General features: G+C 40.0%; 1 protein-coding gene across 3 annotated transcripts; it reads left to right on the forward strand.

Moving 5' to 3' along the window:
- The first annotated feature begins 787 nt into the window (after positions 1-787).
- On the forward strand, positions 788-180,655 carry LOC121522334 (neuropilin-2-like). 3 transcript variants are annotated; one of them, XM_041806563.1, is made up of 18 exons: positions 788-1,783; positions 28,697-28,877; positions 53,834-54,015; positions 69,251-69,478; positions 77,337-77,492; positions 77,569-77,738; positions 89,266-89,421; positions 105,717-105,861; positions 111,600-111,775; positions 114,298-114,471; positions 115,833-115,977; positions 140,744-140,818; positions 141,617-141,781; positions 148,860-149,128; positions 150,068-150,164; positions 154,276-154,308; positions 172,147-172,209; positions 175,731-180,655. In XM_041806563.1, exons 1-18 carry the CDS (start codon positions 1,708-1,710, stop codon positions 176,054-176,056), a joined length of 2,817 nt encoding a protein of 938 aa, XP_041662497.1. In that variant the 5' UTR covers positions 788-1,707; the 3' UTR covers positions 176,057-180,655. The 3 variants fall into 3 exon arrangements, with proteins under 3 accessions (XP_041662497.1, XP_041662499.1, XP_041662498.1); XM_041806565.1 differs by lacking the exon at positions 154,276-154,308; XM_041806564.1 differs by lacking the exons at positions 172,147-172,209; positions 175,731-180,655 and adding an exon at positions 163,064-169,086.
- The last annotated feature ends 54,288 nt before the right edge of the window (positions 180,656-234,943 follow it).

The raw sequence follows: 234,943 nt of genomic DNA on the forward strand, positions 1-234,943 counted from the left end.
CAAGCTCTCCCATTTACCCCCTCCTTATGGGTGACCTTGTCTGCAGATGACTATTCTTCAATGTTCATGGCTGTGTTTAGCCACTTTCAGGTACTGTGGGGGTCCCCAGACTCTGGCACCTTTATTGTGGGGGTCGTGGGCTGAAAAGGTCCTACTGAACCAGGAATCCACCCTCAGCAAATTTATGAAAACCTATAGTAGAAAGAAGAGCCCTGTTGGTATGGAATCAACAATATTAGTCAGGTAACATATTAAAGAAATCGATTATGCATGTTTTCCATTCATTTGGATTATCTTCACGTGTCCACTGTTTCCTCAGCCATGCTGTAAACCAGCAGCAGGTTCCTTTAAAGCTCTCCAGCTTCACTACAAAGAACATAAAACTGAGCTGAGGGCCCGCTTCTCTCCTGTGTTCTGTCTTTCTTCTCTCCTCCTCTTTCTTTTTATTTTCCAGAGAAACGGACAGGAATGTAAAGGAAGAGGAGAGACTGATGGGGAGACAAAAAAGTAAAGGAGTACCCAGATAAAGAATGAAAAGGAGAGAAATGTCAGACATGCGGAGAGAGACACTTTTGAAATGAATCAGATGGAGAAGAGAGAGGCAGAAGTGGGTGAGGCGAAAAGAGAAAGGAGATGAAACTGCTCTTTAATCAGTGAGGGGCTACACGGAGGCGGGCCGAGGTGCCTACTGTAATCCGATACACGCGCTCGCGCACCGCGTGCACGCACATGGAGACAGGGGACTGAGTGAGCAGTCCTGCTTGCTGCCACAAACCCGGCAGAGATCGGAGAGGAAGGAGCGCACTGCCGGAGCTGCCGGGAGACTGAAGAGAGAGAGAGAGAGAGAGAGGGACACACACTCAGCGTCGAGAAGTGAGAGAGCGCGAGAGAGAAAGCAAACGGGCACAGCAGAGCGCGTTTATGCAAAGAAGCGCACAGTTTGCTAGAGGAGAGCGGAGAGGCTGCACGTTTGTTCTCTGTCGATCAGCTTTACGCACGCCGGCGCTGCCTCTTCCACGAGATCTGGTGAAATCTTTTGCGCAAGAACGCAGCGTTATCGGGGCAGTTCTACACATTTAGAGGAAATCGATGGGAAAAATATTCATTCAGCTCTCAGATACACGTGCTCATGTCTTGTAAATGAGCAAATTTCAAAAGAGAGCCGGAGAAGAAGATTTTTGGATGTTTAATAAAGACGAGGAGGAAACTCATGATACTTTTTTACAGGTTTTGTAAAAGTTAATGGTTTTTGGCACATTTCCTGCTCGCTCCTGGTGTTACCAACTCCGGATTTTTACTTTTTTTCTTTAATTTAAGACTTGGTCTGTGAAGGAGTGTGTCAACGAGGTATATATTCCCACGCGCGTTGTGACTGACAGGGACTGTGCGCACCGCTATGGATCTTGTGGCTTTAATATTGCGTTTAGAATGAAAATTGCGCTGATTTTTTGGCACAGATTGGCTTCAGCAAAAGCGCCAGGTTGTTTAAACAGTGTGGGAAAAGCGACATATTCCTGGAAAGCCCAGTAAACGCAATCCGGCGTTTCTGGAAGATTGTGGGCACACTTGTGTCGCGCTTCAGAGGAGGAGGACTGTTAGAAAAAGAAAGGAAAAGAGGACTCTGGACTGCAGTTTGGACTTAGTTACACTAAAAACTACAACCAGACTAAGAAGAGGTGTTTCTTTTCTTCACATCAGAGGGAAAAGATGGATTTATTCGTATGGCTCTGTGGATGTTTACTGGCTTTTCTTTTGCCTTCAGCGGTCATATCAGAGGAAGGAGGTAAGTTTGACACTTCTACTGCCCGCTCAAATCACTCTGTCACACCTGGGTGATAAACTGAAGTTAACCCGCTCTTTGTTCCCCTAATCCACATCACAAGTCTTCATTAAAGACCCCCCCATAAATCCAAACCAGTTATAAGAGTGAAGATTAAACTTTAGTGAAACTATCACCTTTACGCGCATCTTGGTTGCAGCAACCACAGCATCCACTTTAATCTAGGTAATGCATTCAGAATGGCACTGCCGAGGGACACTGATAAACTCATCCCAGCACATTTAGGAGGGAGATTCCTGCTGCAGGATGTCCTGCCTTCTCCCAGCGCCGCACCTTCGACCCACGTCGCTCGATCGGCAACAGAGATGGAGAAGTTTCGTGCGCAATGCTTCATCCATAAAGTCAACTGTTCACAAATGCAGACAACTTTCTAACAAACGTGATTTTACGGTCGAGCAGCAACCTCAGCAGCTCGTTTCCATCCCTGCTGTAACAGCTGGAGGATGCTGGGATGTCGGTGTTGTATCAGTATTGATTTTTTTTTTTTGTCGTGACAAACATCTTAACCATAGTCTGTGGATTTTAATCCGCAGCTCAATCAATGCCTGATCTCAGGAGAGCTGTTCAATAAGGATAAACCACTCCAGTGATTCTGGAATATTCCTGGTGGGACTGTTGTCAGTGTTAGAGGTCTGTGACAGAACTGAAGTGACTTCCTCACACTCAATAATGTGCCATTTGATGTCGTTGAATAATATTGTTGAAAAGGTTAGTCTGACGGATAACCTACATGCAGCACGGCCTGCAGTTTAATTGTTATTGTCAGCTGCCTGAAGACGTTGCGGGGGATCCGTCCAGGCTGCTGACTCCGTCTGCCGGAGGGCAGGGAGGCGCGGAGGTCCCAGTCTTCTCTGCTCAGCCTGTGAGGTCGCGGAGCTCTGTCTCCGAGGTCCGCGTGCGCGATGTGGTTCAACGTTGCATTAAGCCATTTCACACAGGTCACTTTTAGCTCTTATGATGAAAAAAGCCAGGCGAGGATTAAAATATTTGTACTCTCATGTTCAAACTACAACAAATCAGTTGTAGTAGCACCTACAGTGATTCTAAATTCTTCTGGAAAACAATTAGGATGTTATCTTTCAAAAGAGACCAACCCCATGCATGTGCACCAAAGGGTTCAAGAACAGTTATTTCGTTTTGGGGATGTCCTGGACAGGCGTTGTTCCCAAATTTGGGTGGACCTTAAGGGGTTAAGACCCCGTCAGCATCGGTGATGTGAGAATCTGTGATGTACAGGCAATTTAAAGGAAAAGGAAACGCCAACAGTGTGGGGTTAATGCGTTTCACGCTGGTTTTGAGTGTTTTTTTTGGTGCGCGTAAAAGCAGTCTTTACGCACAGGGGGAAGACGGGAAAACTCCCTGTCATGCTCCGAGCATCTGAGCTGCACGAGAAGTTTTGTTTTTGTCAAAGGCTGCAAAACACCTGTGGTGACTCAGGGCAATAAATTCTTTAGAGGACGGCAGAAAAATCTGCTTTTAAGAGAGACTAAAGCGTCTCAGCCAATGGGAACGGAGAACAGTTTAAAACGTGCCTTATGATAGGAACCCCCATTTTAAACCTGCGCTTACAAAAATGAGACACTCTGTTGTTTTTATTGCATAAATAAATAAATAAATACATCTTGGATTATTTTACGGTTTTATCCAAAGGCTGCTGTAAGATATTTTGGGTAAATCTGCCAAACATGATAGTGCGAGAGAGCAGCGAGAGCAGAGAAGCTGTTGGTTTGATTAGTTGAAGGTATTCAGGAGGCTGTCCGGGGCTTTTCCAGATCTCATGACTTGGATTGGTGGCCTGTCTGCCAAATGTTAAGGAGAAAAGCAGCGCGCCCAGGCAGGACAGGGGTTTCTTTCTTTACATCCTGCCTTACTTCTAATGAGAGAAGATACACTTACGTGCTGACGCTACTGTCTGAGAGAGATAACAACTATTTGATCAGCAGCTTAAAAGGCTGCTGGTTACAGTTTGTGCACAGGAGATGAGGTTGCATTGCAGAGCATCGACTTTTTTCTTTTTAATGTTTCATTTGGCACCAGTCATTTTGTCATCGTACTAACTTTTTATGAAGATTTGTTAACACACTCGCATGTTTCGCTCTAAGAGAGTATCATGACAGAAATAAACCCTCATTTTTCTGGGGACTCCTTCAAGCTGTGTTCGAGGTCTCCCCACTGGTTCACTGAGAAGCGCACATGCTCAGCAGTACGCTCCGCAGGATCAAGCTTCCTCAGCAATAAACTTTTACAGATGCCTCTGCTCCGTTGTCTCCGGAGACGTGAGCAAGAAAAGCATAGTGAGGCGGAGAAGTGTGTGTATATATAGAGAGGGAGACAGGAGGGAGGGATGGAAGCGCAGGGGGGAGGAAGCAGCAGAGACAGACACAGGCACAGGGAAGCTGCAGAAAAGAAGGGAACGAAACGGAAGAATGATTTTTTTAGCCGCGCTGTTTGATCCTGTTTCTTTATTCCGTTTGATCACAGCTGTGCCTGGAAGGGAGATAAACGGACGTAATTGGCCACTCAAGACCAGCTGTCTGCCTCTATAGAGTCTCAGATGTAATTGCTGGATGATGAAACAGGCTCACTGAGATGAACAGTGCAGGAGTTAGTGAGCAGAGGGGTGGATGGCCCACAGGTATGCGTTAAGGACTGGTTTATGGGACTACTTCTGATGTCTCCCATGGATCCAGTGTTGTGTAAAAAGTCTGAAACACAGGGAGAGGCGTTTCTTGTCCTGGTTTTGCAGGGAGAAAGTCAACATCTCACACAGAACTAGTTTGGAGTTTTGGAGGGTTTGCATTTCTTGATTCTTCAACTGATTGTTGGTTATATAAGGCAGGGGTTCTCAACCTTTTCAGCCCAGGACCCCCAAAATAAAGGTGCATGAGACTGGGGACCCCCACTGCGCCTGAAAGTCGCCCTTAAGGGGGGATATAGGGGAGAGTTTTAACCTAAAAAATAACCATTTTAACCAAAGAAGTAAGTATATTTTTAATCATTTGTACGGTAGATAGCGCTCTTAAAATGGGTTTAACCTCTCGTTAAAAACAAATAAAATAGGTTAAAAATGGCTAGAATAAGTTAAGAATGGCAAAAAATGGCTGAAAAGGTGGTGAAACTGGATTTAAAAGTAGAAAATGTGATAAAATTGGCAAAAGTTAAGGAAAAAGTGGCAAAAATTGGGTAAAGTGGCAAAAACAGGCATAGATAGTGGTAAGGGGAGGTTAAAAGAGACCGAAATGACTTTAAATTGGCAAAAATGGGTGGAAAATTTGGTGAAATGAGATGAAAAATTGATGTAAATTGGCAAAAAGGGTTAACTAAGACAGAAAAAGAAATTGGCAGAAATGCATTAAACTGGTAAAAATGAGCATATCAAAGAGTGAAATGTGGTTGAAATGGACGTAAAATGCGGTAAAAAGTGGTTAATAGAGGCAATAATGGGTCAACAGGGGCAACAATAGGTGCAAAGTGGCAAGACTTGGTTTAGAAGTGGTAAAAACAGGTTGAAAAAAGTGTTGGAAAGGGTTTGAAATGGGAAAAATTGGTTTTAAGTGGCATAAATGTGTTAAAATTGGTAAAATTGTTGGGGAAAATTATCAAAACTGGTTAAAGTTTAACAAAATTGGTGTAAAATGGCACTAAAAATATTCTTAGTTTTTTTAGGGCATCATGCAACCCCCTCTCAGTGTCTCGTAACCCCCATGGGGGTCCTGACCCCAATATTGAGAACCACTAATATGAGGTACAGCTGTGGTTCTCAACTGGTCTAGTGTCAGGATCCATCATTACCTCCTAAACAACAGATATGGACCCAAAGTTCTTAGATTTTCCAATCATAACCAAAGGGTTTTATTTAGAAAAATGGGAGGTTTGAGCTTGAGGTGGAACAAAATATGTGACAAAAGAAAGAGATGGAGACGTATCCTTCAAAATAAAAGCATATAAAAGACTTCTGCCACAGTTTTAATCTAAGCACACATCAGTGACCTCACTGAAAATGGCCTTTTCGGTCCTGACCCACCAGATGAGAACCAAGGAACTACAGTATGGCTGCAGGAATCAAGAGCGCTGGTCAGTTTGGTTTTTCTCATCTGGTGGGTCACAAATGTGTCTGGGAAAATTATGTCAAAGTTCATTATTTTTATTCTACTCTGTTTGGCATGACAACTAGAAAATTTTGGTTGTTTTATGAAAACCTTTTTTATCTTGTTATGAGATGACAAAGCTGGTTTTCCCATGGGAATGTTTGTATTTCTCTAGCTCTCCAGAAAACAACCCAATTTTATTCATTACCATGGCAAAAAAGAGGAAAATAAGATGCTTCTAATAGGGAAGCATTCTGTTATCAGCAAGGAAGATATTAGCTTCAAAGGATATGGAAATTTCTACCAATTATTATGAATCAAAGGGCGTAGAAGACCTTTTAGTTAGGCTGGCCCAGTGTACATGGGTAGCCCAGGATGGAGTTCAGCTTGTGGCTTTGTTCTACCGTTCTCGTCCTGCACTTCCTCATGCCTGTTTCCAGCTCTTTCTACTGTCCTGTCTCTCTAATGAAGGCAAAAAGCACCCAAAATAAATACTTAAAAAATACTGTACATGCATATATAGTAGTGTGCATACGTTTTAGGCGTGTATGCATAAACATCACAGGGCCTGATGTGCCAGGGCTGGAGAGTGGTAGAAGGAGGGCCAGAGTCAAGCTTGACAGCCTCTGTTTTGTCTGGGCCTTTTCACCCCGATGAGACCGCCGGTGGTTTTCAGATCCTTGAGACATTCACAGCTTGTCCAGGGGCTCGTGACAATCCTACTACCCACATTGATGGTCCCCTAGGCCATGCTTACTTGCCACATCCACCCCTAACTTCACACTAAAGGTGTGGACTTTGTGTGTGTGTGTTTTTTTTTTTTTTTGTTTTTTTTTGTTTAACAGATTACTTCTCTATGACTCTGGTGATATGCAAAGATTATCAGAGCACTGCCAGGGTCTAACAGTGCCATTATGAGGCTTTCTCTCAACATCTATGCCTTACTTCAGCCTTAATTGTAGATCAAAACATGCCTTAAAGGCCTGCACAGTTCTGTGTATTTACAAGCTATACATTAGCTGTAAATTTCGGCTTACATCAGGTGAAAAAATTGGCTGCAGGTTCCAAAAAGTCTGTGGATTTTTATGTAAAACAAACAGATCTACATCAGCTGAAGTCTTCTTTGTTCATCTCTATTCCTGTAACTTTAAATTGGTTTTAAAGTCTGAGGTGTGAACTACATTTATACATCAGTACTGATACCAGAGTTGGCTTAAATTAATTTTTAGATATAAGTCCACTGGACACCATGGAAAATTAACCATCATGCATCCCTACTTGCAAGCATGTCTTCTCATGTTTTGTACAGTCAAAGGTCCAAATTGAAGAACTTCAATGAGAACATTTGAGTGGCTTCAATTTCAGAAATTTGGGTTTCATTAAAGAGATGATGGGGCCAGACTAGTTTAGAACCACTGGGTTAAGTCACTGTGATAAAAAAGGACCTGAAACCATAGGAAAAGCTTTTAAAATAAATCTTTATTTTATTGGCTGCTTATAAATCATTTTGCATGTAAGATGTTAGAAAACTATGAAAACTTGTCATCAATATTTTTTATTTGCTTCTTTTGTCACAAAACCCTACTTTATTTATCCTAAAATACTGGAACGCACCATAGGTTTGACAGTTTTTCCTGGAAAAATCATCGAAATTAGTCATGAAGCGTCAAAACATTAGTCACTTAATTTTCTTTTTGATGGATCAGTCTAAATATTGTTATAATATAATAAACTTGTATGTCCAGAGAGAGACTGTCACTCCTAAAGCTTACAATATTTCCCAGCTTGAATCCAATCCTCACATGTAACATATTCAGGCCTCTTGTTGCCCCATGGGGCCAGCTTGTAACAATTAAAAGTTACATTGGTGTGGCCCATAATGCTTTGTAAGCTCCAATCGCCAATCAATAAAACAAACCAACCATGTCATTTGTTCACACAGTGGGGTTATACCCTGTTTTAGCTCGCTGCATAATGAATCGACTCACTGCAACTGACACACTCGCTCAGCTTGGTGTCAGATGTTTCCTGAAATATAGAAAAAAATGTTTTCTAAAAATATGAATCAGGCTATAATTTCTCATCTCACTTTAATTACTAAAAGCATTCAGATTGGCAAGAAAACTTCAGAAAGGCTGCAGATACATCAGTGTAAGTCAGAAAAAAGGAGAGAGAGAGAGTTCAATGCTCAGTAGTAAGAGCAGAATATCATACAGATGGCTATAAAAAGGAAAAAGGCAATTAGTGTCTGAGAAATCTGCTCATCCGCACATGTTTATTTGTGCATTTCCTGTGTCTTCTGTTACTTTCTCTGATCCTTCTCCCCCTATGTGAGTCGTTCTTTATTATGATCATATGTGCGAGATGATTCACATACACAAAAGGCCATCAGGAAATGCTTAACCGATGCTGTGTGACTTTGTCAAAGACAACTCAGGATGTTTGCATGCACAGTTAAGTCCACAGCTACAGTCATAGCTCCATCAGGATATTTAACCAGGCTACTGTCCTTGTCCTGTAGTATTCAGGCACCAAGGGAGAACTGATTCATCGATGGAAATCTGTCTAGATGCCCCTCTCAGCCAGTAACTGCTCCTGTTGACCTTGTTAATCAGTTTAAAGCAGCTAAATATGAGGAAGTGTTGCTGTGTGCATTTCATTCATGCTTGAGCTGTTGATGATTATAGATATCCTAAGACAGTCGACAATGTGACTCCTGCTATACTTAGCATTTCTGCTGTTTATCAAAGCCTGGCATGGACTGTGGAGCACGTGCAGAACATCTTGTCCTGTCTGGTTTGATTGAGGTATATACAGTCATGTGCAGAGGTTTTAGGCATGGAGGGGGCATTGTGGGGCCCATTATGGGACCGATGTGCCATGACCCATGGACTCATGTCAACACGTGTGTTGCTTGGCAGCCAAGGTCAAGCTTGACAGCATCTCTTTTGTCTGGGCCTTTTCACCCCTGGTGAAGAGCCTGGAGATGGCTGGTGGTGTTTTGGGCCCTCTGGATGACAACAGCACAACCAGGGTCTTGTGGCAATCCAGACAGTAGCCTAAGTTTGGTTATTTCCCCTTGCCCCTGGTAATATGCAAAGACATCCAGAGCACAGTAGGATTGTGTCAGTCCTCCCTTCTGTTCAATGGTGCCTTCAGGTGGCCTATTTGTCACATCTGCGCCTTACTTTAGCCTCAGTTTTTGGCCCAAGCATGCCTGTAAGTCCTGTCCAGTACTATATATTTACAAGCAATTAATAAACTGTACATACTGGCATAAATCTGGCAGTTTTTGGGCCCTCTGGATGCCAACAGCACAAACAGGGTCCTGTGGCAATCCAGGCAGTACCTTAGGCCATGCTTGCCAAATCCACCCCTAACTCTGCCCTAAAGGTGCCGACTTTGTTTGTTTGTTTGTTTGTTTTTAATAAACAGATTATTTCCCCATGCACCTGGTTTTGTGCAAAGACATCCAGAGCGTAACCAGGGTTGTATCAGTCCTCATTCCTGCCTGATGGTGCCCTCAGGAAGCTAACTTGCCAAATCCAGGCCTTACTGATCCCTCAGTTTTTGGCCCAACAATGCCTATAAGTTCTGCCCAATTTACAATCAATCAATAAACTGTAAATACTGGCTTAAATCTGGTGGTTTTTGGGCCCTCTGGACAAAAACAGCATGACAAGCATGGGTCTTGTTTCAATCCTACTAACCCTCCAAAAGGGTACCCTAGACTGTGCTCCCTCGCCACATCCATCCCTTCCTCCACCCTTATGCTGCTGACTTTGTTATTCTTTCAACAAATTTCTCCCATGCCTCTGGTTATGTTCAAAGACATCCAGAGCATGACCAGGGTTGTGTTAGTCCTTTCTGATGGTTCCCCTAAGGAAGCTTACTAGCCTAACCTAGGCTTTACTGCAGCCTCAGTTTTTGGCCTAAACATGCCTAAAGCAGAGGCACAGTACTGTATTTACTGTATCCAGGTTTGATAGTCAGAGTTAGAGAAATTTGAATAAAGACAATTTCAGCCAGACATGCTTTCATGCATTCTAAAAGTCTAGTATAAGCTGGATTAGCAGTTTAACTTTCTGTTGTTGCATGTAAACGTACTGACTGAAATGATTAAGCAAAAGCTCGTTAATTGGGGCAGTATTAAAGATGCACTGATTGGGAAATTAGTGCCAATAATGATGTTCAAAATGATTTAGCTGATATTGATAAAAATATTTTTCTCATTCCTTCTTTTGGTGCAACTCTATACCAACTTTTTCTAGTGAGTTTGACCATGAAAATCAACAAAGCCTCTTCTTTGAATCAGCAGTTTAGTGTACATGATGCCAGCATTACATGTATTTTGCCTAACAGAAATAAAAATGCATACTGACGTCAATTCGTGCTGCACTATTTTCCGATGTTAGTCAGCATGGCTGCTACTGGCTGATGTTCAACTGTTGCATCTGTGCTGCCCTAGTTGGTCCAGGGAGAGCGAGAAAAACAAAGGTGTTGGATTATGTAGAGTAGGGAGTGAGTGTGAGGAGGGAGCATGAGAGGACATTAGTGGAAGAGGGGGGAAGCAGCCGAGTGTGACGGAGTAGTTGAGTGGAGCCACCTGCAGTAAACCCGCCCAGGATTTATTCCTCTCCTCTGGCCCTCTGGCCAAGGTAAAGCATGCCATTGATAAATACTCTGATGATAGTTTATGCAAAAGAAAACATATTCTGACGTATTATCTTCAGAAATGACACTGGTACAATGTTTGATTGGATTCCAGCTTGTGGACTTCTGAAGCATTTCTTCCAAAGAGGTCATGACAGAATATACACCCACTGAAATGTAGATATTTTCATCCTATATTTCACTGAGGTTGATATTTCTGTATGTGACATCTGATTATGCACATCTGCGTCAGGTGACACTTTGCAGGAGACTTTCTTCCAAAATGGATTTTGTTTTAATTAGCTTGCAGGCAGCAGGTGTTCTCCAGCAGCTTTTGGATTAAGGGTTATCCCTATTCATCTACTGATTCAGACTGCTGTGTTTTATTTTCCATTTGTGAAGCCATGGTTAAGTAACACAGCGACAGCTCTCTGGAGAGCATATGCAAAACAGCCGGAGGAATATGCACAGAACAAATTTGGGAATCAATAAGAGGACATGACTCTGGTCATCATTAGAATTATCGTGCTTAAACAAGAGAGGAGCGAGTCCACCGACATCAACAATGTTTTCAGTGACCGAATAAACATTAAGCTAATTAACCTTCCTCTCTTCCTCTCTTCCTCGTCTGTAAAAAGGACAGGACAATTAGTGGGTCTCCAGCAGGATGTTCTAATTACAGTTATCATGTCATTAGTAAACTGTTAGTATTCCAGTGTCTTCATTGGTAATGGCCGGAGTAATTAGAGAGGATGGAGGGATCCATTTGTGTGTTTGTGTGGGTGTGTATTCATGTTTTTGAACACTCATGATGGAAAAATGTCCACAGGGGAAAAAAGGGAGATCATGGAACTCCTTCAGATGAGGACATTCGCCTGCTTTGCTTCTTTTTCAAACCTTAACACAGAGGAAAATGTGTCTGTGTGAGTTAGCATGCATGCTAAGCCTTGTGCGGCCATCCCTGCGGAGCAGTGCCGTGAGAGGCCACAGGTTGTTTTCTTTTTTGTCTCTCCCTTCACGCTGAATCATCGTGTTGTTTTCCTCTTTTCATGGCACTTCACCTCTCCTTTAATAGCGCGCTCCATCTCTTTCTCCACACCTCCCTCCGTCGGTGTTTTCCCTTGCTCCGATTAAGAAACCTTACCTCACCTTCTTTACGCCTCGCTCTGTCACGGTGGGAAATCTTTGTACTCGTTCATCCTCTTCTTGTTGCTTTTGTTTATTCTGTCTTACAGTCTATGCCATGAGGATGTTTCCAATCATTCCACTCTCTCAGCAACAGTTGGAAATCCTTTCACACTTGCTTCATTCATGCACAGGCGTCTAGAAAGTCTGATGTAATGCCTCGGCTCTTTCTTAAATAACACTCCAGATCTATAAGATTATACTGGAAGTCAGCAGTATGCTTTATTGTTTTAGCCCTTGTCAGCATTTTTTTTAACTTTGTGCACATCTTTGATAACAGCTTTATAGAGTATGAAGCAGTTCCTGATAAAAGACCGAAATTACTTTTTTGAAGATCCCGTATCTGCTTTCAAAGTTTCCAGAGATTACCGACAGCCTGAACGAAAACAAGAATGGAGAAAGTTTTAAATTACCTCCATAAAAGTCCTCATAAGGTTATCTGAATGATCTCCAGGTTTAACAAACAGCACTTGACCCTGGGTTTAATGGAGTAAACCTGAAGAGGAATGCATAAACACAACGTAGCTGTAGGTACCGGGTAGTAACATGCAGCCCTTTGGCTCTGCAGGACTAACAGAACAGGGACTCCTGTGATTTAGATGACAGTAGGAGATGCAGAGTCAGAGAACATGGTAAACAGAGAGTTTGGTATCTTTGAAGTTGGCTGTATAAGATACTTGTCAACACTAGGAATACTACCAGATAGTGTGGCTCCAATAAGAGAATACTGGATAGAGCGCCTGCACTGAAGCTGGGTTATTCACCGCAGAGGACAGGTGTGTTTGTTACCCAAAGTTCAGGAAACTTAAAACACATCTGTGGGATCAAGGTACGCCATATTGGTTAACGGTAAATGGACTTGAGCTTGTTTAGTGCTCTCCTGGTTAATGTATCAATAGATCAATCAATAGATCAATCAATCAATCTTTGTTTAAATTGTGGCAATTCATAAAGGAAGTTATCTCAAGCAGTTTACAAAGAGGGCGGGTAAAGACCATAATTAAAAAAAATAAATAAAATAGCATAATAATAATGTTAAAAAAAAAAAAAAAAAAAAAAAAAAAAATTTAAATAAAAAATCAAAATAAAATAAAATAAAATAAAATAAATTGCCACCCCACCACAAATACTACAAATAATCTGGGCCAGGTCTGCAGGTCACATAAATCCCTTCACACCCATTAACCCACATTCACACACTGATCCTAAAGGCTGCTAAATTGAGAGGCCTCCAGTATTAGCACACAGAGGTTGTACAAGCCATTTTTTCCAACTTATTTGGTCATTTTTTGTTTTCTTTTTTGATTATTTTGACTGTGTTAATGTAACACTATACATGTTAGAGGGTAGGCTTTTTTGTTTGTGGGGAAACTGCATGATTTTGTCCTGGTTTCCACTGTTGTAAAAAGCTGTGACAATCCCTTTCAAGGAAATTCAATTTGTGTGTAGCAAATAAAAATATACTTGATTATTTGTGTTCTTTAGATCAGAGTTTCTCAGCTGGTGGGTCGGGGCCCAAAAGTGGGTCGTGGAGCAGTTTTCAGTTGGTCGCAAATGTGTGTCTGGAAAAAAATGATGGCAAGAGTCTATGATGAACATGTGACTGCACTGTTTATTTTACTCTGTTTTATTGTGACAGTGGGTAAATTTAAATGTTTTATTGAAATTCCAACATATTTATCTCATTTTCTTGTAATAAAAGTGCTGCTTTTACCATGTTAATGAAGGGATTTCTCAAGATCTCTGGAAAATTGGCTAAAATTTACATGATATCAAGATGAAAGGGGGTTGTAAGCTGCGGGTTTTGCCCTGTCTCTTGTTCCTGTCATAAATTCTGTTCAATCCAAGATCTTTAGTGCAACATTTTGATTTATGTTAACATGTGTTGTTGAACATTTATGGAAATTTTTGGTCAAAGATATTGGTAGGTCCTGAGGCTAGAGCAGTTTAGAACCACTGCTTTAGATCACAAACATCAGTGTTTTTGTGCACTGGCATTTAAAGGGTTAAGACATAAAAATTAATCAATATTTTATATTTATGATCAGGTCTGGTCTTGTTTAAAATAATCAATGCAGAAAAAGTTAAAATTGTTTTAAATTTATAGTATTTCAGTTTTTGACCACTTACCCCCTGAGTTTGATATTTTTTAAATCTCTAAAATCGAAAAAAGATTTTGCATAAAATTCATTTTTTTGCTCTCTGCTAACATATTCAAGGCTGTGATAATCTCCTTTAAGGAAATGCAATTTGCATGTTGTGAAAAATATTTTGTTTTTTGTGTGTTTAGATTAAAAAACATCAGTGTTTTTTCACACATAAGCTGACTTTTAAAAGGGTTAAATTCCTCGAAATTATTTAATATTTGATATATCTATGATCAGATCTGATCTCCATTAACAAATTAATGCCAGAAGTTTGGGAAATTATTATTTTATTGTGATTAATGTTTGTTGCCATTTTTGGCTTCTTACACCCTGAGTGTAACAATTTCTTTAATAAAAGTTGAGGGAGAACTAATCTCACTCATACACATTCACACAACAGTGACATAGCAGTGATTCACGGTCGAATATCTTACCCGAGGGCACATGGACATGTGACTGCAGGAGTGGGGGATCGAACCCTTGACCTTTCAGTTAAGATTGACTATAGTTGAAGAATTTCTCAGCCACTTTGTTTAGCCCTACTTTGACACACCACATGTGTTCCTCTGCCTGCAGCGCTCTGATCAGCTGCTTCACTACCAGACCAAAATATGAACAATTTTTACCACAAATATTACACTCTGTGGATACAAAAGGATCCTTATCTGGACTGGAATAAACAGAGGAAAAAATTCTGCAGACAGAGACACCAGGTCTGAATAAGAGAGAAAGAAATTTATATGGAAACTTGAGGACCAGAGGGACCCTTAGTTGGCTCACATACTCCTGTAGTCTGCATCCCTTACCATCCAGAGCTCCCTGCCACTGAGCGCTGATGGTTTACAGACCTTATTCAGAATTTCACTGATTGAACTGTAAAACCAAGAAAGCCAAAACTGAAGCTGTCAGCAAACTTAGTTTTCGGTGCTTTCTGTTATTATTTCATAAAGACACAACCCATGGCCTGCCTTATACACTTACTTGATGAAAACATGCTACAGTGTGTACAATGTTGAGGAGGAAATCTGAGCTGGAACCACAAAGTTTACAGACATTACTGTATGAGCCGGATAATCTTTCAACATTTGTTACTTGAAATGATCTCAAATTAAGATGCATTGAGGACACTTTATCATGTGTTTGTACCATAGAGACTTAAAAGAGGGCTTTTGTGATTCTGTTGGTACCATCGAGGCTTTCAGTGAGAGACATCAAGGAGGCATCTTTGTCATGCTTTGTACAATAGGGGCATCCAAGAGAGCACTTTGTCATGTCTTTTTTTTTTTTTAACCACAGGGGCTTCCAATAGAGGTCTTTGCTCCACACAGGAATCCAAGAGGGCATTTGTCATGTTTTTTTTCTACCGCAGGGGCTTTCAATAGAGTACCTTGTATTATCAGGACATCTAAGAGACCACTTTGTCATGCTTTTGTTCCATAAGGGCAACCAAAAGAGCACTTTGTCATATTTTTGTTGCTTTGGTACCATAAGAATACCCAAGAGGGCAATTTGTCATGTCTTTTGTATCACAGGGGCATCCAACAGAGTAATTTGTATCATCAGGACCTACAAGAGGGCACTTTATCATGCTTTTGATGCTTTTGTACCATAAGGACATCCAAGAGGACACTTTGTTATGCTTTTGTACCAAAGGGGCCTCTAAAAGGCACTTTATCATGTCTTTTGTACCACAGGGGCTTCAAATAGAGTACTTTGTACCATCTGGACATCCAACAGGGCACTTTATCATGGTTTTGTACCATATGAACATCCAAAAGGGGAATTTTATCAGGTCTTTCGTACCACAGAAGCATCCAAAAGGGCACCTTGTACCATCTGGACATCCAACAGGGCACTTTGTCATGTCTTTTGTACCAAAGAGTCTTCCAGTACGGTACTGTAGCAGCATCCAAAAGGGCACTTTCACAGTTTTTTTTCAAGCACTTGAGCACCAAGCTACCCTACCCCTCACCCTGCCCCTCCTCTGGGCCCACCATGCTTACTCATATTAGCCTTCCTTCAGTTTCTGCTCTCTTGCATCCCCTGTAGCTGATAAACTCACTTCTTGCTGCTTCCTGTGGCGCGGCACTGCTGTGATACAGACTCCGTCCTGTGCTTGTTCTATGTGTGTGTGTTATGTGTTTTAAGTGGTTTTTATTAGTCTATCTTAAAAGTGCCTCATACTGTACATCCTTAAGTCAACTGTCCCTTCAGTATGCTGGTAATGAAAAAGGAAGCATGTTTGGTGGGGTTTTCATTGAATCTGCTTGATAATGTTGGGGAGTTGTCACCCATTAACAATACTTCAGTATTTTGTGCTTAAGATAAGGACATTAATCAGGATTAGGAATCATCCATCACACTATGTGTAAATTGAAGCTGATGGTTGTCCACTCCAGCTGCAGTGAACCGGCCCTTCATGAAACATAATCTAGAACTCTTCCCTGTAGTCACTACTTTCAGTCAGACTTCTCTTTTTGTCACTTCCCTGCTTCTCATCCTCGTCTCCTTCAGTCATATTTCTGCTCCTTTCTCTGTTATTGACCTTTAATCTTTCACTGCATCTTCTCTCTCTGCTCTCTAAAGCCCCACAGATCAGCCGGCGTCTCTGCCGCTGAGTTAAGAGGCGTGCTCTGATGTCACTTCTGTTTCTGGATGACACATCCATCCTTCTTTTTTTATGAGCCTTCATGTCCTTTCTCTCCTTTTGTTTCTCATATCCTTTGTAGCCGTCCGCCCTCTCGCTCTTGATTTCTCACACATCCAAACACACACTGGCTGTTTTCTCTCTGTAGTTTTCCACTGTGGTTTAATGCGGGGCACCTGGAGAATGCACAGCCCCACCTGTTTGTGTGTGTACATATGTGGGTGAGTGTGAGAGTTGTATTTTCTGTCCAGTGGGCTTTACTGAGCTGCTGACTTTCTCTTTTCAGATGATGGAAGACAGATGTTCTGGCATTACTCTCCCTTTCTTTCCTTCATCCTGCGCTGCCTCCTCCTCCCATTCTCTCTCTCTTTCCTTGCTCCTGAAGTTTCCCAGGTTTCTGTGACTAAAAGCTCCTCGGGTTTGATCCAAAAAAGACATTTAGCCCATTATTTTCAGTGTTCCGCGTATTCCCCAAGCCAAACTCAATCTTTTTACTACAAATGCATCTCTAGTTCTACCATTGGAGGCAACAACGCTGGAAGCTTTTTGTGAGTGTTTTATAATGCTGGAACTAAGCCATCCTGCTTAAAATGCATGCAGTAGAAAATGAAAGAAATCAATGGTAAAATTAGCATTTTATCCCCTCAGGCTTTGATTTCCAGTGTTTATTGATTGTTAAATTCAGGGACCTCTTTCCAACAAGGTCACAGAGTGAGAATGTTTGAGTAACTGAACTATTTTGGGCACTTTATCCCACTGCTGGTGGATAAAAGCTTCAAAATAAAAGCCTCGTTTTTTGAAAGCTCTTTGGTTGGAGCACACCTTCTTAAATAATCACACACCTTCATTATGGGTCTTCGCCAGTAGAAATGAATGCAGACTGTGGTCCAACTCAGCAAAGTTCTCACTGACTAGCAAATCGATTGTGACACGCTGGAAAGTGTCTCTTTAGAGTCAGATCAGACTCCCTGCTCAGAGGGGAAATGAATCTGGAAGAGAGTTTAGAAACAAGGTCAGAAAATTTGCATTTGGGGCCAACAAACAAGTTCAATGCCTTTGCAGAGCAGCTCCAAAGTGTGTGCATTTATCCGTGCGTGTGCATGTTGCTGCGCATGCATTTCTGTGGAGGTTTTATTCCATTTAATATGAACGTGCAGGTATGTGCATGCGGGGAAAAAGTTGCTGAATAGGTGTTATCAAGATGCAATACCAAACGTGGCAGAGAGCCATAAATAATGCAGCGACCTGTCTTCTATCCCGGCTCGACTGCTTAGCACCGTTTACTGCTGCTCATTCTGTGTTTGTGTGTGGTCTGGATTCAGAGGTGTCTAGGGAAGAGGCAAGGTTAAGCAATGTTCTGTGGTTGTGTTTGTGCATTCATTGTGAGTACGCTGTCTAAATACAACTTCTCCTTGAAGATAAAGCATGCTTGTGTAGTTAGCAGAGACACTGTTTGTTTGTTGTAATCTAGGGTCAAGAAGAGGGGAGTGGTGGTGTTTCTTTTAAAAAGAATCGAGAAGTTTGACAGATTAGGAAATGGTTTATTTTGGCTCTTATGTGCAAAATCACCACAGGAGAGCAGGGTATGGGTTAGGCTGCAGGAAACAAGGTTTTTGGTTTAGTGGAATAAAGAAGTTTCAAAAGGATTGTGTTTAATTTAATTTTTACTTTTAGCATTAAAATTTTGATCATTCTTGTACTTTCTAATATCAAAGAGACTCACGACTGCAGAAGCATCACTAAAACAAAGTTTATTGTGCAGCGTCTTCATCGAAGCCTCAAAGGTTTAAAGCTACAATAAAAAGAAATTTACAGACAAACTCTTAACTTATGTAGTTGTTAAAGGGAATGTCTTGTCACATAAATATTTACTGTTAGTGGGAGAACTGGATGTTCAGGATGCTCAATAATGGCAAAAATCATAGTCCTGATGACCTTGATTGGTATGAAGATCACTTTAATCAGATATGATTATTCACTGATTTTTCCACATCTGTATCACATGTATTTTTAGAACTTGAACACCTCTAACATTTAAAAAAAATAAATGATGAATGAAAATAAATCAGCAAAAAACAAACACCAGGGCTGTAGGAATGAATCAAATTCACAATGATTGATCTCATCTTTTAAAATTATGATTAATCTCATGCTCTATCTGGTCTTTTAGCACACTTTGGTTAAGCCTTGTCAGCCTCCTCCTGCAGGAGCAGTGATGGAGAATAAGCCCACCACTGCTCCTTAATGTCTCAGTTCACTTTTAGAAACTCACAGACAGCTCAGTGGAAAAGTCAGAATGCATCTGATCAATAACAAGATCCTTTTTCTGTGACTAAGTACATATCAAAATCTTTGCTCCACCAAAAAAACAGGTCTGTATTGGGGCTGGGGAAATAATCAAAAATTAGATTATATCGCAATATGGGCTGCTGCCATTTTAAAATTGCAGAAGGTGCAATATTTCTTTGACCTGAAATTTGTTTCAAAATAGCAGTTTTAATTTTGTTATGCGTGACATATCATGCAATCATTCAAGTGCCACGTTTTTTAGAATAGCCTACGAAAAAAATCCTACCTTCATTTTTGTACTTATTTTCTTATTAAATATGAAAATGACATAAATCCCTTCAATGCAACAATTCATATCCAGTCAAAATCATCAGAATTCGATAATTTTAAAGAATTGTTCAGCCCTTGTTTAGGAATTAAAGAAAGTTAAAGAATAATCACTAGGCTATATATATATATATATATATTGCAATATTGGGGGAAAAAAAATCCCAATTAGATTATTTTCCAAAGTTGTTCAGCCCTGGTCTGTATCTAAACAGGAAGTCAATTACCCTCAGGTTAAAGGCATTTGCACACTGAGCAGTTGCTCTGTTTTTTTTTGTCTGAATTTTTACTTAATAAAGAAGAAAATATATATTTATTTACAGGGTTCATTTGTTGCATTTTTTGCATCCAATCAAGTCATTTAGGCTGGAAGTTAACTGATCAGAGTAGCACCTGCTGCATCCCTCTCTCTCTCTCACACACACACATTGAAACTTCACTTTAAACTCTGTGATTTCTTGGTGTACTATGTGGATATCAGCCATTGTATGAAACAGGTAAAGGCATACATTTATACTCACAGCTGTGTAACAAAGACTGTATTCAAAAGTAACTCTCCATCTCTCCAAAGTGGCACAGCACTACAACACGTGAGCTGGTGCTGTATGACGCTCTCTGTCAGATGTTTGAACCCAGTGGGTATTTTTGTCCTCACTACTTATTTTGGTGACAGTAAGAAACAATTTGCCAAGTTCTAGAAATTTTTTGGGATTATGGATCCAAATAAAACTCATCTAAAAATGACAGACTCGGGGCACAAGGCCCTTAAGACAATGAAAAAATCCAAAAACACACGGAAACAGTTATGGATGCAAATTAGTGCTATTCTAAAATGTGGCGTTTATTTTCATGATTATCTGGTTTTCATGATAGTAGGAAGTCTAGATTGTGATTGAATCTGAAACTTGATTAACTGCCCAGCACTACTGGATGTTACGCCACAGACTGATATGTAAGAAAACATGAACTGATACTGTAAGCTGCTGTTCTGTTGCTGTATCTCATTTATGTTTTGTGCTGCTTACTTGTGATGGACGTTGATAAATCACAGCACTCAGCTGTGCAGAAAGGCCCACTCATACCCTGAAAGCTCATCTCCCCACCTTGATCCTTGTAGTGATGTTACTCCACTCCCCATTAATCTTCATTTTTGTTTCATAGATGAGTTTAACATGAGAAGTGGAAAGTTGTTTGAAAAAAAGAGGTAGAAAAGAGGTCTTTCTGGGTTGCAGAAATCCCAGAGATTTGGTTGTGCCCCATGTATCGAAGCTGGTCTGAGCTTTCCCTGATTTCCTGCACTATAAACTGTCCTGTCCTCTCCAAATAAAGGCAACAAGCCCCAAAAATAATTCTAAAAAGTGGCCTTAATGCTAAGTGATCCCACAATGCTTTGAGAGCTTGCCAAGCAAACCAGGTATGCCACTTTTAACAGCTTTTCTCCCTCATTATGTAAAATATCATCCACAAGACAACAACAAAGTCAGAGCAGTTTCTAATGAACAGAGTCTTTAATTCAACAAGCAACGCAAAAGGGTGGAGCCTAGCAGTGCATCTTCCTTCGCCGGTGAAATTTCCATAATGCATGTTTACCTCGCTCCTTGTCTTTGCAACAAAACCCAATCTTTCTCGCCCCCACCTCTCCCATCTTTATCACTTTTACCAGTTTGATCATTCTTGACATGAAGTCTTGATTTTTTTCACCCAGCTCAGCATCTCCTCTGTTCTGACACATAAGTACGAAGACATTACACATTCTTCCCAGCATGCAGGTCAGGCTGCTGCAGGGTGGAATACAAATTAGTGTTCCTATAGATTTACTTCTGGGAGCTGTATACAATTACTAAGAAATAGAGGTGCATGTGTTACTGCTGCAAATGAAGGATGTTTCAGTTCTGCAGTTAACTTTATCACTGTAGGAGCTTTACATTATAACATCTGATAGTCTGGATATGTGTGAGCTTTAACCAATAAACACCTTCAAAATCACTAACAGTGTTTAGATGGGAGACATGCAAATACATGTGGATCATCCATGCAATCATCACCTCAGTGTGTCTCTTTCTGCCCTGTTTGGATGGAGTTATTGTTTATAGACCTGTGTGTGTGTGTGTGTGTGTGTGTGTACAGATTGATGGACCCTTAAAGAAAATCAGGCACCATACTTCATGCAAACACACCACCTGGCTCTGAACCACACAAACATTATTCATCACAAACTTGGAGGTGCTGTCTGTATCAGCGTTGTGCCAGAGGTGAAGAGGAGAGGCTGAAACCCTGAATAATGATATGAAGAAAAGATAAAGGAAGAAAGAAATGCATTTTACCTTATTTTACAAACTACAAATACAAGAAAAGTAGTAAAAATCTTAAGTTCCTTGTTTAAGCGCCGTTATGGGTTTTGTCAAACTCATTATTTCCCAGTAATTAGCACTCAAGAGCCGGGATAAAGGAAGTAAAATGCTCTTCATTTTACTCCCTTCAATCAGTCAGTTAAATAAAACTCAACACAAGAAGCCAACATTTGCCCAGATTTGCACAATTTTACTCAGATTGGATTTATCACTCCATATAATACTTTCTCTGATGATAGGACAGAGAGGAGGGTAAAAGTTTCAGTAACTGGGTATTTCTAAATTAAGCAATCGTAAGAAAACCGTATGGTACGGCACCATGAGTCTCAAAGGTTAGAATACTGTGGGAAAAGTTGTTTTTTCATAAATACAAAGTTTTTATAGATTCTAGATCAATGGTTCTAAACTCGTTGAGCCTCAGGGCCTACCAACAACTCCTTGATGAGAAAATATGACCAGAATTTCAGATGTTTTTTGGTCAATCATGTTCTTTAATGCTCTTTAATGTAAAGTAGTACAGCTTGGATCTCATATACACAGTAAAACTGAAAAAGTTGAATCTACTCAAAATAGTTGTCCTAACTGATAATGCAAAAGTTTTTAAGTAGTGGAAATCAATGTTTTTGAGAGTGACTCAATTTAAAATATATAGTTTACATGTTTCTCACCTACAGGGATACCACCCCTAATTTTGAACAGTCATGCCAGCCAAAGTGAGCTAATTTTATTTACTACAAGTAATAAAGACTAAATGGTGCACTTCTACCCAGAGATTCCTCTTCCACAGAGTTAAGTACATCATCCTTGCAATGCTGAAGTTGGTCCTCACAGGTGGTGCTTCACTCATGGTGCCAAAGATTCTAATGCCCAAAGGCATTCTGGGAAGACTATACGGATTAAGGGATGATTTTTAAATAATTTAAGTGCTATGACAAAAAAGGCTCAGAGTAATCGAGCACTGTTTACTTAAAACTAAAAATATTTGTCCTTATAATAGATCTGTTATAGGTGTTCTTTATTTTTCAGTTGACACAGGTCATTTTGAACAACTGTTCAACAGTGCTGACAAAACATTTGACAAATCAAAGAGACAGGACAAAAAAAAAAAACATGCTGCAAGAACTTTTTGTACCACTTTTGGGTCCCAACCCACCAACTGAGAACCACTGCTCTAGACTGATTAGGCCTTAAGATTTTGTTTTAAGATTATTTTTTAAAATCTTGATTATCATAGCTTGCAGCTCATGAGACAGTGAAGAATGAAAAAAGCATCCTTAACTGTTAATAAGAGCAGGGATTCCCAACTGTTCAGCCCATTACCCCCAAAATAACAGTGCCAGAGAGTGGGGACCCCCACTGTCCTTTAAGATGGTTAAAGTATATGATGGTGCACAATGGATCATGTACAAATGTATGTTTTTTATGCATTACTTATATTGAAACACAAATTTCACTTAATAGTTATGGTTTTATTTGAAATGCAGCTAAATTTGAGTATACTTTCTACAAAAATGGATAAAATATACCACTTTGAATCATTTAAATTTCTATCTTTTATGGAAAATCCCCCAAGGTGTCTCATGACCCTCCCCAGGGGTTCTGACCCCCACTTTGTGTTAGAGGGCTGTATCTGACCAAAAAGACCAACATTTAAATTATTAACTATTGTTTTATTTTAAAGTTAACTCATTTTAAGGTTATATTTTTAATCTAATGGACAACATATACCACCTCAAATAATTCTAGATTTGTCTTTGTTTCTTGGAAGCATCCCTCATCCTCCTCTTAGTGTCTTGCAACCCCCGGCATTGGTCCCCACTCCCACTTTTGGAAACGCTGATTTAGGACATCATGTCTTCTGCTACTGGTATTCCACTGTTCTTTATCAAATCCAGAGTCAACACAGCCGTCTACCAGGAGATTTTAGAACATTTTATGCCTCTGCTATGCTAGCAGGCTGTATGCAGATGCTGTTTTTCTTTTCCACCACCTGCTTATGGTGCCAAAACTACCAGTAAATAATTTGCTGACTGTGCTTTACTGTCCTTGGCTGACCAGTTCCTGCCTTGGCACGAACCCTGTAAAGAATCTGTTGCCTAAAGGAAGAGGAGAGACACGAAAATCAGCGATACAGACGAGCTGAAGGCTGCTATCAGAGCAACCTGGCCTTCTATGACACCTTAGCTGATTTCCTCCAAGTCACACTTCATTGATGTAGTACATTTACAAGCAAAAGGGGCCCTAACTAAGTACTGAGTGCATAAATGAACATACTTTTTGATAGCTTGTCATTTCTGCTTCATAAGTCCCTACTTTAGACGGAGTTGCACACATGTCCTTTTGTTCTTTTAATGTCTTCATTCTGTATATCCAATAAGAACTGAGGACATTCTGAAAGTTATCCTTTATTTTGAAAGAGGAACACAAATTTCAGCATCCCTCTCAGAGTCTGGACCCAGGACTGACTTTAATGAGCACACATGTGTTCTCCTCTCATTTTAAGGCTCGATCCAAAAACAACTAATCTGCCTGCTGAGTCCCAAACATGAGGTTATTAATCAGTAACATTTCTCGAACTACCTCTGATGTTTCCCTCTTGCATCGCCTCTGCATCACCCAGATTTTTGGTCAAGAGAGACAGTTAGCTAAGCAGTGGGCTAAATGTGGTGTTTGGCTGATGCTGCTGTGAGATTCCACGGTGGTTAAACACTAATCCAGGTGGTGCTGAGATGAAATGCATCTGGCCGGGTTACATGGGCGCTGTAACTCTACTCCTGTATTACCGCAGGTCACCGGGGAGATTGCGATCAGAGATAGACAGGACTAGTTGGCTCACAGCATGACGGAGGAGGGAGAGAGCGACAGAGCAGAGAGATAAAGACAGATTCGGAGAGGGGGGATCACTAATTGTTTGCAGAGAGTGTGAGTTAGATGCCAGATAGAGATGCCAGAGTGTCAATCACTGTTTGCGCTGAGATCTGACCTCTGCTTTTATCTCCATTTGCAGACTCTTGAGTAGGAAGACACGAATGCATCTGCAGGTGTGAGGAAAGATTTTAGATGCTGTGGGTCTTTTTTGCTTCCCAGCTGAACTGATTTTGAACATGGTGTCTGGGAGAGTGTTTATGCTTTGCGTGTACGTGTTAATGTCTGCATGTGTGACTCCTCTTAGAGTTGGCTTACAGTAGCCGGGCTATTTAAAGCTTTAAAATATGTTATATTCTGCTGAGTAGTTTGACTTGGCTATGACACCCTACTCAGCACAGCGGCGATAAATAAAACGTCATAGCTCAGCAGGCGAGACGGCGGCACTGACGAAGAAGTGACCCAACAGCTTGAATCCTTTGTGAGGCAGTTTTTTGGGCCACATTCAGCCCTTATTGAAACAATAATATAGACTGTCAAAAGCTTGATGGTTAGTTTGTTTTTTCTTCTATAAACAGGAAATTATCTAAGAGGTTTCTCACTGGCCTAAAGCTTCCCAGCAAGCAGCCGACTACAGCAGATGCTGTTTATCCAAATTTGCCTGATCATGTGGCTGTGGTTTGTCCGAATTGTTTATTGGGAATGCATCTGCTTGTGTCTAAATATTTGCTGCATTAACATTTTAGTGTGGACAGAATCATTTAGACGAAGTCCTTCAGAATAAGAGTCAACTCAACAAACAACAAGAACGGATTCTACCATTGGAAAAACTTCACTTAACCCTCTAGGGGGCAGAGAACCATATATTGACGGACCCCAGGAAGACTAGTTGCTATAGGGTAGCAACTAATGGGGATCCTTTTAACAAATAAACAAATAAATAAATGGTCACTTCTGTTGACTTCCTTCATGGCCTCTCTTATGCAATAGACCCAAAATGATTTTTCTCAGCCAATCAGTGGAGATCAGTCAACATCACGGACAGTGACATCACACCATCCAACCAATCAGCAGTGACAAAGAACGTCTCAAACTTCCAGTTTCCTCCAGAACTTGAATAAGGTAGTTTTACGTCTCCTTTGGTTGCAAAAATGGCCCTAAAATCATAACTAACCATGACAAGCTGATGAAACTCACACATTATACCGACAAATAGTAGTTCTTAAGTCATGATAGGTTTTCTAGCAATTGATGCAATTTTAGCATAAAAAAATGAAGGATCCATGTTTGCAGAAACTTCCATTTAGGGATGTCAAATGTCTATATTAAGATACCAGGCCAAACTAAGTGTATTTTCCTGACAAATCACTCTATAGTGTAATTTGATGTTGTCACAGGTTTGTAAAAAATTAAAGAGTGATTCAGTGGTAAATTTTACTCATTTATAGAAAATTTCAAGGTACTAACAGTAAAACAGGTGTGACTTTTGACCAGTTCTATCACCTTTTTAACAGTTTAATTACACTTATGTGGTCCATATAATTTTTTATTTTTACTGTGAGATTAAATAATTTAGACATTTAATATTTGTGATGTTTTTATATATTCTGGTGGAATTATTAGGAAAAATAAGTGGGATGAATAGTGAAAAATAAGCTATTTTTTGTCAGTTTTACAACAATATCACTGTTTGGTTATACTTACAAAGCATAAATCAGTTCTTTCTGGTAAAATTCTGAGTTTCCTGTTAGAATTATAAGACAGAACTGTTGGTACCTCCATAATTTATGTAGTATTCGGAAGCCAGTGATGTCTTGCCTCTTAAAGGTTATTTCCACTGAGTTTGGTACAGCACATTATGTTATTTTTTGTGTGTGTGTGTGTTTTCATTATCAAAGTTGGAGAGGGTCCCCAGCAAGTGACCCGCACCATCCCACTTTTTTGGCACCCTTTTTTAGGAGTGCCAAGCCTACCTGTGTGGAATAGGACACACAAAATGTTTGCATTGATGTCCCTTAAAGTGCGGGACATGACTGCTCAGCCAGGCACTCTGTAAGGAGTGGGTGAAAACAGGAGAAAAACAGACTAATATCCGCTTAAATCGAACATTTCTGGACTCGACAAAGATCCCTACTGTTGGGATCCACTGGGTTTCTTGTCATTTGTCAGTACCTGATTTTAAGTACACAAAGCAGAGCCTGAAGGCTCACAGCAGCCTGTTTCATCAGTGTGGACATGAAACTAAAGAAATGTAGAAGTTTTGTAAATGTAAAACTTTAGATCAGCTGATTCTCTCTATTTCTGTGATTCACTTACTTCCTTTAACTTAAGGTAACCTGTGAAAAAATCACTCTGTCGTTGAATCTGTTTGCAAACTCGGGGCTGTAGTCTGTTTTAAAATGAGATCAACATTGTCAGGATTTCATCTTAAAACTAGTACCACAATTACTTATATATTATTTTGAGGCCAGTTGTGTCTTGCCTCTGAAAGAACAATCTAAAGACAAACTCGCCAAGTTTGATATTCCCGACCCTGTCAGGAGACACTGAAACCATCTCAGATAATGATGAAGTTAGACCTGTCTCTATTTGATGCCATATGCTCTAAGATTGACTGAGAAGCAGCATTTTTATTCCTCCTTATGGCTTCTCTTAAAAATAGTATGTGTATAAAATACTTATTTTGCATTTAAATAACGTTTTTATGTGCAATTAAACACTCATAAGCCTCTAAATGTGTTTATTTTTCCATAAATAACATTTTATATGCATACACTTAATGGTTGTGTTTTTTCTTTTTTTTGTTTTTTTAACCATAAACAGGCGAGGAATCCTATATGGTCACTTCATTGGCCTTGATTTTCACTATAATAATGAAAAATATATGTGTTAGTGACAAAAGTTAAAAAAAACAGTCTTGGGATCTCCACCAATAATATTCTAGGGCCTAGATTCAGAATTTCCAACTCTTTCATGAAGAACCCTTTAAAGGGTTAAGACTCTAATAAGAGCAGTAGGTTAAACATTAGAAAGCATTTAGTTATCAGGCATGGAAATGTAATAGTTTGACACTATTTTACACCAAATTTAGATCAAAATACATAAATTTAGGTCTCTGTCACACTCTGGTTAATACTGTGTCATTACATTAGAAATTAAGAAAATCCAGCATGATGGTTTAAGTTTGCAGCTTTTAAACAATGAAGAGGATGAGCTCATGTCTGCAGTCTATCAAACAGGACAGACAGCATGGTGTACAATAGGTGCCACAGACGTAGTACAGTGGAGATGTGTGTGTTATATCGTTGGGTGTCACAGACACATATGAGTTAGCCATCAATGTCAGGGTGCATCTGCAGCCGTGAAAGACTGGCATTGTACGTGACACGACGCAGACGTATGACCACCGACAAGTGGATCCGCTCTGTGACAGTAACTGAGGCATCTGGAGGGCTTATTCACCGCATGTGTGTGTCATTGTGTGAGTGTGTGCCAGTCCTCATAGGTCAGAATGGGCTCTTTGTATGGCATGATGCTGAGCTGACCCTTGACCGCAGATTCACATGGACACTTACACACACATGTCTTTGTTTCCCATATCCTGCCTCTGCAAACACAACTCTTATCTATGTTTTATCCGTCTAACCACTTTTCCGGATTGAAATCACGTTTAATGATCAAATATGTAAACTGACCTCAGATATTAACAGCATTGTTACTGGAGGTTTATCTGATCAGTCTTTTCATTGCCCTGTTTGGGAATGAAGATTCACCAGCGTTCATTTATTTATTCCTGCTTCCTCCTGTTGTTCCTCACAGATTGGAGTGTGCATTCTTGTGCTAAATGTCGTCACTAAATGCTTCAGTTTTACGGCATGCCAGTCCATAACCTGTCACAACCTTGGTAGAACTTTGTCCCCACTTTATAGATCAATATCAGCCTTGCAAAGCAGATGGACTGGATCCATCTTGTACAGCTCTAATCTGAACCATGGGGGGTTTCCATGCTACAGGGATGAGTCTGGGCTACAACCAATGGCAGCCTCCATAAAACAACACGTCCAGTCACAATTATTAAATTAAGAATTTCTATATTTGAAAACTTTTGGGAATATTTAAGATACTGCAAAACCTTAAACCTATAAATATTGAGCTTATAATAGATCTACATACTCTCACTTGTTACACAAGGTGACCAAAGCCAAAGAAAGTAAACATGCCGCTGCATCCACTCGACTTTTCCCAACTTTTTTTTGAGCTTATTTTGCTTTCTAACACCATCCTTCTTCTTCCTCTCTCCCCAGCTTCTGAGCCATGTGGAGGTTACTTAGATGCCAGCGATGCCGGCTACATCACCACCCCCGGCTACCCGCTGGAGTACCCACCTCACCAGAACTGCCGCTGGATCATCACAGCCCCTGAGCCTTCACAACGCATCGTCCTCAACTTCAACCCACACTTTGAGATTGAGAAACTGGACTGCAGGTAAAGACTGGATGGATGATTTATGAGTGAGTGGTTGAAGGGATTTTTACAGCACAGTTTGGATGGCAAACAAAGAGGTGATGATTTGGAATTCATGAAGGAAGAGCGTGAACTAAGAAGTTTTGACTGCACTAGTGTGGAGTATGTCTCCACCAGCTTGTCTGTAAGAGTTGTTGGATGTATTTGGTGAACTTCAGCCCACTCTCCTCCTGCTACTCTGGCTTTCCTTTCACCATAATAATCACATTGGGACCTCCCTCTGTCCCTTGCCTCTAATTATCAAAGTCTAATTACAACACATTTGCTGTTCCATGATGGTTTTCACACTTCAGAAAGTATTAACACAGATTAGAGGATTTGGTGTTGATCGTTGTTTTTGGCTGTATGGCTTTGGTTACATGGTGAGAGTGAAAGAAAGGCAGACAGTCTGCAGCATGAATTAAAAATACAGAACACAGTCATGAAGGCAGACAGAGAGGCATGCTGGGAAACATGGAAGAAGGCATGCAGAGAGGAAGGAGAGTGGTTAACAAGCGAAGGCACAGAAAAGTTTACCTCTTATCTGTCTGTCTAGCTATCCATACTAAATGGACAAAAGTATTTGGACACCTGCTAGTTGTTAAAACAGGTGTTATAATCAGACATGTTGCCACAGGTGTGTAATGTCAAGCATCTAGCCATGCAGTCACCATTTGCACGCATTTGTGATACAAAATGGGTTGTTCTGAAGAGCTTATGTTCCCCGCTGAATATTCCTCAGTCAGCTGTAAGTGGTATTTTTAGAAAGTGGAAGAGTTTAGGAACAACAGCAGCTCAGCCATGAAGTAGAAGACCATGTAAAATCACAGAACAGGGTCAACTACTGCCAAGACTCATGGTGCATAAAAGTCTCTGACTCTGCAAGCCTCACATCACCAAGTACAATGCCAAGCGTCGGCTGGAGTGGCGGGTTTCAGCTGGTGGGTCTGGACTCAAAAGTGGGTCGTCAAGCCCTTTTAGTGGGTCACGGATGTGTACCTGGGAAAAAAACAGGCCAAATTGTCTGTGAGACGATGAAAAATGCATTTTTTGCCCTATCTCATTGTTTTGTTGCACTCTTTGTAATGTCTCACTATTTTTTTCATTAAATACATCTGATGGACCAAAACATCTCAGAAATTTGGGTTGCAGTTCTCCCTGAGGAGCAGTGTTATTTTGGCAGCTATTTTTAATTTAGGTCTCAGTTTTAGTCGTTAAATGAAATGCATTTTAGTTTTGGCTACATTTTAAGTAATTTCTACCCTTTTTAGTTTTAGTCTTGTTTTAGTCGACGAAAACTCAAAACATTTTATTCTAGTTTAAGTCCATATAAAGTCCTCACATTTTAGTCTTTACTTTTAGTCCAAGGATTTAATTTCTTGCCTAAATCTGGTACCAGATCATGGTAATGTGTTCTTTGCACCCTGCCAAACCTGGAGTCCCTGCTTTCTACAGCTGAGAGGCAGAATAGCGACAGCTACATTGTTCTTTGATAGATTTACCCACAGAGTGGAGAAATATCATGGATTTTGAATGTCCGATGAAAACTAAATGACATTTTACTCTAGTTTTAGTCATCTTGATGAAACTAAACTTAGTTTTTGTCAGTTTTAGTCATCACAGATCTATTTTTGTTAGTTTTAGTCTAGTTTTTGTCATGGAAAAAGGCTGTTGACGATCGTTTTTAGTCATAGTTTTGGTCGACGAAATTAACACTGCTAAGGGGTTGATGGTCCTGTGACTACTGGCGTAAAGCACACTGACTCTGAACTGTGGGAAATGGAAACACTAGGAGAACTTAACCTGCCTCATGTTACTGTACCAACTGAGAATTTTGGTGGAGGAGGGATAATGGTACGGGGCTGTTTTTCAGGGTTTGGCTAGGCCCTTTATCTCCAGTGAAGGCTAATCTTAATGCTTCAGCATACCAAGACATTTTAGACAATGCTATGCTTCCAACTATGTGGCGACAGGCCCTTTCAATTCCAACTTTTGGTCCCTTTGGGATGAACTGTAATGGAGATTGTGAGACAGGCCTTCTTGTCCTATATCAGTGCCTGACCTCATAAATGCTCTGCAGGATGAATTCCCACAGAAACACTCGAAAATCTTGTGGAAAGCCTTCCAAGAAGAATAGAAGCTGTTACAGCTACAAAAAGGGGGGGGGGACTCCATATTAAAGTACATGCATTTGAATACAATATCATTACAGTCCCTGGTGGTCAGGCTGGCCAAAACTTTTGTCCATATAGTTTGATATGTGTGCTTTTCTGCAGCTACTAGGTTCAGTCGTCCTCTAGATCCCACCAAATGTGAAAGAATCTTTTGTAAGTCATGGGAAAATGATTTTGTCGTCTCGAGTTATAGAGGGTAGGTTGTGATCTGCTTGTTACTTTAACAGCTGTCTCTGAATAAATGCCCATGGGTGTTTTTATGAAAACAAAATAACTTTTGTTTTTGAGAATGAAGAGTAAATGAAAATGAAACTACTCGTCTTATCTTGAGTGGAGGGTCATGTCCTGTATGAATGTCTCTTGGGGAGCAGAGGCCTTTGGCTCTTAGGGCTCTAATGGGCACCATGAGTGTAAAAGGCCACAGATAGAGAGCAGATTTCTACAGAAAGACACTCTTGCAAACTTTCCCTCCTCTCTGTTCCGGTGCTTTCCCATCCCAGTTATTAACATTTCAGCTGTATCAATTATGGATAGGTGAATTTCCCCACTCAGATGTACTGAAATCATTCAGACATTTCTTTGTTGGAATTGAAGCATCAATATTTCACCGGCTGGCTGTTTGTTCAAAAAGGCTGAAAGGTTGAAAAAGGCGCTTGGTGCTGCGCTCTGTTTTACTCTCACACTGCGCTGTGGAAATGAAAAACATGTTTCTCTGACTGTCTCCTGGTCTTCGTCATTTCATCTTCTCTTCCTATCCCCACATCAGTTTGATTCATTTCTCTGTGCTCTCTCTCATCCCCTCTCCTCCGCTGCCCTTATTTCCTCTTTCTCTTTGAATTTCTTTCATCCATTTAAAGTCCAGTAGATTCCCAGAAGGAGAGAATCTGGGTGAAACAACAGGCTCTGATTTATTTATGATGGTGAACACATACAGTTTGTGTATTTGTGCCTGCTCTATATTTTAAGGCTTTTGCGGTGTTTAAACATTGCCTAAGCCTCCGTTTGCTTCCAGAACAGAACCTGTTTAATCATACCTGTGTGAGAAGCAGAGTTAGTGGCAGCAGCTCAAGTCTAATAGGTTGTTATTTACAAGTGTCATGCTGCGCTGAGCTATTTCAGTCCACAGGCGTCCGATGCCTGCAGCGTGTGTGTGCGGTTGTTTGTGAGGGAGTGTGTGCAGGGGTAGGCTGAAATTGAGCTGTTAGGTTCAGAGGGCAAAGAGGCCAAGCAGAAGACACAGGGTGTGTGTATGTGAGGAAGTGGTGGTGGTCGGGGCGGCAGACGTACGGTCACCTGATGATTGTCAGCAACATCTCTGACACACTCGTCTCCACCATGTCTGGCAATTGAATGTCTCTTTTTAGGTGCATTTTACCTTCTTTTTCTACCTATAGAACATTTACTATGGTTAGAACAGCATAAATAGTGTTTTTCCTTGTTTCATCAAACAAAAACTGCTGTTTATCATCGGTTTATAGAGTGGAAAATGCACAAGCACACACACATTTATCTTATTTTGACAAAAGCGTGTCTGTATTTGTCGACAAAGACTGTGCTGTAAGCTAAGATGTCTCATAAAAACTCTTGATATGATTGCATCAGCACCCACACAGACACACAAACATCACAGTTGTATTCTGCATGCCCTGGTCAGACAGGGGTTATTTTATTATGCCACTATATTGAAGCATTTTAATCTATTATGGCCCTGATTGCAATATAAGATCCTAATCTGTAATCTATAACGTATCACATTGTGTCAAGCACTGCCCTGGCTCTGCTCCCTGAATCGATGGAGAGGTGGTGAGACAGCCGAGATGTTTTCATTAAGATTCATATACAGTGCAGGAGCAGTTTAAGTGCAAAAAGCCAGCTGCAGGGAGTGAGACAGACGATCTGCAGAGCCAGCCGTGACTCACCATGACTTTCTATTTCCCATCACATGACGGCAACATGCTAACACATCAGTGCGTCTCTGGTGACAGGTTTTAGTTATCACCCAGCTGCTGTATGAGCGCTGAGCATGTGGTTCATGTTATGAAAATCAAATGACAGACTGATAAACCAATGGTGGCGTCTTTGCATGAGGATGCACATCTCTCCTGTCACATGCAAAGTTCATGATCATTGTACGGGCTTCATGCGTGCATTTGTGGTTTAAACTGGACAGAGTTTTAGATACTGTTACGCTCTACTCAGTGGCAGGCCAATAGGGCAATCCCTTGTTCACAAGTTGATCCAGATGAGCATGATCTTTGCATTAAATTTAAGTTCTGGGCATTTTGATATGAAGTTGTTTGCACTTATTAACAATACGCCATCAGTGAAAACCTGCAAACAGTGCTCACTTTAAAATCCAAAACAGCTATTTAAGCTCTACTTTTCAGAGTTGGAAGAGCACAATTTTAGTTTTAAGTGAACAGTACTCAATCATTTTTCGTCATTGCACTTACATTATTTGACAATCATCCCTCAATCAGCACAGTTTTCCCAGAATGCTCTTTGACATTATACACTTTTGCACCCTGAGAGAAGTTACCCACTCATTTGGAAAAGTCCAACTTCAACATTGCAATGATGATGCCCCAAACTCTGTGGAAGAGCCCTTTAAAGATGTGGAGGACATAAGGAAATTGCAGCAGATGAGAAACTAAAATCTTATCATACTCAAAAAAATGATCTCCTTTTCTTAAAAACTTGAAATGCAATCAGTTAGGTCAAATATTTTGATTATTTTCAACTTGTGCATGTAAATATTATACTCCTTTACTAAACCCTCACTTTTGCTCTTTCACTTTAAGCACAGGGTTTAAACAGCAACATAAAGGACTAGTTCAGCAGTTTTAATTCTTATCTGCCACATATTTAGATAATAGATTTGGATCAGTTTCTTTTTAGTCCACTAGATAAGAATGAACAGCCAAGGCCGGCATATTAAAACAACAACCTGCCCATCAACCATCAGCAGTACTAATCTGTTGATACCAAACAGTTCTTCTCTAGCTAGACGATGGTTTAGATTGAATTGCATGAATGTTTCTGCTTGCTCATAAATGTCCTATTGCAGTGCTTCCAGAGGAGGTACAATAGGTGGGCCATGAGAGGTCATATACAATAACTAAAACCATATATATTTAAAATGTAATTACATTCTAAATGATCTTTAAGTACTTGATTATATGTTATGTTTGAAATCTCAGAAGTAACAAAACACAGCCAGACATTCTAATGTCACTTTTAAATCACTTACTTTGTCTGATGTTTAAAGGTTGTGTCACAGTTTAACCCTTTAAAACCTACTGGATCACCGTGCTCCCTTTTGCTCATCTATTTTTAACGGCAGGTAGAACTGTAACCAAATGAGATAGAGCAATAATTCTTTTTGCATATAAAACCAAAGGAGTAACACTAACATTTCACACATTCAGTCTGTTCCAGATTTCTGTTTCCTTCAAGGAATATCCTTCCTTCTTTTGCAGAAATGTAGTACAAAGTACACACATCAAAAACAATATAATATAATATAATATAATATAATATAATATAATATAATATAATATAATATAAAATGATATAATATAATATAATATAATATAATATAATATAATATATTATAATATAATATAATCTGGACTATAATTGTTTTGTTTTCTTGCAGGTCACAGGTTGCACTTACTATTGTTTTAACATGGTCTTCTTCAAACACATGTATACTTAAAAGTATCTGGCACCTTAGACATTTGATTGCACTTCTGTAAATAGTTTATTTTTTTGAAAAAAGATGTTGTCGTTTTTGCCACAGTTTATAAAAATTAGTTTATTTCAAAAATGAAGTTATGAACACACTAAAATTATTTTTGTGGTTTGAAATGATCTTGTGCAACTTTTTACAATCACAATTTTGAGGGATACAGTGATGACATCAGGAAAATGTTTAAAAAAACAAAAAACTTTACATTTTTCTTGTGTTTTTTTGCACTGTTGAGCAATTTAATTTGTTATTATGGATTTATCACAAACGTATCATTAAAATTTGGGTTCTAAGGGTTGTATTGTTGTTTAGCCAATACAAATACTCCAAAAAATGACACTACAGCATGTAAATAGATAAAAATATGCTCTGCCGGACTTGTTCTATGGTAGGTCATAAAGGGTTAACTGGTGCTGGATTCATTGTTGACACTCTACTATGCTGCTTGCTTCCTGGTTTTAAGAACTTATCAGTCGTCAGAGACATAAATGCTACTTGGGAAGCGTTTGCGGGGCCACAAAGTGTGTTTAGTGAAAAATATTTGAAAATAAAAAGCCTGATTACAACAGAATAAATGAGAGTGGCTCATTGAGTCAACGTTGTGACCCCATAAACACTTTCTGAGTAATGTTAATGTGTCTGAAATCCCCTGTTTATGTAACAAAACGATGATAAATGAAAGGTAAATGTTCAAGTCTCATGCTGTGGTTGTTCAAGGGTTTTGTGGGCCCCTGCCAGATTTCAATTTATGATTGTATTGTTTGGTGGAAAGGTTTATTTATTGGGGTGTGAAACCTGACTCCTGCTGTAAACATGGATAAATGCCTCGCAAACAGCCTAGGTTCATTTATTCATATTTTATTTTCCTCCTAATGTTGATGTAGTCTATTGAATCACCAGTACTTTACCATTGATATTATTTTCAATACTTTGTATAGAGCAAATAGGGCTATTGTACAGTGGATGGCTATAGAGGCCTACAGAGCTTTTATTATAAAATTTTCACCTTTGCCAGTAGGTCACATGATTCCCTTTCTTTCAAGTACTTCATTAAAACAAGACAATAAAATAAAAGAGAAAAACTGAATCCCTTTTTTAAATTTTGTTGTTTGATTTTCCATTTTTAAGACCGAAATGGGAAAAAAAAACAAGAAAACAGCTTGTTTGTCCATTTTTTCCATTTTCTCTCAAAATGAAAAAAAGAATTATGAGAGTTTGTCCCGTTTTTTTGAGTCAGCTTTCAAACAGGAAATTGATCTGGCAGAGATAACACTGACCGATGCAACATACTGAAGTTTCCTTACTTGTTATTCATTGAACAAGTGTGCTGTTTGATTTTATCATGTGACATAACAATAAAGAAGGAAAGACTATGTGAGTGCAGGCTGTGAGGAAGTTAAGGAGGCCCACAGAGATGACAGTTCCTTGTTTTATTTTGACAGAAAGCCTTGTGTACAGCATTAGAGCTAACCAGCCGCTATGGAGGTACTTTATCTAACCTCTGACCCTGTTTTTAGCCCTCCTGCTAAGCTAAATTTGTTTTCTTTCCATGAATGGCAACCATCGTTAATCCATACTCTCTGCATGTAAGAAAAGAAGCATATTTCCCCAAATGTTACTGCTGCTGTGACACTGTTTGATGAAATAGCATCAACATTTCAAACTGAAGGATGTACTTGGCGACAGAAAGTGATAACAAAGTCTCGACGTGGCAGCTATCATGACAGCTGAGGTCAGGGATCTGCTGAAAGTCCCTTTTTTTACAGCGAATGCAGCCTTCTGAGGCAGCGGTTGGTTGTCTCCTTCACATTTTCCTCTTAGCTCACTGCAGCGCTCTGTCTCTGGAAGCTAGATCTCTATTTGGAGTGTTTGGAAAGAACGCACCCACCCACACAGTCACAAAGACACACACACACACACATAGCTGCTTAGGGAAAAGTGCAGAGTCAGGGTCCGCTGAGGGCAGGCTCAAATCATCCTGACAGCTACCTCCTCTCTCTCTCTCTCTTTGCTCTCTTCTTTCCTGCTGGCTCTCAACCTCTCCTCTTCCTCCATTCATTCTCACCCTCACCGCTGCCCAGTGGAGCCCATCCATCATCCGTCATCTGCTTTGCGTCTTCCTCTGTCCCACCTTCTTTTCCCTCCTCTTCTCTCTCTCTCTCTGTCACCTCTTTCTTCATCCCCTCTCCTCTTCTTATGTCTTCCTTTATATGCATCCTCCTCTTCTTCCCTTCTTGCCATCCTCCTCCTCCTCTTCTCTCCCTCATCCTTCTGCAGTCTGCCAGTCCTTTATAGGCCAAATCATTATTCAGCATTGCATATGAAAAAAAAAACCACACCGGCAGCGTGCCAAATGCCACACTCCTCAATTTCTCTCTGTCTTTTCTTCCTCTCTCCCCCTCCTCCTCCTCCTCATCTCCCCTCTTTAAAATGCTATTCTACTCTCTTTATCATTTTCCTCAGCCTATATCTGTCTTCATCCTCTTTTTATCCTTCAGCCTGTGTCTATCCATCACTTAAATCCTCTTTCTATATGTCTGTCTCTTCTTCTCATCCTGCTCATTCTGCAGCCTCTCCAGCCCTCTTCTACCTCAGATCACAGCAAATTTAGAACTTATTTCTGATTTTAACATGCGATAAATACACATGTGCATGCAAACACAGACATATGAATCAATCATGGTCAATATAAATTGGCTTTTTGACAAAAACAACTATTTAATGTCATAGTGAAAACAGATTTCTACTAAGTAATGTGCATTAGATTTCAAAAAAAATGTCATGTAAAATAAGCAGCTGCATAAATATTCACTGAGTCTTTGTGGATGGGTCTCAATCAGGCTTGCACATCTGGACACTAAAATTTTATTCCATTCTTCTTTGTAAAAATGCTCAAGCTCTGTCAGGTTGCACAGAGATCAGGCGTGATCTGCCCTTTTCAAGTCTAGCCACAAATTCTCATTGGATTGAGGTCTGGGCTTTGACTCGGCCACTCCAGAACAGTCACCTTGTTGCCTTTAAACCATTCCTGTGTAGCTTTTGCTGTATGCTTCATGTCATTGTCTTGCTAGGAAATCAACCTTCTCCAAAGTCATAGTTTCTTGCAGTCTGAATAAGATTGTCTTCCATGTTTTTCCAGTATTTTACTGCATTCATTTTACCCTCTACCTTTACAAGTCTTCCAGGGTCGGCGGCTGAGAAGCATCCCCACAGCATGATGCTGCCACCAGCATACTTCACAGTGGGGATGGTGGGTTTAGGGTGATGTGCAGCACCATTTTGGTCTCATCAGACCCAAGAACTTTCTTCCACTTGACCATGGAGTCTCCCACGTGCCTTGTGGTGAACTCTAGTCCAGATTTAATGAGTTTTCAACTCTTTGAGTCGTCATAGGTGTCTTGGTGGCCTTTCTCTCTAGTCTCCTTCTTGCCCGCTCACTCAGTTTGCGGGAACGGCCCAATCTAGGCAGATTCACACTTGACATATTCCTTCCATTTCTGGATGATGGATTTAACTGAACTCCAAGGATGTTCAGTGTCATGGTTTTTTTGTATCCATCCCCTGACTTATACTTTTCTGTAACCTTTTCTCTGAGTTTCTTAGAATGTTCCTTTGTCTTCTTGGTGTAATGGTAGCCAGGAATACTTATTAAGCAGTGACTGGACCTTCCAGACACAGATGTTTTTATACTACAGTCACTTGAGACACATTCACTGTACTCAGGTGATCCCAGTTTCACTAATTATGGGACTACTAGTGACAGTTGGCTGGACCTCTGTTGAATTAGGTGAATATTTATACAGACACTTATTTTACCTTACATATTTTTGTTTAGTTGACATTACTTTGTGGAAATCTCTTTCCACTTTGACATGAAAGAGGGTTCTTTTTGTAATTTTTTGGTAAAAGAAGACAAATTATTTTGACCATGATTGATTTTTAAAATCAGTAAAATGTTGGAACATCCAAGCGGGTGAATAATTTATAGGCAGTGTAGTAGAGGGCCTACTTTTGGTACAAAATCACCTTTTTATGGCTCTCAAATAAACTTGTACGCTGAGAGAGAGTGACAGGCAGACAGGCACGTAGGCAGTTTCACGGCTATGTGGCTTACACAATAAGTGTGGAGTAAAGCAGTGAGTTAAGAAGTGATTTATATGACAGAGAAGCTGCAGTCAACGATAATGGTTTCACTAATGATTTAGACCTTGTCTTTGTACTCCGCCTCGATCAATCATTTAACTTCATGCTTGCTAGCTCTGTTTTTTGTCCTCGTCTTCCCTTCTCTTCTTTTCTCCTCTCTTCTCTTCTCTTCTCTTCTCTTCTCTTCTCTTCTCTTCTCTACTCTTCTCTTCTCTTCTCTTCTCTTCTCTTCTTTTCTCCTCTCTTCTCTTCTCTTCTCTTCTCTTCTCTTCTCTTCTCTTCTAACCTCACATTTAAACAAGCGTATCACGTGTTATTTGAACCAACTTTTTTCATGCAATCCTTTTGAAACATATTGCCCTTGTAAGCCTGATACATTGTGTTAGAAATCCTGAATACTGGAGCTTATACACACGTATAGTCACACCTTCCTGGCAGACAAAAGTCCTGAGGACACGAGCAGAGCAAAAGGTTGGAGTGATGTAATGTGACATTGGCCTCAGGGCAGAAGGGGAAAAAAAAGGAAACTGGAGGAGGAGATGAAGAGGCCACATGACAGAGAGAGGAACTGTACTTGGAGTGACAGTGGATTTTCCGCTACCGACTGTGGACATTTAGCAGCTGGCTGCATGTTTGAATTACCATCACTGTGACTCTATCAGCAGGAGAGTCATGCGCCCAGGCAAGCGGCCCAAAACAAAACTGAAAGACACAGAGAGGAGCTGAGTGGACACCTTCGGAGGACCAGATTAACGGCATTACACTGTTTGAAGTTTATTTATGAAGTCCAGATGAATCAAAATTTCTCAGTAGGCAAGTGTCAAGGCTGTTATTACTGTCTATTACCTTGCAAAGTAGATGGATTTGACAGCCTCCAGGAAATTGAATCTACAACATTTGTGCCAAACTGAAAACTGTTTAGACCAATCAGAATGTTAGCAATGGCTGCTGGTGGAGAGATTAGCTCGGATGCCACAGTGGCTGTCTTCTCAGATCTAGACCACATTTCTTTCTCTAAACATGGGAAAAGAGCTAAAAAAGCTTTTCATGATGGGAAAACCTGCTTTGGCATGAATTTGGGATGGTTACAGATTGAGTTTGCCAATGTATCCAATGGCTACTTCTCTTTGCCCAGAACAAAGCTGGAGTATAGCTGCAGAACTGGACAACGTGTCTTTATAAAACAAGAGCAAAGAGTCACAACTGCAGCTTGTCTTGCAGAGAAGATGCTTTTGCATGTCTCTTGTCTAGCTTTGACTAGCTCCACCATTCAAACACTGCAGCGTTAGCCTGTAGAGCTCACAAGTAAATTTGAAAAATTGCCCCTTCCAAACTATTTGTATAAGAGGTTTCCAGATGATGCAATGGCTGTATGAACAGTGTTATGGCATGTCAGGTACTGACTATGAAATAGTGTAAACCATGCTTCAGTTGTGACTGGCAGACATTTCTGTATTTTTGGGAGATTGGGGCTTAGCTTTGGTTTGGACAGACATTAATCAAAGTGCTATGAGCCCCTAAAAAAAAGGGGGGAAAAAAGTACCCAAGTTTTTATTTTAATGTCATGCTTCTATTTAAGAGAAAGTCGGTGAAATGATGTGACTCAGACTAGTCTGAGAAACAGGCAATATTGGCTTTCCCCTCATGTTTGTGGTTAATTGTTTAGACGGACAATCACTTCCATGTGTTTCTCCAGATCAGCAGCATTAAAAAGCCAGAGCGATGAGCAACTAATGTTCATAAAAGTTAGTCATGCCCGGTGTGAACATCAGGCCCTTTAACCCTTGTGGAGCCCATAAAAAAGCATCTCCTACTACTCACTATAAAATGCATTCGTCCTAATTGACTCCAAATGTGCCCCGTCACTTCTCCCAGCATAGCTGAAGACTTATCATGCAATATTAAACTTTCCCACCTTAAAGTAAAGTAAAGTAGTTTTAGAATTGATCTGATTGTACAATCAAGTCCAACAGGGAGACTGGAGTCTGAATCATTCACACAGCAGGCTGTCAGCTCTAGCAACGTGTTATACTTTATGGCATAGCTCACACACCGGCCTTCAGCTTTAGCCTTCGGCTGCATTATAAAATGTGTAAGGCTAAATGGCAGAGACAAAAAGTGAGAATAAGAAGACAAAAAAATTAAGACAGGTGTTGAAACCCTGCTAGAGCTTCACCAAACAGTCTAACACCTGGCTATGCTACTGTTACATGGGTACAAAACTAATACCCTTCTTCCCATCATGGAGGTATTATAATCTGTGGTTAATATGATAGTAACAATGTGACAGAGAGTTCATCCTGCAGATATTACTTACAACCGACTGAGACGATACACGATGCTGCATTGGTGCCATCATTGTCTCAAGTTTAACAGCACCGCCGCACAGAAAGTAGTCGGACATAAGCTATATCCAAAGTTTGCATATAAATGAATACTGTAGCCATCTTATACCAGACTGCTGTCCCTTTCCTTGTTGATTTTCAAGCTTCAGTAGTTTGAGATAAGGCAGAACACTGATGGCCTAGTGGTCCCATGTACACTGGAGTCCTGCGGCTCCTTTCCCTCATGTGTCTCCCTCACTCTCTCATCCTTGTTTCTGAATCCATCCACTGTCCTCCTTTATCAATGACGGCATTAAAAGCCCACAAATAGGTCCTGAAAAATATCGTTTGAGACAGGGATGTGGTCAAATCCAAATCCCTCTGTTGTCTGCATCAGAATTACAAGTCAGCTAAACTAATTGTTAGCATTTTTATACAAGTTCAGGACCACAGTCCCAGTGAAATGCTCCAGCTAAACTGTAACACAGCAGCTTTGGCCACTAGTCGCCCAGTTCAACTAGCCAATAATGCTCTTTAATCAGCTGTGAACAATGCTAACTGGTAGAACACTGACAGCATGTCATAGGAGCAAACGCTTTAGCACTATTTAGATCTAGAAATGGGGATAAAGTTGTCCAGAGGCTGTGTCAGCTTGTGTTCACGTATAACACAAAGAAGGCAAAGGCTGGCGTTGCTAACACTGCTAACATTAGCCACATTCTGCTAACCAATTTTGCATCATTAGTGTGTGACGTTTAACTGATGCAGAGTGACGTTTGTATGTACAGTGTGTTTATTTCACTTGAATAGATATTTGCACTAAAGTAATGCCCATTACTAGTTTGAGACTTTACAAAGCTATCTAAACTAGCATGCACTAGCAATAGTAGAATACGCAATCACATACTCATACGGAAGAGAGGGAGGTCTAACTGCATTATGATGGTTTTATGACAATAAGGCTTCATACAGAGACCCTTGTTGGGCATCAAAACTTCTCACATATAAAGTGCAGCACGTTGCATTGCAGGACTGTTTGCAGATAAAAGTGTGCATGCCACAGACAGTGCTGGTTTTTAAGAATTCTCTTTAGTTGCAAGAAAAGTAAATGTTGAGATATTTGCAGGGAGCTGGTATGATTTGCTGTTTTGTCAAGCTTGGCTAGTCTTAGGATTATGCTCCAAGGTGATTACAGGACACTCAGTCTTCCTACAGGAAACACAGGTAATGATGATGATATTAGTGGTCTGACTTACTCACACTCTCTGAGGCCTGAAGGTCTACCTGATCAATGTCTGTTACTGTATTGCATGTGTGCATGTGTGTGCGTGTGTGTGATTCTTTGAAGGACTGACCCTGATCAATGAGTGTTAAAGCCATAATGAGGAATCGATTGGTTGTCCCAGAGACTGCTGGACACACACACACACATGTGGACACACGCTGTCTATCCGTCTGGAGTAACAGGGCTATTACTTGATAACAGTGAAGTCAGTCATCCTGCTAACTGCTTCAGTATCAGACTACAGCTGCTTTCATGCTACACGGTTAGATGCAGATCTGCAGACTCCAAGTATGTTGAGAATGAACACACAAAATATAGCTTGGACCAAGGCAACAAATTATAAATCCACACCCATCCATTCTCTGATGAATCAGCGCCTACCATGCCTGATGGGAGGTATCAGCACTTCTGGAAGTATCTCAAAATATCAGCAGGTTTGACTCAAGCTCCTTCTCTTTTAGAGCAGTTTTACTTCTCTATTTACCACTTTAGAATAAATCCCAAAGATGGGTATAGCTTGAATTGAGTGAGTCATTTTTTCTTGAGAAGCAAACATTTAAGTGTCTTTTGTTTGTATGATCACACTTGGGGTTTGTATTTTTCAGTTCCTCAGAAAACGCTTGTTTTTAACCACCAGTGGTTTCACTTCCCTGTTGAATTCCATCTCGTCCTGCAGTTAAGGCCATACAAAATTCATGTTGTTTGGTTCATGAGCTGATTTTCAGGGTTCATTTTTATCCTGATAAACCAGATAGACATGTTTTATATATTCATGACATGGGTTATATTTAACATCTGTCTGGGTAGCAGCTGTATATCAGGGGTCATCTACATTTGTACAATGACTATCTTTTTTCTTGGTGAATGCTTTTAGAGACATTTTGGTGTAATTAACATATTTTTAAAATATTTATTTTTTCTTTAAAATGTATGCCATTTATAGCCTCTTAAAATAAGATAAGTCCCTATACCATAGCCAGTCACAAGGGGGTGAATGAGATATTTTTGCGGGGCCTGTTATGTTCTCCATTTCTGAGTTTGATACTAATATGCTGCATCCTGATTGGTGGAAAATCCATGCAATTAACAGGTCTATAGTTCTGATTCACAGACAGGAAAACACCTGAAGTTAGAAATAAACTACAACTTTTAATAATGAACTATTAAAAATGTGTTTAATATGCACCATATTTGCTGTTTGCTGGCCCGGGGGCCCCCCAAAGCCCCCCATCTGGCCCCCAAACAATGATTAAATTCAGCAAATGTAAGGAGGAGAAAATATTTTATGGTTTTTAGGGTATCTTTTGTCTTTAAATGCCTACATTTATCAAACCAACCCCAAATCAATCAAGATTGCAACAGTTTTATCAGAAATGAGTCAATGTTTTAACCATTTTTCTTAAAGAAATCCCCGTCAGCTATTATAAGAAAATATGAATATGAACGTGTACTTATCCGTCCAGTACTTGTTAAATCTACAGTTTCTGTCACTTTTTCATTTCAGCTGTGTTAATTTTGGCATCTATTTTTAATTTTAGTCTTAGTTTTAGTCTTTAAATGAAATGCATTTTAGTTTTAGTCACATTTTAGTCATTTCTATCCTTTTAGTTTTAGTTGACGAAAACTAAAAAAATGTAGTCTAGTTTTAGTCCATAAAAAGTCCTCACATTTTAGTCTTTACTGTAGTCCAAGCACATATTTTCTTGCCTAAATCTGGTACCAAGTCATGGTAGTGTGTTCTCTGCACGTTTTAGTCATCTTGATGAAAATTAAACTTAGTTTTTGTCAGTTTTAGTCATCACAGATCTAATTTTTTTAGTCGTAGTCTAGTTTTCGTCATGGAAAAAAGGCTGTAGATGAACATTTGTAGTCATAGTTTTGTCTATGAAATTAACACCCCACTTCAGGCTCTTGTAATGTCCCTCACTAGAATCAAAACAAAACACCTGTTTCCTCCATGTGTTTTCGCCAATCAGGATTTAGCGTTTTAGTGTCAAACCTAGTGATGGCAGTCCTAGAAATATTATGGAGCTAAAATATTTCCATTGTCCATAGGCGATAGGGACTGATCTGGCATTTAATGCTTGAAAATTACTTACATTTTGAAAGAAAATACAAATAAAAGTACATTAACATTTTAGTTGATTTGAAAATCCGGTCCCCAAAGTGCCTGTCAAGACAAAATCTGGCCCTTGCACAAATGTAGTTGATGACCCCTGTAGACATTCACTGCCACTGAGGGGTAAAGTAATGCCAGCTCAATATTCTTGTTTTTTAGGATTATTTTGGGGCTTTAAGCCTTTATTATGTTAGGACAGCTAAAGACACAAGAAATATAGAGGAGGAAGACATGCACAACTTTGATGGGCTTGGGAATCAGTCCTGCCATCAGTACGCCCAAGACTTTAACCTCTGCATAAGTGCCCACTCTACCAACTGAGCTCTTTTTAAAAAAACAAATATCGGCCATTTCTGGCGAAGCTGCTGCTATAGCTGCATCCTCACTAATCTCTCTTACAGTCAAAACTAAACCACACCTGTAGCTATCACATGAAGCAGACTGGTCTGGTCATTCTCACACTAGGAGCAAGACTGACGCCTTGCAAGATGGATCTGCCTGATGACGGACGTGGAATCTGGCCAATCCATCTGCTTTGCAAGGAAAAATGTGCTTTTGACTCCTGACAAACAAAAAGAAAAGCAGTGTAATCCACAAAAGAAGCTTTAAATTCAGTCTTCACTTTTGAGAGTGTATAACAAAATAGTGTTGAATAAGCCTTAGACATTCTTTCCAACACTGTCACACATCACAACAGGTACTCTGAGCGCCGTCCAGCATGTGTGTCCATGTGTTCATGTGTCTCCAGGCTGCAGACGCTCTGTCTGCTCCTACAGCACCCCTGATGTTTGAAAGAAATGTGCAGGTGTAAGAAGACAACTCCTGACCCAAAGAAGGAGCGAACGTGTGAAAGGCAATTAAGACCAAGACAGAGTGGGGAGAAGAAGGAGCATGGGAGGAGGGGGTGGAAGTGTGTCAGTACACAAACCTTTTCCTCGGTTCACGTCAGACTGCCTTCGGAGAGCTTTCTCGCTCCTAAAACCTCCCCAACCCCCATAGCACTCACAATCACACTAAGATCTCTCCAAATGTCAAATCTATTACTTTTACGCCTACCTCCACTACTAAATCTGTGCTTATCATTCATCTTTACCATGTTACGCATTTTGTAAACAGCATTTCCTCATCATTTCCTCCTTGTAAGCAGAGACAAAACACCTCGTAAACCCCTTGTTAACAAGAGAATCTGAGGGGGAAAGTGTGGGAGAAAACAAAATCAGACTGCTTGTCATTCCCCATGGCAAGTCTCAGAAAAATCTCTGATTAGCTGCAGTGAAATATATCAGGGGAGAGAGAGAGAGAGGGAGAGAGATGATGGGATTAAACAGTTTGTTAGAAGCCGTGTGCCTCCTACACAGAGACAGATTGGAGGGAACCTCAAACCCTTCTATGGATCCATCTGAGAGCATGGCCACAGGCTCTGTGTGCATCCGTGTGTTTGTGTGTGAGACAGTGTGCTGTTTGTGCAGCCCTCTGCTGTGCGTGCTGACGTGGTGTGTCCCTCTGCTTTTTCCTAAAGGCACAGGGCTGCAGGGCGGGAGGAAGGGATGGAGGGACACCTGTCTCTGTCTGTCTGTGGGGACGGGTTGGCAGGGTGAATGCAGTGTCATGTTCTCTCTCTCTACCTCCGCACTGTGCCGGCTAAATTTGAATTCTGTTTCTCTTTATTTTGGTGCCGAGTTCTCGCTGAAAAAGGGGCTTTTTAAGCAGCCTTCACAGTGGATGGATCTCCTGAAACACCAGTAGGATGTTTTGATGGGAGACAAAGAGAACTGAGGTTGGCAATTGATTATGTGTGGCTGCACAGGCGACGGTAGAGGCTCTGTTACTGTAAAGTTGGGCAGTTTATCATCTGTTGGCTGTAAACCGACCAGCCCTTTCATTGTCAATGGAGCCTGTCCAGCTTGTTCTCACATTCAGCACATCATAGTATCACCACCATAGCAGATGCTTGTAGTGCTGCTAGACCAGCATTGTGATTGAAAAACCTGAAAATCCACTTGTGATTGTGGGTGGTCAACCTTGACTGGGGTTGGGTATCGTTTGTACCAGTGATTAGTTGATACGGTGCCTAAATGGTGCCTTTATCAATACTTTTGTGAGGAAAAATGTTTGTTGAAAGTCAGCAGGGGAATAAGAGCTGTCTGGTTATCGTACATAATTTGAGAAAGAGAGGAAGGGATGAAATGGATTTTTCTGTGGACAGGGCACTTACAGTGCTTAACAAATTTATTAGACCCCCCTAACCCTAACCAAAGTAAGGTTTATGCCACAGCTGCCCTAAATTAACAACATTGGTAATTACCAAAATCATTTTTATGTTTCTGCAATGGTTAATACACCAATATGTAGAAGCTCTTTAACTGAAATATTTTTAAACCTAAAATATAATTATTATTATTATTCATGAATTTTCAAATGTACTGATTTACAGAAAAAAATGAAAAAATAGTAAAGCACATTATTATTTCTTGATTAATATGTCAAATTATAGTTATTTACTTGCATTCCTGAACAGAAAAATTTGTTTGTTATGCTTGATTCATTTCTGACTTCTCAGAGAAGTCCAGTGAGCTGGCTCGAATTTGGGTGAATTCAGTTTGAAATTCCTCATTCCTGTTGAAAATGGTAAAACGTCTAATAAATGTGTTAAAGCACTGTATTTTTGTTAGAAAAGCCTGAAAAAGTGATTTTTACATAATATGTCCCCTTTAACACAAAAATCATAAAAAAAATTCATAACGCATGTTTCTCCTTTCATTGGGTAGCAATGAAAATAAAGTATTGATATCTGTGTTGAAATTCGGTCCTGTAGGTAGGTGTTGGTACCATATCGTTACCAGTCTTCGATACCCGTCCCTAACCGTAACCAGTGATTCTCAACTGGTCTATCCTCAGGACCCACCACCACCTCCTCAATGAAAAATGACCCAAGTTTCCAAAAATTTCAACTTTTCTAGTTTGTGAAGAGAAAACTGTTGCAGTCTGAACTCTGACTGAACAGAGAGACAAAACAAATCTGTTTAAAAGGAGCATCATTATCCTAAAAAGTATGTACCTGGATAAAGGAAATAAGGCAAAATGTGTAAGGAGTTCAGCTACAGAAGCGCTGATGAGGCACTTGATCTAAAAAAAAATATCCCTTCATTATCAGACTGGGCACAAATGTTTCAGATTGGAGCTTTGCAAGATGGATAACAGGCATGGAATCTGGCAAATCCACCGGCTTGGCAGGGTTACCAAATTTACTCCTAAGACTTCTGCGCATCTTAGACTGTTTGCACAATTGCTTTTTTAAAGGCAGACATTTGTGACTCACTGAAAACAGCTTGAACCACCCAATAAGACCCGCTTTCTCAGTAGACTGGACATGGAGATAGATGGTTGACGCAGGAAGGTGACTTCTTTTGATTGAAGTAACAGTTTAAACTGAAACCATTTTATTATGGAAGAAAAGTGTCTTAACTTGAATTTGACCAGACATTGCTTATTTCTATTTGGTAGCATGACCTCTTCATTAACCTTTAACTAATCTAGTTTAAAATTCACCTTCTCCATCAGTTACTTAAAGAAAAGAGCTAGGTTGGAATTCAAATATTCACAGATTCTAAAAACCCTCCCTGTCCCCCATCCCTACCTCCTCTCTGTCGCCCACACATTGGCTCTTGTCCACTGGTTGTGTGCCCGAGAGCACATTCAAAAAGGCAAGAGAGGAAAGGAACACATGGAAAGGAAAAAAAGAAAAAAAAACAGAGAGATTTGAAACTGCAAATTAATCAGATTTAGGACGAGCCAGGAGAGGTAAGAAAAAAAAAACACATCGTGTCCGGATACGAGTAGCCGTTAAATAAAGTTGTCAGAACTGAGGAGAGGAGGAGGAAACTGTCGCGGGGATGAGGCTTTCTCTTGGGAAAATATGACAGGAACTGCGACACACACACACATTCATTCTCATGGAAAAAAAGCACAAAGATTCGCACACACATGCTCATGCTGCTGTGACAGCTTGAGTCATAACGCTGGTGTAAGATCCAGACACAAAGCATGATGGGAGAGTGGGAGGTTTGTGACCCTCATTATGTCAGGGGCATGCTCACCTGTCAGAAAACAAAACACGAAACATGCACAGAGCGACTTTAACCATACGAGCCAATGGAAACACTCCTGGATGTGTCTGCATGGTGTGTATGCACGACAAAGTTCACGTGTGTTCATGGAAGACTGTATAGATTGTGTAGATTCTGTGTAGATTCACTGAGAGGGCTCTGTAGGGTTGAAGATGCTGCTTTTGCTTGTTATTCTCCATGTCTTAGTGTTAAAAGACAGATATGTTTACATGCAAACATGCATCTTTTATACAAAGAAGTAACAACAGATACCAGTGTGCCCTCTGAGATATCTGGACCCCAGGTTGTTTTAAAGGTCTGTCACAGATTTTTTGCCCTGCAGTGCCAGCAACCTCCATTTAGCAGCAGTTATTGTTGCTAGGTAGGGCTGGCCCAAGCCTAAACCTAGCCCTAAACAAAATTTCATCTTCCTCTCCTATTGGCTGTGATGTCTGTTCTCATATCATCATGCATTTGAGAACATTACATTATGTTTATCTGACTTTGTGCCAAGCTTTTGTACTAACTTTGATTTCTGGTGAACTCGACACCTTGGTTGAACAAGGTTTCACAAGTCCAAATCCTTCTTGATTTTAATTGGTCCTTGAGAGAAAAGCTACACTGACATGCAGGGCTCTATTCTAAATGTTGAACTATAGGCTAGGGGTCCAAAAGTAAATGTCCTTTACGGCATTTGTTTGTTTGCTTTTTCGATCGTCGTTTGTGTTTACTCTTTAGCATAATGGCATCCAAACATGCTAAAACGATGTTTCAAAGACAGATTAATGGCACTTGTAAGTCTTCAGCTAAATTCAACTCGTCATTGACAGTCAGCTTGGGTAACTCCTGCAAACAGCGGGTAAACTCCAACAAATCTGCCATCATACGCCGTTCTCTTCTGTGTTCAACCTCTTAACCGGAAGTTTGGGAGCGGCCTAATGTCTAATGCCTATTAACAACTAAGAGCACTGTTAATGCAATGACAACCACAGCTAACCCTGAGGTCACTGAGCGCTGAAATGCCGGACTACTGTGATTTTTGGATTGACCACTGACAGTACTAAAACATGATGGCTGTGGTAACAACACCCTATAGGTCAAGGGTCATCAACTCCATTTGCACAGGGGCCAGATTTTTCTTAACAGATGCTGTGATGGCTGGACATTGAAACTAACTACAATAGAATTAATATTTTGGTTTGATTAACATATTCTTGAAAATATTGTGTCCTTTAACAGATTTTTTAGCCTTTTGACATCATCCCTGGTCACCTATACTGCAGCCTGCCACAAGGGGGCGATTGAAATATTTAACAACATATTTCTGGACCCCTCATGATGTCCATTGATATTAATATGACATGTAATAATTTGCGAAAACACATAGAAGAAACAGATATTCAGTGAAGAGTCACAGGTAGAGAAACCCTCAAAGAGACTTGCGTGGAAAATTGATGTGAAAAACCACAGTTTTAATCAAGATAAGACTATTAAGTATACATTTACCATGCCAACTACAGCCCTCCTCTGTCAATAAAGGCATAAAAAGCCCAATAATATATCTTTAAAAATACTGAATTCCATCCCTCTTAAATTTTCTGGATTTAATAATTTTCCGAGGGAAAGTTGTGGGGGGCTGCCAGTTCATGATCACTGCTTTAGGCCCTCAGCCATCATAGTGAACCTGTTCTGGTATTTTCTCATCACTCATAATGTCTCTAATCCATTTCAGCATATTTTTGCTTGCATATGGCATTTCTAATATGAATGATTTTTCCTGTAAGCATATAAGTAAATAATCTGTGGGTTTACCTGAAGTCTAAGTGTCTACTTAAGAGATTTGTAGAAAGTCCAGTGCGCACTTTTAACGGCACAGTGGTGAGGACTGATCAATATGAAGCACAAAGATGTTACTAGAGTCCAGTCGTATTCATTATTTAAGGTTAGAAAAGTCTTTAATTGAGACTGAATTGGCTGAACTCCAGATCAAACTTAATGTCTTCTTTTATGGCCAGGAATGTCTCTCCAGGAAGCTATTTAAGAGGCGGGCAGGTGTGTCTTTGGTATCCAGACTCTGAGGCAACACCCCCGCTGGGGGTCCGGAGACAGGGCTGCACATTTGTGGTCACAAAACATGAAAGAAATAAGAATGAAAATAGAGTTTGAGTCCGGACCCTCCTTTTATGGACAGAAAGGTCCCAGGCAGTCTTTCTGCTGTGGTTTCATATTAAGCAAGCATGTGTGCTTGTGATAAATCCAGATTTCATATTACATTTTTCATGCTTTTTTTTAGTTGGAAATCTCTTTAAAGTCAATGGACCATGCAATTTGACAGGGAAATGGTATTTCCCTTAACTTGTGTTTCTTAGTGTAATGAGGAATTCCTTTCAATCAGACTCACTGTATTCCTTTATGAAGTACCAACATGATAGGCTATATTTCCTCTTTAGTAGTCAACAAATCATGTGAGCTATTTCTAAGGAAAATGGGATCAAGACAAAATGCTTAAGCAAGCTTCCTCCACTGTTAAATGTGTAAAATGTTGATTTCTCTGAAGACCAAAGGCCCTGAGGCTCAGTTACAAACATGATTGAATTAGACCTGGGCATAGATGTAAACTAGAGTCATTTGTTACGCATTAATCCCTCTCTTGCTTCAAAGGCTGCAGAGTTCATGAGTAGTTCAGAAGACTTTAGCATCACATACATTCTCACACTCTGACTTTGACCCGGTATAACATAAAGCAGAACACCTGTGGCTGCAGATTTCTGTCTTATATAGATTTCCTCGCACCGTTCAGAGCTCATTCAGTGATCATTTCTTTGGAAAGCACAGCAGCATTGCTTTGAAAAAGAATCACTTGTAATTTGCTTTGAAAGTACCAAGCAGGAAATGAGGTGAATTAGTTGTGAGATTAGGAATCAGTTTCCTTTTGAGTTGGTATAATGCAGCGCACATGTGACACTACTGTTTCCTTCTGAGAGCTGAGAGAAAGTACGCCATCATACATCCACACGCTGCTTTTGTTCCTATTATGATATAGTTTCATTTAGTTCTGCAGAGCGTGACGCCCGCGATAGTTGGAGTAAATAATCACGCCATTACAGTACGGTTGTTGAGTTCTCAAAAGGTTTCTCTTCCTCTTTTGCTTCATGCAGGTGGTTCGTTTCCTCCTCTTCCATCCGTCAGCTGCCAAAGCTCTGTTCATTCAAACTCTAATGATACTCTTCTGCTGATACTCTCTTTGTGAAGTCGTTTGAATGCAAACAATCAGCTCAATGCATCTGTTTATAAGCCAGATCCAATGTGATGCATACCATATCAGAATAATATAAGAACTAAAGGCTAGCAGTATTTACAAAAGTGAAAAGATGGAAGCATTTAATAATTTCCTTTTCCTCCAGTTCAAGTCTCCTCTCTAGTTTTCACGAAACTAGAGGGGAGTACACACCACAGGTGTCTGCACATCAACCATGACCAAGGCCACCCATAAGGGGGAGAAAGGGGGGAGCTTTCTGGGGTCCAGCCAAACTGTGGGCCCATGGAATTTAGCAAAATCATGGTCTAATGCAATGATAATGGTATTTAATGGTTAACCTGAATAATAACCTTTCTTATCAGAGCAACAGCAACGATTTTTATTTATTTATGCTGCAGTAGAGAAACAAAATTACCTATTTATTGGTAATTTAACAATGTGAAAAGGCACACTGTCCTAAGTGGTTATGACAATAACGTCAGACTTTTAGCTAGGCCTTAATAGGCATATCTGGATGCCAGTAAATAAAGCAGAAAAAACTAGGACAAATTTAATTGAAAGAATTTAATAATTGTGAAAAGAGACCAAAAACTGGGTGAAAAGTGGCAAAAAGAAGAAGCAAAATGGGAAAGGACAGGGCGAAAGTGGCAGAAAAAAGGCAAAATTGACAAAACAGGCAAAAATGGCAAAAAGTGGCAAAGATGGATTAGATGGCCAAAAAGAAGTGGCAAATATTGACAAAAACTGTAAAAAATGTGGCAAAAATAGGCAAAAACTGGCAAGAAATGTTGCAAGAAGTTGTAAAAAGGGACAAAAAGGCAAAAGAAAAGTCATAAATTGGCATAAGTTGCAGAATAAAGTGGCTAAAATGGGCGAGCAAGTGCCAAAATTGTGGCAAAATGGGACAAATGTGTCAACAATGAGTGAAAAGCGGCAAAATAGAAGTTGCATTATTTGGTATGCCTAAAATTTGCAGAAATTGTAAAAAAAAGTGGTAAAAATAGCAAAAGTTGGCAAAAAATGGGTGAAAAGTGTCAAGAAATTGTCAAAATTAGAAAAAAACGCACAAAAAGTGGCAAAAATATGATAAAACTTGAAATAAAATAAGTGGCTAAATTGTGCAAATAACTGGCAAAAAAGTGGCAAACATAGGCATAGTGACAAGTTTTGTAAAAAAAAAAAAAAAAAGGCAAAATGTTCAAAACTGGTTTAAAGTGCCAAAAAAAAGAGGCAAAAATAGGCAACGAATTGCAAAATATGGCAACAATAGGTCTAAAATGGCAAACAACAACAACAAAAAGTAAAATGGGTTCAAAATGGCAAACATTAAAATTGGCAATAAAACACAACAGCTGAAAAACTGGTTCAACGTGGCAAAGAAGCCTGCACCCAAGGGCAACAAGGAAAAAATGGTTAAAAGTGGTCAATAGAAGTCACAACAATCGGTGGTAAAAGTTGTAAAATGGGATAAAAAGTAGCATAATTGAATCTTTCCAACATAGAACCCAGTAATAGCTTCACACACTTTTCAGCTCCAAACTGAGGGAACTGTTAGCCAGAATTCTAGCACCAATGATCCGACACTTTGCACGGACTTCATCATTAAATCACTTCTGCAGGGCCCGTTCTCTGGGTTTTTCAGGGGCTCAGCCAATCCTGTGGGCAGGCCTGATCATGACCAGTTGTGTACAGCATAGATTGTTGTCTGCACGATTTATGTGGTCCCAACACATATTTGGAGAAAAGTTACTCAGTGATATTTGTTTGTCTTCTGCAGGTATGACTATGTGGAAATCCATGATGGGAACTCAGAGTCAGCTGACCTCCTGGGGAAGCACTGCAGCAACATCGCCCCAGCACCCATCATTTCATCAGGACCCTCGCTCCACATCAAGTTTGTATCAGACTACGCCCATCAGGGGGCGGGCTTCTCGCTGCGCTACGAAATCTTCAAAACAGGTAAACAGAAGTTTTTTTTTGTTTTGCTTTTTACTGCTTTTTTTCTTCTGTCCTTAAGAAACTTAACACCTATAATCAAGAAAGACTGATAACCCCCCTGTCAGCTGTTTGGGTCTCAAAAACCATAGCAGGGTCAAGTAGAGGTCACCAGAGCCTGATAATTTAATAGTGCATTCAGTAGAAAAAGATGTAGTCAAATGTACTGTTTCTTTTTTTGTTTGTTTTTAAATCCTGAGTTGACAAGATAATAAAAAAAACTACAATATATTTGCTGGAAATGAGACAGTCATGACTAAATGCTTGATTTAAATGAAATTTATAACTCATAGAGACAAGATGTCCCAGACGTATAGCAATATGTGCATATGTATTATATTTATGCCATTTTTGCCGTTTTAATAGATAGAGATAAAGAGTTGAGAGAAAAAAAAGGGGGAAAATGTAAGAAAACATTGCAAAGTAGAGTCTCTTTCACTTTTATGGTTTAATGGTAAGCATTTCTTGTTTATTGGGAGCCCAAATGTCTTGGTAGGTGGCTTTGCAGGAGGTTTTGGAAGCGTTTTCTTATTTGAGTGATCCCGGATCCTGTATTAAAGAACCAAGACTGAAAGAAGGACATGACCCAGTCAGTGACCCTCATGCATGGGCAGGCTTAATAAAAGTGAACATGATATTTGAGGGATTGAACCTTTATAAGTGGGCTATTAGGAGCTTTATTACAAGCTCCTCATAGAGGGCTCAACATGCTTCATTAGGTGATCAAGTCTGGTTCATCCCCCTGCTGTCATGGGAGACTGTGAGTAAGAGACATGAGACACAGCAGAGGACCCCTGAGAGCCCTTTAGACTGTCCAGGCGAGACATCGCTCGCCTTCATGGCACTTTGTGTGCGTGTATATGTGAGTGCGCCTGACATGGCTCCCCTTCACGCTGCCATGGGTCAGCCAAAGCGAGACCAATTGAGATCAAGGGCGAGCGAGACACAGGGGCGCATAGTGTCGGCCCCACAGCCATCTTGTCCCGTTCCCCCTGAAAGCATTCCACACATGCCTGCTTAATTGAGTCCTGAGCCCCGTTCCCCTGAGACGCGCACACACATTTACACGCGCACACGCAGAGGGCTGAGGTTACTGACACAACACGCGCGCTGTTTCTCGCTCACTGACACCGGCCCGTTGGGATTTCTTCTGTGCTCTTGACACAGTCCACCTGATGGACTTAAAAACAACAAGGGTGTCAGTGTTAACACCCTGGCACCCTGGGGAGTTCAAGAAAGACAAACAGAGGAATAGAGGGAGAGATTTGTCATTCAATAAACAGATTCTGGGTTTAAAATAAACAGGCTATCATCATGTTTTCTAGCATAAGACATTGTCCCAGGAGTTGAATGTTTTAAAATTCTGTTATATCCTCATCATTTTCACTATCAAAGAAGCTGTTTTTTCTTTCTTATTTACAATAAAAATCTGGCTCACAATTTCTCCTTTTTATTTAGGTTTTTTTTTGTGAATTAGGTTGAGTGCTTTGGACATTTTTTGGGCCTGTTCGGACCCTTATTTTGTTTGAGTTTATAAGTGTGAAAAACTTTTTTGTAAATTTAAAAGTAGGTTGATTGTTGGCTACCATAAAAACATTCAGTCCTTCAACTTAAATTAAAACTTTTGGATTGATGACAATTTTACATGATCATGACCTTAATTCCTTTCAATCATTGGCATTGTTGCTTTATTGAGGTGCACATCACTTTTTGATATTGGATTTTTGCAGATATCTGATATGCTGATATTTACAATTAATTTTAGCCAATATTGACAACTTAAAGTTTGAGGATGAACAAATTAGCAAATTTAAAACACATTTTGGAGTGTAAGGAATGATGATGAATAAAGAAAAGTCTAAAACTGTAACATATTTGTTTATGAGGCCAGTAATCACAGCTGATATAGGCAGATTTTTACAGCCAAAATATTTGGGTATATATTGACATAAATTTTCATACCTGACGATAGAGATTATTCACTTAAAAAATTTAAATCATAACGTTAGTTCATGCAGGACACAGTGGTTATACGCCCATCAGTGATCAGCTGATCACCAGCTGATCTCAATTAACACCTCCCAGCTCCCCCAGCCAATCAAAGCTATTTCTCTCAACCCAGTACAATATGACATAAGTATGATGTACCTCTACTATTCACTAATCTCTGTTTGCGTTAATGCTGATGCACCACACTGCTGCAGCTGGCAAAGCTTAACCTCCTCCACCCCAGCCTCCTCCTTCATTGCATAAAGCTTGTTGCACTCTCATATTCAGATTCATAAGTTAAGGTAGAGTAGAGTCAAAGGGGTCCTTTTTGGAAAAAAAGGGAAGAATGATGTATTTTGAAACTTATATAATCAATGTCATGAAGGGCATTATTATCATTATTATGATTATTATTCTTTTTATTATTTATTTATTTATTTATTTGATTATGTATTTTTTAATTAGGGTCTAGACCTGCCCTCTTTGTAAAGTGCCTTGAGATAACTTTAGTTTTGAATACAAACAAAGACTGATTGGTTAATTGATTGTTTGACTGATTTATTGATTGATTGATTGATTATGTCAGACTAAAATTTTGAAGAAAACCTTATATCCTGATTGTTATTTTTGTAGCGAAGCAGCAAAAAAAAACCCAGAATGCTTTGCAAGAAGAATGAGACAGGATGGACACTTTAAACAGCTTTTCTCCCTTTAAAGGTGCAGTGTGTAATATTTAGCCTAGTACCATTTAGCTGAACAAACTTGGTAAAATAAAGCAAAACATTTCTAAGACCGTCTATCTAAATAAGTGTTTAGTCATCTAAATTCAAATTTTGAATTTATTTATCTATTTTGAAAAAAACAACTCAGAATAAACCTTTACTTCATACATAGTGAGAGTCCCCTCCATGGATGCCACCATCTCGGATTTTTACATGTTTCCATGGTAACATAGAGGAAAAAAGGATAAATAAAGTTATGGTATTATATTGTTTTGTATTCACATTACAGATACACATTAAATTCAACTGGTTGCCACAGTTTCCAGCAGAGAAATGTGATCTAGAACCCACTTCTAGATGTTAATATTCAGTTTTACACACTGCACCTTTAAATGTAATGACACAAAAACACTGCTTCACTGATGAGTAAATACACCTTAGGGAGCAGTTTTATTGAACTCCAAAGAAGACGTAAGGTGGATGGAACCAAACAGTGCATCTGTACTTGTCACTTTTTAATATGGTTTTGATTAACATTTCCACATTTGTTAAACTTATTGTTGACATGGCAACAATAAACTTTTTTTTTTACATTTAAAACAGATGTTGTTTTTGCTCATTTGCTGAAACAACAGGGTCCATCATTTTTCCTGGTTGGACTGTTTCTATTTAAAGTGATTTTTTTCACATTAATGAACTGCAAACACTGAAAAGATTTCTTCTATAATGACATCTGCTTTGATTGAAGAAACCATACAATGGCAAACAGGATTCCCTTCAACCTCTCTGTTGTGTGCGTGTTTTTGTGCGCGATCGTGTGTATTTGGGTTCAGCCTTCCCTGGCAGTAATGATGGCGCCATTTGGAAGATTCAAGCTGTTGCCATACTGCTAACAAGATCTTGTTATCCTGGAAGGTGCAAGTGAACGTCTGGTTGTGTGGGTGACTCAAATTTGTACATGTGCGAGTGTATAAGGGTGTATTTCTTTGTGTGTTATACATACGGTATATCCTGAAGGCAAGCTGTCTGAATATGGATGTATCTGTGCTACTGCTGGTTCTCACCAGGAAGACAGAAAGTTCTCTTTACCTCTCTTCTGTGTCTTACTCTATTTCTAGAGAACAAACTCTCACTAATAAATGTGGAATATATAAATGGGAACACTGGTAGTGATGAAGCACAATGTTACTTTATTTGATGCCAGACCTTTATGCAGTTATTCATCTCATCACTACTGCAGTGAGACCTTTTGTTGGGTGGGGGTGGGGCTGAATAACAATCAAATGTTACAACTTTCCAATTGAAATGTCAGGAATTCAAAAGTAATAGCCTATTTTGAAATGCATACGTTCCACACATTTATCTGTACCATGTTGCTGGGGAAAACAATGGCCGTACCTCTTGATTCTTTCATCCCCTTGACTGAATGTTCATTGGGGGGATGAGGGGGGTATCTCTGCCCTGCTGTTGCTGGGGTCTGCTGTGTACTGTAGTAATGAGGTGGCTTCTGTGCGTGTGTTGTTGGAGGAGATGGCCCCCCTCCCACTCTCTGGGTGTCCTAATTATCCCTTAAACTGACCCGTCAAAGATTAACAGTCTGATCAGTCTGGAAATAACTCTCACACAAATATTGGAACATTTCTGCAACTGAAAACATGCACCTAAAACACAAAAGCATGCATATTATTCATTTTTCATTTTGCATTCACATTTACAGAACATACAGTATGCATATGCAGCTGTGAAATGTAACACATGCACTGTACGCAGCATTGAAAAATAGGTTAACACAGACAAAAGATTCATGCATGCATGCAGATAGCAAAGACCCAAATTGAGGCCTCAGCTGAACACAAAAACTCCTAAAATGACGGCATACAAAACCAAAACAAACACACATGCCACACTTGTTTTTGTTTACAGCTCTGTTGCTGTGGATACTGTAGTAAAACTCCGACCAATGCCAGCACAGCTGCCAGAAAGTGCCAACCAATCACAACTGACTGTCTAGGCAGTGTGCCCCCAGCTGTTATTGTGACCCAGAACTCACCAGACGCACATACACACATAGGAATACAGTGACGCTGCCATGCCGGTTACTCACCGATGCAGGACAGCTTGTACGTCTGCACGCACATGCTAACACTTCAACCCACACATCGACAAAATCCAAGCATCATCCCTAAAATTCATACGTTTCACCTTCCAGGGACAAGCTTTTGACCCAAATAAAAAGTGAGTCCCCATGGTAAAACAGATTTATGTGTGTAACATGACTGGACACACGTGCACATGCACGCTCAAATGCACGCACACACTCCTCAGGCAGTGTAATGTGGAAGCTATCGTGACAATCCTTCCAATAACTGCTGTTGTTTACATTCTACCAAATGCCTGAAGGCACTTCCTCCCTGCCTTTGTCTGACTACCCATCAAGTCAGTTTATTACACGGTCCAACCAATCACATTGCGTGCTCCGCCCCTTCTCTGGCTTTCATTGAGGAAAGTGGATCCAGACCTGACTTGGTAAATGCAAAACGGTGCTCTTTGGCAGAGTGCATGTAACAGACAGTGGATGAAGGATTTCCTTCAAATACACACAAACCTAAACCTGAAATTAAAATGCCTCGGCTTCATGATTCAGACTTTTGTCAATGCTCAGAGCTCATGTGAGAGTTTTTGGGCTGGCAAAGAAACTGATATGACTGCAGGTTTGACTTAAAAAAGCGACTAAGCCCATCAGATCATCAGAATGTGTACTGATTATACCTCTACTGTAAATGGTTTTATATGCCTGTTTGCTCTGTCACAGTGTTGGTGCCAGAAAAGGAACAGCCTTTCTTTCATTTGAATGAAAAAAAGATTTTTTTGGCATTTGCATCATAAAACTTTAAAACAATGAGTAGTAGTTTTGATGTCAGAAAACACTGCTAATATAGGCACAAGGGCAAGATGAAAGAGATGAATAATCCTTTCTTGTCCACTAATCTGACACCCCAGATAGACTGTCATATATATCCTTTGCATGGATATATATTCACATTCATCTGGGAAAGCTCCCATAGAAAGTATTTGGGAAGGTTAGGGCTTTACATAAAATCCTTGGAAGGTGACCAATGTTCTGTCTGTCACATTCATTACCATCCAGACAGAGCAACAAGACAAAACGATTTAACAGGTATGCATTTGGACAGTAGTATCCTGAGCTTGACAGACAGGTACTTAATAAACGGTGGAGCTTGTTGGTGGTTAAAACTCATGCATAGGCTGGTTGGGAGGAATTCAGAAACACACTTTCTCTGCAAAGAGAAGCTTTTGCACTTGTTTTAAAAAACATGTGGCCCAGTTCAAATGAAACTGCCACTACTATAGCTATAGCATCTAAGCTGATCACTACACCAGTGGCAGCAATTGTATATACCGTCTTCAAGTGCAACTTAACCCTGTTCTCAGACCTGGTATAGTCATTTCAGATTTAACCTTTGCAACATGGATCCACCTGATGACAGACATGGAATCAGGACAATCCATTTGCTCAGACCAGGAACTGATCCCTGGATCAGTATCTGAATGGGTGTATGGGTGCCTGCTCTACCAACTGAGCAACTCTGGTGCCCCAGTTGTCAAACTTCTTCAGCTTAAGGTTACATGTTGCAGGCAAAACCCTCACAGTAAGACACACAGAGCTTCCTGGAAAACCTTAAACTACTTAGAAATATAGCATATGCCTATACATGTATAAACACTTTAAATTAATATAAAACATATATACATATATATACATCAAAATACAACCCTTAAGGTGGTTCATCGAGAGTCATGCCAAGGGTCTGTCTTGGAATATGCCGTCTGACCCAGAATACATTTTTGAGTGCTGACTCTTCAGTTTTCTGATGTATTCAATCATCAAAGTTGACACAAACCTTCAGAGAAGCTTTAAATAGCAGCTCGAGTTCTGCTGGACATTGAACCATTTTTAATGTCTTTCTGTTCTGATAGACCTTTCTAGTGGAGACCATTTAAACTAGGCAGATATTACTTCTGGAACATTTCTTATTAAATATGTGTTTGTGTATGTGTGTATATGTGCATAAATATTTGAGTAGGATCATGTGATTGCAGACGGATGAGTTCATATATGCCTCCTTTTTATCTACATGTCAAACTCAAGAACCTACCAGGAAGTATTTCCCTGTATTACATCATCCATATAGCGCCTGTTTGAAGCTTTTAGCAAATAGCATGGGGAAAGCAATAGAGGGAATTGACTTGTAACAGTTTGATTTTTATGTGTCAGTGCTAATTTGACTTAATGAGAAGTTTATAGTGGAGTGAAATGCTGGCTGTGATTCAGTGACAGTGGCTGAATTTTAGTGTCTCAGATGTTCAAGCACCATGGGCCTAAAAATTTAGTGCTAATTGGTGGAATCTAACCAAACCAGGATGAGGTTTTGCAGAAGTTGTTTAACTGTGGTAGGCCTGAATCTGTTAGTGTTTTTCAATGCAGTAAGAAATAGTTATTTATTGGACTTATTAAAAAAAAACCTGTAACCATGTTAGTCTTAATGAAATTATACAAAGTCAGACTAACTCAATGAGATAGTGCAGTAGGAGATCTCTTGCATGTTTACGCCACAAATGGACCTGAAGTGATGTAGGCATGGCTGCACTGCCTAGAGGGTTCCAAGATAGAATCCTGGTCAGAGAGGGCCTTTTTCTCTGGAGTTTGCATGTTCTCCTCGTGCAAGTGTAGGTTCTCTCAGGGCACTCCTCCTGGGGGTGCAAAATCATGCTTGTTCAGTTAACCTTAGACACCAGATTGTGGTGATGTAAGTGTACAAAGTTGTTTGTTGTTTTTTTTTTTGTTTCAATATGGCAGGCCTTGGATTTACTGGATGGATGGATTGGTGATGGATGGACGGATGGATTGACTGATTGGTGGATGGATGGATGGATGTATGGATGGATGGTTGGATGGATGGATTGATGATTAATGAATGGATGGATGGATGGATGGATGGATTGATCAATGGATGTTCATTCCAGGCCTTGACTTCAAAGTCCAACAGAAAAAATGCACAGCATTGCGGAAGTTTTGGTGTCGTCAACTTTCAGATAGAAGAGGATGGCATCACATTTGTAGAGAATAGAGTTTGATAAATAGTATGTTGCTGGATGCTATGTCTTCACTTTTTAACACACAAACAATTTGTTTTTTGCTAAATTGATAGTAAAGATGGTCAGAGAGTAATTTGCCAAAAGGGTAAATGTTGCCACCTACTGTACCAGATTCAGACCAATAACAATACTGTAGCAGAGCTTTCCAGTGTTTGTATCCTGATCCAAGGATAGCAATCCAACCAAATGGCCCTGTGGAGCCATTACTGTAGCCTAACTTAGATGTACATGCAAACCATATTGACTGTCTGCCATATGTGTGCTTCTGATAAAAGCTTAGTGGGGGAGGAGGAACTATTAGTTGATTGGCATTGAAAACAGTTGGAATAAAAGTAGATTTCTGCAAGCCTCTTTACCACACTAATGCATACAAACACACAAGTGAACAATTGAATGCTAAAAAGTGAAATTATAGATGAATGTAGGTTTGTGCATGCTAGCTTACCATACAAACACTCACATACAATGAGAGACCCTACCCCGTCTACCAGGGATCAGTGAGCCATAAACACCAGCGCCAGATCTACCCAGCAACACTCTGTACACACACACACACTCACACAGTGACTCACACACTTCCTCTAACCTTACCCCATGAAACACGTGTTTCTTTTGAACTTGTTCAAGTCAGACAGATGGACACTGAGGAGAAAAGAATAGGAAATGAGACAGTGGGAGGGAAAGGGGAATAATAGAAGTGTGGAGGATAAAAAGATGCATAGGAAGATGGTAAAGAAAGAACAGCAGGGGTGAAGGAAGAAGAAAGACAGGAGAAGAAAAGAAGAAGAAATGAATGAGGTTGAAGTTGAATGATGGACAAAAGAGAAGTCTTAGAAAACAGACAGATGGACATGCATCAAGCACAGGCAGTACTAGACTTTAAAAAGCTTTACTACATTTACATGCATATTTTGGGATGTGAGTTAATTAAAAAGTGGGTGTACAAGGTGTTGACTGGGTGTGAAAGGACAGTCCGGAAAAGAGAAGATGGGAGAAAGGAGGGCAGAAGTGTTTTTGTGCTGCTCATGAACATGAAGTAATGAGAATGGAATAAAATCGCTGCCGGCAACAGAACTGGTCAGGCGTTCACGCTACACACTCTCACACACACACACATGCTCATCATCACACAGGCCGGCGCTATCCAGTGACTGACTCTGCAGGGGGGCCAGACGCAAGGGGAACCCCGTGAGAGACAGTGTGTGTCACTGTGTGTGTTGGTTGGTTACATCTGAGGTCAGTGCATGAGGGAGAAGGTCACAATAACAAGCAAATCAGGCCGGAAAGTGGGACAGAAAAACAGGCAAACAGACAATCTGTATCACACTAAAAATAGACGTTTTGGAGGCATTTTTATAGATCTGCAAATAAATCTGAAAGGAGTCCATTTTAACTTCTAGCATGTGCCAAAGCTAATTTGTAACACAGTCACTATAAATCAATCAAATCATTCTGCTGACAATCTCAATAAGGGGAAGTTTGAAGAAAACTTGAGCTGATTTCAGAAAAAATGTGAAAGAGAGACAAAAAGATGAAGGGAAAAGTCTGCCTGCCACCCACAGGATTGTTCAGTGTGCAAAAAGACTGAATTTGAACTTATCCTGGCTCAATAACCTAGTTTCCATGGAAATGTCTTCCAAAATCCAAAGATCTAGTCATTCTGGACACTGTAGAAATATTTACTCACATGCCAAATACACTTTTGTTTAGTTTGAGCATAATGTGGAAGCAATTGAGCAGCTAAATTGATCATTTTTACCTTTTATATTGATGCAAATGTACAGATGAATGTGGGAGCTGAAAAACTCAGCATCTTTTTACAGACATATACATAGATTAGCCAGATTCCATGTCTGCCATAACGTAGATCAGCCTTTCAAAGCTTCAGTCTGGAATGTTTGTGCCCGGTCTGAGAATGGCCTGACCAATCAGCATCATTTAAGGAGAACAAGGTGGTAGCTATGAGTAGCTTGGATTTAGCCACAGTGACAATGTTTTTTAGTAGCTTTTAGGGGTACATGATCACGTTGCCGGGATCTCATCAAGTGCTACTTTTGTCACATGACAGCATAAAAACGAAGCCACATTGTGCATTGCAATCACTTTGTGTGGAAAGCATGATCTTTAAGCTTTCTTTCAGTTCTTGTTTGATGTCAATAGGCAGAGTAAAACAGGAAATATGATCATTTTGATTTGATTTAAAATTAATGTTACACATGAAGGACAGTGGACCATGTTGTACAGGACTGGTACTGGTATTTTTTCATAATTGTAATTTCCTTTTAAAAACTACAATACATTGTTTTATAAACAATTTTTACGAATCTATTTTTGTGTGGTGTTGTGTTTTTGAGGCCCTATATCTAATACAGGAAATTAAACTTAGAAAATATATAGTTTTTATTTATAAAGTTGAGGTAGTGCTGAAAAAGATTAAACCAATCATGAGCATGGTAGACATTTTCTTAGTGCTTTATTTTGTCAAAAGAAAATGAACAAAATGGCAAAATAGTGAGAGGACCTCTAAGGGTTAAACTGAGAGCAAAGAACTGGACTCAAGCTTTTCTTGGTTAAAAAGAAGTTTATATTCTGTTCCTGGCTGGTCTTGGCTAAAGTTTGTGGTAGCTGCAGGTGAATTTGTGATGCAAGCTGGTAAACAGTGGCTGCCAGTGGAGCTGTTAGCATAGATGTAGCTATAGTGGCAGTTTTATTGGAGCTTGATAAGATTTCGTTATTAAAAACAAGAGCAAAGAACCACACTAAAGCCTATTTTATTGAATATGATGTTTCTGCTCTCCTCCTGACCTGTAAAAAATTGTATTCCACAGCTTGTGCATTTGTCGATCTCTCACATTATGTAGTTTACTCCCAGGGTGCTGTCCATGCCCACTTTGTCGTGTATTTTGTCACTGTGATCGGCTTTTAATGAATGTGGCAGACAGGATGTTCATCCAGTTCCCCTCTGAGTTTTTTCCTGAAGTTCTGCCCTTCCCAAACACCATCCATGGCTGTGAAACATCCCATTTATGGGTATGTGAAGCAGTCCATCCTGTGTAACAGGTTAGAGTAACAGTGGATCAGTGGTCATTATCAGGCAGCTCTCAACTGGAAGGCCATGGGTTTGATCTCCAGTTCCTGCATTCTCATCGATCTTTCAGTGTGACGCTGGGGAAGAAACTTAACCCTCTGAGGCTGACGTTGTCTTATATAACAAGATAAGACAGGTCACAAAAAAGTTACATAATTTTTGACTCATAAATTGCAGCCACTTTTTTTCCATTCTAATGATGCTATCCATGCCTATGTAGCTCTTATGGGGGCTTCTCTAGAGAGCCTGGAACTTTAGTGAGTTTTCAGGGTCTACAAAGATTAAATCCACACCAGTACCTCCAATATTGAACATCTTTTAACTGTTTTGTAATCAAATTTTTTTAATGTTTCTGCCACTAGCAGCTAATGCTAGGATCTACTTTGTCAAAATGAGCATGTAATCACACTTAGATCATGGAGGATATGGCCTGAATGGAGAGAAAGAAAGATAGAAAGCCTGTGATGTGGCCCTCTGTGTCTCTGCAGACAGGAACTGCTTGGAATAATGGCACAAATAAAGCTAACAAAAAGAAGTACAAAGACTTTTTTGTAAATATTTTGACTTTTTTTTTCACTTTTTGGACCCCAAGAGATGGGAGAACAATTTTCTGCAAATAAGTCTTAGTCATTATTGTTATCTGTGTGTCACACATAAAAATCTTTGGGTTTTAACTTTCAAATTTTTTCTTTAGTCTTTATAGTCCTGTAACTTTTCAAAATTTCAGTGAAATTACTGCAGCACACAAACTCTTAAAGTCCAGGTTTTCCTGAAAAAAAAGGATGTTTAGAGCTTGATTGTGCACCACAGGGTTAATGTTTTACGAGCACTTTAATACAATAAGTCGAGGCGAGACAATGATGACAATGATGGTTAAAAATTACTCCCAGTGCTGTGTCAATGGTTTGCGACTGCATACGGACAGTTGTAATGAATACAGATAGCCGCTCGACATAGCAGCCTTCACCATCAGTGTGTGAACGTGGTGTGAATGGGTTAGCGTGACGTTGAGTAGTCAGAAGACTAGTAAAGCACTGCACAAGCTCAAGTTCATTTACCCTGTACCATTCACATGTAACTGTACATGCACACACACACTTTTAAATGCACCTTTCATGCTAGGAAACCCACAAACCCTTAGTGTGTTGTACTCACTTTCTCCTCATTTACTCATGCAAGCATGCAAGTACAATAGCAGACACCCAAACAGACTGGGGGGGAAATGGGTTACCATAAGAGGCTTAGACAGTGAGTGTGTCTGTCTGGCAGTTCGGTCATATATGGCTGGCTGGTCATACTGGAATAATAGTCCAGTCGCTTTGAACATATCCCCTCTTTAACCCCTGTGTGTGTATGTGAAAGTATTAATAGAGAGGGTATTACTGTTGTCAGAACTATAGAGCCCTAGATTACCCCAGATTACTGTGTGCATGTATGATAATAACTAAAGCTTCTCATGACTGTTTGACCACCACATCATGATAGTACAAACACTGTCTGGATGCTTCCTATTCTGAGTAAATCTTTTATAGTGATTTTTTTTCTCTATTGTATTTTTGTGTTAATTGTAATGCCCTTAGTATTGTATTTCACATTCATTGCCCATTTTGCAGCTTTGCATTCTCTCTCTTGAACAACATATGAGTGCATAAGAGTGCAAACAGCATAATTTTTCACCTGGACTGTACCCAGATTTTTTAAGCCAGTTTCTTTGGTAAAATTTCTGCAACAAGTTGGGTTGAGATTGCAAGGTCAATATTTTCATTATACTGACATGTAGCAGAGTCTATTGCTTCGTCTGCCATTTCTTTTACATCATAATCCTTCCATTCAAACCTCCAGAATCAGAAATGCTTTCCTGCTGTAAGGTGCAACAAACTCGGAAAGATTTAAAGGCTAGTTTGCCTGAAATTTTCCAGATGTTTTTCAGGAGTGCATGTGTAAAAACTGCTTTAGAGACACAGTAACTTATTTGAAGACACCCAAGAATGTTTGTGTTTTGGACAACAAAGCTTGGTCCTTTATGGGTATTTTAAACAAACTTCTGCCATCATTATTTGACATGATTCTGAAAAGGGATACTGGTATCCAAGTCTGTGGATTCAGGAATTTCATGCATAGAAAGAGCATTTTTCTTCCACACTGGGCCTACTGATCTCTGTTACTTTACACCACTGTACTCAATCCTGCTCAACCAAAGAGCCAAATTGTTGAAAAAATACATTTGCAAGAGCCACTTCCTAAGTGGTGAAAGGAGCCAATTAAAAAAAGTTAAAGGTGGCAAAAATGGTCAAAAAGTAGCAAAATTTGTGAGAAACATGGGAAAAAAGGGCAGAAAGTGACCAAACAATGAGTTACCAAGGGCGAAAATGGTTAAATGTGGCAAAAACATGGTAAAAAATGAGTGAAAAGGAACTAAAATAGGCATAAATCAGCAAAACGGTGGGGAAATGCACAAAAAGTGTCATTTAATTGCAAATGGCACCTTAAATGGGCAAGAAGTGGCAAAAAAGGCAAAAAATTGCCTAAAGCAGGATAAAAGTGTGAAAAATTGGTGAAAAATGACAAAAAATGTGGCAAAATGGTCAAAAAGTGGCAAGCAGTGAGAGAAAGGTGGCAAAATGAGAGAGAAGTGACCAAAAAATGAGTGAGCAAAACTGGTCAAAGAGGGGCAAAAACATGGCAAAAAAGAGTGAAAAGTGGCTAGAATGGGCAACAATCAGCAAAAAGGTGGGAAAATGGGCAAAAAGTGGCATTTTATCGCAGACGGCATGGGGGAGAAGTGGTAAAAAAAGGCAAAAAAGGGCAAAAAAATAGAAAAAAGCAGGACAAAAGTGTCAAGAATGGATGAAAGGAGACAAGAAGAAGTGACAAAAATGGGCTAAAAGTAGTAAAAGTGGAATGAAATTAGCAAAAAGTTGCAAAGGGCAACGGAAATACAGAAAAAAATAAGAGCTGACAATTAAGTCTGACAATTAAATCCTACTGTGTAAGAGTGGGAAACAAACTGACTAATATTACTTGCAATGGATAATTTCTGAGGCCATTGTTTCCTTTTAAAGGTTTTCTGTAGGAATAATATTTCAAATTAAGACATAAAGGAGCCACAGATTCTCACAAAAAAGCCACACGTTGAGTATCACTGCTTTACACTATGCCCATTATGCCTCTGTGAAAGCTGTGGCGTTATGGGTGGGCCTTGTGGGGCTTGGCCTACCCACTTGGTCATTTGGCCCATCCTTAAAGTTTGGGAGATATTATGCAGCAGCCGAAACCAATCATGTCAGGCCACATTACCCTGCAGATGCTTGCAAAGCTAGTGCATGTGCACTTATGCATGCATTTGTTTCTCAGCTGATCATGAGGGATCCATAAGGGAAAGAGAGGAAACATCTCGAGGTTTTAACACCACCTCTCTCTCATCAGTCACATCCACAGCGATTGACACTGCACCGGCTGAGAGTCACATGGGATTTTTGTACCTGCATTAATGTTTCTTATGTGTCTTTAGCATAGAAGAAAATCAACAGAATAGTACCTTTGCATTGGACAACAAGAGCTGCATGCTCTACTAGTGCCAATAAAACAGTATGACTTTTTAGTTATATTTGTCTATCTGGAAGGGGAACAGTTGAACTTTTTGATATTTTTAGGGCCATCAAAAGTTGTAATCCTGGCACTGTGCCTGCTCTGTGACATTCACATTTAGGATGATTAATAGGTGTAGATACTTCACCGCAAAACAGCAGTCTGAAAAGTACTGTTTTACATCTTGAACTTCCTACTGGTGAAAATTTTTGATGTTTAATTTCCAGTTTTATCAATAAATATTATTCCCTAACCACAGATTTTAAAGTCATATCACTCTTGAGTTAGGCTCAGCTTGGGTTTAAATACATTTCCTGCATTTAAAGTATTCAGTGTACAGCCAGGGTTGATCTCACATAGCCAGACTTTTCTCTGGCTGAGGACCTGAATGAGGAATTCTTCTGTTTGAAAGCGCCTTCCTCTTAAATATCACCTACAAGTGTCTGCACAGAATATTACTCTATTGAAGTTTAATTCCGGTCTTCGTTGTGTATGCTCTTTTGTTAAATAAAGGTTTTTACTTTTTTCTCAGATAAAAGCGTGGACAGTCTGCTTTTTTGTGAGTGAAACTGTGATAAATGTTCTCTTTTGATGTATCTCTTGATGCACATTTCTCCTCTGTTTTTCCTCCCAGGCTCGGACTGTTCCCGTAACTTCACCAGCCCCACGGGTCTCATTGAGTCTCCAGGCTTCCCTGACAAATACCCCCACAACCTGGAGTGCTCCTTTATCATCATCGTGCCCCCCAGCATGGACGTCACTCTCACCTTCCTCACTTTTGACCTGGAGAACGACCCCCTTCCTGGAAGCGAGGGGGACTGCAAGTACGACTGGCTGGAAGTGTGGGACGGTCTCCCAGGAGGTGAGACAGCGATCGGATAGATGTGTTTTCTTTTTGCCGTAGTGGTGAGGTTTTGATAAAAGTCTTGATAACGACGGTCCTGATGGAGATGTGGAACAATCATTCTGCCTCCTCATGAGTCAATGCTCTGAGTAGAGTTAAAATGTTGTGCATTCTGCCCTGCCTACATCATTATTGACTGAGGTGGAGTAGCAACTATTTTAGTAGCTCTGCGTTGGTAGATGAAAGCTAAGCTTACAGGCAGGATGTTGGCACCCAGTGTGGAGAAACAACACAAGTTTTCAAGGGGAAAATAAAAAAAGGAGTAGCTGAGAGGAGGGAAAAAAGAGGGGAGGTGAGAGGAGGAACGATGGAGGGTTAGGATATTTCTGTTCTTGCTGCTAGGAGGACTGGAAATGCTTAGAAGGACGAATCTAAGGCACAGAGAACTTGGATCCAGTTTTAAGGGCTGGAAGACGTAGAAAGCAAAAGAAGAGCAGTGGAGGGGCAGAGAGTCCTTCACTGCCTGGAAGACTGGAACAAAGGGAGGTGATGTTGGGATGAGTAAATGGAGGTTAGGAGACCTCTGGTCTGCCCTCAGGAAGAAGACTGGGAGGAGGGAGAGAATAGCTTGATTCAACATAAAGTTCAGCAGGTGGCACTGGAATCAGGAAGGGAGGTTCATCTTGGAACGGTTTATATACTGAGGATTTTTTTTTACTGTTTTATCTGAGTTTTCTTTGTTCTATTTGTAGTTACAGTGAGAGAATGACTGGATTTATGTTTAACTGTTTAAAGCTCCTATGAGGAACAGGTGGTGCACTTTGCTGATTTTGTCTCATCCTGATTTCCTCTAACAATCAAATTTATGACACAAAAGAAACTGACATCTGTGCTGTAAAAACAGCTGTTTCTGCAGGAATTTTAGGAATTTAAATGAACTTTTATGAGCTAGTCAACAGCCATGCTGATGGTCTTGCATACTTTGGTGGCTCATAAAGAGGCAAAGATATTAATTTCAGTCTGCAGCTGAAAATTCCTCACAGGAACACATCATTTATCAATTACCCACCAAAAGCTGAACAGCACCAAAAGCAAATAAAAAGCAAAAAGCAGTGCCCCTCTTCTTATTTGCAATATCATTTTAAGTATGAATGCAGCCTGAGGAGAAAATTCAAGAGTATCTGAGATGGTGCAAAGAAAAAGGGCAGCTAAAAGAAAAATAGAGAGAAAGGCCACGACATCTCTCTTTAGGGTAATGAAAAGAAAACACGAGATGTTAAGGGTCCACTCATACGAGGCAGTCAGTGCCGTGCTCAAGCATGTTTGAGCCTATCAGTGAAGCCAGTTCACTTTCTTAGCCCTGGTACTGATGGAAGAGGTGGGCTCCTGCATGGTGCACACATGCACACAATAAGGTAAGCATGCTCAGTACAACCATTCCTCTCAACATTCATTTTAAACAATAGCAGAGTGTCAGAGGACTGGAACCAGGGCTGGAAAGTTACTGGTTACATCTACTCAAATAACAGTTTTAGAGGTCGTTCCCCTGAAATTTTCCAGAATTTTTCAGGACTGCATAAAGTATGGGAACAAGGCTGGGGTGTCTTTAAAGCCCAGTTCAGACCGAAGATTTGTGCCAAACAAAATCTATTTAGAACATCACTGGTGACAGCCACAGACGTCAGGATGCCAGAAAATTAAGCCAAAGAAAATGAGACAACTTTGATGGTAAAGGATTAAATAATCGTGAAAAGAGGCAAAAATGGATGGAAAGAAGAACCCAAATATGGTTTAAAAGTTGCAAAAAAAAATGGACAAAAAGTGGCAAAAGTTAATATAAGTGTAAACGTGAGCAGGCAAAGTCATGAAAATGGATTAAAAAGTGGAGAAAAATGGAAAACGGCAAGATTGGTTGAAAAGTGGAAAAATTGGTTAGCTGTGGGTTGAAAACGGCAAAAATAAAGGGAAATATTGGTGAAAACAGGTCCAAAAGTGACAAAAATACACAGAAATAGTGGTAAAAAGGGGTTAAAGGTGGCAAAATTGGACAGAAATATTAAAAAATGGGCACAAGAAATAATGAAAATTGAATTAAAGTGGAAGGAAATGTTTTAAACGAGGCAATTATAAGTGAAAAGTGGCAAATTGGTGGGCTGACAGTGACAAAAATGGATGGAAATAGTTCAAATAAAAGGCAAAACTAGCGAATGTGGCTTAAAAAGTGTTGAAAATGGGTTAAAAAGTGGCAAAAATGGGTTTTAAGAGGCAGGAATGAAAGAAAAGTGTCAAAGTGGGTTAAATGTTGGATAGAAGTGGTGAAAATGGACAGATATAGGGGTGAAAATGGTTTCAGAAGTGGCAAAAATGGATGGAAATAGTGGTGAAAAGGGGTTTGAAAATGTCAAAATGTGTTAAAAGTGATAAGAAGGAGTAAAAAGTGGCAAAATGTATCAAATTTTGGTCCAAAGGGGCAAAAATGGATGAAAAAAAGTGGCAAAAGTGTTAAAAAAAAAGGGGGGGGGGGGCATTCGGAGATAGAGTGTTTTGACTATGTTGTTCCACTCTGTAAAGAGTCCACTGATCTAAGCAGTAAGCTTGCTTACTGTGATTTCAAACCTGGGGCATGTGTGGGTAGTTTCCCATCACCCTCTTGGGCAGTGAGTTGATTTGTGTTTTAGATGTGTTGGTTTGTGTTTTAGATGTGTTGGTTTGTGTTTTAGATGTGTTGGTTTGTGTTTTAGATGTGTTGATTTGTGTTTTAGATGTGTTGGTTTGTGTTTTAGATGTGTTAATTTGTGTTTTAGATGTGTTGATTTGTGTTTTAGATGTGTTGGTTTGTGTTTTAGATGTGTTGATTTGTGTTTTAGATGTGTTGATTTGTGTTTTAGATGTGTTGGTTTGTGTTTTAGATGTGTTGATTTGTGTTTTAGATGTGTTGATTTGTGTTTTAGATGTGTTAATTTGTGTTTTAGATGTGTTGATTTATGTTTTAGATGTGTTGATTTGTGTTTTAGATGTGTTGATTTGTGTTTTAGATGTGTTGATTTGTGTTTTAGATGTGTTGATTTGTGTTTTATATATGTTGATTTGTGTTTTAGATATGTTTATTTGCGTTTGGATGTTGCTTGTCGTACAGTGATCCCTGCTGGGGTTCTTTTGCTCATGTTTCTGGAGGACTGTTGTTGTTTTTGATGTGAGACTTATTTGCACCATGAGTGAAGTTACCCACTGAGTTACAGTTCTGGCCTGTGACTTTAGGTTTTCCTGAAGGTGTGTATTTTTCATTAGCATGCATTGTCTTGCCATGAGGTTGACTCTCTGCTTTGTTCTTGTCAGATGAGACTGACCTTAGCACAGATTTTTTAAGAGTAACTGCAGCTCTGTCACACTGTAAAATATCTATAATATAAAACTTTAAAAGTATGATTTCATATTGTAAATGCTGACTCTGTGAAACTGCACATCTTTTAAACTGCGTGTGTCGTAGTATGGAGTGTCTGTGTCCAGGCCCACTTTGAGCTCAGAGCAGTGTGAGTGCAGGCCAGCAGGGGTGGGGGTTACATATACTTTATAATAACAAATAATTGCTCGGACGCCAAGGACACTTTATATAAATACAGCAGACAAGACACAACACAATGACAGACAGTAAAATGAGTGTTTGAAGGGGGCAGATTTAGGCTGAGGTGAACCACTGGTGCTTGAGGAGGTTTCTAAACATTTCCAAAGATGGAGCATTATGGATATTTTCAGGGAGGGTGTTCCAGAGGGTGGGACCGTAGTCCTGAAGGCTCCATCTCAGAGAGTCTAATGTCAGAGGAGTAAGACTCTAGGTCGGTTTTTATGGGTGAAGGTGGTCAGAGAGGGTACGGAGGGATTTGAGAGTAAGACGGAGGATTCCGTATTTGATGTAAAACTTATCTGGGAGTCAGTGGAGGGTAGGGGTGACTACAAAGGCCTAGTGCAGGTGAGAACTCTGACAGTAGAGTTTTGGATGGGCTGGAGCCTGTCAAGACTTTGTTGGGTGTCCCAGGTTAACCAAAGTAAAACGTAGTAGGAAAGACTGTAGAAGTTTCCATCCTAAAAAGAGTGACAGAACTTTCCTTAAGTTAGTCAAAGCTGTAATTTCAATGGTAAGAAAAGTGCCCATCCGGCTCCGTGGTAGGCTCAGGGCATCTGCTGTAAAGAGGAAGGGGTCCAAGTATACCAGGTTCAATAAAAAGACTGTATAAACTTATTAAAGAGCTTCAACAGCCTCTGATACCATTCCCTCTCTTGTTCCCCAAGAGTATTTGATCCTTCCCTGCTGTTTGAATGTAAAGAGAATTCCCACAATTACCACTAAAACCCATGAATTACCCACCATAGCTCTAAGCACACAAGTAAATGAAGATGACTGGAGCGGCAAAAACAGTGATTTAAGAGAAAGAGAGGATGAAAGCCTTGTGCCCTGAGTGATGTGCCGACGCTACAAGACAGATATCAGGATGAAAGGAAGGGAAGGAAGGTGAAATGAAGTGGGAGGAGGTTGAAAGGGAAGGAACTTAGCAGGATGAGCTTCAGAGGTGAAGGACTCGGATTCACCCTGTGCAGCAGTGTGGAGTCCTGAGCAGGAAGGGAGGATGGAGAAAAAGACCCAAGGCGAAAACAATGAGAATGTATGTTTCTTATAAGGTTAGAGGTGTTGGTAAGAGGGAGGAGAATGAGAATTGGCCTAAATATCTAGTTATTCAAAGGAAGTGTGGAAGGAAAAGAAGAAGGAAAAGACACAAAGTAAAGAAGGAAAACACTAGAATAAAAACTGTTGTTGCTTTCTGTCAACCCCATCTCTCCATGTAGGCTGCACTTATACAACATTATTATTTTGTGTCTGATGGTTACAGCTTTGTGTGTCTGTGTTTTCATGTGTTTGCAAGAGTCAAATATACTTTTTTATTTTTAAATAAAAAATAAATCAGTTAAATTTATAAATTCAGATGGAGACAGAAATTAGACCATCTCTGCCTGTCAGCTAAGAACATTAAATATTAAACACTGAAATACTGATTAAATATATTTGACTGAATTGTTTTACAAAGATGGGTCATTTTAGAATAATTTCTGTAAATCAAGATTCTCTTTGCTCCATATTTCCCCCTGCTCCTCTCTTTCCCTTTTTCCTTTTTTTTTCTATTTTCATTCTTACTGCTCTCTTTCCTATTTTATTTACTGTTTTATTTTCATCTCTTCTTTTCTCATTTTTCCAATTTTTTTGTATCTCAATTGAATTCAACTGGCAAACATCAAATTTATGATATAATTAAAACATTATAAATTCAGTTTTTGTCTCGCCTGAAAAGCAGGTAGGATGTTGCAAAATGGCCTTGGCTCTCAATGGGTACTCCTTCCCACTGGAATCCAAAATGCAGAAAATGTCCCAGACTCTAACTGCAGCTGCACCATTGAATAAGAGGTGACACCAATGGACTTCTCTTCTTCTGCAGTGCTGAAGTTATCAGCTGTTGTTAATCACAGCCGGCTCAGACTACACAAATTCAGCAACTGCAACGTCGCGGCTCATCGTCAAAACTCTGGCCCAAGTTTGAGTGTCAGGAACGACAAATGGTCTTGTAGTGTGACAACTAACGGTGCTTCCAAGACACCCCACGACCACGACGAGACGAGACTAGCATATCAGAAAGGTAGACTGTGGAAAGACTTGGTCAAAGCCTGTGTGACGTCAGCCATCTGGTTACAATAGGTGGACTTAAACAGCTTCTGAAGCCAATCCATGGCGGCCTCCATATTAAAATCATTGTTTCAACAGAACTTTGGATCAACTTAATGGCATACAAGAGCCTGCCCTCTGACTTTCTAAAGGGCACTAGGCCCTTTTTGGGAACAACTGCCTTAAACCTTATCCTAACCCTAAATGGAAGTTTAATCCAATTTAAGTCAGAGAGTGTTAGTGTATTTCTGTTCTGACAGAGAACAGTCTCAAACCAAAGGTCTGCACGGGCCGTCAGAGTTGCACTGTCTGCAGACAGACTCATCTTGAGTCTGTTTACACCTTTATTGGGGTAAGGCCGGCTACACACCACAGGATTTTAAGCCCAATTTGGGGCAAGATTTGCCTTCCCCGATGATCGTGGGGGCTTTTCCAGAGAAGAGCCTCGTCCCAAACGATTATTTAATTATTAGTCTGCATGTGTGTGGTGTCAACATGATTAATTAACTGCTCCAAATTGCGTTGTGGCCTCCAAAATACCGCTGACGGAGAACCCACAACAACCAATGAGATTGAGCAGACCGGGTAGGGTCACAGCCAGATCATATGTACTTTCACCGCTCACAAGCATGAACAGAACTTTAACCTAATTTCAGCCATGATTTCGTCCTGAGTCTTTCACTTGTGTTATGATTTTTGCTTCATCAGTAACACACGCCAGGACAGCCTGTTGTGGAGAGACAGTAAGACGGTATCGACAGACATCCGTGTTATTTTTTTTTTATTTTTATTTTTTTCTGAAGTCACGTGATCACGCCAGGTCGTAGGCAGGTCGGCAGGTGTGTGGTCTCCAGTGATCTGACAGTCTGGCTGAGTCATCTAGTGTGTGCGTTCAGAGGATTAAAGATGAGAAATCTTTGGAAATTGTCCTGAAGTCTGTGGTCTCCCACAGTTTAAAAATCGTTCCAGATTAAAAAATGATCTAATGTGTGGCCAGCCTAAGGTTAGGAAATATTCTTGCAAGTTTAGATTTTGAAAACTGCTGCCGATGTGGCACTTTGATTTTTTTTAAGTCATGTCTTGCACACATAACTCCACATTTTGATAGAGGGACCCCTGCACCATTTCCCGATTGCTTTTAAATATGAAATATCAGGGAATTAAATTGAACTATTAGCAATGGTATATTATTGAAACCCTGCCCTTGTTTAGTGTGTTGACCTTTAACGTAGACTCTAGGCAGGATAAGGGGGGTATGGATGGGAAGTTTACATGTTTTTTCCTCACAAAATTCTCTTTTTTTTCAAGCAATTTTTCAGTTTTCCCTTCTTCTTATTCTGTTTTTCCCTTCCCTCCTCTTCTTTTGTCTTCTCTTTTCTCTCTTTTTCCTTCTCTCCTACCCTCCCTTCTTTTTTCTCTCCCTCTTTTCCTCTCCACCATCAGCTAAAGAGTTATTACTGTTATTTGCTCAAGAGCCCTATTTCAAACATCCACTGTTCCAAAAGGAAAGGAAAAAAATCAATAGCACTGATCGATTGGTGGCTATTTTCTCGTCTTCCTCTACCTCCTCCTCCACAGGCCTCCTCATGTGTGTATCTGTCAGAGTGAGAGAAGAGTCAGAGAAGAGCAGGATGAGTCTACTACAGTATCTCTGCCCCCGGCCTTTGACACAAACACTCACACACTAGCACCCCAGGGCTCTTCATCACACTCATCTGTTTGTGTTGACGTGAACAAGATGAGGAATCAGAGAAGGAGACAGCAGAGGAATCACTTGGATCCTTGGATTTACACACTTATGTATATATAGTACTGTACTGTTAAAGTTACTGGGATGGAGAGGATGGATGGAGGAGGGTGAGGTGATGACATGGGAGGGTGGAGTGATGAGCAGCTGTCGGCGGAGGAGGGAACCAGAGAAAATGGATGAATGAAAAACACAATGGAAGCAACAGGGGATAGAGAGTAACCAATGTGAGGATTATAGGATGAAGGGATTTGTAAAAGAATGTAAATTCAATGTAACATCCTGACACCTGCATGAGGAAGGCCTCATGAAAAAGCCTTCTGTAACTGAGGAATTTTCATATCTGAGTTTTAAATGATGATATATTCAAGATGATGAGAGAATTTTAACAGATCAATCAATTCTTCTCCTTATGTCCTCAGTGGGCCCTCTGATTGGTCGATACTGTGGGACCAGGTTTCCCCCAGAGATCCAATCATCCACTGGGATTCTGGCTCTGTCCTTCCACACCGACATGGCTGTGGCTAAAGATGGTTTCTCAGCACGCTACAACATGACACACAAGGAAGTCAGTGAAAGTAAGTCTAGGTTTGTTATCCTAACATTTTAAAATGTGCATGAATAGAAGTGGTACTAAATGTTGTCCTCTTGTAGCTTTTCACTGCAGTAATGCTTTTGGTCTGGAGTCTGGAAAGATCACAGACGACCAGATCACGGCCTCGTCCACTTTCTACGACGATCGCTGGCTGCCCCGTCAAGCTCGTCTCAACTACAACGACAACGGATGGACGCCCAACAAAGACAGCAACAGGGAGTACATACAGGTAGGAGTTTGTTCTTTTCTTCACTTTAGTTTGGAAAACTACAGCCGAACTACTCTGAGCAGAATCCAGAGGTTCATTTTCCATTTTCCCATCATGCCCTGAAATAATATCATGCAACTCGCAACCGATGGCATGCTCTAATGAAACAGACGTCCAAAATTACTATTGAACATGGACTAAAGCGCCGCCTGCCACAGCAAATCACTGCTGTTTCGCAGATAACCTCACATCTCCATTTTTTATTTAATCTTTTTCATTAATCAGTGCCATTCATCTGTGCAACTGTCAGTGAGTTTAAACACATTTTAAAGCTATAAAGGATGCCAAAAAGATGCTGACTATGACATTTCAGTAATTATTTGTTTTAAAATGACCTCATTTTTACCATTCACTGAAAAGTGATGAAATGGAGATACAAGGTTTTTCCTTGACATACGCAAAATGCAACTAAAACTGAGCTCTGTCCCTTAAATTACTGAAATATAGCACATATTTAACTAGAAATAAAAAATGCAATGCTCATTGTATTTTGTTTTGAGGCAGTTTATCCAGAGAAACATTTTCATTAGCTTATAGAGATAAAAACATAACTATGGTTCTGTCCACAAAAAGACGAATTCAGGAGTATACAAAAAACTTTTTTGTTGTGTCGGTGTTTCCTTCACACAGAAACGACGTTCTAGGAGGCCATAAATGCTACTTTTTTGCTTGGCATATATACAACAACGTTTTCAGTGGTTCCATGCTTATGCAGACATTTCCTGAAACAATCCCGTGTTTATGGAAAACTTAAAAAAATTTTAAAAAAAACGAAATATATCTTTGTCATCTCTGTGTGGACAAGGCCTATATCTGGACTTGGCTAAACTCAGTAATAAAGGTCAGTCTATCAGCTCCTAAATGGCTCTTCACTTGGTACCATTTTGGCTTTTTTATGTTGATTGGTAAAAAAACAACATAAAAAAAAATAAAGGAAACCAGCTCTTAAACGGGTGCCAGCTCCAGTCATTCACATAAAGGAGCTCTGAGAGCCATCACATCACTATTGCTTATTACTGGTTTCAACTGAGTTTCTATTTACCATGGTTTATTTACCATCTTCTCATAAGGGCCCTAAAATAATGTCAAACAATCTGCAACTAAAGGCATTCTCTTTAAATATATCCAAAATTATTCTTAAGCATGGAAGTGACACCTGCCACTACAGATGTAAAGTAAATCAGCTCTGTCTATTAAGTAACTTAAATATGACACAGATTAAAATGAATAAATAAAATGCCCATTTTATTTAATTTCTTTTGAGTTAATTTATCCAATTTAGCATTTTCATATCTGCACATAACAACAGAACTATGTCTAGATTTGGCTAAGCTCTAAAGTGAGAGTCAGTCTTTCAGCTCCCAAACGTCTCTTTACTTTGGCTTTTCTTATGTTTGTTAACAAAAAAACAACACAACTGGAAAAACTGCCTCTCAAATGAAAGCTGGCTTCTGTCATTCACATTAAAGACCTGGCTCTTAGAGCCATCCAGTGTGAAAGACACATCATTATGGCTTATCGTACTTAAAATACAAGTAATTACAAACCTGAACTGAACTGAACCCAGAATACTTGTTGGAAAAACTCCTTACAAGAGCAGTTAAAGTGCAGTAGAAAAATTACTAATGACCACTCTCATATCTTGGCAAAACTCTAACCATTTTTAATTCAAAAACTGCAACAACCATGAGACACAACCACAGAAATGGATGATGATTTTTCCTTAAAAATGACTTTTATAGACTATACACAAACAAAGCGTCAGGTTGAAAACCCCGTCATGGACAGTGCTAAACTTGTGTTTGCCACTAATCATCCTGACCCTGTTCTTGAGTGTTACTCCCATTCAAAGGAAGACAATTCAGACGCTGATTATCTTTGACACCCCAGTATAATTAGATGATAACTTGCAATGTTTTAAATTTTTTCAAAGCCACATGCAAGACTTAAAACCTGAAATTATTCATTTTCATTTCACTGAAGCATAAATCTAAGATCCCAACCCTGACAATCATCTGTAAAAAGTTAACCCTGCTGTAACTGAAAGCAGCCTGCATTCTTATTTTTATAGCATCCCTTTTCTTGTGTTGACAAGTCACACATAATAACTCCAGCACAGCTATATTTGAGTCGGTGGATGTGTGTTTGAGGGAGAGAGAGTGACTTAGAGCGAGTGAGTGGGAGGTGTAGTTGTATCAAGGTTTAACAGCTACATGCCTGGGTAAGGCATTGTTTCCTGTATTCCATCACAGTGCCAACTTTGTGCCATCCCTGTGCTCAGGCTGAGTTATGAGGCTGTCTGGGTGAGAGGGGAAAGTTAGTGTGAGGTTCAAACACAAGCTCAGCCAGAAATGGATTTGAACACGCCTGCGAGGTACTCTACCAGAGATGCCATCTGAAAAAAACACATTATCTTGTAGGGTGTGAACATCCTGTACAGAAGACTGCAGCCTTTTCTTTATTGTTTGTTAATCTGTATTTAAATGGCCTAACTTTTGTTTTGATTTGTTAAAGTCTGATGCAATTTGCACTGGTATATAAGACAAGCTGTTTTACAGGGAAGGACAAAAGGTTTATGCTGTTTACCTGCTTGGAGATTTAAACTACGTATTGGAGTGATTGTGCCTCAGTAGGTAGAGTCGGTAGTCTCACAATTGGAAGATGTAAATTTGTATGGATGCATTTGAATCAGATTAGTTATTGCTGATGGTTAATTCTCCATAGCAACCACTACCATCAGTGTGTGAATGAGGAATGAATGGAAAGTGCTTTGAGTTGTGAGACCACTAGAAAGCGATATACAAGCTAAAGTGATGCACGGCATGCTGCCCATGTCACTGCTAATGGTTTCCACTTGGGTTGGCTTTAAGTGTGACCTCTCAGTGCTAAGCTAAGAGGATGCTAATACCATTAAGACGCTGAAGTTGACCATACGGTTAGTTGGGAATGGTTTAGTTTTGTTGTAAGTTACTGTTCGCTGTGATTGGTCAGACTGCCATGCAAAAAAAGCCCTGAAGACCAGTGCTCTTATAGACCTTTGTATGAAATCTTCATAAGAGTTTTGTCATGATTGCAGTTAGTGGGTGTCAATCTTACTTAAACAGCCTCAGTGCAAATCTCTTGCAGCTCCCTAAGGGGTCCCAGAACTTCAGATTGGGAAGCGAGGTAATTCATGATGTCAGCAGACTTTGCACACTATGTTGCCTCACCTTAGAACAAATACGGACATATTTGTTGACCTCTAGCTTTGTAGCTTTCCATGGAGGCCTAAAGCCAGTTATCCAAGTAAATTTTGTACCAGCAAGCAGGAGTAGAAGTGAACAGATTTCATTAACTCAAATTACCGTAATTGAGTAGCATTTTTGTGAACTTGTACTTTTTTGAGTAGTTTTTGAAATCCCTACTTTTACTTTTATTTCAGTCTATTTTGAGCTAAGTATTGTACTTAGTTACATTTTTAAAAGCATAGAGTACTGAGTAAAAAAAAGAAACAAAAAAGCCACAACAAGGAGGCCCAAGCTTTCTGCCATCAACATGAAAGCGACCAGTCGTTTGGCTTTCACGACACATGACGGTCAGTACATGCACATAGCAAGAGAATGATTCCATATTTCTTCCCAAAGCAGCTTTTGTGTTGTACTGTAGGTTAGGTTACATCTTATAATAAATAACCTGGTTATAGTTTCATATTTTCTTGTTATTGTTGCACATTAGGGGTGGGTCATATTTCACTGTGAGACCCCCTTTGGTATCAAAAGTAGCTACTGAGTACTTTGAGTAAATTTTAAATAACTTACTTTTTACTTTTACTTGATTAGATTTATAGACCTGTACTTTCACTTCTACTCAAGTACATTTTAGCCAGAGTGACTGTACTTTTACTCAAGTTTAATAGTCTGGTACTTTTTCCACCTCTGCCAGCAAGATATGTGATTGGCTCATGGCGTTGGAGGGTAGAAGGTCAACTGAGGAGACTTTAATCAAACCATCACTCCACAAAGATCATTTGCATGCAGGAATGAGGCACAAAAAGTTGTTGTTGCTGTTAAAAAAAGTGATGCTGTTCAGCCAGGTGTGCTTGCACTGTGTAATGATGGCTGCTGGACTTAAGGTAATCATAGCATGAATCTCTAGCACGTTGCTCACATTGGGAAATATTTCCCTTAATTCCTTAAAAGAGCATAACAGCAAAATGTTTGTTATTCTGAGAGTCAATAGCATCATAACTTTGAACCTTTTATATATCTTACAGCTGCTAGTTCTTCATTATTTAATTTAAAATGATTTTAAATGGCATAATTTAATTCTTGCACTCCTGCTTTGTAATCAATGGAGAGTAATTGTTGATTACTATTAGATAGAACCCATTTATCCATCTACAAAAACTCTAAGCTGAATGTCCAGATGACAGTCTACTAAATTCTTATTTTTCTGGAGAAAAGCTAATGGCAAAAGCTGCTAGATTTAAATTAACTTAAAGCTATGTGTTTCCCCTGTCTAAGATTAGAAAACCCAGGGCTTTTTAACATGTAATTATGTTTTTCGTGTAAGAGTAAAGGAGCCAGTGAGCGACAAAGACCAGACAAACACCTCATCTATAATTTGTCAGGAACAAAGACTAAACCCCAGACAGCCACAAACACATGTGGAATGGAAGCAGTAGTTCTGATTATCTGAGCTCCACTGTGGCCAAACCGTGGGCCAGCAAACACAGGAAAGGAGCGAGGCCAGGAGGCAGCATGAGGCCAAGGTCTCGTCAGTCTCATCAGGCTTCCTTCCTGTCTCACCTCCACTGCAGCTGACAGCTCTCTCTCTCTCCGGAACACTTTCAAATGAGCTGACATTGAAGAATATGCTGAGCGTGAATAAGTTAAACGACTCTCCATACTCTCTTGCATTGTGCTTGGCTGTATTATCTCATCAGACCCCAGAAAGACCCCAGATTTGGATATTATCATTTGTTAAAGATGTGATTCTTGGCAGGAGACAGTCACTACAGTCGGCTGGACATAAAGCCCCTTCTTCCCCCCGTTCCGTCTCTCTCTGGTCACCAGTGTTGTGGTCAGGTGGCTGCGTTCCTCAGGGGCTCTCAGCTGTTCCCCTGCGTTAACACCTAGCAGAGAGCAAGGCCCAGTGTGTGTGTGTCTGTGCGTACAAATAAGAGTGTGTTTATGTGAGCGTGTGTTTGCCAGCTCCTGTCTTGACAAGCAGCTGTCATAAATGCCAACATGCCTCTCCTCCTTGAATTTGCACCCGGTTCTCTTATAACTGAGTGTGTGTGGTGTGAGCGGGTGTATTTGTGTGTGTTCCATGATATGTGTGACCCATGCGGCTCAGGCATGTGTGTGTAGCTATGTTGGCTCAAGAGCCACGTGTGTGGTTTAAATCTCTACAGGACACTTTCTCTGATCATGTTGTTCTTTATGACAACATTTATTCTCTAATATTCATTTCTACTCTGTTTGATTTAGTACCATTCTGCTCTGCTCGTTTCTGTATTTGTCTGTTTTATAAACACATAGGCTAAGCCACTAGACAGCACCATGCAGTAACAGAGGCTAGCATGTACTTCATATCACAGTGCCTGTATTAAGACCGTAAAAAACTCCAACATGACATCTAAGTGGCTTATATTTTTTATGCTTGGACACAAAACTCTAAAATCTGATTAACATGACTGGTTTTACAGCAAAAGATTAAAAAAGTGGGCGGTTTAGTCCACGGATATTTAGCTTAGATTTGGCACTGACTTCTGTCTGGCCAAATACCCACCCCTCCCTTTATGCACACAATGTGTACTGTGTAGTGCCCCATCATCCGGGGGGCCTCACTTTGAGCATTTTTCTCTCTTTCTGCACATCAATCTGGTGTTTGCATGGGTGTAGTACAGGGGGGAAAAAGGGTACTGATTTCCTGGGCCCACAGTAGGGAGGGGCCCATGATAAACTTGCAATGAAAAGTATATTTTCATTTACTTTTTCTAGGTAACTAATGTCATCATTGAATTAAAAGCGACTAATTAAATCAGCTGAAAGACTGAAATTTGTATAAAATAAAATAAAATTCTGGAAGGCCCCTGCTCCTCCCTCAAAATGTCCAAATGGTTTAGTCCAGTGCTGCGAAATAATGCAAGTAAATTTGATTTAACCAGTGTAAAATATTGCTCATAAATGGTGAAATGGTTCAAAACACATTAAAATGCATAGATATTTGTAAACATGATGCAAGATTTGTTGCTTGGCTAGCCAGTTAAGGGGGTCTCTGTGTAATATTCTTTCTGGGGGCCCAAAATCCCTAGCTACGCCCCTGGGTGTTTGTATGATAAATCTTATAAAGGGATGTATATACAGCATTGACCAAACATAGACTTTACCGTTGCATCCCACATTAGCTAATTAACCCTCAAGACGTAGTTTTGGAGATCGGTGCCATCCGTGATCAATTACATATGCGCCATGTCTGCTCGCTCTGCCTCTCTCTCTTATCACGTCTGTCCTGTAAATTCCCCACCTGTTCTGCAACCTCTTTTGTCAAACATCAACTTCTACCATTTGTGAATTTATGTAAAAACCCTGTAAAGTTCCTGCATTAGTTCTGATTAGAACTTATTGATGTCATCAAACTTCCTTACAAATTAGCTGTTTCAAAATCTAATTGTGGGTGAAAAAAAAATAAAGGTGGTGATTTAATAAAAGAAAGGCTACTGATGAACACTGAAGCAGAAACAGTGAGGAAGAGAAAGAAGCAAAAAAGATGAGCTGCTGTGTGAGGAAAGGACAGGGGTGCAGGGGTATGCAAGGGGCAAAATCAACTGGTTAATGCTAGTTTTATTTTTGCTAATAAAGTGGGATAAATGCAGTGATTAACCCACAGTAATGACCATTATTTAAGAAGAAAAGACAGATTGAAATGTAAAATATTATCTTTATAATATGATCAATTAAAGCAATGATCAGTTTTGTGGCTTTTTCAGACGAAGGTTAGTTTTGCTGAATGACAGGTCTGTGGTAGTTTTCGGTATGTAATCCTTGATAATGACTTAATTATAACTAAAAACTGAATCTTTTATTTGCATCTCACGCTAAATTGCAAAGACTTTGTAAGACTTTTATTATTGTTATAATATTTTTAGTTATTTTAAGGTAATTTTGTCTGAGTAATGTTAAGTGAGTGTTGGGGCGATGGTCAGGGCCGGACTGGGGGGAAAATTTGTCCCTTGCATTTTAACCTAGGACCAGCCCCTTATAGCGTGTCAAAATATAACATAATGTTACACACGTTACATTGTCTCCCTGGTTACACAGAGCTACTAAAAAACTGTCAGACTATGACATAGTTTAAAAGTTGGCATAATAGACACATCTAATGTGTGTTTTCACTCTGTTTTGACTTAAAAACTAATGGTCCGAGGCGAGTATACACCAAATCAATATGGTGAGAGTGTAGGCCATATCAAGTAGAAGTGCAGAAAAAAATATACACTTATGTTGATACCATCTCTGCCAGAATCTGTTGTATTTTTTAATCAAAAGGCCTGAGTTTAATAGAAAAGCTTAAAGAAATGAAATTGCCTATTAGATGAGTAAATTTACTGTAATAATGCTGATAAATATAAATATAAATTTTTGGTTATTTGTCAGTTATTTGCTCTAATTTTATGTTCATTTTCATATCCAATTTATTGTTTTGGCTCTTAGATTTCGTTTTGCCCCAACACTTTAGATTTACTTTATAAGCTGGAGCAGCGTGGGGAGGGGAGGGGTGTGAACGGATCTTTACGAGACTTGATTGGGCCAGTAAACTGTCATTATAAAGAAAACAACCAATTGGCTGCTGCCCCTGTTCTATGGGACCGGTGCTTAGCAAAAAATAAATTACTAAATAAATGATACTGGCCCCAAAGCACGTAGGCCCACCAGGAAAATGCCCAGTATGCCAGATTGCCAGTCCACCCCTGGCGATGGTGGTGGTGGGTAAGTGTTGGGGGTCTCATCCCAGAGTCTTTTAAATGGATGCAGTCGGTGTGCACTGCTGCGCAAAGCCAAACAATGTCTGATGCTTACATGCAGTTAGGACAAATGTTATTTTGAGGCTTTTTGAGCCTTTATTGGAGAGATAGGATGGTGGTTAGAGAGAGAGAGAGCGAGAGACATGCAGGAATCGAGCCACAGGCTTCATTTGGACACAGGCTGCCTGCTTCTGGGACATCAGACATTTCGCTGACTACCAGAGCAATCTCTTTTCATATGATACCTACCATAGCAGCACCCCTCTTTAGGTCTCTTCTATTCTGCTCTATGCCGTACTCTTAGAATCTGTTCTGTCTGTATCTCTTCTGTTCCATGTGTCTCCTCTCTGGTCCAGTGAGGTGTGGTGCAGATTGATGATGTGAGCTCTGGTGGCTCCGTTATTCTAACAACTCTGTGATTGATGAGCAGCCTAGGGAAGGCTCACTTAGCATCTTGCTCCCTCTCTCTCTCTCTCTCTTTTTCATTTATTCTTCACCTCCTTCTCGTCTCTCTCTTCCTCCCTTACTCCTGACCCTTCCTCTTCTCATTCGTTCCTGTCCTCAGTTCCGGACTATTGATTACTTGTCTTGGTGGATCTCTGTCTGGCCCTAAGCGTGCAGGGGCGTTTGTGTGTGTTTGTGTGTGAGTGTGGTGGTACTAATCTAAAACACCTGTCTCTCTGACAGATAACAAGCGCAGCATTTTACCTCCCTCGGTGTTTTGTACTATACCCCTTGGGACACACAACAAGTTCTGATTAATCTACAGGTTTCATCAGCTCCAGTGGAGAAAAAAATGTTATAACTTACAATAAACCCTTTCTCATCTTGTGCTCTTCATTCATCGGCAGCCTCTCTTTGTCCCAGGCTCTTTTCTCTTCCATACAAAAGCTCATTTTCTAAAGTACAGGCCTGCATCTCCAATCGATACCCCAGTGTAGCAGAGAACATGTAAACTGAGGGCTTAAAAATGGGATATACTAATGTGTGCAGTGTTCGTGGTACAAATGACTTCTATTAAACCTACTGAACAAATTCAATCATAGAGAATCCCTTTTGTCTTCTTTTATTATTTGTTGACAAGATGCTTTTTCTGCTTGATTTGCTCATTTTGGGAACTGTGGAGCAAAACAAATCTGCAACTACTTGAGGGACTTCAAAATAAAGGAGTCTGAAGTCTGCATCTATTACACACTGGGATCCATGTTCAATACACTACAGCCAGCAGCATTCCGAACACGTAGCTTAGCATCCACAATCAGGATGGGGAGGTGATTATGGCTATTGTATGGGAGGAAATTAAAATGAGCCCTGGGTCATTACTATTGATCGGCCAGGAGAGAGACAGGGAGTGGGAGAGAGATGAGAGGGATAGGAGAGGAGAGGAGGGAAGGTGAGGAATGGATGCTGAAATGTGAAGGTGAATATTTTAGACTTTTTAGTCGATGTGATTTAAAAAATCACTATCAGAGCATGCTGAAAGGTGTATTTCTTAGGTCATGAGTTAAGGTACGGACAAAGCCCGCCCTGTCTTATAAAAATAAAGATGGGAAATTTATTCCAACAGTTTAAAATAAGATAACTGAATCGAACTGTTACAAGAAAAGAATAAGCTTATTTTTAAATACAGCCCAAGCACTGTTGCATGCTCTTGGATACAGTTCTATCGTGATAAATGTCATGGCATGCCCCAATAATTTTTGAGGTGATAAAAATTTGATTTTTTTTCCACTGTAAAGAAAAAAAGAAGCTGATAAAGCACCTCTTTTCCAAAAAAGGATCTATTTTATGGATCATGTTTCGTGCACTTGTGATGCTAATTCTATTAGCCTATTAATGGCAACTTCAATTATATTTTAGCATCAGCGTTCATTTTGTAAGTGACAAATATGGCCACAAAACTTAATGTATAACCCCTTTTTCATTTGGAAAATAAATGATTTTTCTTTATAAAATGATGAGCTAAAAATAGATCTGACAGAAAGTAAGTTTAGGGCTGCTGATGGCCTTGCAGTGAGGTACACAAGCAGCCCAGTTCAAGCCCAGTCTGCAGCTCCTTTTCTTTCCTATCCCTGTTTTTGATTCCTAGTTCTCTTAATAAAGACATAAGAAGCCCAAAACTATATCTTAAAAACAAAAAAAGCAAAACAAATAAGTTTAGTCTTTGTTAAATCTCCATTGTGTGTCAAAATGCAAGCAGAGGTAAACAAGTGGGAGGAGCCTATACATTCCTGTGCAGAGCACTGTGACAGAGCGAGCATGATCTGTTACTGATCTGTAATTTCCAAATAGGATGACTGCGCCGCGCACCAAAGCGCTGCGGGTTTGGTCCGATTGAAGGTGAGCGACCTCACCCACTGGAAGTGAGTCTAGAGCGCTGGGCTGCGGCACGCAGCCTTATCAGCGGGAAGAGATCACGGGAGAACTGCGAGTTCATGCAGGAATAGTATATCAGCAGCGGACTATTTTACCTTTGGAGCTTAATTTATCCTTTCCGGTAAAAGTCCATATTATTGCTTCCGCCATTGAGTGAGTACATTAGGAAGTTAAAGGGTTAATGTTAGCTTAAAGGATCTGTGGTTTTATGTAAAATTCTTTGGCTAAATGTCCCCAGAAGTTCACTTTTCCTCGTCAATGGCACCGTTTTAGCTCTGTGACCCACTGACCTCTTGGTGACCCTTTGCTCTCACTGCAGGATGAGACATAGTGTTGATAAAGTGATGATTTGCGATCTGGAGTCTATGCATTGTGTTGTATTTTGAAAGAACTGGATATTCTACACTTGTGACTTCCTCTTCTGCAGCTTCCTGATTGACGGGTTTTGACGCGATTTGGCAGCAGCTGGTGCTGAAAATAGACCTGCAGCGTATCTCAAACAAAGTGGAGCGAATGTCGGTCCAGGCACACGCCGCTGCCGGTCTGGAGCACCGGCTGTGGAAATGCTCTGATAGACTAGAGAGGGAGCAATGTGCTCTGCAGTATGATTCGCCAGCGGTTCACGGCGCGTTCGAGAAATTGGAATACATTCAGCTGTTGGAGGACAAATGTTAATTTTTGTCTCTGCAATATAAAATAGATAAATGAGTTCTTATAAATAGAAATTCACATAAAGTATCAACTTTGGACCCTCAGCTTAAAAATGCTGTGAAAGTTCTTCCTTAACTGTTTAATGTTGGGTCCTTATATTCATTTATACAGTGTAAATAGCTGCCAAAATTAACACTGGTTTTTGCAAGGTAAAGTGTTATACTAGTAAGTCTGTGACCTCCCCCCATGGGGAACTATGCGCTGGTTCTCTGAGGGAAGGAGATGTGATTAGATTTATTATGGTTATTAATTTTTAAGTTATATTTTTATTCAAAATTTTGCTAGCCCGCAGGGTAACTTTTCTTCTTCTCATTTTTGAAACAGCCAGTTTCCTACTTGTTTAATGCAGGATCTTCAATGCTTTACTAATACACCTCTATTCTTAACCAACAGGTGGACCTCCATACTTTGAAGGTGCTAACAGGCATTGCCACTCAAGGCGCCATTTCAAAGGAAACTCAGAAGGCGTACTATGTCACCACCTTCAAGCTGGAGGTCAGCACCAACGGAGAGGACTGGATGATCTACAGGCACGGCAAGAATCATAAGGTAGGCTTGGACTCATTCACTAACAGTCACATGCTACTTACACACTCTTTGGTGCCATGAGTTTGACCACAGACTAATCAGGGCAACTGGAGAAAGTCTGGATGCTCTTAGGTGACACACATGCCTCGACGTGCGCACAGCAGCCGAGAAAAGCTTGAGATGGAATATATGCAGCAAGAGTTGACCACAAGCCCAGAATTCAGCCGGTGTCTGCAATTACAGCCATTCCACCGCCGTTCACTTGGCTTCATTTAAAGGTTTACGACCAAGCCAGAAACAGCACACGTCTCAGAGCAAAAAGATACCTTACATCATTGAACGCAGCTACGGTCACACCACACAGTCTGCTCCTCACATCCCATCTGGTTTCTGTTACTTACTGGTCAGATTTCTGCCTAATGTCGACCTGCTTGGACAGGTTTGTGAGCTGCTTCTCTCAGAGGCGTTAAAGCATGATGAATCATCAGTGAGTGTGCTGCAGGATGGGGGTGCTGGGGAGAAATGAAGCAGACTGTACTGCGGGTCTGTAAAATGGTTGCAAGTGCAATTAAACCAGAGGAGCGTTCCAGTGGTTGTGGCTGTTTTTTCCATCACACTTGAGCTCCCACTGCTATAGTGGTCACATGTGTTTGTCCTGCGGTGTAACGCCGCGTCTGGCTGTGTGCAATAAACCATCATTCCTCCATGAACGCTAATGCATGCACGCTCACATGCATATGTACAAATGCTTTTTACTGTAAGAGGGAAACAGGAGATCCAGTCTTACCATATGCATGCAGTTCCTCTGTGGACCACAGATCCCAGAAGGCTTATAGCTGTAGCTAACTCACAGAGAAATGATTGATGGATAAAACACAGGGAGATTGGGAAGGAAGGTATCGGTAGAAAAAAAAGAGAGGACAAGAAGAAGAGCATGAGGCACATTTTTTATCATTTGTACAGCTTGGTTGAAGGTTCTGCAGAAAAGAAATAACTTAATTGTTCCATCAACTTTAATTAAAAATGAGCCAATAAATCAGTTTACCCCCCAGTCTGTTATATCATCAGTCAACTACTGATACCAGGATACCATTCAGTAACAATACCGCCAGATTGATGATGATGTTTTGAGGTTAGCTGTTGATGTCACCACCCATAATCCCCCTTGATTCCCCCTATAACCCTGGAAAGCTGCCTCAGAGCTGAATGCTAAGGGAGGCACAGAGGGGTGTGTGGGCTTGCATGTGATTATGAATGTGTTTGAAGAAGAGGAGGGGTTTAGAATAAACCAACAGCAGCTTCTAGTGGAATATCCTTTCAAACACAGACACATGCACCAACTCACACCAGTGGGTTAGGGTCGTTTTTTTGTGTGATTTGGCCCCCTGGACGGTCAGTCTGTGCAGCAATCTGATTATTCTGATCAGGGCCATCAGCTGCTTTTCCACAGTTCTTACTGCACAGAAGAGGGGAGAGAGAATAGATACAGCAGATAGAAGTGAAAGAAGTTTGTCTCATGATCAAAAATAATGCCAACTTCTAGAGTAATGTTTCTCTTTCTAAGCTGACACATCACAGACGGCCTGGACCTGCATTCTTCCTCATTTTTCAGTAGGTTTGTGTGTGTTCACCTTCCTGTGAGCTGATAAAGGAATTTCTTGGAGTTTACTCTCCAATTTCATAAAATGTCTCTGAAAATTCTTAGATAAGGCTTATTGCTAGGTCATGCAGGACATGGTAGTGATACACCCAGCCGTGATCAGCTGACGGCCAGCTGATCCCAATTATTGCCTCCTAGCTCCTTCTCCACAGCCAATCACATCTCATCTCTCAACACAGCCACCCATTCAAAGATGGCGTACTTCTCACTAATCCCTGCCTGCAAAAATGCTGATGCATCACAATGCTGGATTCATGCTATGGATGAATGGCTGTTGAAAAAATGTCATTGTATTCAATATGCATGGTCATAAATGCATCCATCCATATGAGAGTTTATACAGAGCATCTTTTAGTTGGGCCTTCTCTGCCAAGCAAAACTCCATATCTATTTTACAATAAAATGGTTAAAAATATTATGAGAATATTCCTGAACGAAATACATATTTATAAAAAATCCCATAAAGGCTGCCAAAATTTCTTCAAATTTTCCCCAAATGTTCTAGTGAAACTTTAACATAAAGCCTAAACATAAAAAAAGCCCCTAATATTTCTGTTATTTCCTGAAAAACTTCAAGCAGGTTCCCCTCTAAAAATTCTCAGCAAATTCCCAAAATTGTACAAATACAAACTTCCATGTAAATGCTGGAAACATCCAAATTATTATTTCCCTCATTCCTCTATCAAAACTATCTTAAATTCCAAAGGACACCCCCTCCAGTTCCCAATAAATTCCCCCAAATTAACACAATAATTTATGACACATTCCCTGAATTTACTTGTTGATTCCACAAGATTTCCAAATAAATTCCCCCAAAGATCCAAGCAAATTTCCCCAAATTTCCATGAGAATGCCCAAAGAAAATTCCAAGAAAAAATATTTGAAATTAATGATAATGCAAAAATGTGTATTTAAAAATACATAAATAATGATAATAATAATGATAATAATAATAATAATAATAATAAAAACTCTTAAAAATGCAAAAATATCTCCTGATTTTTTATGAAAATACTCACTTTTAAAGGAAATACCTCCTGAAAACTTTTCTTAAAAATTTTAAAAGGAAAAATGATTACTATCTCTGTCCTGTTACAGCTGCAACTTTGTGTTCTTCTGCCCCTAGTGGCTGATTTTGAGTTAGGTTTCCGTTTGGCATGTGACAGGAAGTAGTTTTATTTTCATTGAGAGCTCATGGAAGCGACATTCCACAATCAACCTGCATCTGCCTTCAGCAGTCATCTTTCGAGGCATTGTCTGTATGTATGTTGTTAATATGGTTGTACTCTCTTGTAATGCAAGGACATTTATGAAGTTTCTGCTAGCCTTATTATTTTGAGAATAATTTACACATTCATGCTAGCGTTAACTCATTTGGTACTACTACTACTTACAGTATGCTTTGTGTATGACTTTGTAAACAGACTATTTAATGTCATTTCATATGTTTTATTTGTAGTTTAATTCACAACTTCCAACATTATCAAACCTCTGGACAACACTCATGTCTTCAGAGTTGTAATGTGAAGAAGATGTAGACACTTGCTGCCAGTGCTCTAATTCAGCATTGAATTGAGAGAGAGACAGTACAATCTAGGAGGTACATGCAGTGTCTTAGGAGGTTTATGATAGTGTCTTAGAGTTAGAAGGATGTATAAATAACTCAGAAGCAACAGCCGAGAAGATCTTTTGGCAGGGAGTTTTATAGTGTGGGTGTGTAAAATCCCATGTCTGCATTCAGAGGATAACTCGAGGAAATGGTTTTCATAATTGATAACAGATCTTGGAGCACTTGTGAGCGTGTAATATTTTACTTTCTCTGAACTTAAACGCACAGGAAAGCCATACATTGATTTATTGATTTCCTTCAAAATAAAAGCCTCTCTACCAAAGCGAGAGCAGCGTAAAAGTGATCCAACTCCCTTCTGTTGAACTGTATGAACTGGCATCAAACGTCATCCATGAATCTCTTGCCTGACATTTTCATTCACTAGTTCCCTCAGACTCTCTTCATCCATCTCATCCTCCCTACTTCTCCTCACACTCCTCACATCTCCATCCACCTCATCCTTCCTCTCTTTCTCTTTTCCATCTTTTGCCTCCCTTTGCACTCCATCACTTGTTCTCCCTCCCTCCATATGCTCCTGAGAAAGTCATCATGGTTTAGACAGGCGAGTTTATGCTGCCTGAACAAATGACTGTACGCTTGGCCACAGCGTTTGGTGTGTTTTTGTGTGCGTGTGTCTCTGTGAATTATTGAATTAGTGTTTTATGAGCAAGAGGTATTAAAGGAGGACAGAAATTAATGGGATCCGCTTGGATAATAGAAATGGAAAAGTATGACCATAGCAAACTGTCGGCTCTTTTTGTGCTTGTTAGTTTTTTCTCACACGACTTATTCTTATTAAAGAAGCCACAGTGTGCATACACATACTTTAATTTTTAACATCTGGGAGCCAGCCCATGGAGGCGGAGCTAATGTCGCACAGCATCATGATGATTTGTGTGATCTGTAATGTCTGTGATAGTGTCATTAAGGCCCACTGTGTGCCAGATGGAACATATGGAATACATGTCAACTTGCAGGAATGTTTTGGGGAGGAGGAGAAGTAATATTCATTGAACATTTGTTCCTGTGCTGTACTGACAGGCTCCCAAATGACAGGTACTGAATCAAGACATGCACCAGAGATTTATGGGAAGAAACAAACAGATGGGCAAAGTATAAGACACAGGGAAACAGAACTATATGTAAGAAATCCGAATTGAAGAGACAAAATGCTGTTCTTATTCTCTGTTGAAAAAGTGCATAAGCCATTTTTATAGACCCTTTATGATCCGGTAATATTGGACTATTTAATAACCTAATGATTCTATCACATTTTGCAATAAACTTAATTTATTTATGCCTGAATGAAAGAATATATGCTCAGTGAAGAGATCCCTAGACCCAATTATGCCCTTTTATTGGCCTTCACAACTCAACCATGTAGACCAGTGGGCAGCAAACGCCAGCACATCGCCAGAGTTGTCAAGTGGGAACTTTCCTTCACCTGTGTTTCCTCTAGCCAGCCCAGTGGCACCTTGACAAGACTGGACAATGAGCTCAGGTGTCTGAGAGCCACCCCCTTCCATGCTAGCTCTAATAGCCACAGCATACCCATGCAGAAATCCTCTTCTTACTCTGCAGCATGGAAGTCCAAACAGCAATGCCACCTGCAAACCAACTCTGTGTGTGCAAGCTCCAAGTAGTGACAATGGCAACCTATCCATCAACCTGGCCTCTCATGATCCCCCTTACAAAACCCCATGGAAAGATGAGCAGCCAAAAGACTATATTTAAAGATGAAACTGCACCTATTTAGGGTATTAGAAAAGATACTCTTTGGTGAATTGGTACTGGAAAAAGAGAAAGTTCACTGCCTGGGATAAATGCAAAAAAAGGTCTGATTTATGAAGACATGGGTGGCTTAAACACTGAGTGCTCACAGGGGCAAGAAAATGGGTGTAAAAACTGCTGCAAACTTTCATTCCATTTCTACCAACAGTAATACAACCATGAATGTTTTACAGGGCAGATACAGACAAAGGTCTGGTCCACAAATAGGCGTTAGGGTGTTTTTTTTTTTTTTGTTTGTTTTTTTTTTGTTACTCATCCGTTTTCAAAAATAATTCCCTTCTGTACATGTAGCATTTTCAAAAACATCTTTGCCCACAAAACATTCTAATGCAACAAGCATTGCTTACGTAGCTCCATTAGCTGTGTAAGCTACATAGATAATGGAACTACACAGCCAACATAGCTTGGCAGCTATCATAGCTAAAGCTAAGTTAACAAAGCAGCTACATAGCTACAATCGCTACGTAGCTGTGTTAAGCTAACTTATCAACATTGGCTTGTGTTGTAATGTTAATTATGTAGCTAGCGTAGTTATGTTAGCTTCAGCCAGAGCTAACGAAGCTAAGGCAAGCCAGCATTTGTGTGCCCACTTCTAAAATGGGACTAAACATTAATCCCTGATTAGACCTCTGACCTTTGTCTCTGTTTCATTTACTAAATGTTTCTTATTCTGTTACGTTTGTGCTGTGGTCATTTCATGAATCCAACTGGAACTGAAAAAAAAAACTGGAAATGCACTGTAGTGGCAAATCACAGCACTACCACTCTGCATTGGACGGCGCCTAAGATGAACAGTCAGTGAAAGAGGCCATCATAGATGTATGCTCTGCAAGCGGTGTTAATTTTAGCAGGCATTTTTAATTTTAGTCTTAGTTTTAGTCTTTAAATGAAGTCCGTTATAGATTTAGTCACATTTTAGTTATTTCTATCCTTTTTAGTTTTAGTCTAGTTGTAGTCGACGAAAACTCAAAACATTTTAGTCTAGTTTTAGTCCATAAAAAGTCCTCACATTTTAGTCTTTACTTTTGGTCCAAGCATTTATTTTCTTACCTAAATCTGGTACCAAATCATGGTGGTGTGTTCTCTGCACTCTGCCAAACCTGGGATCCCTGCTTTCTACAGCTGAGAGGCAGAAAAGCTACAGATTAACCCACAGTGGAGAAATATCACAGATTTTGAATGTCCGCCAAAAACGAAGTTACATTTTAGATTAGGTTTAGTCATCTTGACAAAAACTAAACTTAGTTTTTGTCAGTTTTAGTCATCACAGATCTATTTTTGTTAGTCTCAGTCTAGCTTTTGTTATGGAAAAAAGGCTGTCAATGAACATTTTTAGCCATAGTTTTAGTCGACAAAAACAACACTGCTCTGTAGCCGAAAAGTCTTGAGTTAAACCTTCATTTTCAAAGATACCTGCCCACACAAGCACCAAAGTTCTTGTCTTGCAAACAGTGCAGTACTACAAAGAAATCCTGGGAAATGGGAGGAAACTTGATAATTATAGGTATAACTGCTGTTTATATGGGCCAAAAACAGCACATCATCAGAGTTGTCAGGTGGGAACTTTCCTTCAACTGTGTTTCATTGCATCACTTAAACAACACCTCCTATCTACCTTAAACAGACCCGGACTCTTTACATGTAGGCTCCAGGTTGCAACAATGCTCATACTGTCTGCTCTATACCATATGGGCTCTAATGACCCCCTTAACCAAATTGCAGCTATCCTGGAGTGAGCATTACACATTAAAAATATAAAGGACCACACAAGACTAAGTAGAGAAAACCAAAAGTCTGTGGAGAGATGTAGGAAACAGGAAAGGGAAGGCAGCGCTGGGGTGAGAAGCCCACATTCTCAGGAGGAGAAGAGAGAGGAAAAGTTAGAAAAACTGAGAAGTTTGTTTAGGTTAGAGCTCAACTCTACAAGATTTAGCAGTGCATGAAACATTTCATTTATATATTGACTAATCATTTGAATTTGAATTACATAAAAAGTAACCTAGTGACACCATTACTGTTGTTTTAAACTGCTGTGCTATCCACTGCTACTTTTGGCTGAAGGCCTGGTTCTGAGAGATTGCCAACATAGTGAGAAAAGCAGTGATTTCTATTGACCTGAGATCTGAAGTAGTGAGATGATGCTGCCTTTGTTTGAGTGTCTATCTGCAGGGATCTTGGACTTTCTAAGCTGCTAGCGGTGCATTTTTGCTCACTTTGGTACAACTACATTATCCAGCCCTCCTGACACGCTGTATGTGGCCATTACAGTGCTGGACCTAAGCCAAGACAAAATCCTCCTATTCCCCTCTATATCAGTGGGAGAAAGGAGGGATGAAGAGAGAGGGAGTAGAGCAGGTCGACAGGGATGGAGTGAGAGGGATGGTGATGAGATGGAGGTTGACAAAAAGAGAGAAAAAGAAATACAGAAAGAAAACTCAAGCAAAAGGTCAACCAGTCAAGCAGTGAAGTGATAGAAAAATGAGCGCTGCAGAGGGAGGAAGAGAGGTGGAAACCAAAGGGAGAACAGTGAGGTTCATAGGGGAACAAGTGAGTGATGGAAGGAGGAAGAAAGGAGGGGAGAGAAGTGTTCACAGGGGAAACTCGGAGCAAGAAAAAGAGGGATGAAGAGAAAAGGAGGAAAGGAGGAGTAATGAGAATAGCAGACAGGGGTGTTGACCACGAATCCCTCTGGAAGGATCAGAGGTCCCAGCAACACAGCCTGGAAGAATGTCAGGAGAGAGGAAATTAAATAAATGGGCAGAGTAGATGGAGGAGGGTGGAGCGAGGTGAGGGGAGAGAGAAAGGAGTGTGACCAATGAAGAAGGGACAAGAGAGGAAAGGCGTGTAAGGGGTGATATTAGGTTGATTCAAGGTATTTTTTCAGACATTTGTTGACTTGATTTCAGAGATGGACAGTAAATAATTACATTTACTCAATTAACTCTAACTGAGCAGCTTTTTGTGTTCTTGCATTTCTTAAATAGTTTTAATAACCAATTTTTGCAACTTTTTTTTTTTTTTTTACCAAGTAGATCACCTTTAACCCATTTTTTGCTTCTTTTTACCCACTTTTCACTACTGTCCCCACCCACTTTGTCACATTTGACCCATTTTTGCCTCTTTTAACCCAGTTTTGCAACTTTTCGGCTAGTTTTGCGACTTTTTACCTATTTTTACTCTTTAACCCTTTTCAATACTTAATGTAAGACAGTGTACTGGGGCCATCCTAACAGATAAAAAACATTAAGAAGATCTGTAAATTTTTGAGAAAAAAAATCCAATCATTTTGAGATAATATTAAAAAACAAACTCAGAATTTTGAAGTTAAAAAGTTGCAATTCCCTAGCTGGACAAAGTTCTACATTTTAACAATAGAAACTCAAAAGTTTTCTTTTTATGCCAGAAAATTCAAGAAAAAATAGTTGGGAGCCACTGGTCTAGGGTACCATCCAGGCAGGTAGTAGGGTTGCCACAAGCCCGTGGTCATACTGTCTCAAGGCACCTGAAAACCTCTGGTAGTCTCCGGGTGTATCACCAGGGGTGAAAAGGCAGAAAGAGTAGCTGTCCAGCTTGACCTTGGATGCTGAGCAGCACACGTGTGCTGGCATGTGTAGAGCTTGACTCTTGCCGCCCTCTCCCCCCTCTCCAGCCTCAGGTTTTGGCATTTCAGGCCCATGATGAATCCTTAGTGCCCTACATGCCACGTCAGCATCTCCCTGCAGCCACGGTGATGTAGAATAAGTCCACCACTGCTCCTTAATGTCTCATTTCACTTAGAAACTAACAGACAGCTCGGTGGACAAGTCAACAGCCATCTACACCTTATCTATTCAAACATTTAACATTTCTGTCCCGTTTTTCCTTTCCAGTCTATAACAAGTTCCTTTTTACGTTGTTGAATTCTTATAATAACCTCCAATCTACCTATAGAAGCAGGTCTGAATCCAAACAAAATATGTAAATATATTTTTTCCTTTCACAACAAAGCAAGAGAATATGAGTCATGTTGATTCAGTATAAACTGTAGATGAGGCTACTTACTTTTGCTGGTTGGTAATTTTACTTCTACTGTGGTAAATTTGAGTAAAAGTAACTCCACTTTTACTAGAGCACACATCTTCAGCCTTGCTTTACTGTCACTCACACCTGAATTCAGCTGTCAAACACACGTTCTCATCCCTGAAGTGTGTGTTTTTGTGTGTTTGTCCTTGTCTGATAAAATGAGAGGAGATGGGAGCTGTTTTACTATTTTATAACTCCATCCACACACAGACACACAAAGCACACACAGCACGGACATTTGAATAATTCAGCGTGTCTGTGCTGGTCCTCACCGGCTGACTGACTGCCACCCTGCAGGGTGACACACACAAACACACACCTGTTCTTTTCTCTCCCATGAGGTGAGCCTGTTCTTCGCCACGCTCTTTTTCTCCACTGTAGTTACACGTTAAGCCTGGTTAGCCTCCTTTTCACTACCAGACTCAGATACTGATGTGTGTCCTCCTGCGCTGCACACTATTGTTATTCAGTAGAGCAGGTGTGTGTAAATGAAGGAGAAAACAGTATTCGCTTCATGTCTGTCACCTGTGACCTCCGCTGAGAGATGAAAGCACCGCTTGAATATGGAAGACTTCTCTTGTTCGGCATTGTTCCTATAGTATTAGTCCTAAACAACACTTTGTGGGTGTTATGTGCGCGTTTTCTAATGATCAGCTGTTTCCACCTGTGTTAGGAGACAAGGAAAGCTGACACCAGGAGCAGCTGCTGAACTTTACACCTTTGTGTTGCTTCTTCCACACATAACTTGATATTGGTTGGGGGTGCAGTCCATTAGCTGATTGTTGCTGAAGACTTTAGAAAGAGTCTGTTAACACTGAATTAGGGAGTTCAAGACCTCAGAAATGCTGTGTTTCCCCTTACAAGTTCTCACAGTTGGTTCTCACTGCAGTGCTGCATTCGGCATACAGATGTAAGTAGTGGTAATTACCACTGCTCTGGATTAATTTTGTCTTTATTCTGCACATTTTCTAAAACCTCACAGGTACAAGTCAAATGTTGCAAACACCTGGAATCATGGGGGCATTGTCCATCAGCGTAGGCAGCAGTGCAAACCAGAGCAGCAAAACAACATAGAGAAGAATACTTGGGAAAATGGCAGAAGTATTTAAGGAAAGACTGTGAAAGCTGGTAATATCTACAACAGCTGGACTGGAGATGGGACTGGATGGCAGTTGGATGTCAGTAAAGGAGAAGTAGAGGTCCATGTCGAGTAGTAACCTACAAGGTTGAAAAATGAAGCCAAGCCTGAAGTGTAAAAAACTGCAGTTCCTCCAGTGTCCACTTGAGGCTGCTGCCGAAGCAGCAGAAGTCACATATACACCCCATGTTAAAATGCCCCTTTTAAACCAGAAAGAAGCATATTTACAGCCTGGTTCCCACAGAAGTTTTGGCAGGAATATTTAATGCCTTTATCAGCACGTACTATAAAGAGGGCGAATTTTTATTTAACTCATCTATTTTGGTTTAAAACAGGATATTTATTTATGCATAATTAGTTGTTGGCTGCAACTGCAAGCCAGCAGGATGCAGCTGTTTGCCATCAAACTGCATGAATTTTACCAGATTTTGGCCTGACTCCATCATCACAGCCCGTTTTTAAACAACTGTTCCAAATATAAATCTCAGGAATGACAAACACTGTTTTGGTGTAATCAACAGTGCATGCAGAAAGCTATACAACCTGATTTTACAAGGCTGGCATGCCAAAATGTTTCTTACATCCTCAGTCCAGTTTGATAGCCTGATCACGCCAAATCTTTTTGCCCCTTTGGGGGTGTTCTGTTTACATACAGCAAAGCTAGCATAAATAGGCTAACTGGGCTAATTTTTTGACATCTTAACTCCCTTTTGTACCTTGAGGTTTACTAGCCAGTCCATATTGTACTTTTTGATCCAGAGATGAGTTTACAATCATTTCTTCTTTGTTGTTTTCTTCTTTCAGAGCAAAAGATCCCTAGAATCACACAGAGCACCTTCTTCGCAGCTGTGATTAACACTGCTTGACTCAACAAACCTATGAACCTACACACAGTTGTGGGGACAGTCATGAAGACAGTGTACAATTATTGGTTAGGATCTCACTTAGAGTGTTGCCAGTCTGTTTGCCCATACAGGACAAGATTTTTGTTGTACTGTCTGATATAGTGCTTTTGCAAAAGAAGAAAAAGAAAATCATGTTGTCTGATCTGGCCTTTAGATTCACCTGAGATCCACTATGTTGTCTGTTCCAAGGCGGAACTAAACTTAGTGTGAGGAAGTGTTTTCAACATAGTGGCAGCCATGTATTGCATAAACAAGCCCCCTTCAGAAACCAAATGGCATGTGTCACTCAGTCTACTGTTCAGTTCAGTTAGACTGCCCTCTAGTGGATACATTTTTAAATATCAATCCCAATGTAAATACACTTAAGGTGTTAAAGTTTTCAGAAAATTTAACTTTAACTAGAGGTGTTCCACAAAGTTCTATCTTAGGTTTGGTTTTATTTGATACGATGAACTTTGTGAGTTTGTTCAGGCAGTAATTTCGAACGCAGCGATTCACACCTGGTGTCTATCTAATCAAATCACATGACTCCCATCCTCCTAATTCAGTGGCCTATTTAAGCTGCAAGATTTCCTGTTTCTTCCTCTGCTGACTGGTTTGGCACTGTGCTCTCACTTCAACCCACTTCCACCTGTTGGCACAGACGGGGGGTTGAAGATGTTCTCTCATCACTCCTCAATTCTGCATGTTAGATATCGGTGAGGAGTGATTAGGTCGAAGCCAATCTATGCTATGCTATGCCACCATAATAAATGCTTGAAAAATTGCAAACGTGAATGACTTACTGAACTGATAATGTTGTTGGTTCTCTCTTAAATTGCCACACACATCTCTATGCAGATGATACAGTATTGTATTGTTTATCTGACACTATACATACTGCTCTTAACTTGCTTTAACAGTCTTTTAATGATTTGCAAAGTATTTTTAATGATTTAGAACTGGTTATTAATGCAGAAAAACTAAGCTGATGGTCTAGAGCAGAATATTGATCAAAATAACATTGTAACAAGAAATGGAGACTGAAAAAGTGATAGAGGTTATGAGAGGTTGATGAGAATTTCTGAGAGTATATGTACATTTCAACAAATAGAAATCTAAAACATTTCTGTCACTCTTCATAATCACTACAACCTAGGCGGATACCAACAAGCAGTCTAATAAAAAAGCTATTATTAATTCTGCCTAATGAAAAGGTAAACCACTATTAAGAAAAACCAAATAGCCTTGCAGTTTTGTTGGGAACCACATGTCTGAATGTTGACATCCTTAAAGCAGGCAGCCTGGGTTTAACCCCTCCACCTCTCTCATTCCAGTTTCCTAAAGTCTTTCCATGTTCTTCTCTCTTAAAAAGATGCATTATATACCAACAAACAAATAAAAAACAGGATCAATTTTCAAGATTTCATATTGAACTTCCTACAAACAGGATCTCAGTTTAATGAAGATTCCCTGTAAAAGAGCAGTAGTGACATTGAGAAGCAGAATCTGAAAAGCAGTTGCACCATTTGGTAATACTTTCCAAAGCAATAATGAAATGGGAAAAATAGAGGCCAGGTTTGTTTCCAAGGACCCGTGTGTACAAGGAGACCTGGGACATACACAACCATACAATCACTGATTCAGCGAGGAAGGGCAGGTACAAGGTTGGAACTCCAGACAAACAAACGTGTACACAACTAATCAAAAGCTACAACGGTGAGCACACTCTTATGTGATATACGCTAACATTCAAGTGGGTTACGCACACACATCTGCTGAGGGAATGTTTCGGTGTGCACCAAGGGAAATCAGAAAGGACCCGCCAGCCCCCAACCCCTCGGAGTGAGACTTCATAATTACACTTTTACACACCGACACACCAACGCACACGCCAACACACTTGTAATTACAGCCTGCTGCCACATTCCCATTAAGTCTTTTGGGGCCTTTCGGCATTTTTCCGTCATTTAACTGGTCTCAGTTTGTGGAATTAAAGCCACTGTAAGGCCGTGAGTTCACCCGGACTGACTTTGTGTCGAACATGCAGCGGGTCACGGGTTCAATCCCCAGCTGGCCCGGTCACCCGCTCCTGTTCCTGTAAGTCACAAACCCCTTTCATCCATACTCTGTCACCCCTGATGTACCCTGCTGTTTAATGGATTGGGAACAGGAAGTTGTGATGAATTTACACACACTCTCCTAAAACAAGCAAACATCTACACATGAGTACCCAAGCAAGTAATTGCAAGGCCTTTGGCTCTTTTGAATGAGGTTTGCTGCTCTGTATTAAACACTGGCTGCTGTGTTTTCAGCTCTAATGAAACATAATGAAGAAAGTGTTTTGGAAGAAAAAGGCTTTGAGTTCCTGTAATGAAACAACATGACAAGTTTTTCTTCGTAGATTTACAGCAGTGTGTCATTTCTGCACTGAGAGGGAGATAGAGATGTCAAACAGAGAGACAGAGGGGGGGATTGAACGTGAAATGATGGGGAGAAAAGAGGAAGCCCAGCTGTGTTTTCCTGTGGTGTGATGGTAGTCATAGACAGACACGGAGACATGACACTTTGTCAGATAGACAGAGATATAAAGTCTCAGTGTCAAGAGACAAAAAGAGTGCTTCTGGCCATGTGCGCTTGCATTCAATTTCCTTTTTATCTGTGAGTGTTTTCAAAGGATGGTGTCTGTGTGGAGCGCGTACGCTTGGTTGGGAGTGTGGGAGCTCTGAGGCCACTTTGTAAGGCAGAGGAAAGACAGTGCTTGCTCACATCATGTGTGTGCGTGTTCATTGGGGGGCGACAGCATGTGTTTTTCTTTGCTCTGTGTGTGAAGGATCAAACATGATGTTTTCCAGTGTGTGTGAGCAAAGAGAGTGTTTGTGGTTAAGTCAAGAGGACGTGAGAAGAGGAAGCTCTCCCACGTACTTAAACGATTGATTTATTACACTCTGTTTGCCCTCAGTCGGTGTGTAACAAAACATTTGCACTTGTTTCCGTCTTTTGTGAAGAGAAACCTCAAGATGAAGTTTGTGCATTTAGAAAACAAAGATGAGTCAGTGGTCTTTGTTTTCTATTTGAGATCATGTTGTCCAGAGTCGTTTCAATCATAGCAACAGTCCAGTACAAACCACACAACACCTGGGGTTCACTAGTTAGTCCAGTATGCACTTTTATGTTCTGTTATTACAACGTGCCCCGAAATTTTGGGGCTAGTAATTACTTTTGATGCTTCTTCATCATCTACGCACGCACTCAAGACCAAGGCTGCATAATTTTCAATGCCTGAGTCTTTGGCTACGTTCACACTGCAGTTAAAAGTGACTTTGAACAGATTTTTTGCTTATATGTGACTTATATCTGTGTTTTTTTACTGACAGTGTAAACAGACCAAGTCACATTGAATCTGACCTTTTCAAATGTGATTCAGGCCACTTTGGCTACGTTCACACTGCAGACCTTAATGCTCAATTCTGATCTTTTTTGAGAACTGATTTTTTTGTTTGCCTGTCCACACTGCAAGTCAACTCCCAAGAGATCAGATATGTTTCTGATTTGGAACCACATATGAAAGTGGCCTGAATCTGATCCGAAAAGGTCAGATTTAATGTGACTTGCACTGTTCACACTGTTAGAAAAAAGTCAGATGTGAGCGACAAAATCCGATACGGGTTACTTTTAACTGCAGTGTGAACGTAGCCTTTCATGTGGCATACTAAATCAGATATGTATCTTTTTGAGGTCAACTGCAGCGTGAGGAGCCAAACAAAAAAATCACATATGAGAAACAATCACGAATGTGCATAAAGGTCTGCAGTGTGAAACTAGCTGCATAGATGCATAGTCCATACTCTTCATCAGTATATATTGTCTTGATATGAGGTTGAGTCTCTGCTTTGTTTTTGCCAAATGAAACCCACCTCCCTTCAGATTTTCAAGAGTTATTGCATCTCTGTCATACTGTAAAATATTCAAGACTTTTAAAGTGTAGTTTAACTATATTAAATGTGGACAAATAGGGACACTTCTAAAGTGTCAAATGTAACTATATTTGTTTTATTTACACTATCAATTTGGCTGTGTATTTCACTTGATTATAGAGGTCTGACTAGGATATTCTCTTGCTAATCTTGCCAATAAGGAAGGATCCTATTTTACTGTACAACACCTCAGTAGCGACTCAGTACTAAAAGTAAACTTGAAGTTATATCCTTTTAACTTTTTCTTGAGTAGATTTATAGACCAGTAATTTTACTTTTACCTGAGTCAATTTAACCAGAGTAACTGCACTTTTACTGGAGTTCAATAGTTGTGTAATTTTTCCACCTCTGCTGCTGACTCCTTTGCAACACACACAGCCACCCCGGGGTCTGGTCTAACCCACCGGGTCCCAAGCATTGAGTATGCGGTGAGCTGGATCATGCCTGGGAAAGAACACCAGGTGCCTGTAGAAGTGCAGCTGTCACTCCTGCATCCAGCAACCAAAACTGTAAAGAAGTCACAAAGGACTCGAGTTGAGGCCTCTGGCCCCCAGTCAGGGCTCACGAGAGTAAAGTAAGACTGAGAGGACAAAAAAGACTGAAAGACCATTTGTGAGGCCAAGTTTGCAGTCAACCTCGGCTTGGCTGTTTGCATTGCTTCTTGAGACATTAATATTGAAAACACGGAGGCTTGATATTTGTTTTATTCATCGTTAGGTTCCCATTACCTTGTGGCTTTGCTAGATCACAAAGCACACACTTGGATCTGTTATTGTTCCTAAAATTGTCTGTGAGATATGGTTTTAGTTTTTTTTTTTTTTGTTTTTGTTTTTTTTGAATGGACCAGAGTGATGGCTTAAGCCCACTTTTTACAGGTCGATGATGGTGGGCCTTTCATGCCTGTTATTTCTCTTGATCAATGTAAAGTAAAGTACATATAGTAGTAAAGTACACCAGTGTGGGCAAGAAAGACAGCTTCTTAATGCAATGTAAAATCATACTAAAATTACAAATCTATTTGTTACAAATGCATTTTCAGACCCTATGTTCTTACAGTTGATAAAGGGAAACTGTGTCAATCCCTTCATGAAATGTCCCTTTTAACAACCTTTTGCCCTTTTTGAAAATAAAACCAGTTAAAGAGCACCCTTAGCCTTTTAAATAATTTAACCCCTATTTGTTCCTCTCTCTGCAGGTTTTCCATGCCAATGCTGACGCCACAGAGGTTGTTCTCAACCGGATCCCTCAGCCCGTCTTGGCCCGCTTCGTCCGAATCAGACCTCAGACGTGGAAGAATGGCATTGCACTGCGTTTCGAGCTTTACGGCTGTCAGATCACTGGTAAGAAAGATGAAGTGATTTCTTGTGTATGGATTCTCAGACTTTTTCTGGCCTGTCCCCTCAGGGGAATCAGTCTTGTGAAAACACAACACTCTTATACCAGTGATATATTGGCTTTTGCAGGGTCAGAGGTCGTAATAAAAATAACTCCCTTCTTGGAAAGGAACCAAACACTCATCATTTATATAACCTAATGATTTATAATTCCTTTGTTAGTCAATCCATCAATCCATCCAGTGTTTCTATTCATACTTTCCCCCAGCTCGCTGTCATCTACCTCCCTTTCCTTCACATCCACACGAATAAACCCGCCCTCATGTGCACTCACACTCCTGCCCTGGCTCTTTCATATACATATCATGCCTCTTTGTCTCCCACACGCACACAAATAGAAACACACTCAGTCCTAATAGAATAATACTAGTGTGATGTGTGGGTGATAACATCAGAGAGTAACAGGCTCTCAGCTTTCATCTGCAGCCCTGGCAAACAAACACGATTTCAACCAGCATAATCAGCTCAATACTATAAATAGATAAAACTTAATTAGACTGTCTCTGTTTGTGTGTGTGTGTGCGTTATAGAAATGGTGAAAGAGAGTGTTTCAATCCATTTGAGTGTGTTTGTGTGTCTCGGCTCCACTGTATCATTATTAGGTTAGGGCCTCTCTCTGCAGCCATATAGTGGCCATTGAGAGGGACAGATATGCTCTTATCTAGGAGGGCTATTTCAGCACCCACACAAATCACAATCACACCATGACAATATGATACAGCTTGTGTGTCCATGCGTGTGTTTATGCATGTGTGTAGTTGGGAGTGGCATTAAAAGCAAAAAAAAGACAGGCATATATCAGGTATCTTTACCCATGTGCTTGTCTACCAATCGGCTATTTTTTACACCTGAAATTGCATTATATATCACCCTTCTTTTCCCACTACCACTGAGACCCAATTCAACACATCCCTCAGCCATTCTTTTTCCTCATGTATTGCCCATTTCTGCTGCCTTGTAATACCTGCAATCCATCACAAAACAGGAAAACACTGACTCTATATGCTAAACTTTGACAGTTTATGCTCCAAGAATGGGTGGATTTTGTTACTTTAGAGGTTAACTGAGGAGAAAATCACTGCAGAGTGAATTTTATAACCAAACATAGCAGCTAATAGCTATGCACTATCATCTTTTTGCTCCTGCACATAGACATATTGACAAGCACACATCGGCACACACTGCCAGGGGGAATGTGATAATGCCCTACACAGGCCTATAAAGCCAGACATAAAGCAGTCAGTCAGTGACATGTCATTAACTTAAATCACACTTTTATGTTCCTCCCTCTACTTTTTCCTCTCTTTCTACCCATCCTTCTTCATTGTGGCTCTGTTTTCCCTTCCTTCCTCTCTGCTGCTCGTTCCTCTGTCCTTCTGCTGCCTTTGCTGACAGCTTCCATTCCCACTTTTCTTCTGCTGTCTTTCATTCCTCCCCCCTTTTGCCTCGCCTTAAATCTTCTCCGTCCCTGCCTCGTTCAACTCTTCGTTCCTCCATCCGTCTTTCTCTCCTTCCTTAATCTCATTTTATTTCAGCCCTGCAGCACCTATCAATCATTTATTTTTAGCACCTTTTTCTCACCAGGCTCGTGCGGTTGCAGTGTGTGTGATTGTAAAACTGAGCGTGTGTGTATGCATGTGCATACATGCTGGCTAGGTAGAGCCTCAGTGGTACTTTGCAGCTTTTTTAAGATCCCGTTATCAGTAAAAGCACAGTGGGAGTGGAAGCGCTCATGTGTGGGCTAAACATCAGAGTGTGCACAAGTGGAAGTGTGTTTCAGCGTTTCAGACCACGATTATTCAACTTTGTGCTGGTGTGTAACACTCTGCATGTGTGCTATTTCTCACATATGTAGTTCTGATACATGTGAGAGCTTTAACACTAAAAGACCACAACTCCAAACCAACTAGAAAGACCATTAGAGGTCATTTTGACTTCTCGATTATAAACTTTATCTAAAATATGATATCCAATACAAACAGAAATACAGCTCTGTGTGTGGCCAAAAAAATGAGATGGAAGTAAGACATGTAATGGCAAGTAAGCTCACCAGAGCACACCACTGTGTTGGAAGGAGGATTGACACAACCCTGATCGTGCTCTGGATGTCCTTGCATATTACCAGGGGCATGGGAAGACAATCTGTTTAACAAAAAACCAAGTCTACACCTTTATGGCAGAGTAAAGGTTCACTGTGGTGAGTAAGTACAATCTAGGGTGTTGTCTGGGTAGGTAGTAGGGTTGTCACTTGCCCCTGTTCATGCTGTAGATGTCCCAAGGGCCCAAAAACCACTGGTGGTCTCTGGTTTGGAAAGGCCCAGACAAAAGAGATGCCGTTGAGCTTGGGCTTGGCTGCCCAGCAACACATGGTCCATTGCGTGGGGATGTATTTATTTAAATGAAATAACACAAATATGTAAATTTTTACTAGTTCATGGAAACATTTTTCAAAATAATTGCCATTGCACACAGCAAACTGTAATCATTCCACATATAAAAAAACACCTGTTTTTGTCGTAGATTATTTATCTAACACTCTCAAAACATGAAAATAACAGCTAGTTGTATCTGATTCGATGATGAAAGATTCAGTTTTCATACACTTATATGTTTGAAAAATAATATCTAAGTATCCTAAACAAACTATTTATAGATGAAGTATTTTTGGTGTGGAATTGTTTTCCTGATCACCAGAGAGTTTGGGCTTGAATTTTTCGATTTATACTGCAGTACATTTACCACCTGCTGCCAGTATCTCACTTTAACTGCACAGAGCTATTTGCTAAGCTTCTTTTGTATTAATAACATGTTAATGTTGTCCAGAAAAAATTAAGTGTGTAACATTAGTTTTGGCAGGCCATTGAGTAAAGCACTGCCATATAATTGAGATCAGCTGATCTCACACCCTCATCAGCTGATGGTCAGCTGATTGCTCTCAGCACATTATTGACTAGTCGCACTCGTGCTGCCTTATTTAAACTGCTCTAGCCTGACTCTCTTTGCTGTTGCTTTTTGCAACCCTCCTCCACCCCAGCACCCCCTTTTATCTGCTTTTGATGTGATCAATGTCATTTCATCAAAGCTATCCTTGTATGCACAGGAAGGGCAGGAACATGTGCTGTTCCTGCTCGATATTTTCTACCGAGGTTAATGGAAGGGCAGGGCGATCTCAAAACAGCCACACCAGTGTTAACTTTGTGGACTAAAACTACAACTAATAATATTCATTGACAGCTTTTTTTCCATGACAAAAACTGGACTAAGATAACAAAAATAGATCAGTGATGACTAAAACTGTCAAAAACTAAGTTTAGTTTTCATCAAGATACTGAAACTAGACTAAAATGTAATGTAGTTTTCATCAGACATTCAAAATCCATATTTCTCCACTGTGGGTAAATCTGTCTAAAAACAATGCAGCTGTAGCTCTTCTGCCTCTCAGCTGTAGAAAGCAGGGACCCCAGGTTTATCAGAGTGTATAACACACTTCCATGATTGGAACCAGATTTAGGCAAGAAAACAAATGCTTGGAATAAAAATAAGAATTAAATGTGAGGACTTTTTATGGACTAAAACTAGACTAAAATGTTTAGTTTTCGTCGACTTACAATAGACTAAATCTAAAAAGGCAGAAATGACTGAAATGTGACTAAAGCTAAAAGACATTTAATGTAAAGAGTAAGACTGAAATTAGAAATAGCTGCCAAAATTAACACTGCTATATTGTATTTGTATTTGATGTCTAATGCAAATTTTGCATGTTAAGTTGGAAGTCTCTGTACTTAATAATGAGATTCACTAAGTATGAAGAAAATATATGAAATCATAAAGATCTGTCCATAACAGCCAAAACACAGTTTTCTGTTAATCTCTGTCCAGAACAGCTGGATAGGGGTGTTTTTTTAGTATGAACCCCCCAAAATTCTCATTCAGACAGCCCTTGATCAGCACCACAGAGCAGCTTAGGCTGGTTTTATTAAACTACTTAACATCTGAAATTGGTTCAATAATTGGCATTTTTTCTGAGTAACAATGAATCCTGCCAACGGCTAATTCCAGCTGCCACTGCAGAAAAAGGTATCAATTTAAGTGCATCAAAATCTGTGCAGTCAAAATGACTGCTTGTGGTCTTTCTAGGTAGAAATGATCATATTTTCCTTGCTTCTAATGCTTTTTATTAAAATGACATTTTAAATGGAAATACAGACACTGTTAGAAAAAGTCAGGAACAGCAGCATTGTAACTTTAAATTCAGCAAAGTTATAGGTATTATAAATGTGTATTATAAATGTGAAAACAGTCAAAAATGACTGCCATGGTCTCTCTAGTGTTAAAGGCTCTCATGCCAGTGTGTGATCTGTATTTCTGCTGCTGTCTTCCTCTCCAGAGATGATATTCTAATCCGCTCCCGCTGCACCCCTGTACAGAACAACACTGCTGGAGTTCAGCTGCCTATAATAAAAGATGCAAAAATAACAGACCTAGAATAAACAATGCAATAATAGAATTTTCTTCTTGCTAATCAGTTTTCATGTCTATTACAAAGCTTGAGGGAGCTCATTTAGCCCGGCTCGAGCTGTTGTTGTTTATTGTTGATTCATTATTTACCAAAGAGAGGAGTGTCTGCAGACGTCACAGCATTAAACATTCATCTCCGTGTGGACCTGAAAAAATGTCACCATCAATCACCGTCACCCTTCACTGTCAGTCTGCTCTCTCTCTCCTCTCAACACCCTTTTTATTCACTCTCTCTCTCTTTAGTCCATATATGTGTTTGACCTTTTGTCCATCTCTTTATCTCCTTCCCTTCATTCCTCCATTAAACTTCCTGTATCTTTATCCCATCTTTCTTTAATGAAAATGGTCACTTTGTTTCGTTTCCTTTGTTTTTCATCATTATCTATCGCAGCAACATATTCTGATGCTTGTTAGACTAAAACATATTTGTCAGTATAATAAGCAGAGCCTCTTTGATCTGCAACACGCTTTCATTTAGTTCCTGCATTTGGGAGTTTTGCCGGCTCAATTCCCCATGAAGAATCCCCCTCTGGTAACTCGGTTCAAGTTATGCATCAACTCCGCAGCAGCAGGAAGGAAAAATAATGAAAAGGATTGATGGAAAGCAACAGAGTGCAAAACAACAGTCGTTGTTTTTAACAATTCATGTCACAATTAGGAGTTTGCTCCCAGATGAGAACAAATGGAGACACCAGATTAATCCTGACCTTAAAGTCACATTCACTCATGAGGTGGCTTTTATAACATCGTTTAGCCGAGATGAATTCAGGGGACAGGAAATAAGAACATTCAGGACTTGACCTAGCATTTAGCACACAATGACTTTTAAAGCATGTAATTAATCTTATTCTAGCTTCAGTTTTCAGCACTGTATTGCAAGTGTGGAAGAATAGATGCATGTAGATTTTTGCAGCGTTTTTTTGTTGCAAGAAAACTCAAATTCCCAGTTCTGATTTTGTCCACTGGGTTAAACCCAGACATTGTAAACTGTCTTTAGTTGACTGTCAGATCATGGCTGCTGAATTCAACTCTTAGAAAGACTTTCTTCTTTAACCCACAAAAAGCAAGATGCATCAAAATCCCATTTTACCAGATTTTAATTGCATTCTTTATATATCACAATCCAGTTTTAGTGTGTGTTTTAATCTTCTGTGTTCTCTATACAGATGCTCCCTGCTCAGAGCTGCAGGGCATGCTGTCCGGTCTGCTTCCAGACTCCCAGATCTCTGCGTCATCCATGAGGGACATCCACGGCTCCACTGGGGCAGCCAGGCTGGTGGCCAGTCGCTCAGGCTGGTTTCCAAACCCAACACAACCCATAGCTGGAGAAGAATGGCTGCAGGTAATCTTGTTTTAAACTGAACTGATTTCCCATTATAAATGAGTCTGTTTCTACTGAGAGAGTTCATTTTATTGCCTTGTCTTGCATCAGGAAGTAAACGCTGCTAGTTGGAGCCTCATTATATTTCAGTCTGGGTCTTTCCCCCTGTTTCTCAGGGCAGAAACAAATATGTAATATTGTCAAGTGCATGATTTCTATTATTCTCTACATTTGGGGGAAGTTCCTTAAACTCTTTATCAAAAATGTACTGTCCTATACAGCTTAAACAAAAAACCCAAACACCAACCACTATTTAATAAAGCAGCCACAATTACAAAAGCTGTTAAAGAAGGAGAAGAAATCTGATTACTTCAGCCATGGAAAACGGGGAGTTTTAAAGCCAATTGGAAGAGAATGACTGGCATGAAATGTGGGAAACAGCGGTGTAAATCAAATATGTAGGCACTATACTATAATATCCAAGATTGCTATAACTCCAAACAACAAAACTGACTAGAGATGGGTCAAATTCTGGCTTTTGTTTTATAGCTTTTGTTTTGGCACATGTGAAATAAAAAAAGGAAACATGATTCTAGTTCTGAGGTTTTATAGTTTTTTCCAAAAGTAGTAGCCTTGATCAAAGTACAGGCTCTAGAGCTGTGGTTCTCAGAGGTGTGCCTTGGGAATTTCTACCACCATATGTTACAACTAAAACTACAACTACAACTTACGACACTATGACATGTTTTAAAGAGGCTATTTTGTATGAATTTGGATATAGTGTGCCTTCAGATATTAGCTTGCCTTGAGTAAAAAAAGGTTGAAAACCACTGCTCTAGAGTGACGGTCAGTCCCATGACTAACTTACACCACTACCCTTTGTTTTCAAATGTCCTCTTGCCCTTCAAAACAGAGGTACAAAGACTTTGCTACAATTTGTTCCAATATGATACAATATGTACAAAATGTGCAATGTGATTCAATACAATACCATATGTACGATACAATTCGATACTTCACAATTCTATACAAAGAGTTAAGATACGATGAGCTAGGATACAATACGATACGAAACAATACGATAATACGAATACGACAATACGAATACGATAATCTGAATTTTAAGATAGCATAATTTTTCATTTTCTGTTGTGTGTTGATCACTTTGTGCTACATTGCTTTGTATGAAAAGTGCTATACAAATAAAGATTGATTGATTGATTGATACCATACCTTATGATACGATATGTGATGAAACAGTATGCTGCGATGTAATTCGATACAGAATGATGCAATACCACATCATACAATACAATATGTTAGGTTACGATAAATTTCAATGCAATGGGATGCGATGCAATACGATATGATATGATACAATGCATTACAATACATAGCAAAGCGATGGCATGTGATACAATACAATACCATACCATACAGTAACATACATTATGATATGTTCAGATACATTAGAATGTGATTTGATACAGTATGATACAATACAATTCAATTTGATACAATACCATACCATACCGCATGGTACGATACCATATGTTAAGATACGTTAAGATACGTTGCAAAATGATACAAGATACTTTATTGGCCCCTTGGGGATATTTTGTCTTGGACTCAAAGTGGTGCACACATCCATCTGCCAGCACAATAATAATGACAATAGAGCACTAAGCATGACAATCTACCTTTATACACATAATCCACAGGTATATGGATAAGCTCATAGCAATAATGAAGCATGTATCACTGAGGACCAGCAGCCCAATATTTCAAATGCCCATATTGCACAAGACAGGGTAGAATTACTTGTCAAATGTATGTAAGGCACAATGTTTTTAAATTGGTTCAGTTTACATTTGCGGCCTCTTTATACTTTACTGGACAGTAACAGTTTGGATCAGGCAAAACTCTGATACCCTGATACGTTATTGCTAGTTGTGGACAGCATTAATGCAAATAGACAAAGCAGAAAAAATAGACGTTTGTATTTAGATTATACATAGCACTGCAAATCTCTGTTTTAGGGGCCATGTACCCCTGGCCCTTCCAGATGAATCAGAACACCCTCCACCTAGACGTGAATGCATAAAACATAAGAGTAAGGAGTGTATTGAGATTGAGCCAGAGTCTAAGAAGTCCTGGTAGAAAGGGGATCCTGATATGATGTAAGTGGCAAATGGACTTTAGCTCGTGTTGCATTTCTGGGGGGAACTGTAGTTCAGCAGATAGTCGGTCATCTCTCAACTTGACAGTTCAGGGTTTTGATCCACAGCCCCTGCAGATGCATGTCCATGTGTTCTTAATCCCAAACTTCTCCCACTGCTGCATCAGTGGGGTGTGAGGATGCATTTATTCACATTCACATGCTACTGCTGCAGCAGTAAAAGTGGAAAGTGACCAAAAGTCATATGAAGATCTGACTGCAGAGTCTTGGGATTAAACTGCTTAACTTCCAGTTGAGAGGAGACGGTCTCTACCTTGTTGTGCCAATTTGCTAAAAAAAAAAAAAATGTTTGTCTGTGTCGTAGGTGGACCTTGGGGTGCCAAAAATGGTACGTGGCATCATTACCCAGGGTGCAAGAGGACTGGAGGGGAGCACCAGCGCTGAGAACAGAGCGTTTGTTAGGAAGTACAAACTGGCACACAGCTTGACGGGCAAAGACTGGACCTACATCATTGACAGCAAGACCGGGTTTGCTAAGGTAAAAGAGGACAAAGACACAAGCATTATCTCTCTGTGCCTGACACAAACATATGTACCCTCCTCTCTCTAATTGTCACTGTCAGCTCTCCCTCATTTGTACTATATTTATAGCTGTCTTTCAGCCCAGTGCCTCCTCATTCTCCCTCTCTTTCTTCCCCTTTCTGTTTCTGTCGCTCCCTCTTGTCATTTTTAGGAAAAAAACCCTTTTATTACTGCCTCAGCTCTGATAATAATTCAATTTAATCACCTCACTCCTCATTCTGCCTGCCTCTCTCTTGGTCCGCTGTACTCTCACTCTCTGCTTTTCTTTGTCTCATCCTCTTGTTCACTCATCCTGTATTTGTCTCTCATGGGTGTTAATTAAAAATGTCTTTCCTGCATCACCACTCAACACGGCTGGCAGTGTAACGCACAGAGAGACAGGGCTCTTTAAACTCTGTTCTCCTTTCAGAGACTGTCTTTAAGCGCTTTAATAGCACTACTGAGCGAACGGCTTTCCTCCTGATGCTAAAATCCTGTTCTCTCTCATCTGTCTGTCTTGTTAAATGAGCATCCTGGGAAATTCATCTTATGTTCCTTCTTTTTAAATTCCAAAATATGGAGAAGACAGACGATAAAATTTAATTAATGAAACCAATATTACAACTTTCACAGCCTATATTTTCAGAGCTTTCATGGAGGAGTCTAGTCAGCTTTCAGCTTGTAATAAATCTTGTGTTTTCGCCAGCGGCTGCTGCAAGCCGCCTCAAAAATTACTTGGAAATCAAAGGAAACGCAGCCTCTGTTGTTATTTTTATGACACATGTCATACCATGTGTGGAAACAATGCTGATTAGAAGTGTTATATGACTTTAGAGAGACAGGCTCACAATTTTGCTATTGTTTTTCAATTAGGCGTGAATGGTGAAGTGGTGAAATGACAAATTCTTACTTCCTCTGCAGCATACTCCATTGTTTTAAGACACTCATCCTCGATGCTGTCAGTGCACCCACTCTGACAGATTTCACATTTGTCAGACAAACGTAGTAAAACCTATCAGTCATCGTTTTGTATCTCAGACAGCTTTGGCTTTCAGACAAACTCCGGGACAAGCTATGATACTTAGAACATGTTTTCCTTTAAAGCTGCGCTGCAGGATGTACCCATGCTGAGGTAGAGCCTTAAAAGAAGCTGTCATCAGCAGAGCAGGCCACAGAAGTTTGCCTTATTTTCCTGTTAAGTGCACCATATCAACCTAGGGATGTCAAAAAAGCCTTGATACATCATGGAAATGTTTCATCTTTTTTTTTCCTTGTGGGAAAAGGAAAAGCAATCATCACACAAACATCTTTGTTTTGCATCTGCCTCCTCTTATTTAGATTTTTGAAGGGAACAGCCACTACGACACACCGGAGGTGAGGAGGTTTGATGAGATTGTGGCCCAGTACATCAGAGTTTTTCCGGAGCGGTGGTCCCCTGCTGGGATCGGCATGAGGATGGAGGTGCTCGGCTGTGACCTGCCTGGTAAGAACACGCACTGGCTTGCTTGTTTAACCCTTTAGAGGACACTCATTGCTATACCTGCAGATTCAGAATTTAAGCCCTAGAGTATTATTAGTGCACATCCCAATATCTTTCCACTTGTGTCACTTTCATATATTCATTTTTATGGTGAAAATCAAAATAAGTGACCAGATATGGCTCCTTACACAATTATGGTAAAAATAAATCCATAAAGTGTATGCATATTAAAATGCTAATAATAGAAAATAAACATAAATAGAGTCAAATGAGAATTTACTTGCACATAAATAAAGTTAATTGAATACAAAATATCAGTTTTACAAGGTATGGTGAGATTTCTTTAGATTCTGACATCTTTTAGAGGCAAGACATGACTGGCTTTGAATATCAGCAGGTTTATCTTCGAACAGGAGACCCATAATAATCACAGATATTGAATAAGTAAGTTAATTTTTGCTGTGATGAGGCTCAAAAAAAAAAAACTGATATATGCCATTTATAAAACTGGGAAACACTTTGAGTGTGCCATAATTACCTAGTAAATTAAGAGTAATTTACAGGTATCTTATAGTAATAGGTGTAATCACCAGTAATTCCTCAAGAATGAGGTGGTAATAACCTAGTAATACCTAGTAATATATCATAATATTAAATAAGTATTTACCTAGTAATGATGTGTTTAGTATGAATGAATGAATGAATGAAAGAAATTTATTTCGGTTCACTTGCAACAAATAAGACTACAAGATCGAAGTGAATTTCCTAATTTCCAAGGTAACCGAAAGGGTATAGGCCAGGGGTGTCAAACGCAATCACAGCAGGGGCCAGATTCTGGATTCAGGACTGACCTGAGAGCCTAACAGGGTCACCTTTTTAACCATAAACTGTCAACCTTGTTTCACCAGTAATAAAATATGAAAAAAATAAAACTTAGTGCTGATGATTTTGACATTTAAAAAGTTAAAAAGGTAAGTTTAAAGGCTCACAGTCTGAAAAAAAGAAAATGTATACGTTCAAAAATTTAGACGTTTTTTAAAGGCAAATATATTAGAAAGAAAGTCAAAATTATGAAATCAAAAGTCAAAATATGATTCAAAATTTTTAATTGTGAGTCTAAAGGTCAAACTGTGGGATTATGAAGTCAAAGTTTGGAGTTGAAAATGTGAGGTAAAATAAAAAATAATTGTTTAAAAGGCCAAAATATCACTTAAAAATTAGAATTATGAATTTTAAAGCTCAAAATATTATATGAGAAGGCAAAATTATGAGTTGAAATGCAGTTTGAGACACTCTGGGCCACTGCTGATTGGTCAGATGGTGTGACTCCACTTTCTTGATCTCTACTGATTGGCTGAGGAAAACCGCTCTGGTTCTGCTGTATCACAGAAAGTTAGGGGGAGGCCACGAAGAAAGTCGATAAGTGACCATATATGGTTCCTTGCCCCACAAAGGGTTAAGATAACTATGAGCTGCACATACTTCCAGACAAAACGCACATGGCACGATCACAGATGGACGACCAGCTTTGTGCAAACACATGCAAATGCCCAGAGATGAACAAACTCATTCCCCGTGCAAGAATTCTCCTTTGTTAATAGCCCGCGCATAAGATAGCACGCATGAAAAAGCACCATTAAGATAAATGATCAAGTATCTGTGACCAAGAGCGATCGCTTCCTGAACATATTTCATCATAACTATTATGATGCTTCTGCATGCATGTATATTACATGATCCATAAACATAATTACAAGCCAAACTGTGACTTTAATGTGTTGTGTGAATCACATCATTAATCTTTTTGACATTTGCAATTAGAGTGCTGATGGCGGCTGTGTTTATGGGTGTCAGAAGTGTGCATGTGCTTTCTTTTGTATTCTTACTGACCATTGTGTACGGCTTATTATGTATACTACATGTATACTTGGGTGCATATATTTACTTCCATGCATTCTGCACAGTGGTTGAAGTTAATCATGCTGCACTATAGGAGGTACGGCGGCATGTCTGGACAGGGATTAACATGTCTAGGTCATGGGACTTTTACTAATAGTGGCCAGCTGTGTAGCCGTACTTTATTGTGTTCACAGACTATTATGTTAATAACATGTTAGTGTGTTGCCACAGATTAGGTGTAATACATGGTCTGCTGCACTTTCTTGTACAATCTGATCTCTTGCTGCTTTTGTGCTCAAAATGTGTTATGTTTTCCCCCTCAAAGGTTCTTGTAAATGATTTTTAGAAAGAGCAATGATGGATGCAGACCATTAGCTCAGTGTTTCTTGATTGAGCTGTGTGACTATCATTTATAACAATACATTACTGTTGTATGGAGCTTGTTAGCTGTAGTGAGCAAATTATTCTCAGCTGGATGATAACTTCAATTATAAAGCGGAGCATTGTACCAGTCCCCCCACATACATTACTTACTTTTACAATAATGATGCATAAATTCACTGATATGAGCCTTAAACAATCAGCACTCTGTATTTCAATGTTCTCTGACCTCCACACTCATAAATGACCAGCTCTGTAGCTGGAGCCAGCCGTTTCTCTCCCCTCTCCTTCACGTACCATCTGATCTCACCGCTTTGGTCAGGTTGTGACATTAGAGAGGTGATGACAAGAACAGGAAATGACACCAGCCGGTTCCCAGTGGACATGAAGTGGACCACATGTCTATTTTTCTGAACTTGTATGTGTGAGTAAGAGAGAGGAGTAAGATAGAGAGAGAGAGAGAGAGAGAGCGCCCAAAGGGAACAGTATATCCTAGATGTGTCAGGACTAGCCTAGAGGTTAGCAGTGATGAGGAGGGCGGGACACCCACGACTGTTAACATAAGTTTCAACAGGGTACCGTGACATCATGGAAACCATGTTTCTGACATAAAAACGGGTACAACTTCTAATCAAGATTAACTGTTTACCTCTGGAAAAGATTTTACATCGTACTCTGAGCACCTCCAAGAAAACATGGAGGAGTGTCTGCTATAGCAAGACTCAGGAAATCTAGTGGACTTTTTAGCAATGTCTTGCCCTTCATTGTTTTGTAGAGCAGCGGTTTTCAACGTGGGCGTCGGGACCCCCTAGGGGGTTGCGAGACCCTTAGGGGGGGTCCCCAGATGCCTTAAAAAAATGAAGAATATTTTATTACTGATTTTTCCCACCAATTTTTTCTACTATTATTTGCCACTTTTCATCAGTTTGGACCAATTTTGCCTCTTTTTACCCGTTTTACCATTATATACCAGTTTTGCCAAATTTTAACCACTTTTTAATCACTTTTACCCAACAAATTTAGTCAATTTTAACACATTTTGCCACTTCTAAACCAATTCTTGACACCTTTATTTTGGGGGTCATGGGCTGAAAAGGTTGAGAACCCCTGTTGTAGAGTATCAGAGATCTAAAACTTGTGTCCACAGCTGCTGCTTTTAATGTAAAACTAATACAATCCAGTGTTTTCAGCTCCCAGCGTTCTCAATGCAAAAGGCTTTCATTGTCAGCTGTTTTTGTTGAAAATACTTCAGATTTTGGAACAGCACCCTTCTGGTTACTGACCAATCACAGTCAAGGGGAGGCTGGGCGTATCATGCTAGCTTTGTGAGCAGCAGTGACAGAATAGAAACTGATTTGGTTTGTGGTTTCTTCTTTTTTTTTCTTTTTTTTAAAGATACATTTTTTGGGCTTTTTATGCCTTTTTTCAGAGAGGAGGAGCCTCAGGCCGGACTTAAACCCCTCATACGTGTTTCACGACCTAATCCCCGAGCCATCTTCACCCCTTGACTCATCTTTTTTGGAAACAGCTGCTGCCAGTCCCAGGACAGGATTCCTTTAAATCACTGGTTCTCAACTAGTCTAGCCTGAAGACCACCATTTTCATGAGAAATTGCAAAATAATCCCCTGCTTGCCCCCTATGAAAACTTACTGTAGTTTGGACTTCTGATGGAACAAAGCACGATTGAAAACATAACTAAAGCAGCCCTGACTGAGGCAGAAAAAGAAATATATGGTAGGATTGCTTTAGCTAAAATGGAGGAGGGTCTCCTATTTGCCACTGCCTGGGGCCCAGAGTTAATTTTGGCAGCTATTTTTAATTTCAGTCTTACTCTTTAGATTAAATGTCTTTTAGTTTTAGTCACATTTTAGTCATTTCTACCTTTTTAGTTTTAGTCTAGTTTAGTCAACAAAAATTCAAAAACATTTTAGTCTAGTTTTAGTCCATAAAAGTCCTCACATTTTAGTCTTTACTTTTAGTCCAAGCATTTATTTTCTTGTCTAAATCTGGTACCAAATCATTATAATGCGTTCTGTGCACTCTGCTAAACATGGGGTCCCTGCTTTCTACAGCTGAGAGACAGTATAGCTACAGCTGCATTGTTTTTTGACAGATTTACTCACAGTGGAAAAATATCACGGATTTTGAATGTTTTGAATGACTTTTTAGCAGTTTTAGTCATCACAGATGTATTTTTGTTAGTCTTAGTTTAGTTTTTGTCATGGAAAAAGGCTGTCAATGAACATTTTTAGTCATAGTTTTTGTCGAAGAAATTAACACTGCTTTTCAGAAACAATTTTACAAAGCGGATGTCCTTTTGAGCTCATTTCAAGCTATAAAATGCTGATTTTCATCAGTTTAGTGGCGATGTCAGAAATAACACCAGCATTGATGGGTTTTATCATAGTTCAGTCAGATTCTTCAGTGTTCAGCTAAAAATTTTAAAGTGGTTACTTCCTCTTTAACAGCTGTTTTATTTTGTTTTTACTCAATATGTGCAGATCTAATTTTGTCGACCTCAGAGCTGAGAAAGCATTATGCCCTCTGAGATCTTTGGGGACCCCCAGGGGGGTCCTAGTACCCCAGGTTGGGAATCAATGCAATAGATGAAGGCCATTAGTTTTGATTGCTTTAAAGGAGAACAGTGTAACAGTTTAACATATAGTTGGGCAATTTACATTTGTCAGTATCTACTTTGCAGTTTGTCCCATTGAACTTTGTGCTTTTAAGCTTAGCTTTTTGTTGTTTGTCTTTTAGTAACTACCACAATTTTTTAAATTTCAGATCCAGTAAAAAGAGTGTAATAAATGAAGACTTTGATTTCAACCATCCCACAGTTTTATCACAGTTAAAGCTCAAATGATTATGTGGCTTGCAGAAGTTGTAGATCATTACTGGCAGCAGCAGATTTTCCTCTAATGGAGACAGAATGTTTGATTATGCCAACCTGTGTGATTGCAGATGCAATTGTTTTGCCCGTCCAGACACATTTTTGTTGTCGTTGCTCCTAATGATATCCCACACATCATATCTGCAGCCATCATCTCCATGGTCACAGTGGCGATCAGCCTCCTGGCTGTTGCAGGTTCACTGATCATCTGCAGGTCTGGCTGTCTGTGTCTGCATGCCAGATGTTTGCCTTCTGGACATAATCCGTGCATTAGACATGAGAACAGTTAATTTCCACTTAACTTGACCACCATGTTGCTCCTGCTACCATGCTAAATACCACACCGAATCACTCGGTTAGATGATTCTGTATCTCAGAGGCTTAGAACAACTTAATTTTCAATTTGTCTGGCCTCCGATTGTCTCCACGCTGAGTGACGTTAGAGCAGAAAAACACATGATCTCACCAGTCATGCAGACTATTTGTCTGTGCAGCAAATGAAACAATAAAACAGAAAAAAGGAAGATAAAATAGACTTTGTTTTTCTGCTCTCTAGTGTTTTGTGTGCTTGCAAGTGTTGAGTCGTAACGGGAGATAAAATATTCAACAGAGTGCATCAGCTTCAGTCCACTGAACACAGCTGTTTACACATAAGTCACAAGCACAGAGAGGCACACACTCAGCTCCAGTGGACCTCTCCTATAAATACACACTAACACAGCCACACAGAGCCAAAGAAAGGAAGTAAGACATAAAGTCTACAGGAAAAGGCCTAACAGAATATTCTCATCTCTGTTAAGATGAAATCACACTAAGCTCTGTCAAGTATTTTTTACTTTTTTAGGGACACAGCATTCAACATGAATAAGCTGTTTCGCCAAGCAAGATATCCTCCAAGTTTCTCTTTAAGATCTTAAGTTGTTGAAGTTTTCTCAATTTTCAAGAGATCAATCACTCCGACAGCCTCAGCTCTGCCCAGGAAGTAAAGGAGTGAATTAATGAATAAATAAACGTAGACATCAGCAGTGCAAGGAATCACATGTTCATTGACACATTCACAAACACACACAAAAGCCAACCTCTCTATTATTCAGTAGTTGCATCAGACCTCTGTTCCCTGCTGACGTCAATGCATCAGACCTCTTTAAAGCACATCAAGAAATAATCCACATAAAATGATTTTAATTCTTGAACAGCATCAAGCAGAGCTGGGTACATGTCTGTCCATCATTTAATGGCAGTCCGTTAACAGTATTTTTGTCACTTGATTGCATGTGTGTAGTGAAATGCCAGCCTTTGAGGGGAGACAAAGAAAGTCTGTGAAAGATGTTAGAAATTACAGGTGCATCTCAAAAAATTTGAATATCATGAAAAAGTTCAACATTTTTTGTCACTCTTCTGAAAGTGAAACCCATATATTGTATTGGCTTGTTACACATAGAGTGAAATATTTCAGGCTTTTATTTCTTGAAATGTTGATGATTATGGCTTACAGATAAGAAAACCCAAAATTCAGTGTCTCAAAAAATTAGAATATTACATAGGATCAATAAAAAAAGGATATTTTAAACAGAAATGTCAGGCTTCTGAAAAATATGTTGATTTTTATGCACTCAATACTTGGTTGGGCCTCCTTTTGCATGAATTACTGCATCAATGCGGCGTGGCATGGAGGCGATCAGCCTGTGGTACTGCTCAGGTGTAATGGAAGCCCAGGTTGCTTTGATAGTGGCCTTCAGGTCATCTGCATTGTTGGGTCTGGTGCCTCTCATCTTCCTCTTGACAATACCCCATAGATTCTCTATGGGGTTCAGGTCAGGCCAGTTTGCTATGGTCATTGAACCAGCTTCTGGTACCTTTGGCAGTGTGGGCAGGTGCCAAGTCCTGCTGGAAAATGAAATCAGCATCTCCATAAAGCTTGTCAGCAGAAGGAAGCATGAAGTGCTCTAAAACGTCCTGGTAGATGGCTGCGTTGACTGTAGATTTTAGAAAACACAGTGGACCAACACCAGCAGATGCCATGTCAGCCCAAATCATCACTGACTGTGGAAACTTCACACTGGACTTCAAGCAATGTGGATTCTGTGCCTCTCCACTCCTCCTCCAGACTCTGGGACCTAGAAGAATTCTAAAATTGACAGGAAGCCAGTAGAGGGAGCAGAGATTTGGGATGGTGTGCTCATACTTTCAGGTGTCTGTTAAGAATCTGGCCGTAGTGTCCTGCACACAGCCTTCTGCAGACATAGCAGGGAGGACTCACTAACCACCATGCAACCTTACCCTGGTGAAGATTTTCACCTGAAGGAAGCAGCCTCGTACCACAGAGTTTATTTCTTCATCAAATCCGACTGGAACTCCGGCCTCCCACTCCCACTTCAGTGTCCACACATAGGTGTGATTTAACCCCTGGGCAGTTTGTCCCTCTGGTTTTGTTGTTTTTCAATCACACTGGTTGTGTTAGCAGCATGTTGTCCTCCTGTACTTGTGACTAAACTGACACAGTGTCAGTCCTAAAACTCATATCCTCTGAACATTACCTTTGACAAAGAAATAGTTTTTCCATTACCGCCTCTATTGTTTCCATATTTTACACCGAAGCATATTGACCTGACTTCAGGGCTGTGAAACAATTTCCACACATGGGAGAAACAATCTCAGCACCCAATTACAATGAAGAAATCCCAAATTATGGATACAGGGTTCTTAGGGGGCACACAATCATGTAGTTTAGCATCCCATTATGGTGCCAAAACTCAGCGATGCAAAAACAGAAACAAGAGCCAGAATATTATCACAGGACTCATTCTGATCATTTACGCTAGCTACGGAGGCAACATGTAATTCAGGACGTGTAACCTCCACTATCTAATGTGAAGTGAGAGCTGCCAAGCTGCCAGTTTTGTTCATTTTTAAATGACTAAGCTATCAGAACATCTGCTATGCTCTCATCTCGTTCACTCCACACCTAGTTGTTGGCAGGCGAGCAGGCACATATGAGCACACACACACGCCACCTGTTTGGCATAAAGACAAAGGTTTGGTCTTAGTTGTGTAAATAAATGCTAAGGTTTTTTTATCCACATTAAAAAGTGTGGAGTTATGGGTGGGGGAGGTATTCTGGGAAATAATAAGAGACGCATTGAAAGATGTAAACACGGAGAGAAAGCGACTTTATGTCCGGTGTTTTAGAGAGGCTCATAACAGCTCTGTCTTCATTCATCTGCTGCTGTTTGGACTAGTAAGACTGTGTATCTGAGCATGTCAGGGATATTGTATCCCTGAGCATCCAATATTAATCCATCCATCTTTCCATCCATCCATCTTCTTCTTCATCTTCTTCAAGCTGGGTGGCAGTAGCAGTAGACTAAGCAAGACAGCCCAAACATCCCTCTCCCCAGCAACACTTTCCAACTCCTTCTAGGGGATCCTGAAGTGTTCCCAGACCAAACAAGATCCAGCACATTCTGGGTCTTCCCCAAGGTCTCCTCCCATTTGGACATTCCCAGAAGACTTCCAGAGGGAGGTACCCAGGAGGCATCCTGATCAGATGCCAGAACCACCTCAACTGGCTCCTTTCAAATCAAAGGAGCAGTGGCTCTACTTTTAGCTCCCTCATCACCCTAGTTCTAAGGCTGAGTCCAGCCAGCCTCAGGAGAAAACTCATTTGGGACACTTGTATCCGCAGTCTTGGTCCTTCAGTCATTACTCAGAAGTCATGACCACAGGCAAGGATTGGGACATACAGCTGGTAAATCAAAAGTTTGGTTGACCGACTCAGCTCCCTCTTCACCGCAATGGTCCTGCTGGAGCTGCACCACTACACCTGTCACATGCTTCCTTTTACCCTCACTCATGAACAAGACCCTGAGATACTTATGACACGATGCGATGCAATATAATATTATGACGTATACTTTATTGTCCCCTTAGTGAAATTTGTCTTGGACTGCACATGAGCAACCAGATAAGATAGAAGAAATACTCAAAGGTATAACCCACATATACCCAGAGTTGCACATATCATTATTTGATTCAACCACATAACCTACATACTCATATTGCACAGGATCCTCCTCAAACTCCCTCACCTGAGGCAGAAACTCGCCCACCCGGAGGGAGCAATCCAGGCCTTAGACTTGGAGCTGCTGACTGTCTTTATGTCCACTTTATACTCTGCTCTAAACCACTCCAGTGCCTGCTGGAGGACCCCAGCTGAGTCCAACAGAACCACATCATCTGCAAAAAAGCAGAGATGGAACTCTGAGGTCCCCAAACCAGAATCCCCCCTCTTCCCGCCTATGCCTCGCGATCCTGCCCATGAAAATCACAAACATACTCGGTGATGAGGGGGCAGCCCTTTCAGAGATTCTTAGGGGAGCATGGGAGTTTGCTCATCTAGCATTAAGCTTTGACTAAATAGCTGGTTGACTTCAGCTCAATACATCTCAAGAAAAGAGCCAAATGGAACCTTGTGGATCAGTTTGACAAGCCAGTGGCCTTAGATCTGATTTTTTTTTTTTTTTATCTGATCTTTTCGTGACAGTTTGAACCGAACAAGTCACACTGAAATCTGGTATTTTCAACGCAGATTTGTATCAGAATCCATCCAAGTGAAGGGATGAGTCTGATACAGGCCACATCTTTAATCACATTAGGAAGAGACCAACAGAAATACGATCTGACTTGAGCATTAAGTGTTGCTGTGTGATGCAGTCTGATTGTCGTCTTGTTGCACATTGGACGTGAGAACATGTTGGTCCTTCTGAATAGTTATAAAATGAAGGGAAACCCCTCACAAATAAAAAACAATCCTCATAAATCTTTTAGCAGAATGAATTGTGGCCAATTCTGCAAAGAGGCAGCTGTAAAGTAAAACTCCCACTTTGGATGCACATTTTTATAAATTGTTAAATTTCATGAGTCGTATGACTTGTTGGAAAGCATTCTGGGTCATATTTCCATTCATGTAAGCTAAATAAATGTTAAAATAATCCTGATTTCATGCCTCGTGCTGTTACATGCAAAGGGGCTGATAGGAGATTCTTCCCCGTGTCTGTCTTTCACATAATGTTGCCGATGGAAAACCACGTCTGTCGTTACAGTGGCACCCAGGAGGGAATGTTGTTTGGATTCCTTGTTCAAGAACATTTTAGAGGTGTTCCAGGTTTCCAGCCAACCATTCAGGTTTAGCCAACTGTGTGTCTGTGTGTTTCCCAGGTCTGACGTTGTTGATAGCTTTCACATGTGAGTCGTGGCTCCTGTCCAGATACTATCATGTGATTGGTGGGATGTGTCCTGACTTCCACCCACTCATACGTCTCCTTCGCTCTCCCTCGCCTGTCTTCTTCTACAGACGTAGAGATTGCAGGAAAATTATTATACAAACAAAATAAAAGATGTTATTTTTAAAGCGCTCAGACATTGCAGTTTATATAATATAATACAGCATCATTAAATCACAGTGATCAGCCATTGTGTCAGCTTAATAAAGACAAAGTGATTTAGATTTTGCTGCAGGATTTTAATAAATTGTTGGTTAGAAATGAAGTGACACGTCTTAATAAGTAAAAAGACTTTGGTGATCTGCCTTCTGCTGATTCAGTCCTTTAAATTCATATAGTAAAGTTTGATTCCTACTTCTTGTGATACAAACACATTATAAGGAAAGGCGTGCAAATGTTTGCAGTTTCTGCAGCCATCTCCACCCCCTTGACTCCCTCCCCATCAGAAGAATTTAATCACTCTCCTGTCTCCTGCCAAGGCTCCTGTAACAAACACCCCTCCAAACACACCACATGCACACACCATCTATCCTCCCCTTCTCCCTGACCTCATTGCCCTCATAGATTTGTTACCCTCTCCTCTCTCATCCTCCTTTTTCAAAGTTTATCCCTCACCTGCCACAGACTTTTGAAAGTCGAGGCATTCCTATTTCAAAGCCGCCTTTGACTTTATTCTGTTTTTAAAGCTAATATTTTCCCCTGTAGTGAATGTTTCATGATTCCACAGCTAGCCAATCCATAAATCAGGCATGGTGCCGTTTCCAAACACATGGGTGCAGAAGAGTGGAATCTGATACTATTTTTAAAAAGTGCTTGTTCCTGAAGGAATAAATGTTTGGAGTTTTACAGGACTCTAGCAGTATGTTCCCATTTGGTTGACAATGAAAAGCAGAGTGGCTGGGGAAAATATTGGCGATCATTGCGGAGGGTTTAAGTGCTCCTCCTGACATCGCCATATGTGCTAACAAACACAGAAGCCATCGCTGCAGCGGGACAGTTTACAAAGATGTTCACGAAAGTAGTCCTGGAAGCCGAAGCACACTTTAAAATAGATTCTAAATAGATATTTAATCTACATCACCATTATGCTCTGTTCCTTTCAGAAGGGCGGTTAAGTTTGTTGCTTTCTTTTCCTCCGTGGCTGAGATATCACACATGGAAACACTCAGGACTGGGCACTGGTTCATTGTGGGTGTTTATATGAGTCTGTGGGCAAAAAGCTTGTTTTTCCAAATATTTAGGCATGCCTCACCACCTATTTGCAGCTTTTCTTACAAAGGCCTGGCCTTTCTTTCATTTTTTCAGGACTTATCTTTTAATCCATCCATAGAAACTTCCAGCCCTTATCAGAGATTTGAATGCTAATGCAGAAATTAAACCACAGGGTCAAAGATTCACCTTATCCCCTCTTTTACTGACAATTTAAGTGTATATCTGTAGCTTCGAGGCCTATTCGGACAGCCTAAAGCACATTGTTTTCAGGGCGTGGTGCACAGGGATCCACATTTGCTATCTAGATTGTGCATGATCCAGTGACGGTGCAAAAAAGATAGATAGAAGGTGTGTGTCAGAAATATTAGTTTGTTCATTCCCTTTTGGGACAAGGTACACATGCAGGCTGGCTTGTGGTTGTTTACATGACAAATTTCAGTCTTTAGATGCAAATACACTGAACTCCAGCTGGCTCCTAAAACTCTTTTCCTCTACGTGTGCCACTGAACACGCAGAACACATGAATCTCTATGAAATATGTTGTTGACGGATTTAAATTGTATTTCACTAAATCTTTCTTACAACACCAGAAACAGTCAACTAAGAGTATGTGAGCACTTCAGCATTTGCACAAAAGCACAACTTCAATCCGCAGAAGACATTTGGGCGCTATGTTGATCATTCTTCTGTGAGCTTAACATGAAAAAACATTCATGTGCTCTTTTCCTTGGCTGGAATCCTTGGATATGTTCTTTTTAACTTTGCTAACAAGACTCTGAACAGTTTGTTTTAATATCTGTTATTTATGTATAGGTTTTTTTTTAAAATCCAACTCCAGTGTGCAGAAAGCTTAGCGGTTAGGTCATGTACCAAGTACTCAGGCTGCCCGGGTTCAAGTCCGGCCGGGGGCTCCAGTCCCCCATGTATCACCTCCTCTAGAAATATAGGGATAAAAGGCCCAAAAATATATCTAAAAACGAAACATCCAACTCCGTCTTGTGGCTGTGTGTGCTTCTGTGTGTTTTGCATGTATTAGTCACAACACGCTATAGAGCGTGCAGAGAGGATCCTGGAAACAAACAGAGACAGAAGCTTTCCCTCCCTCAGCCCTCTCTATCATTAAACAATTTATTTGAACAGATCAGAAAATCCACAGATAGTAAACTGTGGAAAAACTGTGCAGCTTGTGTGTTTAACAAGCTCAGATGTCCATCTTTTTAATGTGTCCTCTAAATATCCAGAACAGCACCAGGGACTTCTAACTTTAGACCAGGTTTTATCAAGAAACTCTCATTTTTGCATCTTCTGGACGAGAATGTGCCAGCTTTGTGCCGGACCACTCCTCATGGTAAAGGTCTTCGCACTGTAAGGAATGATAAGAAATGAAAAGTTCCTGTTCTTTCTTTTCTTCTCAGTTTTATGAATTGTTTTGGACTGGTTTTCATGTGTGAAATGAGCAATAGGTGAAGTTGTGTTGAAACAACACTGCATTGTCCGGTAGTCTTGAATGCACCATGCTGATTCAGATAGATGGCATCCACTGCTACTGGACTAGGATGACCAGATCCCAACTCACCAGATGTGGGACAAAGACTACGTTTGTGTAGAATACCAATGCATAGAGGAAGTCTAAAATAACTTTAAAATTAATCATTTCTGTTCTGCCCCTTAGCTCATATTTGTTTTGTTTTGCTTTTCCGGTTTATTCAGCAGCACACAAAAGACTTTGCAAATTAAAAAAAAACAAATATCCATCCATCCATTTTCTATACCACTTATCCCATTGGGGGTGGCAGGGGCTGGAGTCTATCCCAGCTGTCATTGGGCGAGAGGCGGAGTACACCCTGGACTGGTCACTAGTCAATCACAGGGCTGACATGTAGAGACAGACAACCAGGCACACTCACATTCACACCTACAGCCAATTTAGAGTGATTAATTAACCTAATGAGCATGTTTTTGGTGGTGGGAGGAAGCCAGAGTACCCAGAGAGAACCCACGCGTGCACAGGGGAAACATGCAAACTCATGCAACTGGAGGCGGGCGTGCCCTTCACCTGGGACGTCCCAGTTTGATTGACATGATGACATGGCTCATCCCGCCCCATGATGACAGGAAGCCCTCGCTGCTTCCTCCACACAGCCATTTGATGGTTGACAGATTTTAAAACGCACTTGAAAACTGGAGCCTGTCAATCACAATGCAGCATAGCATCTCAGTGTGTGAAAAGTAATAAAAATGCAGAACTATCCCATAAAAAGCGAGACATCTGGTCACCCTATACCAGACTTGCCAGCTGATCCACAACCACAGACTTGAATTAAACAAGTCATTATTTTTAAAATTAAAACCTAACCAAACTAAACTGAACTTAAACCAAGCTTAGAATCATCACAACACCTTCTAGGGTGAGTAAGACTGGAAGCCCAGATGATCTGCATGCAGGTGAGCTTTCCCAGTCCTTTCTCTATTGATATCTCTTTTCTTTTATACACTTAATGTTAGGGCAAGAAGATTGTGTCTGTTTATTTACCTGGACTTTACAGCACACAGTCTGTTTTTCTCAGATGCATTTTTTGGATCCTTAATCCAAAAAAACACAACACCATGCACTCAGACCCTGTGCATGGAGTCTGATGCATTTATTATCTAGCAAAAATTTGCAGTACAAGTCAAAACGGTCAGGTTCTTTCCATGTGGGCATGTGTCACAGCGCTGTGCCCTGTTGGAGACAGGGCACGACTAACATTCCCATTAGTGCAGTTCCATTTGTTGTTTAAACAAGTTCAGCATAAAAATGACAACTGCATCAGGGATAGAAAAGACACCTCTGTGCACGCCCACACGCTTTGCACCCGGCGTTTAAGGGCCCTTAAACTTTAGTTGGCAGTCCACCAAATTCAAAACACAGTAAGATTCATCTCTGTTAGGGGGAAAGTTACCAAAAATATTTGCATAATGAATATTTTCTGGTTTAGACTTTGCTAACCAGTGACCTAACTTGCTTGTTTTTCATTAAAATTCAGGAATAAACACACAAACAATTAATTTTCCATCCACATTCACCTTCACTCTGAAACTATCTGCGTTCTTTTCCATCCCAAAAGTTCTGATAGAGCTTTGAAATCCTGTCCTTTGTGAACAAATGACTGCTTTATAATTTGGAGAGCTGTCTTTCTTTTCTCCTGAGCGGTTAATGGCATACTTAGCTTAATGGTTTCTGCCACACTTAAACTCATTTCCTTTGTAGCTGACTACTGCTCACTGATGTAGTTACCCATTCATTGCCAGCAGCTTCTTTTTATCATCTCGGTTGTTGTCGTACTTAGCTTCACACTTAAGGCTACAATTACATTCACATACCTTATGGTGCTTTGTTGCACAATCAGCTAATGAGCAATTCACTGTCTGTTATTTCCTCACACACAGAGCTTCTTTGCTTTTAGCGTCTCAGCTGTGCGCTACGAGGCTGTGCTTTTAAAGTCGCTCTTTATGCTTTATTAGTGGCTTTTTAACCATGCTTGCTTATACTCTGAAAGTCTGGTTCTCTTTCTGTGGTTCTGTACAGCACTTTAAGAAAAAAACAGATATTATAGGTAGCTTGCTGTACATTGGGCTAATTAGGCTTCTGGTCCCATAATTGTTTCCTGCTATAAAGAAGATATTCTCCCACCCACTCGTCTGCACTAGAGGTACAATAATTAGTCCAGCACTTTCAGCCACAGACGAATCAAACCTATACTTTTGGTTTTTAAGCACGGAGGAGTGTTTCGTCATTCATTTCACTGGTAGTGAGTTTCATCCAGAAAGTCTGTCTGTCCTCATGGATTTCAGCTTTCTTACTTTTGCTACAGCCATTAGATTTAGTGTACTTGTTCTAGGATTTCTCTCACAGAGGACTCATTTTCTTCTCCTTGAAACAGAAAGGACATCTATGCTTGAAATAAAGCTGGGATTTAAGAAAATACCAATGCACTTGAGTATCAAATTTGCGGTATGATATCCATTTCTAAGATTAGATCAAAGCAAACATTTACTCATTTGCTTAGACGGCAGAAAAAAGTTGTGCTGCAGGATAATGAAATTACAGGAACTTTATACCATGAAAACATACATATGAACACCTATAAGAGCACCTAGCCATGCAGTCTCCTTTTGCAAACATTTGTGATATAAACTGGGTCAATCTGAAGAGCTCAGTGACTTCAAGTGTCGTACTGTGATGGATGCCATCTTTGCAATAAGACTGAATGAGAAATTTCATCCCTGCTGGATATTCCACAATCAACTGGTAGTGATGGTATTAGAAGTGGAAGCGTTTAGGAACAACAGAAACTCACTAAGCAGAAGGAAACGGAAAACTACTGAGCAGGATCAATGACTGCTAAGGTGCATGGTGTGAAAAAGTCATCAGTGCTCCACTAATTCAATGGCTGAAGAGTTCTAGACTCTACTGGCATTAATGTAAGCATGAAAACTGTGCAGCAAGAGCTTCATGAATGGGTTTCCATGACCAAGCAGCTACATGCAAGCCTCACAACACAAAGTCCAATGCCAAGCACCAGATAGAGTGGTGTGGGCTGTGGAGTAGTGGAAATGTGTTCTAGAGAGTGATGAATCAGATGAGTGAGTCTGGGTTAGGCGGATGCCAGGAGAACGTTACCGGTCTGACTGCACTGTGGTAACTGTGAAGTTTGGTGGAGGAGGGATGATGGTATGAGGCTGGTTTTCAGGGTTTGGACTCAGCCTGATTTCCTCCAGTGAAGGTCAATCTTAGTGCTTCAGCATACCAACACAGTTTGGACAATGCTATGCTTCCAACTTGTGGCAAAAGTTTGGGGAAGGCCCTTTTCTATTCCAACATGACTCTGCTCTTGTGCACAAAGCAAGGACTATAAGGACATGGTTTGACGAGTTAGGTGTGGAAGAACTTGACTGGTCCGCACAGAGCTCTGACCCCATTGAGCACCTTTGGGATGAACTGGAGCAGAGATTGCAAGCCAGGCCTTCTCATCCAACATCAGTGCCTGACCTTATAAATGCTCTGCAGAATGAATGGGCACAAATTCCCACAGAAACATGTGAGTGGCAGCTGTTAGAGCTGCAAAACTCCAACTCCATATTAAGGTACATGGTTTTTAATGCAATGTAATTATAGTGTATGCAGATCCTGCTGTTGTGAACTCACAGAAAACATGCAAATCAAATATGGTTCTTTTGATTACACTATGCTCCCTAAAAAGAGCTCAATGACCAGGAGAAACAACAAACATGTCTCAATTAAGAGGGTTTCTCAGCAGCACTTGCTCCTGACATTGTCCCAGGCCCCTTAAAGAAGGCTTGGGTGTATCTGAGACTAAAGGGGTTAGCTAAAGTGTTAAAGTGACCAGGAATTGCAATGAAGAATTGCCTAGGGGTGGCAAGCTGATTTTTGAAGTAATCCATAATATCCACTGCTCGATTTTGACAACTCTACACAAACAAAGCCTGCAAGGATTCACTGAAGTTAGCACATTCATAGAACCAGGCCTGCTTAATGCCATGTGCCAATAAAGGTTACATTTTAAATGAGAACCAGAACATGTTCTATGGATATTTAAACTATACTCACTTCCCTTTAGAGAGGCAGTTAAAGGTAAACTGTACATTTATGTATTCCTGATCCAATTAGGACTGGGCACTGGTAAAAAAATCTGATTCATCATGCCCCTTTTCCACCTTTTCCACATTCTCCTGTAATCCAGATGGATCAATCGTGCCATGCTTTGTTCAAAATGTTACACGGATCAAGCACCAGGAGGTTTATGACCCTGTACAAACCATCTACAAAGAGCTTTTATCAGAAAAAGAAGTGGGTTTTTCAAATTATGCTCCCTTTTAAAATCTTCATTAGATGTTTTAAATTCACCCGTACATCATTATTCCAACAATTGCAGTATTTTGAAGGCTTGCACATTAGTCATGCTGACTGCTTCTCAGGTTTGCTTTGAATTTACTAATAGCAACTATGTTTCTTGCAGAGTATCTACCTCTACACAGCTGCATTGTTCAGAGCTGCTGGAGACAGTTTTATGGTTAACAGATGCACACAGAAGACAAATTAGCCATGTGGTATAGAGCTAGTAATTGTTAAGTATCAGCAGAGGTCCTTGTTATAAAAAAAAAACCCTCCATACAGATGAATACACAGAGTCATTCACTAGCTTTCAGTCTAAGTCATGGAACCCCTCTCAGCTCACATACATCCACCATGTCACCAGTCATTTAAAAAGTCGACTTTCTCCACCAAAAATACACACTCACATACAGGCGCGCACTTGTTCACTCACACACTCACACAGTGTGTCAGTAGTCATTATTTAGGCTGACAGAGGTAGATTTATACCCAGAGCTCTTTCCATAATTGAACAGTTTTCGTCTCTGTTTCCGCCTCAGCCTGCACAGTCAGCAGCTTTACAATGAGCCCCGAGGCCCAGGACAGTGTGTGTCTGTGTGTGTGTGGTTAACAGGACTCAACACTTTGATAGTTACTCAGTCTGAGGTGTTTGTTGGAGAGTCATGATGTAGCTCAGGGGTAGTGACGATGACCCATCTGTAGAGTTTAATTCCTGGAGAAATGTTGCTGGAGTTTGTGCAAATATAACTCACCTGTGGAGTCAATTCTTATCATAAGGTCTAGAGGACAATAATGTGAAGACTGATAAGGAAAGAGACAAATTTTTGCTTTTCTTTAAAACAAACACAAAAAACTTCACAACAGAAATAGTTGGACATTTTTCAGATGGAAGGTTGTTGTGGACGGACTCTAAGAAAGAGCTGAGAGAGTTAGAGAAACATTAAGTAAAGTTTGATTATCATTTATGTCACTTAGTAGCGTCTCACACATCAAATTGTCATTAAATGCCCTAACCAGTGCCGCCCATGAAGGGGGGAGCTTTCTGGGGCCCAGCCAAACCGGGGGCCTGGGGGTCAGCAAATCATGGTCCATTGTGACATTGAGCCGTGATAACCATATCTTATTTTCAACCTGAATCATAATCACTCTTATCAGAGCACCAAAAAATGTATTTTATTTATTTATTCATTTATGATGTGATACAGTATAGGCTTTTTCTAAAATGTAAACCCTTTTAATTGGTAACGTTAGTAATGTGGATGGCCACACTGAAGGAAGTAATGTTAGACTTCAGAGCCATGATGTGCACAAACATCAGGATGGCAGAAAATAAGAAAAAGAGGCGAGAAAATGCATAAAAAAGTGGCAGAAAATGTGTAAGGAGGAGCAAAAAAAGTTGCAGAAAAGGAAAAACTGCAGCATAAATGGATTTAAAGCAGGAAACCCCATCAAGAAGGGTGCAAAGCAGCACAAATAGGCTTAAAGTGGCAAAAAAAAAGTTACACAGAATGGGTGAGAAGTGGCAAAAATGAAAAAAAAAGGCACAAAAACTGGCAAAAGGTATAAAACAGAAGTGGTGAAAAATGCAGCAAAAATGGGTTAAAAGTGGGGAAAAAGAGTGAAAAGTTGGCAGACTGGCAAAAAAGTGGAACAAAGAACGACAAAATTGATTAAAGACTGCAGAAGTGGGTTAAAAGTGGAGAAAAAAGGATGAAAAGCAATACAAATGGGGCAAAAAGAAGTGGAAAAAATGGTTCAAAAGCTTCAAAAATGGGTTAAAGTGTAAAAAACGGACGAAAAGTAACACAAATGGGTCACAATCAGCAAAAATGTGGCAAAAATGGATGAGAAGTTACAGAAAATGTTTTAGAAGGAACAGAAAGTTTTCTAAAAAAAAAAGGGGGGGGGCAAAATGCAGCAAAAATGGATTTGTAGTGTCAGAAAAGTGGCAGAAATGGGTGAAAAAAAGTGACAAGAATGGGCAAGAACGTGCTAAGATGGACAAAAAGCCACAAATATTGGTAAAAAAGAATTTGCAAAAATTGAATAAAAGTGGGAAAACAAGTGAAAAGCACCACAAATGGGATAAAAGTGGTTACAAAGTAGCAAAAATGGGCAAGAAATGGCAGACCTGACTACAGCATGTCTGAAGGGTAAAATTGTCCGTCTGACTACTTCTGTTGTAATTATCTTTGTGTTTTCTGTGAATTTAAAATTTTTCAAATGGGCAGCCATGCTGCGCCTGTTTATCTCTGTTATTAATGCAAAGCACTTTCTGTTTATTGCAAAGCATTTTGAGTATGCATAGTGTGAGACTGCCTTTTTGGCTTCAAAGGCCACCATAACAGCATTGCAATAGAATCTGACCTTTAGATTTGCTAATGTAACCATCACTGCTACACAGAGTGCATTTTTTAGTTGATTAATATTACTTGAGTTCATAAAATTCCTGGTGGTTATTAAAGTAGTTTGTGCACTGCATTGAATTTAGTATATTACTGCAGGAGTGATTCTATTCTGTTCTTATTATTTATGGTTTACAGAATTAAGTTTACAGTTATTAACAACTATTTCCTCATTTGCATTCACTGTACTCTAAATATTATTTATGTTTACACGTGTAATAGGTAAGTTACTATATAAATCCTCTTTCTATTGTTGTAAAGATTAGTTCCCACCAGTCGTAGTTTCAGGAGGGACATAGAAACTGTGGGACAGAGTGAGTTTGACTCAGGTAGCATTCAGCACATACTGACAAGTGAACGCTGTACTGTCTTGCCGTTTTGATGTTTATTGGAGTCAAATAAAGACACTGGAATAAACCTGTAGCCTGTGTATCTCCTACTCCCAGAAGAGACTGGAGAAGGGAACCATTCAAGAAAGGAGGGTTTCACTAATATTCCCAAGTGGAAAAGTTTTAAATTGTTTCTCTAAAATGTGACTATTGTGACCAACTTTCCCTAATAATTGACCAAATGCATATTTTATTACAAGAACTAACTTTTAATCAGCAGATAAAAGAAAAACAATGAACAAAAGCAACTTTTAAATCACAGTTGGATGCTTAGCCACTCGAATTAATAGAATTGTAAAGTAATTCATCATAATTAATCTACTGACCTTTACAGTAGTTAGAGCTGGAGCCGTGATGGATGGGAACAAGAGGGTGAAGAGGGATGATGAAAAGGATGAGGAAAGGAGGAAATAAGAGAAGAGGAGGCGATGGACGGAGAGCAAAATTGGATTAGACGTGAGCAAAGGAGATGGAGATAGAAATGGGAGGCTGACAGGAGCTGTGTGGGGTCACTAATTAGGAAAATGGTGGTGAGAGGTTGAAAGGGTTATGTTCCCTTCTCCATGTCTCTCTATCCATCCACAGCACCCGCCTGCCTATGTGCACCTTTCTTCCTCTCTCATTTCCATTCCTCCCTCTCTCCTCTCCATATGGGGGGGCTAATTACAGAGGTAAAGGGCACCAAATTAAAACAGCTTAATGTCAGCAGCTGGGAGCTACTTATCCAATGTTAATATCTAATTCTGTGCGTGTGTGCGTGCTCGCTCGGTGTGTGCTGGGACAGTAATATGAGACCATTCTGTTTAGGCTTACATAATAATCCTGCATGCTTTCACTGTGAGCAGACTGTGCAAACAACTCAATAAAGTTATGCATACACACAACACTGTGGACTTAAAGCTAAACACCGAGATAGGTCAAGAGTTCAAGGCACACATGCAGATCACCAAGTGAGTCATGGAAACATCTAGAAGAAACCAAACAAGCGGTAAATCATCAGTGGTCTCGGATTTACTGACCTGGTGGTTAGAAGCGACATAGAATAACAGCAGACAGAGTTACAGCACAGGAGCACAGGCAGACGCACTGAGAGGTTGAGAGGAGAGATGCGATCTTAACAAAGACAGAGAAGGATCTGGAAGAGTGGAATCAAAACATGCCTCAGGGAGAGATGACAGAAAGAGCGAAAGAAGGAGTTATGGGGAGGAAAATTGCAGTTGTGGTGAAACAGAAACAACAGCAGATAGGGTTTCACCTCGACGCCTGAGAGAGGGATCGGGTTTGTGAAAAAGACTACACATGTGTGGAGAAAGCGCTCCTTGTGGTGTCGATTGTGGTTTCGCTTAGCAGAAGTAAAAGTAGTCAGATTTATGAAGACAAATGAAGAAGAGAAGATGGAAAGAAGGAAGGGATTCTCAGAGAGTGATGGATGAAGAAGGCAAAAGAAAATATCAGACAGAGGGAACTCATTTGCAGGAATCATTTGTTGAAGGGTTGTGGTATCAGTCAGCATGTGTTAAAAGCTTTCAGAAACATTAAGGGAATCTTAACCAGACGTAAAAAACATCCTTATTAAGACCAGATCTGGTTACTCTGACATACCCCTCTGCTGACGTGTGTGCCTCTGTGTGCTTCTGCCTCTGTTTGATCTATCATACAGTGGTCGCACGCTGCTGTGCACCAAGGTCAGTGCGAGTGCAGCATCTATCATCATAGCGTCGCGGGTGTATATATGTGTATGCCAGTGGGTAAAATGAGCAGTGTGGCACGGTGTGCCAGCTCACTGCCTCGGCTCACTCTGTCACTGTCACCATCATGACAAACTTCAGCCTTAATACACAGTCTTGGAAAACAACAGTGTTGGGTGTACAAACATCATTAGTCACTGTATGAAAACTAAATCTTACTTTACTCAAACATCACTGCTGGTCTGAGGAAATATTTCTCTTTTCAGTGTGGCGTGAAGCAGCTGCAGAGCGATGTCTGCATACTTCAGCAGAAAGGCGTAGTTTGGTTTATTGTTTGAACTGTTTAAGGTTATTATAGAAGCAGATGGCTCATGCCAATGGATGCTGTAAATGTGATCAATCTTGTTTAAAGTATAATGCATAGCATCCTGCATTTGTTTTTGTTAATTAGCACGCTTACGTGGTAGGTAAGAATGTTTGGTTGTCGGGTTGAGCACACTGGCAGCATGTTTGGAGTGCACCTAAAGACCCTGACGTCAACCATGGCATTCTGAAGCCTCAGTTCTGCATCAGGAAGGTTGGTGTTTGATAAATGAGGAGAGAGGAGTGGCCTGTTTGAATGTGTCCAATAAAATTGTATGATTTTAACTTTTTCCAGCCCTCTTTGGCAAGGTCATTATAGTTAACTAAACTAACAAAATAACTAGAACTAAGAGGTAAAAATCATTTTAGTTAACTGAAACTTAAATAAAAACTGAGCTTTATGAGAAATACAAAAACTAACTAAAACTAAATTCTGTGCTGACAAAACTAACTAAAATGAAATAAAATCAGAGACAAAATCTCCTTAGTTTTAGTCTTTGGCAGCAGTACACTGTTTGACATGAACACCTGGAGAGACTAAAGTGGCCTGATTTGATTGCAGAAGACTTCACACCATGGTAAATTTTAGTTCTTGAGTTGTATACAAACATTAAAAAAAATGAAAAAATAAAATAAAAAATTAAGAACCCTTTTGGGTCTGGCCCTTGACAGTTGTCCCGTATTCCCCCCAAAACTAAAACTAACACTAAAACTGATAAAAACTAAACTAAAACGAAGTATTTTTTTGAAATCAAAAGAATCCAACAGGAAAAAACTATAAAAACTAAACTGAAATCTAAAACAAAAGGTAAAAACTAAATAAAAATAAAAAATAATAAAAATTCCCAAACTATTATAACCTGGCTCTTTGGTCTCACCCCTAAAATAAAGTAGCTTAAACTAAACTGAAATTTAAACCAAAAGTCAAATTTTAATACCATGAAAACTAATGAAAATTCCCAAACAGTTATGACGTTGGTATAGAATCAAATAAACGGGATTAGTTAAGACTTACTGGCAATGCAGTATAAATCTTCACACCACTATCAGTGTGTGAACGGGTGTGAATGGCTGGGGGTTACTTGCAGTTTAAAAAGCACCTTTGATAGTCAGACAGCTAGAAAATCACTATACAATGTCAGGTGCAGTTTAATAACATTAAGCCTTATCACACTTTTATTTTTTGCACCACCATAGAAACTTTAAGCATTCTGCTATGAAGTTTGGTATTTTGAAATTTAAAACAGATTTTAACTTAGTAATCTTTTTTAGGCATGTATAGCAGTGATACTCATAGCATGGCTCTTTTATGTATTAATTTGAAATATTATTCCCAGAAAAACTTATACACTGCAAGTCATAATAATCAGTTTGTTTCCTACACATACACATTTGGCTTTATATGTCAACCTTATGTTTTTTGTCCGTATATTTCCATTGCTCTTATTTGCAATTTTTTGCCCCTTTTTCCAGTTTTTGCCACTTGTAATCAATTTTTACTGCTTTAAGCCCATTTTTGCCACTTTTATCCCATTTTTGCTATTTGTAATTTTGTTTCCTTTTTTGCCATTTTTACCACTTTTTGCTCATTTAAGCTGCCTTTTGCCATTGAAAGACACTTTTTTTATTTACATTTCTGCCACTCTTTGGTGATTTTGCCCATTATAGTCACTTCTCACATCATTTTTCGTCACTTTTTCTCACCCATTTTTGCCATTTTATGCCTGGTTTGTCCTGTGTCACCCATTTAAGCCACTTTTTTTGCCACCTTTAACTTATTTCTATTGCCACTTGAACCTGTTTTTGCCACTTTTCACCACTTATTTGTGGCTTTTGCAAAGGTATTTTTCAACAATTTGGCTGTTTGTTTGAGAGAAGTTGAGCAGCACTGCTGTATAGTCTAGATTTTAATGCCTTCTTATTTCAGCTACAAAGCCTTTGTGACTGAGGACACACCAGGATGATTTAGTGTGGAAGGTGACAAACTTGAGCATGGAGGAATACTGCAGGGTCAAAGCTAGTTCATATCTTTTTCTATCTCCTGCTTTTGTATTTATGATGTGGATTTGTGGTTGAGCTGGTCATCTGTCAACTGAAAGGTTGGCAGTTTCACCGTCCACATGTATGTGTCCTTGGGCACTGAACCCAAAATTACTTCCAATAAGCACAGCCAGTGGTGTTTGAAAGGGATTAGTTAATACATACAGGGATTTTAAATGTCATCCTCCTCCATCAGCGTATGAATGTGTGCTAAAGGGTTAATATGACCCTACTTTAAAGTCCTCTGAGTGGTCAGAAGATAAGATGAATGCCCTCTGAGTGCAGCCCATTACAAAGTTTGTATTGTTTTTCTATTTTGGCAGAAACCACCACCATACCTGACACTGCGACCCCCACCGTACCCAGAGAGGAACAGACGACTGCTGCATGGAGACCAGGTGATTCTCTCCAAGCACACATGCATTAATTGAGCTTCTGTGTCTCCTCCACACACACTCTCACACACTCCCACTCTTAAGGTCAAACTCATGATGTCATTGAGCGCCACGGGGCCTCTGGGCTTTGAAGTCTGTTAGATTCAGGAGTCCCACAGGAGGCTCCGTGGAGCTCTCACAGCCAGAGGACCTCACCTCCTCAAACACAGACATTCTGGGACTATGATTCCACAGGTATCAGAGTCACGAAGAAGGCTTTCTAGGAAAAATCTGCAGTGGTAGATGAGTACCGCGGCCTAACTAAACACAGACATATTAATTGTTTCTTAATATTCTGTCTCTTTTTCTTTATTTTTCCATGTCTCATGCCCTCATATGTATGTTTTCTCTTCTTCTATCATCTTTCTCCTTTTATTTGTGTCCAAACTCCCCCTCTGCTCTGATATCTTTCAGTTCTGTTTGCTTTCTTTTATCCTCTCCACTTACTCTTCTGTCTAACTCATTCTCTGTGCAAACAACCTCTCTTCTACAATATTATCTGTATTCAGCATGATTTATTGAGATGTCATTCATGAGCACTACTGCCAAAACAACTAAACACAATGGAAATCTCTCAAAGAAAAGTATCAAAATAAAAAAGGAGCTGAGCACTGTGGCATAAAAGAATGGATTTAAAACTGAGATAGAAAAGTAGAAATATGATAGGGCTCTAAAATCACTCTGAATGTGTTGCAGGAGAAGTGACAGGCGGAGAAATGTGCTGTGAGGAGTCTTTATTCATCATCTGTGTCTCTTTCACAGCCACCACTCCGTCCCTGTCGGCCGTGTGTGACTTTGAGCAGAGTTTGTGCGGCTGGTCGGCTGATCCTCAGTCAGGTGTGAGCTGGTCTCTGCACACAGCCAGCAGCAGTTCAACGGGACACGGAGGACACGGGACGAGGCAGGATCTGTCACTGGGATCAGACAGTGAGTAGAGATTTGTTATAACCATATGACACAGCATTTAAAGGCCCGTTGCATTTTATAACACTAAAATATTCAGATAATTTCCCTAAATACAGCAACCAAACAGACACGTTTGGAGTCAAAGAATAAAGCTTACTCGCACACATATAAAGCTAAATTCATGTAGGAACTGGGTTTGGTGCACTTTGATTCAAGGTCTCTGAGTGTGACTCTGCTCTCATTAAACAGACAGTGCTGTTACTACGACCCCTCATCAGGCCCACCACAGAATCCTCTGGGCCCGTGATAAACCCAGAGAGTGGGCCCTCGCCAGTTGTGATTCCTTGATGATATCAATGCATGTGTTTGGATCAGTAGCGTTACTGCTAGCATCCTGGCTAACAGTTTCCTCATTTTGGAGCAGAAAAGTGTGTGAAGCTATTTTTTGGGTTCTAGTGTTGAAATTATTTATTCATGCTACTTTAAAACTCTTTCTCCACATTTTTACTGTCCATTATTGCCACTTCCTTATTGCTACTTTTCCCCCATTTTTGTCACTTTTTGGCCACTTTTATCAATTTTTTCCCTTTTGTTGCCACTTTTTGCCCATATTTGTAATTTGTAGCAATTTTTGCCCATTTCTTCAGCACCTTTTTTCATATTTTAGCTTCCATTTGCAATTTTTTAACCTATTTTTGCCTTTTTTCCCATGTTTGGCACTATATGCCCATTATTGCCCACTTTTGCCAATTTTTTTTGCTACTTTTATCCCTTTTATTGCCCCATGTCACCCATTTTTGTTACATATTTAATCACTTTTCTAAACAACTTTGTAGAATTTTTTGGGCCACTTTTTGCCCATTTCTACAACTTCTATTTTGCGTATTTCAGCTGCCATTTTGCATTTAATGACCTCTTTTTAAACCCTTTTTTTGTTTCTATTCCCAATTATATTAATCTTTTTTAAAAAGTCTCATTTTTTTCTAGTTTTTGTATCTTGATATTTGTGCCTCATTGCCTAGCTACGAAGTCTAGCATTACTTTACTCATCATTTAGTTCATTGTTCCCATCCACATTGTTAACATCACCAATCAAAGGTTGTTCTTTTTTTAAACAAGAGGGGTTTACATTGAGAAAAAGCCTATGTTGTACAACAGCATAAATAAATTAAATGCATGTTTTGTTACTTTGATAAGAGTGGTAGTTATCAAGGTTAGAAATAAATGCTCTTGTCACAGCTTAACTGTACACTTGACAATGATTTTGCTGACCTCCATGGGCCCCAATAATGGGTGGACCCCAGAAAGCTCTCTTCTTTATCTTTACATTTCTTAGCTTTAAAGAGGGGGTTTATTAACGAGAAAAAAATTGAGAATTTTTACTTTTATGACGTGAATTTAAGGAAACCAAAGCTTTGTATATTTGAGATGATAAAGTGAAAAAGTTTGTAATCCAACCACTATTTCAGTGTGGTTACTTGTAAATTTTTTTGGCTTAACACCGCCGTAAATTAAGGATTTTTAAAACTTGAAAAAAAAAAAAAAAAGACGAAAATTATGTATATATATATATATATATATATATATATTCAAAATATAAGACACTTTATACCCAGAAATCAGAAAGTTTCTCTTTAGAATTAACTTTTTTTTTCATTTTTTAACTTTAAGGTTGGTCTAAATACATTATGCTTCCTTTTGTTTTAAACTGATGTACATCTGATTTGAGGACCTCATAGCAGATTGGGTCCCACACCCAATCTATGAGATCTTTGCCCTCCCCCTCCTCCAGGGGTGCATGGACCCCAGGTTGGGAACCAATGTTTTGGAGTCGAATAATTTTGCTACACTGAGGCCTGATCTTCCTTGCAAGTGTGTTCAAACTTTCTGAGACGTTTCACTGAGCTGTGTTTTCTGCATTTCCAGCTATTTCTCATTCTATAAACACAGAAAAGAAAGCATCGTCACGCTGCGTTTTTTTAACCTTCCTTAGCACAAAGACTTCTGTAGCTCTAATTAGGAACAAAGTGGTCGTCCCGTGGAGGAACATTTTAGATCCCAGTGCTGGGGGGAACCTCTGACAACAACTATGATGCAAGGATTTCACTCTGATCTGCTTACAGCTTAATTGGAGTTTTTTTCCAAAGATGTAAGGTTTAACAGTTACACTTTTTCCAACCTAGTTTGACTTTTTATGTCTCTTTTCATTACTTTTTACGTTTTTCTCTGATTCACCTTCCTTTTACAACAAGGCTTTGTCTCCCGTGCCCAGATTTCTTCCATTTTCATTCGCTGTAATTGCTTCCCTTTAAAAATCTTTTTCCATCTTCTTTTATTTCATCTCATCCTGCGCTTTATAAACCCCTAATGTCAGAACAAATGTCTTTCTGCCTTCAATCCTTAACATCTCATTTCTCCTCGTTACCCTCACCATTTCCTTAACATGCCCTAACAGTACATCATGTCTGTATTTTTATGTCACTTTCCACTTCCAGCTCTCTCACTCCATCACTGTGCTCACCTCCTTCTCTCTGCACTGACCCTTCTCCCATTTCCCTTAGTGGTACTTGCCTTTTTCCACATCTGTCCACCTTTAATAAGACAGCAGGAGGATCACTGAGACTGCTTTATCCATTACACACACACTCACATACCGGCACACATAAGCCTCACACACATGGCCCAGAGCAGTCAGATAACTCAGATGATGGCTTTGACAGAAGTGCTGCCTTAGCTCTACAGCTCCCCCTGAGGCTCCGCACACACACACTGAACACACACTATTTTATAACCACTCAAGGTGGGACCGACCGCGTATTAAACACTCAAGGTGTGTGGGTTTGTTACCCGCACACTCACACTCGACCTTGATCCTCACCAAGGTTTTCTGTGTATCTGTTGAAGCCATCTACTTTATGGTCGACTGAGCCGCTCCCTTATAAACAGACAGGGATGTGACATAAGGCTGGGCTCTACATCACACTCAGCTGCTGGGTGTGAAGTGTGAGCGCGCTCATTTCAATGTGCTTTACCCTGCTCTTATTAGTGTGTTTGTGCGTGTAATTGACATAGCAGCGTCCCTGTCTCCGTGTTAGACAGCAACATGACATTAAGTCTTGTTCTACAGCAACATTAGCTCGGCACCCTGTCTAGAAGCTGTCTCTGTATGCAAATCAAATCCCCCAGTCTTGTCACTGAAAAGGGTTTAAAAAGAGAAAATCCAACCTGAAGAGAGCTCATAAGTTATTCTTTTGATCTTAGACGGGGCGGGACTGAAACTCTACACCCCGTGGAGATTTCATGGAAGGGAACTCTTCACAGCGCTGTTGGGAGTAGTTTAGTTATTGATAAAGAGAGGAAATGAGAATGAGGGAGGGTTCAAAGGCTGTAAATTGACATCATAATGTCAGTGTCCTGAAGATATTACTTCAAGAACAAAGCAGTAACCTTTCCACTGATCTTCTAGCATCCTGAACTCAAAGCTGTGGCAGTTTTTTTAATATGTAAGCAGAATAACAGTATAATGTAAAAGTATATGGATGCTTCACACTGCCTGTTCCCCACCAGTTTATCCAATATTTTACACCCAGCTGTCAAAAACTAGATGTACAGTCATGTGCATAAGTTTCCGTAAGGATTGAGTGCAGAAGGATTCATACATGTGTGTTGCTTAGCTTTTTCTTTCAGCCAGTGGTCTGGGCCTTTTGGACAACCACATCATGACCAGGGGCTTGAGGCAACCCTATTACCCGTGGCCAGTGGTCACCAACTGGTGGCCCGCTGCCCCATCTGGCCCCATCTGGCCCCCAGAACAATATTAAATTCAGGAATATACAGAGGAAAAAATATGTTGATATATCAGGCATCATTTTTCAAATTCCCTATAGCTGTTAAAAAATCCCTCAAAACAATTGAAATTGAAAAAATTGCCTGGATTGGTTTAATGTTTGATCCATTTTACAGGAGTTCTCCTGTCACCCATATAAGCAAATACTATGATGCATCCTTAACTCACAGGCTGAGTTCATACTTGATAAAAACTATGGTTTAAAATATCTCAGATGCCCCGTTGTGGCCGGTATAGGGACTGGTGTTACTTTTAGAGGTTAAAATGGCATAGATTTGAAAGAAAAGAAAATATTCTCATAAATACTGACTGATGCTGATACTAAGCTTGTTTAGCTAACAGAGCTACGTAAGCTTCGCTTGCTGCGTCAGAATGTTTTCATTCAAATATACGTAGCTAAAAGCCTGTGTTGCTCCGTTGGGAACATAGCTACATAGCTTCAATAGCCACTTTTTGAGTTCAGCTTTAGCTACACAAGCTATGTAGCTATGCTATCTACATAGCTTACACAGCTAACAGCTAAATAAGCTTCTCTTGTTGTGTTTGAATGTTTTCACTCAAATGTGAAAGAGCCTTGTCTTAGCACCAGCTTATGTGAGTGGCACATCATTACTCAGGCACTTACCCCACAATTTGCCACTTCAACATGTTTCCTGTTTTATATTTTTTAATTCAACTCTATTCATAAACAAAGTCTGGCAGTTACATTCCTGCAATAACCATCTTAGCTCACATTAGCTCTGTAAGCTTAAGCTAAAGCTAGCATAGCTATGCTAGATATATAATTTGAGTTAGCACATAAGCCAGTGTAGTTAAACTAGCTTTAGCAATGTTAGCTTTAGTAAAAGTAGCTAATGTTGCTCAGTAGAGAACACAACTATATGATTTACAAAGGCTCTTTTTGAGCTTAGCTTTAGCTACATGAGCTACGTAGCTACAGTGTCTACATAGCTTATACAGCTAACAGAGCTAGATAATGATACATCATCACTTGGGAACTTACCCCAGAAGGTTGATTTTGTTGATTTTGTTTAGTTGATAGTACATCACTGTCTGAATTAAACGCATGTACATTTCTGATGGCCACTTCCAAAGACCGTTCATATGAGGCATCATCTCAACTTTAAACAGTGACATTCATGAAATAACCGTATTGCAAACATTACAGACAAATAAATCTATCATAAACAAAACAGAAATAAAGGTCAGAGGGATAAGATTCTGAGGTTAAATTACATATAGACCTGTTTGAGATGTAGAAACTTACACAGTGGCTCTTGTTAGCTTCGTTAGCTTTTGCCAAAGCTAACATAGCTAAGCTAAAGTACATAAGACAATGTAGTTAGGTTAGCCTTAGCAATGTTAGCTTTAGCAAACATAGCTTAAGTTAATGTTGCTCTGTAGTGAACATAGCTATATGACTTATGTAGCTGCTTTGGAGCTTAGCTTTAGCTATGTAGCTACATTGGCTATGTAGCTTACGTAGCTAATAAAATGCTTAAAGCTACATTGCAAATATAGTTACGAAAGCTATGTTGTTACATTGCTGTGTCAGAAGGTTTTCATAAGGGACCAGTTTTTCTCTAACCAGACTGTTTACTCGACTTTATAGAATGTTTGTAATTAGGTTTTGCAGGGCATGTTTTAATTTTTGGTATCCTAATTGTTACCTAAACACTCACCATAACCCCAAACAGAAGTTTAATCGAATTTTATTTACAAAGTTGCAGCGTGTATTACCGGTCTGACAGAGACGGCGTCTCATATGAACTGTTGTTGACAGCGGCTGCAGCCAGACCCCTCTCCCAGAATCAATCTAAAACAAAATAATCTACTTAAAGCTTTTAAGTTAAAGTACCACATTTGAAAAGAAGAGTTTTAACAGCGTTGTATTTTACAATCAAAAACTTCATCTTGGCCCAAGCTCCCCTTTGTGTTTATAGTTCTGCATCCAATCAAGGATAGAAAATACACACATGCAGAAAGGATGAACTCATATCTAAAAATAATTCACTGCAGGTACACACACAATGACTGACAGATGAACTCACACATTCACAAACTGAGATATATACATAAATACAGACTCATGTAAACAAACCCCAGCACACACACACACACACACACTCACATTTCCCTCAGAGCCAATCTACATCCCTGCCTCTCCCTCCCATTGAGACTTGTTAATTAATTCCCTCCCTTTGTACGTTCGCCAAGATCAAACGAGGAGAGACAGAAAAACACTGCAACTTTCTCTAACTGTACTTAATGAGAGACGGTAATTTAGGTCCCCGATTTCATCGCCTCCAAGTTAAGAAATAGAGTTACCTCAACCCAAATCCATTATTCATTAAGTGCTGCAAAATGTGTCCAATGTTTGTGGCGCGCGGAAGAAAAACAGATAGATAGATAGATAGATAGATAGATAGATAGATAGATAGATAGATAGATCGATCTTTGATTCTTCTTTTTTCCTTTCACTCTCTCTATGGAGGTGTCACACGCCATGTCTGTATATCATTAAAAACACTATTTGCAGCTCCAGCGAAGCTTTTAGTCCCCATCCCTAATAGAAAAAAGAGACAAACAGCCAAACACAGCAGCAGGCTAATGATTATGGTCCTGTTTGGGTTGGGGAATACACTATAGCGCAGCCTTTCTCTCCATCTCTCGTGTCATGTTTGCTCACTCTTTCACTCACTCACCCCTTCTTTCCTAACACTCACCTCCTTTGCTCTTACTCCCATCGATTCTTTGTGCAGATAGGGAGAAAGGAATAAGAATTAGTAAAAAAACACTGAGTGCCTGTGTGTGCATGATGGTTTCTTTGACAAAAACAGGCAGAGCCACAAAACAAGGTGTCAGCATTCAGGATGATTAGGGCTGTTTTTAAAGGGGTTTGTTTGTATTTGTGTGGGTATATGTGCGCGTTCATTTGTATCCAAAGCCATTAGCGACCATGATGAAATGGCAGTTTCTCCTTTGCGGTAAAGCTTCATACCGCAGAATGATTGTGGTAATGCCTTAAATTCAAAGCAGCCACATCCTACCTCATACATCATGCTCTACGCTGGGACTGGAGGAAGCAAAATGCACTATCACAAACCATTAAATGTATTAAACAGAATCCATTAGATCAATAACATGCAAAAAGCACACAACAGCACTAAGATTGATGATTTCGAACACAAATGAATCTAAACCGAATCAGTGGTCCTGTAATAATGTCTTCTTTGTCTCCTTTTCCTCCAGATTTCTCAGGGAACTACCTCCACCTTGATGCAGGCGCCCACACTCAGCGCAAGCGAGCCCGTCTAATGAGCCCAGAGGTAGCGCCCGAGCGAGGCCCGCTGTGCCTCCTCTTCTACTACCAGCTCCAGGGGGAGGCACAGGGGAGTCTAAGGGTGCTGCTGAGGGACGGTGACCAGGAGGAGACACTGCTATGGGCCCTGAAAGGAGACCAGGGTTCACACTGGAGAGAGGGCCGCACCATCCTGCCTCAGAGCCCAAGGGAGTATCAGGTTAGGGTTGTTTATGGACAGTTTATCATGCTGATATTGTCTCTTTTTTCTTTTGATTAAAGGTACAATATGATACATTTTTGCACTGAAATGCTTATTTAAAATTTCTACTCCTATGTTATTCATTTTCATTTCAGTCAGGAACACTTGTCATGCATTCAAATGAGCTCAAAAACAATTAATCCATGATGGTGCAATAAGCTGTATGCTATAAAGGAGGAAGCTGGGGTGGAGGAGGTTAAGCTTGGTTGATCTGTGCCTTGCAACAATCCTGTCTCTGAGCTCTGCAGGCAGTTCGTTTGACCTCTTGGCTTGGTTTTTGCTCACACATGTATTCTCAGCTGTTAGGCCAAATCAGTTTAATTCACCACGGGTGGACTCCAATCAAGGTGCAGAAACATTTTAGCAAAGTTCGAGAGAAATGGAAGGCCCCTGAGCTAAAATTCAAGTGTTTTGCAAAAGCTTTGAATAATTATGTAAAAGCAGTATTTGAGAGCATTTTAAATACATTTAGAAAGAATTCTAAAATTCTGTTTTCACCTTGTCATCATGGAGGACTGAGTTGAGATTAATGAAGTAACAATTATTTTTTTTATCTTTAGCATTAGGCTGCTACATAAAAAATTTGACATAAGTGGAGGGAGTCTGAAGGCTTTCTAAATGCACTGTAGATGTCTGCTGCTTGGTATAAAGTGCAGTGGATACAGTGCACACAGACAGCATATCTTTGGTATTAGCTTCTTGTTACGAGGAGCAGAAATACACAAAGCGCATTTTCAGTCATGCTAAACATAGGATTAATAACTCTAATGATAATAATGATAAAAATAATAATAATTGATGATACTGCATTGAAAAAAGTCAACATTTTGTCTGCATTAGCATCTGCACCATCTACTTATTCCACTGTTTAATATAGACTTTTCCTTTATCATCCAGGTGGTGTTCGAGGGCTTTTTTGATCACCCAACAAGAGGCCACATCAGAATAGATAACATCCACATGAGCAATAGTATCGATCTGGAGCAGTGTACACGTAAGTCTCATGACCTGTCTGTCTGTTTACCTCTATGCATGTTACTACAGGCTTTATACAGTAACACTTATTGTGTGATTCCCTCTCACCAACACATGATGATCACTACGCTCTGTTTTCACCACAGATCAGTTATAAAAGAGAGACGGGAAACACTCATAATGTTTTTCGTTTACACACAAACACAAAAAAAGGAAAAATATATATATAAAATGAAAGTAGGCCACAAATGGCCTTTGGGCATGGATTGTAATCTATCTTTTATATCTCCCTGTCTCTACCTCCCTCAGTCATCTCCTTTACCGCCCCACCCTGCTGGTTTATCATTCTTTGCTCATGTCTTTCGCTCTCTCTCTCTCCATCTGTGGCATTACCTTCCTCTCAGTCTGGTCTGTAGCTCAGCCACAGAGCACCAAAACTAAACTTGCATGGTGACATGAGAGTAAACAAGTAGCTTTTATGGACTTAAGCTCAGTATCTTGCTGTTAAGCACAGAGACACAAGCTAGCCAGCCTGACTATTAATAAATATTGGCTTCACTGATGGATGCTATTACTGCAACACAAACCCAGTCTTACTTTAAACACACTGACTAGACACAGGATTAAGTTTTAAATGCTTCACATATCTGTGTTTGACCAGCATCATCTCCACCCACACTCACATAGTTTGTCCTCCCTGTCATGTTTAATAATGAGCATATTTTTAGCATTTAATGTAGCGAAACACCAGTGCGCTTGGCTCAGCAGGACCGTGATAGTTAGCCTGATGTGAGGCAAACACACATTAATGTGTTATAGCATGCACAACTTCCACAGTTGTTTCACATTAATGGCCATGACACATTAAGACACACGCCCACGCAGTCTTGTAAACTCGCTTATTTTCCAAGGTAACGCTGCTTCTCATCCAACCTTAAGTAACAGTGCCAAATGGTGTTAATCTGGTTCATATATGTCTAACTTATTTGTCGGTTTGGTTCTTTTCCACCTTTGTTAAATGTCTGAATGTTTCCCCCACCTCATTACTCAGTGATGTGTTCTAATGAGCTCTGGAGAAAATGTGTGCAGATAACTCATAAAAGGACAATTAGTCGTGATGTGAACTAGTTAAACCATGAAAACATGTGTATGAAGCCCAATCTCCAGTTACAGATTCTACATACACATGTCAAACTGCTTCAGTCTTCTATTCTTAAAAATCATTCCCCTTGTCTGCTTGAAAATCACATTAGAATGTGTTTCTTTTTCGGGCTCATACAGCTGAAGTGAGCTCAGGTGAGACAGCAGCCCCCCGGGATAAAATTACTAAAGAAAATGTCAATCAGGATAAGACTTACATGGCAGGAATAGGATACTTCCCTATGGTGGTGACCAGGAAACCAATGAGGTAGGTTGAAGTATGCAGGAAATGAGCAGAAGACCCATGAGGATTTGGACTAGATGCTGATGAACTGAATGGAGGTGGCTGGGGTGGAGGAGGGCTGCAGCATCCATGCTGAAACAACAGCTTTAAATATGACAGGTGCATGATTATTGGTTGTGGCAGAATCTGATTAGTATATTATTTAAGAGGGTGAATGCCCATAATCAGCTGATCACCAGAGAAGAAAGAGAGATATAATGGAAGAATGTAGAGATATGATCAAGATTGAGAAGATTTGCTAAAGAATGAGTAGAAGCAGTCTTCCTACTTGAGCTTTCCCTATGCTCCATGAAAACCCTTCATGTTGCAGATTTAAACGCCACAAGGAAAAGAAAATATTGCCTGAAAGTTGCTCGATGCAAACTGCTTGCTTCAGCAGAAGTATGAGTATAATTCATGTTCATTCCCAGAGGCATAAAGTGTCTTTTGGACAATGATACACAATGATTGTTGAAAGGCTCCTAGATTTATGAAGCCTTATGTGTCTAAGGACTTGCTTTAGTAAGTTTTAAAGGGGTTGGAAACTACATACAGCATTTAAGGTCAAGCTCAGTGGCATCTATTTAGTTCGGGACTTTTTACCCCTGGTGATATGACCAGAGACCACTGGCAGTTTTCAGGTCTTTTGGGCATCCACAGCATGACCAGGGACTCACGGCAACCTATGACTACCCGCCCAGACAGTACCCTAAGCTGTGCTTACTCACTACATCTACCCCTTACTCCAAATTAAGAAGTAGACAGATTTTTTTTTTTTACCATGTCCCTGGTAATGTGCAAGGACATCCAGATCACAACCGGGGTTATGTAAATCTTCATTCCCACCTAATGGGGCCCTCAGATGGGCTTACTCTGCATTACTCACCTTACTTCAGCCTCAGTTTTTGGCCCTAACTTGCCTAAAAGTTCTGCACAGTACTGTATAAGGTGGATATCCCAAGTAACACTGTAAAAACTTAGGGTTTGTATCTAAATTGTGTTCAAAAATGGCTTATCGGACTTACTACTGGCTGCAAATCATGCCAGCAAATTTTATTTTGGTGTCTTAAATAAGATGCAGAGAAAAAAATGGGCTTGTGAAGCTTCTTGAAAATAGTTTGATATATTATTTAAAGAAATTAAAATAATCTTGTTACTGTAAAACCTATTTTCTTTAACTGACTTGGTCTAGAAAGTCAATGTCAAGATGCTTAGGCCATCACATGTTCAATTTTGACAATTTTAATATTCATTTCCCTCACTAAAGTCCCCCAAATATATACGAGTGCAGTCTTTTAGTCATAAAGTGTAACATTAATGGTATTTTATGGGGTTTTATTTGTTGGCTAATGTTTAAAAGGAAAAATAATGTAACAATGGCTTTTAAATGACATTTTTGTCCTAAACATTGCCTTATGTCTGGGAAGACTTTGTATCAATAGTGCAATACTATCCTAATGCAATTGAACATTGCTTTTAATCCATCAGACCATCAGATCCTCATCCAAAAAGGCTTTGTCCAATCATGGATCAGAGGGTTTCTATGTGGAATGGCGTGATTGCGTTTGCCACTACAGTGCACTATTCCTTTATATGCATTCCTTTGTATTCTCTGACTTTCTCTTATATTACTCATCCTTTTTCTCCGTGTCTGTAACCCCTCTACTCTGTCTAAAGCCCTCTAATTTCTTTCCCCTTCTCTCTCCCTCTCACTTTCATAACACGTCATATCCTCTGGCAAATAATAAACAGCCGTAAATTTTACTCCCTGTTCCCATGACCCTTAACTTACCTCCACCCCTCCTTCCTTCCCATTTCTCTCTTTCCCCTCGCTTCACCCTTCCCTCACTCTCTTCGCTCCAGTCCTCCATCCGCCCTCCTCTCACCTCAGGAGAGAGAGTTATGGCACAATCACAAGAACAAGAGACAGACAATGACAAAGCAAAAACGAAGAAATTGAGAGCAAGTCCTGGTTGACAGACACACAAAGAGAGAGGAGAGAGAGACGTACTTCCTCTCTTCCAAACCTGTCAGCTTACTGCTCTAACATCTTTTCTTTGTTTTCTCCCTATTTTGCAAAAATGACTGACATCTATGAAGAATTATGGCACTTAAGACACATCCGCCAACTTCACAAATCTGTTTTGATTTTATATAAAAGGAAAAACAAGCAGTACAGCAGAAACAGCAGCACCAGGACTGTGTGAATCAGCTTTTTGTTAAATATCATAAATATGCAGTATGCCAATTCATATCACTGTGCGCTAAGACTGAGCTGAGCTATAGCGCTGTTCACAGCTGTATTATAAATTAAATCATCAAATAAGATAAGTTAATTTCATTTAAATGGCTCCACACTAAAACAAAGTTATAAAAAACAGTTTTATTATTCAGGAAATCTAGACCACACTTGTTATATCGTCAATAAAACCAAAGGTCATATGCATAAACTATTTGGAAAAAATTAAAGAAAATATTTTGGCATACTATAAATGTTATAGAAATAACGCTCTAAATTATGATAAGGAAATTTATAATACTGTCATAAAGCCTAAACTTGATAGTCTAGTCCTGCAAAGAGGAAAAGAAGATCATTGGTTTTATCAGCTCTCTCTCTCTCTTGAATGGCCGTCATCCCTTCATCACTTTATAACACTCATCATTTATTAACCATCATTAATAACATTCCTGTTTCTCTCTTTTCCAGAGCCTTTACCTGCCTTGACTCCTGGCATAACCAGTAAGTTTCCTTCCTCCTCTATCTGTAGTCTCTGTGCTACATGTCTGTGCTTTCTGCTTGTTGCTTAGCTCAGCTCAAAGCTTTGCACCGGCCCTGGGAAACCTTGTTATAACATATGTTACACACTACATATGTTAGAAACAGGTGGAAACACATGAACTGTATTCCCTCCACAACATGTTACAGTTTCCATATAAATCTAAAGTCTTCCAAAATCCATGTAAATATATTTTATGAGCACTTATCAATGTTTAGATAAATGACGGAGTCAGCTTTGCAGCCTGATGGATCTGAACCACTGCATTGTTCCAGCATGACTCCCTGCATGCTGGGCTGACACTCTTGGTAATGCAGTTTGGTTTGTTCCCTCATGAGAAAACAACACTTTTCCACATTAGACACATAGTGAAATGGATTATTTACAACAAAAAGTCTTTGAGACAGATGGCAAACACAACATGTGTCATTGCAACAGAGTAAAATCAACAGGGTTTATTTGCTCAGTGCACTTTAAGTGTTGAATGGAGTGCTAGTGCACCATGTTGTTTGTGATCTGTCAACAGTAAGGGTATCCCCGGCTAGGGATTTACATAGTTGCAATCTGACTGGTCGGATTTTAATAAAGCTAAGTATGTATGTTTCCTTGCATTGAGCCCTATTCTTCTCTGCAACATAAAAGATAAAACAAGAATTGCCTCCAGGAAACATACCCATGTTAAGGTGCAGAGCGTAATATTTAGCCTAGTAGCATTATGTGGAAAAAACTATACTTTTCCCCTAAATATATACAATTGTTTTATCTTTGTATTAACCTTGAACAAGCCTTTTATTCACACCCTCTTCATGGACTCCACCATCTTGGATTTCTACATCTTGCATGCTTCTACAGTACCAAAGAAGGGATTTTTTTAGATTTCACTGATTGCCACAGTTACCACCAGAAATGAGCAGGGTGATGGCGAATCTGACTTACAGCTGTTGCTTATACTCCCACCCTTACACACTGCACCTTTAAGTGGTCGGCCATGCTGCTTGTTTCTGAGTGGTGTGACAAAAGCTGTTGGCATAGCTTTACTTTGCTAAAAATGCTCCCATACTTTTTATATTTTCCTCATGACATTATGAGCTGTTGGGAAGTTAAAAAGATTTAAACACCTGACGAGAATCTTCCAAAGGCTTTGCAAAATAAGATTGCCCATATTTTTTACCAATACAGAGTGTGAGTCATGATTTATTTGTACAAAATGTAACATAGCTATGTAAAAAAATAGTTACACATGTGGTTGCAAAGTATTTTTAAGTCTTAGAGTGACTGTAGTTTGAACAGACTGAGTTGCCTCGATTATGTTTTTAATTTATCTATTTATGTATGTGGTATGGTATTATAATGTACATTGAGACATGAGAAAAGGTTGAAATTAGTAAGTCAGGGTTCTCAGATAAGGTGATCTGCTTTTTTATATACCCAATACACCCATTCCCACTCTCCAGTTTTGTGCTTTTTTTGTGCTGGTTTTGTACTTTTTTGGGCTGCTTTAACTTGAAATTGTGAGTCGTTCCTTTAACATAGAACTAAGCTCAGGTAGAGCACACCAGAGTTGCCTGGTGTGTTCCAGTCTTTCCTTTGGGATCTGGCACTTTTGCACCATGAGTATAGTTACTGACTCAGATAGAGAACTCCCCCCTGTGGGTACAGACTCAAACATTTGAAGGAAGCTGTGCTGAACTCTGTGGGAGTGCACTTTTCTTGATCAAACACACCTTTCAGTCTTTCACTGTAGGATTTAACAGTAAAAGATTTAAAATTAATGAGTTGAGTAGACTTAAAAATCCAAAACAGCTATTTCACCTCTATCATTCTGAGTTAAATAAAACATTTTTTTTTAGTTTTAAGTGAACAGTACTCAATCACTTTGAGTGTTTTTGTAACTGAAGTCAAATTATTTGATAATCACCCCTTTATCAGTAGAGTTTTCCCAGAATGCCTATGCACTTTGGACTCTCTTGCACCATGAGTGAAGTTACTAACTCAGTTAGTGTGCACCTTTCAGTGTCACTACTCCCTGAAATTGGCCTACCTTGAGCTGCATGTCCATATGTGTTAATTTAGACAGTTTATTTTTAAGTTTAGTTGAAGTTTTAGTCTTTATATCAAATGCCTTTTAGTTTCTGTCACATTTTAGTCGTTTCCACCCTTTATAGTTTAAGCCGACGAAAGCCCAAGAATATTTTAGTCTAGTTTTAGTCCATAAAACGTCCTCACATTTTACCATGCTTCCTACGGCTGAGAGGCAGAGTAGCTACAGATGCATTGAATTTTGGCAGATTTATTTCCAGTGGAGAAATATCATGAATTTTGAATGTCTAACCAAAAATCAATTACAGTTTAGTCTTGTTATGTTAATCCTGGTGAAAAATAAACTCAATTTAAGTCAGTTTTAGTCATCAAGGTCTCATTTTGGCAAGTCTTAGTCTAGTCTTTCTCATGGAACAACGGCTGTCTATGAACATTTTTAGTTATAGTTCCAGCTGATGATATTAACATTGATGTTCAACATTAAAGTTTGTGGTAGAAATAAGGGAAACTGAAAGGGAATGACTCAACTTTAAAATTATTTAACATAAATGTACAAGTAAAAAAGAGTTTATAAGACTTAAATACATTTGACTCAGAGGAGCTTTGTTGATACAACTTGAGAAAAAGAACTTAATTCAGTTGGGTGTAAGTAATATTTTGAAGTTAATCCAGCACATCTCTTTTACCAGTGTATTTTCTCACTGTATACATCACCACGCTAACTCATCGTCCATTCCTGTGTCCTGACATGCTCACAATATAAGCTCCCTCTCTCTCTGTCTTCAGCACCATACAAGGAGTCCCTCTACTTCCATCTCTCAAGTCCCTCTTGTTCCCTTCTTCTGCTCTTTCTATCTCACACCCCACCCTCCCCTCTGCTTCTCAACTTTCATCAAAACTATTCTCATACATTCCTTTTGTCGCCTTTGTTTTCATTTTTCTCCTCTCCACTCCTCCTCCTCTTCTCTGCTCCTTCATTTTCACGAGCTGCTGATGCCACCTGAATGAAATGTAGAGCTGATCACCATCCAACGTTTCTTTTTTTTCTTATTTCTCTCTGAAATCCACAAATAGGCCGTTTTGAATGCAGATAAAAGGGGGCTTAGGAAGATTATAGTGCTGGATTTCTTGTTTCCAAGACTGGCTTTGGACCTGTAATGTTCACATCTGGACTCCTTTTGTTTAGAAAACCACAAAACATTAACCAGATTTGTGCCTCATTGACACAAATTACCATGCATTTAATCTCTAAGAGTTATGTGTGTTAATACTTATAAAATCTAAGATGTTTTTATACATAAATGTGTTTGATCATCTTTGAAACTGGAGGCTAAAGAACAAGAACTCTTTGTTTGCATCAGTATAACTGATGATTTGAGCCTGATATACTCAACTCAATATGTGTGTAATCCTAGTGTGCGAATAGATCAAAAACATTCCTCACACACTGTCAGATACTTGAGCACCACTCAGTTTTGTTCGCCACAGTTCATCTCAATAAAGACTGAAATGCCATTCCCAAAAATAGTCAGATCTCAGAGCTTAACTGGAGAAACCTTGAGTCACCTGACTCAGACACAAATGCTTGACCTAATGCTTTTCAGGTTTCCGACTCTACAGGACTCTGAGCAGAGATCATATGACTCCCAGCATTACAACAGTGTCAGAGTTCTTACGTGTGTTTTCATAAAACTTGAGCACTAGAAAGAAGGATTAACTTCTCCTTTGTGACGTCTGCTGAAATGTGAGCTAAGCACCAGGGTGAGCGGATGTAGTTAAACCTGGATCACTAAACACGTCATACATAAACACTGGTCACCTTTTTGTTTTCTGATGTGTCTTGATGAAGAGTAAGATATTGGGTTGTATGAATGGAAAACAGCTTTTTTTTTTTTTTTTTTTTTATTTTTTTTTTGACTGAAATAGAATTAGTTTGTGATCACTAGCAAATACTGTGATTGTTGCTCTTAGCCCATTAAAAAGAAAATTGAAGATTATTTGTATGTAATTGGAGGAGAACAGGGTTGGTTGTCACACTTTGCTCCAGTGTGAACTGCTCATCATCAAAACATCTTTCAATAGTCGTTCCTACATTAAATTGAAGCTTAAGCTGTTTGCTTGAAAAGTGTATCCCTCTCATTTTCCAACTTATCTTAACAACAAGGTAATTAACAATCAAAGACACACTGTGACAGCAAACACCATCATGGGAATGTTTGTCACACGCTATGGGGTTGGTTGTCACAATTTTATTTTAATTGGAAAAAATACAAAGAAGGCAAGATTGCAAAACTTAATTTCACTAAATTTTACTTTTTCCCTCTGGAAACCCTCCATTCTGCCATTCTAATGACAACGTCATGCCCTCATAGCCCTTTCATAGGTTTCTCTAGCAAGTCTGGAATTTGGGTGACTTACTGTGTTCTTTAAAGATCAAATCCATGCCAGTAACTCTGACATTGAACGTCTTCTTTTTTTTAACATTCTATTCGATCTATTTTGCGTACCTTTCTGCTGCTAGCGGCAAGTGCTATTCACCATTTTGTATCCCAGAAAGCTTCATGATTGGCTGTGACAACCAATGGCAGGCTGTTCCGCCGTCACATCATGCTTTCCTAAAGTACAATGGTCTGTGCACTTAGATCCTGAAGGAGACAGCCTGAATAGCTTATAATGGAGAGAGAGAGAGAGACAGATAGCCTGTGATGTGGCCCTCTGTGTCACTGCAGACAGGAACTGCTTTTAATAATGCAATAAAAAGAGCCAATACAAGGAAGCACAGGGACATCTTTTTTATCAACATGTGAATATTTTGAAGACTTTTATTGTCACAGAATGATTATTTTTTTCACTTTTTGGTCCCCAAAGAATGGGAGGACAAGTGGGAAAAGTCTCAGTCATTATTGTCTACTGGGTGTCACCCATAAGTATTAATACGTCAGTATAAAATGCTGAGACATATGCTGTGTTCATGAATGCAATGCTTGTGCATTGCAAGCAGCTGAATTGCTGCTCAAAGCATACTGGACAGGCATAGGCCTGGCTGGTGTTGCCACTTTTTAACAGCTTTTCTCCCTCTTTAAGTCATAATCTGCGAATGAAAGAAAACAGTTCATTGAAAAGTACATTTTTTAAGTGAATAAATTGTGAAGAAAAAAGATTCAGAAAGGGCCAGTCTGATTGAGATTCAAGAGCCTAAGACAAATGACTAATGGAGGTGGGGAAGTGTGACTCTGGTTCTGTACTTCAGCATCACTGTTGGCTTAGTTTAGCTACCATACAGAGGTGGCAGGATTGCAAACTCTGCATGGTGAAAACAGATTGTATTAGAAAGAACTGTACAGTTGTATGGAAACTGCATGGTAATTACCACACAGGAAGCCAGTTTAAACCTTTCCCTCTCTGTGGGAGACCCCCCCAAAATTGTGGGTGGGTCTTATATTCCATTCTTTACTGCAGTCTGAAAGTAAGGGGGGGAAGTGTTACTGACATAAAATCTGCAATCTATAAGTTGATGTGCTGAGTGGATTTAAACAAATTTGATACTGTGATAGAATTTAAAAGTTGTCTTTAATAGTACTGTTGCCATTAAGAGGCCTAGCTTTATCCCAGAGTGCCACACTGTTGGGTTATGTCTTGTAGCTGATGAGGCATTGGGGCTGGGATACAATAAGGCATTGGTAGCCAACCTGGGGTCCAGGACCCCCTAGGGGTGGCGCCAGAGGTCTCAGGAGTACGCAAGACTCTGAAGTTGACAAAAGTAGGTTTGTGCATATCAAAAACAATTAAGATAAGACTGTTATCACAATTTTTTCTAAGGCACATTTAGTATGAACAATGTGTGGACTTAATTTTTGGGTTTCATTAATGAAACGATTACAATACAGTACGATACAAGGGGCACAAATGGAAAAGGTTAGGAACCACTACTCTCAGTGATGACGGTAAATCCATACAGACAAAAAATACACACGGACAAGATTTTTCTATCTTTCCCTGAAGGTGAGAAAGTCCTTTATTCAGTGTTTTAGAAAATCTAGCGACCAAAGTTCCTTGAAAGCAGCACTTTTTAAGCTTACTTTAGGAATAGAGCTGTTAAGAAACGCTCCCCTTTATTGCCCTTTAGATAAAAGCAACTTAGCAGTCGATTTTTTGCAGTCATAGAACTCATCTGTGTCCTAATCCACTGGTGGGTAGTCTCTCTGTGCAGAGTGCTTAGTGCACAACTTCACAATGAAAGCAAATTTTAAACCTTTAAAGAGTACGTCTGAACTTAAAAAAGGACAAAATTAGGCTCGCTGGTTTTCTGAGGGTTTTTCTGAGCTCCTCTTCTCCCTCTGTCCTTTCACTACCCTCCCTCTCTCCGTCTCAGTCTTAGACTTGATGGCCTGGTTCAAGCCTTATTTCTTCTTTCTTTCTCTTTCTCACATTCTTTCATTCTCTCTTTTTCTTCATCCGTCTTTCTTCCACAACCTCTCTCTCAGCGGGTTTCTTTCACAGTGAGTTGACAGAGTATTGAAGTTTCAGACAGACCCTCTAATGCAGGATTAAAGATATCATGGCAGGATTAGCTCGCTCCCTTCACCCCCCCCCACCCCACCTCCACTCCTTTCACTTTCTACTTACCCTCTCTATTTCACTCCATTCTTTCTTCTTTCGTTAATTCTTTCTCCCTTATCCTTTTTCTAGGTCCGTAATTTCCCCTCTTTCCTTCGCCATCCCCTTCTCCCTCCACTCGATTCCCCTTCAGTGTGATCTTGCCCTGATAAACAAGCACTTAACAACTCCCCAGCCTTTGTCCAAATCAGCCAGTTACTGCATAATCAAAGCTTTGCATTCTGTGATGGAAATCTGGACGCATGGCATGAGCCTTTGCGTGTCAATGTGCAGCTTATGCTTGTGACGTTTTGCACCAGCCTAAATTTCTGACTTGAATCAGCATCTTCAGAACATATGCATTGGCTGTTTTATGAAAAATGAAGTTTTCAGATGAGGTGATGATGCAAACTTTTAATGCAAAAATTAAGCGAAATCTGAATGATGACTGCCAGTGCTTTGCCTGCTGGTTATCTTAGGTATCATCTCTGTCACATCGCAGCAATGACAAACAATTTAGTCTTAATGCTGCCTGTTTGCTAAATCCCAACCACCTTATGACTGTCACAGGTCTGTCAAGCTTTAGATTCCCTTATATCTTAGTTTATTGCTGAAACACTATTTCCAATAATAGGGCCTATTCAGGTAGACCAAAGTTGGCAAGGCCTGTCCTTAGGAGCGATCTAATACCGGTTTATTCCACTAACATGGCAGATCTAAAGGGCTTATGCTAGATAACTAAATAACAATATTGCCATTTGACTTAAGAGCCTTGCAAAGAAGCCCAGTGATCGCCTACATGGTGTTTTGCTTCAAAAGAAAATTGGAGGCTTAATGACCAGGGCAAAAAGAAGTCAGATTATTTCATTTCTTGTTTTCATTCTTTGGACGCTTTAAATACTCTCATAAGTCTTTACTGTACCTTTAAAGATTCCTTGCACTTTGGCATTGGAGGAAAGGCGTGTGGCTTAGTAGGCTTACTGCTTAATATTTAGTTATGATGATTCAAATGTATTTTCTTATCCATTTAGTGCATATTTAATATTTATTTTTTGTTAAGTGCTTTCAATGATCTCTTATACTCTACATGCATTAATTATAGGTTGACTGATATTGGATTTTCAGGGTCAATTTGTTACGTATTATTATTATTATTATTATTATTATTATTATTATTATTATTTTATATAAGAATGATGATATGATAATACAATATAATGATAAAATTATAAAATAATTAAAATGTATAATATAAATTAATATGACATAATAAATATAGTATATTACTTTATATTTATATTGTATAATCATTTGTATTACTTTATCATTATATAATATATACATTGCATATTAATTTTATAATAATTTATTTTATCAGCATATTTATATGTATTTATATACACACATATGTATTAGCATATTAATTTTATTTTTATATTACATGATCATTTATATTATTTTATCATATATTGTAATATCATATCATCACTCTTATTATTTTATCATTAAATTATGTTTATTCATTTACTATTAAATTCATATTTGTGTTATCCCATTAATTTGACATCATGATATTGTATCATATGAATTATTGATTTTTTTTTTTTTTTAAGGTATAGGAAGAGCAGGAGAGAGAAGGAGAGGCAGAAAAATAGGCTAAAGCAAAATAAAATAAGCTGAGCAGAGCTCTATTAAAAAGAAACCGATAAACCAGCATCAGTGTTGATTTGCCGTTACTTATGTGATGTCTAGCTGATCAGATAGTGACATTAGGAGAAGAGTGCAGCAGGGCTAAAGTCACAATTTTGAATCATTTAAAAGCAAAAAAATAAAACACCTCAGTGATCACCAAGCCAATAATCAGTCGATCCTTAGCATTAATCACTCTAACTCTAGTCACATGACTGCTAGTTATAATGTAGGAACATCCAAAGCTTGACAGTCTGTCCTTTCCTGTTTTTCTTAGTCGGGGATTTAGTAAATGGTCAATACTATAATTTAAAGCTTAAAACTGTCCAGTAGAATCTGCATGCCTACCCCCGTCCACAGTGCCAACCTGTAATATGTCCTCCTGCCCTCCAGGGGGTGCCATGTCTGGGATGGAGCCCACAGTAGACACAGTGGCGGTGCAGCCTCTCCCTGCCTACTGGTACTATGTGTTAGCAGGAGTTGGCGCCCTGCTGCTGCTGGTCACCGTCACCGTGGCGGTGATTCTGTGCTGTCATCGGTACCACTGGGCCACCCTGAAGACCAGCAGTAGTCATCATCATTCAGTGATGTACCACAACAGCCAGCATCCAAATCTACATGCTCACCAAAACTGCTACCAGAACCAAAACCTCAGCTATAATCTGATCCACTGCCCCAACCAAAACCACCTGTACCCAGGTACCGGGGCGAGTGTTGACCCCATGCTGACCATCAAACTGGAGAAAGATGACAGCTATGACTCCCAGTGCTGAAAACAACTCAAGACAAGCTCTGAATGATACCAGTTTAAAGGAAAGGGTGTGAAACTTCTTAAAATAAGGATCTACAGAATCAACAAGGAAGAGGCGCTGTGGTTCCTGTCACAGTGACTGATCTGTTTCACAGATGCAGGATGCTAAACTTCCTGGTTGTCTGCAACTTGCAAATGAACTCCTTCTTAGATTTACCAACATCCCTCAGTGGGGAGAATGTATCTTCTGTGATGCACTTACTGGCTTTTACACCCAAACCTGAAAAGAAAATGGATTAAGATCAGAATGACAACTAAATCACAAGAACACTGTCTTACAGGCTGTGAACATGGCTATGTGCAGTGTAAAATGTCAGCCTATTTTCCCCTTCTACAAGGATACGTCTGCCCTGCTGTGATCCACAGCTCGGGGACTGCCTATTTCTAAACACCCTGTCCAACAGAGGAGGGATTTACGCACAGGTACAAGGAGATAGGAGTCACAGTGTGCGCCGCATAAAGAAAAGAGGCTATTTCCTCAGCTGTCTGAATGAAGTTGTGTTTGTTTGTCCACGGGCCTGCAAGGGACTGAGAGTGACAGGGACAGATTAAGAGAGGAGAGCGAGGAGGTGCAGAAAGAATTAGTGTTGTCTGTCCAGCCGTGACACAAAGGCAGCTACACACATCCTCCGTGAGTGGCCTCTTTGGTCTGTGAACTGGGGAGGAATCAGTGTTGAGCTGTTCCCCATCTGGTTTACGTGAGGGGGAGATGGGATGAGACAGCATACATCGCATTCTGCAAGAGCTAGAAACACACCGCTCAAAGATGCACACACGTATATGCACGGACACTCCAACAGCTTACTCTTTCTTGTTACCAAAAGTGTATTTTTCATGACAAAGTGACATGCCTTTTTTTCATGACTGTACCTCCAGAATGAGGGAGTGCCTCAGCGTCAGATACTGGTATGAATGGACTTTACTTTATGCCTGGATCTCATGGATAATCCAATGCCTGTGTCTGTTAATATCCACGCAAAACAACGCTGTATGTCCTGCTCACGTTAGACAGATTGAATGAAACAAATACAGAAGCCATTGTATCGTGAATCTAAGCTGCTGATATACTTTCCTTTGAAGTTTTTTAAAATCTGTTAAACTTTTCATGTTATCAGAGGTGATGGTTTCATGATTTGTTGGACTCTGAGTGTTTGCATTTTAACTCAGAAAACCCAGATATCATCTTTTTGGCACTGAAGGATTACTGGTCATCTCTTTTGATAATTTCAACACCATAATATCTCAAATAATACTTTCTTATGAAGAGAAACACATATTCTGTGTCCTAAGTCACACACTATTTCCTATATCAAGGGTCATCAACTACATTTGAACACGGGTCAGCTTTTCCTTATCAGGCACTTTGGGGGGTCAAACTCTTAAATAACCCCAACAAAATTTTAAAAATGTTCTACTTAACATATTTTTGTTTAAATATTTTTTATTTTCTTTCGGATGCATGTAATTTTCAGACCTCTAACATTGAGATCAGTCCCTATAGCCAGCCACAAGGGGGCGATTGAGATATTTTTGTTGAGTATTCCTACAGCTGTCATGTTGTCTGCCACTGGGTTTGACGCTATGGTCGCTAATATGGTGTGTAATAGAAAGTGAAAAAACCCCCTAGCAGGAAAATTGCGCCTCCAAAACGCCTGTTTTCTGCAGAAAACTGCAATTTTTATCAAGAAAGGATGGACTGATAAATATGTGTTTGATATTCATTATATTTGCTAATAATGGCTGACAGGTGGATTTCTGAAAAATCGATGAAACAAAGCCATTACTGATTTTTTTTTCAGCCTCAGTTGTTTTGGAGTTGCTTTAAAAGCTCTAGGTATCAAAAGAAAAAGAAAGAAAGAAAACGATACCCAAAACCTGTCTGTCTGGCAACCTAGGATTAAGGGTTTCATTAAAATGTCAAAATATGTTCATCAGACCACACAAAGAGGCATTTTCAAGGGTTCTTTCTGTTTCTGTTTGGGTTAAAAGTCACCAGTAAAGGAAGTCAAGTTTTAAACTGTAGTAGAGGCAATTGCTGGAGTTAGCATTAGCCTATCAGTGCTGCTGTTGCAAATAAGTCAACACTATAAAACTTGCTTATAATCCAAGTTCATACAGTCTTCAAAAACTAGTATTTTCAGTGTAGTGCACATCTGTAAACGGAAAGTTAAGAAAGCCTGAAAATTTGGTATTCGATGCCTATTGTGTCTTATCAGCCGATCTTATGCAAGACAAGACAACCAGACCTGCATAAGATCAGCTGATAAGGCATTTAGCCGCAACATCACGAGACTCCTCTGCAGGAAGTTAGCAGTCATGTCAAAACACAAAACTAAACTTGTCTGTCAATGAGAAAATGGAAAAATTAGGGAAATTTTTGTTCTAGTAGCAAATTTTTAGGCTTTCTTAACTTTCCTTGAACAAAATATGCACTACACAGATTATGTGGGGAATTTGTCATAGAAGTGTTTATGTAGCGTTAATATCCAGAGAGTAACATACCCCCAGAGCGGGTCGGACATTGTGAAATCAGATGCAAACACTCTGTGTAATGCATTCATCATATCCCACAATGCAATGTAAAAAGTAGTGAACAACTGACGGTCACTAACTGAGCAATATTTACCATCATGCATTGCAGTTCAAGGCTTGTTTGACTGCTCTTATGTATGACAGATGATAGGAGAACAGTCAGCATAAATATAGAACCCCTGAAATACAGAGAAGTTTAGATTTTGACGCATTTTTACAGAAATCTATCATTTGTTTGAATAAAGTGCTAAAAATTTGAGTAATGTTTTTTCCCATTGGTGATTACAGTCAATTAGGTGTTGTTGCAACACATCATATTCATGCAAAAGTGATGATAATAAGTGTCCATGGCCAGAATGGTGTTCAGAATCATTTTTAGTATTGTGCTGATGAATGCACAACAGAGCCCACTATAGACAGCCCATCATATTTTAGAAATACGTAGAGGATGGGTGTGTGATTTGGGACACAACAACAGTGTTTTTGCAGTTTTGCTGATTCTCTGAGTTCTGTGCAAACCTTTTCCCACGTTGGTAGAGTACAGACAGACTCATTTTATCAAGTGTTCTTTATGCACTTTTAAAGTTAAGTTTCTTATTGCAATCTTAAAAATGACTTAAGCACTTTTTTTTGCTTCTTAATCATGTAATCGAGGCTCTGATAATTTATGGTTTATGAATGTGACTCTTAATAAAAACAAATGTTTAGTATAGTTTTGATTGTGAAAGATTAACCATTGTTTTTGTAATCACTTCTTCACATGATTATTGCAGTAAGCCAACATGTGCATTTTAGTGTATAATAGTTATACAGTGTTTATTTTTTTATTTTCACTGAGATGATCTTAATGACTTTTGACTTTTATTTGATGTCAAATCCTCAAGTGGATGAAGCCATTTTGCAAAGGCAAGCGTTTCCAGCCACAGCTTCCAGCTTAAATCAGACAGGGACATGAGAAAGACGCAAACCAATACGCTGTCTGAATTTATTTGGATCTCAAAACAAGAAATGTATAGTTTAATACTCTTGGTTTTGGACTGAAGGGCTCAGTTTCACCTTTTTTATTCAGATCCATGTCTGTGAAATTGAGTGCACCTCTGTGATACTTATTTTTCTGAGATTCTTAGCAGCTCACAATCTTGCGTTGTATGCTTTTTCCCTACATCATTTTGTTCATGCCCAAATCCCCCAGCCTTTTTATCAAAACCCCGCTTTTTTTCTTATTCTGCTCCTTCCCTTCATTGCAAATCCTCCCAGCAAAAAACACAGGAGAGGAAATGAGAGGCAGAAATGGAGGAGAGCAAAACCTCTCAGAGGAGAAGGGCCCATTAAGCGAACCCCGTTTCCCTCCAAAGAATGCGCCCAGAGATGGAGGAAGATGAAAGAAGTAAAGGGGAAAAAAACAGCTCTCTTTACTTTCTAAAGATAGATTTTTTTTCTCTCTCTCTTACTCTGAGAGGAAGGCTAACAGGGAGGCAGGTTAGGGGTTTGGATTGAAGGAGGGGGAGAATGAAAAGGAGGAGGGCAGGTTGTTTCAAACACAAAAGCAGATGAAAGAAGTCTTTTGGCAGAGTACACTGTGATGGAGACACGTAAGCACATCACACAATGTTAGCAACACTAATCTGTGTTGGCAAAAATCCATCACATTCACTTATTTAGTCATTGTTTCTTGCGTGTTCGAATAGTGCACCTGCTCTGCAGCACTGCGTATCGACTTCTACCATTGAATTGTGTCTCATAAAATGTGCTTTTGTGCTGTAGTCAACAAGTATTTTAGCCATTTGGTGCTTGCATATCCATCCCTCTGCCTTCCATTTCAATCGACTTGTGCATGATTTACACATTATATGACTCATTCTAGCAGCCCTCTGCTCTAAGCCAATCAATACGAGCCCCAAATTCAAATAGACAAATGATATACGGCTGTATTTATGTTGTGCTACTCGTGCACTTTTCGCTCTCATTCTCTCTCCCTCTGTCAAACTTTTTGCAAGATTTGGAAAATGTGCTGGCGCCTTCTCACGCACTGCTTTTAAATCAACCTTCCATCTCTCCCCTCTCCATCACAGACTACTTTGAAGCCATTTAATATTTCCAATTAGTTAATGGAGCTGATTGCATTCATAAAACCCTGCAGTAAGCACTTCTAGCCCTCAGGCCACGTCTACTTTTTTCTCTCTGCCTCCTCCTCTTCTGAGTTCTGCAGAAATATTACGAGTGAAAGCACTCTAACAGGTCCTCGGGCCCCCACTGCAGCAGCGTATGGTGCCAAAGAGCCATCCATGCCTGTGCCTGAATAAAATAGGCTGCCTTTTTTATGCCTCTCTTTACTAATTGGACAGTGGAGACAAAATGGGACTACGGGGAGTTTTAATCTCCTTTCAGATCCACATGATGATGCTTTTCAGGATCCTAGCCTGAGGGCATAAAGCCAGAATCATTAGAAGTGTTCAACAATCGTCCAAAGAGTGTCCAAGCATCCATCTTAAATTACTCCACTATTTTTGCTGTGACCCCACTGGTGATTAACTGAGAGGAAGGGGAACCTAGAGCCTGGAGGGTCTGTTGTTAGGCTCTAAATTAACACAACTGGAGGACAGAAGAGAAGACCCTCTGGGTGCTTTCATGTGCATACTATCCAGAGTCTTACATGAAGATTACATCTCACTTTGACCTCCATAAAGCATCACATCTTACAGTGTAAATTACACTAGAAACAGCCTTATGGAGAGAAGCAGGGATAGCTGCCTGCACTAGAAGTCAAATACATCTCTTCCACATTGAGAAACATTACAGAATCATGTTTTTAGTTGTTTGGCTAAATTTATCACCAGCCTATTTTGATGTCATGTTTATAATCTGAAAGGCACTTTGAGGTTTGCATGCATTTTTGATACCCCAATCTGTTTAGTTATGTATTCTTGCAGCAACTGTATTTTATGCCATTGTTCTTTTAACTTTGCATTCATTTCAGGAGGACAGTTCAGACATATGTGAAGTTTTTTGGTAAATCTTCCTGTATGATGTCATTTTTATCAAATGAATCTATGTAAATGGTAATGTTCTTTGACTTCTGTTCTTGTATTGAGTTTTTTATGAATCAGAAATGGTTTTGTTGGAAAATGCAAAGGCAGATGTAAAATGTAAAATATGGCCTTGGCAAGGGATGAACTAAATATATGTTTGCATAAAAACTACATCCAGTTTACACTCATTAGCTATGTTTACATGTGCAGTCTGGTTCAAATCATTCTGACTGAGGATTCTGTTTACGTGGACACGTCATAAAATTATCAAATTAAGATGTGCATTTACATGCATCAAGGATTAAATCAGAATTAAAGTATGCAGACATGTGCAGCGATGTCCCACCGGTTTAATCTGCCAGAAACAGCAGAAGACGCCTCTTCTTAGAAAAATAGATGGAAAAAAAGTGCTTTGACTTAAAAGATTTGATCTCTCTCTTCAGATTTATCATTATTTACCATACTATACTGTATTTTTACATTCAAAGATTTTAAGCATGCCCTAAATTACATACTTCTCTACCAAATACTCTAATTGCATACGTGCACATGTTGCATTCACACTGAGAAGAATACTCAAATGCAGACTACTTGCACACTTATATGGAGCTAATATTGTTGCAAAATTATTTACCAAAGTGTACAGAGATCTATGCACAAATCTGCAAATGCATAGATAGATTTGCAAATGTGTGCACAAATTTTTGCTTGCGTGTGCAAATAGCTCTGCAATAATAATAGCTCCATAATTGAAAACCATTGAGGAATTGAGTCTGAAACGATGGACACTTGGCCTCCTCAATGAATGCCATATTTTACTGTTAGCATGCTAGCGCTCTAGCTACAATAACATCCACCAGCAAGCTTACATGTTATTGCACATTTCACTCAAGAAAAAAGGCATTTAAGGCGACTCAAATTCATTCTATAAAGGTGCAGTGTGTAAAATTGGTAATATAAGCGACATCCAACAGATTCTGGATTGTGATGCTCACTTCATGCAGTAACTCTAGCAATCACATGGATCATAAAAAGGTGATTAAATCCTGGTGATTAAAGACTTTTTTAGATAGGCCCCTCTAATCAATATTCTTTTTAATTTTTACAAAATTTGTATTGTGAAATGCTACAAGGCTAAACATTACCACTTTACATTTAAGTGAATAATGTTAACATAAAAGTTACATGAATTTAACATTGAAACATCCATATACTTCTCTCTTCCATTCCAAAATGAACCCCCATGCACTGCTAGTGATCCTTGTCTGCTGTTCTCCCAATTGAAACTAAAAGCTCAGTGGTACAAACTTGTTCTGCAGAAGATGAAATGTGGGATGGCACAACTATGCAGGACCTACAGATCTGCACAGCTAAAGAGAAAAGACCAGGAAGACAGCCAATCAAAACAATGATCAACATTAAACCACCTGTCTTTTTTAGGATAAATCTTTGGACTTTTTATGCCTTCATTCATAGGGGGGATGAGAGAGCAGGGGAGAGATATGCAGGGAAGGAGCTGCAGGCTGGACTTGACCCTGGGCTTCCTGTGTGCATGGGACATGTCCTAACCACTGGGCCATCTGCACCCCATAAAATCCCCTTTCTTTAATGAAATTTCTGCCCTAATTGGCTGGACTGGACGTGACTCTCCTAACAGACATGTTTACATGATGCATTTCTACTCCATCCAGCTTTTCTTCCTATAATCTGTGTCCATGTAAACATAGCTACAGACACCGACTGCAACTTTAAAGTGGTAAAACATAAATGTTCATCCCTTTGATTCACCTTAAACTTTGTTCTAGTCATTTCTGTGCACTTTCTGCCTCTGTCAAAGAAAGAGTTTGACTCTACGACTATCTGTTTGACTTGCTATGGATTGCAGTGCCCCGCACTTCAAGCAAATTAAATATTGAACTAGAGACAAAGTCAATAGAGGCATCTTTACTCCCAGTCAAATAATGAAATCAGCAAAGTCTCCACATTGAACATCTGTGAAGGAATACTTCTATAAGCAGAGGATTCGTTTGACACTTTAGACGTCCCACGTTTCTTTATTGCATTGTTATTGAGTTTGGAAGCCGATTCTGGGTCTGTTTTAAATAATTTGAACATGTGAGGAAATCACCTTACATTTATTTCATGAGCTGATGAATTCTGATCACAGATAGCAGGTGACTTTTAAAAACACAAGCTCTCACTATTATTCACAGACTGAGGTGTATTGGAAGTTCATAAAGTCATCGTTTTTGGAAGCTTTAATCTCACCCGTGTTTAAATTGCCTCATATAAAAATGGGCCTTATCTAAAACCGGAAATTAGGCTCCTTATCTAGCTCCACATCTGCTAAATTAGTTTTTCACCTCTTGTCTTTTGAATATCTATTACAGTTTCACTTCATAATCTGTTTTTGGTTCTTCTACCCCAGCAATAAACGATTATCAGCCGCCCATATATTGCTCTATTTTTTTTTCCCTAGGACTGTAATATCAATTTCCTGGAATAAAACAGAATTGAGCTTCCAAACCTTTCAAATAAGCCTTGCACTTGAGCCTGCCTGGGAAATATAATGTGGTATTTTAGCTTGTTGAATTTCATGGTCTTGGAGTAAAAGAAATTGTATTGTGGGGAATGTGAAGGTAATAATAAAAGTGATATTTTTTTATGAAACAGTTTTGTGTGCTCTTTTTTTTCTCCCTTCAAACTGCAGTTTCACCTTCTCGCCCGTTCTCTCTCCATATCTTTGTACTTGTTCTCTCAATCTCCTGACTCTGTTTTCATTTCTAAGCAAATAAAAAGGAGCAGCGATGCTTATCACATAATGAAACTTCCTGGCTTTAAGCAGGTTGTCTCACTGAAATGTTTGGTAATCTGGGATGTTATTTTCCCTCGATAGACGGAACAAAGAATAAAACGGTTTGGAGGAGATCTGTGGCTTGATCTCAGAAAGTTTAAACAAGATCACTCAGTCTTTGAGCTGTTTTTGTACTTTGATAGCATCTACAAATGTAAGCTGACAGTGTGAAAGATTGAGAGTTGTTATCATGACAGATTTAAATGAATGGCAGGGATTGATGTCGTTACTTTTCTGTCCTTTTTAACAGATCCAAGGCCGATGGATTTCGAAAAAGATCCCGTTTTCAACCCGAAGCCCCCCATCGATGGAGGTGAGCCTTCTTTTCTTCCTCTGCTCTCCTTCTTCTCAGCCTGAGGCGATACCGGCTGTTTTACAAGTCTCACCCAAAGAACAGTGGAACCGCTCTTTAAGCAGAGGCATGCCCACGGCTCCTCGTTCTACTCGTGGTTCTGCGATAAAAAAGCCTGTGGCAACAGCGACAGACGATCTCTGGAGTGTGTGTAGACAGGGGAGAGAGATAGAGCATTAAAAAGTGTGCTCATGTGTGTTTCCTCTCCTCCTCTTTCATATTCTGTGGCAGACAAAGTGAGACAGACAGTTTCCTCCTGGGCACCTCGAAAACATCTGCCTGTTACAATCAGCGTTTACTCACCATGTTTGTGTGTTCCCCCTGACAGATACAAGCAGAGTACTCAGCCTTTACCTCACTAAACAAGTCTGTTTACTGTCTGTTTACTGCTTCTCTCTGTTTGTGTGTGTTCTTCCATAAAACACTCTAAATGCAGTACTTAATTGCGGATTGGCTTGTTCATGAGTATACATTCATTAAGTGGATTAGCATGATTGCTTATGCCAACTAGATGTGCACACTTCAGCACACACGAGACGCCAGAGAGCACCTTAACTGTAATTCTTTTCATTATGTTTCCATATTTCTGAAGTCAAAAACAACTGGGGCTGCGGTGAGCAGAATTAGCTGTTCTTGAATCTATCAGCGATAATGTGGAACATTTGCCTCTTAGATTAATTTCCCTAAAGCTAGACTGCAGGACTTTGGAGAAAAGGAAGACCACATTACTTCTTTCACCATATAAAAACACATCTGTAAGCAATAAAACATTTCCTGGAGTATAATAAGGAGGTTATATGTAGGTTTTTGTTACCACAGCTTAAGTAGGATAATGATTAGCTTATATCCACCATAGCTGATGATACTATGTCAATTTTAGCAATATTCCAACAAATACAGTGGAACCTCAAACACAGTTTTGAGGAGGAAAAACCCTCACAGATCTTAGTTTGGTAGCTTGATGCAAACTGAATAATGGAATTAGCATTACCATCTTGGTCATTTTAACTAGAAATACCACCTGCTGATAATATTCCTCCACAAGCCCACGTCGACAGACAGTGAAAGTCCAGACGTGGGTCAAGAAGAAGGGCTGTCGTGGTTTAAACCTAATCTTTTACCTTAAAACTGTCTTCATTTGATCACAGAGTAAATGTTGCAATATATGTGCAAAGTTTAAAGAAAATCCATCAAAGCATTCCTGAGAAACCCCATTATTAGAAAGGATGAACATGAGGCCCAGCTGTCTTGAACTTTGAACTATGAACTCCCATGAATTCATCCCAGAGCAGACTTTTGTGCAAAGTTTGAAGAAAATCCCTCCAAACATTCTTGAGATATTGTTATTATAATCATTTTTATCAACATCATAACTATTATTGTCTTTACAGTCTAGGGCTGCCCTCTTTGTTAGATGTCTATAGATAATTTCTATAATGAATTGACATACAAACAAAGATTAGAAAGATATTGGGTTCCTTATTGAGGGGAATGAACATAGGGTCCAACGGTCTGGATCATTGACCTATGGACTTCCAAATCTAATAATTTCTTCACTGAGAGAGTACAGACATAGTGCAAAGTTTGAACACAATACCTCAAATAGTTCTTGAGAAATTGCACTCAAAAGCAAGGGATGAACATGAGGTCCAGTGATCTTGAACGCTGACCTATGAACGCCCAAATTTCACAAATTTATACTAAGTCAGTGTAGACCTTTTGGCAAAGTTTAAAGAAAATCCCTCAAATCATCTTGAAATATTGCATTCAATATAAAGGGATGAACATGAGGCTCAATGATCTTGAGCACTGACCCAAGAAATCCCAAATCTAGTCAGTGCATCCTTGAGTCAGAGCAGACATTTGTCAAAAGTTTGAAGAAAATCCCCCAAAGTATTTTTGAGCTATCATTGTTAATATTAAGGAATCAACATGAGGGCAATAATCTTAAAACCTGACTTATAAACTCCGACATCTAATAAAGCCATCCCTTCATCAGAGCAGACTTTTGTGCAAAGTTTGAAGAAAATCCCTCCAAGCATTCTTGAGATATTATTATAATTATTGTTGTCATTATTATTATCATCATCACCATAATAATTATTTTATTACTGTCTAGGACTGCCCTCTTTGTAGAGTGTCTAAAGTTAACTTCAATAATGACCTGGCATCCTACAAGCAAAGCTTAGGAAGATATTGGGTTCATTATTGAGGGGAAGGAACATGAGGCCCAATGGTCTTCAACTTTGACCTATGGACTCCCAAATCTAATAAGTTCCTCATTGAGAGAGTGCAGACATCTGTACAAAGTTTGAAGACAATGCCTCTCAAAGTTCAGGTAGTTCTTGATAAGATATTGCATTCACAAGCAAGGGATGAACATGAAGTCCAATGATCTTGACAATTGACTTAACAAATCCCAAATCTAGTCAGTGCATCCTTGAGTCAAAGTGGACATTTGTGCAAAGTTTGAAGAAAATCCATCAAAGTATTTTTGAGCTATCATGGTCATAAACATGAGACCCAGATAACTTAAACTTTGACCTATGAACTCCCAAATCGAATAAGTTCCACCGTGAGTCAGAGCAGACATTTGAGAAAAGTTTGAAGAAAATCCCTCAAGATCTTGAGATATTGAATGCTGAAGCATGAGAGGAGCATGACGCCCACAGCCCTCGACTTTGACGTTTGATCTCTTGAATCCAATATGTTTATCTTTGAGTCACTCCCTTCTAGTAAAACTAGAACAATCGCATGGTGGGGTATGCAGGTATGCAGATGTCAGAACAAGAAACTACAGTGATGGTCCAATAAAAGGTTGGGATGACTTTCATTGCAGTGTGATTTGTAGAAATTGAAGAAACAAGGCATGCATATGAGGACCCTTCCTTTAATATCCTAAATCTAATCAGTTTTTCCTTGAAAGGGGGGGCAGCCATGCTTAAATGTTTAAAGGAAATCCTTAAAAAATCTTGAGGTATTGCATTCACAAGGATAGAAAAAGCATGAAGCCCAATAGCCTTGACCTCGGACCCCAAACTCCCAGATAAAATCTCTTTATTCTTGACATAACATGTTCAAGTACTGGACAAACAAGAAGACTGATGACTTGACTTTTGACATGTGAAATCCAAAATACAATGACTTAATCTTTGAGTCAGAGTGGACATGTGTGCAAAGTTTGAAGAGAGTCCCTCTGAGCAATCTTGCGATTAATGAATGGAGGTTCAGTAGAGATGTACTATACTTACAGGCCTCTGGACCCTGGCTATCACTGCTGTTGAGGCATAAAAATCAAAAGTCAAGACAGATTTTTGTTGCATCTCAGTTGTAGTTGCAATCATAAACACTTTCATGTTAATCAGTGCGATACAATATTAATGAAACCTAATGTAAATTATCTGCTGAGTGCTATAAAACTGACCATTACTGCTCAAACTGTGCCAGAGAGCTGTTTTCTAAAGTATCTCTCTCCTCTCCAGGGTATATTTTCCCAGGATGGCCATCTTCTTTCTCCACCCCATCCTCTGATGTGGACCCTCCCTCCGTCACCCTGGTGTCAGAGAAGGACAAGGACAACGCCTGGCTGTACACATTGGACCCCATCCTCCTCACCATCATTGTCATGAGCTCTCTAGGCGTCCTGCTCGGCGCGGTCTGCGCAGGACTTCTTCTTTACTGCACGTGCTCCTACAGCGGACTTTCCTCGCGCTCCTCCACGACGCTGGAGAACTACAACTTTGAGTTGTACGACGGGATTAAACACAAAGTGAAGATCAACCAGCAGAGGTGCTGCTCAGAGGCATGAGAAGGAGACAGAGACAATGGGGGAGAGACATGATCCCCTGTGGAAGTAGTTTATGTTCAGTCAAAGACAAAAAGGAAGCACTATCTGTTATTTCATCCCCCCTTAAAACCCTGCTCTGATGTCTAAAGGGGAACAGCCAACCCCAACTTTTTGCGTGCCAGTGGGAACTTTTGACTTTTGAGGCCTACGCTTGGGTGACAAGGACCCCGGTCTCTCTTTCCTACAGTACTTTCTCCTCCGCCTGCAGGAGAGAGCCTGCTTGATTCTTTAAGCCTGTGAATGAATGAAGGAATGAATAAATGATTATGAATGACAGATCTACTATAGAATACAACCTACCAGCCACTGCAATGAAGCTAGGGATGAGATGGACGACAGCACCCGTGACAATCTGGACATTTGGACCACGAATGACAGCAGAGGCTGGGCTGTTTGGTGAAAATGGTGGACAAGGTATTCCCAATGAAGAGGAGAATCTCACTGATATGTACCCATGACTTTGCATAAGGGCATTATGAGAGATGTCCTTATTTGCTTGAATTTGAATGTGGTCAGTAGAGATGGCATGCAGAAATCAAAAAGTTGCAGCTTCTGACTGTTTGTGAAGGCTTGGGTACTTTTGACTGAAATCAACACATATCAAGAGAATGCCTAAAGAAGTTTAAAAGATATCAAACCACAGAAGTCAACTGAATCTAGATTTCTAGAGGAAAGAAAGAAAGAGGATGAAAAAGGACCTTTTTTGTTTGTTTTCTAAAGTTTTAGGTATAATTTCTGGGAGATCCAATGTCCATTAGCCTGCCATACGGCGCTCGCTCGCTCCTTTGTCCGCCCTTGGTCTGCGCTTTGTGAAACCAGTGGCATAGAAGAGTAATGGTGACTGTTTTTGTTTTGTTTTAGGCTTGTGTCAGTTTGGAAAAAAGGTAAAGAAAGCTTCAGTTTGTAGCCGCCCTGTAGAGCCTTTTGCACCATTTTTTTAGACTTTCTTTAACGTCGTGTTGGACTCGTGGTCTTAACCGTTACTTTCTTCTTCTTCTAATTTGACACATTTTTCCATTACAGATTATCAGTCTTTACAAAGAATAGAGGAAAGATAAAGGAAGATAAAGACAGTAATCAGAGATTTATCTAAATCTAACATGCTGTTATGGAGTCGTGCTTTAGATTCAGTATTCTAGAGTTTGTCTTTGGTATATATCTATATTTTTTTGCTTTTCAGACTGTATGATGCCCAAATGAGGGACAGACACTGTGTGAAAATAATGTCAGTGATTGTTTTATTGCAACCTATGGATTGCCAAAGAGCTGTGCATGTGCACAGGGGGTCTGAACAAGTGTTCAAAAAAGGCGGAGAATGGACTCAGATCGATAAATTATACTGCCTTTTATTTACCGTGCTAAATGTCACCCCCTGAATGAAGGACACTAAAAAAACAGAGAGAGAAGGAATGAAAAGAGGAGGAAATCTTGGACACACAATCGAGCCTTAAGCTAACTACAGTATACGCTGTATCGGAGGACAGCCATCGAGGAGGGCCAGTGCTGCTGGAGAGACTGATGAACAGGAGGAGACACACAAACACATGTACACAAAAAACACATGCATACAAATACATAGCGAAAGATGAAAAAACAAGCAGGAAGAGAAAGAAAGGGAGGAAATGTGATGTCATGTTTACATGCATAAGTCTCATTAACAAGTCTTTTCCAAATTGCAATCCATATGAAACATTTGGTTGAAGTTACATACAATATATTAGAAACTTAGAGGTACCTTGTGGAGTGTTTGACCACTAGGAGTGCTATAGAGCAGTGGTTCTCTACCAATTTAGCCTTTGGACCAACCCCACCTCAGTCATGAGGGATTGCAACAAAAATTTCTGAAGATATTCAACCCCTGAAATTGAAATGTCGCCAGTTGGACCTTCGATGGAACAAAAATATGACTGAACAAAGAGAGAGAAGGATACAATAATGTTTACAATCACAGAAACCCTGGGAGGAAATACATGCATTTTATTTCAATGATAAAATGTACTTTTAGTCTGTTTTCTAGAGATCACCAGTAGTGAACACATCATCATAGGGAAGCTTTGTTGCTTTTTGAGAGGGGTCCGGCCTCAGACCGTAGCTCTCAGACACCCCCTCTTGCAGACCGTTACTGTTAACTGTGGCGTCTGTTAAAACAGCAATACAGGGTAAAACTCTCAGAAATAAAACCATATTAAACTATCAGTTTGGATAGGGTATGGAGTAAAGTAAGGGTTAGGATACCAAAAGTCCAAATTTAAAAACCTGATTATAAAACATTTTAAAAGGTGTGTAAACAGTCTACTCTCAGGAAATAAGCTGGTCCTCCATTAAAACATCCTAACAGAGAAAATTTAGCTGGCACAGCTCTATTAGCTGTGTAAGCTACGTAGAAATGGAGCTACATAATGATGCTGTGTGAGCTAGATTTTCTACATAGCTATATTAGCTTACATAGCTAAAGGTAAGCTCACAAAGCAATTACATAAGCTACATAGCTTCTTTATCTACATTGCTATATTAGCTTTTGCTACATTTGCTAAAGCCCACATTGCTAAAGCTAACTAAGCTGCATTGCTTACAAAGTCCCATTGACCATGTAGCTAGTGTAGCTATGTTATCTTTAGCTAAAGCTAACAAAGCTAAAGTGGGCCACCATTTGCATATCTACTTCTAAAACAGGTCTACACATAAGTCAATCCTGGATTAGACCTTTGACCTTTATCTCTGTTTTATCTATGAAATGTGGCATAGTCTGTTCAGGTAACTATTCATAAGTAAGTTTGTTTTGAACCCAGTAAGATTACAACATCCATTTTTAAACACAGGACAGAAAAAACATGAAACAAACAGCAAAAAATAAGGTTATTTAAAACCCACTGAAACATGGACCCCAGCCTAAAAAACATACACAATATGCTAAAAACTCTAGTTAGATTAGATAGTTAGATCTTTAGTTAGATTGATGAATGTAACTGCCAGACTTTGTTTATGAATAAAGTTTTATTTAAAAAAAATTAAACAAAACTGAAACTAGAAACACGCTGCACTGGCAAATTATGGCATCCCTGTTATGATAAAAATGGCGTCTCATAGAAACGGCCTGAGAGAGGAGTTGCTGAGAAGTTTGTACCTGGACTGTCGTGGACTTTGTTCCACAATTATTTTCTTCAGCACAGATTTGGGACCCGCTGAAAACAACTCTGGGACTTACTTTGTGGTCCCCACCCACTATTTGAGAACCACTGCTATACAGCTTTGTTTTCAGGGAGAAGAACCAGTTTTTGTGTCTTAACTGCACAACTACCACAACATCGTTTTACACAATTTCTTAAATTTTTAATGCTGAAAAAACTGAACACTTGTTGTCAGATGACGTTGAAAAGGATGTTTTAGAGAAAGCAAAAAAAAAGTTAAGAACAGTATTTAAAGATCAAAAAGTAAACGCAACAACAGATTTGTTTTACATCCACGATACACATAATGATTTCCAGTAAGACACACTGAATTTAAAAATGATTTTTTGTTTTAAAATAAAACTCCACAGGGTAACTCTTGATCAAACAAAACTGTTTTTTTCAGTATACATTTTAACACAAGTCATCAGTTACTATGAAAGAATAGAAGGCTTCTATATGAACAATAACAGATGGGTACATAAACATGTTTCATCAGCTCCTCAGCTGATGGACAGGGAGGACAGACAGCCAACAGATAAACAGAATGAAGCTGTCAGCATCAAAACATCCCAGCTTAGAGAGACTGACAAACAATGAGACAATGAAATAACTGATAGAAAGTCAGTGACCCAGACGTTTTCTTCTTTGTATTTTTCTCTCTTCTCAGCCTCCGCTGATCAAGGTTGATCCAAGAAAAGTTATTTTTGTTATTTTGCCAGTCTTTTGAATACCTACGCTCAGTTGAAGTCCTTTGAGGTAAAATGGATCTGTGAAAGGAGGTGGAAAAAAAGTGTCAAACATGTCACACACTCTTTGTTTTTCTCTCTCGTCTCTTTGTTTTCAAGGGCGTGCTTGGAGGCCTGCAGAGAATAAACAAACATAGATATAAAGGTTTATAGAAAGGTGTTAAAAGGCAGAGATGCAAAGATAGAGGGAGGTTAAAAACGGAGAGAGAGATGGAGAGATTCTCCGTCCATCTAAATGCATTTTCATTGGACTGTTTTCCAAGTGCCTTGGAGCTCTCTTTCAGTGTCTCTCTCTCTCTCTCTCTTTCACCACAGCTCACCTCTTCTGACTCTTTTTCTCACACACCGGAAACAGAAAGCACGGAGCAGTGAGACGTTGTGTGCTTTTAACACACAATAACACAGAAACACACAGAGCGACACACACACGCCTCACCTATCATCTCTGTCTCCTTGTTTTTTTTTACTCTTTCCTTGTGGAAGTCCATATAGTATTACCTCTTCTGTCGCGATGGATACACACACACATGCACACAGTCATTAAGATACACACACACTGATGGCACTGGCCAGATAACTCAAACTGTTGTTTGTAGACTTTGTACAGAAGAATTTCTTTTTTAATGTTATTATTATTATTTAATAAAGGCTAAATAACAAGTGATCTGGCTCAGACTGATTTATTGTGAAGTGTGTTTGATTTGGTGTCTTTTTATGTTCTCTGACATACAGCTAAGGTTCTCTTACCTCGACACAGGGAACCCAGCATGAAAGAGTTAAATGCATTTGTAAAAATGGAAAATGGGTTAACACATTATAACACTCAAAACACTTTGTAACTCCAGACATAAAAGTAAGGCTTACCTGTAATTTGTTCTCCATTAGGTTTACATTTTTTGTTTTTTCTAATACAGGGAGTCTTGAACCTCTTAGCCCACGTCCCCCGAAATAAAAGTGTCAGAGACCGGGGACCCCGACTGTACCTGAGCGTGGTGGAAGCATAGTCTGACACAGCTGTGCATGTTCAAGAATAGTTGTGTGCAGACTCACTTCTTGATGATTTTTTAAACATTTATTTGATTTGTGCCTGAACAATTAAAATAAAATAAAGGATTTTTTCCATAAAATAATGTTTTTATTCTAATGCTATGCTGAGATAGTGTTGGAACAATGTCACTTGAATTTTAAAAAAGTTATGAGGCTATAAAGACAAAATAAAAACTAATCTTAAATAGAACTCAAAGATTTTTATGTATTAAACAGTGTTGTACTCAAGATCACAGTATCCGAGACCAAGACTTGCCTGAGACCAGAGTACATCACGACCAAGACAAGACCAAGACTTTTGGGGGTTGAGACCGAGTCAAGACTGAGACCGAGACAAGACCAAATCAAATTAAAAAACCATGACAATGTTAGACAGTTAAGGAGTGTTCTCTCTTCAATTGTAGTTTTCTTTTTGATAAATCTGACAGTTGAAAACAAGGTGATTGCAACTCTTTCAAAGCACAACATGCAAAAATCTCAAATCTTAACAAATTTGTTCGACAAACTGCATGTAAAAAATAAATCCTTGTATGTATTTAAAAACCACTGACAAGGCTGGAATTATTTTAAATATCTGAAAATGAGATGTTTATCTAGATTTGTCAGGTGAATGAGGCCTAAAGTAAGAGTTCAGAGGTATTGCTGACTAGAAATAAGATGGACTGATGTCAAAGTTTTTGCAGGTGCAGCTATTTGTCGTGTGTAGTGCTTGTCCTTATTATCACGTTAATGAAGTCAAAGAACAGCAGATCAGTGCTGGCCTTGACCTGTCTTGGTGGAAAATCCCGAGTCTGGCCAGTCCGAGACCGAGACAAGACTGAGTAAAAATGCTCTCAAGACCAAGACTGTTCTGGAGTACTACAGCACTAGTATAAAACACAGCAAACATTATTGACCAGGGTTTTTTTAGTTTTCGCACAAACTTGTTCTCCCATCTCTTTGGGACTAAAGAATTAAAAGCAATCATTCTGTGACAAAAAAGTCTTCAAAATAGTCACATTTTTATTAAAAAAAAATGTGCTTTTGGGAATTTGAGTCGTTATTTAAAGTGCAGTTACTCTGAGAGACAAATTACAGCCTCCTTGTGTTTATCTATGAATCAGTCAGACGCCCTTCCAAGTCTATACAAATGCGCTGTTTAGCAAAGTATGATGTGACGATGGAGCAGCTTCCCACTGGTTGTCACAGCCCAGTCCCAATGCATTCTGGGATACAAACTGTCTAGCATATTTTTGTATTTATATATATATATATTTTTTTTTTTTTTTCAAATGTATGCAATTTTTAGGCTCCCACAGTGAGATCAGTCCCTGTATCTCAGCCAGCCACAAGGGGGCGTCTGAGATATTTTAGCTAAATATTTCTGTGGCTGTCATGTTTTCTATTTTGTATAGTGATAAATGAAAAACCCCAGCAGGAAAATTGCAGTGCCAAAACACCTGAAGTCGAAAGCTTTCAAAGAAAGTGGCAGTTTTTACCAAGAATTAACTGATAAATACATGTTTAACATGCATCATATTTGCTAATAATGGCTTACAGGTGGATTCCTAAAAATGGATGAAACATAAAGCAATTCCTGATTAAATCATTTCAATCTCAGTTGATGTTGGAGTTGTTGTAATAGCTGTTTGTTTAAAAATAATAATAATAATAATAAAATACAAAAAACATTCCCAAAATTCTGCAACATTTTTCCTCTAGAATCTTTCCTCTGCACGTGTTTTAAGTTTGAACATGTTCTTGGGGCTGGATGAGAAGATATGGGGGACCTGATGTGGCCCCCAGGCCGCCAGTTGATGATCACTGGCCTACGACCTACGGTTCCACAGTTACCAAGCAATATACAAAGGGTGTGCCTGCAGCATGGGTCTGTGCCATCTGAGCTCTTAGGGCTAGTGTACAACTGCAGTACGGTTTCTTTAAAACAAATAGTTCCCTAATGGCACAAAAAGTAAGGACATTTGTGTTTGGTAGATGTAACAACGCTGTGTAGCAATAAATCTTATACTGTTGGAAAGCCTGTTTAATTCCCTTTAAAATGGTGCATATTTGATTTTATGCATATTTTCACAGGAACCCAAGTCATTTAGATAGACCTCCTACCTCTCAGCCAGTTTAATGTTCAGAGCTTCAAGAGTTCTTGCAATGATGGCAAATTTATTATGCGTTACTATAATAATCATTGCAGAAACAACCAGGCCCTTATAATGATCCATACCAATTTTTTTTTTTTTTTGGTTCTCTTCCCTCCATAGCTTGTACTCTTTCCTTTCCTCAATTTTTCTCTTTCTCTCTTTTGTTTGGCTCTCAGGGGCATCCTGGCATTAGTACCCATGAGATGTAAAAACACGAAGGATCAAAGATCCTCTACAATTAATCAAGCCTTGAAAGCTTTCTCCTAATTAACATGATGTAGCCATAAAAGCACCGCAACCAAAGCACCCACCCTGATGGAGATTAGCTATGAGATAAATAGGAATGCTGTTGCCCACTCAACTATAATTTATCTTAAAAGTGGAAAAATTTGAGCGATATCAGACAACAATGAAGACACTTAACCAGCTGACATGTAGAGGAAAACAGCATTGTGTTTAACATGATAACATGTCTGTGTGTGCACCATAAATCACTTTATAAAAAAGGAAAATCCCAGTCCGAAGTGATTCCTTTCCACACCCCCGTATAACTTCACTAAAGACTGCCCCACATCCCTGACCATCTGCCCCACTTCACAATGATTCTTAATTAGCCCTAACTGTATACAGTGCGATGCTAATTTGGTTTTAGCCCTCTAATTAGCTCAGAGAGCCATTACCAGTGATTTCTCTGCATCAGCATTTCTTCTCCTCTTTCTTCTTCTTTTTCTCATCACTCCTGCTCTTATTTATTCATCTCTTCCTCTGCTCACTGTTGCTCCTCTCCTCAGGAGACTGACCCTGTTCTCACGCTTCCTTTGACATAGAAACACACATTTGCTACACACATGGGCGCGCTTCTACTAATAGAAGCACCAACATTTCTGCACATAGACTTAGTGAATGCTGATTAAACCTCACACAACTATCAACAAGATGCTTGGAGTGAATGGTGCATCATCACAGTTCTTAGACGGTAAATTTCAATGGTGTATTTCTTACATTATGTCCATGACATTATAGTGCCACTGCAACACTGGGACAGTATCACCTTCCAATCATGCAACATCATTCATTAGTGATCTTTAAGGCAAAACATTTGCTTAAACTTTGTTAAAAGCTCAATAATCAGGTCTTCAAAATCACCTCAGGTCCTGAATCCTAATGGTTGATCACAGCCTGGGTATGTCAGTGTGAATGTAAGTCTGAAGATGCAAACACACTTCAGAGGGTCCCTTGTGGTTAGCATTTGCTGAGAGTGTAACCTACTAACATAGATTTACATTCTCTGCTCTCTGGCAGATCACGAGAGCACACACAACCATGCATACAAGACATTAAACTAAACAATATCATCGTTATTTATAATTCAGCCATACTGCTTGTCCCATTTTGCAGGTTTGCGGGGGCCCAATTGTTCTCAATCAAGTTATCACTAGACACTTCTCACAGAGGGCAGGTCTAGGCTGCACTCTCTGTTATATTACCAATGAAGACTTAAAACAGAATCCATGGTGAGGCACAAGAAACATTTTGCATTGTTTTGATGAACTTCCATTAAACAGGCTGAAACCTGGAGAAGAACCAGACTGGTGCTGAACAGCCTTCTGCTGTGCTGGGGTTGGAAAGGAAAGAAAGAAAGCAGAAAGAGAAGAGGGGGATGCAAAAAGAGAAGAGAGAAATGGAGAATAAAGAGGCAGAGAGAAAAGGAAGAGTCACAAACAGAGAGAAGGAGGTGCAGAAATAGAAGAGAAGAAGGTGCTGAAAGTGCTAGGCTGGCTAACCACAGGCTAATGGAGGGGTTTAATCCAGGGATGTCAACTCAGTGTCAGCCTGGACCGCATCAGCATTAGCTGTGTCCTCAGACGGCTGGCTGTAAAAATCAGCAACCTAGTTAACTCTGTTGATTATCATTGGTTTTATTGATTTATAATAAGAACTGAAAGCAAAAGTCAAGGCAAAAATAGAAAACAGACATTAGAGTGTACATCTAAAGTACAGTTTCCCTTAAAAAATAGTTCAGCAATGGAAATAAACAGCGGAAAGAGTAAGAAAATTTGTGCTTGGTAGATGCAACAATGCTTCGAGGCAATAAATCTTATACCGTTGGAAAGCTTGTTTATTTCCCTTATAAATGGTGCCACGTTTGTAAGGAACATGCATTTGTGGGATGAGCAGCAGAGCTGGGGGTGTGGGTTCCACCCATGAAAAATTTGCCAAATCTTCTCTGCCTCTGCCAAACAGCTTATCCTGTCATAGACTCTTGTTTTGGCACCTCAAGAAGACCGTTTCCTCACCCTTGGTCCAGACAATCTGGAACAGACTGCATGCAGCCAATCTTTGGACCCACAGGGCTGCCAGGAGGCCTGCCATGACTGCCCTTCACCATCAGGCCTGTTTGCACCAGTGTTGGCAACACATGCACTGGAGGAGGAACATTATGTTCAGCGATGAGTCCAGATTCTGCCTAAGGCAGTTGGATCAAAGTGTGGAGAAGATGCAGAGAACATTATATCTGACTGCTGCACCGATAGAGTGACATCTTCTTGTAGAGGCAGTGTGATGGTGTGGAGCGGCATCTCCCTCACTAAAAAAAAACAAAACTTGTCATCACTGGAGGCAATCTCAATGCAAAGAGATATAGAGATAAGATTTTGCAACCAGTGGCAAACTTCATAGTCTGGGACCAAACTCTATCTTCCAAGACAGCAACACTCACCCCCACGGAGTGCGGTTTGTAAGAGACTTCCTCCAGAATTTGGGAGTGGAGAGGATGGAATGCCCTTCCAGCAGTCCTGACCTCAACCCCATTGAACACTTGTGGGATCAGCTTGTGTGTGCCAGAGTGACTAACACAACCACGTTGGCTGACTTGCAACAAACGCTGGTTGCAGAATGCGATGCCATCCCATAGAAGCGTGTGACCAGGCTGTGATCGGCATGAGGAGGAGGTGCCAGACTCTTGTGGCTGTGTATGGTTCTTCCACATGCTACTGAAGCTCCTGTTGCAACCCACATACTCAGCTCTGCTGCTCATCCCACAAATGCATGTTCCTTACAAATGTGGCACCATTTAAAAGGGGAATAAACAGGCTTTTCAATGGTATACGATTTATTGCAATGGTTCAAATTCTTGCGTGTAAGAACAATGTACTTTATGAGACATAATCTGTTGAAATCAAATAAATCCCTGGACTTTTTTTAGATTATGAAACAAACCACAACCCTCATAGATTTTTAGAGAGTTATTAATAAAGTTAAACTGAAACATTGTGGAGGGGGCAGCTGGGAGGATACCTGGAGCGATGGGGCATTGGCCCGGCACAGGCCTGGAGGATGGCCATCAGGAGGCCAGAGCAGTACAACGGGATAATACAATGAACAATTGCACTTAAGTTTTAACTTTCACTACAGGCAACACAGCGACAGTAGAAAAACAAGAAGAGGAAGTTCATTGAGCATACCATAGTACATAGCATGTCCACCCAGAGGGGTTGCAGCAGATCCCAGTTGTCCCTGGACTGGTCACCAGTCAATCACTGAGTTGACATACAGAGACAAACACTCACACCTACAGGTAATTTAGAGTCACCTTAGAGAAACCTTTTCCAACTGGGATTCAGATTAGGAACCTTCTGTCTGTGAGGCAAGCGCAAACCCTCACCACGCTGCAGTCCTATGTTTGAGTTTTGATATATAAATTGCCATCATAACAAAAAGCTCAGCCCCTTCTACTGTTTTTGGAATTTTCTAAAAGTCAGGAGTCACGAAAAGGCTCTCAAACATTACCCAAATGTTATAACACTCCCCCTCTGTCAGTCCACCTTTTCTTTTTCCATTCCTGCCTCTCTCTGTGATAACACCACATCCAAATGCACACAGCTCCCACATAAACCGACAGGCAGGCCCTTATAAATGCGGTGAGCCTGGCACTTATTGGAGGGCAGTAATACTCCACAGCAGCTCTGAAAGCTGGAGGAACAAATTATGTGCTGCACAGAGCTGTTACAGCTGTAGAAGGGACTTGAGGGTTTTTTGTGTGTATATGTGCTCTATAATAAATCCATACCTGCCTCGGGTAAAGAACACAATGGAAGAGAGGCAGCTTCAACACAAAGGTTCATGGAAGCCTGTGGATAAATGCAGTGAGCTACTCCACTATGAACCATTACTCCTAATATAATGTCAACTACAAATATTACATTTGCATAATTGGTGTCATTGCCACAAACAACAAACTCAATAAACAAATAAAAACTCAGAGTTTGCATTCTGTTCTTTGACATTTGGCTGTACTGACGCTCATAACAGTCTTAATTTTTCTGTGAGTTTCTCTGATTAAAATTATGAAAGTTCAAATTCATGTGCATGAGAAATCTATTGCGTACGATTTTCTTCTGGATAACTTCATTATACAGGGAGAAAACATTTAGCTAAGGCAAAATTATGGACCCATTATATGACATCCTTCCTCCTCTCTCTCACTGGCCGGCTCCTGCCTTGCGTTTTTACATGAATGCTGGCCCTCTTCAATGGCTAAGGCACCAACGATGAAAACCAGTGCAATGCACTGGGGCCCACACGCTTTGAGGGGTATAGCAACTGTCTGTTGATACGATGATATGGAGAATTTTTGTCAGTTTGTGAGTGGTTAACAGAATCATTTTTCTATGTCAAAAATCTCAAACATAAACTTGACATAAAGGAGACTTGCATGGAAAACTGATGTGAAAAACCACCTCTTTAATCAAGATAAGCCTGTTAACTATATGTTTACCATGCCAACATAAAAAACTTTACTTTAGTGCTTCTTGTTTGAGAAGTTGCTGGGTTGAAGGTTTTATTTAAACTGTCAAAAGTTAAACAATTGCATGCTGGTCTAGTGCAGGGCTATTAGATTACAAATTCAACCGGGCCTCATTTTAAAATCAAGAAGCGTACCCAGGCCAGACATGTTCGCACCCAGAAAGCAGCCGGTAATGTCAAATTTGGAACCAATGTAGACCAATTTGATGAAAAATATGCACTTTTTTATTCATAGTCTCACTTTCAAATTCAGCAACTTGACAAAAACACATCAGAGAGTGCATAAAAATACAACAACAGAGCTGTATTTAAACATAACCTGAGGTAGTAGATTTTTTTTTTCACTTGAATAAAAATAAAATGAATAGAATGAAAAAAATAAAATGAAATTCTGCAAATGATAATTTTGGTAACATCTTACCCAGGTATATCTTTAAGTGCATAAAAACTAAATCTGCACAGTTGTAGCTACAGTTGAAAAGGACGTTTTATACTAGGTATGTTGGGGCTACTTCTGTCAGCATTGCTAGCCACGCTTCAAAACAACACAGAGCATTGTAGGTAGACTGCTTCTCCCTTAAAAATGTCTATGACTCAAAAATACGTTAAAATGTATAGATATTTGTAGAAATTACCGAACATATTCAATACGCAATAATTCATATTTCCTGATGCAGAGTGTTGCATTCACGGTCTTAAACACTGTGGGAATTTATGAGAACTTGCAAAACAGGTTGCCTTCTGCATCTCTGGCATGACCACAGGCTGGGCCACTTGGAGGTCGGTTCTGGGCCACATGTGGCCCCCGGGCCACTAATTGAATAGGCCCGGTCTAGCGGTTAGGTCATGCTCCACATACGCAGCTGGCCCAGGTTCATGTCCTTTCCTGCATGTCTCCCCCACTCTCCCATTCCTGTTTCTTATTCCATTTTCAGTCCTCCTCTATCAATAAAGACATAATAGCCCAGAAACATCTTTATAATTATTGCATGCTACTTTTCATCCCTCTCAAATTTTCTGAATTTATAATCTTCCCAGGGCCGGATAGGAAGCTGTGGGGGGCCTGATGTGAAAAAATACTGTACTTGTCTGCCAAGTAAAGGTGAAAAAATCTCCCCAAAAAAATAAAACTCACTGTACAAATACCCCAAACTGTTCTCAAGTAAACTTACTTTGTTACTATCCACCACTTATAACAAGTCTGATGGTTTAGACAGCCCAAAAATATGACCTCCACTTATAGTGAACTTTACAGTGAGAAGTGTGTGATTAACAACAATCTTTGTTGTTCTGAGTGATTACATCTTTCACCTTTGCTTGTGGATGTTTTCCCCTGGCTTCTGTTTTTCTTTGTTTTTCATATTTATGGACCTTATCAGGCTCATTTGGATGTTTCCTTCCTTTCTACTGGCATAATTGAAATAAGATACTTTTTAAAATTTTCTTCACTGCATTCAGTTGTTTCTCTGCTTATCTCTTTATCTTATCTTTCTGTGTAAATTTAAATGTGATCATCTTCTGGTACTAGAACCAAATGCATACCTGGTGATTAATCCTCCCCCCTTTTCTTCTTTCTTTGCTTGTTTGCACATCATCCATCCTTTCAAATTATTTCAATTTACTGACATAATTATTTGTATGACTAATAATTTGGTCAGATATTAATTTTCTTCCCTCTTTATTTACACCATCATTGCACCTGTTCCACCCTTTTCTTTGCTCTCTCCTCCCAGCTAATTGCTCTAAATTGACAAGCATTCATTATTTTAAAACCATTTAAAGGAACAAAGCAGCTGCAATGTTAGCAAACGGGAGACAGGACTTAAAAGCATTCTTTAAATAATGAGCTACAAATTACATTTGCATGCTCTGAAGCCTCTTAGAGGATCTTATTTTTCAATTTGTAGAAAACATAAAAGCAAGCTAAGTGCAAAATGTCTCCCTTACTGACTGTATTAAATTCATTATATGTTTTTTTTCTGTTTCTTTTCTGTCTTTAATTTTATCTCCCCCCACCTGGGTGGGCGTCTGGGTGAGAGAGCTGTTCATGGTCTGGGCAGCTTCCAGCACCCCGCTCTCTAATGTCCCAAACTCACTGGCTGCATGCTGCTAAATCAAATTACATTTCATCAGACAAAAGCTTTTTTTTCACTACATCAGTACAAATAAGATTGCTGTAAATCTAATCACAGTTTAAGGTTTATTGCTTTTTCATTTCTGGGGTTTTTATTTGTTTGGCTGTTTGCCAGGTGCTGGCAGACGTCCCTGAATTTTCACCAAACTAAAATTTTACAATAAAGCTGCACGGTTCACCTGAAAAACTCATTTGTTTTTGTAATTAACTTTTTATTTACATGTGCTCTCGCTTTGTTCCTTTAACCATCCTGACTGTATCTGTTTGGATCATTTATTGTTCTCTACACTCTCCGTTTTCTCTTTCCTTTGTCAAACTGTAATTTAATTGAATATGAATTCTGTTTACACCTCACACATTTTATCCTCCTCTATTGGCTTCTTCTATGACAATCACTTATCATCAGAGTCTCTCTGTGCAGAGCGCCTAAGGGGACAAGGGCAGAAAAAAGTTTAAGGTGCTCACATATTAATATGCAGGCCCACAAGGCTCAGGTTAAAGTTAAGTTTCTCTGACCTGGTCCTAGGCCCACAGCCAGGTTTGGCCAGGATGACCGGCCCTTCCATCAGGACCTGCCTGGGTTTGAGGGGCGTCAAAGATTTCTATCAAAGACGTCTTATCATCCTGTCAGACATAGCAACAAAGTTATATCTTACCTTGCATTTATAAATTTAAGTATTTTTTCTGTCAGAACCTCAGAACAACTTCTGACGACCCACTGAAATAATTACAATTAGTAACATGTTGACCATGTTGCCCAAAACCACTGCTGATGTCTTGAATTAAGAGATCTCTTCAAAAAACACTGCACCCAAGCTGATAACCCACCTTAATTGAATCATTGCTGCATGTATGTTTGTTAAAAAATGAAAGAAAGCCTTATAATTCGTCCACCAGGGGGCTCTTAACCAAAACAATAACACAGTAGGGCTCCACAGTCCTTGAACGACTGAGAAGCCCCTGACAGCACTGTGCAGTTTGGGCGGCGCTAAACATTCTGGTCGGGTCCAACATTTTACTCCACCCATCTCAACGTTCCATAAACCAATCGGGTTCAGTCTCGTCCTGAGCTTCGCTCTCATCGTCAGATGGTGATGAGGAGGAAATATCATCACCATCAGCCTCTTCCAGTTCAAAAGACAGGTCAAGGGCACGACTGACTTTCATCAAAAAGCGTCTTGTCTACAAACAATCATCTACTGCGGACCATATCCAGCTGTCTCCCTCATCCACAAGCAGCTGAAACCTCATTTCTGTCTCTCTCCATGTCTTTCCTCTACTCTTCCAAAAAATAACTCCTAATTAGCTAAAAAAAGGCCTAAATTTCTCTCCCACTCATCTACATAAACTCCAAATCAGTAAATACCTTTCTAAAGACAGCTAACTCACGGGCGAAGTCAAATGCTAGATTCAGCCAATAGCATGCCAACGTTGAGCTCCACCTCAGCCAATAGTATGCTGACATTGAGCTCCAACTCAGCCAATGGAATGCCGACGTTGAGCAGCGTTGAGCTCCACCCCAAACTGCACACTGCAGTCAGGGTTTCTTGGAACGATTACCATGGGATGCACTTCCAGGCCCATGAATGAAGGCTGTCGACTTGATGGCAACCATACACCTGCTGCAGTATGAAGGAACAAATTAGCAAATTCTGACATATTACAACTTCATCATTTCAAATGTAAACCCTACGATACAGATAAGGGTTGGTAAAAGTTACAGGTATGGTTTTAAAGCTGGAAAAACTATCTTAAACAATGAGAATTGCATTGCAATTGTGGTCTCAACTTGCTGTGAATGCCTAGTGTGGGGGTTGTCCAAGTCACAGAGGGGAATTTGGGCTGTTAAATTTGCAACCAATGACTGCCTCCTTGACGGGACATGTCCTGTTGCAATTATAAAAATTAGTGATCTCATTAGCTTTGAATACTTTAGGAAATATTTGAGATACTGTAAAATTAACATAGGAATGGTCACTTTTTGAATCAATTCAGACATTTCAGTGAAAAATCCAACATATTGTACCTTTAAAAAGTAATGCTCCCAGACTGGTAAGGACACATAGGCAGAGGCGGACTGATGTACAGGGGTCACCATGGATTTCTTGGAGATAAAAAAATGTCAGTCTTGCTGTGACTGTGTTTCTGAGCAGGCTGCACGGAGAAGGAGAGACAGACAGGTAGACCTAGTGTGCAAACCAAGAGAAACCACAAGCTGCGCTCCTTCTCACAAAGAGACATCTTAGACACTCAGTTAACTTCAGCAGTTGTAACTACGTCTAGCTTAAAGTCACCAGTTAACTTGGTCACTCTTTAAACCATAACACTATGGAGAATAATGATGATGATACAAAGTAAAGATATTGCAGATGGTGTGTTCTGTTGATTGGTCATCAATTGCCTGGGCTGGTCTGATGTCGTTATTGATAATTAAGCTTTATCATGTAAGGGGGGTCTAAGAAGTATCAGAAGTAACGTTCTTGACTGTTATCATATTTTACACTGATAACATTTGGTACCTGTACACAGACTGAGCATCCTGGGGTCCCCTCTAGAGGTATCCTCTTTTACTCTTACTCTTTGTGGCATAGTTTCAACAAGATGTTGGAAACATTCCCCAGAGATTTTGGTCCATCTTGACACGACATCACACAGTTGCTGCAGATTTGTTGGCTGTACATCTATGATGTGAATTTTCCGTTCATCCACATCCCAAAGGTTCTCTACTCGATTGAGATCTGGTGACTGGGGAGGCCACTGGAGTACAGTGAACTTATTGTCATGTTCAAGAAACCAGTCTAAGATGATTTGAGCTTTGTGACATGGTGCATTCCTCTCCTGGAAGTAGCCAGCAGGAGATGGGTACACTGTGGTCATAAAGGGATGGACACGGTCAGCAACAGTACTCAGGTAGGCTGTGGTGTTTATACCATGCTCAGTTGGCACTAAGGGGCCCAAAGTGGGACAAGAAAATATTCCCCACACCATTACACCACCAAAAGCCCGCACCATTGATACAAGGCAGGATGGATCCATGCTTTCATGTTTTGTATGCCATATTCTGACCCTACCATCTAAATGTTGCAGCTGAAATCTATACTCATCAGACCAGGCAACATTTTTCCAATCCTCTAGTGTCCCACTTTGGTGAGTCTGTGTGAATAGCAGCCTCAGTTTTCTGTTCTTAGCTGACAGGAGTGACACACAGTGTGGTCTTCTGCTGCTGTAGCTCATCTGCTTCAAGGTTCCATGTGTTCTTCAGAGATAACATTCTGCATACCTTGGTTGTAACAAGTGGTTATTTGAGTTACTGTATTCTTTCTATCCTTCTCTGACCTCTGACATCAACAAGGCATTTTCATCCACACAACTGCCGCTCACTGGATATTTTCTCTTTCTTAGATCAATCTCTTGAAACCCTAGAGATGGTTGTGTTCAAAAATCCCAGTAGATCAGCAGTTTCTGAAATACTCAGACCAGCCCGTTTGGCACCAACAGCCATGCCACATAATCCCCTGTCTTCCCATTCTCGTGCTCAGTTTAAACTTCAGCAAGTCATCTTGACCACATCTTCATGCCTAAATGCTTTGAGTTGCTGCCATTTGATTGGCTGATTAGATATTTGTGTTAACACGCAACTGAACAGCTGTACCTAATAAATCGGCCGGTAAGTGTATATCTCTGGCATAATAGTCTTTTTCCAACATGGAGAAATCTTTAAGAGTTCCACATTTTCATGAAATACTTATCCACTTATAAACTTTCTTCCGTGCACAGAAACTTTCTCTAGAGGAGAAAACTCCTTCTCACAAGGAATTTTATGGCGAGTGTGGGTTAGTTGTGGTTTCACACCAGAAACATGTTTTTTTACTTTTTCAGTCCACGTCCCTTCAGGGGCTCCATATCTCTGCTTGCTTCTCTTTGCTTTATTTTTCACTCCTCTCTTGTATTTGTAAAGCATGTCATCACTCAGCATCACAGCGAGCACATTCTGTAATGATGATATCAGCCTTTCCGTTCAGTAGCCTTCTGCTTATCTAAACCGGCTGCTCAGTCACAAACACTTGTGCTTTTAGAGCTGGTTGTTGACACTGAGACTCTTTAACTATCCAGGGCTGCAGTTTTCTCCCGTCAGCGGAGATTGAGTGTGTGCTGAGATATGGAGATCCTACCATAGTGTGAATGCAGAAGGTCTTACTGAAACCTCCAAGACGGCTCAGCACTCCCACATACTCTCTTCAGACATAAACACCTAAAAATGTGAGCTACGGAAACAGAAATGCACACACAAACATAAAACATACGCAGCATACTGTACGGTAACACCAGCATACCTCCTGCTGACTCCTTATCCTTTAAATAGCAACAATAGCACTCAACAGGGCCTCTGAGGGAGCAACGCGGAGCATGCTTTCATCTGGGTAGGTGGCAAAAGAGTGTGTGTTTGTGTGGATGTGTGTTGCAGGGGTTGTTTCTGGATCCAGCAGCAGAAGGCCTGATTTGTACTCCCTGTCCTCACCCACACAGCCAACTTTCCCTCACTGCAAAGGCTCGTGCCCACACATACCTGTCGATAAGTGTTGGATCAAACCCGCTCTGCCCACAGAGCAGCCTCTCACTCAGTGTGTGCTACTCTGCAGTACATCAAATCTTACCTAAAAGTTTTAGAAATGAATCCAGGATGGAGTGCATTTAGACCCAGTGGGAGTTTGATCCCCTGTTTGCCTCTGCAGTCTTACGGTGGGTTCAGACGGAAAACAGCAACTTTTTCAGCTGGTATCATTGTCTTGGCATCGAACTGTCTGTGCTTATTTGACCCTGAGAGCTACAACATCGGCTGCACAGACATTCGCTTTTTGCAGGCAAAAGCAGCACCAGTGTGTGTGCATGTTTGTGTGTGGGAGTGGGTCTGTTCAGCCGAGCCTCTGACTGAACTCAAAACTCAGCAGAACTTTTTTGTTATTTCCCTCCAGTCCCTCTCCATTTTCCTCTGAAGTGCGTTCAGAACGCCCCAGAGCACATGCAAGTTTTGCTTAAGTGGAAACATTTTAAACTCACATGGATGAATCTGTGCATCAATAAATGCCCCCCAGGCGAATCAGCACCCGATTAGCTCGTTTCATTTATGTAAATTTATCTTTTGCTTTAAGAATTAATCTTAAATTCTGTCTGAAGAACAGACAAAACCAAAAACCTACAAAGTACCGTTATTTTCAAAATCACTTTTATTTTCTTGCTTTCTTTTGGATATTACAAAATAAAGGTTGGGTTATATGAAGCACTTGTCAATATTAGTAGAGTGCATCCAGAAAGTAGTCAGAGCCCTTCACTTTTTTCAGTTTTGTTATGTTGTAACTTGATGCTACAATCATTTAAATTCATTTTGTCTCTCATTAGCACCATAATAGATATTCATACCCTTTGCAACAACACAAGCTCAGGTGACTCCAATTATTCTGAAACTTTTCTGAGATGTTTCCACACCTTGATTGGAGTCACCTGTGCTAAAATAAATTGACTGGACATGATTTTGAAAGGCACACACCTCTCTACAGAAGGCCTCACCATTGACAATGCAAAACAGAGCAACAGAGCAGAGCAAGCCTGCAGAGCTCAGAGACAGGATTTTTGCTTCTGAGAAAGGCTACACAATTTTCTGCTGCATTTAAAGTTCCTAAGAGCCGATGGCCTCCATGATTCTCAAGTGGAAGAAGCTCGGCATAACTAGGACTCTCCTAAAAGCTGGTCACCAGGCCAAACTGAGCAATCAGGGGAGAAGGGCCTTGTTAAGAGAGATGACCAAGAACCCAATGGTCGCTCTGACTGAGCTCCAGAGATCCTGTGTGCAGATGGGACAAAGATCCAGAAGGACAACCATCACTGCAGCCCTCCACCGATCTGGGCTTTATGGCAGAGTTGCTAGACAAAGCCTCTTCACAGTACAAAACACATACAAACCTAGTTTGCAAAAAAGCACCTTAAGGAATCTCAGACTGTGAGAAACAAGCTTCTCTAGTCTGATGAAACCAAGACTGAACTGTTTGGTCTCAATTCTAAATGTTTTATGGTAACATTTAGATTTAAAACCAGGCACCACACATCATCTCCCCAACATCACCCCAACAGTGAAGCATGGTGGTGGCAGCATCATGCTGTGGGGTTGCTTTTCAGGAGCAGGGACTGGGAGACTGATCAGGGTTGAGGGAAAGCTGAATTGATCAAAGTTAAGATATCTTCAATGAAAGCCTGTTCCACAGTGCTCAGAACATCAGACTTGGCCAAAGGTTCCCCTTCTCAACATGACAATGACCCCAATCACAGAGCCAAAACAACAAAGGAGTGACTTGGGGACAGTTCTGTGAATATCCAAAGGGAACCAACCAGAGGCCTGACTCTAACCCTATTTAACATCTATGGAAAGATTTCAAATGGCTGAACACCGCAGTCTCCATCCAACCTCACTGAGGAGAGGCTATGTAATGAAAATGGCAGGAAATCCCTCATTCCAGGTGTGCTAGGCTTGTTGCATTATGTAATTCCTGCCAAAGGTGCTTCACCTGAGTACAGAGTAAAGGGTCTGATTGCTTATTCCAATGTGCTATTTCAGGTTTAATATATGATGGATGGTTAAACAGATGGATGTGAACTATGTCACATGCAATGAATAAATGGTCAACAGTCTATCTGGATACTGCTATCTATCCACGTAAAACTACCACAAATCATTACTATAGTCAAACTTGAGGAGACAGAATGCATTTGTACCAAGCAGTAGCTTGGCAGTCAACCAAGCAATCAATCAACCATTATCAAATAACCCTAATGAAAATTATGAGCAGATTTGGAGAGGGTTTTTATTCCAACAAAAAGTAGAGCAGACATCCATCTTTAATCCACCGTAAGCAAACATTTGGCAACACTGGTGAAAACATGTCAGTTGTGCATTTTGCCACCATGCATCTTTAACATGCACCATATAGCAATAAATACATAAGATTATCCAGCTTATCCACAAATGTGCCATTCCCCACACAATTCATTCTTCTTACATTCTACCTTGGCAGGTTGCACTGAAGTTATACTGCCAGTAAAACTGTGTCCAAACCACTTTCTTTTGTTTTCACATCTGCTGTTGGTCTGTACAGTGTGGTAATAAATTGATGCAGGTTGCAAATGAGGAAAATTAATATTTAAACAGATCAAAGGGTGTTTTCAGACTGGCATTTTTTTTTCCAGACTGAATAAAGACAAACCTGTCATAGTAGGCCCTTTTAAACTTTGATCTTTAATGGCCCTGGTCACCTGCATGCATGCATGGACCGTTACCACTTGACTAGACTTTCACATCTGGCATCACAACAACTGATTGTTGTCTCAGAAGCATTCTAGAGTTAGTTTGTTAATCCTCTGTGCCAGCAAGAGCTGAGGCCAGAGGCATTTTGTTTTCAGGTTGTTGGTACACCCAGGCATCATTTGTAAATGTGATATCTCAAGACATGTTTTAGAGATCTTCTTCAGACTTTGTTAAAATGTTTACAATTACTCATAGATCATTCAGTTTGGAGGTGTTAGGTCAGAGGTCAAGGTCACAGACCATGCTGATCCCTTGCTTTTAATGTGATCTAGTAAATGCTTTGGTCGTTTTTTCCAAAAATTGGATTGCCAGGTCAGTCTGTCAGACACAAATTTGCAAACCAGTTATCTCAAGAAGTCTAAGAAAGATGTTTGTCAAACTTAACACACATTTTCATCATGACTCAACGGTGAACTGATTAGATTCTGAAGGTCAAAGATCAAATTCCTCAGGTCTCCTGTTCATCCCTTGCTCATGAATGCAATATCTCAAGAAAAAACTTTGAGAGATTCTTTCAAACTTTTTGTAAATTTCTACTCTGACTAAAGGATTGACTGATTTTGCAGATTGAAGGTCAAGGTTTTTGGACCCATATTTATCCCTTGCTGTAAGTTTTCTACAGATCACACTACGACAGAAAACACCAGTTACTGTTCAATATCTTTCAGAGACATATAGAAAGAGGCCACCAAGATACCTATGATTATTCTGAAGGAGTTAAAAGCTTTAGCAGCTGAGATGGGAGAGACTCTCAACTTTTTGCCTAGATTCTTCACCAGTCAAAGCTTTATATAAGAGAGGCAAAGAAAAAGCCACTGTTGAAGAAAACTCAGATTAAATCTGGACTACAGTTCACTAAAAGGCATGTGGGAGACTCCACAGTAAAGTGGAAGAAAGGTTTTTGGTCTGATGAGACCAAAATAGTGCTTTTTGGTCACAAGACAAGACACTAAAAAAACTGCACATTACCACAAACACACCATCCCCAGTGTGAAGCATGGTGGTGGCAGCATCATGCTGTGGGGATGCTTCTCTGCAGCCAGCCATGGAAGGCTTGTAAAGGTAGAGGGTAAAATTAATGCGGCAAGAAAATCCTTGAGGACAACTTTATACAGACTGCAAGAGAACTACAGCTTGGGAAAAGATTTATTTTCCACCAAGACAATGACCCAAAGCATACAGCTAAAGGTACGCAGAAATGGTTTAAGGAGAACAAGGTGAATGTTCTGGAGTGGCCCAGTCAAAGTCTAGACCGCAATACAATAGAGGATTTGTGGCTGGACTTGAAAGAAAGTCATGGCAGGAGATTCTATTAATCCTTGCTTTCTTCCAGCAGTTTCAGAGGATACATTGTTGACAGACATCAGTTGATTGCTGATGTGCTCTGTGATTGACACTGGACAGATTATGTGCAATAATAGTTGCGTTTATTCCCATTGTAACCTTTCATTGCCCTCTTTAGGTCAAAGCATAGGCTTCTTAAGGTCTTGGATCTTTTGTACCCAGACAAGTCACATGAAAATAAGTAATGATGTGAGCCAGAACTGGCATCACAAGATTCTAATAATGCCTCTCTATTCCAGTGTGTTTGTGTGTTGTACTCTTTACTCTCCAGGGGATGAAAGTCTTCTATCATTAGTTTTCTAATAATGCCCCCATGGCTTCACATGTGAACACAACACCAGCACATCAATCACAGCTCAGAGTGTGTGTCTGCAGGTGTGTTTTTGTGTGCTTTCTCCTGTGAGTGTGTTTTTGTGCCACATCGTGCAGCAGCTCAGGGCCGGTGTGTGCTTATTGGATTGGTGACAGTCTGGTGTATTATTCATCACCTGATGGAGAGTGACAGATGACTCCCTTTATGAGCCCACGCGTGTGTATCGACATGTTCATTTTGAGCGAGTGATAAAGAGAAGGTGGTGTGGAGGGCTTTTTTCTAAATGTCTGTTTCTGAATGCATTTGTGAACTTCATTTATGTCACAGAAACTAGTAAGAAGGGCACATGATAAATATACAGATAGAAACAATGTACTGAAAGGTGTGAAGAAAACACAGTTCTGTCTTGTTTGTACATTTTTGCTGCTCATCATGATAAGAACCATTTAAAAACTGACTCATAGAGTCAGAGACTATCATTAGATATTTAGCAAATACAGTCCTTTCTAAGAAATCAATTTACTAATGTGTTCATAAAGGCAAGGAAAGAAAAATCTGTGAGAGCTGCTGAAAGTTGGGAACACTAAGAACCTTACTGGGGAAAAACTGAAACTGCTTACCTGAGCCTTAGGTCGCTTATTGGGGCTCAAATTATAACTTCAACTGTACTTTAAATCCTTTGTTTTGCACCACTGTCATGTTAGCTACATGTTGTATTCTGGTTACTACCATTGATAGATGGCGTTTGACCAAATGAGTCAATTTGTAGTGGTAGACATGCTCAAGCCATAGATAGCTGTAGCCAAAGACAACGAGCTAACGATAAGTAATCTTGTTATAGCTAACTTCCACTTGAATAATTAAGACCCAAGTGCTGTTAATGACTACTTAACTGTCTTCAGTGCTTGATGACTATCTCATGCCACCGGCTAAGCTGACAGTGGTTCATACCTCATGCAAATCTGCCCACATCCCTAAATGTTTTATAGCATGTCTAGTCAGCATCCTTGCACTATTTGTAGATCTTGCAACCATGCATAATCAATGCACACAGACTTGTTTATAATGGAAAAAATACCTGACAAGAGCTTGTACTGAATCAAATTTAAATTTTGTGTACTTTTTTTGGTTTAATAGATTTTTAATATGAAATGTTAAATGCCTGTAGATTGAGAGCAAAGCTGACTGGAGTCATAATCCTTGTTGCGTGAGTAATAAAGCTGATTCTGATCATCATGGTTTCGCCAAACACTGTGCCATTTCAAGCCAGCTACTGTAAAATACCAAATAATAGCCGGGGCGTTTATTGGTCTCAATCCCTGAGCAGACCGGGCGTTTATTTGGGACCAGGCGGCTATTTGGAACAGGCGTTTAATTCCTTTCTCACAAAAATCTTGCTTAGCATAAATTGGAAAAATATGGTAAATTTAATCAAACTATTTATTTACACCAGTATGAATATCACCTTTACATTTTAAGACAGGATTACAGTACCATAGTTATACTTTTGTCTTCTTCTGTCAACCCAACACTCTCTAAACACTTTAAATACTGGTAAGGAACTAAACAAACACAAAGTTGACGACAGACAGTTTAAAGTTAATGTCGTACTTTTTATTTTTTGGCTGCACCATGCCATGGTGCTGCTATCTCACTTGAGAAAACCAACAAGGGACGGGGGTGCCCCAGCCAATGAGGAGGCTAGAACCCGCAGCCAATCAGACTCAGGTCAGAGGGAGCGTTCCTATTGGCCGCTGTAGTTTCCATATCTCAGCTCAGTGAGAATCTGATGCAATGGTGGAATTACGGCAGTGTTCGGTCCTGTGTAGTATTTGTTCATGATGAGATGAAGTGTTTTCTTGCCTGTGATTTGGCCGTTGATTTCAGTGGAAAAGCAGAGCAGATTCACTCCACGAGCGCTTTGCCACCGTGAGTATTCAATTCAGCAGACATTCTCATCTGCGAGGAGGTACGTAAAGAGAGGGGCGGAGCTACGGAGCTCAAGCAGGGAGAAGAACAGGGAGGGAGGGGGAGTTGGGAGTTGATTCTTTATGGTTCTCATCTCATCTCAGTCACATATCGGAGCTTTAAATAAATGACTAGCGGCATTAATTTGGAACAGGCGTTTATTTGTCCAAATGTACTGGCACACCCGGCGGTTAACTGGGACCCGGCGATTATTTTGTATTTTACGGTATAATAGTTGTGTTGCATGATTTATGTGCTTACACTGTACAGCTCGATGGTCGTGTATAAGCTGAGTGCTAACTGCATGAGTGAAGTCAGGACAGACTGTGACCAAAAACTGATGGCGCTAACTTTATCATCTCTCACTATCTGTCTATACAGCATCGCCATCTGTGTCAGCTGCAGGTCTGCAGGTTGTCATATTTCCTGTATTTTTCCGTCTATATTATTGGGGGGGGGGGGATATTCAGAAATTTAATTCCTGCTGATATCATGGTGATTAAGGACATTGTTGGGCAGTTTTCAAAAGTAAAAATAGTTGAGGATTTTGCTGGTGGATTTGCTGTCGCTATTGGGAATGTGTGGAGATGTACAGCTTAATTCCAAACATGTCAGAAATCCACCCAACCCAAGTAGCTCGTAGTGCCATGGTTGGCCATTGTATCACCCTGTAGAGAAGACCAGGGTTGGTTGTCACATGGGTTGGTTGTCACATTATATATCTCGTCACCAGAGGGTGCTGTCTTCCAAACTTTGTCTGGGAAATTTCCAGAAGTTGGACCAAAGCACACCCACATCATCTTGTCTGGAGTAGGACAGCTGAGCTTGAGGTGAGAGGCCTTTTTGTGTTTTTCATGTCAAACTGTAAATATTCAGCTCCCCGGGCTTTTACATAATGGATTTATAACAAAACAGTTGTTCCCCTTAAAAAGTGTGAAGGGAAAGCGATAGTTTAGACTGCTGTTTGCTAACTGTTTGACGGTTTTTAGCCTTGATGCTAGCATGAAATTCCAGTTGGGGTTGGCCGTCACATTCTCTTTGGGGTTGGTTGTCACAGCTGGTCAGGGGAGAAGTGTTGGATATGCAACCAGTGGTCACACAAGCTTTGTTTAGTTGGAGTGCACAGACCTTAAATTTGCCATCACTGTAACTCAGATAGTGAATGTGTGTAGCCTAGCTGAGGCTTATTTGTTTGGTTCTTTATGTTCCACTTCATGTTCCTTGCTCATTTTGTATTGCATTAAGATATATAATTGTCAAATTGTCAATGCAATCAAAGTTTCAAATTAAGTTATGCATTTTTGCCATCTTTTAAAGATGTTTCCCATTAAAACAACATTGTGACAAACAATGCCATAGTGTGTGACAACCATCCCCCATGATGGGGTTGGCTGTCACAATGTGTCAGAGTTTCTTTGATCATTAATTACCTCTTTGTGACATGAAATGGAAAATGAGAGGTATACATATTTCAAGCCAACACCTTCAGCTTCAATTAAATGTAGGAACCACTATTGAAAGATGTTTTATTGCATGCAATTCACACTAGAGAAAAAAGTGTGACAACCAACCCCATTCTCCCCTGAATCAGATGTAATTTACACTGTGTACGCCCGGCTTAAGGGTGCTTAGGCATTAGACATTATACTTTTGTTCCCCACCCTGCACAATTGCTCCTTCTCCCACACTTGTCTGCTTCGCATGAGTAACAGCATTCTATGTCTGATCCCACTTGTGAATGCACACAGTCCTATACAGTAGGTGGCAGTATGCGCGTAGCTCCCCTGGATGTTTGTTTTATCATATTTGAGATGCCAACAATGACCCTCCTCATACTTTCACACCAACCTAGCAGCTCAGAGGATGAAGACGGCCTGTGCTGTGAGGATATGATGATTCCTAAGGAGATAGAAGACACTGACACTGACTCACTGACTGCAACTTACAGTCATCCATAAGGCTATTGCTGTCTGTAGATTGCAACAGTGCATAAAGAAAAGTGCTGTCAAACTGCCTAATGTAGCAATTTTAGATGTTATAATGGCCTCATACAGCTGCGGCAACTATTAGGCTATGGTTGCATTCACACTTTGGGTTGTATTAATGCATTCGCACTGACCAAATGGAGCTGGATTTTAGGCTTCTCTCAAGCTGGGCACACAGTTTACCTGCTGCATTATGTTTATATTGTTGTCAGCTCCTTTGTCTGCATTGTGATTCTGCTGAACAACACATATCACTGATATGGAGAAAAATATTATCATTACAGTGTGTATAGTTCTGCATTGTCCTTTAAACATTGTGTCTTACCTCAGGAGACCGCTGTCCCCTTCTGTCCAACAGGGATGGGCGAACAACCAGACTTGGATGCATTCAGAGGCAGTCTGCATAAAATGCATTAGAAATTATCATGAATGCATATGGAGAAACTGGTAAGGACACAAAAAAATTGAAAGCACCCTTCTATTTGACTTATTAAAGTGTAGAACTACTTCCACGATTTTAAAATCGATCTTTTTGCAGCACCAAACAGGTTTAGGCAGCCATCAATCTGCTAAAGAGAGCGAGCGAGAATAGTGCTGGCTCATCCACATCCTGCTGAGTTAAGAGAAGGTTACTGGACGCTGAACACCTCCTGCACAGCATGGTGTGTCTGTGTGTGTGAGAGGTGCACACACACAGCATTTTGCGTGACTTCCAGTGTGTTTAAATGTGTGTATTTGTGTGTCCTTTCTGTGGTCTCCTCTCAGCATGGCAGCAGTGAGTGACAGCTGGTGATTTTAAGCAACAACTGCACTGACCTGAGGAACCCCAGGGTGCAGCTGTAAATAAAAGCTCATTCTGATTTAAACAGGGGCTCTTGAGCAATTTTGCCCCCATATCTTATGTATTACTCCACAGGCAGATGTTTCCAGCCAGAAAGCTCTGATAAATCAAGAGGGTGCTGCCTCTAGAAAAGCAAAAATACCAATTTAGTTTCTCACTGGTCAACATAGTATTTTTTTTGTCGTCTAAGAATAATATATTTGCTCTTAGACCAAAATCCAAGCAAAAAGGAGATAGAGTATTAGATCTGCATATATGGTTCATTGCTGCCACATAAACATCCACCTGTACTCTACACTATGATAACTTATTTTTTCTCAACCAATTAAGCTGTAAAATGTTCTAAAAAATTTGAATTCTGTTATTTTTGATAGTAAAATAAAAGAAAATGCTCACAAATGCAAAATAATCAAAACAAGTAAGCTTGTCCAAAACTGTGACAGTGCACCTGGAGGGTTTTTTGGCTTATAATGCTGCACCTGACTACAATTAGACTGGATACATCCAACATGCACACCACCTGAGGCTGGCATATTAATATAGACTTAAACACACATTGCTGCATGCACATGATGAGTGAGGTTTGAGAATTGGTTTCAAACTTCTTGTCCTAAGCGTTGAAATAAATTAACTTGAACCAGAAGCAACATGTACTGCTCATATCGCCTCCCTGTGACGCCCACTGTTAACCTGGCATGTCAGATAGACTGTTTCAAATCTCCATTGCATGGATATATTTCACACTCATCTTAGAAAGCTCCCATAGAAAGAGGGAAGAGCATGACTTTTCAAAAATTCTCAAAAGGTGATTGGAGGACTGTTCTGTCTGACTAATTCATGAAAAAATGACGTACGCATGTGCATCTCCTGAGCTGAGAGGCTAACCGCTGCTGTAGATTGTTAATGGCGGAGCTTCTTGTTGAATAAAAGTGATGCCAAAGCCGGTCAGGAGATGTGCAAAAATGACTACTCTGTCGAGAAAAGCTTTCAGTCTTACTCTTTGCTCTTGATCTAAAAAAAAATTGGTTCTGTTCCAATTAAACAGCTGCTTTCCTACAGCTATATCCGAGTTACTAACCACAGCAGCAGCTGTTGGATACACCAGCAAACTCATGCTGAAGCAGGCTGGGACAAGAGCAAAAACCTCTTTCCTGTCATGAGAAGCTTTCAGTGTTGCTCTCTGCCCTTGTTTTAATAAAGAATGTTGTCCCGTTCTGACAAAACTGCTGCTGTGGCTAAGTGAAAGCTAATCACTCTGCTAGCAACCATTGTATATACCCACTAACACTACAACTAACCCTCTTACAAACACATGCCAAAGCAGGTCAGCAGAAGAGCAAAAACATCTGTCCCATCATGAAAAGCTTTAAGTGTTGTTTTAATTCATTTTTCATACAGAAACAAGGTCATGTTCTGGTAAAATTGATGATACTAGAGCTATATCTGAGCTAACCAACCCAATGGAGGCAACCGTTGCAAACAGCTATTACAGCTCAACACCACCCATAGCTACCGCCTCGTTCTCCTCAAATGACACTGATTGGTCTGAACAGTGTTTCGTTGGGCACAAGCGTTGTGGATTGGAGCTTTTCAAGATGGACTTGCCCGATGACTGACATGGAGTCTGGCAAATCCATCTGCTTTGCAAGCTTAACCCTCTCTAGCTCTAGCACATAAAACAAATAATTATCGTTGCTGGAAGACTCTTTTTTGAAACACAAGCAGAAAACACAATTAATTAAAAAAGTAACTATTTAATGTGTTAATTTGTTAATAAAGATGTCAACTTCAAAAACAGTTCAGTAGTTAGTTATGTTAAAGGTTAACAGAAGTTAGCATTAGTATTCATATTTAAGAATGTCAAAACTCTGATAGTCTGCCCTGGGCAACCAGTGCGGTTTCTCCTCATTATCAGGATTATTTAAGTACAAAACAGTTGTGTATACATGTTGTGCCATTCATCACTAGAAAGTTGGGATTTTTGTAATGTAAACTACTTGCAAAGCACAATGTGGAGCAAACTGCTCACTTTCTAACCAATCAGAGCAATTTCACTACATGCACTCCAGCCAGAAAAGACAAGAGTACATGGATGCAGTCGAGGGCCTCAACTTCATACTGGCAGTTGGACGAGCTCAAGTTCTGATACCGGAAGTCACTTCAACTGAACGTCCTCTTCGTTGTTTGCTTCGTGTGTCACCACCATATTAATAAAGGCAGGTCCGCCACATAAGGAAATACAAGCTGACAAAAAATATGTGAGTTTTCAGACTAGAAAAGCACAGCGATTACATTAAATCCATTTCAATGAATAGATTCATCATTAAAATTCATGCATCACATAGTAAAGACATCATATGCAACTGCAGATTAGCTGACTGGCCAGACATCGCCATCGCCGCCATGTTGCCAGAGGCAGGTCCGCTACGTATGCAATACAAGTAGACAAGGACTATGAAAGTTTTTGGAATAAAACGCTGGAACGATCACAATAAATTGATTTAAGTTAATCATTGATATTGATCATTTGAGCTACTGCACAGAATATTGCATATTTTACTCAACAAAAATTATCCACAAACTAACAGGAAAACAACTCAGAAAGACCTGAAGCATTACTCGATTTGTGCATGCACACTTTATGAGTCTAAGCGTTCTTTAATGCTTTAGAGTTGTCCAGTTACCACAGAATCATAAGTCACGATTTTTCTTTTCTGTCTCTTTTCATTGGACTGATGTAGCAACGCTGTAGCAGAGTACAGACCTAGTCCCATCCCAAGCTGTGATCCTGCATTTAACAGCTGAGCTAAATGTGTGATTATGCATTTGACCACAATAACACACTTTTAACAAAAGGGCTTCTCACTCCATCATCAGAGATTTTCTTTACCACTACATTTCTGTTATTTAAAACATCTAAGACCCAGTTTTCACTTTTATCACCGCTTGCAAATGCAAATTTTACAGTATCTGCTTCACATTAAAAGCTCTCCACCAGGAAACCACAGGAAGGCTTTGATTTTCTCTAAGGTGAGCAAACCCCTACATATTCAGTTTGATAAAAGCAGAATACGTTAAATAAAAAATGTGAATGTAGAAACAGTTACAGTGAACAAAGAAGAAATCACAGCTGCCAAAAGCCCACTTTTATTTAAATTAGCCTAAAACTCCAGTTTCACACTGTGTATCTCTGTGGGTGGCTGGGGGGTTTCTAAAGGGTCTACTAATCTTAAATGAAGGAGTGTAAGCCAGCTTTGTGATTAATGTTTGGCTAAGTACATGCTACTCAATCCTAACAGCCAGGATTATGGAAAGACTGCACTCCTGATGAAATGAACAAAGATCTGAGACCTTTTTTAAGGTTCAAGGAGAGCAACCCTGACTTCTGGGTAGAGATTAGGATGCTGAGTGAAATAGTAACTCACAAAGTCAAACATTTTGTACAAAAACATCCAGTCAGACCTTCTCCCAGAGTACACGTTAACTACTATCATGAACACGAGACTCGTTCTAATATAGACATTAACCAAAATCATGTAGAATAGCTTTCCTTTACTGTCATATTTATTGTGAGTATAGTCTCAGTGCGCATGTCTCTTTGTTAGTGTGTTTGTCTAAATGTGTTTGGATTACTGCATTAGTCAGTGCTTGTGTGTAACGTCATTATCCCTAACAGAGAGCCACAGGTGGCTCTATTTGTCAGTCTAAACACTGCAGCAGACAGTGTGACACTCGCTGGCAGCGCTTCATGTTTGTGTATGGGACAGAGAATCAGAGAACACATAGAGCACATCTGCTGTCCAAAATAAGCTGTTTCTGTCCGCTTTCTCTCTATCAGCATGTCCTAACCAGTGCTTGGATGCGTTACTTTAAAAGGTACCTGTTACAGTACTGTGTTGCTTACTGAGAAAAGGAAACAAGTTACTGTGCTTTATCATCATTTCAAATAAAACCCTTCAACTATTAGTTTCACATGAGTAGTAAACCACATATGACATATAGTACGTCTGCCTTTGAATGTGTTGTCTCTGTCGTCATTCTCGTTCTCAGCCCATCATCTGTAACTCTGCTGCCTCATGACCAAAAAGCAGAGATTATTTTATCATTAGGCTATATAAGCTATTTAATGTGCTCACAGTCTGATGACATACTGGGCAAAAGCAGACAGTATTACACACAGACTGTGTGTAATACTGCATATCCACTGAAACTAACAATACAACAAGAGTCTTTAAAGCCTATGTACATTTTGTCCAAAAAATCAGCGTAATAGAGATGTTTCCACTGTTCTGAGACCGAATGAACAGAGGAAGCAATTTAGTTTAGTTAGCAGATGGCTAACGTTAACACATGTGTATTTAAAGCTAGCTCAACATTAGCTTAAAATGTAGTCATATCTTAAGTTACTCTGCTGTCCAAGAGCAATGTTGTTTCCTTTGTCCTGATATTTTTGTCCGAGTTCTGACCCAAGACACAGAGCTTAAAAACTGAGCCTGATATGAACTTTGGCTGTTGATACAGCCTCCCTGTTTACATAGATTACACATGACCACACTGTGAAACGAACTATTAAAAGTCCTTATTTCATCTGTTTGTCAGTTGTTTAAACAAACATAATGAAAAACGTGATCTGCTGTTTCTTACATACCTACAGTCTAACATACATGCTGCTACATTTAGCACTTAAACACCAGCATTTAGCCTCACATTAGCCTGTTAAGGCCCAAATTTACTTGGGCGGAACGTACGCAGAATGGACTCCGCGGGGGTCCGCGCAGACTCACAGCGGACGTCCGCAAGGCCCATGCTCGCAAAGCTCCAATTTTACGAATGCGCAGACTCCACTCCGCGTACTGGTGTCACAAAAAACACTGCTCGGGATGTATTTTTCACATCAACCCACGTTAAATGTGACACCGAATTGCATTTTGCACTTGTTTTTCCACGTCAACACTTCACATGTCCTTCACCAACATAGCATACTCCCCTTCCTCGTTTTTTATGGCATTTAATGGCCGTACATCCCACTGTCTCTTAATTCTATTGCTTTGCAAAGCCAGCATGCAGAGCAGCTCCTCTTCCTCGTCGTCAGTGTAAGACGCCATGACAGAAAAATGTAAACAACGTGTGAGGACTGTGGGAAATGTAGAATTTCACGTAAATTTCACAGGAAACTACTACGCGGCAGTGCGCTCGACTATGGAAGCTCTGACGACTGCGGACATTCCGTGCAGAGTCCGCTCCGCTCACAGTACGCTCGAGAATGTTTGGCCCTTTAGCTATAACCATACAAAGGCCAAATAACACCATCCAAAGAAAACACCAACAAACCAGTAAAACAAACAGCTAACCAGCAGTCAGTCTCATCAGATACCACATTAAAATTCAGCATTTAAATAAAGCTGGGGTCTAACCGTCTTATTCTTCATACGCTGAAGAACTCAACAGCAGTCGTTCACTAAAAACTCTAAAATCCAACCATGGTGGTTTATGTGGAGAAGAGAGAGACAAACATCCTCTTGGAAAACTTCGGTGCTGTCTGTTAGTCAATGAATCAGAAACAGGCTTCTACTTTGTGTTTCGGTTGCTAACTTGTCTGCTGTCCTCCAGGCTTCATCTTCATTACATCCACCATCGATGATTAAATTCCATCCATACCCTCATTTTCATGCATCGTTGTCGGTCGTTTTAACGATAATTTGTATGATCTCCTCAGTCGTGATCTCATGAATATTCACTGCATTAATTAGCCATGTGCTAGCTTATGTGTTAGTCATTAGGTACTTAGCATAATGCTAACATATCTGCTCACACTCCACCAACAAATGATTGTGTGACTAGCTTTCAGTGGACCTTTCTGTCTCTGATATTTTTTAAATAGTTCTCACTACAAATTTGGTAGTATTTCCACAAGAATAACCCCTTCTTACACAGTGGAATACTAGGTATGATTTTATTTCTACTGCATTCCAGTATTATTCTGCCAACTGTTAATTTAGAACATACTGTCAGCTTCGAAGCAGCTATAACAAACACATAAGAAAAAACATCCACTTCCATGTCTGTTGGGACAATCGCTGTGTTCCTCGACATATGGATCGTCTCTGTGAAGCATCTTCCCTGCAGGAGTTGGATGGTGGAACAAACAGCCTTTATGCATGCAAAGCTTTCCAACAGTACATGGGTAGCTGTGTATGTCTTTGTCTTTTTTTCAGGCTAAATCCTGAAACACCATACCAACATGCCTGCTACAGTTCCCAGTCAAGATGAAGAAGCCCTTTAACTCATCATTTTTGTATCCTCCAATGTAGGAAGACTGAGTTTACAGGGAGTAATTAGTGAGTAAAATTATGGACAAGGAAAACAAAGAGAAAAGGAGACTTGAGTCACTTATATGCTGATGATTTTATCATATTTGTCGAAGCATTAATTGTTGAAACTGAGAGCATCACATCCAGGTGTAATTACAAGACTTACGCCTTTTACAGCATGAAATACTACCCTTACATTATATTACAGTAATGTGGGAATATGGTTTAGCATTGCATCATTTTTGGCAAATAAGTTACAGAACATCTCTGGTAACACAGAGTAAAACAAATGTAATGTGACTAGTAGTGTTACTAGTTTCTTCATGCTATGAATAACAAAGTAATGGCATTTAGTACTTTCTTTAGAAAGTCACAGTAATGGATTACTTTTTTGGAGTAACTAAGCACTGGTCAGGACAAACAAACGGTCTTGCAGTCCAAGATGCCCCATGACAACGACTGACCCATGACAAGACTAGCATGTCAGAATTTTTTCTTGCATCATTGTCTAGTCTGACAGTAATGACATGAACTCTGATGCCTACCAATAAGAGAGCATTTGCTCTTGTTTCTGTGTCATTTACATTAAAGAGGCAAATGAGCAACCTGAGTGTGAAACAATGTTATATTCTCCTATATTTGCAATCTCAGCCAAAAAACACTACAATATCCACAGTCCTTGAGTGTCAAAGCAAGTCTCTGATTGGTTGGGTCCTTGTAACCATGGACAAGTGTTGATGATGAGAGTTAGTGCTGCTTGTAATATGAAGCATTGTAAACTATGATATGTTCCATGTTAACATAGAAGCCCTTCTTTGATATCACCTTCACAATTCTTGCATCCATTGAACTTGGGAGTTTTTGGAGAGTTTCTGCTTGAATTTCTTTGCAAGATGTCAGAATATCCTCCCAGAGCTGCTGTTTTGATGTGAACTGCCTCCCACCCTCATAGATCTTTAGCTTGAGGATGCTCCAAAGGTTCTCAATAGGGTTGAGGTCAGGGGAGGATGGGGGCCACACCATGAGTTTCTCTCCTTTCATGCTCATGGCAGCCAATGACACAGAGGGATTCTTTGCAGCATGAGATGGTGCATTGTCATGATGAAGATAGTTTTGCTATGGAAGGCATGGTTCGTCATTTTTATGCCATGAAAGAAAGTGGTCAGTCAGAAACTCTATATACTTTGCAGAGGTCATTTTCACACCTTCAGGGACCCTAAAGCCTACCAATTCTTTCCCCATGATTCTAGCCCAAAACATGACTCCACCCCGTCCTTGCTGGCGTCACAGCCTTGTTGGGACATGATGGCCATCCACCAACCATCCGCCCACTGCAACTGTTTCTGCTTGTAAGCATTGGTTAGGGGTGGCTGAATAGTAGGTTTATGCATGACTGCAAGCCTCTGGAGGATCCTATACCTTGAGATTCGTGGAACTCCAGAGGCACCAGCAGCTTCAAATACCTGTTTGCTGCTTTGTAATGGCATTAAAGCAGCTGCTCTCTTAATCTGATGAATTTGTCTGGCAGAAACCTTCCTCATTATGCCTTTATCTGCACAAACCCGTCTGTGCTCTGAATCAGCCACAAATTTCTTCACAGTACGATGATCACGCTTATGTTTTCTTGATATATCTAATGTTTTCATACCTTGTCCAAGGCATTGCACTATTTGCCACTTTTCAGCAGCAGAGATTCTTTTCCATATTGCTGAAACCTGTGGCCTGCTTAATAATGTGGAACATCCTTCTTAAGTAGTTTTACTTTAATTGAGCTCACCTGGTAAACTAATGATCACAGGTGTCTAAGAATGATTTCAGTGATCAAAAGAGCCCTGAGACACGATACCATCTATGAGCTTATCTGAAAAACAAAAAAATTGAATGTTTATTACACTAAAATCCAATTTGCATAATAATTTAGAAGGCGGTATAGTTCCTTCGTCCTTGTAAAGAAATAATCACACAGTTTTGGACTTTTGCATTTTTCGTCATGATTATAAAGGTAGGTAGTTATCTTGGTTCATGCATTAAAGTGTTATGATAATTATTTAGCAAAACATTTACGGGGAATTTGACTTCCAGAAACAGAGCAGCCTGGGCGGGCACTGTTGAGCTCTCTTTATTTTGATACTTAGATGTACTTTTATTCTTAACAAGTGCTTATAATAAATGTAGTATTTGCTCATCCTTTAACAACATACTGTTTTGTTGAAAATGTGCATTAAAAGATAAACTGTGTTTTTTATAATGTAGTAAAACTGACTAGAGATTTTTAAGCATTTGTCAATAAATCTTCATTATTTATGATTAGAGTATTGCATATGTATTTTTCTAGTCACCCTTGTCCCATCTTTTCCTCACATTTGCCTCTACTTTTCCTCTTACATTCTTCCACCCACTCCGTCTCTCTCCCTACAGGCTACGCAGGCCCTTTTCCTTATGAGAGCCCTAGATCTCAGTCGCAGCTTTACAACAGCTCAATATTGTATCATCTATCACTCTGCATAGAGCTGCAGGCCGCATCAGCCTCAACGGACAGGAAACAAGATTTATTACAGAGGATGACGCCCTGCATGCGTGGTGGTAGGAGAGCCAGAGAAGGATGGAGATTCAGCCGGACAGAAACGAAGACTAAAACACAGCAGAAAGAGTCAGGAGGTGTGATATGGACAAAAGAAGAGGGTGTGAAGATGGAGGCTGGGCATCAGAAAGCGTGAGGAAAAAGGTGTTTTTGAAAGAAGACAATGCAAGACGGAGATGAAAGGGAAGAAAAATGGTTGTAAGAGGGAGAATTATAAGCAGAGAGAGAAGATGGATGAAGTGAAGGAGAAGGCTAATGAGCTTGAGTGATTGAGAGTGTATGGTGTGTGTGAAGGTGCGTGTGCATGATAGACGCAGTGCTTAAAGGCCACTGTGGGTCTGTGTGTCCATTAGGTGTTTGGTAATGACTGAGGGTGTGTGCGTGTGTGTGTGTGTGTGCTTTCAGTAATCATCTGCGTCAGTGTGATTGATGACTGACCACAGTCGCTGTTTAAACATTTAAAATCTTTCAGGATGGAGGAGTGAGGCAGGAGGAGGAGACTGATGGTGTAAAGAAAGATGGAGAGTGCTGAAGGTCTTAATGATCAGATTGAATCCAACATAAGCAGAAATCAGCAGCACAGTCAAATATTTACATTCTCCATTGTCAAATCTCTAAACCAGAAAAAGACAGAAACACCTACATGGTACTAAACGTCCTTAGACTTTACACAATGCAAAGCCAACTCTTCAAGAATTCTGCAACCCTTTCACTCTAAATCTAGGATCCAAAAGACTTCACCAGCTGGCATTGGACAAATTTCACAAAGGTTGCTTTCACCCCTTGCATGAGTTAGTGCCGTTTATCTGCTGTGGTGCAGAAGCTGTCAGACTATCATAGTGCACACCAAACAATCCAGCAAAGACAGCATGGAAAGGTAGGTCTCTGATTCATTTGGGCTCTGGGGAAATTCATTTGAAGAAGTGATGAGAATTGTGGCTCTTTTGATTGATTCAGATCATTTGGCTCAGCTTAGCAAGAAGATCTGACTCTTACAGCTTCCTAAAAGCTCTTTATTTGGTGCCATCAATCTGATTTACCACAGGTGGACTCCAGTCAAGGTGTAGAAACATCTCAACTAAGATCCAGGGAAATGGGAAGCACATGAGCTAGTGTTGTTGGAAAGGGTCTGAATACTTAGATCAGTGTGATTTTTCAGATTTTTCTTGTAATGAAGCTTAGCGTAAGTTCAAGCAGGAAGACTGCTTCATTTCCATTCACCCTTTCATTCATTAGTAACCACTCACTCATCTGTCCCCCCTTTCTGCACCTGTTCCTGCTGTAGCAATCATCGATGGGCGTCTACTCACTTAAGCTTTGAGCCCATCCTTTTCAACCACGACCTCTCTCAATCCAATCATCCTGCAGCTGTCATATTTTAAAATCTGTTTTCTTTCCTTCACAGTCAGTCCCTCATTTCAATCACTGCAACCCTCCTCCTCCCCAGCCACCTCCATCACATCTCTTCGGTGTCCAGGTCAAGCTCCTCCATGCGTCCTGCATCCCTTCAACGCTACTTCAAATCATCTCATCAGGTCAGGTCAAATTCCTCTGAAATCAGCTCCTCAGATCAGAAGTCTCTTACTCATCTTATCTTACTCCTTCCACCACCACCAGTGTCTAGACTCCATTGGGGGTACGCTCTCCTGCTGTCTGCCTCACTAAACCTTCAAGTTTATAAAGACATCGCAATGGAGTTCATACACCTCAGACATTTCACAATTTCAAACATTGCCAAACATTTCCAAACTTGTAGAATAAATCATTGTTAAAGTTGTATAAGTCTGTCCTGATTTAGATAAATTTGCAAAAAAAAAATGTAGATTTCTGTATTCACTCTGTCATGATGGGGTACAGAGTTTAGATTAATGAGAAAAAATGATACTTTTTCATCTGTAGCATCTGTCTGCAGCATAACAGCGTTGAAAATAGTTGTGGACAGTGTGTTGTGAAACTATTTTACTTGTGTTGATTCTACACAGTAGGGGCCTACATTGTTGGTATAAAGAGTGTGTATCTGTGAGAACTACATACTTGTGAAATGCTGCGTTGGTTTAGCTCTGCAAAGCCACACCAACACTTTAGTCAGCAGTGTGATTTCTATTTTTGTTGTATCTCTAATTTCTGCTCCTGTTACTCTGCTTGTTTTCCTATAGGAAATCATAATGGCTGAAATCAAGCATTTTATATTGAAGGTGATAGAAATTGAACTACAGTTGATTTACTGCCAGTTTTGTGAGAAGAAGAAAAGAGAGGAGACATCGGAGAAGATGGATTGGAAAGCTGCTGGGAACTTTTCACACTTGTTTGACCACTGAGAGGCATAGATGAGGAACTGAGCTTCTGATATTTTGATCTGTGGGTAAGTAGATTTGACCTTTTTCTCTCACACCAGAGTACGCTGGTCTGTGAACGTAGACCAGGGCAGGGGGGAGCTGCATGCTCATTTTTGTTATTTGAACTCAACAGTGGTATGGAGCCACTTCAAAGAAAATAGTTCAACGATGTGATTTTTCCTTTCTTTCATCCCAAGAGTTAGAGGAAAGGGTTGATGTCACTTGTTCAAAAGTCATCTGCATTCATTCTTACAGTGATATCTGTGCAGGCTCAACGTGTGAACAGCAGCACACTCATTAAGCCACCCTTGGATAGTTTCACACTGGTGTGTGTTAACCTGAAATGTGAAAATCACATGATCGGAGCAGATTAATAAAGGAAGACTCATTTCTCAGGATTCAGAAAATGCCGCTTTCATAAAGTTAAGTAAATGTCAAAATCTCCAAAAATCCCAGCCTCTCCTCCAAGGGCCCAGTTTGGTTTTCTATTCTGGGGGAAAGAGAAAACTCTCAGATGAAGAAAAGAAAATCATATCCAACTATAATGAAGTGGATTTACATTTTTAAGTGGGAGAGTGAGGTCCCAGCAAACATATAATGTAAATATCAAAAATAGGAATCCAGGAAGATGCTGCCAAAAAAGTTGATTTATTTCAGTAATTCAATTCAAAAAGTGAAACTCATTTATAGATTCATCACACACAGTCTGATATATTTAAAGTTTTTATTTCTTTTAATTTTGATGATTATGGCTTACAGATAACGAAAACCCAAAATTCAGTATCTTAGAAAATTGTGAAAAGTTGAATACTGGAGACTCACAGTGTCACACTCTGATCAGCTGATTACTGCAAAGGTTTCCTGAGCCTTTAAATGGTCTCTCAGTCTGGATCAGTAGCTACACAATCATGGAGAAGACTGCAGACTTGACAGATGTCCAGAAGATAGTCATTGACACCCTGCATAAGCAGGGTCAGACACAGAAGGTCATTGCTAAAGAGGCTGGCTGCTCACAGAGTGCTGAATCCAAGCTTGTTCATGAAAAGTTGAATGGTAGGACAAAATGTGTTAAATAAAGGTGCACAAGCAACAGGGATAACCACAGCCTCGAGAGGGTTGTGAAACAAGGCCCATTCAAGAATTTGGAGGAGCTTCATAAGGAGTGGACTGCAGCTGGAGTTAGTGCTTCAAGAGCTACTGGGCTTAGACAGATCTGGGACATGGACTTTAAGTGTGACATTCTTGAACCAGAGACAACTTCAGAGGCATCTTACCTACGCTAAGGACAAAAAGGACTGAACTGTTGCTCAGTGGTCCAAAGTCCTCTTTTCAGATGAAAGTAAACTTTGTATTTCATGTAAAAATCAAGGTCCCAGAGTCCGGAGGAAGACAGGAGAGGCACAGAATCCAAGTAGCTTGAGGTCCAGCATAAAGTTTCCACAGTCAGTGATGATTTGAGGAGCCATGGCTTCTGCTGGTGTTGGTCCACTGTGTTTTATTTGGTCAAAGGTAAGCACAGCCGTCTACCAGGAAGTTTTAGAGCACTACATGCTTCCCTTTGCTGACCAGCTTTAAAGAGATGCTGATTTCATTTTCTAGTGGGACTTGACACCTGCCCACACTGCCAAAGGTGCTAAAACCTGGTTTGAGAACTATGGTATCCCTGTGCTTGACCGGCCAGCAAACTGACCAGACCTAACCCCACAGAGAATCTATGGAGTGTTATGAAGAGAAAGATGAGAGACACCAGACCCAACAATGCAGATGACCTAAAGGCCACTATCAGAGCAACCTGGGCTTCATAACACAGTAGCAGTGCCACAGACTGATCTCCTCCATGCCATGCCGCATTGCTGAAGTAATTCATGCAAAAGGAGCCCCAACCAAGTATTGAGTAAAGTATATGTTCATACTTTTCTGTAGTACAACATTTCTGTGTTAAAAATCCTCATTTTATTTGTTTCTGAGATACTGAATTTTGGGTTTTCATTAGCTGTAAGCCATAATCATCAAAATCAAAAGTAATACTCTTGAAATATATCAGTCTGTGTGTAATTAATGATATACGAGTTTCACTTTTTGAATTGAATTACTGAAATAAATCAACTTTTTGATGATGTTCTAATTTATTGAGATGCACCTGCAGGACCAAATGCCTAAAACCAACTAAACAGAAAAAATTGCATCTCTAGGGGCCACTTGTGATGGATATCACTTTAAAGAATGGAGCCAGCCAAGTGATCAGATCTAAATGTGTCTTTAGTGCATCTGTCTCTGCTATAGAGGATGCTTTGCAGCATCAAAAGGTCCCAATAGCCCTGCATTTGTCCACTAGTTTTTTATTTTTTAATATAGGGCATATACACAGGATGCACTTCCTGACACTGTCTGAACTTTCAGCTTACTTTTCTTTTACTTTTTGATGGTGGATGCTTTTCAAAGAATTTAAAGTTTTAGGTGATTAATCCTTTTAAAACTTTAAAAGTTTTCTCAGACAAACAGGGAGAAAGAGCTCATATGAATAAGAGAAACTTACCATGACAACAGATAAAACTTAATTTTTAGCACATGAAATCCATGAAACATCCTTGTTTTCATGCAGTGCGTTATAATCTCTGTTAAATTTAGTGTCCTAGCTCTGGAAACACATACCAAGATTTCTGGGATTTATTCGGGTGGCAAATCCAGTCCACACAAATTACTTCATTTTAACATTGATGAATTTGAATACTGAGAAAAAGTACCACTTGAAGTTTGAACAGCAGCTCATGTACAACAGACAACAAATTCACTCTGAAAGTTCAAACTGGAGGTTAGATTCTCCGGCCACCTGGCCCGCAGCCCAGAGACAGGTCAGGAGCCCCCCACACCCTCAGGCCAGGCTGAGCTAAGCCAGACTCAAAGGCTGCCAAAGAAGCCTGTCAAAAACGTCTGATGAGCCTGTAAGACACTGAAGCATTTTTTTATTCAATATGATAAATTTTCAGAATATTTTCCTGAACTGACTTCTTATAATAACTTCTGACAGAGCTGACCCTCTGCAGACATGAGGACATGAAGCGCTTTCTCTGTTGTACTACTTCTTATATGTTTTGAATCTTAGGGGTCTTATAAATAGAAAATGCATCTCAATAGTTATTAAGTAAGCATACCATCTTTTATAATCAAAATTTTAAAAAGAAGAAAAGCGGCTAAAAGTGGCACTGCCAGTCTGGTTGACTACTTGAGCTTATGATGATATGGTGCAGTAAACACCTAAACTTCAGCTGATTTGTTCTAATGTAACTTCAGGTAATCATGAATGTGTTGGTAACAGATCAGACTGTCCATCCACACAACACACTGATGCTCCTCTAAAAGCTCTGTGCATTTATCACACCATGTTGACTGTCCTTTCTCTTATCCTCACTGCTGTTTGTCATAAACAGAACATTATGGGAACAAGTTTTCTACTTGCAATCATTTCAGATGTGTGTTGATACCAGGTGTAAGCAGATGCTGCAGCTAATAAATGTAGGAAAAAAGCTTAGGAGAACATCACCAACTGTATGAGTGAGCAACTTATAAAACCACACAGCATTACTCAACTCAAGAGATCCGACTTTATTTCCTTTAAAAAATTTGCTGCTGTTATGTCAAGTATGACAGTTTAAGACTGAGCTCTCCAGCTGCAACACAGATGCAGTAAAATAAATTTATAGGGTGATTTAAAATGGAGATCAAAATATAATTCAAACTGTCACGAGAGCTCACCCTGTATCTCAAACAAGCACAAGGCTTTACTGCATCACTCTGTCTGGATACGGGAATGCTATGCACATCAATATATGAAGTTGTATCAGAAAATCAAACAGGAAAGTCGAAGCAGGCTGTCTCTGATCACTCTTTGCAACCTTTCTCCACAGACTAAGTACAAAAACCCAGGATGGGAAGAGCTGATTGGTCATTAAGATGCTCCTTAATGGAATTCTGTATCTTATTCTGGGTCAGCGGTCAAAATCAAGGCTCTGCCAGAAAACACTGAGTTGCTCCCTCTGATTGAAGAGTTAGTCCCTACCTAAAGCAATCGAGAGTGAGTATTTTAGATTATAAGTGAGGGTAAAATAATGCAAGAGATTGGCATTGAGTAAAGTCATGCATTATTGCAGATCTTGTACTGGACCATTGTGGTGAAGCAGAAGCTGAGCTGACAGGTGAAGCTTTTGATTTACCAGTCAATCTTTGATCCAAAATCACGTATGGTCCTGAGTTTCGGATAATGTCCCTTACTCTACAGCACAGCAGAACAATTCGCTCTTTCTCTATAGTCAGGCCACTGCCTGTCCTCCAATCCATCTCCAGCGTATCTCAAAAGTGCACTCCTCTCCCCTTTGTTGATGTTGAAGCTGCCATAATAAAAAGGACAGAACGCCGACTAAAACATGACGGAGGAAAAATAACTCAATGGCCATCAGCTTCGTTTGACTGGCATGCTCACACAGACGTGGCAGGGGCAAGCAGTCATTTATTGATTTGATGCAACTGAAACAAGTTTTACCACACCCCCTAGACAATGGTCAGTGTAAGAGCACATTCAAGAACAACAGTGTTCAACAGTTGAGCAGTCTGTTTTTGGTGCCTCCAAACCATGTCAATCCACATAGAGCAGGTCGGTCAACTTCAAAGTACAGACCCCGATAGTAAATCAGCACCATATCAACACTGTCATACTGCAGCATTTGCAAAAGGTCATCAGGAGGCCAGTGGGTCACAGAGCTACAACAGTGCCATTAATGAGGAAAAGTTAACTTTTGAGGTCATCTTGAGGGAGCTCAGAGTAGAGCCACTGGTCCTTCATATAGAGAGGAGCTAATTGAGAGAGTTTGGGGATCTCTTTGGATGCTTTCGGGTTTCCTGCCTTTTGAAATCTTCTAGGCAGGTCCAACTGAGGAGATCCCAGGGACTGACCTTGATCTTGCTGGAGGGATGATATATCCCTTCTGGCCTGGGAATGTTTCAGAATCCCCCAGAAAGAGCTATAAAGTGGCTCAAGGGAGAAGGACATCTGGGTTGACTTGCTTGGCCTGCTGCCACCGTGATCCTGTCTTGGATAAGTCAAAGAAAAATGGATTGATGAATGGATCTTATTCAAGATATGTGCAAGTTAGGTTTGTAAAAAGTTCTAAACAAATGCATCCAGAAAAGAAGTTATTCTAGTGAGTTCTGAAGAAACAGTCAACCTTGAAGTAACTTTGCATTTCCCAAATGTTACTTGAAACAGGCCTTCACCAATTATCAACCCGACAGACTGTCCCCACAAAAGTTACCAAGTTTTGCAGATAAATGAGCAAAGTTAGCTCACGAACAGAGCCTCTCACTGTCTCCCAAACATAATGATCAGTTTTCTTTGTGTTGACATATCTGCTTTGAGACATTTGCTGAAAGTGTGATCAGTGGAGATGAGATGACTTCAGCCGGTGATGCTCACAGTTTCAAGTTTCCTATTGGCTTGTCCTTTAAACCAGTATCCGACTTATTCAGTATCCTCTGACAAATTTTCTTTCAACACTTTAGGGACTTGTTGTCATAGAAGAGGAGAAAAAAAATATTTTTTCTATTGGAACTTAACTTGGAAAAACAAACTTCTGACAATTCTGTCAACTTTTCAAACAGTAAACATCATTTATTTTGAAAAGCAGAGTTTTGGATTGCTTTGCAGACACCAGACAAGAAACTGTTTTTATGCTCTTTGAAGGAGCTGGAACGGTTTCTGCAGAAGAAATGTGATCGTTCAGTGTTTGGACGGTTCTGGCAGTGAATGTTGGACGTTACACAGAAAGCTAACAGGTGTAGGACGTGGAGGTGGAAACGGTGGGAGGACTGGAAGGAGAGGAGAGAAGTCACAAATAAAGAAAGAATAAAGGAGGTAAAAGTTGCCGTGGATGACAGATGGGTTCGAGAAAAATCAGTGTTTGAGAGAGAAAAGGCATGAAGGACAGAGGCGTGGAGAGGGGGAGAGAGAAAGAGAGACAGAGAAGCCGAGTGTTTGTGTGAGAGCGTACAAACCCCAGACAGACACTCACTTCACTCCAACAGTCTGGATGCTCGACTGTTCTCAGGCCCTCCAATATAATTCAGCCGTTCCGCCATGTCAAGTTCCCCGATGCGGCCCTGTAGAGCCCGGCACGCCTCCCTTTCTCCGCGCTTCCATATATGGGCATCCTGTCCCCCCACGGTGCTCAAAGGGATTATTATGTTTACGTCTGCACTGCTCCAGTGACCCTGTGACAGCAAGAAGAGAGATTGTTCATGCTATTTCCACCCTGATTTCTGTGACGGAAAACCTTCTCCTTGACTTCACTGTTGAGGAAGATTGGGTGTGTGTGTGTGTGTGGGGGGGTGTGTGTGTGGGTGTGTGTGTGGGGGGGGGGGGGTTGTGTGTGAATGTTTGTGTTGGTAGACACAGAGCTAATGGAGATACAAATACATAAAGTAATAAAGCCTAAAAATTCTTTTAAAACCAAAGATACAACCTTCTTGAAATCTACATTTTCATATAGCTGTGATATTTACCTTCTAAGACAACTAGAACTGTTTTCTTTAGTCCACAAACAATATACATATATTTTGTCTGTCGTACATCTAACTGGTGTGGTTGGCAGATTTTGTCAGAGCCAATCTAGTAATGTTAGAAATGATATCTCAACCATTTTTTTTGTCAGTTTGGAAGAGGTAAAGAGATGGAACTGAGGCTTTTAGCTACAAACAGTCCATTAGTCAGATCAGCTAAATCCTAACAAAGATTATTTCTCAACCATTAAAAAGTGAGACAGTAAGTTTCCCCCATACAGTGGTTGTTTGGGTGGGTAGCCGGGGCAGCAAACCGTGTAGTGTCATTTGGCGACTCTGCTGATGATGCTGGGATCCTTGTGGAGACTCTAGATGTCCTTGTGATGGCTCTTAACTTGCTAAATGAGGAGACTGAAGGAATTAGGAATGTACATCTCCTGGGCCAAAACAAATATCCATGCATTTAGGGATGCCTTGATACTGCTATCAAATCTTTGTCTGTGAATGGTGAGAGCGTGGAAGTTCTAAAGCAGTTCACCTATTGGCAGTGTAATCCATCAATCCGCTGACTGTGAGGCTGAGATGAATACCAGACTTGGACTCATGCATGGGACGATGTGTTCGCTGGGCAAGACAGTGTGGCGTTCCCGGAGCATGCAGACATGTTTTTCAGTACTTTGTCCTCTTGTGTGGCCTGCATGGCCAAAGTCGGACTCCTTCACGATAACTTCTCTTTCTTCTTTTATGGGCATTCCTGCTTTCCCAGGCCTGATCCAGCTCACTGCATACTGGTTACCCAGGACCCAGTGGGCTGGTCATAGATCATAGATTTTAATTGTTTCATTGATTTGAACCTAAAAAAAAGTCCTATGCATGCTTTTGTTATCAAAAGACCTTAGTAGAAACTACGTAATAAGTGATTCATCATGGTTTTAGTCAATATTTGCAAATCTAATTTTGGCAGCCTCAGAGCAAACAAAGCCTTGCTAAGAGCTTTGGCGCCCCCTGAGGGGTCCCGGACCCCAGGTTGGGAACAAATGGTCTAGATGCTGGGGAGACAGCCTGTGCAGTGGAGGGTGTAGCTGGGAGGATACCCGGAGAGATGGTGCATGGGCCTGGCGCAGGTCTAGATGATGGCAACCAGGAGGCCAGAGCAGTACAGGACCAAGGTTGATGCAGAAATTGTTGATACCAAAGGCTTTAAAAATGTTTATTTCTGATGTTTAAGTGGATATTTTTCTAAAACACTGGACCTTAACTGCACAATATGTAAACTCTACAGTCAGGGGACTCTTGATCAACACACTACCACAATATGACAAGTAAAGACACGAGCCCTGCTCGGCTTGGCCAGTCTCCACTGCTAACTTCTTGTTTTACATTAAGGACTCAAAACGACATCTCATAAGACATTTACAAAACAGAAAACCAGAGTCATAAATTTCTAAAAAACAAGGGAGAAAAGCACACGTCTGTATTTCCATACATATGCTATGGCACTTTGGAAAGGAATGTTTTTTTTTAATATAGCTGACACAGTCCTGCTTTGGGGACCTGTTATCCATCCGATGTAGCCCACTCATGTCATGGGCCCCAGTGCAGCTAGATTCTGTTCTGCCCGAAGTAAATTCTCTGGTCTGAGCCCAGTCATAGAGTATTAAACATCATCAAGAATGATCTATTGAGGGCTACACACAACAGATAATAAAAAAAATTGAGGCCTAATTCCCCCTTTCCTATCAATGTCTGCTAAAGCCTGATTATAAAATGTTTAGAAAATTGGTAAAAAAATGGGATTACAAGTTGCAAAAACAGACAGAGAAAGTAGCAAAAAGGGGTTGAAGTGCCAGAAATAGGCATATTTAGTGGCAAAAACTGGTTTAACCTGGCAACAGTGGGTTTCAAATGGAAAAAAAAATGGGTGGGAGAGGTGGTAAAATGGGATTTTAACCCTTTAACACCTGAGCTTCTGGACTCTTTTTCTTATTTCAACCATAAAAGGCCCAGAAAATGTTCTGTGAGTTTATGCTTTTACCATTTTTCCACAATAAGAACTGTTAATATATGTCAGTTATTAACATTTTCCTGTATGTTATGAGTGTTTTAATAGTTAAAATGAAGAAATACAAAAAGGGAGGAACTTTATGCTAGATTTGTATCGAGAAAAGTGAAATTACGGTAATAATCACATGTTGGCTGGGAAATTTTGAATTTTTCCAATAAAACAAACAGTCGTGTAATTATGGTAATGCAAAGTGGGCAAAAATTTGCAGGAAAATTTTGTTAAAATGTGGCAGAAATTGGTTTAAAGTGGCAAAAAAAAAGGGTACAAAGAGCAAAAATTGGGGGAAAATTGGTGAAAATGGCAAATAATAGTGGCAAAACTGGGCAGAAATGGTGGTCAGAAGTGGTTAAAAAGTGGCACAAATAATTCATGTCAAAATCAGAATCCAAGTAATAGCATGACAGACTTTTCAGCTCCAAAATTAAGTAAGCTTTAGCCAGGATGCCAGCACCAACGCTACTGATCCAACATGCATCAATACAATCAATAAATCATGCCTGAGTGTGATGATTTTTTGTGTGTGTGATGTGTGGTCATAGCAGTAGAGAACTGATCTGCCAGAGAAAGAGCATGAAAATGGAGACAAAGTGCAAAGGAAAGGAAGCTCAAAAAAAAAAAAAAGATGCAGAGTAGACTGGGAGAAAATGTTGGGTCTTTAGATGAGTTTGTAGAAAAGCGGCCTGGCATTGGAACAGACACGCCCCATCACACAACAGTCGAGACATTAACTTCTCTGCTCCCTCTGTTTCCCCCCTGCCATCACTCTTTCTCTCTCTCCCTCCCTCTTTCCTTCCCTCCATCTGCTCTGCCACTGCACCTGGCCTCTTCACTTTCTCTCACTCCATTTCCTCTCTTTTACTCCCTTTTCTCCTTCTCTCATCATTCCTCTTTCTTCTCTGTTCGCACCATATTTCCCCCCCTCCTCTTCCTCTCTCGCCTTTATGCAGCTGAATAGTTCTTTCTCCTCTGTGTCTTCCTCAATCTGTCTCTTCTCTCCATCTGACAGCGTCTCCATCTTCACTGCTGCCGCTTCTGACATCCGCGGCTCCTCCCTCCCTTTTCGTCTTACTCTCCTTTTTACGGCTTCAAAAATAACCTCTGAATCTTTCTTCTTCAACCCAAATTCTCAGTTTCTCTCCCCTTAAATGCTCAAAGTTCTTCCCTTTATAGAGCAGTTACTCTGCCCCCCCCACCCCCCCCCACCCCCCACCCCCCGAGGTACTCACTGTGTCTCTGTTTTGGCCCAGCATGAGTGGGCCATGTCTGGACACAGAGAGTCAGGACAACAGGGTGACTCTCCAAAAAAATCCTGGAGGGGCCTGACAGAGTGACCATATGGTGCATCTTTGAAGGAATAGCTCCACACTATCAGACAGGGAGCCACAACACAGCCTCCAACAGACGCCCAGTGTGAAGGAATGGATTGTGTCCCCGGTGACCGGTGGGCACATCCACCTCTCATTAGTTTCCCATGGAGAATTGATATTATTCACAAAGCTGCCCGCCTCGCCTCGGATCACAGGGTTGACCGCATGAATAGGTGGCTGACATGTGTGTGGTGGCTCAGAAGGGTTCAGGAGAGGATTCAGTGAACCTTTACAAATGAGATTACACTCTCAGAACAAACACATTTGTACACATTCAGACACTGACCCATTTTATTTCACACTGAAAAACCTAATTGTGTAGAATAAAGCAAGTTACAGATTAAATTTGAATTAAATTGTGACTTTAAAATGCAAAAAAGAAAGAGGGCTAACCCCTAAACCAGCTGTTTTATGAGGCAGCACTTAAATAGAGCAATACTTTGAGACAACAATCCTAAAATGGGGATGTTTGCAGATTTTAGAATAACTATACTTACCAGTGAGTTTCATTATACAACAGGTAGAGGCCAGCTAAAGTTAAGTAAAATGTTAAATTGGATTGTAATTGTGCAAGAATATGATTAGAAACCAAATTTTTGCAAATTTTGTGGGTTTTGAAAATGCATTGCCAGCTAACCTGACCCACCAGAAAGACTTCCATGCATCCATTGCACAGGATACATTTGACACCCATCCATCCTCAGAATCTAATTGGATAAACGTTCTTTCTGTAGCGTTCCTTATGGGCCAATCAGTGACAAGACAAAATGAGGAAGTGGGCATGCACAGCTCTGGTAAATGGCCTAAGCTCAGCAATAAGGCACTGTCATAGTTTATGAACAGTGGAGCTTGTTGGTGGATAAAATTCATACTGAAGTGCAGAACATCTCTGAGAAAAGCTGTCAGTGCCATTCTTTGCACTTCTTTCAATAAAGAAATGCTGTCCAAAGCCAAGTCCTGGCTAGATAAGTTGGCTTTCCTGTGTTAAGTCATGCATCAGGCCTGGAAAGCCACCCTGGTCAGGACTCAGGACTTTTTTCTTTGGCCCCTCCTCCCCTACTTGTACACTGCTTTCCACATTATTAAGCAAATGACATTTTGCTCTCATTTTCCAAAATACTTTTGCAAATGACAGTCAGAGTATTTTTCAAGTCATCAGCCATTAGAGCATCATTCAAACTTTATAATGATAACTTTTATTATGATTATTTTTTTTAGATTAAAAAAAAAACACAAAATACACTGTTCCACATTATTAAGCAGGCCACAGGTTTCAAGCAATATGGGAAAGAAAAAGGATCTCTGCTGCCGAAAAGTGTCAAATAGTGTAATGCCTTGGACAAGGAATGAAAACATTAGATATTTCATGAAAAATTAATCATGATCATCATACTGTGAAGAAATTTGTGGCTAATTCAGAGCACAGATGGGTTCTTGCAGATAAAGGCATAATGAAGAGGGTTTCTACCAGACAAATTCATCAGATTAAGAGAGCAGCTGCTACAATGTCATTACAAAGCAGCAAACAGGTATTTGAAGCTGCTGGAGTCCCACCAACCTCAAGGTGTAGGATCCTCCAGAGGCTTGCAGTCGTGTATAAACCTACTAACCTCCAATGGTCACAAGCAGAAATGGTTGCAGTGGGCCCAGAAATACATGAAGACTCGTTTTCAAACAGTCTTGTTGACTGATGAGTGCCGTGCAACCCTGGATGGTCCAGATGGATGGAGTAGTGGATGTTTGGTGGATGGCCACCATGTCCCAACAAGGCTGTGACGCCAGCAAGGAGGGGGCAGAGTCATGTTTTAGGCCGGAATCATGGGGAGAGAACTGGTAGGCCCCTTTAAGGTCCCTGAAGGTGTGAAAATGACCTTGGCAAAGTATATAGAGTTTCTGACTGACCACTTTCTTCCATGGTACAAAATGAAGAACCATGTCTTCTGTAGCAAAACTTTCTTCATGCATGACAATGCACCATCTCATGCTGCAAAGAATCCCTCTGTGTCATTGGCTGCTATGGACATAAAAGGAGAGAATCTCATGGTGTGGCCCCCATCCTCCCCTGACCTCAACCCTATTGAGAACCTTTGGAGCATCCTCAAGCTAAAGATCTATGAGGGTGGGAGGCAGTTCACATCAAAACTTCAGCTCTGGGAGGATATTCTGACATCTTGCAAAGAAATTCCAGCAGAAACTCTCCAAAAACTCACAAGTTCAATGGATGCAAGAATAGTGAAGGTGATATCAAAGAAGTGGTCTTTATGTTAACATGTAACTTGGCCTGTAAAGATGTTTTTGATTGAAATAGCTTTGATTTCAGTAAATATGACCTCCCAATGCTGCAAATTCAACAAATGACCACTATCAGTTCTTTACAACCAAAAAAATGTTTTAAAACTCTGTCGTGCTTAATGATGTGGAACAGTGCATTTTGGGGGTTTTATTTAAAAAAAATAACAGTTATCATTATGAAGTTTGTTCAAAAACATTTGAATTATGCTCTAATGGCTGATGACTTAAAAAATACTCTGACTGTCATTTGCATAAATAGTTTGGAAAATAAGAGAAAAATGTCATTTGCTTTATAATGTGGAAAGCGGTGTATTTAAGAAATGCTAAGCCCCCCACCCCAGGACCAACTTGAAAAATCTAAACATCAATTTAGATGTTTTCATTGACAGAATACCAACATAGTAGGCCTACATACAACTTAGGTTTTGAAATGGCTTTAAAAAATGAATGATTGATTGATTGAATGTTGCTGGTAAAGCTTAGCCTCCTCCACCCCAGCCTCCTCTTTTCTAGTCTAAAGTTTGTTGTGACCTCAAATTTTATTTATGTTGATAAGGTGAGGAATACTGCCAAAGTGAGTGTCATTGTTTTTGACATACATCGTCATTACTGTATCTAGAAGGTGGGTTTATTGCACTGTATTCCCTGTAAAGTCAAAGTTGCTGCTTGACTAACACTGGCAGCATCTTTTGAGCAAAGCCTTCATTGCCAAGCATAACTGTACCCATTTAGACTACAGTTTTACTGACTTTATTGATTGTAATGCACTGCTCAAAAAAATTAAGGGAACACATAATCATGGAGAATGCCTGCAGCATCCTCCAGCATGACCAGTTTGGCGGTCGATCACTGGAGAGGCATATCCTTGGAGGGCCACACAGACCTCCATGTGCTAGTCAGAGGTACCCTGACTGCCATTAGAGGCATGAGGTCCTCAGACCCATTGTTAGACTGTATGCCGGTGCAGTGGGCCCTGGGTTCCTTCTGATGCGTGACAATGCTCGGCCTCCTGTGGCTGGAGTGTGTCAGCAGTTCCTGCATGATGAAGGCACTGATGCTATAGACTGACCTGCCTGTTCCCCAGACCTGAATCCAATCGAGCACCTCTGGGACATCATGACTCGTTCCATCCACCGCAGCCAAGTTGCTCCACAGACGGTCCAGGAGCTGACTGATGCCCTAATCCAGGTCTGAGAGGAGATCCCTCAGGAGACCATCCGTCATCTCATCAGGAGCACGCCCAGACGTTGTAGGGAGTTCATATAGGCACATGGAGCCCATAAACACTACTGAGCCTCATTTTCAGTTGTCTTGAGGAATTTCACAGAAGTTGGATCAGCCTGTGTTTTGATTTTTCCATGTTTATTTTGAGTATGATTCTGAATCCAGCCCTCCATGGGTTAATGTTTTTGGTTTCTATTGATCGTTCTTATGTTATTTTGTTCTCAATGCATTCCACTATGCAATGAATAAAGATTTTAAACAGGAATATTTCATTCATTGAGATCTGGGATCTGTTATTGAAGTGTTCCCTTTACTTTTTTTAGCAGTGTGTATTGATTAATTTAGGGTTTCTTCTTTTGTAGAGAAACAAAGTTGGTAAGTTTTCTATGAAAATTTCACTTATTAATTCAATTTCAACACCGATGCTACCAGCCAGATGAGTTAATTATCAATTTCCTCATTATTTTTAAACAGAACACGTCCCTCAAAATTAATTTGCTGTTGCAAATTAATTGATAATAAATAGAATTGAAGGTGATGAGGATGAGTTTGGTGTTAATAGAAAAGCATGATAGACTTTATTGCACAGGCACAGAACATGCATGAAATAATAAAACATTTAAATATCACTGAAATAAAATATATACTGCCACAGTGCACGGTAGGGGAAATGTAGTGAATGTCTTGCTGTTTCCTAATAAGACAATCATTTTTATTCATGCTGCTGATTCAGTGTGTTCCTCACCATTACACATGCACCAACTAAATTAAAAAGATTTTTCACTTCTGACAATTTTAGTGTCCCTTTTTATGACTGGGAAATCACACTCAGATTTTTATGTAAAAAGAGAAAGTCTCAGTCCCACAGAAATCTTGATCATCTTGAAGTCTGTCCATTTTTTAAATCACTCGACAGCAGGCTCGGCAGACTAATTACACAGATGAGTCATTACATTCAGACATTACATTTGCTGATTTTGGTGCATAGTAGAGGATTAATCTTTCTCATGAAAGGGGTTATGGGAAAGTCCAACAAATTATGAGGTTCATAGATATTTTACAGTTGCCTTTGTAAGATAATATGATTTCTTTTCGGTTTAGTGCAGAAGTTACTGGCATAACAGTAGGAATAAACAGACTGCCAATGTGAGTTAGCGGCGTTAAGAGATGGACAACGAGAAACAGCATTGGACCTGTCATCTCAGTGTTTAGGAAGACTTCAAACTAAACGTGGTAATCTGGCATTAACACAGCATATCACCAAAGGCATGGTTCCAGTAAATGTTAAAAAGCCAGGATTTAAAAATCTTAGAGTTGTACGTATAAGAGAGAAGGTGACCCAGCAAATAACAAATGTGATCCACTTTTTTTCCTTTATATTTGTATTAATGGCTGCACAGTGGTGCAGTGTTTAGTGTTGTTGCTCCATGTCCTCCAGCTCCCTCCTACTCCAAAGACATGCTCAGTTGGTTAATTGGTGATTCATACTGTCTATCAGTGTGAGTGTGCCTGGTTGTTTGTCTCTATATTCAGACCTGTGACTGACTGGTGACCAGTCCATGGGTGACATAAATATGTCCAGTATGGCACCTTTCAGATGCTGTACAGCTCTGAATTTTTCGGAATGAAGTTACACTGAGTTTTTTTTTTTTTTTTTGCTATTTCATGCAGAGAGTTGGGGACAAAGAACAAATGGAGCACAGGCCCACAGCTGGACCTAACCTGAGCATGTTATGAGTCACAATTTGTACTTTTATCCGCTGTAGGTAACCGGGGCACCATGGCAGAGTGAAAATTGCTTTTTATTTACCCTCATGTATGTGGGATTTGCAGGGGTTAGACACTTTCACCATGTAGAGAAAATAAAACATTTAAATAGAAAATAAAAATCCTCATGCAGTTTGCCAAAGTACAGAGAACAACGTTGTACCTGATACATCAGATGAGCTGCCAGAGGACAATAGTTTTATGTTGATTTTTTCTCTGTCTATTTCACTCTTGTGCTCTATTTTCTGTTCTTTTTCATAAGACCAGGAATAGTTGTGTTTTGTTTGTGGGGGTCATTAGGGCCATGTGGTTGAGTACAAAGTATTATCATTGTCATTACCTAGAGCTTACATTTACAGAGTCTGGGTCTGTTGAAAGTGGAAAAGTTGTTCAGACTCTGATGGCCGTGTAGTAGAGTGGGTTAGTGTGACGAGAGATTAAATATAGGGGGATGGCGCCAGGATACAGGGGCTCACTGTCCAGCCTTCCTAAGGCACTGTGGGACTTACCCACAATTGTTACATAGGACGACTGCACCACCCGACAAAGCATTGCGGGTTTGCTCCGACCAAAGGTGAGCTACCTCGCCCACTGGAAGTGTGTCTAGAGCACTGCACCACAGCACACAGCCCTGATCAGAGGGCAGAGATCACAGGAGAACTGTGAGTTCACGTAGGAATAGTATGAAAACAGCAGATTATTTTACCTTTTGGTGTTAATTTATCATCCTTTCTGGTATAAGTCCATGGCATCATTGCTTCCACCACTGGGTGAGTACATTAGGAAGTTAAAAGGTTAATGCTTGATGAAAGGATCTGTGGTTTTATGCAAAATTCTTTGGCTAAATGTCCTCAAAAGTTAACTTTTCCTCATCAATGGTGTTGTTGTAGCTCTGTGACCCACTGACCTCTCAGTGACCTTTTGCTCTCGCTACAGGATGACATAATGTTGATATAGTGATGAGTTACGATCCAGAGTCCATGCATTGTGTTGTATTTTGAAAGAACTGGATATTCTACGCTTGTGACTTCCTGTTTGGGGCTTTCTAATCAACAGGTATTGGCGAGGTTTGGCAGCGGCCAGCACTGAAAATAGACCTGCAGCGTATCTGGAACAAAGCGTAGCGGAGTGGTGCTCCAGGGTCGCACCACTTCCAGACTAGATTGCTGGCTGTGGAAATTCTCTGATGAGACAAGACAGGGAGCGATTTGCTCCGCAGAACTATTCCCCAGCAGATTGCGGTGCGGTCAGTGTATGTGGAAATTGGAGGTAAGTGGATGAAACATCAGTGCAGGAAGATTCCCACTTGATTATCCTGGAGATGTGCTGGTTCTTGCTGCCCACCAGTCTTTATTGCTAAGTTGTGGGGGCGAATAAAAATGGCAGAATTGGGATTATGTTTTTTTTATTGATCACTTATCCTGTTATTAGGGCAGTGGTTTTCAAAGTGTGAGGTGGGCTTCCCGTGGGGGGTGCAACAGGACTTCAGGGGAGGTGCAGAAGCATAAACCACAAAAAAACGTCATTTGCTTTGCTAACTTCTAATGTGCATGGAGCAAATGTGACAGATTTATTGTTCATTCAGAAACACTCTTGTCATACATTTAACATGTTATTGCAAAATGGATTTACAGTTTTTCTTGAAGGGAATTGGTCTGTTTAAAAGATGCTCCCTGGGTGTTCTGTGAAGTGACAAATCACGCTTCTCTGTTTGGTAGTCAGACAAATGAGCCTTTGTTTGGTGGATGCCGGGAGAGAATTACCTGCCTTCCTGCATTGTGCAAGCCGCAAAGTTTGGTGGAGGAGGGATAATGGTATGGGGCTTCTTTTCAGGCATTTATCTCAAGTGAAGGGAATCTTAATTCTGCAGTATGCCAAGACACTTTAACAATGCTATGATTCCAACTTTGTGGCAATAGTTTCTACTCTAACATGACTGTGCCCCAGTGTACAAAGCAAAGACTATAAGGACATTGTTTGATGATTTTGGTGTGGATGAACTTGACCGGGCTGCACAGAGCCCTAACCTCAACCCCAACAACCACTAAGGGATGAACTGGAACACGTATTGCAAGCCAGGCCTTCCAAAATCTTCTGGAAAGCCTTTCAAGAAGAGGCAGCTGTTGGCAATGGTCAGGCAATCAAATACATTTGTCCAGATTGTGTCTTTGGGATCAAAACTATTAAATTAATTTGTCGATGGAAAACCACTTGTGTTTTCCATTTTCCAAGGAGTCCGTCTTCTTGTGACATAGTTGTTTGGGTGGTTTTAAGAATTAACAGTGACTTTAGAGGGTTTCAAACACATTCAGCCGTTCACAAAGTTTGCACTGCTGTCCACAGGGTGACTTCCCTCTGTGCTATTTGAAGCTCTATTTGTTTGGAACTCAGCTCTTAATTCATGCACCATCTCTCCGAGCTCCTCTACATGCATTGCCCTTGGTGATTGAAGTTCCTCCAGAATCCCTGACTAATGCTGCGTCTGCACCATCATTTGCATATGTAAAATTTATGTGTATCAGGGTTGTTTGGAGACTCGTATTAGTTTGAGGAACAAAGCGTTGAGTTTTAACTGGGGCATCCAAACACAAAAACAAACACATGACAAGGACGACAATAAACAAGCAAACTCCACACATCGACTCTCTCTTTGTGCTGAAGCATCAAAGCGCTAAACTTCCACTTTGAGTGTAGACACACATCCAGGGACGCACACATGCACAGAATTGACAGTAAAACAAAGTTCAGGCTGACTCATCCTCCATCAGTCTCTTTGTCTCTTTATGGATCTAATGATGAATTTCCTCTGTTCCATTTTCTTGGTTCAATGAAGTCTCAGAAGAGGGTCTTTGAACACAACATAACTGCTCAGCAACAATGCAAATATGTGTGTTTACAGAGCTGTACGTGTGTGAGGATGAGTAGGCAATTACCCTTCTGACCCACCTTCAATTTCCTGCTCCAACTTTGTGTCTGCCTGTCTGTCGACGTCAGCCACTCAAAAGTACATCTCCATGCACTTATACGTTGTTTTCCTGCTAAAGCACAGATGTTACTGAGTTTCTCTGCTTTCAAACTTTTAGAGTTTTAATAGAAGTAATGTCAGGTTACAGACATTAGTATAGTGCTGTGCTAAATATTTCCCCCCTTTCTGATTTCTTATTTTTGCTGAAGGTTTACTCCCCTTAAATGTTTCAGATCATCCAAAATTAAAAAATTTAGACAATAACAACGTAAGTAAATACAATAGGCATTTTTTAAATTCAGATTATGTATTACAGGAGAAATGTCATCCAAACCTATCTGGCCCAATGCGAAAAAGTAATTGCCCCCCGAACCTAATAACTGTTTGTTCCACCCTTGGTGGCAACAAATGCAAGCATTTGCAATAACTGTCAATGAGTCTTTCTCGTCACTGTGGAGAACTTTTGGCCCAATCTTCCCAGCAGATTTATTTCAATTCAACCACATTGGAGGGTTTTGGAGCATGAAAGTCATTCCACAGCAGCTCAGATTTAAGTCTGGACTTTGACAAGGCCACTCTTTTTTTTTTTTTTTTTTTTAAGCCATTCAGAGGTGGACTTGCAAGTGTGTTTCGGGTCATGTACTGCTGTGTAACCCAAGTGCGCTTGAGCTTGAGGTCATAAACTAATGGATAGGTATTCTCCTTTAAGGGTTTTTGGTGGAGAGCAAAATTCATGGTTCCATCAATAATGGCAGGTGGTCCAGGTCCTGAAGCAGACTAAATGCTGTGTTAGTTATACACCAGATGTGTACAGACCTTCCAAAAACTTCAATTTTTTGTCTCAGTCCACAGAATATTTTCACAAAAGGTATGTCTTTTTTATTTCAAGATGTTTTCTGGGAAAAATGTGAGACAAACCGTTGTGGGGTTTTTTGGTCAGCAGTGGTTTTGGCCCTGGAACTTTCCTATAGATGCCATTTTTTCCCAGTCTTCTTTCTTATTGAATCATGAACACAGACCTTAACTGTGTCAAGAGAGGCCTGCAGTTCTTTGGATGTCATTCTGGGTTCTTTTGTGACCTCCTGGATGAGTCATTGATGTGCTTTTACGGTAATTTTGAATTTTGGTTGGCCAGCCACTCCTGGGAAGGTTCACCACTGTTCCAAGTTCTCTCCATTTGTGGATAATGGCTCCCACAGTGGTCCCAAAGCCTTATGAAATGGCATTGTAACCCTTTCCAGACTGATAGATGTGGATGGTTTTATTTAAATGATTTCTTGATTCCACAGCTCTGGCAGTAATCAGGTCTGGCTGTTTCCAGGGAAGTTGGATTCATCTTTCCAAAAAGAAAAAAAAAAATGGAGATCACAATTAATTCATGATTTAACAAGGGGGCCAATAACTTTTTCACATGGGGCCTGGTAGGTTTGGGTGGCTTTTTCCCTTAGTAAATGAAATCATCATAGAAACGGCTGTTGGATTTACTCGGGATATCTATGTGTGATATTAAAATTGGTTTGATGATCCGGCACCGTTTAAACAAAAAAA

This window comes from Cheilinus undulatus, linkage group 15 (assembly GCF_018320785.1).
Source record: "Cheilinus undulatus linkage group 15, ASM1832078v1, whole genome shotgun sequence".
NCBI classification, from domain to species: domain Eukaryota; kingdom Metazoa; phylum Chordata; class Actinopteri; order Labriformes; family Labridae; genus Cheilinus; species Cheilinus undulatus.

Excerpts from the sequence above, each read along its gene's own strand:
- LOC121522334 (XM_041806563.1), top strand. The coding sequence starts at position 1,708 with ATGGATTTATTCGTATGGCTCTGTGGATGTTTACTGGCTTTTCTTTTG. Across the intron at positions 115,978-140,743 it reads GCTCGGCTGTGACCTGCCTG|AAACCACCACCATACCTGAC; the intron begins GTAAGAACACGC and ends CTATTTTGGCAG. Across the intron at positions 140,819-141,616 it reads GACTGCTGCATGGAGACCAG|CCACCACTCCGTCCCTGTCG; the intron begins GTGATTCTCTCC and ends TCTCTTTCACAG.